The 234,013-nt window shown below is 45.8% G+C and overlaps 6 protein-coding genes and 1 pseudogene across 6 annotated transcripts; 6 read left to right on the plus strand and 1 right to left on the minus strand.

Annotated features, from left to right (window-relative positions):
• The first annotated feature begins 3,294 nt into the window (after positions 1–3,294).
• On the plus strand, positions 3,295–8,556 carry LOC121464795 (RIMS-binding protein 3-like). The gene has a single exon (XM_041677897.1). The coding sequence runs from the start codon at positions 3,318–3,320 to the stop codon at positions 8,157–8,159; it is 4,842 nt and encodes a 1,613-aa protein (XP_041533831.1). The 5' UTR covers positions 3,295–3,317; the 3' UTR covers positions 8,160–8,556.
• Positions 8,557–26,164: 17,608 nt separating this feature from the next.
• On the plus strand, positions 26,165–55,594 carry Hic2 (HIC ZBTB transcriptional repressor 2). Its single transcript, XM_041678327.1, has 3 exons — positions 26,165–26,296; positions 47,388–47,485; positions 49,559–55,594. Exons 2-3 carry the CDS (start codon positions 47,460–47,462, stop codon positions 51,393–51,395), a joined length of 1,863 nt encoding a protein of 620 aa, XP_041534261.1. The 5' UTR covers positions 26,165–26,296; positions 47,388–47,459; the 3' UTR covers positions 51,396–55,594.
• A 9,198-nt stretch (positions 55,595–64,792) lies between these two features.
• Tmem191c (transmembrane protein 191C) lies at positions 64,793–66,681 on the plus strand. The gene is made up of 10 exons (XM_041678194.1): positions 64,793–64,947; positions 65,108–65,231; positions 65,311–65,361; positions 65,438–65,515; positions 65,705–65,761; positions 65,845–65,904; positions 66,029–66,093; positions 66,173–66,245; positions 66,353–66,393; positions 66,474–66,681. Exons 1-10 carry the CDS (start codon positions 64,793–64,795, stop codon positions 66,679–66,681), a joined length of 912 nt encoding a protein of 303 aa, XP_041534128.1.
• A 2,360-nt stretch (positions 66,682–69,041) lies between these two features.
• On the minus strand, positions 69,042–195,907 carry Pi4ka (phosphatidylinositol 4-kinase alpha). The gene is made up of 55 exons (XM_041678192.1): positions 195,691–195,907; positions 179,503–179,619; positions 175,916–176,009; positions 170,162–170,250; positions 163,631–163,703; positions 162,544–162,803; positions 158,872–158,938; positions 157,079–157,227; positions 154,349–154,414; positions 152,030–152,126; positions 150,478–150,669; positions 149,756–149,856; positions 149,022–149,151; positions 146,984–147,116; positions 145,539–145,634; positions 144,828–145,011; positions 143,552–143,655; positions 139,889–140,057; positions 136,301–136,351; positions 115,200–115,308; positions 114,619–114,755; positions 114,353–114,486; positions 112,113–112,195; positions 107,632–107,702; positions 107,429–107,553; positions 105,776–105,857; positions 105,460–105,543; positions 104,245–104,334; positions 101,757–101,876; positions 100,239–100,331; positions 99,065–99,221; positions 98,683–98,810; positions 94,244–94,402; positions 93,854–94,005; positions 91,676–91,783; positions 89,049–89,176; positions 85,288–85,407; positions 84,975–85,054; positions 84,668–84,861; positions 83,144–83,234; positions 81,823–81,990; positions 81,075–81,128; positions 79,436–79,556; positions 75,962–76,091; positions 74,119–74,189; positions 73,059–73,131; positions 72,916–72,986; positions 71,990–72,099; positions 71,543–71,647; positions 71,338–71,463; positions 71,098–71,218; positions 70,733–70,892; positions 69,726–69,815; positions 69,422–69,505; positions 69,042–69,327 (listed from the first exon to the last, which is right to left on the minus strand). The coding sequence occupies exons 1-55, from the start codon at positions 195,832–195,834 to the stop codon at positions 69,276–69,278; spliced, it is 6,297 nt and encodes a 2,098-aa protein (XP_041534126.1). The 5' UTR covers positions 195,835–195,907; the 3' UTR covers positions 69,042–69,275.
• Positions 117,029–130,639, plus strand: Serpind1 (serpin family D member 1). Its single transcript, XM_041678193.1, has 5 exons — positions 117,029–117,075; positions 122,482–123,326; positions 126,855–127,128; positions 129,149–129,293; positions 129,862–130,639. The coding sequence occupies exons 1-5, from the start codon at positions 117,044–117,046 to the stop codon at positions 130,051–130,053; spliced, it is 1,488 nt and encodes a 495-aa protein (XP_041534127.1). The 5' UTR covers positions 117,029–117,043; the 3' UTR covers positions 130,054–130,639.
• Positions 166,526–166,626, plus strand: LOC121465204 (annotated as a pseudogene).
• An 87-nt stretch (positions 195,908–195,994) lies between the features above and the next one.
• On the plus strand, positions 195,995–219,001 carry Snap29 (synaptosome associated protein 29). The gene is made up of 5 exons (XM_041678195.1): positions 195,995–196,409; positions 208,795–208,991; positions 212,529–212,614; positions 216,036–216,134; positions 217,777–219,001. The coding sequence occupies exons 1-5, from the start codon at positions 196,173–196,175 to the stop codon at positions 217,932–217,934; spliced, it is 777 nt and encodes a 258-aa protein (XP_041534129.1). The 5' UTR covers positions 195,995–196,172; the 3' UTR covers positions 217,935–219,001.
• Positions 219,002–234,013: the final 15,012 nt, after the last annotated feature.

The raw sequence follows: 234,013 nt of genomic DNA on the forward strand, positions 1-234,013 counted from the left end.
TGCATGTATTCCTGCAGGCCAGAAGAGGGCACCAAATCTCATTATAGATGGTTGTGAGCCATCATGTGGTTGCTGGATATTGAACTCAGGATCTTTGGAAGAGTAGGCAGAGCTATTAACCACTGAACCATCTCTCCAGCCCTGGTCATAGGTCTTTATCCAAATTTTCATGGGAAAGGCATTCCATTTTTACAGCTTCTGAATCCACTCTGGGCAGAAACACAAAGGTATCTTAGATATATATCTATTCCTCAAAGGAGAAGCAGCAACAAGTAAAATGACCAGGGTCACCAAAGGAGCTGTAGTGTCTTAGGGATTCCAAGCTCAGCCTGGAGAATCCAAAAGGCTTCCTGGAGTAGGAAACCACCAAAGTAATACCAAAGGACAGAAAAAAGTGAGCAGAAGGTGAGAGGAAAAGAGCAGGGTTTGAGCCAGGTGTGAAGGCACACATCTTTAGTGTTAGCTACTTGGTAGGTAGGCTGAGGCAGGAAGGTAACAGGTGCAAGGCCAGTCTGGGCAATGTAACAAGATCCTGGCTCCAAGGAAGATTTTAAAGGGGGAAGACTGGAGAGATGGCTCAGCGGTAAAGAGCACGGACTGTTTTTCCAGAGGTCCTGAGTTCAATTCCCAACAACCACAGGGTGTTTCACAACCATCTGTAATGAGGTTTGGCACCCTCTTCTGGCTGGAAGGTAAACATGCAGACAGAACACTGTATTCATAATAAATAAATAAATCTTAAAATGTAGAAGTGGTGGGAGGTACACATCTTTAGTCCCAGCACTCAGGAGATAGAGGCAGGCAAATCTCTGTTAGTGGAGGCCAGTCTGGTCTACATAGTAAGTTCCAGGACAGCCAGGGCTATGTCGAGAGACTGTTTCAAAACCAACAGACCAATGAAAAACAAAATAATTGCATCGGAACAAATGAAGGTTCTCAGATATATGCCCAAGACAGGACACGGGCTAAAAAACAAGACTTAAGAAGGCCTTGCGCTGGGCTGGAGAGATGGCTCAGTGGTTAAGAGCACTGATTGTTCTTCCAAAGGTCCTGAGTTCAATTCCCAGCAACCACATGGTGGCTCACAACCATCTGTAATAAAATCTGGTGCCAACTTCTGGCCTGCAGGGATACATGCAGGCAGAACATTGTAAACATAATAAATAAATCTTTATAAAAAAAAAAAAAAGAAGGCCTTGCGCTTCCACCACTGCATTGGTTAATCTAAAAACTCAGTTCAGGGACTGCAGAGTTGGCTCAGTGGAAGAGACTGCTCTTCCAGGGGACTTGGGTTCAATTCTCAGCACCCATATGCCTGCCCACAACTATCTGGAACTCCAGTTCCAGGATTCAACACCCTCACAAGCATGTAGGCAAAACACCATTGCACATAAAATAAAATCCATTTAAAAAAATTTAGCCAGGCGGTGGCAGCACACGCCTTTAACCCCAGCTCTTGGGAGGCAGAGGCAGGCACAGATTGCTGTGAGTTCAAGGCCAGCCTGGTCTAGAAGAGTTAGTTCGAGGACAGGCTCCAAAGCCACAGACAAACCCAGTCTCGAAAAACCAAAAAAAAAAAAAAAAAAAAGCAAATAACATGTGAGGCTGAGACAAAATTGTAAATGTCCTGGCTAAAATACTGGGCAGAAAGTCCTCACAAGTGACCCTGAGATGGAGCAATTGGAGAGAGGATACTCATGACTTTAAGGTAGAATTTTGCAAATGTGAAACCCCACTTAGCTACTTCCAAGCTATGTGGCCATGAAAGTTCTTCATCTCTGAGCATCCTAAATGGATGAAGGTAAAGATGAATCAAGAAGCCAATTGTGCTGGGTGGTGGTGGCGCATGCCTTTAATCCCAGCACTTTGGAGGCAGAAGCAGGTGGATCTCTGTGAGTTCAAGACCAGCCTGGTCTATAAGAGCTAGTTCCCAGGACAGGCTCCAAAGCTACAGAGAAACCCGGTCTCAAAAAAAAAAAAAAAAAAGAAAAAAGAAAAAGAAAAGAAAGAAAAGAAAGAAAAAAAAGCCAATTGTACCAGGTGATGATGGCAAATGCCTTTAATTCCAACACTTGAGAGGCAGGCAGAACTCCGAGTTCGAGGCCAGCCTAGTCTACAAAGCTAGTTCTAGGACAGCCAGGACTACACACACACACACACACACACACACACACACACAGTCTCGGATCTCCTGAGTAAATTGGGAGCATGGGGACCTTAGGGGAGGATTGAAGAGGGGAGGGGAGCAGAGAGAAAAGTAGAGCTCAATAAGTATCAATAAAATAACATAAAAAGCCGGGCGGTGGTGGCGCACGCCTTTAATCCCAGCACTTGGGAGGCAGAGGCAGGCGGATCTCTGTGAGATCCAGACCAGCCTGGTCTACAGAACTAGTTCCAGGACAGGCTCCAAAGCCACAGAGAAACCCTGTCTCGAAAAACCGAAAAAAAAAAAACATAAAAATAAAGAACACTGTCCCAAAAAACCTCAAACAAGAAGCCAGCGGTGATAGTACGCACCTGTAATTCTGGCTCTTGGGCAGTGGAAGCAAGAGAATGAGAAGTTCCAAACCATCAAAGGACTGAGGCTGTTAACTCGGTAATGGAATACTTCACTGGTATACACAAAGCAGGTACAGATCCCCAGTAACTGGCTTTGAAAGATAGATGATACTAAGCCCAAGCACAGCGACTTCTCATTTGTAAAATGGCCTAAAAGTTTCAGTTGATGTAGGAAAACGCTTAGCAAGAAGGGGTTCTTGGAGGAGTAGGCACAGAGATGTTACAGCCACACTGGGTAACCTCACCCACTTAGGGGCTCAGGGCTCAACCACAAATTTAAGCAGATTCTGTAGTAACTTCTCAGTTACCTAATCCAAACATGCTACCAGAAACTCGAGTAGAGCCAGGTGAGGTCTGACCACAATCCAGTTTTACCCACGCCTCTGGCCACTTTCTCTAAGTCCAGGAGCAGCGACCATCCAGGGTCTCTACTGGGGATATAGGTCTGGAAGGGAATGCAGTGTCCAGGGGAGAGTGGAATGAATCACAAAAGCCATGGAGCAGATGAAGTGTGAGCTCAGAAATATGCCCAAGGTAAGTTCGGAGGAGAGTTTGAAAGAGATCTCAGGAGTCGCACCCTGCCTAGGGAGAGGTGGCAGGTTATAAGAGAGACCACCCCCAAGGCGGAAGGGGCTCGCGGAGAGCCCCTAGGGGCGCCGGAAGGGGCGCGCGGGGCGGTTGGCAGCGGCCGGGGCCGGCGGCCGTTGGCTAACTGGCCTACCAAGCTAGCTCTGGCTTCTTGCCGGGCTGCGGCCACAATGACAAAGGATTCACCCACCCCCTTGGGTGGTGGCCGCTCGTCGCCCAAGAAGCCAGGAAGCCCCGGCCCAGCGGCAGCAGTGCTGGAAGAGCAGAGGCGAGAGCTAGAGAAACTGCGGGCAGAGCTGGAGGCCGAGCGTGCGCGCGGCCGGGCGGAACGGCGGCGTTTCGCGACCCAGGCGCGCCAGCTGCGGGAGTCGGCCGAGCAGGAGCGGCAGCAGCTGGCTGACCATCTGCGCTCCAAGTGGGAGGCACAACGCCTCCGGGAGCTGCGGCAGCTGCAGGAGGAGGTGCAGCGCGAGCGTGAGGCTGAGATCCGGCAGCTGCTGCGCTGGAAGGAGGCAGAGCTTCGGCAGCTGCAGCAGCTGCTACACCAGGAGCGCGATGGTGTAGTGCGCCAGGCTCGGGAGCTACAGCGCCAGCTGGCCCAGGAGCTGGTGAACCGCGGTTACTGCGGCCGCTCGGGGGCGTCGGAAGCCTCCGCGGCTCAATGCCGCTGTCGCTTGCAGGAAGTGCTGGCGCTGCTGCGCTGGGAGACCGACGGCGAGCAAGCCGCGCGTATCCGCCACCTGCAGGCGGCGCTGGACTCGGAGCGCCAGCTCTTTCTTAAATACATCCTAGAGCACTTCCGCTGGCAGCCTGCTTTACCGGAACCCGCGGACCCCCAAGCCGCGCATTCCTTGGAAGAGCCACCCCTAAAAGCCCAGAGCAACACTTATGACATCCCAAAGCCTGCTCGTCGACTCGGATCCCTCGAAAGCCTGAGCACTGGCGTCCGGATTAGCTCTCCAAACGAACTGCTGCCCACACGCTCCAGCTCCCTCGAATCCTTGACAAGAGCACATTCCTGTTCACTGAGTTGTCCCCGGGCTTCCGAATCCGAGGTAGGGGGCTCTTCGATCAGCGCCCCCATCCCAGGCACCCCCAGTCCCCATCCGCCGCCTCAGCTACCATCAATACATAGAAAAACTAGTGAGCTGCAGGAAGAAAGCTCCGAGAACAAGCCCTGCTTAGCCCTGACCCCCTCGCCGCCGGGTCAGGACTACCACGAACTGGTGAGGCAGAACTCGGAGTTGGCCGAGGCATTGCAGGTACTTGTTCGCCGCTGCTGTGGCCTGCGCGAAGAGAATTTGCAGCTGCGGCGTTCGGGCTTCTCCGATGAGACCGATGAGAAAGTGAAGTGGCTGAAGGTGAAGCACGCAGAGCTGACCGGTCTTGCTCAGCGCCTTGAAGACAGGGTCCGCAAGCTGCTGGAGACCAACCTTCTCGCCGTGAGCGCTCCTGTGCCGGGTGAAAGCCTCGAGGGACTGAATCTGGGCCAAGTGTTTACCCGTCAGTGCACTCAGGACCTGTCAGAACAGGCTGGCGCGCTGCAAGCCAAGGACCTGCAGATCGAAGCACTTAGGCGGGAGTGCCACCTGCTGCAGGCGCACATCGCCACGGACTTCGACAGTTCCCGGCTTCCTGGAGAGGGCGCCACCTGCGCGCAATGGTGCAGCATCAATGACTTGGACCGGCTGCAGCGTGAGTCTCAGCGGGAAGTGTTGCGCCTGCAAAGACAGTTGACTCTACATCAGAGTAAAGCCGGAGCCCGGGCTGAAGCAGGCAGCCTCAGCTCACCCTCCGAGACAGCGCAACACCAAGTGCAGGCTCTGGAGAGGGAACTGGGTGCACAGCGGCGGGAATGCGAGGAGCTGAGCGCTCAGGCAGCCGCCGCAGAGCGGCGTTATGAGGAAGCAGAGGCACAACTGCAAGCTGCGCTGCATAAGGGCGCCAGGCTGTCAGAGGAGAACGCGCAGCTGCAGGCCCTGGCCAACTGGGTGAAGAAGATAGCAGATGAAAACAGCAATGTTCCCCAGCAGCAAAGCCACGCGAGGCAGAGGCAGGAACTCGAAGATACTGGCCTGCTGGCTGAGCAGCTGCTGCAACAAGCGGGATGTGTGCAAGACAGGTGGCAGCAGCTGCAGTACTACCAAAATAAAACCCTGAGTGACCTCCAGGCTTCCGGGAGAGAGATGCCGGACTTGCAGTGTCAGCCTGACCACCCCCTGGAGACATTGGAGACCACCCAAGCTTCAGAGTCCCAAGCCAGGGGTAGCAGGAAGCCCAAAATCAAGCCAAAGTCTGAAGAACATGCATTGCCACTGCCTACCAGGGACATACAACCTCCCGTTTGTCTCTCCCAGCAGAACTCAGTTACCCTTGAGGAGCCAGCTGGTATCCCCCAAGTATCAGACAAAAATCCTACCAGTCAACCACTGGACTCCAGGTCCCAAGCCAAGAAAACCAGTTCACACTCAAATTCCTCCTCTGAGGTGGAGTCCATGTGGGCTACAGTGCCATCCTGCCTTTCTCTGGACATGGACACAGCAAGTGAAGTAGATGATTTAGAACCAGACAGTCTGTCCAATCCCCTGGAAACAAGGAGCTCTGAGGCTCCCACCACTCCCAAGCTCAAGATCTTCTTGGCTAAATGTAGCTACAGTCCACTTGAAGGGTCTAACAAGCATCCTCAAGGCCAGCTCCCTCTCACAGCCGGGGATTATGTATATGTCTTTGGGGACATGGATGAGGATGGTTTCTATGAAGGGGAGCTTGTGAACGGGCAGCGAGGGCTAGTGTCCTCCAACTTAGTGGAGCAGATTTCAGGAAGCCCTACCCTGAACCACCTATTCCCCGAGTCCCCTGAAGTTGGTCCCACTGCACTCCCAGCTGAGCATAGCAAAGCCTTGAAGAAAGACAGCTTATTACTTGGGGAAGTTCAGGGAGCAGTGGAGAGAGGCCTATGCCAGGTGGTAAGGGCAGACTCTAAGACAGATAAGGCAGTAGAGGTTTTAGAAACCGAGACAGAAGCCTGCTGGCTGGGCATGAAACCAAGCATGGAGGAGCGGAGTTTCTCCAGACCCCTTCTGGAGGCTAAAGGAGTGTTCTGTCTGGCCCCCATGCAACTGCAGCTGCAGAATGTCACAGCTACCTCTGCCACGATTACGTGGGCCTCTGGCAGCAATAGATACCCCCATGTGGTATACCTGGAAGATGAAGAGCATACCCTAACTCCCTCGGGTGTGAGCTGCTACACTTTCCAAGGCCTACGTCCTGGCACACGGTACCGGGTGAGGGTGGGGGTGCAGCTCCCTAGGGACCTGCTGCAGGTGCTATGGGAAACAATGTCCTCCACTGTCACTTTTGATACACCTTTAGCGGGACCCCCTGACCCTCCTCTGGATGTGCTGGTGGAGCACCATGCCTCTCCAGGTTTCCTGGTGGTCAGTTGGCTCCCTGTGACCATTGACTCGGCGGGGTCCTCCAATGGAGTGCAGGTCACTGGCTATGCTGTGTATGTGGATGGGTTTAAGGTGATGGAAGTTGCTGATCCCACCGCTGGAAACACCCTGCTGGAATTTTCCCAGCTTCAGGTTCCCCTAGCATGCCAGAAGGTTTCAGTGAGAACCATGTCACTCTACGGTGAGTCCCTGGATTCCGTGCCAGCCCAGATTCCTGAGGACTGTTTCTCTTGTTCCCCATTCCTAGAGACTCCTCCCTTCAGCTACACAGATGGTGACCCTTCTGCCTGCAGAGTTGCTTTCTCTGTTTGTCATAAGAAGCTGGTACAAGCTTCTCCGAGTACCAAGCCCAGCTGCCATAGCCCCAGAAGCTGTGAGGAGCCTCAGGATGAATTTCTAGAAGCATTCTCTGAAGAACCTCCAAGGAAGCATTCACCAGTATCCAACTTGAGCTCAGAAGGGGCAGACAACCAAGTCCAGGGGCCCACAGAGGCCTGGAATGACTATGAAAAGGGCCTATCTTTTCAGGAGAATCCCAAGAACCACAAGCCACTTCTGCTCTTTGGCAAGTCTGGGCTGGAAGCTGGCCACTTCCCACACATGTGCATCAGTGGAAGTCCTGCTCCAGGATTCACCCATCTCTCCCCAGAGACTGGACCCAGAAAAGTACCGTGTCAGGAGAAGCCTGGCCTTGAGAAAGCCCTTCTTCAAAAGCAGCATGCCCAGATGCTCCCACCTCACCAGCAAGGCACCAGCCAATGCCTGGCAACTGACTTGCATCACATTTTGGAGGATACAGAGGCTGTGTGTTTGGATTCTGAGTGCACAGAGAAGCTAGGGCAAAGAAAGAACACTTTCCAAAGTGGACAAAGGCAGGAGACTCCAGGAGGCAAGAGAGAGTGCCAGTTTCATGAGCCTACCTCAGCGCTGTGCCCAATGCCAACCAACAAAGTCATTAAGATGGCAAGTGGTGGCCCTGAGACAGAAGCTAATGGTCCAGTCAGGGTCTTTGTGGCCCTCTTTGACCATAGCCCCTTGGTGATGTCTGTCAACTCCAAGGCTTCAGAGGAGGAACTGGTATTCCGGAAAGGGCAGTTGCTGAGAGTGTGGGGTTCACGGGATCCTCACGGCTTCTACCATGGAGAGTGCAATGGACAAGTGGGCAAAATCCCTGGACATCTGGTAGTTGAGGTAGAGGTGGGCACAAGGCAGACTAACGAGAGGTGGCTTTTGCCAGCCCAAGGGCATCTGCGTTCTGAGACTCAGCATGAAGACTTGGAGGGTCTAACCAACTCCCAGGGATCTTTCATGCCTCAAGGGACTCCCAGAATACCCACTCTGTGGACCCCAAAGACAATGGTTGCAGCTCTGGACTATAACCCCAGGGATGGGAGAGCAGGGGTCCGGGCAAAGGGTAAGCTGGTGCTGAGGGCTGGAGATGTGGTCACAGTTTATGGGCCTGTGGATGATAAGGGCTTCTACTATGGTGAGTATGGTGGACACAGGGGCCTGGTCCCAGCCCATCTGCTGGATGACTTACCTGTCTATGGAGAGTAAGGGGGACTCCTTTGTAGGGCGGTAGCCTCTGGCTGCCCACACCCCTTGGAAGGAGAAGCAAGCACGTGCACCTTCACACAACACCCCTCCTTGCCAGCCACCTTAAGCAACACTGGCTCCAGGCGACATCACCTGAAACTGAGGACAGTCCTCAGATAGCCTTCTAGTGTCCAACAGAGGCAGGACGTAAATCTGAATTCTTTCCTAAAGAAAACCCCTGAGAGTTTGTTATGAATAACCATGACAGGTATCAGAAATGCCTTTTTCTGTGATCAGTATGTTTTCTTTAACAGGTTAACGTTATCCATCCATTGCCTTGTATGAAAGTCTCAAGAAAAGTTGCATCTTAAAATGAAAAAGCAAACAGAATGCTATTTTTCTATTTTATGTTCAACCCTCATTAAAATGTTCATAGAAAAAGAGAATACTTCGGAAGTTAAAGAATGGCCAAGGGGAAAAGAGCATACACGTTTCCTCTCCGCTCCCTTTTTTGCCCAGTAGATGGTGGCAGAAGTATTTTCCTGAAAGAAAAGGTACATCCTTACCCTAGGGTGAGTCTTCCTCAGGGCAGACTGGTCCAGCTAAAGAGAACATGAAGAGGCATAGGTGAGAAGTCTCTGGGCTGGAGCTCTGTACTGTTAGGTGGGGTCAGTGTTCTTAGCTAGGAGCCCTACTCCAGTGCTGGTGCTCCCATGGTGTTTTGTAAGATTCCCTTGGGAAAGCATTTTATGCCAAACCTTACCGAAGGACCTACAGAGATTCAAAGGAGCCTAGCTCATGCCTGGAGTCACACAGCTCCTCCCATGGGCTTCCAGGCTTTCTAGGCAAGCAAACATGGAGGGCAGTCTTGATCCTTCTCCCTTCAGGTCCAACAGTGTTGACAGAGAAAACTCTGCCTTCCCTAGTGTAGCCAGAAATGACTGGAAGCCCCGAGGCAAAACTATTGAGCCATCTCTGTTCCACATGGAGGAGGCTAACGTGTATTTGAAGGCTGCTCTCTGAATGTGGGAAGAAGAAAGGGGCAGTCAGGAGACCCTCAAAGGATGTACAAACTCCACAGTGCGCAGCCACCTGCGTCCCCATAGACTAGGGCTGCTGTCCTTTCTCAGTCCCCATGACCCTGGAGGAATGGTCCGTCTCAGACCACTCGGCAGCTCAGCAGAGGAGGACTAAGAACTTCTTGCCTGCTGGGCTTAATCTCCTACTCTGGAGAGCAGGCAGGGCCTTTTCTCTTACTCCAGTGGTGAATGTGAGCAACGCCTCTCATAACTTGTTATTTATCAGTGTATTTGTGTTTGTGCGGTCTTGCAAACATACCATGCTGTATTACCATGGAGGTCTGTACCACGGGGTCAGAGGACAGCTTGTGGAAGTGAGTTCTCTCTTTCCACCATGTGGGTCCCAATGATCAAACTCAAGATTTTAGGCATGGTAGCAAGTGCCTTTACCTGCTGAGCCATCTTACAGGCCCTACAAATTTTTTTTTTTTAATTGTTAGGCTGGGTAGGGCTGATGGTTCAGTATGCAAAGACGCGTTTAGCCAACCTGAAGATTTGAATTCAGTCCCCCAAATCTACACTGTGGAGAGATTTCTTTCAAATTGTCCTTTGACCTCCATACACGTGCCATAGGATTCACAGGCCAACATACATACACACACAAAAGAAGTATAAAAAACCCCCACTGGGCATAATGGTCTATGCCTTTAATCCCAGCTCTCAGGTCTACTTCCAGAGTTACAGGACGGCCAGGACTGTAGAGAAAGACCCTGTGCCACTCCCTGATCCAAAACAAAACAAAACAAAAAAAACTGAAGGGGCTGGAGAGGTGGCTCAGCAACTAAGAGCATTGACTGCTCTTCCAGAGGACCAGGGTCCAATTCCACATGGGGGCTCACAGCTGCCTGGAACTCCAGGGCATCCAGTGCTTCCTTCGGGTCTCTGTGGCACCAGGCACATGGTACACATACATACACACAGGCAAAACATACAAATCCTTAAAAATAAAATTAAAATGTAAAAATCAACCAAAACTGTTAAACAGAGAAACCCTGCTGTGGGGCAGGGGAGCATTATTGTAGGAATTAGGGATATAACTTGGTAGGGGCCTAGAATGTGGAGAGACCTGTGTCCAACAACTAGCATGCTAAAAAAAGTACCTTAAGTTAATTTTTTTGGAGTTAGGGTTTCTCTGTGTAGCCCTGTCTTGGAACTTACTCTGTAGACCAGGCTGGCCAGAGATCACCCACAACTGCCTCCCTAATGCTTAAAGTCCTATGCCACCACAGCCCAGCTTAAAAAAAATTTTTTTTTAAGTTTTTTGTTTTTGTTTTCCTGAGACAGGGTTTCTCTGTGTAGCAGTCCTTGACAATCCTGGAACTCCCTTTGTAGACCAAGCTGCCCTCAAATTCACAGAGATCTGCCTGCCTCTGCATTCTGAGTGCTAGGATTAAAGGCGTGCGCCGCCACCACCCAGCCAGCCACCACCTTAACCACTTTTTTAACTGTATAGTCTCAACTAAAGTCCCTGGAACTTTTCATTTCACCCACTGAAACTACATCTACCAAACTATAGTGCCCATCCCCCACGACGCTTCTCCCAGCCACGGACTGCCTTTGAAATATTGCCTGGGGTGCTTTCAGTTAGAGCGGTGGAGAGGACCCTGCCCTGCAGTCTCCTGCAGCCCTCATTCTCACCTCCCACACTCCCTCCGTTTTCCTTGCCTGTTCCTCAACCTGCATCTGGGCAGACCTGTTTGGGGCTGCATTTGCCTCCTAAGACCTTGTGTCAGAGAAAACAGGATTTTTCTTTTTATAACCCTGCAGGCCTGGAATCCAGCTGGCTCCCTTCCCCACACGCGCGTTTATTTCTGGGGAAGGGCATGCATGCGAAGGTCAGAGAACAATCTGTGGATGATTGCTTTTTTCCTGCAGGTCCCAGAAATCTGGCGCAGGATATTACGCTTGGAAACACTTTTGCCCGCTGAGCCATATCCTTGGTTCCTGCCCCACACCCTCTTAGAGCACCCTAGAATGTACCCCACCAACCCACAGGAATCATTTCTCTAAGGGCAAGAAACAAGCGCCAGGCCTGCCCAGTCTAGCAATGAGTTACAATCTTCTCACAACCTCGCTCTCATAAATCTTAAATTTCAGAGGCCACAGGAAATTTTAGTAAATATTTTTTTTAAAGAGTGGAAAGAGCCGGACGGCGGTGGCACACACCTTTAATCCCAGCACTCGGGAGGTAGAGGCAGGCAGAACTCTGCCAGTGGAATTCGACGCCAGCCTGGACTACAGAGTGAGTTCCAGGGCAGGTTCCAAAGCTACACAGAGCAACTTGTCTCGAAAACCAAAAACCAAACCAAACCAAACAAAAGAGGGTGGAAGAGGCAGGCAATGGAAACTATAGAAAGCTGATGAAGGCGTAAGTAGGGAACTGGGGCAGGCAAACATTGTTTGGGTCCCAGCTTGGGTCTTTCTAGAACCCTGAGACTCTAGAAGAAAGGTTCTGCAGGTCTAGTGAGGTCCTGAAGGCTACAAGTGAAACAGGAAAGACCTGAATGTGTCTGTAGTGGCCTGCTCCCTGGCTGGCCACATGGTTAGAGACCCTAAGTTCCCACCTGTCAGGGAGGTAACTAAGGAAGACCTGAAGAGCCTATGCCAGAAGGACTTAAGTACAGGGGACCATTGAGCTGGTTTTGACACTGCTCACCTCTGCCAGAGAGAGCCTATTTGTCCCTTCCTACCTGTTCCTGATGCTCCCTGTCACTGTCTGCACGTGTGTAGTTTCAAAACTGAAGGTGAGCCGGGCGGTGGTGGCGCACGCCTTTAATCCCAGCACTCGGGAGGCAGAGACAGGTGGATCTTTGTGAGTTCGAGGCCAGCCTGGTCTACAAGAGCTAGTTCCAGGACAGGCTCCAAAGCTACAGAGAAACCCTGTCTCGAAAAACAAAACAAAACAAAAGAAAAGAAAAAAAAACTGAAGGTGAACTGATCTGTCTAGTTAGGTATTACGGTAGAGTAAGACGCTGTCTTAAAACCACACAGGGTTGGAGCCATAGCTCGGTTTGCAGGGTGCTTCCTTGATATGCAGGAAGCACTAGATTTGATCCCTAGCGCTGAATGGCATGGGGCATGGGGGCCATACCAGCAATCCCAGTACACAGAAGGGAAAGGCAGAAGACCATTCTCTTCTGTAGTATGTAGAGTGATGTTAACCTTGCCTATATGGATTCTATCTCATGGTGGCACTGTCCTTAATCTCAGTACTCAGGAGGCAGAGGCCAGCCTGGTCTACAAAGCAAGTTCCAAAAGAGCCAGGATTACAAAGGGAAACCTCTCAAAAACAAATCAAACTGGGCGGTGGTGATGCACACCTTAAATTCCAGCACTCGGGAGGGGAGGCGGAGGCAGGCGGATCTCTGCCAGTTCGAGGCCAGCCTGGTCTAGAAGAGCTAGTTCCACGACAGGTTCAAGCTACAGAGAAACCTTGTCTCGAAAAACCAAAAAAGAAAAAAAAAAAAAAAAGAAAAGAAAAGAAAATGGCCTTCTGGGCTAGGTGCTGGTGGCACATGCTTTTAATCTTTAATCCCAGCACTTGGGAGGCAGAGGTAGGCAGATCTTTGTGAGTTTGAGGTCAGCTTGGTCTACAAGAGCTAGTTCCAGGATAGCCAGGGCTGTTACAATAGAGAAATCCTGTCCGGGGGGGGGGGGGGGGACAAAAACAAAATGGCCTTCTGAAGGGGCCAATGAGATGGCTCAGCAGGTAAACCGATTGCTACCAAGCCTAATGAGTTAAATCTTCAGAACCCACATTTTGGAAAGAGATCACTAACAACAGCCCAGTTCCGCATGCATATTGGAGAGAGAGAAAGAACATAAACTTAATAATTTTTTTTCCTTTTTTTTTTTTTATTGAGAAAAGAAGAAAAAAAAACCATAGACAAAAAACAAGTTTCCACCTCCTCCCAGCCTCCCATTTCCCTCCCAAACTTGATAATTTTTAATGGTCGTCCATCTGCCCCGAGGTTTCAGCTAGACCTCTACAACTTCTCCAAGAGTTTCCTAATAACTTGGCAAGTGCAGGGAGGAGGATCAGGAGTTGAAGGGTAGCCTAAACTACAAAGCTAGTGGAGGTTAGCCTGGTCTATATAAGACCTTGTCTCAAAATAACTGTTCTTGGGCCTGGCATAACAGCACACACCTTCAATCCTAACACTCGGGAGGCAAGTAGTGAATTCAAGGCCAGCCTGGTCTATATAGTGAGACCCTGTCTCAAAAAAAAAAAAAAAAAGGCAGGAAAAAGAACCACAACATTGTTCTTTGCCACCTCTTTGGGAAACTGTCTTTACCTCAGGCCTCCCTGGTTAGCTGACCTTCCTATATGCTTGAACAGCCCCCAGATATAAAACCCAGTCTCTGGAGTTACTCATCTACCCCAGAACCTCCCCTAGCTAACAATGCCTTTACCATACTGTCAAGATTCATGGCTGATTGGTATAGAACAGGCCAGGACCTTAGGAAAGGATCAGCCTGTGACTGAGACCACCCTAAGAGAGCACTGGCATTGGTATAGAACAGGCCAGGACCTTAGGAAAGGATCAGCCTGTGACTGAGACCACCCTAAGAAAGCACTGACTTCCAGGTGCCCTGTGGGACTGCAGAGTTCTAATCTTGTGCCTTAGCTCACGTGTTTCTGCTCCAAGCAGCCTTATCCAGCATTCTGTTCAGCTCCCCCTTTCACGGAAACTCGGGTTCAGAGAACAGAGGTCATCTGCCAAGGTCGGTATGCAAGATGGTGGCAGGGCCTGGGTCTGAAGCCAGGTGTGTCCCTTTGCCCTCTCGTTCTTATCTGGAAGATTCCTTCCCCCACCCTGCAGAAGGAACAGGGTCTAGGGAGGAGGGGGGGGGTTAGGAATTCAAATTGGTAGGACTTGGGGGGGAGGGGATAGGGAGTGGCAGCAGCTAGGACTTGGGCAACAGGGTCCTGAGCCTAGCAACACTAGGAGGGGCCTGGAGCGCTTCCTGCCTGCTGAGTCAGAGTCACCTGAGGGATTCCAGGTGGAAACAGATTTTGGGAGAGATGTATCTGGATTGAGGCCCCCAAAAAGCACCCCAAGGTGGAGGGCCAAGAGGTAGAACTTGGTGTAGAGGGTCCCCCTCCCCAGGAGAAAGAGGCCTCAGAGAGGGCCACATTTTCCAGAAGCTGGGAGTGGTCAGCCTCCACAAGGTCAGGCCAGATAAGAGCTGCAATAAGGCCCAGCCTCCCTTGTGATTGTGACCAAAGGCCCTGGCCCTGGGGCTTCCTGGTGTCCTGGCCAAACAGGAGATAGCCCCTTCCCCCACTGCCACAAGAGCTCCGGCAGACCCTGGTGATGAGGAAGATGGAGATTTGGACATTTTGAGCCTTCTCCCAGGCATCTGGAGATTCTTGATGCCTCGGTACCCTCAACTCGTGTAGATTAAATCCGCTCTCACTATTTCTGTCCTCTCAGCTGCTGGGAAGGAGCCTCGGGTAGCGAATTGGCACATGGCCAGACCTTGTACCCCCTCTACCTTGGGACACCCTCTGTGCCCATCTCTCTACAAAGACATTCATGGAGGCTTTTGAGCTATGCCAGCCTGCCTGCCTGTCCAACTTCCTCACATTCGCCCTAGCCTAGGAAGTAAATGTGCCTATTTATCCGCATTTTACAGGTGGGAAAACCACAGCCCACAGAGGTCAGTTCTGGAGCAACAGGCTGGTCAACAACATAGCTAGGATTTGAAACCATGGGGTGCCCACAGCAACAGAAGCTTGTGTCCTCATCTTTGCTTCTGAGTGCACCGCCCTCACCATCAGTCACCCTTGCCGCTGCTCACAACACCCTACAGACACTCAGGAAGACCGTGATTGTGAAATCATGGATTCAGGAAACTTGGTCAGGGGAGAGAGAGGTGGACAAGAGAGTTTAAGACTGAGCAGGTGAAGCTCACTGACTTTTTGCCTTTTCTTTAAAGGAAGGAAAGGTTTATTTTAGCTTATAGTTTGAGGTTACAGTGAGCCACCGGGAAGTGCTGTTGGTAGGGTTGCCAGGCAGTCACAACCCTTGTGCACTTCTCCTTAGGAAGCAGAGAGAGAGAGAGAGAGAGAGAGAGGAGGGAGAGGGAAAGGAGGGAGAGGGAGAAACTCACTTTGTAGCTGAGGCTAACCTTAAACTCACGGAGATCTGCCTGCCTCTGCCTCACCCACCCCCAGTGCTGGGATTAAAGGTGTAGGCCACCACTGCCCAGCAAAGATACACATCTTATATTCATGAAACTGACATAATAAAAGATGTTTTATCACAGGCGGATCTCTGGGAGTTCGAGGCCAGCCTGGTCTACAAGAGCTAGTTCCGGGACAGGCACCAAAGCTACAGAGAAACCCTGTCTCGAAAAACAAAACAAAACAAAACAAAAAAAAAAAACAAAAAAAAAAAAACAAAAAGAAAAAAAAAAGAAAAGACAACTCATTTGAAAAAAAAAAACTCATTTATTTGTTCAATGAATTATCTTGTTTTCCAAAGTATGTTCTAGAAAACAACAAAAAACTGCAACTTTTTTGGCATCTGTGAACCAAAGAAATAAATTGGTGTATATATATAGCTTTTTTTTTTAAAATATATTTATTTATTTATTATATATACAGTGTTCTGTCTGTGTGTATGTCTGCAGGCCAGAAATGGGCACCAGACCTTATTACAGATGGTTGTGAGCCACCATGTGGTTGCCGGGAATTGAACTCAGGACCTTTGGAAGAGCAGGCAATGCTCTTAACCTCTGAGCCATCTCTCCAGCCCCTATATATATAGCTTTCTTTTCTCCTTTTCTTTCTTTCTTTCTTTTTTAGTTTCCTTCCTTCCTTCCTCATTCCTTCCTTCCTTCCTTCCTTTCTTTCTTTTCTTGGAAGGCCTTACCTGGTTTGGATATTAAGCGGATACTAGCTTCACAGAAGGAATTTGGCAGTGTTCTTTGATTTCTATTTTGTGGAATAAGTTTAGAAGAATCGATATGAGATCTTCCTTAGAAGTTAGATACAATTCAGGAGCAAATCCTCTGGTTCTAGGCCTTTTATTCAAGGCAAGACTTTAAAAAAGTTTTAGAGCCCAGTTCCAGGACAACCAGGACTATACAGAGAAACGCTGCCCCCAAAGGTAAATTTTAAAAAATTTTCAGATTTATTTTATGTGTATGGTTTGCTCAAATGTATGTCCGTGTATCACATGAGAAAAGGGAGTTGAGACTTGAGTTATGAACCACCGTTATGAGCAGCCATGTGCTTTTGACTGCTGAGCCATTTCAGTCCCAGAGGGAGGCTTTTAAGAACAGCTTTACTCTCATAACTTGTAATTGGTCTGTTTGCATTATTTGTACCTTCAGGGCTTAATTTTGGTAAATGTCTAGGAATTAGAAATTATCCCATTTCTTCTGGGTTACCCTGCTTTTCCAGTGTCAGTTTTCATAGTAGTAGCTCCCCATCGTGGTCTGAATTTTTGTTTGTTTGTTTGTTTTGTTTTTTGAGACAGGATTTCTCTGTGTAGCCCTGGCTGTCTGAGAACTCACTCTGTGGACCAGGCTGGCCTTGACCTCATAGAGATCTGCCTGCCTCTGCCTCCTGAGTGTTGGGATTAGAGGTGTGCACCACCACTGCCCAGCCAGAAGTGTCTTCCTTTATCACTTTCTATTTTATTTATTTTTTGAGGCAGGGTCTGTCTGTCACTGAAATTTTAGCTCATGGATTCAGCTAAAGTGGCTGACCAGTGTGCTCTAAGCGTATCCACCCATCTGCTCCCAAGTGTTCGGGCAACAGACTGTGCCCCGTGCCTACCTTTGCACTTTGGTTCTGGGGATTCAGACACAGGTCCTCAAGCTCACACTTCAGCCCCTTTACCAACTGAACCATCTTCTTGCACTTCACAGTTTTATTATCCATTAGCTGCTGATGGCCACTTAGCTTGATTATTGTAATTAGTGGCACATACACAAGCAGTAATTAAAAGTCTTCCAACCAAAGTGCTCAAGGCTAGAAGGATTCAATACAGAATTCTACCAGACCTTCGGAGATGAATAGATGTGAGTATTTCTTAATTTTGTAAAATATAAAACCAGAGGGAAATTTCCTATTTCTTTTTATAAAGATACTATTACTCTGATACCTAAATCCATACATTTTGATCAAGTTGGCTTTACCCCAGAGACACACACACACACACACATACACACACACGTACTCTGCCGTGTCATTTCATTTGTATTTTAATAAATAAAGCTTGCCTGAAGATCAGAGAGTAAAACAGCCCCATTGGTCAGCCTTACAGACCAGGCAGCAGTAACACACACCTTTAATCCCAGGAGCCACACTAGTTACCATAGAAACAGGGTGGTGCATGCCTTTAATCCCAGTGGTACACGTCTTTAATCCCAGCCCTGGAGAGGATTATAAAACGGGAGGAGACGGCTCTCAGTCTCATCCTGGAGTTAGGCTTGTCATTTTCGGGCTGAGTTAGAAGTAAGAACCAGTGGCTGGCTGCTTTGCTTTTCTGACCTTCAGGTTAAATCCTAGTTTCTCTGAGTTTTTAATCAATCGTGCTTCAGTACTAGAACACATAAACAGACTGAAGGACAAAAATCACATGATCAGGCTAGGCATTAATGGAGCACGTCTTTAATCCCAGCTCTCAGGAGGCTGAGGCAGGTGGATCTCTGTTAGTTTGAGGCCAGGCTGGTCAACAGAATGAGTTTCAGAACAGCAAGGGCTACACAGAGAAACCCTGTCTTGAGAATAAAACAAAACAAAAACCATATGATCTTCTCAGAAACAGAAAAGTCTAACACTCCTTCGTGATGAAAGTCATGGAGATAATATATGAATACAAGGGACATAAGGCAAAAAAAAAATAAAGTTTTTACCAAGTTCACAGCAAACATCAATATAAATGAAGAAAAATCCAAAGCATTTTCACTAAAATCTGAAACAAGACAAGACTACTCTCTGCAGGCCTATTCAATGTAAGTACTTGAAGTCTTGGCTAGGGCAGTAAGATCTGAGGGAGATAAGGGAATACAAATAGGAAGGGAAGAAATTAAAGTATCTTTATTTGTAGATGCTATGATTTTATGAACGAAAGACCCCCCAAACTCCATCTTAAAAACCTACAGCTGATAAACACTTTGAGCAAAGTGGCAGGATACAAAATTAACACACAAAAATAAGTAGCCTTGGGCTGGAGAGATGGCTCAGTGGTTAGTAGCCTTGACTGCTCTTCCAAAGGTCTTGAGTTCAATTCCCAGCAACCACATAGTGGCTCACAACCATCTGTAATGAGGTCTGGTGCACTCTTCTGACCTGCAGACATACACACAGACAGAATATTGTATGCATAATAAATAAATTAAAAAAAAAATAAGTAGCCTTAGCCGGGCTGTGGTGGCACATGCCTTTAATCCCAGTACTTGGGAGGCAGAGGCAGGCGGATCTCTGTGAGTCTGAGGCCAGCAACAGAAACCCTGTCTCGAAAAACCAAAAAAAAAAAAAAAAGTAGCCTTCTTATATAGAAATAACAGAGAAAGAAATCGGGGAAACAGCACCTTTCACAATAGCCTAAAAAAAAAAAATCTGAAGATAACTCTAACCAAGAAGATGGAAAAAATTGTATAATCAGGTTGGAGAGATGGCTTAGATGATTAAAAGCACTGACTACTCTTTCAGAGGTTCAATTCCCAGCACCCACATGGCAGCTCACAACTGTAGCTCCAGTTCCAGGAGATCTGACACCCTCACCCAGACATACATTCAGGAAAACAGAAATGCACATAAAATAAAAATAAATGATCAAAAGTTAAAAATTGCATAATAAAACCTTTGAGACATTGAATAAAGATATCACAGAACATACCAGAAGATGGAAGGATCTCAGTGTTCATGGATCCGTGGGATTAACATTGTGAAAACAGCCATCCTATGGGAAGCAATCTACAGGTTTAACTCAATTCCTATTGAAACTCTTTTTTATTTTATTTATTCTTGTTTTTGCAACAGGGTTTCTCTGTGTATCTTCGGCTATCTTGGAATTCACTCTGTAGACCAGGCTGGTGTCAAATTCACAGAGATCCACCTGCCTGTGCCCCCTGAGTGCTAGGATTAAAGGCGTGTGCCACCATGCCGGGGTCCCATCCAGATTCTTTCTTTCTTTCTTTCTTTCTTTCTTTCTTTCTTTCTTGTTAGTTTGTTTTGGTTTTTCGAGACAGGGTTTCTCTGTAGCTTCGGAACCTGTCCTGGAACTAGCTCTCGTAGACCAGGTTGACCTCGAGCTCACAGAGATCTGCCTGCCTCTGCCTTCTGAGTGCTGGGACTAAAGGTGTGCTCCGGCTGTCTACAGAATTATAGTAATAAAAATAGCGTGGTATTGGCATAAAAACAAACATATTGGTCGATAGAATTGAATTGAAGTCCTAGACAAAAGCCCACACATCTTTGGACACCTGATTTTGAACAAAGAAGCCAAGAATACTCAGTGGGGAAAAGATAGCATCATCAGCAAGACAAGTGGTACTGTTCAAACTGGATGGCTTCTTTTTTTTTTTTTTTTTTTTTTTTTGGTTTTTCGAGACAGGGTTTCTCTGTGGTTTTGGAGCCTGTCCTGGAACTAGCTCTTGTAGACCAGGCTGGTCTCGAACTCACAGAGATCCACCTGCCTCTGCCTCCCGAGTGCTGGGATTAAAGGCGTGCGCCACCACCACCCGGCTACTGGATGGCTTCTTGTAGACAAAGTAGATCTATATTTTACTTTTTTTTTTTTTTTTTTTTTTGGTTTTTCGAGACAGGGTTTCTCTGTGGCTTTGGAGCCTGTCCTGGAACTAGCTCTGTAGACCAGGCTGGTCTCGAACTCACAGAGATCCGCCTACCTCTGCCTCCCGAGTGCTGGGATTAAAGGCGTGCGCCACCATCGCCCGGCAGATCTATATTTTACATCCTGCATAAAACTCAGCTCTAAGTGAATCAAGGACTTAAAAAGAAGGCTGGATGCAGTTTTCTTTCTTCTTTTTTAAAAAAATATTTATTTATTATATATATAGTGTTCTGTCTACATGTATGCCTGCTGGTCAGGAGAGGGTACCAAATTTTATTACAGATGGTTTTGAGTGACCATGTGGTCACTGGGAACTGAGCTCAGGACCTCTAGAAGAGCAAGGAGTGCTCTTAACCACTGAGCCAACTCTCCAGCCCTGAGACAGGGTTTATCTGCGTAGCTTTGGAGCCTCTCCTGGAACTCATTCTGTATACCAGGCTGGCCTCGAACTCACAGAAATCCGACTGCTTCTGCCTCCCAAGTGCTGGGATTAAAGACATGCACCACCACTGCCCAGCAAAAGTGTTTCTGAACAGAACACCAACAACACAGGCCCTCAGATTGACAATTAAGAAACCAGACCTTGTGAAACTGAAAAGCTTCTGTATGGCACAGGACACCATAATTTGGTCAAAGCAACAGGCTACAGAATGAGAAAAGATTTTTACCAACTACAATTCTGATAGAAGCTGAGTATCTAAAATATATAAAGAACTAAATAACTGAACATCAAGAAAATAACGAAGCCTGGTATAGTGGCCCATGTCTTTAATCCTAGGACTCAGGAGGCAAAGACAGTCAGGTCTCTGTGACTTTGAGGTCTATATCGAGAGTTCTGGGAATGCCAGAGCTACATAGAGAAACCCTGTCTCAGAAAAAGAAAGAATAGGGTACAGAACTAAGCAGAGAGTTGTTGAAACACAAATCGCTGGGAAACACTTACAGAAATACTTGACATCCTTCTTCTTCGGGGAAAAGCAAGTTAAACTACTGTGAGATTTCATCTTATACCAGTCAGAATGGCCAAGATCAACAAAACAAATGACAGTTCACGTTAGCAAGGATGCTGGGAAAGGCTCATCTACTGTGGGTGGGAATGAAAACTTGTACAACCACTATTGAAATCAGCGTGGTGATTCCTCAGAAGTCTGTAAACTGATCTACCTCAAGATCTAGCTATACCACTTTCAGGCATACACCCAAAGGGCTTTTCATCTTACTAGAGACCTTTCTCATCCGCAGTTACTGCTGCTCCATTCATAATAGCCATAACTAGAAACAGCCTAGCTGTCTGTCAACTGGTAAATAGATAATTGAAATGTGGTACATTTACACAATGGAAAATTATTCAACTGTTAATTTTTTAAAAAAATTTACAAGCCACGCACACCCGTCGCTCCTCCCATCCCTCCCCCGGTCCCCCCCACCCCCACCTTGGCCTAATTAAAAAAAAAAGAAAAAAATTTACAAGCCAGCCGGGCGGTGGTGGCGTATGCCTTTAATCCCAGCACTAGGGAGGCAGAGGCAGGCGGATTTTGTGAGTTCGAGACCAGCCTGGTCTACAAGAGCTAGTTCCAGGACAGGCTTTAAATTACAAATTTGATATCCTTTTTCTTTTTTTTCTTTTTTTAATTTTTTTATGATTTATTTATCTTTATGTGCATTGGTGTGAAGGCGTCAGATCCCCTGGAACTGGATTTTCAGACAGTTGTGAGCTGCCATGTGGGTGCTGGGAATTGAACCCTGGCCCTCTGGAAGAGCAGTCAGTGCTCTTAACTGTTGAGCCATTTCTCCAGCCCCTTGATATCCTTTTTCTTAAATGTGTGTTAGCTTCTTTTGTTTTATTCTATTTTGTTTTATGAGATAGGATTTCTCTGTGTAACAGCCCTGACTGTCCTGGAACTCCAACTCACTAGTGTGGTGGGAGTTGGGCACCAACCACACCAGCCCTCAGGAGGCAGATTCAGGAAGATCCAAGTGAGTACCACACCAGCTTCGCCTACACGCCCGAGTTCCAGGACAGCCAAGGTTGCAGAGTGAGACCTTGCCTCAAAGAAAACAAACTAAGTCAGGTGGTGGTACTCGTCTTTAATCCCAGCCCTTAGGCAGAGGCAGGCAGATTTCAGTGAGTTCAAGGCCAGCCTAGAGCACAGAGTGAGTTCCTAGACGGCCAAAGCTGTTACACAGAGAAACCCTGTCTCAAGAAACAAAACAAAACAGCTGGGCAGTGGTGGTGCACACCTTTAATCCCAGCACTTGGGAGGCAGAGGCAGGCGGATCTCTGTGAGTTCGAGACCAGCCTGGTCTACAGAGCTCATTCCAGGACAGGCTCCAAAGCTGTGGAGAAACCCTGTCTCGAAAAACCAAAAAAAAAAAAAAAAAAAAAAAAAAAAAAAGAAAAGAAAAGAAAAAAAAGCAAACAAAACAACAAAACCCCAAACCAAACCACCAAACCAACAACAAAATGAAAACAACCAGCCCCATAAAAGAAATGAAGGAGGGTGGGTAGGAGCTGGGAGAAGCTGGGGAAGGGGAAAGGCATGAGCAGAATACATTGTATGTAAAAAGTTACAAAAGAGGCAAACCAATAGAAAGCATAAAAGGATGTGTTGAGCTGATTAGAAGCACCTAAGGAAGCCAGCTGACCTAGCTATCCCAGGAGTGAAACAGCTGGATCATACAGCAGTTCTAGTTTTCATTTTTTATTAAGGTTTTTATTAACATAAAATAAATGCATGTAATAATGGATCTCGTGGCATTGTCACACATTTATATAGTGTATTTCCATCACAATCACCCTATTACCCTCTGCTGTCTCCCTCCCATTTCCTCTGACCTATTCCTTTTACTAACCTGTCTTGGCTCTACTTTATTTTTTCTGGTTTGTAACTTAGTGATTTTTTTCTATTTTTTTTAGATTTATTTATTTTTATTATGTATACAAACTTCTGCCTCCATATATGCCTGTGTTCCAGAAGAGAGCGCCAGATCTCGTTACAGATGGTTGTGAGCCACCATGTGGTTGCTGGGAATTGAACTCAGGACCTCTGGAAGAGCAGCCTGTGCTCTTAACCACTGAGCCATCTCTCCAGCCCCCGTGATTTTTTTTTAAGATTTATTTATGGTGTATACAACATTCTGCCTCCATGTATGCCCACAAGCTAGAAGAGGGCGCCAGATCTCATTACAGATGGTTGTGAGCCCCCACGTGGTTGCTGGGAATTGAACTCATGACCTCTGGAAGAGCAGCTGGTGCTCTTAACCACTGAGCCATCTCTCCAGCCCGATTTTTTTTTTTTTTTGAGACAGGGTTTCTCTGTAGCTTTGGAGCCTGTCCAGCTCTTGTAGATCAGGGTGGCCTCAAACTCGCAGAGATCAGCCCATCTCTGCCTCCCGAATGCTGGGATTAAAGGTGTGCACCACCACTGTCTGGTGTGACTTAGTGAATTTAACTGGAGGGGCTTACAGGAGGATAAATGAATACTGATTTATGAGAGTCAGGACAACTTACCGCGACTAAAGCTCTGAAGAAAATGTTTTTTTCCTGCTATCACCATTAAGGAGTGGTAGGGTCTTGTGAGCCTTTCTCCCCTACTAGTGGGAAGAGTTTTAGTTTTGTTATTTTCAAAAAGTAGATTCTCTCTCTGTCTCTCTCTCTCTCTGTCTCTCTCTCTTCTATAGAGGGTCTTTCTGTGTAGCCCTGGTTGTACCGGAACTCTCTCTGCTGACCAGACTGACCTCCAACTCAGAAACTGCCTCTGCCACCCAGAGTGCTGGGATTAAAGGCGTGTGCCATCACTGCCCAGCATTCAATGTGGATATTTTTCGTTTTGTTTTGTTGTTTTTGAGACATCTCACTATTCTTGGGTTCAAAGTAGTTTGTTTGTTTGTTTGTTTCATGCATGTGAGTGTTTTGATGCATTTAAGTATGTGTTTCGTGCGGGGCTTGAAGAGGTTAGAGGTTAGAAAAAGGGACTGAAGAATCTCCTGGAACTGGCATTATGGATGATGTGTGGATATAGGGAACTGTCTTTGGGTTCTCTGCAAGTCTGCAAGAGGAGCAAGTGTTTTTTTTGTTTTTGTTTTTGATACAGGGTTTCTCTGTGTAGCTTTTTTGGAGCCAGTCCTGAAACTTGCTCTGTAGACCAGGCTGGCCTTGAAGTCACAGAGATCCACCTGTCTCTGCCTAGCACGTGCTGGAATTAAAGGTGAGTACCACCGCCATCCAGCAGAGCAAGAGTTCTTAACCCAAGGTACCTCTGGAGGCCTTGCCTCAGCATCTTGAATATTGAAGTTTTAGGAGTGAGCCACCTTACCTACTTGTGGTTTTGCCCTAGCAGCAAGGTATTTTTATTACTACTACGACTCTGTCTTATAACTTGAAGTATTTCTATATCTTCAGCATTAGTCTTTTTGCTTAAGATTGTTTTGGGTGATCTTATTCCCCCATAAATTCATTCATATTTGTGTTTATGTGTGCTTCTTTATAAATTTTAGGATTGTCTATATTTTGTTTTTGTTTTTCTAAACAAGGTTTCTGTGTAGACCAGAGTGGCCTCAAACTCGAGTTCTGCCTACCCCTGTCTTTGGATTGTTGGAAGCAAACCTGTGTGCCACCACCACCCGGCTTTAATGTGTATTTCTTTGGTTAGAAGAACATTTGACTTTTTTTTGGGGGGGGGGGGCGTTGAATGTTTTTCTTTTTCCTTGAGTTTTTTTGGTGTGGATTGTTGGGACAGGGTCTCACTATGTAACCTTGGGTGGCCTGAAGCTCCTGACAAATTTTTAATTTTATTTTTTCCAGACAGGGTTTTACTGTGTAGTCTGGCTGATTCCAAACTCATTATGTAGGCCGGATGGGTTTTGAATTCACAGAGATCTGCCTGTTGCAGCTTTTCAGAGTTCTGGGACTAAAGACAAGCACTTTCAACATTTCGTTTTAAATCTATTGTAGTCTTATCAGTTCTAGGCACTGTGTAGGCATGGTGTTCTACTTCTTCCCTGGTACAACTGACAGCAGTAGCTTTATAATTTGCTTTAATATGTGAGGACAAATGTATCTTTATTTCTGTTTTTTTGGTGTCTCAAAATGGGTAAGATAATAGTTGTTTTTAGCTATGTATTCTGGTAGACTAAGAATTTTGAGTCTATGGGCTTGAGAGATGGCTTCGCAGTTGAGAGCACTGATTGCTCTTCCAAAGGATCCTGGTTCAACTCCCAGCATCCACAAGCAGCTCACAGCTATCTGTAACTCCAGTTCCTGGGGACCTGACACCTAGCTTCGGAACCTGTCCTGGAACTAGCTCTTGTAGACCAGGCTGGCCTCGAACTCACAGAGATCTGCCTGCTTCTGCCTTCCGAGTGCTGGAATTAAAGGTGTGCTTGGTTCTTCCTGGCTGCCTTTTGACCCTTGGGACCTGCCGTGATCACCGGAAAACTTGGATTAGCATAGGGTGTATAGGGACCTCCTGGTCCTCTGAGTAATCGGGGTCGACCTTCCAGGGTGTGGTCACAAGGACCCCAGGAGGCATTAGGGTTAGAACTCCCGGGCTTCCCTTTAAAATCAGAACCACTCCAAGCCTTCGTACATCTCAGTACATCTCAGACCGTGGAGCCGGCAGTCTTCGGGGACTAAACGTTACAGACTGGGCTACTCCGCATAGTTGAAGAACCAAGGGACGCAAACGGATCTGAGAGGTGAGGCGCAGGCCACTTGACACGGGTAGGTGGTGATGGTGTTGGGGGGTCTGAAGGTCAGGCTCAAAAAGGAGCAGTCTTCCGTTTGGGGGCTAGGCTTAGACATGGGATAGAGAACAGGGTCACTGTTCCACAAGGGTTGCGGGTCAAGTATTTCGCAGTGAGGTTGCCGTCGTCCGGTTCTGGAGCCTGGGTCGGGATCCGGTCGATGTCCGGGTTAGAGCTCCCGGGGCCTCCCGTGCACCCCTCCCCCATTACGCTGTCCAGCGGCCACCCTGCCCTCCCGGGACTCAGCCCTCTCCGCGGCCCCGCCCAGTCTCAGGGGTCCGCCCCCACGAGGGTCCGCCCCTAGGTCCGCCCCGATGCTCGCCCATTCAGATGTGGGTCAGGGGTGAGCGGGTGGAGCTGACGTCACAAGCTTCCAAGATGGCGCGGAGCGGGCGGCTGTGAGCGGCGCTCTGGGCGCGCTGGGCGGGGAGCCGAGCCGGGCCGGCGGCGGGCGGACAGGTCGGGCGCGTGCGGCGCAGGCCGGGCGCCGACGAGTAGGGGCCGCTGGCAGGCACATGAGGTAAGCGGCGTCCTCGAGTGAGGGGGGCGCGTTCCGGGCGCGCTCCCGGAGAGGGGGGCGTGGGCGCGCGTGGGACGAAGCGCGCGCACGGCCCCTAGTCCCGAACCGAGGCGCACGCGGGACCCCGGACGGGCGGGGGCTTTGTGGCCCAGGTGCCCGGCGGCTTGCGGGCAGCATGGGACTCCGGGCACAAAGCCCCCGGGGCCGCGCCAGTCCTGGGGCGCGAGTCTGTGGTGCGGGGGTCGACGGGGTAGCGGGCGCCGGCTCTTTGTGCCTTTTCATTAGCAATCTAATCCGAACGGCGTCGGGCGAGCTGTGCTGCCTGACAGGCGGGCGGACTCCCATTATGCAAACGGCTGTGTGCCTGCGGCTGCCCCTCGCTGGGACGTTTTTCAGAACTGCGCTTGTGTACGGTCTGCTGTCCTTTACCTCTAGTCCCCTACCTGGCTGGGAGACTGGCCGTGGCAGGGCCAAGGACGGGCTTGGAGGGCCCGGCTCCGTGGCTGGGTGGGCTTTCTGCCCTGCCCCCAGACCTTTGCTGAAGGCAGCCGCCTGGCAGGAAGAGAGATGGGCTTGGGGGGAGGGGGGAGGGTGGCAGGAGGAAGGGACTGGCTGGCTCAGGGAGTGAGCTGAGGGGCCCTAGCTTGTCATTCTCTGTTTATCTTCCAAAATGGTTCATATGCACACGGGCCTGGGTGTGTGTGCTGGGGGAAATGCCTCTCCCAGGGGGGCACTGACTTAACGTTCTTGGAGAGATTGAGGCCAGATAATACTTGCAGCAGCCCCACCCAGAACAGTTTTGGACTGCCTCGAGAGTCCGGTGCTGATCTCGGCTGGCCGGAGAGATTTAGAAGTTATTTACTTACGTCTTCTGCCCCCTTCTTCACAGTGTCTTTTCTAGTTATAATTGTCAGGCGCATTTGGAAAGCGGTGTTCCAGGCCCCTCACTCCCAAACAGCAGGAGGGGTGTAACACGGAGAGGCCACCCCCACTGACATATGTGGTGGTGGGGGAGGGGCGGCTCCTTGCCTATAGGAATCCTGTGGCTGTGGATTGTTTCTGGGGTTTGTTAGCTGTGTCTTGCTCCTAGGGCAGGGAGATCGGGCACGTAGTGGAGGGGTTCACCATCTAGGCTGAACTTGGGACTTCCCGTCTGGGACACCGGATGGAGGAGGGATGGAACCAAATCCTAGAGGGATGCCAAATTCAATTATTGCTCTGATTCTCCCTGGCTTTGCCTCTCCCCTGTTCTTATCTGCCTGTATCTGGAATCTGTGGCTTTCAAACAGACATTTTTAGGATCGTAGGGTGGGTGACCACTCTAGCCCTGGCTCAAGGAGAAAAAGTATGCTGGGTGGAGCAGGGCTTCTGGAGTAGTCTGAATTAAAGCAGACGGGCCAGCCTGGCCTCTAGAGACAAACGTGTGACTAGCAGAGTCCTTCAGACTAGGATTTCTGCAAGAATTCATGTTGCCTGCAGGTGATCTTTCTGTCCTGTGCAGTTCAAGTTTTCATGAAAACCTACAAGGTTTTTCCAGAAAAGCTGGGAAGAGTCTTTGCCTCCCTGCTTGCAGTGAGTGGGGTCAGCTCTGTTTGCTCAGCTTTCTGTTTGGCCTCCTGGCTTTCTACAGGCTGGTGGTACGGTGTTGGAGAGTGCTTGTCGACCTGCTCCTCTGGCTGTTGGAGTGCTGCTGTGTGCCCAGAATTCCTTCCTGCAGTGTTTTCCTGCCAGTTGTTGGGACTTGTATATTAGTCACTGAGCTTTTATGAGCAGTTCCTGAAAAGAAAAATCTTCTGTTTGCTGGCTTCGCATAGAGGAAAAAGCAGCTTGAGGGAGCCCTGCGTTGAATTAAAGCCAAGCTAAAATGGTTTGCTGGAAGGCCAAGATGAGGTGCAGGCAGGCAGAGGTAATGTATCCCATGCTGCCTTGGAGTACCTGCTCTGAGGACAGACAGGTAGGCAGGATACCTTCCTCACTTCCTGGTCTTGGCCAACAGCCTAGCCTCTTCCACAGGCTGCAATCCTAGATTAATCCTCACATAGTGTTTTCTTTCCACAGATCAGATTTCTCATTTTGTTAATAAGCACAGCCTCTGATCCACTTGAAGTCAGCTGTTGTGGACCAAGAGCAACGGGGTCTTGCATTATTGAGCTGCAGGGAATGCTGTGGATCTCCTTGAGACTTTATTGCCTGTCAAGGTCAGGCTTGAAGGGGTGAGGTTAGGGGCATGAAGTACCTTTTCCCCTTTTAACTGGAGTTGAAGTTTGTTAAGAGCTGTGCTGACGGGGCTGGAGAGATGGCTCAGAGGGTAAGAGCATTGCCTGCTCTTCCAAAGGCCCTGAGTTCAATTCCCGGCAACCACATGGTGGCTCACAACCATCTGTAATGAGGTCTGGTGCCCTCTTCTGGCCTGCAGGCATACACACAGAAAGAATATTGTATACATAATAAATAAATTAAAAAAAAAAAAGAGAAAAAAAAAAGAGCTGTGCTGACACGCACCATTAATCCCAGCACTTGTGGAGGCAGAGGCAGGTGGATCTCTGAGTTCTAGGACCATCGAAGATACAGAGAAATCCTGTCTTGGAAAACCCCAAGAGAGAGGTTATTACTTTCATTTATTTTTATATGTATGCATGCTTGCATGCATGCATGTATGTATGTGGATTGCAGTCTGCTAAAGGTCGGAGGGACAACTCGCAGGCGTGGTGCTCTTCTTCCACCTGTGCAGTTCACTTTGCAGTCAACCTTGGACAGTGATGACCCTCTTCCCCACCTTACCACCCCACTTCTAAGACTAATGTAACCTGTGATTATAAGAGGATTGACACGGGCAGTGTGGGTGGCAGGCATAGTGGGAGGGGCCATTTGTAGGCTGGAGGAGGGCACTAGATGCCATGCTAGGTTTTTTTTTTTTTTTTTTTTTTAAATTTTGTTTTGTTTTTCATGACAGGGTTTTTCAGTGTAATTGCCTTGGCTATCTTGGAACTCACAGAGATCCACCTGTGTCTTTCCCCTGAGTGCTGGGATTAAAGGCATGGGCTAGTATCCATGCTAGGTTCTTGGTGCCAGAGCTGAGGGATTTTTCTTCTTTTTATTGCATTTATTTATTTGTTATATGTGTGTTTGCTGCCTGCGGGAGCTGTTGTTGCTCTCTTTCTTCCATGTGGGTCTCAGAGATTGAACTCAGATTGCAGACTTGGCAACAGGCAACTTTACCCTGTCTTGTCAGTCTTGTTTTTGTTGTTTTAGATAAGGTACCACTGTGTACCCAGATATGCCTCAGCCTTCCAGTCTTGGGTAGCTGAGATGAGGGTTTTTCTTTTAAAGGCTGTGGTACTGTGAAGGATGGGCTAGGCTAATAATGGTCAGGAGATCCTGGAAAACATCTTGCAGGTATTTGAGCCTTGGGTGTGCCACTGTCCGCCAGATGTGAGACTCTTACAAACTTTATATTTACTCAGCCACGTTTTCGAAACTTAGCCCCTATGGCATGTCTGAACTGTGCTGGCTTTTCTGCCCTCTGGTGCTCACAGACTTGTGTATCACTGCTCTGCTTTTCTTTTTTTTTTTTTTTTTTTTGGTTTTTCGAGATAGGGTTTCTCTGTAGCTTTGGTGCCTGTCCTGGAACTAGCTCTTGTAGACCAGGCTGGCCTCGAACTCACAGAGATCCGCCTGCCTCTGCCTCCCGAGTGCTGGGATTAAAGGCGTGCGCCACCACCGCCTGGCCACTGCTCTGCTTTTAAGGCCCAGTGATAGGTGTCATTCCAGTTCAGCGGGGTTCTCCTGAGACTGAGGCTAATAACTTGCTGGGGTTGGAGGGTAAATGCCTTTAGCTTGAGAGCCTTTGTTACGTGATGTCTGTAGATACTTGAACTCAGACCTGGGAGGGATGTTAGAGAACCTTTTCTCCCAGAAAGACTGGATTTCTATTAGAATCTTTTAAACAAGCCTTTTAGACAAGTTTGTCTGTATTAACTGGTGTGTGTGGGGTGGGAGGGAGAAGGAAGCTTGTCCCAAGGTTTAGGAAAGGTCCGTAAGGAGCAACTGTTTTCTTGAGCCTTCTGGGAGATGGGCATGGGGAAACCCCCTAGTAAGCTTGATTCCCTGAAGGCCAGACACTGCCACAGCCCAGAACCGTATGGAAAGGTACAGAAAGGTAGACCCTGGGAAGGGCATGACTAGAGTGAATGGGTGTGTGACCCCATGACCCTTCCTGGGACCTTCAGGAAGTCCACCATAACTGATGAAACTACTCTAGGAGGAGGAAGAAGCATGGTTTCAGGCTTGAAGAATGGGACTGGGGATCTTATAACCTTCAAGGTGAGAAAGGGTGAGTCAGCCCCTTACATCTAGGCCAGAAGTCCCTCCTGTTCTTTGTGAGCTGGAAATGGGTGTAGGTCCTTGTTTTCCTGATTGACAGTGAACTACCTTAGAAGAACTTTTTCTGTGGGGGAAAGAGGGAGGTGTGGGGATATGGAAAGGCAGGCTGTTCTTCAGGTTGCCATGTCTGTCCTGGGATTGCCAGAGTGACAAGGATGAAGGGTCCAGGTGAGAGCGAGCCTACTGTGTGGCTGGAAGGGCTGCTGGCTCAGTGAGTACAGCTGCAAGGGGAGTTGTTCTTTGTGGGTCTGGGGCCTCAGGCCTCCTTCCTAGCAGCACCAGTGGCCAGATGCTCTGGCTGGTGGGAGGGGCCGCTTCCACTTCCATATAGGGGTCTGAGCCCTGTTGGAATGTTCATCAACCCAGTTCTGGGCTCTTCAGGTGAAGGACCCCATAACTTGAACCCTGTTCATGGTCTTTGCAACTCCCTTATCCTGCCGCTTGGAAGCAGGTGGATTCCTGGTGAGTTTTCGTGCACAAAGTAAATGAAAAGGGAGGGTGGGACCTGAGACCTCAGGGACCTCTCCTTATGTGGACAGAGTGTCCATACTGTGTGGGATGGACTGCATGTAAGCCTGGCACTGTTGACTTCATCTTTGGGGAGCTCAGTTTATCCCTAAATGGGTCCTCTGTTTTCTGCAGTGAAACTGGTATGTGGTCAGTTTTGAGAACCACTGCCCCACCAAGTGGCATATCTTTGTTTATAACAGAACCAAGCAAAAGATTGAGCGTTAAGACTGAGTAGGCTATGCTGTTAATGATTTGGAAAGGCACAGTGGGGTTAGCAGTTACCCAGTGAATGAATGAATGGACATGGCAGATTCTTGGTCAGTAGAGCACTGAACAGAGGGTGAGTAGCAGGGCCTGAGCATACATACACTGAGGGGCTGCTCAGTGTTCTCTGTGGAGCCACCTCCTTCCCTGTGCCCCAAGATTCAGTCTCACCAACCCTGTAACCTGGGCTTCCATAGTTGTCTGACCTTGGCTTGGTTACATTCTTGGGTTCCCATTGTCCTCCTTTGTAACCTGGCTTTGTCTGACAAGCCCACCTTGACCCCAGCTGAGATGTGACTCTAGATAGACAGGCACTGCTGGGACCGCTGCCTCTGGTCTCTTTGCCCCCAATGTCCCTGGGGGAGACGTTGGTCCTGGAGGTAGTTTCTGGGCTGCCTTATATAGGCAAGGTAAGGTGCGTGAACTTCCACTAAGGACTGGAAGGAAGGGTGGGTGATGAGAAAGGATGTGAGCAGGGTTTCAGACTTTGCCTCTATAGGAACAGAGCAGTGGGATGCCCTGGTGTTTAGTTTATGTTTATTGAAGTTATGGCAATAATTGTGTGACAGGAGTGTTATGTCAAGACCCCTGGGTGTACTGTCATGGTGATATCCTGGGTAGGAAGTGTGATCCTTCAGAGGAGGCACAGAAGCTTAGGTAGAGGCAGTAAAGGAAGAGGGTAGTGACTGAAGAGGAAGATGGTAGTAGGGACCCAGGCAGAGCGACTTTTCCGCTGCGTGGATCTTGGTAGACTAGCTTGAACAAACTTTCGTGAGTAGAAGCTGCTTGCTTGGTGGTGGTGGTGGGGTTTACACCCAAGGTGCCCATAATATCCTTTGCGTGTATCGTGTGACACCATACCTACTTTTCTCTAGGCTAGAAATCAAACTTTGATGCTTGCTAGACAGACATTATTAACTGAGCTACAGCCCCAACCCCACCTTTTGCTTCTGCAGGAAGCTGGTGCAGGTGCTCTTGGAGCTTTCCAGAGAAGGGAGTGGTAGAAGAAGGGTGGCCCTTACCCTTCAGCCTTGTGGTGGGCATGTTAGGCCTGAGTTTTGTTTTGTTTTTTTTTTTTCCTGAGTTTAATCCTTAGAACATACCTGTGCAGCCCTAATCATTTGATTAGCCCCTGTTGTACAAATGATGGTACAGTTCTAGCAGTGAGTTGTGTGTGGGAGCTTTCACACAGTCTGAGGGCACCTTTTTCTGAGTGGTACTGGGCTGTAATGCTGCTTTTCTTTCTTGGGATAGGATCTCACTGTGTAGCTCTGGTTGTCCTGGAATCTCTTATGTAGACCAGGCTGGTTTCAAACTCACAAGAGGTTCATCTGCCTCTGCCTCCTGGGTGCTGACATAAAAGAAAGGCATGTGCCACCACCACCTAACTTCATTTTTTTTTTTTTCGAGACAGGGTTTCTCCTTAGCTTTTAGGTTCCTGTCCTGGAACTAGCTCTTGTAGACCAGGCTGGCCTCGAACTCACAGAGATCTGCCTGCCTCTGCCTCCGCCTCCCGAGTGTTGGGATTAAAGGCGTGCGCCACCACCGCCCGGCCTAACTTCATTTTTTTAATTAAAAGTTTTATTACAGTAGTTTTCGCTTCCCCTTCCACCCTCCAATACTTTCCATGTACACTACCCCCTTGTTCCCTCTTAAATTCATGGTCTTGTTTTCTTTGTTACTGTTGTATATGTGTATGTGTGTAAATATATAAATACTAAGTCTATTTAGTACTTTTACATATGTGATTTCAGTGCTCACCACTTGGAATTAGATAATCCATTGGGGGAGTGGTTTATCTCTAGGGACTAATTCTCTCACCAATCAGTACTGTAGTTGCCTGTAGTTCTTTGTCTACTGGTGGGTCCTTTTGTGATTTCTCCCTTCCACAATAGCATGCCTGTCTGTTTCTTAAGAGTTTTTGCATGGTGTTCCGGAGCCTTAGGTGCAGGAGCTGTTATAGATGTGTGTATCCTTGGGTCTGGATATCTCTGCCTTTTGGCCGGTTGGTTGAGACCTCCCTTTTTTTTGTGGGGGGACCGACACAAGTCTCACTATGTAGTCTTTGCTGACCTGGAACCCCTGCTTCTGCCTCCTGGACTGTGGGCTACCATACAAGGCCCCGAGAGTTTTTTGGGAGGTTTTTGTTTTTTTCAGATTTTCTTTTGTGCCTGGTGGTGGCGGCTCATGCCTTTAATGAGCCTGATCTGCAGATCTTTGGTGTCCCAGGACAGCCAAGGCTGCACAGAGGAACACTCACTGTCTTGAAAAACAAAACAAACAAAAATTTTTTTTGTGTGTTTGGATGGTGTGGCAACGGTATGTGGGTGTGTGCTGTAACATGCAGGTGAAGTCAGAAGGCAACTTACCGGAGTCAGGTCTCCCCAGGACTGGACTCAGGCTGTAAAGCTTATGAGTTCTGCCAGACCTTTTTTTTTTTGCTTTTTCCCAAGAAGGATTTCTCTGCGTAGCTTTGGAACCTTTCCTGGTACTCGCTTTGTAGCCCAGGTCACCCTCGAACTCACAGAGATCCACCTGTCTCTGCCTCCCAAGTGCTGGGATTAAAGGTGTGTGCCACCACCGCCTGCCTCCTTTTTTCCTTAAATTAGTTTATAGGACCCATGGGAGTTAGCTCTCTGTTTCTTCTTTGTGCATTCTGGGAATCAAACTTAGGTCTGGTACAAGCATGTACTTTTTTTTTTTTTTTTTGGTTTTTCGAGACAGGGTTTCTCTGTGGCTTTGGAGCCTGTCCTGGATCTAGCTCTCTAGACCAGGCTGGTCTCCTCGAACTCAGAGATCCGCCTTCCTCTGCCTCCCGAGTGCTGGGATTAAAGGTGTGCGCCACCATCGCCCGGCACAAGCATGTACCTTTATATGATCTTGCTGGCCTACAAATGAGGTTTTCTTTTTCCTTTAAAAATTACATCATCTTGGCCGGGCGGTGGTGGCGCACGCCTTTAATCCCAGCACTCGGGAGGCAGAGGCAGGCAGATCTCTGTGAGTTCGAGACCAGCCTGGTCTACAAGAGCTAGTTACAGGACAGGCTCCAAAACCACAGAGAAACCTTGTCTCGAAAAATCAAAAAAAAAAAAAATTACATCATCTTTTTTAGAGGGAACGGTGTTGCACATGTCTGGGTCAGGGAGCAACTTGAGAGAGTAGGGTCTCTCCACTATATGAGTTTCAGTATCTAATTCAGGTATCTAGATTGGCAGCAAGCACCTTTACTGGATGTACTGTCTTGCTGACCCTGGCTGAGGGTTTTTATTTTATTTTTATTTTTTTAAAGATTTATTTATTTATTATACATACAGTGTTCTGGCATGGAGGGCACCAGATCTCATTACAGATGGTTATGAGCCACCATGTGGTTGCTGGGAATTGAACTCAGGACCTCTGGAAGAAGCCTATGCTCTTAACCTCTGAGCCATCTCTCCACCTCCGTGGCTGAGGTTTTTAGTTCAAGTGTAATGGGTGATGGCTCTCACAGCTGAAGGGTTCCCCCACCTCAGGGGCTAGAAGGCAGAGAAGGCTTCCCTAGACCTTAAAGATTTAGCTTTAATAATAACAGCCCCTTCTGGGATTTCTGGTCTCTGGCACGGTACCTTTGCAGAGCAACTGCAAGAGAGGGCCTTGGTGAAAACCTGGGGACTGTACTTCAGACCTGACAGCCTTCTCTTCTCCTAGGATACCTGACAACCTTCCCTTCTAGGATTTTGTTTTTGTTTGTTTTTTGTTTTTTTGAGACAGGGCTTCTCTGTGCAGCTTTGACTGTCCTGGAACCCCTCCACAGACCAGGCTGGCCTTGAACTCAGAGATCCACCTGCCTCTGCCTCCCCAGTGCTGGGATTAAAAGGGTGCCACGCCAGCTCTCCTAGTATTTTTTTTTTTTTTTTTTTTTTTTGTTTGTTTTTTGAGACAGGGTTTCTCTGTGGTTTTGGAGCCTGTCCTGGAACTAGCTCTTGTAGACCAGGCTGGTCTCGAACTCACAGAGATCCGCCTGCCTCTGCCTCCCGAGTGCTGGGATTAAAGGCGTGTGCCACCACCGCCCGGCTCTCCTAGTATTTTTTTCAATGTGGACAAAAGAGGGGTGCTCAGTCACTGCCCCTGGTGGTATTGGGATTAGGGTGTCCTAAGTAGATGAGCCCAGGGGCTGGAGCCAGGATGGGAGAAACTGAGCCACAGCCTTCTGAAAGTGCCTCCAGGAGATCAGGCACTGGGCTTAGATTGCCCTTTGACTGTAATGAGTGAACCTAAACTCCAGAAGGCCAGGTGTGAGCCTGAGGCAGCCCCTGTACTGCTGAGGGGAGAGGATTGTTTCCAAAGTCCCACATTCCATGCATGTATGGATGCTGATAAGAGCTCACTGCTTGCTTAGCCTTCTTTGGGTAGAAGGGGACTTTGACTTCATGCCCCCAGCAGGCAGAATGCTCATCCACACATCCTGCTTCCTGGTAGCACCCTCCCCCACTGGTCTCTGTTGTACCCACAGCCCCAGAGCCTGAGATGCCGTTTCAAACAACCCTTTCGTTCATTTATTTAAAAATTGTTATTCTAGCTCAGGGGTTCTCAGCCTTCCTAATGCTGGACCCTTTAATATAATTCCTCATGCTGTGATCACAGCCATAAAATTATTTTGTTGCTACTTCACAATTGTTATTTTGCTATTTTTGTAATATTTTGCTATTAATTGTAATAAATATCTGATATGCAGGATATCTGATACTTGACCCCCAAATGGATTGAGAACCACTGCTCTACCTGGATGCATGCCTTGATCCTAGCTCTTGGAGACAGAGTCAGGTAGGGCTCTGAGTTCCAGGCTCTCCAAGGCTACACAGTGAAACCCTATCTCAGTTTAAAAAAAAAAGTTGTTATACTTTAAGTGTGCTAGAAAGCCAGTTTATCTAGGATTTTGACGTTTTCATGGAAAAAATATTGCAGTGTCAGCCAGGAGGTGGTGGCACATACCTTTAATATCAGAATTCTGAGGCAGAGGCAGGCAGACAGACCTCTGAGTTGGAGGCCAGCATTGTCTAGAGTGAGTTCCAGATAGCCAGGGCAATACAGAAACCAAACCCTGACTCGAAAAACTACTACCACCAACCAAAAAAGGCAAAAGCTGGGTACGGCACATTCCTGTAATCCCAATGCTCAGAAAGTGGAGGCAGGAGGAGTAGGAATTCATGGCTAGCCTGGGCTATATGAGACCATGTCTGAAAACCAGAAGAACATCCCGAAGAATATTGTGACAGGGTTTTTGGTTTTTCGAGACAGGGTTTCTCTGTGGTTTTGGAGCTTGTCCTGGAACTAGCTCTTCTAGACCAGGCTGGTCTCGAACTCACAGAGATCCGCCTGCCTCTGCCTCTGCCTCCCTAGTGCTGGGATTAAAGGCGTGTGCCACCACTGCCCACCTTGTGATAGGGTTTTTAACTTCGAGGGCTAACTAGGGTGGGCAGGAGGGGAGGTGTACAAACAAGTGCCTCAGCTGATGCTGGCATCAGGTGAGGAGCAGAAAGAAAGGAAGAGGAAGGGACTTAGGTGGAAAGGTCATCCATTGGAGGGCATGGTGTATAGGCTTCTCATGACATTTTGGAAGGATGAGGTGGTTTCAACACCTCAGGGAAGAGCTGAATCTAAGGCTGAGCTTGAACTTTAAGGAAAATGGTAGTGTGGAGTGACGATGTATATTTGAGAAGGATGACATGATGAACTCAATCAGAAGGGCAGAAACTCAATACTCTATGTGGGTTTTTTGGGAGGGGCCTCAGGAGAGGGTTTTTCTAGACATGGGTTAATTTTTTTTTTTTTGTTTTTTTTTTGTTTTTTTTTTTTTGGTTTTTCGAGACAGGGTTTCTCTGTGGCTTTGGAGGCTGTCCTGGAACTAGCTCTATAGACCAGGCTGGTCTCGAACTCACAGAGATCCGCCTGCCTCTGCCTCCCAAGTGCTGGGATTAAAGGCGTGCGCCACCATTGCTCTCTGGCATGGAAGTCAGAGGACAATTTGTGGGATTGGTTCTTTCCCACCATGTGCTTCCACGGAAGTCAGGAAGCTCCTTTAGCTGCTGAGGTAAAATTTTGCTGTCCATTTTGCTTGCTGTGCTAGGGATGAAATCTTGCATCTTGTACATGCTAGACAAGCTCTCAGACTGGCTCTGACTCTGCCTTTCCTCCCTATCTGGTCCTTAGGTAGAGATATCTGTAAAGTTAGGCATACTTGCTCTCCTTCACATATGACAGTCTGGCTTTACATTAGGACTGGATGATGCTTTATGTGTGGTCTCCTGTGGGTCCTGAATCTTGGAAAGACAGCCCCCCCCCCCCAACTCTGCTTTGTTAATAGAGTTGTGCAATGTTGGGAACCCTGTACTGGGTCTTTTGATCAGGTGACTCTTCAGGTGGGGCTGCTTTGGGATTTCCTCCCCCATCAGGGTTTCACTGTGTAGCCCTAGCTATCCTGGAACTTACTTTGTAGACCACAAAGATTTGCTTGCCTCTGCCTCCTGAGTGCTGGGATTAAAGGTTTGTGCCACCACCACCCAGCTTGCTTTGAGAGTTTTATACAGAGCAGTCTCAGTTTCCTTAGTAGTTTTAGAGATTAGCTCTAGGAAATTAGGGTATTATAACAAACATTGTGGCCAGATAATATGAGTTGTGTATTATAAGTATATATACTTTTTGTTTTGTTTTGTTTTTGTTTTTCGAGACAGGGTTTCACTGTAGTTTTTTTGGAACTAGCTCTTGTAGACCAGGCTGGCCTCGAACTCACAGAGATCCGCCTGCCTCGGCTCCCGAGTCCTGGGATTAAAGGTGTGTGCCATCACCGCCCAGCTATTTATTTTATTTTTAATGGGTGTTTTTCCTTCATGTACGTCTGCATACCAAGTTGTACCTGGTGCCTGCAGAGAAAGGGGGCATTGGATTGCCTGGAATTGGGAAGGTTGTGAGTCACCACATGGATTCTGAGTCTTTTAAGAACCAGTGCTCTTAACCCCTGCGCTATCTCTCCAGCCCCTAGATTTATTTATTTTTAGTTATGTTTGTGTATGTTCTTTTGAGTATGTGCGTATGAACACAGGTGCCTTGAGGGAACAGAGCTGTTGGGGCACCGTGGATTTGGAGTTACGGGCATTTGTGAGCTGCCTGAAATGGGGTCTTCTGGAAGAACAATAACTTTTAGCTGAGTGGGCAGTGATGGTGCACACCTTTAATCCCAGCACTTGGGAGGCAGAGTCAGGTGGATCTCTTGAGTTTGAGGCCAGCCTGGTCTACAGCGTGAGTTTTAGGACAGCCAGGGCTACACAGAGTCTCTACCCTCACTCAGAAAACCATAAGTAAATACACAAATAAATAGTTTATAATGAATAAACAAATATTTGTTATCTGTCTCTGCCATATCTATCTATCTGAAACAAGTACTGTTACTATCCTTGAGTGACAAAAGAACTCATTATTTTGACCAGACTGGACTAGAAATCAGAGAACCCCCCTCTGTTGGAATTAAAGGAGTGTGTTGCCACGGCCAGCTAAATTTACAAATCCATCAATACTTTCTGACATGAAACATTTTTTTTTTTTGCTGACTCTCATGAAGCATACTACCAACCTTTTTTTAATTAATTTATTTATTATATATACAATATTCTGTCTGTATGTCTGCAGGCCAGAAGAGGGCACCAGATATTACAGATGGTTGTGAGCCACCATGTGGTGCCGGGAATTGAACTCGGGACCTTTGAAAGAGCAGGCAATGCTCTTAACCACTGAGCCATCTCTCCAGCTCCCAACCTTTTTTTTTTTTTTTTTTTTTTTTTTTTTAGTTTTTTGAGACAGGGTTTCTCTGTAGCTTTGGAGCCTGTCCTCGAACTAGCTCTTGTAGACCAAGTAGGAGCATACTACCATCTTAAAGTTTGTCCTAGTTAGAGGTCATACTATCATGGGCATAGTGGGGTTTGGGGTGCCTGCTTTTGGTGTCTTTGAGACAGGCTCTTACTCCGTATTACAGGCTTCATGGTGATCTTTAGGCTCAGACACTCAGTGCTAGAGCTACAGGCATGTGTCACTGTGCCTGGTCTCACCCCAGCTTTTACCAGTGAGTGAAGAAGCTGTTTCTTGGGGAGATGACTATATAGAAAGATGTGTTTATAAAGTTTAAGAGACCTCATAGGTTTTCTGTTTTACTTCTGTAGAGTTCCTACTTGATTTAATACTTCTTTGGCTGCTAGGGTTGGTTTTAGGGAAGTTGGAGTCTTGTCTCCCACAGCCTTGGGCTAGGTGGCTGCCTAGTGACTCAGCTGTGACATACACCTCCCTCTGGGGTTCAGTTATCTCATTTGAAGGATGTCCCCAGGCAGAGGAGATGATTGTGATAGTCCTTCCAGCTGGGTGGCCCAGCTTCCTGGTGCCCTTTCAACTCCTTGCCTGTGGAATTTCTGCCTCCTTGCCTCTGCTGTCATTGTTTGTCCTTCCTTACACATTTACTTTAGCTTTTTTTTTTCTTTTTTCTTTTTTAGTGTTGGAGTTTGAACTCAACAGATTCTTTTATACTAGTGTGTCCTGTACCAGAGCCTTCTCTTTTTTAAAAAAAATATCTATTTATTGCTGGGTGATGGCGGCGCACACCTTTAATCCCAGCACTTGGAGGGCAGAGACAGGCGTATCTCCATGAGTTCGAGGCCAGCCTGATCTACAGAGCGATTTCCAGGACAGTCTGAACTGTTAGACAGAGAAACCCTGTCTTGGGGATGATGACAGTATCTAACCCTTGGTTGTAGTGACGTTAAAATTCCAGCACTTGGAAGCAGGAGGAAGGCTGAGGTCAACCTGTTTTCTGTAGTTCCTGGACAACCAGGGCTACGTGGTGGGACATAGTGTAGTGTATGGGTGGACATCATACTTTAGGAGAGCAGAACACAGCTTCTGTAGGAGTCATTCTACAGAGTAACTGCATGTCACTACCACTATGTGGGTCCCTGGTATTAAACTCAACTTCAGCTTGTTAAACTTGGTGGCAATGTGCTGAACCATCTCACCAGCCCAGAGCCTCTTCTCTTCCCACCACCCGTTCCTCCTCTCTTTTTCTCCCTCTGTCTCTCTTCTCTCGCTCTCTGAGACAGGGTTTCTCTGTGTAGCCCTGGCTGTCTTGGAACTCACTCTGTAGACTAGACTGGCCTCGAACTCAGATCTGTCTCTGCCTTTCAAGTATTGGGATTAAATGCTTGGGCCCCACTGCCTGGCCCATGCCTCTTCTCTAACCAGTGTATGTTACCCAGAAAGGCCCCATACCCTTCCTTAGTTACATTCACTGTTGAGGGTGCTTATGGTATCAATCCTGGGCCTCAACTATCTCTTTCTAGGTATACCATTTATAGTCACCAGCTGCTGGACTTGTTGGCTTAGAGAATGTGTCTTCCCTTGGGGACTTTGTCTACTTGATATCACTGTTGAGTGCTTGGTATAAATGCAGTTCCTTGGGCTTTTCTAGAAGTGGGAAGCTCATGCTCCTGACAGTGTATCTTATAACTAAATGTGTTACATCTCCAGGGGCTAAGATGCAGGCTCTTGGGTTGGTGAGGTGATTCACTGGTAAAGGTGCTTGTCAACAAGCCTAATGACTTGGGTTTGATCCCAGGGAACCATTTTTGAAAGAGAGAACCAACTTCTACAAGATGTCGTTTTACACCCATATATATGCTGTGGCCTGTTCATGTGCTCCTCCCTAATAATGAGCGAATGAATCTAAGGAAATGATCAGACTCTTCCTGGAGTTTATAGTAGGGCCTAAGCACCTACATTATAAGACTCACAGTGCTGCTACCGCTACTCCTTGAGCTAGGCTGGAGAGGCCTGTGGGGGGACCATTACTTTGTTCTGCCCTGTCTTTTGAATTCTTTTTTTTTAAAGATTTATTTATTATGTATACAACATTCTGCCTCCATGTATGCTGACACACCAGAAGAGGGTGCCAGATCTCATTACAGATGGTTGTGACCCACCATGTGGTTGCTGGGAATTGAACTCACGACCTGTGGAAGAACAACCAGTCCTCTCAACCACTGAGCCATCCCTCCAGCCCTGTCTTTTGAATTCTTACCCTACATTATATATCATAAAATATATAACACATAAGCCTGGTGGTGATGGCTCACACTTTTAATCCCAGCACCTGGAAGGTAGAGGGCAGATCTCTGAGTTTGAGGCCAACCTAATCTACAAGAACTAGTTCCAGGACAGTCAGGGCTGTTAAACAGAGAAACCCTGTCTCAAAAAACCAAGAAAAAATATGTACACACACACACATTTTTTTTTGAGACAGGGTTTCTCTGTTTAGCCCTGGCTGTCATAGAGTCTTTGTAGACCAGGCTGGCCTCAAACCCTCAAGCTCTACCTGCCTTTGCCTCCCACATGCTGGGATTAAAGGCGTGAGCCACCACCACCGCATGGTAGCCCTGATTGCCCAGCATACATGCTTGGGAACCACCCTGTGGTTGCTGGGAAATGAACTTAGGAGCTCTGGAAAAGCAGCCAGTGCTCCTTACTGCAAAGCCATCCCTCCAGCGCTCCCCTCCCTCCCTCCCTCCCTCCCTCCCTCCCTCCCTTTTGAGACAAGGATTCTTTTTTTTTTTTTTTTTTGGTTTTTCGAGACAGGGTTTCTTTGTAGTTTTTTTTTTTTTTGGTTTTGTTTTTTTTCGAGACAGGGTTTCTCTGTGGCTTTGGAGCCTGTCCTGGAACTAGCTCTTGTAGACCAGACTGGCCTCAAACTCACAGAAATCTGTCTGCCTCTTCCTCCCAAGTGCTGGGATTAAAGGTGTGTGCCACTACTGCCCAGTTGATCTTCTCTTTGAGACCAGACTGGTCTCGAACTCACTCAGATCCACCTGCCTCTGCTTCCTAAATGCTGGAATTAAAGGTGTGTGCCCCTATTGCTTGGTTCAGTCTGTTTGTCTTTAAGCTCCTGTTGTGTTGCAGGTGATCTGGTTTCTGTAATAATTCATCACAATCTCAAATTATTATTTGACTTTGTCAATGAAGATTCTCCTGCTGTCAGCTAGAGTGGCCTGGAGCTGACAGGGCAGATATGGCAAGGAATACTGACACTGAAGTTAAATGGACTGGGATGAGGCTGTGCCTTCAAGGGCGCAGGGCCTGGTGTTATTGGTGCTGCACGGTGCCTCTCATCCCTCTGGTCTTTCTTATAGTGAGGGTTACTTGCCTTGCTGTGGGAGCAGCATGCTTGGACAGGTGGTCTGTGTCTAGGCAGTCAGCTTCAAGTAGGCAGCAAGCAAGTCTCTAATAGGTCCCTGGAACATTTCAGGATAGATTTGAAAAAGGCCATAGGCTAGAGTGGTGTCTCTCTCCCCTTTGCAAGAGCTGCCCGTTGGATTGGAGGAGGAGGCCAGTCCTTGTGTCTGATACCATGGCACTTATGTTCTTCGTAGAACCTGAGCGTTGCATCTCATAGGAGCCGCGACAAGAGGAGGGCTGGGCTCTTGGCATTTGAAGTGCCTTTTGCTTTCCAGGAGGATGGCTTGGGAGAGAGCCAGGAGTGGCTGGCTAGTATCCAGATCTGGGCTGAATTATTTGGCTGGGCTTGCCCAGAGCAATGAGCCCCACCCACTACCAAGCCCAAAGCTAAAGGGCAGGAGGTCAGCACACCTGGCTAGGGGTATTGTTAGAGAGGCACCAAACCCCCTAACTCCTAGTTCATGCTGATTCGTGGCTTCACTTTGTGTCTTCTGATGGAGGAGCTAGACTTGTGCCCTCACAGTCAGTTCATGAGAAAAGGCAGGTGTGTGGGGAGGGTATTGTTAATTTTTTGTGACGCTGGATTTGAACCCTAGGCCTTAACATGAGTAAGGCTTCAAGGCCTCCAGGGCTGGGAGGGGAAGGAGCCTGAGTTCCTCCTAGCAGCTCTGTAGTTAGAGGCCCTTCCTGGGAGTGAGGAAAAAGCTCTGTAGTTAGAGGCCCTTCCTGGGAGTGAGGAAAATTGACCACAGCCCCCTTCTCAGTCAGTTCTCACTCTGCTACCTGTGTACTCTTTTCTGTGGGCAAGTTGCTTAACCCCCAAGAACCTTATCTGCAGCTGGAGGTAGAGATAATGGTCTTCAAGCCTGTGGGAGGCTTCACTAACACCAGACCTGCTCAGACCTGTTCAGTCACTGCACAGCCCCCCACCCCTAGAAAACCTATCTCACTTGGGCAGATGTAGAAGGCCAGGATGGATAGGGTTTCATGGAGGAGTCCAGGACAGGCACAGGGTTAAATGGAATCTCCAGTTTGTGGCTGTGCCAGTAGTTAGGTTCTGAACTAGGCTTTGGGAATCGCCTAGATTCTCAGTTGCTTAATCTCTTACAGGCAGTCCAGGCTTGAGGAGAGCCACATGTGGAATATGAGATTGCCATAATGGTGAGTGAAACCAACTTCTCTCACTGAGGTTACAGACAGTAGTAACAGTCTCTGGGGCCCTCTTTGACGCTAGTACTAGTTAGATGTGCTTAAATCTCTGGGGTATAGAAGCTGCCGAGTCGCCATGCTGTGTTCATCGGTGCTCCTGGGCTCATAGCTTATCCCTCTCCTGGTAGTGGCACTCAGGAATGTGGATGGTAGAAGAAACTCCTTGGGATGAGCCAGGCAGGAGCCTCCTCTTAGTCCCCCAGACCTTCTGCGGAAGCACACTTCTGGAAAAGTATGGCTGCCAGGATAAGGAAAAAAGACAGGATGAGAAGGTTCTCCAGAGTGTTGAGTGGGATGGCCCCCTTTCCTGGCCTTTCCCCTCTTCACCAGGCCTCCTGACTGGGTGTGAAGCAGAGGAATTCCAGTCCAGGTGCCCTAGGATGCCTCCAGCAGGGTTCATTCCTGCCTGAGGGAATCAGGCATTGAGTAGAAGGGTGAGGAGTATCATGTGGCTTGAAACCACACCCTGAGTCTGGGCCTGAAGTCCTCTTGTCCTAGAAGCTGAGCTACCAGCTTGATGTCCAGAGAGAGTTCCACGAGGCACAGCACGGCGCTGAGTGTGCAGCTTCTGGAGACCATGGCACTGGGCAAGGTGGGTGTCTAGGCTGATTTGGGGCAGCACTTTTTGGAAGGATAGAGTGGAGTCTTTCTTAATTTCTTCCTTAAACAAGAATCGCTTTCATCTTAAAATCTTTCTCAAGTCTTTATAAACGCTGGGCCATAGCAAGGCTCTCCTATCCCATTGTTGTGTATAGGGAAGAGGAAGCCTTCTCCTTCCCTAGTTCTTAAGGCTACATGGATGCTGTATCCTTTTCCTCAGCAGGGTCATGGCGGTCCTTCCCCCAGTCAAGTTTCATTCTGAGGGGCAGGAGGCAGTAGCTGATGGTGGGAAACTCAGGCTCTGCTGTCTGTCTATTTCATTGGCTATTTGAATGCTGCATTCGTTGGGCAAGTAGGGTGAATGAATGCTAGATTGTGCTGGACTGGGCTTTCATTGACTGGAGACACCAGTGGCGCTCCAGTTGGAGGAGTCAGGAGCTACGGTTTTGCCTTTTGTAGAGTTTGTAAATGGCATCTTCCGCTCAGCCAGTGACTGGAATTTATCTGCCTGTCCTTTCTTTGTACGGTGTGTGTGAAGTGGTGGTGGTCGGAGGACAACCAGTCAGTTCTCTGTCTCTCCTGGAGCTAAGTAGATTAGGCTGGCCTTGAACTGGGATTAAAGGAGTGTGCCTCCACATTAGGCTGGCCCTTGTTTTTGAGGCAGGTTTTAGTCTGATGTTCATAATGGTTTTGAACATGTAATCCTTGTGCCTCTGAGGCCTTCTAAGTATTGAGAATATAGCTCGGAGCCTTCACACCTGGTTTAAAATATGAAAGAATATGTAGTTCAGTCTTATTTTTTCCCAAAGTGGTGTAGCACAAAATCAGTTAGTTAGTAGAAATTGTTTAAGTGTCACATATTGAGGTGGTTATGTGTTGCTTGTAACCCCAGCTCTTGGAAGATAGAGGTGGGTGAAGTTCATCTTGCTGCAAGTTGGAAGTCAGCCTGAGATATATGCAACCTTGTCTGAAAGACTATTAGAATTTTATCCTATGGGTCAGTGATTATTTGATCATGAGACCAAAGGGTAAAATCACTAGTGTCCTGTAATGTAGAGTATTACGAGGCTGTGGTACCCTGAGTTAAATGCATCTCTAAAACCTCTTGGAGGGAGGGAGCTGTATGGTGTGTGCTGTGCTGTGTGGTGTATGTGTACTATGCTAGCCCATTTCTGTGTTCACAGACAACCCTCAGAGAGGGGCACGTGCCTCTAACTTTTCTGTGATGGGAAGTAGTGAAAAAGGAGGATAAATGGGTGCATACTATTCCATCAAGGCCATATACTGATATCTAATGTGGGAGCCGGGAAAGTAACCCAGACTTGTATTATTTCTTCTATTTGTGTTTACAGTAGAGCAAGTTGGACCTTGGCTGCAGAGGTCAGACTTACTGGGCCCACCCACAGGGGAAGCCTGTGTAACTGGAGGTTTCTAGACAAAAGGCAGTTTCTGTGCTGGCTTTCACCTTTTCCTTGGCTTCAGAAGGATTTGTTTTGGTCAGCCCTGAGATCCAAGGTCATCTGTCCCACTGACCCAGGTGGCTATAGGTGCCCATTTTGGGTTCGCAGTCCTGTCAGGCTTGTTATCCTTAGTTAATAGGCACTGCTACCTGTTAGGAGCTGCTGGAGCTGTTAGGAGCTGTTAGGAGCAACTTATCTAGCCACTTCTCAATCCTCAGTCCCCCAGACACTAGCTTCTCCAAGGGAAGTACTTAGGGTAGACACCAGGTCGCCATCATTCGGACTGGACCGGGAAGAAGAGAGCAGTGATTTGTAGGTGCAGGGCCTCCTGTGGAATGAGGACTCAAGCTCTCTGTAGGGCTGGCTTTATCTCCCCCTGGTGGAGGGCACTGTAAGGACCTTGACGAGCCATTCATACTAACCTGCTGCACAGCAGACACTCCTGCTGTCCCAGTCCCTCCGTAGTTTCTGGATTTGGGAAGGCAGAAGGCTGACAGGGCTGTTTTGGCTGCTTGGCAGGTGTCTGGCTGGCTAACGTGAGTTACCTGGTTCTATGGTTGTTACCCATCTCGCCAATTTTGTTGGCTTCTGTCCCTTGTCCTTTGGGTGACCAGCTAGCTTCAAACTCGAGCTAAAGAACTAGTTCTTTGTTCTGTGGCCTTTGGGATAATGGAGCTGCTCCCAGGGCAGGAGAGACAGCTAACCCCCTGAAGCCAAGGACAGAGACCTCAGCCTAAGGCCTGCACCCCAGGTCTGGTCACATTCCTGAGGGACCTGCCCTCAAGGAGTGGGGGAAGGGCTGACAAAGAAGGGTTCCTGGCTGCTGCAGGTTCTTTCCACTGGCTTCTAGGGGGAGACCAGGCTGTTGGATCTATAATCTCAAAGTTCCTCATCCTGTAGGACTCAGAGTGGAGCACCCCTCACCTGGGACTGCTGTTGGCTGTTTTGTAGGGTTGAACTGTGCTGTGTCTCCAAGAGAAGGGAAAGGTGGCAGATGACTGTTATAAACAGCCCTTCCACTAGTGGTTCCATTTTGAACTTTTGTTATGTAAATAAGGTCAACCTTGCTTTAGCCTCCCACGATGACTTCCAGGGATTTTTCTTTTCTTTTTCTTTTCTTTGTTTTCTTAAGACTGGGTCTTTCCATGGCCACCCCAAACCCTCTTATATAGAGCAGGCTGAATTTACTTGCAGACACCCCGCCTGCCTCTGAGAGTCCTAGGATTAAAGGTGTTGGATTAAAGGCGTGGGACATCTACGCTGTGTTTTAGGAGTTAGGCAGTGCCTCCCTGATATTAGATCCCGCATTTTTTTCTTTTGTCTCTTGTTTTGTTGGTGGACCTGTGTTTGGGAGTAAAATATGTGACCCTCCTTCACGCTCCTTTCTTCCCTCCTAACTGATGCCTGCCTTTTTCTTCCAGGTAACCAGGCTTTGATGCACCCTCAGGAAGTCTGCGTACTCAAGGAGGCCACCCCCGCCGGCTGCTGCTCACATGGTGTCTGGGCCCCTGGCACTCCGGTAGGCTGGGAGAAGGAAGAATCACCATGGTTTCCAGTTCTTGGGGTTTTCTGGGTCTTTTATACAGCTTTGCAGTGTAGACTCTGCCCTGACTTGAGTCCATTGTATGTGCACAGAGCAGGCAGGCAGCATGTGAAGAGTCTAGGACTTGTGGCCAAGGCCTGTGACACCAGGTATTATTGCTAGTAGAGTCGGCACTGCTGTTGCCCTGGCACTGATACTTAGGGCCATATCTTAGGCTCTTTGTTTCTGCCTAGCTGGTAGACAAGTTTGGTTTTCATTGCCTGGGCCACATAGTCATCTCTGACTTGCTTCAGTTGTGAGCAAGGAACAGGCTGAGCCCCCTGGTAAGTGCTTTCTGGAAGACTGTGTTAATTCGCGGTGTATTCTGGAACTTCGGGATAAATGGGATTTCCTTCTCTGAACAAGGGCAGGTGTTGGTTTGAAGACAACTTTTTGTCATTTGTGGGGAAATAGTAGGCCCACCCAGGTGGACAGGACTGTGGCGAGGAAAGGGCAGGACATCATAGGTGGTGGAGCGCTTCAGAGAAATTCAGCTCCTTACACAAATCGGACCCAGAAGCCACATATGGTAGTGTACAGTCCATTTAATGCGGGTACTCCAAGAGGAAAGGGAGGTCAAGTTTGTGAGTACAGGCCAGTCTGGTTTTCATATCGAGTTCCAGGTCAGGTGGGTCTACAGAGGGAGAGATTGCACCCTAAACGGGGAGATGCAGAGCTATTTGTAAGCTGTTGGAGCCCCAGACTCTTGCTATGCTGCCTTGCTGGCAGCAGTGTCTCCATGGCCTGTGGTTTCAGGAAGCTTTCGAGTGGGCTCAGGTAGCCACTTAGGCACTGGAATGTCCCCTTTTGGGTGGAGGAGTTGAGTGCAGCTGAGGTCTACTAGGAGTACTTCTGACCCCCTGGGGCACTGTCTGTGGTGTGTCCTGCTTGGCTGAGGTGCTTTTCCTAGGTGGACAGAAAGCCTGGACCCCACCTGCACACACTGCTGTTCCGCTGACAGGTTCCTTTGGAGACAGAGGCATTTGTGAGTGTGTTACTTAGTGACTACAAGGGAAGTTTATGCAGCCTGTCTGGAAGGGACAACTCACTGCCTTTCCCAGACCCCAGATGGCAAACTGTCTTTCCTAATAAGGATGCAGAGCCCATGAGGTTCATTAGGCTCAGATAGTGCTCAGTTAGTGTCTCCAGATAGTGGAGAGCTTGTAAGGATCCAGCAGTTAGGAACAGAGAGTACAGTATCACGGTCAGGACCAGGAGCTAGCAAACCGGGAACCCTTGTCTACCTGGAGGGGTGTTTGAGAGTATACCAGGGTAGAACAAAGGTGACAGGCCAGAGACTGCCAAAGGAACTGGGTTTGGTTTATAGGGTTTTTTGTTTGCTTGCTTTTTTTTTATCTTTTAAAATTTAACTTTTCAACATAAGGAAATTACCGCCCTGCCCCCCCGCCCCCCAAAAATCTGGAAATCTGGGAAGACCAGTCCTGTGGGTTTACATGCCTAGGCAGGACTGGCCAGTTTATTCTGTGGCCCCTAGTTTGTTAGAGGGACATTTGCTCTCCAACTTCCATTGCCACCTGCTGCCCATTTTTTATGTTCTCAGCCTGGGAGTGACTGACTCTTAGAATTGAAACCAGTAACAAAGTAAAATTCAAACCTCACTAAATTTTTTTTAGAATTGTTTCTGTTTATGTATCTAAGTGTTTTGCTTACGTGTATATATGTGCACCACTTGTGTGTCTGCTCCTGTGGAGGTCATAAGGGGTCAGATCCCCGGGAACTGGAATTACAGATGGCTATCAGGAGCACCAAGAAGCCATCTCCAGTCTGTAAGCCACTGTTTGCTCGGCATCTTTATTTATCATAACCTCTTTTTTTTTCATGTAAGTGAATGGCAGGGGATGGGCAGATACACTCCCCTTTCTCGTGAATGGAGACCTGTCCTGTTACACTGTGCCCCAGGAGGGTGGAATTGGGACGACTCAGTGCATACCCTGTGCCAGACCTTCATGCAGGCTGCAGGTTAACTATCCTGCCTGTTCTTGCCCACAGGTGGTGCCCGTGGGCAGGGCGCAGGGACATGGGGCCAGACATGGAGCTGCCCAGCCATTCAAAACAGCTCCTGCTGCAGCTGAACCAGCAGAGGACCAAGGGCTTCCTGTGTGATGTCATCATCATGGTGGAGAACTCTATCTTCCGGGCCCACAAGAATGTCCTGGCTGCTAGTAGCATCTACTTCAAGTCCCTGGTCCTGCATGATAACCTCATCAACCTAGATACAGATATGGTTAGTTCCACCGTGTTCCAGCAGATACTGGACTTCATCTACACGGGCAAGCTGCTGCCCAGTGACCAGCCATCTGAGCCCAACTTCAGCACTCTCCTCACTGCTGCCAGCTACCTCCAGCTGCCTGAGTTGGCAGCCCTCTGCCGCCGCAAACTGAAGCGAGCTGGCAAGCCCTTTGGCCCTGGCCGAGTGGGCGCTGCTGGTATGGGGCGACCAACCCGTAGTCAGCGGCTATCTACAGCCTCTGTCATCCAGGCTCGGTATCCAGGGCTTGTAGATGGGCGCAAAGGACACCCTGTTCCCCAAGAGGTCCCTCAGGCCAAAGGATCAGATGATGAGCTTTTTCTGGGCAGCTCTACCCAGGAGAGCACACATGGCCTGGGCCTGGGGGGCTGCCCAGCTGGTGGGGAGATGGGCCTGGGGGCTTGTAGCAACAGCACCAGTGGGAACAGTGGGGGCTGTGAGCAGGAACTGGGTCTGGATCTGTCTAAGAAGAGTCCTCCCTTACCTCCTACAACCCCGGGCCCCCACCTCACTCCCGAGGACCCTGCCCAGCTGAGTGACAGCCAGCATGACTCACCTGCACCCACTTCAGCCTCCACGCTGCCTGTTGGCAACAGTGCCTCATTTGTTGAGCTAGGGCCCCCTCCTGATGAGCCCATGGATCTGGAAGGGGCTGAAGAAAACCACACGAGTCTGCTGGAAGGACAGGGCGGGCAACCTCGCAAGAGCCTACGGCATTCAGCCCGCAAAAAAGATTGGAACAAAAAGGAGTCTGTGTCTGGGTCCCCATTTGACCGGAGAGAAACTGGGATTAAGGGTCCCAACCCAGGGGAAGAAGGTGAGGGGCTTGGGGACAGGGTTCCCAATGGCATTCTGGCCAGCAGTGTTGGTGGAAGTGGCCCCAGTGGGTCATATGGGGAGCCGCCATACCCCTGCAAGGAAGAAGAGGAGAATGGCAAAGATGGGAGCGAGGACAGTGGGCAGAGTGGGAGTGAGGGGGGCAGTGGCCACCCTGGCGCCCACTATGTGTACCGGCAGGAAGGCTATGAGACAGTGTCGTATGGAGACAACCTCTATGTGTGCATCCCTTGCGCCAAGGGCTTCCCCAGCTCTGAGCAGCTTAATGCTCATGTAGAGACACACACAGAGGAGGAGTTGTTCATCAAGGAAGAAGGAGCTTATGAGACCGGCAGTGGGGGTGCAGAGGAGGAGGCTGAGGACCTGTCAACACCTAGTGCAGCCTATGCAGCTGAGCCCCGTCCTTTCAAGTGCTCAGTCTGTGAGAAGACCTACAAGGACCCGGCCACACTGCGGCAACACGAGAAGACACACTGGTTGACGCGGCCCTTCCCCTGTAACATCTGTGGCAAGATGTTCACACAGCGAGGCACTATGACACGCCACATGCGGAGCCACTTGGGCCTGAAGCCCTTTGCCTGCGATGAGTGTGGCATGCGCTTTACCCGCCAGTACCGCCTCACAGAGCACATGCGTGTGCACTCAGGTGAGAAACCCTATGAGTGCCAGCTCTGTGGGGGCAAGTTCACCCAGCAGCGCAACCTCATCAGCCACCTGCGCATGCACACCTCCCCTTCCTAGAAGCCAAAGACCCGAGGGAGCCCTCTGCAGACTTGCCACTTGGGAACCCACGGAAGGAGGAGTAAGGAAGCATGGTGGGAGGGGTTGAACCCCAAAGTCTGGCACGAGGCTCCCGGCAGCTTCTCTGGCCCAGCTTCCCCACACCCAGAGCTTTAATCAACAGTGTACCAAGGGAAGCTGAGAGGAGAGAAGCTGCCCGGGCCAGCCCTGTGCGTGTGGTGCTGGTGACTATTCTACCTCCCCGCCCACTTGGCTCCCCAGCTCCCTGAAGGGGCTGCTGAAGAGCTGGTGGGAGCCCATCATGTGGTGTCAGTGGGACCTGGTCCCTTACCTGCGGTCTGGGCTGGGGGAGGCACAGGGCTTCCCATGGTCAAGTGGTGCCTGGAGCAGGCCCTCAGCTGGCAGGGACCTCAACTGTGTGTGTGCATGTGTGCTTGTATCTTTGCAGTGCAGTGTGACTCTGGTGTCGGGAAGCTGGTGTTGGGTGGCAGTTCCTTTCTCTTTGAACTGGGGTGGCAACTGCTAGCTGGCACTGGACAGTCAGGGTGACCCCACTGCCTACCTCTCTACAACTAAAGAGCCCTTTGGGCCTGTAATGCTGTTATTCCTACTGAGCTGTTCCTATTTCTTTTTTACAGTTTTTAAAAATTCTTTTTTAAAACCAAAATGAACAATATTTTCCTCCCGCCTCTTTGGGGATGAGCCTGGCTCTGCAGACTGAATGTAACTGGGGCAGCTGCCCCCGCCCTGTCATTTTCCCTCGTCCTGGTGCTGTGGACATGGTTGAACCTGTCTCTCCAAGGCCCCAGAAGCCATTCTTGTGCAAAGGCTTCCCCAGTCCTGAGCCCTGCTTGCCTGGGCTTCCTCAGGAGAATAGGCTTTTCCCATAATTTCCAAGGAATATCACTTGATAGAGGTACTTATTTTATTGAGAACCCCCCCCCCACACACACACTCTCATATGTTTTTTGAGGTGTTTGAACTGGAAGATCTGAAGTTTCAGAGGATGGAGGGGAGGCCAGACTTTGTGCCAGGGCCATCGGTACTCTTGTTGGTATGTGCGTGTGTGTGCATGGCTGTGTGTGTGTTGCTTATGCACAGACGTTTTGCTTCCTTGCTCACTAAACAAGGTGGAGAGCCTTGTGACCTTTTGCTACCTCTTGAATTCAATACCACAGTACTGTTGAGGCTGAGCCACTTGGTTTTGTTTTCCTACAGTAGAAGTAAACTGGGCTTGGGCTGGCCTGAGCCCCTTGTGGGCCTCAGTGTTCTCTGAAGGGATGATTGCTCTTCAGGGGATGCTGTGTGTGGGGCAGGTGCTGGGCACCTGAATAACAGAAGCCATGAGAAGGGGCAGCTCCCTGTGTGGGCCTGAGTGAGGTGGAAGTGAGCCGGCCCCATCCTGTCTTCTCCTGAGCTCTGTGTACCTAAGAAGCTACTGCAGAGTCAGGTGAGGGGCAGCCTCCACTTAGCAAGTACAGGGTCAAACTGTAAGTCAGCCAGCCTCGGGTGCTTGCATGGGGTCCAGCAAGGGGCAAGGCCAGACCAAGGCTGTCTGTGCTCTGCCACAGATGAGCCACAGATCTGGGCCGGTAGGCTTTATCATGTTGCTTGATAGATACAATGAAAATGGCTTTTCATTTTCCTTTCGATTTTTTTTTTTACTTCAGACCAAAAATTGCAGTCACATTTCCTGCTCCCACCCCTCCAGAGATCCTCCAGCGTGATTTCAGGGACCCAGTGAGTGGCAGTGTGAGAGTGAGGGCACCTCTACATGGTGCCCTTGCACTGACCCGGTTCTTCATCCTTCACACCTGTAATCTGTTCTCTGCTCTTGCAGAGACAGAGCAGCTGAGTGAAGAACTGAGCCCCATTCTACCCAGGGAAGAGGCAGGGCGTGCTGGCCTCTGCTCTCTACCTACCCACCCCACCTTACCCTACCCCACCAGCACTTACGCCACAGGACACAAAGTCTGTCAGGCTGTGGGAAGCCTCATCTGCTGTGCAGAAATTCAGGGACTGGGAGCAGAGCCCCTCAGCACGTCTGTGCAACAGAGTATTGTACCAAGCCTTGTCTGTATGTTACTGAGAAAGCAAAACACTAGTTTCCTATTTAAGATTTTAAGGGTTGTTGGGCTGGGCGGGATTGACACTTGGTTTGTTTTTCCTTTTCCTTTGTTTCTATTGGTGCATGCTTATGATTGTGTGTGTGTGTGTGTGTGTGTGTGTGTGTGTGTGTTAAAAGCCTCAAGGAAATCAGGCCATAGGAGGCCAAGGTGGCTTACAGTTCTCTTTTAGTCATTTGATTCCTGAATGTTTTGGAGAAACAGGAAACAGAAAATAGCAGACATCATGTAGGAAAAAAAGATTTAAAAGAAAAAAAATCAAAAGAAAAAAAGCTCATACCCAAATTCACAAAACCTATTTTTTAAACCAAAGCACATTTTGAATGAGTATGGAACCTCAGTGGGCTCAGAAAAAAAAAGATACTAATATATTTATCTCATTGTTTACATAAACTTTTACAGTTTCAGACCTCAGCAGCTATACGGCCAGTCCCAGGGACCTCTTCCCCTCCCTCCTGGGTCCCTCTGCGTTGACCCTTGAGCAGCTCAAGGGCAGAGGCAGCCCTGGGTGCTGGGTAAGGACTAGAAGACCCCTCCCCCCTAGCTTCACCTGAGCCCTAATCCCCATTTTGGGGGTCTCTTCAAGCTCAGCTGCCACCAAAGAGCGTGCACCAAGCTGACCAGCCCCCAGGCCGCCTGGCTGCATCTAAGGGGTGGATGTCAGCCCTGCCCGTGAGCCTTGTGTTGTTAGTTACTGTGAGAGTCAGTCAAGCCAAAAAGCAGGGAGCTTTAAGAAGCTCAGTGGACTCCATCATATGCAAACCCCACCTCGGGCAGCAGAAGGGTCTGACTTAAGTCTGGTCCTTACCTACAGATGGTGCGAACACTCTCAACAGTGTTGTTTTTTATCAATGTTTGTGCAGTAATGAATGTATTTATTTCTCAGACTTAGGGCTAGCTGGTGGAAGCAGGCCCAGCTCTGCCAGTGCCCACTCCCACTGGACCGAGCTACTGCAAGGGCTCTTCCAAGATTGCAAAAAAGGAAAAGATGAACTTTTGAACATGTAAGAATCTCAGACTTGCAGCATAGCCATACACCTCAGCCAGTGACTCCTGACCTCACATGGCCCAGGAACTGTGTTTCCGTCCATCAACACTGAGGGGAGCCAGGTCCCCACCTGCTGCCCACACTGTCAGTATTCACTGGACTTCAGGTCCTTGTGCAGGAGTGCGATCTGCTGAGCTTCAGCAGGCCGACTGCTTGCTGCCTTCCTGAGTAGGGGGAATCCTGGGCAGCCAGGAGGGCAGGGCTCAGGGAGCAAGTGCTCGGGACGGAGGCAGAAGCCAAGGGACAGGCCTGGAAAGAATAGACAGGCTCTCAAGCCTTGCTGTGCTCCACTAAAAGGACCAAGGTCTTCCTTTCCCCAGTCACTATGGGGCCAATGTTACTGAACCTATGAATTGGATGCCAGGAATGAGGGCTAGCGAGGGACCCGACCTCAGTCTGACATTCCAACCCGGGAAGGGTGGAAGCTGTGGAAATGAGCTGCCCAGGACCCCTTCCTAGGATGCCTACAGCTTCAGTCACCTTACTTTAACTTTCTACCAGGGACCCCTCCCCCTACCTCACCTTGCTATTTATTGCTGTAATTTATTGACCTCAAATGCTGCATAACAGACCTCACTTGGGTCAGGGAGTTCCCAGGGCCCCCCCCTCCATTTGGTGGGGCCCCATGGGGCCAGGTGCTTAAAGGAACCTCCCTGTACCTAACCCATGACTTGTTTCCTCCAGGGGCCCCAGGTTGGGCCCCATCCATCCCATGTGCAAATACCTCAGGAGGGATGGGGTATATCTTTTTATTCATTTAATTGGAACTGGAAGAGGGATCACATCCTCTGTGCCCTTCCCGGAGTAGGGGAGGGATGCAGGGATCGCACTCCTGTACTGGTCACCACTGTTGCCACTTACCACATTGAGTTTACATCCCTAAAGAGTCTGGATGGATGCATTCAGGTCAGAATGATTTATTCAGGACTGATCTCTCCATTCAAAAGCGTGCAGTCTTAATGTACAGTATTGAGAAACTGTTATTTTATGATCTTTTCATTAAAAGCTTGATTGAAAACTGGTGTCTGTCTTGTGGCTGTCCCCTCCAGCAGAGTGACAAGGTCTTAGGAGAGCAGGGTCTTGGGTGAGCGATGGAGGGTGATTGTCTTTAGATGTGAGCGTTGTCAGAACAATACTGACTCAAGTTAATAAAGGCTGTCCAGAAAGCGGATCTGGTGGAGTGGCTGGGAGGAGCACAGTTATAACTAAGAAAAGGCTGGGAAAGACGAGTCCTCGTGGGCCATCTCTAGAGCTAGTGCTGCTGCACTGAGTCTTGGTTAGCTGGAGACTTGATTCTCTTAAAGGGCTGGGTTTGTGGTAGAGTAGTTTCCCCAGGTTGTGCCAGGATGCTAGATTCAAACTCCCCTGTGTGCACTTGCAAGATGGGATGACTCAAAAGAGATTTGTGAACGTTAAATAGCCCGACTCTTCACCTGGGAGGCAGAGGCAGGTGAATCTCGAGTTTGAGGCCAGCCTGATCTACAGAGTGAATTCTAGGACAGGCTGCAAAGCTACACAGAGAAATTCTGCTTTGCAAAACAAAAGGGAAAAAAAGCAACACAACCTGACTCTTACTACTCCTGAAGGCTGAGATTAAAGACATGCCCCCACACCCAGCTAAGTTAATTTTTATGTGTATGTCTACTTAACGTGTATGTGGGTGTGCTGTGTGTGATGGGTGTCCTCAGATTGACACCTGCGCCCCTAAAGGAACTACTTAGTGGTGAGAAGACAGGCTAATTCCGTTTACAGTGTCAGTGCCCACAGGGTCTGCACCTAATCTGGAACTGGAGTTATAGGTAGTTGTGGGCTGCTATGTGGGTTCTAGGAACTAAATACTTGGTCCCCTGCAAAATAACAAGTGAGCCTTCTTTCTAGCCCATCTTCTTTCTGAAGATTTTAAAATACAGTGGTCCTGAGCATGGTTGAATCCAGTTAAGACAAGTTCTCTCACTGCGGTGTCCTTGGCTCATGCATCAAGTTCCCGCAGGTTGTGTGGTGCACACCTTTAATCCCAGCACTCAGCAGGCAGAGACAGGCGGGGATCTCTAAATTCAGGGACTGTCAGGCTACACAAACTATGGGGTTATAGAGATGACTGCAGTTAAGAGCACTGGCTTCCAAAAGCTTCCAAAAACCTAGGTTCAATTTCCAGCACCCACATGGCAGCTAAAAACTAATTCTGGGGGCTGCTCTTCCAAAGGTCCTGAGTTCAATTCCCAGCAACCACATGGTGGCTCACAGACATCTGTAATGAGATCTGGTGCCCTGTTCTGGTGTGCAGACATATATGCAGGCAGAACACTGTATCCATAATTAATAAATCTTTAAAAAAAACCCACTAATTCTTGTTCCAGGGGTCTAACACCTTCACACAGACACACATGCAGGCAAAGTGCTATTACACATAAAATAGTCATTAAAAAAATTTAAAAAAATGTCTTCATTTCTTCTGTGAGTGCCATGGTGTGTGTATGGAGTCTGTGGCTTTGTATGATAGTTAAGCCCTCTGCTGGATGAATTCTATCCTAATTCCTGATCCTTCACCTCCTAAGCGCTGGTGCCTAGACCTGGTTTATTTTAAATTCCCATGGAAGTATTCTCTCCCACTCTCCTCTCCTACCCCCCTCTATTTTTTTTTTAGATTTATTTATTAATTATACAACATTCTGCCTGCATGTATGCCTGCACGCCAGAAGAGGGCACCAAACCTCATTATAGATGGCTGTGAGCCACCATGTGGTTGCTGGGAATTGATCTCAGGACTTCAGGAGGAGCAGTCTGTGCTTGTAACCATCTCTCCGCCCCCCCCCCCCCATTCTTGAGGTACTGTCTCACTATGTATTCATCTTTACCCTGGAATTCAAGAGTTCCTTCTGCCTCTTGCTTCCCATTGTTGGGATTAGTGACCAGCCCCAATGTCTATTTCCTTAGGAAAAAAATTAAAGATTAATTTATATATTTTATGTGTGAGTGCTGTTACATACATAAACTCTGCCTTGCATACACTGCTGCATGCCAGGAGGGATCAAATCCCATTCCAGATGGTTGTGAGCCACTGTGTGGTTGCTGGAAATTGAATTCAGAGCCTCTTGAAGAACAGCCATTGCTCAAGCCCTGAAAATTAATTTTTTGTTTTGTTTTGTTTTTCGAGACAGGGTTTCTCTGTGGCTTTGGAGCCTGTCCTGGAACTAGCTCTATAGACCAGGCTGGTCTCGAACTCACAGAGATCCGCCTGCCTCTGCCTCCCGAGTGCTGGGATTAAAGGCGTGTGCCACCATCGCCCGGCTTGAAAATTGAATTTTGATGACCAACTCAATTATCTCTTGCAGGACTTGAAGGTATTTCTATCACCCTTAGCTGGTTTCCCCATAGGTTCCCTTCACAGTTTTCTTTTGCAGTGCTAGAGATGAATGTGCAGCATGGCATCGTGCATGCCTGTCGAACCCTGTACTGCTGAGTCATGCACAGTCCCCATGCCCTTGTGAGTTTAAAACATCTCTTTCCCAGAGCTGTTTGGAGAGGCATTTGACCGCTCTGGCTCCTGCACCTCTCAGGGACTGCTTAGTGGTGAGGCCTGGCGCAAGTCTTCAGGCTGATTTCCATTTACAATGCCATCTGGTATCAGGAGGTGCAAAACTGAAGGAAGCAGCAGTGCCTCCTGGGTAGGACTGTGCTTGTGACGAAGAATCCCTTTTTTTGTTGAGACTCACTGTAACCAGCCTGGTCTGGAAGACAGCTGTCTGCTCCTGCCTCCTGAGTGCTGGGATTAAAGGTTTGTGCCAGCATCCCTGACAAGAATTGCTCTTCATAGGTTTCCATGTCACCCAAGCTAGTCTCTTCCCCCATGTGTTGGGATTGTGTGAGTGTGTGCACACACTCTACACCAGCCTGGCCTCTAGGGATTCCTCCCAATTTTCCATAGGAGTCCTGGGACCTGAGACAAATGCTACAATGTCTGGCTTCCCTCCCTTTTTTAAGTTTTATTTTTGTTTTTTTTTTTTTTTTTTTTTTTTCGAGACAGGGTTTCTCTGTGGTTTTGGAGCCTGTCCTGGAACTAGCTCTGTAGACCAGGCTGGTCTCGAACTCACAGAGATCCGCCTGCCTCTGCCTCCCGAGTGCTGGGATTAAAGGCGTGCGCCACCACTGCCCGGCAGTTTTATTTATTTTTATGAATATTAGTGTTTTGCCTGCGTGTATGTCTGTGTGAGAGGGTTGGGTCCCTTGGAACTGGAATTACAGACAGTTGTAAACTGTCATGTGGGTGCTGGGAATTGAACCCAGGTCCTTTGGGAGAAGAGTTGGTGCACTTAACCTCAGAGCTAGCCCCCAATATGTGGGGCTTGAGTCCTCAACACTTTTCCACTTCCCATTTCCCTAACTCCAAAAGGGAACTTCTGATGCCTTGTTCTTAGTATCTGTTGTAATAAGAGTGGCAGGGCTGCTTCCTGCCATCCGGCTAGCTTTACCCGAAATAATTACACGCAAACTGTATTCTTTTGAACACTGCCTGGCCCATTAGTTCCAGCCTCTTATCGGCTAGATCTTACATATTGATCTAACCCATTTCTAATAATCTGTGTAGCACATGAGGTGGCTTACCAGGGAAGATCTTAACCTGCGGCTGTGTTGGGTGGGAGAATCATGGCGACTCCCTGACTCAGCTTTTTTCTCCCAGCATTCTGTCTGTTTACTCCGCCTACCTAAGGGTTGGCCTATCAAATGGGCCTAGGCAGTTTCTTTATTAATAAGAAATCACTCCCACATCAAGTATCTAGTGCAAGTGGTCTGTACCACCATTTACAGACTATTAACACTGACAGCAACGATCGCTACACAGGCTGTTAGGTCACGTGTGGTGGTCTATTCTAATGATTTTCCAGAATCTGAGTAGGAATGTATGGGCACATGTAAGACTTTAACTCATATGGCCTGGGCTACTGCTGGGCTTTGAGGCTCTTTCCAGCTTGGGGCCTGAGGGAGGCAGGAGCCACTGGAGGGAATGGAACTTGGGTGTGTGGTCAGGCTGAGTGAGGACAGATGCAGGCAAGGACAGCAGTCAGGCTCAGGGTACCTGATGCCTGCTGACCTATAGAAACCAGACAAGGCCAGTGGTGGTGGTGCTTGCTTTTAATCCCAGTGCTTGGGAGGCAGAGGCAGATGAATCTCTGAGTTCAAGACCAGCCTGGTCTCTAAAGTGAGCTTCAGGACAGCCAAGACTGTTACACAGGGAAACCCTGTCTAGATAAACAAAACAAAGAAAAAAAACCCCACAAAAACAGCAGACTCGTTGGGACGGGATGGGGAGGGGAGAGGTGGGACTGGTTCTTCTGAATAGGGTAGGAATCCAGAGAAGGCCCTGTTCTGTGTGCATGAGCCTGGCCTGGGGCTGTAGTCCCTGAAAATACAGAAAGGCTTGTGAGGAAGCCCTGAGTGTTGCTAAGAGTTCTATCCTGTCATGTCTCAGCTGCTGGCCAGCAAATTTAGAAAAATAGCCCCATATAATTTTGAGGTCAGTCTGTTAAGTTCAGTTCTGTTCTCTCTGACCACAGGTAGCAAAGCTCATCACCCCAAAGGGTGTCGCTGGATTAGCATTTAGGCAGCACCTATGAGCCATCATCGCTGACTTCCATGTCAGAAAGTAGTATATGCAAGCTAGCCTAGAGGAGTCCAGGACACTTGCTCCTTCTCTGCTTGGCCTTTGCTTCTAGACGGGCGGCCTGGCAGCTCTGGAATACACGAGCTGCCACCAACCTGTATGTCTGGTAACTTTGTAGTGCACCCCTACCTTAGCCAGTGCTGTCGAGTCAGCAAGTGTCTCAGTCAGGGTTCCGTTGCTGGGATGATACACCATGACTCTGCTGATTCTTACAAAGGAAAACATTTCACCGGGGCTGCCTTACAGTTCAGAGGTTTAATCCATCATCATCATGGCTGAAGCCAGGGAGGTGCAGGAGAGGTACCTGAGGGTTCTACATCTTGATCCGCAGGCAACAGAAAGTGAACTCTCCCTTAGTAGGCATAGCTTGAGCATAAGAGACCTCAAAACCGACCCCCACAGGGACACATTTCCTCCAACGAGGCCATATGTGCCTCAACAATGCCATGCCTCCAAACAGTGCCCCTCCCCATAGGCCAAAGATTCAAACACACGGGTCTGTGGGGGCCATACCTATTCAAACCAGCACAGCAAGCAGCCTGGGGCTCCATGTGGTTTGATCTGTTTGTACCTCTCTTATAATAATATATTTGGTAGCCTGGATGATTTACTTGCATGTAGAATGTACACATATCTCTGAATAATGCACCCTCCTCGATGGCTTTCTCCTCATATGATTACCCAACTTGGATTCTGTGCAGTCAGACTCAGGATGTTTTATGAGAGAGGCTGGCTTGGAATTGCCTATAGACCTGCCTGCCTGCAGGGATTAAAGGCACACCTGGCCCATACTCTAGTTATGTCCAGGCACAAGAGTAAGGAGGTCGGTTGGCTTGAGCTAGTTTTGAGTTCATGACAAATTCCATCCTTAAAGTGAACTTTTAGCTGGGTGGTGGTGGTGTACGCCTTTAATCCTAGTACTTGGGAGGCAGAGGCAGGTAGATCTCTGTGAGTTCCAGGCCAGCCTGATCTACAGAACTAGTTCCAGGACAGCTAAAGCTGTTACACAGAGAAACCCTGTCTCGAAAAACAAAATAACAAAAAGCAGACCTTGGGGAGTTGGGAGTGACCCAGCCTGAAGCTGTGGTGATGGAGGTGGTAAGTGGGTGACCTAAGGCAGCTAGCACTGTCCTCGAGACCATGGCCCTCAAGTTTGGGGGATAAGTCTGTAGTTTGTAATAGGAATTGGGGAAACCTAGTGTAAAGACTTCATAAGGCTGGAGGCATCAGAACAGGACCAGCAAAGGGAGGTCTGGGCCGTGCAGGCTCTGCAGAAACTGGCCCAGGGCATCCCAGTGCAGCTGAACAGTGGGATGGCCAGACCAAAATGTTTATCATAGTGGAGATATAATTTTGGACCTTGGGTGAGGGGTGGAGAAGGCATGAGAGAGCCCTGAGGAAATGCCCAGAGAGCAAACATGTGAGTGTCCCATTAGGAGGGTGAACATTAACCATTTCCCTAGCAACTACAGCCTCATACATAGTATGTATATCCACTGCGCACTGACCCACTGGCAGGAGATGGTCCCTAGGCAGCGGGAAGAAACCCTCAGACCAGGGCTGTCCTTCACTCCCCAAGTGAGGCTGGGTCCAGATCTGGCCAGCAAAGAGCAGCGTTTCACAGCCTGTCTGTGTGCTGAGTCTGTGGCCAGGAAAAGGCCAAAGTTTCCTAAGTTGTGGACAAAGGTCAGCCAGCCAAGTCCTTAGTTGCTGTCATTTTGTAAAGTTTCTGTCAAGAGAGGTGGGGACGAGGCACTGCCCTCTGTTGCTCAGAGCAGCCTGAGGAGCCGCCATTTAGCTTTTAGCGACCTCAGGCCATAGACTCCGGGCTTTGACACAGAAAAGTATTGAAGGGTTGGTCAGTATAAAGCGGACTCAAGGTTTTAGTAAACATACTGGGGACTGGGGAGATGGCTCCCCAGTTATGAGTCCTTTTCCAGAGGATTTGGTTGGATTCCCAGCACCCACCACGCAAAACAATCCGTAAGTCATTTTAGGAGATCTGATGCCCTCTTCTGGCCTCCACAGGCACTGCATGCACATGGTGCATAGGCATGTTGGTAAAACATCCATCCATAAACATAAAATGGAACTTAGTATTTTGTGTGTCTTTGATGTTGGGGGTGGCACACTTGTGCCATGGCCTCCATGTGTACAGGTTAGAGTGTTGTTATTTAAAACACCGTGAAGGGAAGTCACACCATACAACAGGACTCACATGGGATTATTGGAAGAGATGGGGCAGAGACCAGTCCCTGTGGACAAGAGGAACAGAAGAGAGAGTGCAAGGCCCACCTTTTAAAAGGGAGCGTAGGGGGCTGGAGAGATGGCTCAGAGGTTAAGAGCACTGACTGCTCTTCCAAAGGTCCTGAGTTCAATTCCCAGCAACCACATGGTGGCTCACAGCCATCTATAATGAAACCTGGTGCCCCCTTCTGGCATGCATGGAAGGAATGTTGTATACATAATAAATAAATAAATCTAAAAAAAAAAAAGGAAAAATAAAGAAAAAAAAATAAATAAATAAAAGGGAGCGTAGGCCGGGCGATGGTGGCGCACGCCTTTAATCCCAGTACTCGGGAGGCAGAGGCAGGCGGATCTCTGTGAGTTCGAGACCAGCCTGGTCTACAGAGCGAGTTCCAGGACAGGCTCCAAAGCCACAGAGAAACCCTGTCTCGAAAAACCAAAAAAAAAATAAAAAAATAAAAAAATAAAAGGGAGCGTAGTAGTGAATGTGCACAGGAGGTGCTCTTAGTGGCTGTAGTGGCTGTCAGGACCCCAATAACAGGCCAGTACAGATGCCCGAGTCCTAACACAGGAACTTTGGAGCTCTCTCCTTTCACGCTGTTTCTATAGATTGAACTGAGTTTACTGGGCTTGTCTGCTGAGCATGTCTTAGCCTAAGATAATACAGACTTTGAGTATGAGGGTTAAGAGACGGCGAGAAGCTCAGAAGAAACGGCTCATCCCAGAAACAAAGGTGTGGGCTCCTCAAAGAAGCAAGACACAGGCAAGTGTGGGTGTGTGTGGTGATAGTTTGTAATCTAACAAAGCTTGCCTGAAGATCAGAGTGCAGAGCTAAACCACTAGTTAGCCATAGAGACCAGGAAGTGGTGGCACACGCTTTAATCGGGAGTCAGAGGCAGAAGGATCTCCATTAGTTCAAGGCCACCCTGAGCTATATGAAATTGATCCAATCTAAAAGAGAAACAGGGCTCACACAAAGGTGATCCCAGCACTTGGGGTGTCGCGCCTTTAATCCCACTAGGGAGGTGGAGACAGGAGTGATGTGGCCGGGCAGAGAGAGGAGTATAAGGCCAGAGGAGACTGAAGCTCAACCCATTCAGTAGAGACAGGATCTTGCTCCCTTTGATCTGAGGATTTGGTAGAGGTAAAAGGTCTCTCTAGTGGCTGACTCCTTAACTTCTCTGATAATAAATCTTTCAGCATTTATTCCAATATCTGACTCAAGGTTCTTATTATTAAGACCAATTAGAGTTCACACTAGAGATTTGGGAGTCTCTTGTGGGGCTTGTCCCCTGTTATTCCTTTCGATGCTAACAGGTAGGTTTTGAGGCTGGCCAAGGTGCCTGAAATCCGAGATGACAGGGAGCTTTCAGAGGGTTCCTGATAGGATTACTGCCAGTAAGACAGGAATGGAAAGTTAGTAGCTGTGCTGTGTGTGTGCTGGCAGGCGGGTGTGTACGCATGTGTGCGTTTGTGGTGATGCTCTGTGCAAGGGCACACACATTCGATGTTAGCATCCAGTGTCTGCGAAGGAGCAGCTTATTATCTGTGTGTCCACAGCAAATGTAGACCCTGGTGAGGCTCCAGGATGGGGGTGCTGGCTCCTTTCATTTCCCGGGTCCTAATTTTGTTTCTCTATCTTGCCTCAACTGTCACCTTTTTAACATAGTACAGTGTTTTTCTTCTGCCAATTTTTAGCCAGGGATGGTGGCACAAACCTTTGGACACAGAAACAAGATGTAACCTGCGCTACAGATTAGCCAAATTAAAAGGAACTTAATTTTAAACGTTTTTTCAAAATCCTATTTCTTTGCTCTGAATCGAAGGTGAGGTACACCTGATTTACCCCATGATTAGTTACTGTGGTAGTTCAGTTTCTCTCATTGTTTTCCAGTCAGAGTCTTCTTGTTATATCGTTATGCTGAGCTTGAACTCAAGGTCATCGATTCTGTTGCTTCAGTCTCTGGATTTCTGGGATTACAGGCATGAACTGTCAAGTCCAGTCTTTACCTAGAATTTTGTAAACTTGTTATCAATCCGATATAGGTCCACATGTAGCCTTGGCTAGCCTCAAATTTGCTTACGCAGCAAAGGATGACCTTAAACTTCTGACCTTCGTGTCTCCCACACCCCAGGAGAGAGGAGTATTAATATGGGCCACCAAGTTCCGCTTTACTAAAAATTGTATACCGAATTGATCGGGCGTGGCCTTTCTTGGGTCGGGCTCTGGCGCCCCCTGCTGCCCATTATGACGCGGGCCACAGGGCCGCTCAGGCGGCGGAGGTCCGGGCGGAGGTCCGGACAGAGTGCTGGAGCTATGATTGAGCCGCTGGAGCAGTTGCTGCAGCTGCAGAAGGACAACCGTGACGGCCGCCTGCGGAAGCAGGAGCTGGAGGAGCTGGTGCGTGGGCTGGAAGCCGAGAGCGAGAGCCTCACCGGGCGTCTGGACGAGCTGCGCGAGCGCGAGCGCAGGTGCGAGGGCACCGAGGGCCCAGGGCAGGCTACAGGCAGCCTCGGCTCTGGGCAGTGGGCTCAGTCTGGAACTCTCAGGCTGGCGGTGGGCCTTCCCACAGGATCCTGCGCCTTAGTTTCATCCCTGACCATTTGCCCCCCACCCCCTCTCGCCGCGCAGCCTGCAGCGGAGACAAAGTCAAGCGTCGCGGGCGATTCGAGGGGAGGCGCGCGAGGCGGCACGGGAGCGCGCGGAGCAGGCTCGTGGGCTACTGGAGGCCGCGGAGCAGCACCGGCTGGACCTGGTAAGGGCAAGAACAAGAGGTGGAGCCCGGGGTGGCGAGGCTAGCGGAGGGGCCTAGACAGCCTGGACTCTGTCCGCAGGAGCAACAAAATCGGAAGCTGCAGGAAGAGTGGGAGGAGCTGTCCAGCCAGGTACGTACGGAATGTCCCAGGTCACGTCCTCGCCCCCAAGTCCCATAAACCAGGCGCTCACAAACTCTGTTCCCAGCTTTTCTACTATGGAGGAGAAGAGTTGAGTCAACAGCGAGCAGAGCAGCGACTGGGAACTCAACTTGCGGCACTGCAGGTACTTGGGCGGGGCCTGGGCGGGGCCATGGGCGGGGAATGGCTGTGGGCAGGGCCGTGCGCTTGCGTGGGTAGAGGGTCGGACCCGAAAGCCAGCAACCTAACACCCGGGGGCGGGGGAGACCAAGCCCCGGGACACAGCGGTGTGCGAGGCTTACAGGTTCTTGATATCACTTGGATTCTTTCGAAGAAACATCTGGAGCTGGCGGAGGCCAAATTCACCATGCAGGCAGAGGACCTGCGACAGGTGCGAACAGTGCTGGGCTCTGAGGGGAGGACGCGTGGAGAGGGCATGTCCTGGCGATGCTCACCCAGGCCCTTGGCTTCTAGGGCGCGCAGCGTACGGAAGAGGCCTGGGCCAGCTTCCAGGAGCAGAGCGCAGTCCTGCAGGTGCGGGTTCTCGGTTCTGAGAGCCGGTCACTTCTAACGCTCTGCGGCCTCAACCCTTTCTCCTCACCCCCTGACCCGCGGTGGACCGCATTCTCCGCCCTGAGTCCCTGTTGCCACTCTCCAGGAGCTGCAGGGGAAGGTGATGGAGGCAGCGGCTGCGCTGGAGGCTACGCGTGGTGGCGCGGAACCGTAAGGGTTGGGATTAGGGAGGACGGCAGGGCAGTGCTAAAGCCGGGCCAGGTGGCCCATCTCCGTGCCTATCCCGCAGGTGGAACTCGCAGCCTCGTCGGGTGCAGGACTGCGCGGGCTCACTCATGGAGGAGGTGGCTAGGGCTGACTGTGTGAGCGCGGGCCGGAGCGCGCGGGCGAAGCTGGGGCCCAGACCTGCTTTCTCGGGGAGACTTGGCTAGTTCCTGGCGCAGAGCTGAATGCGTCCCTTTCTCTGCAGGAAAATCGGCTGTTTGGCGGTGCGGGCGCGGGGAGCATCAGGTGAGTGGCTAGCGGTGGCCCGGTAGTCCGGGTTCGGGGTCTCGGAGCCACCACCCATGTGTTCGTTGGTGGTTTCCCAGGTTGTGGGCGCTCAGCGCACTGCAGACGCTGCTGCTGCTCCCACTGGGCTTCCTGGCGCTGCCGCTGCTCTACGTGGCGCTGGGGAAGCCCAACACCGTCGGCCAGGGGCTCCCGAGTAGTCTTGGCTCGGACACAGTCTTCCGTAGGCTGCGCTACACGTTGTCGCCTTTGCTTGAATTGCGCGCGCATGGACTGCTGCCTGCTTAGAGCGCATCATGCCGGCTTCTGCCACCTGCTGCATCTCTGTCTCCTTTGTGGTTTTTGGGGTGCCTACCTGTGTGAAAAGGGCGGGGTGGAGCTTGTGTGTTCCTATGGGCCCAGAGACCCCCTGTCACCTGGGCGCAGGGGTACTGTCCAACAGCTGGGCTGCTTGGGTGCCCGGACTGTCCTCCAGCCCGACCCCCTAGGGAGTCGTTTGCTACTGTGAGCCTGAGCTTTGGGCAGGATGAGTGCTGGCCTGTCAAGTTCCCTCCTTGGTGTGTGGATTATTTTCCCCGGAATTACTCCAATTTCCCTGCAACATTGGGGTTCCCCTGGGCAGGTTTGAGTTCGCCAAACCCAAACTTCCTCACAGCATCTGAGCACACCGATAGTGGGCTTCGTGAGAAACGTGCTAGTGTATACGAGGAATGTCTGCTCAGTGAAAATCAGTGTGGGTTGAACTTTGATCCAGCACATATAAGCTCTAGACTACTTATTTGGTGGGGCGGGGGTCTCATGCTGTTCCATGTAGCTGAGTGATCTTGAACTACTGATCATCTTACCTCTGGCTCCTGAGTGTTTGGATTGCAGACATGAGCCACCAGGTGTGGTTTATTCTGTTCTGGGGATCGAACTAAGCATTTGTGAATGCTGAACTATAACCACGCCATTTAAACAATTATAGCTTTTTATAGTTTCTTGGCAACATGCTTAATGGCCCAACAAAACGGTCAATGAAGATGAACTCGGAGAAAGCATCGGTTGTGGTTGAGGTTAATCACACCCAGCAGCCTATACGCTCTGTCCATTGGAGCCTTCAGCTCCTCGGCTGAGGTGATGGCTGTCTTGCAAGCACAAGGATGGAAGTTTGATCCCAAGAACCCATGTAAAAAAGCTGGATGTAGCCTGGCGGTGGTGGTGCATACCTTTAATCCCAGCACTTGGGAGGCAGAGGCAGGTGGATCTCCATGAGTTCCAGGCCAGCCTGGTCTACAGAGCGAGTTCCAGGACAGGCTTAAAAGCAACAAAGAAACCCTGTCCCAGCCCCCTGCCCTCCCCCCAAAAGCTGGATGTGGTGGTCGTGTCAGTGACCCCAGGGCTGGGGAGGTAGAGACAGGGGCATGCTAGGGAGCTCCAGCCAATGAGAAACTGTCTCAGGAAACTAAGTGGGGGCTAGAGAGATAGATGATGAATGGCATTTGCTAACCCTTTTTATTTTATGTGCACTGGTGTTGTGTTTGCATACATGTCTGTGTGAGGGTATCAGATCTTGGAGTTACAGTTGTCGGTTTTCACCTGCCACGTGGATGCTGGGAATTGAACTCAGGACCTCTGGAAGAACACTCAGTACTCTTAATCACTGAGTCATCTCTCCAGCCCCCATTTGCTGCTCTCTCTCTCTATATATGATAGGATTGTTCTATGTAGCCCTGGCTGTCCTGGAACTCAATTTGTAGACCAGGCTGGCCTCGAACTCAGAGATCCACCTGTCTCTGCCTCTAAATGCTGGGATTAAAGGCGTGTGCCACCACTACCTGGCTTCCATTTGCTGCTCTTAGAGAGGGTCTGGGCTCAGTTTAGAGTATTTACACCAGGTGTCTGACAACATCCTGTAATTCTTGTCCCAGGGGGTCTGATGCCCTCTTCTGGCCCCCTCCCCAAACACCAGGTATGGTCACAGTGTGCAAACTACACTCACAAATAATTTACAAAAAACCAAAACCAGTAGCGAGGTGGTGACGCAGGAGGCAGAGGAAGGTGGATCTCTGTTATTTAAGGCCAGCCTGGTCTACATAGTGAGTTCCAGGACAGCCAGGGCTGTTACATGGGGAGAAGCCTTGTCTTGAAAACAACAAAAATTAAAAAATAAATAAATAAAGTAAAAAAGAAAGAAATGAAAGAAAACCAAACCAAAACCAAACAAAAGCAAGGCTGGGAGTGGCCAGGATTACAGGTTTGGGCTGCTACTCTAAGGTTCACTTTTGTTTGCTTTCTCAGTTTCTTTCCCACCCAGACTCTGCTTTCATTCCCGCCTTCTGACTGTCGTTTGGGGGCTACTGGGCATGGGCCTTGTGCATGTCAGGCAAGGCAAGAACTTTCACCACTAAACTACAGAGATATGGAGACAAAGACCAGCCTAGGAAAGTCTCTCCTTGGAGAGAATGCCTGTTGGGATGAGTCACAGGCCGAGGCTACACACAGCTAGGGCTGAGGTGTTTGCCTAGTATGCATAGGCCCTGGGTTTGATTATCCTACCAAAACCAAAAGCAGACTCCTTGAGCTCGGCAGTGACTCGAAAGGACCAGAATCCAAGGGCAGCTTCAACTACAGGGAGGTAGGTTTGAGGCTAGCAAACAAAGCAAATGTAGCACATTTGGGGATTTTTATTTTTCCATGTTTACACAAGAAAATACTTCATGTACCCATGTAGTAAGACAGGTGAACAAGTGGGGAATGTGTCCAGTGCACAGAGACTCACACCTGTGCTCTCACACCTGTGCTCTCACACCTGTGCTCTCACACCTACGCACACAGCATAACTGCTGCTCAGTCTCCTGAACAAGGGTCTGTGAAGCTGTCAGCTCCACGCCCAGGCTGCCTCAGTAGGGGATGTCGTTCTGGTAGTACTGGATCATGTCATAGGTCCGGCTCCTGGAAGGCCAAGCAGGAGAGTGAGGAGCCTCATCTCTCAGAGCCCTTCCCACCTGCTCACCCTTGGCAAGGCTCAGGGACGTGGGCGACTTGCCTGTTGCTGAGGAAACAGCTCTGGATGACCTTCATGATAAAATTCGCTGCCTCTCGCTCTGTCATGTTAGGGCTGAACCTGTGTCTGGAGAGAGATGAAAGGCTGCATTTGTGGGAACCTGTTGGGGCCCCTTCCTGCTGTGACCTAGTGTGGCCCCTGACCCTTTCCAGCAACTAGTAGGCCACGTGGGGAGCTCAAGGCCATCTTGCTATCCAGGAAGCCTGACTGCTCTGGGGTTCCCAGGACACAAAAGGTTTCTAGGTAGAGCCCCAGCACAGTGAGAGCCCTTCCCCAAGGCACCTACTTCAAAAGCTTGATTGTCTGGCCTCGGAAACAGGGCAGGCCTGTGTCCAACATGAGTGTAACCAGGGAGACGACTGCATCCATGTAGGGCCTGTGGAGACAGCAAGGGGAGGAAACAAAGCCAGCCTGAGCAGGACCCAGCTACCAGTCCAGTGATCCACCTCTACTTTCCACCAGTTGGCTTGCTTCCCCCAGCCATGCTCAGGCAGCCGGTATGGCTGAGTGTCCTTCCCTATCCCCCACATGCCAGGCTTCCAGCTGTGGTTTCAAAGATGCTCTGTTGGACTTAACCACAGTAGCATGTGGGAAGTGGCAAGGTGATACTCCCATGTGCCATCGGGTTGATGTCAGTCTATCATGTAGCTTTGGAGGTGCGGGGGCTATGGGGAAAGGGTGGCCAGGAAGTCCCGAGGGGGAGCCCAAGGCTGGAGGTTGCTGGCAGATGAGGTCAGCTGTGGGAGACTGCAGGATGGGGCTGGTGGTTCAGAGCTGGAAGCTGCTCACAAAGGTAGACTAAGTGATTAGAAGGCAAGGCCCTTCACTTCTTAAAGATTTATGGCTGGGTGGTAGTGGCACACACCTTTAGTCCCAGCACTTGGGGGGCAGAGACAGGCAGATCTCTGTGAGTTCCAGGACAGCTAGAGCTACATAGTAAGACCTTGTCTCTCTCTCTCTCTTTTTTTTTTAATTTTTAGAGACAGGGTTTCTCCATAGTTTTTGGTTCTTGTCCTGGAACTAGCTCTTGTAGACCAGGCTGGCCTCAAACTCACAGAGATCTTCCTGCCTCTGCCTCCCGAGTGCTGGGATTAAAGGTGTGCGCCACCACCGCCCGGCAAGACCTTGTCTTGAAACAAAAAATTATGTGTGTGCCCACGTGTGTGTGGGCAGTGGATGGTGGAGCTGGAGTAACAGGCCTCTGACTGTAACCAGCCACCTGATGTCAGTGCTACTGAGCCTGACTTCCTCCTTCCCACCTTCACATCCCTTCCACGTGGCCCATGGGCTCACCGCACAGCCAGATAACCTCGGACACACATCTCCATGAACCACTTGAAGGGTGTGGCTTCCATCTTGCCCCCCATAATCATCACCATCTCATCTGTCAGCTTGATGTCTGGTTCCCAGCCAAGGTTGCCACCTGGTGAGCTTTCGAACATGAAGCCGAAGTCTGCAAAATCCCAAAAAGCTGCCTGTAACTGGGGCAGGAGCGAGGTCAGGGTGGTTTATTTCTAGCAGAGGGTCTTAGCTACAGGGGCCTGAGTGGGGGAGGAGGAGCTCGTGCCAGGCTAGAGCAAGAGACACTCCATCAGCTTCCCGTCTACCCAGAGTGTGGGCTGCCATTCTCGTTCCCAGCCCCCTAGGGCCTGGCTGACCGATGTGGATGATGTGGCCCTTCTTGTCCAGCATGATGTTGCCATTGTGCCTGTCCTTGATCTGCAGCAGGAACAGCAGGAGGCTGTAGGCGGCCATGCTTCGGATAAAGTTGTAGCGTGCCTATGTGGAGAGGGCTGTGGTCTCACCTGGCTCTGTGTAACTAAGGCAGAGCTCACAGCAGTGAGCGCAGCTGTGTGGAGTGCAGACAGGAGGTGAGCTGAGGCTGTGGGGCTGGCTACCTGCTGGAAGGCCAGCGTGGACTCATCCCCATACTGGCGTGTGAAGTAGTCATACATGCCGAAGTCAGTCTGGCGGCCCAGCTGGTCTCGGGAGGTGCAGTCCGGTATGCACTCAATCACCCCACACTAGGAGGGAGGGAGAAGGGACAGTCAGGTGGGAGCAGTGAAGTGCTGGCCCTTTGCCTACCACACCCCAGGAACTCACCCCAGGGGCAGTAGCCACCACCCGGTAGGGAAAAACAAAGAGGTCCAGGCCGACCAGCTGGAAGATGTTCTTGAAGAGGTCGATGATCTGCAGGGCTAACATGTCCTGGACCGGAGAAGGCACAGGATGCAGTCAGGGTCCTTTCTTCAGAACTGGGACCACTAGTGGCCCTCGAGGCTCACACAGTAGGGAAGGGGGCAGGCTGTGGCTAAATGAGAGCTTAGAGGTCTGGCCTCACTGCCCACCCAGGCTGGGCTGTCACAAGATTGCCCTGAGGATGTGGGAGTGAGGCCGTCCCTGATGGTGCAGGGTGGGGCTGGGAGCAGGGGTTTCTGGGTTTGTTCTGATGCCTCCAGAGCACCTGAATCATAAAGTGCAGGAAAGGGTCACGTGTCACTAGAAGATAGTGCCTTGCCCTGCCAGCCTAAATAAGGCCAGCTCTGTCACCTGTCGGCAGTCATCCCCCACTTTAAAGATGGCTGCTTGCCAGCAGATCTTCTTGCCATCAGCCTCCTGCCCGCGGCACTCATCCTCAGCATCTGAGCGGCACTGCAGACCTGGGGAGGGGAGGGGGACTCTCTCAGCCTGAGGGCACGAGGAGGCTGCCTAGGGTTGAGAAAGAACTGGGATCTTGAGAATCACTTTGACAGAGCACTAAGGGGTCCCAAGAAACACCATGAGTTATCATGTAGGGTCACAGGGCCGGGACTTTTCCTAAGAACAAGGAAGTGAAACAGAGCCCCTTGGGGTCCAAGCTGAGGACTCAGGGCCGAAACACAGCCAGACCACTGAAGACTGGTCTGTGTCCCCACAGAGTTCATACCCCAAACCACAACCGTGATCTTCTTTGGAATTAAGGTATTTGAAGATGCCGGTCATAGTAGATGCCAAGTGTCCTTTTGAGAGAGACTTGCCAGGTCACACAAGGCAGGCAGAGATGCAAGAATGCTAAGTAGCATCACCTGCATGGATTGCTACAACCACAGGAGGGCGAGCCGGAGAACACCCAGGCCAGAATTTAGATTCCTGCTTGCCCACAGCCTGACCCTTCCCTCACTGAGCATGCTGGCCTACGTCCTGATGTCAGCCTCCAGATATGTGAGGCTGCACACCTCTCCGGTGTCACTTAGACTATGCTCCTCTCTACAGAGCCTGAAGCAACCAGTGTGCCCACAAAGGCTCAGTAGCTGGGCTCCGAGGACGGGGGTGGGGGCAGATTCCAGGGTAAGCAAGCATTGCTGCAGAGCACCCTGCCATTTCCAGAGGAAGGGTGAGTCTGCAGGGAGATGCATGGCAGACATCTTTGATAGGATGTTGTAACACAGCAGCACGGGTGAGGAGAGGTACCTGGACGCGAGGGGTCCCTTACTGACCTTCTTTTTCAAGCTCGCTCACTCCACAGCGCTTCACCTTAAACTTGGCCAGATAGGGCGCCTTTGCAGCACTGAGAGAGGAAGGGAGCACATGAGTACAGTGGAGACCACTAGTGTGGGACACAGTGGGGACGGGCACTCACCTCTGCATTGGCGTTCCTGACATGTAGTCAATGTCTAGCACAATTGCTTCAGGGTTGCTGGGCAGGTAGCAGCCTGGGCAGGCACAGAAGGAGGTACAGGGAGCTATGTGTCACCACAGAGCCACAGCCAGTCCCCAGCCCAGGCTTCACATGCAGAGCAGCCGGATGAGGACACTGACTTGTTCTGTGCTCACTGTGGGTCTGCCCTTCCTGACTCAGACCCTTCCCCTTTGGGATCCATCCAGGCAAGCCTCCCAGGAGATGCTTCTTCAGAATGTTCTGGACTTTAGCTTTGTGGCAACTACCCTGCTGCTGTCTGGGAAAGTCTTGGGTTTGCTTCACTCAGTGGAGACTCCCACCCTAGCTGCACTGGCCTACCATGCTCTAACACACTCCTCCATCTCTGTGTTTCTCAGTGTGGTGGTTTGAATAGGTATGGCTCCCACAGACCCATGTGTTTGAATGCTTGGCCATAGGGAGTGTGTCACTGTGGGGTGGGCTTTGAGGTCTCAGAAGCTCAAGCCAGGCCTAATGGCTCACAGTTCTCTTCCTGTGGATCAAGATAGAGAATTTTCTGCTACCTGTCCAGCACATGTCTGCTTGTGTGCCGCCATGCTTCCCTCCGTAGGACAACGGACTATCTCCAAACTGTAAGCCAGCCCCAACCAAATGTCTTTTTTTTCTTTTTTTTTTTTTTTTGGTTTTTCGAGACAGGGTTTCTCTGTGGCTTTGGAGCCTGTCCTGGAACTCCCTTTGTAGACCAGGCTGGCCTCGAACTCACAGAGATCCGCCTGCCTCTGCCTCCAGTGCTGGGATTAAAGGCGTGCGCCACCACCGCCCGGCCAAATGTCTTTTTTTTGTACGAGTTGCTGTGTTTATGGTGTCCCTTCACAGCAACAGAAAACTAAGACACTCAGCAAATATGTCCACTAAGCAGAAAAAAGGAAGTTCATCCCTTGGGTGTCGGATGCTGGAGGCCCCAAGTATGTGATGCGGCTAGCCAAGCCCTGTTTCCACATCAGTCCCTTGTGCCTCACTGGCCCTGAGGTTGCTGGCTTACCAGGCTGCACCTTCACTTCAGACAGAGCTGACAGACAAGCCTTCTTTCTTTCTTCGCCTTTAGGGTAGGGCCTGAGAAACAAGACAGAGATGCTCTGGACATGGTGGCACATAGCTCAGATGTGAGGACCAGTGAACCAGGAGCTGGAAGGCATCCTCTGCTATCTAGTGAGTCTGAGGCCAGCTTGGGTTACACTGAACGGTCTGAACAAACAAGCTCTAGCCATAGACACTGGCCCCCAGGGACAGAGAGCTCACCTGACCCTACCAGGCTCAGGTTGTCAGGAAACCATCCATAGCAACTCCTGCCCTGCATTCCTCAGAGAAGCCAGATGGCCCCACAGGGTGGCAGGGGCCCAAGTGGAGCTGTTTTTGGCAGCTCTGCCCTCACATTCTATGGTATGTGTGCTGCTGTTAAGGTACTGAGAGAACAGGTGACTGCGGGGCCCCTCCCAGTTCGGGGCTGAAATGCCTTTGCTTTTTTCCTTTTTTTCTTTTTGGCCTTTCGAGACTGGATTTCTCTGTAGATTTAGAGCTTATTGTAGAACTCGCTTTGTAGACCAGGCTGGCCTCAAACTCACAGAGATCCACCCGTCTCTGCCTCCGGATTAGAGGCATGCGCCACCACCACCTGGCCCTGAAATGCCACTTCTGTAACTTACTGTGTGACTTTTGCTGGTGAGCCCTGTGACCTGGCTCAGCTAAGGTGAGGCTGAGGGTAACTGCAACTTTGTTGTGTCATGATGCCCTGGAAATGCACCTTCCTGCTGAGCTGAATCCAAAGGCTCCTGTGCTAAGGACAGGGGTTAACCTTTAACTCCCCAGTGAGGGCAGGCACGGCCACATGCACCTTTAGTTCCAGCACCCAGGAGGCAGAGGCAGGTGGATAACTGAATTTGAGGCCAGCCTGATCTACATGCTGAGTTCCAGAAGTCAGGACTATATAGAGAAACCCTGTCTCAACTCTTGCCCACCACAAAATTCTCCAATGAGGAGTTTTAGGTGTCTGGGGCTATAGCCTTGCAGGGGTTAAGGGACACCACTGTCTTTCTCTGCTACAGCTGTCACATGTGCTGAGCACACAGTCACTAAGAAGACGTCCATATTGTCCCCCATCTCCCCTTTCGTATGTGTTTTGTTTTTGAGAGGGTCTCTCTATATTGCTCTGGCTGTCTGGGAAATCACCTTGTAGGACAGGTTGGCCCCAAACTCACAGAGGTCAACCTGCCTCTGTCTCCCAGGTACTGGGATTAAAAGTGTGTGTTACCATGCCCGACTACACTGTTCTCTTTTTTTTTTTTTTAAAAATTTTTTTTTTAGTATTTATTTATTATTCATACAGTGTTCTGTCTGTGTGATGCCTGCAGGCTAGCAGAGGGCACCAGACCTCATTACAGATGGTTGTGAGCCACCATGTGGTTGCTGGGAATTGAACTCAGGACCTTTGGAAGAGAAGTCAGTGCTCTTAACCTCTGAGCCATCTCTCCAGCCCCCTACATTGTTCTCTTAAACTGATTGTCTCAGGTGTTGTAGTGACATACTTCCCTACCCTTTTGTGTGTGGTCAGGGCCCCTGGGAACACGGAGAGGACCCTCAGTGAACACAGCAGTAGCAGCCTGCACACACACCGAGGGCACATTAGCGAGTGGAAGAAGCCGGGAAGAGCTGCGCCCAACGCTCTTTTTCCCTTGGAGACCTTGGGCAAATGTCAAATGCAAACGCAGCTGATGCTCTGCCTTGCCCCATGCTAGGAGGCAACAACCCTGAAAGCTCAGAGAGGTGAGTAGGTGGGATGAAGACACGACAAGACATCGCAGAAAACTGTCTCTCAGTGAGCCACTTACTTGATGATGGCTGACACATTTGTGATCTTGTTAAAGAAATCAAATTCTCGTTGATAGAAATCTTTGGCTGGGCCTGATAGGGACCCTGTGATCTCTTCTACTAACTGCTCCAGAAGGTCACCAATGTCAGCTGAGGAGACAAAGATGGTGAGTTTTATGGCTGCCACAGAGACCCTGAAAAGAAAACCCTTAGCCAGATGGTGACACATGCCTTTAACCCAGCACTCAGGTGGGTCTCTGAATTGGAGGCCAGCTTGCTCTACAAAGTGAGTTCCAAGACAGAAAAACCAAACCAACCAACCAACCAACCAACCAACGGCCCTTAAATATTAAAGATGTTTGCTAGACAGTCAGCTGGAGCTCTCCCAGCACCCTGCCTGCATGTGCAATGGACTCTAGACCTGATAAAGGCCACACATGCCACCATTTCCCCCTCACTGTTGATACTGGTTCTGATGGTGGGTAAAATTGCTAGCCCCTAAACAAAGCTCAAGGCAGGGCCTAAGCCCCAGGTAAAGCCATACTAATTGTTTGTTTTGAAATAGGGTTGAAAGAGCCCAGGTTGGCCTTGAACTTGAGATCCCTGTGCCTCCACTTCTCGAGTGCTATGTTTACAGATGTGTGACTCTTCTACTTGGTGCAGGGGACTTAACTCTGGACTTTATGCATGCATAACATCTGGTTCCAGTTATTGGCTTTGTTATATTCTACTTTTTTTTTTTTTTCTGAGACAGGGTTTCTCTGTAGCTTTAGAGCCTGTCCTGGCAGTAGCTCTGTAGACCAGGCTGGCCTGCTTCTGCCTCCTGAGTGCTGGGATTAAAGGTGTGCGCCACCACTGCCTGGCTGAGATTTTTTTTAATTATTTATTATATGTGCAACATTCTGCTTCCATGTATGCCCACACACCAGAAGAGGGCACCAGGTCTCATTACAGATGGTTGTGAGCCACCATGTGGTTGCTGGAAATTGAACTCAGGATCTCTGGAAGAGCAGTCAGTGCTCTTAACCTCTGAGCCATCTCTCCAGCCCCTGAGATTTTTTTTTTCTTTTTTAAAGACGGGTTTGCTGCACAGTCCTGGCAGACTGGGAACTCTCTGGGGTCAGTCTGCCCCTGGCTTCTGAATGTTGGTCCCAAGGGCGTGCACCACCACACCCAGTTTGCTTTTTTTTTTTCTTTTTTCCCTGAGAGGAGCCTTTAAGGAAGGCCTCAGAGGGAGGCCCTGAGTTCAAGGCCACCCTGGTGAACAAAGCAAATTCTAAAACAGCCAGGGCTAGCTACTCAGAGAAACCTTGTTGAGGAGGGGCGATGTCATTCTCACGTAGTTAAGGCTCTCCTCAAACTTGCCTAGGTATTGGGATTAAAGGACTGTGCCATTTGGCCTGGCTAGAGTGATAGGAATTAAAATCAACAAAAACAACATATAGTCCTATACTGAACTTAAGTTGGAAAAGGCTAGTCCAGTCTCATGGGTGTAAAATGTTGTTGAGTCACCTCTAGCCTGGCTCTGGCCGCTAGGATGGAGGGAGGCAAGCCATGCTCCAAAGGAATCAGAGCAGTTGAGGAAGCTGTTACCGATGGCCTGTACTTTGAACCCACAGATGACAGCTTGAGACCGTTCTGAGAAATGAGGAACACTTACAGACTGTGTGGTAATGAGAGACCCCAACAGAACATCCAAGGCTTTGGTGCGGACTTGATGTGGCAATGTGTGCTCAGCCACAAGAGGTCGTTGGGTGTGTGGTGAAGCCAAGGACAGCTGTTTCTAGAGAGATTCTGGAAAGCCTGGCACCTACTCAGCAGTGAAGAGAGTGCTGGTTGGTGGCATTAAGGGAGACACAGAAGATTTTAATCTGAGAGGCTACTTTGACAAGTATGGCAAGATAGGCTGGACAGTGGTGACTCACGCCTTTAATGCCAGCATTCAAGCAGGCAGGCAGATCTCTGTGAGTTCAAGGCCAGCCTGGTCTACACAGTGAGTTCCAGGACAGCCAGGGCTACACAGAGAAACCCTGTCTTGAAAAACAAACAAAAGAAAAGTATGGCAAGACGAAAACCACAGAAGTTATGGAAGACAGGCAGAGAAAAAAAAAGAGGGTTTGGCTTTGTAACTTTTGATGGTCACAGTACAATTGATGAAATTGTTTGGAGTACTTTACTATTAATGAGCCTAATTCTGAGTAAAAAAAAGGCCCTTTTTAAAAAAGAGATGTCACCATGGGACCACAGAGCGGCTGCTGAGTAGATCTGGTCATTTTATGTGTCATGGAGGGACTTTGGTTGTGGTGGAAACTTTGGTGGAAGAGGAGGCTATGGTGGTGTCCTGGTTATGGTAGCAGAGGAGGTCATGGTGGTGGTGGACCAAGATATAGAAACCAAGGTGGTTGAGGAGGAGGAGATGATGGTTACTGTCAATAAAGGAGGACATTTTGAATTAAGTGGTGGTGGCACACGCCTTTAATCCCAGCACTAGGGAGGCAGAGGCAGGCGGATCTCTGTGAGTCTGAGGCCAACCTGGTCTACAGGAGCTAGTTCCAGGTCAGGCTCTAAAGTGACAGAGAGACCTACCTTGTCTTGAAAAAAACAAACAAACAAACAAACAAACAAACAAAAAGGAGGAAATTTTGGTGGAAGTAGCTATAGTGGTGATGATAACTATGCTGATGTTGGGCCAATGAAAGGGGCCAGAGCTGGCTGACGATGCTCAGGTCCCTATGGTGGTGCTAATGGGTCTGGTGCTGTGGGTGGTGGATACAGACACATATTGAAGGTTTTGTTTTCAGACAGGGTTTGTGTGTAGCCTTAGATGGCCTGGCCTGAACTTGTGCCTTAGACCAGGTTGGCCTCGAACTCACTGAGATTCACCTGCCTCTGCCTCCTGAGTGCCATGATTTAAGGCACGTGCCACCATGTCCAGCTCTTTACTTTTTATTTATTTGTTTTTGTGTGTGGAGATACACACTGTGGCACACATGTGGAGGTCAAAGGATAACTTGCAAGAGTCTGTTCTCTCCTCCCACCATGTGTGTTCCAGGAATTAAACTCAAACCAAGTGCCATTATCTGTTTAGCCAGGTATGGGCACAGAGACAGAAGAGTCAGAGTAAGTTCTGGGCTACACAACAAGCCCTGTCACAAACAAGCAGGAGAGCAAGCACACCAAGAGCAAAGTGTGAGGCTTTACAGGTTATTGTTTGAGAACTGTTGCTCCTGAATTGGCCACTCCTTATTCAGTCACGGGCTGTGCTAGGCACAGACTCTGACAGGACAGGTAGCTGGCCAGCAGGGAGTTCTCGTACACCCCAGGAGCTGCAAATGTCACCTTATACCAAAGGATCAATGAAGGAAGTCCAGATGCTCTGTGTGTTAAGGGGTGAGGACAGGACACGGGGTAGTCTCCAGGCTGGGGTAGCACACACACAGGGGACCTCTGAGAAAGCAACCTCTAAAGGAGATGATGACGGCCAAGGTACTCACGGTCTTTCTGGTGCCCTTCTTCATCGAGGTAGATGTTAGTTTTCATATTCCAGATGAACTGGTGGGCCAGAAGCTGGGATTTGGCTGCTGCCCAGAGAATGTACTCGCGCACATAGCCCATCTGTAGGAGGGAAGGTCACAATCAGCCTTTACTCCTGGAGGAAACTCTTCTTAACCTCGTGCAAGAGGGAACTCCCACCATGGCTGTGTGCTTCCCAGCTGTGTGGATGGACCCATTAGGATTAGCTGAGGGGCCAGGCCAGTAGCCAAAGGCTGGCCACTCATGGGCTAGGCTCAGGGCATGAAGTGTACAGTACAGGCCTGGGTCTCCTGTGTGGTCCCCCCTTGGTATTTAAGAACCATGACTCTCAATTTCAACAGCTGTCAAATACAAGAAACACGTAGGCTAGGTATCAGAAACTCATAAGGTTGTGCAGACCACCAATTCACAGTGGCGGGGTCCACAGAGCTCGGGTGTGCATAGAGCAGCATGCAGCCAACACGGACCCTCTCTTTCTCCATTGCATTGTTCCCTACCATTTTCTGGTAGCTCAGGGTGGAGATACCGCAGACCCGCTGAGGGAGAAGGCTGGGAAGAGACCTGCTGGCACCTCGATGCTGGAGCGCTAGCCTCCAGGTTTAGTTTAGTTTTTAGTTAAAACAATTATGTGTATGGGTGTTTTGTCTACACATATGTCTGTGCATCATGTGTGTGTCTGGTGTCCACGCAGGTCAGAAGAGGGAGTGGATGCCCTGGAGCTGGAGTTACATATGGATAGTTGCTAGCCATCATGTGGGTGCTGGAAACTGAATCTGGTTCTCTGCAAGGGCAACTTAACCACTAAGCCAGATCTTCAGTTCCAGGATTTATTTATTTATTTATCTATTTCTTTTCTTTTCTTTTTTTTTTTTTTTTGTATTACTGAGATACAACCTCTCTATGTAGTCCTAGTTCCTGGAACTTGCTCTGTAGACCAGGCTGGCCTCGAACTCAAACTCCACCTGCCTCTGCCTCCCAAGTGCAGAGGTGTTAAAGGTGTGTGCCACCACAGCTGGTAAAATGTACTTGTTTTTTTTTTTTCATTTCATTTCATTTATTGTTTTGTGTTTGTGTGAGTGCATGAATGCCACAGTATGCATCTGCATCTGACGGTCAGAGGACAGCTCTTCAGTTGGTCCCCTCTTCCTACCATGGGATCAGTGATTGGACTCCGTGGTCAGGTTCCTGTGACAAGCACTTTTATCCTGGGTGCTTGTAAATGTCTTGTTTAAGTCATCTGGTTGTTGCCACTTTCTGTGCAGTGTGATTAGAACATATCTTTTATCAGCTCACCTAAGCCTCACCACTTTCCTAGGACAACAGCCAGACTCAGGGAGGTCATGTGATTTGCTGAGCCCTGACCCAACAAAGGGGACCCTAGAACAGGTCGCTCACCCATAGGAAACAGTTAGACAAGGTACCAGAGCTCACCCTCTCCGCAGAGCATGAGTGGCCTCAGGATGGGGCAGTAAGAATAAGGGCTCTGTTGTAACTGCACAGTCCTGTTTCTGACGGAGCCCAGAGGGAGCCTGTGTGAGCTGGAGTAGCAATACAGATAGCTCTTGGGAGAAGTAGGAGCTGTGCTGTATAAGTACATACCTTGTCATATCTGAGGGCCTGCACAATCTGGGGGATGTAGAACAGAATGGCATCCTGTAGAAGGAAGAAGGACTGTGACCTCAGAGTTGTAACAATTCACAGTAATGAGCGCTGGACCTGCACATGGGATGCTGCCTCCTGCTGGAGAGCCGGGGAAGGTGTAGAGGATAACAAGAGAAGTACCCGAGGCTTTGTAACACACATTGGTGGAATAAGCACATACAATATAGTACCTCACCTGTAAGGAGAGGAGCCTGCCCCAGGTAAAGACTCGCTGGTGCTGTAGTAAGCAGAGCTCTAGAGCAGTTTACAGACCCTCCATCATGGCTACCACATAGAACCGCTAGGGTAAGAGGCATGGGTACACTACTCACTTCTTACAGCAGGGACCAAACTCAAGTACTTTCTTTTTAACCAAAAGATCCAATGAAAGCTTAAAAAAAAAAAAGCCTAAAACTAGAAAATACATATGAATTACAACTCTTTTTTTTTTTTTTTTTTTTTTTTTTAGAAAGGGTTTCACTGTGTTTTCTGGCTGGCCTAAGAACTCAGAGATGCCTCTGCTTCCCTGGTGTTGGCATTAAAGGCGTGTACCTCCAAAGTCAAAACTCAAACTCATCTTCTGCAACAAATATCATGTCAGTAATACATAGTCTAGCTGTGCCCACACAGTTGGGAGCATCTCATATCAACTTAACTACACTGGGACAGCTGCACCTAGGCTGGCTCAGCAGGGCTCTGGACTCACCGGAGGGAAGGACCGCAGGACTTTCACCCCATACTGTGCAGTGAGAGGGTGTGGTGGGTACATGCTGGAGAAGTAGGAGAGGCCTGTGGGTGGATCCGTGGGTGCCCAGCATAAAACATGGCTGAGCTCTGGAGCATCGGCATCAATGGTGTGCCAGGTGACCAGGAACTAGGGAGGAAGTTGGGAGACAGGGTTACAGTAGTCCTTTAGCTATGGCCTCTGCAAGAACGGCCACAGCCTGGGTGTGGTGGTGCACGTCTTTAATTCCAGCACCCGGGAGGCAGAGACAGGCAGATCTCTGTGAGTTTGAGGCCAGCCTGCTCTACATGGCAAGCTCTAGGCCAAAAAAGAAAAGAAAAAGAAAAAGTGACAGTAAAAAAAAAAAAAAAACACTTAGGAGAAAATGGAAAATATTTCTGACATTTATGCAAAGAAGCATAATTGTAATAAATCCAGGTTGAGGGGCTGGGAATGAGGCTCAGTGGGTAGTGTGTGTTCCAGGCTAGTATGCACTGCATAGAACCAGCTGCGATTGATTGTACACACCTGCAATCTTGGTACATGGCAAGTGGAAAATGGAGGATCAGAAATTCAAGGACAACTTCAACTATATAGTGAATTTGTGGTTATATGGAAACCTGTCAGAATTTAAGCAGACTAAATATCATAAACATAGTAATTATTACTAGAAGTAGAATATGCAAGGAGTTAAGAAACTTCTACCATTGAGGTTGCCCGGTAACTTTTTGTCTGGTGAGATAGATAGAATAATGATAATTTTGTTTTAGAGACAGGGTTTCACTTTGTGGTTCAGTCTGGCCTCAAGATCAGAGATCCTCACACCTCTGCCTCCCAAGTGCTGGGATTAAAGACATGTGCCACCACTATCTGGCCAAGATTTTATTTATTATGATTGTTTGCCTAAGAGTACATCTGTGTACTCTGTGTGCACTGCCTGCAGAGAATAGAACAGGGCTGGACCCCCTGGACCTGGAGGTCCAGTCATTATTTTGAGGTGGTGGAAAGTGTGTGGGGCCTAGTGGAGGAAATCAGCCATGGGAGCCATGCGTTTGGATGCTGCGCTTTGCCGGGATCCCTTCCTGTATTCTCTCGCTCTTCTGTCCATTTGCCAGGACGTGAATGGCCTCCTGCACATCGGCCTGCTGCTCAGCCAAAATAGGCTGAGCTCCCGGAGACTGAGTCAAAGTAACTTTTTTCTCCTGATTGTTCGGTGAGGTATTTGGTCATAGTAATGAGTAGCCAGGCTTCTCTGGAAGACATTCTAGATGTACTTTGAGCTGGTGTGTGTGGGCTGTCCTACCTTGATGGCTTCAGGGACATCACTAACAGCTCCTGGGTCCAACCGGACAAGACGGGTCACTTCATTTCCAATGGCTTCTGTATTCTTGAACCTACAATGTACAGAGGGTTTGGGTGTGGTAGCTGCACCAGCAGGTACATTCTTCACTGCCACAGAAGAGCCAGAGGGGAACACTCAGCTGGAGGGATTTAGATCAACACTATATTACAGATATCTAAATGTATTACTTGTAGGCAAGTAATACATTACAAAGTCTGAAAAGGACCCTTTGAAAAAAATCACATCATTACAGCATTCACAAGGAGGTGACAGGATGAATGCCATGATTCCAGGCAACCCTGGTTACAGAGACACCCTTTCTATGTACGATGTAACCCTTTCTATGTATGATGTAACTCTTTCTATGTACAATGGCTTAGTGAACAAAGGCTGATGTCAACCTTGATGACCTAAGTTCACTTCCTAGTTCCACATAATGAAAAGAGAACCAAGTCTGGCAAGTTAGCTTCTGAATTGGACACACATGCACACACACATATCATAATCAGACACACACAGACATACTCTCCCCCCCATTCCTCCAAAGCAAAAAACAAACATTTAACAAAACAAAAGTGAAGGAAAAAAGAAAAACAATAGCATTACTAGGTTGCTATGAGGAAATGGCAGAACCCTACCCTATCTTGCCATTTATCCTTCTGCATTTGCCTATCTCTGGCTCAGCATCTTAGCTCACAGTCTGAACCTGTAGAGCCCCTTACCTGGTGGTGAGAGGGCAGGCATGAGCCTGTAGATGTTCCTGACCCAGGCTAATGCAAGGGACAGTCTCCATGAACATTCTGTTTTGAAAGGCCTTAAGAGAACCAGTCTGCTGTCCTGGGCCTGAGGATCAGGTAGAGGACACAGAAAAGTGGCAGAGCTTTGCTCCCAGTCATACATACCTGTCCCTGCTTGTTGGGAAGCAGGCTGAGGGACCATGTAGCTCATCTTTCCTACTGCTGCAATCTAAAGGTTTTATTTCTGTCTGAGATTCTCACCTTGAGGAAGCTTATGGCACACTAGACAGACAGCTACAGCAAGACAGTCTGCTCTCAGTTCAAGCTTCAAGATGGCATTATTCAAACACACACAATCCAAACACTCCCAAGTTGTTTCTGTGGACTACCTCCCAGGAGGGAAGCCTTTATAAATTACACTGTGACTCTACCATTTTTTTTAAACAGTGCCAGGAATTGAACCAGGTTCTTGTGCATGCTAGTTAAGAGTTCTACACTGAGCTACATTCCCTGGTCATACATGGTGGTTCTGAATTCAGCTAGATATTACTTTCTTAGTTCTGTGTGCAATGGCACCTAGGTAGGAGCTGACACGTTCACAAGGGCCACTGTGTAACCTCTGCACAGACTAGGTGAGAATCCCGAGTGTCCCTGACAGGAGCCATGTCATATTTCATGGCACTCAGGATACAGCTGACAGGTTACAATACTGAACCTCTGATGAAGCTAGGGTGACTGGAAGGCCTACCTGGCTGGCAGCTGCACAGCGAGGTAGGGGGAGATGCTCCAGGCAAGGTTCACGTTGTCTTTCCACTGCTTCTCACTCAGGCTGATGTATTTGGACCTCCAGTTGGCCACGCTGTTCTCTCCTGCCTGGTCCAGCTCTAGTTCTGGGGCTGACAGCGGGTTGTACCAAGTGATGAGACGCTCAATTTCAGTGGCCTGGTGAGACCAAACAATATCCAGTGTATTCTCTGCAGGTGTCCACATGCTGCTACCACCCTAAGGTGCTACGCTGTTACACAGTGGGAAGTGCCTGTGGCCACAGGTCTCACCAACAGCGACAACAGCAGTGTCCTGCGCTTCATGTAGTACTTGTGCAGCTGGGAACCCCGGTTGGTTTTCTTAGACATGCCTGGGGAGCAAAGATGAAACATGTCATTGTCCTTTCAGCCAATCTTCTGCCCTGTCTTTTCCTTTGGTGATGTGCTGGTGACTGAACCGAAAACCTTGGTCCGGTTTTAGAATCTAGAAGAAGCTGCCTTTTCATGTTCTGTTCTGCCATCTAAGTGAGTGCCCATCATACCACCAAGATGGGAACTCAACAGAGGACAGAAGATGTAGGAGCCACCCCCTACCCTGACTAACCTGACTTTTTGGAGATGGTTGACATGCCACTGGAGAGGGGATAAGTGTTGATCCAGCCCTGTGTTGCCTGTTGTCGAGAGCCCACAGTTATATCCAAGTTGCTTCGCGTGTCCTGGTTATCTGTGGACAAATACATTGCAGAGTCTGGGATGAGGTGGCTCAAGACAAGTTCAAAGGAAGAGAGCTCAGCACGGCTTGCTTTGCAAACACAGGTACCAAGGCTGACTTCCCTGGAACCTACATTAAATAACTCGGGTGTGGTGGCGCATCTGAAGATGGATGCTAAAAAGAAATCCCACACTCCAGCATGCATCCTCCTAGTCCTGATGCTGGACAGATGAAGATGGAGCTGGTCCAGTCTATTTGGCAAGTTCCAGGCCAGTAAAAGACCTTATCCAGAAAAAAACAAAGACATCATAGAGCTGGGTGGCGCACGCCTTTAATCCCAACACTCGGGAGGCAGAGGCAGGAGGATCTATGTGAGTTTGAGGCCAGCCTGGTCTACAGAGCAAGTCCCAGGACAGTCAGGACTACACAGAAAACCTGTCTTGAAACACCAAAAAATAGGATAAAATAAATTCTATCAGTTATTAAAAAATATTTTGTGTGTTTTGCCTGTATGTATGTACACGTGCTTATGGAGGACAGAAAACAGTATTGCATCTCGCTACAGATGGTTGTGAGCCACCATATGGGTGCTAAGGATTGAACCCAGGTCCTCTAGAAGAACAGAGTGATCTAACCACTAAGTGGCCTCTCCGGCCCCTGCCATTTTTTTTTTTCATAAGCAAAGGCAGTTACTTGCTTACTGGTACTGCACTGTCTAACACAGCCACAGCAGAAACCTGAACATCCAGGGGACAAATTACACTATTTGTTGGCTCTGCTTCCCGTGGAAGCAGAAAGAAACCTAGCTTTAAGGCTTCTTTCTTTTTCCTGGGAGAGACTGTCTGCAGGTCTATCTACAGGAACAAACCCTCACCATCAGCAGCTCTATGCTCAGGAGTGGGAATCTCCTTCTGGTTTGCTGCTGCTGACATGTCAGGATTAACCTGGAATGTTCTTTTCTTTGCCCTGGAGAGCTATTTGTTTCAGTATAATTTGGCTTTATGTACATATATATGCATGTTATATATATGTATGTACACACCCATAGAAATACACACACACACACACACACACACACACACACACACACACATTCTGCTTCCTTTCAGACTCAGCTCAGGGGGTCACTGTTTCTAGAGAATTTTCTTCCTGTAGAGGTGCCCTTGAATCCCCTCTGTTGAAGTTACTTGACGGCCCCTTGTCAGATGACAATAGATTATGGGTAAATTCATGAATTCCCCCAGTCAGTAGGCATCTGGGACATGAGCTGGTCCAGGGAGAAGTCATAAGAAAGTGTCCTACAATTGCCATACGAACCAGCATGGGTTGGAGGAAAGGTAGCAGGCAGGCAAGTACTGGCTTTTCAACAATATAAGGCACAGCCAAGATCAGGGTTCACTTGGGCCCTAACTGTTCTTGTCTGGCCTTTCCAGAACCACTTACAGAGAACAAACCCCTCCCGTGTACTTCTGTCTGTCTGCACCCCACCCCCTCCCATGCACTCCTGACTGCACCCCACCCCTCCCGTGTACTCCTGTCTGCCTGTACCCCACCAACTCCCGTGTACTCCTGTTTGCCTGTACCCCACCAACTCCCGTTCATTGTCTTCCCATAACTATTTCATCAGTAGTAAAAGGCTCTATAATTTCTTTTTTAAAAAATATTTATTTATTTATTTTGTGTACAGCATTCCTTCCATGTGTGCCCACAAGCCAGAAGGGGGCACCAGGTCTCATTATAGATGGCTGTGAGCCACCATGTTGTTGCTGGGAATTGAACTCAAGACCTCTGGAAGAGCAGTCAGTGCTCTTAACCACTGAGCCATCTCTCCAGCCCAAGGCTCTATAATTTCTTCTGGGTCTATACCTGCTAGTTGACAATGTCTCAGTTTACCTTTTATAATTAATTCAGAGATATTTTCCACCTAAGTTTTTAATTTTTTACTTACTTTATGTGGTATAAATATCCATTCTAAAATAATATCTTCCCTCTGCATTAAGAGAGAGAGAAATTCTGGAAGGCAATATGACTAGGATACAACTAAGATTTGGGTCCACCCTATCCACATGTGCCTCCTGTAACTTTTCCTCAACCATTGTCAGTTCCTTTTCTGCTTGTTCAGTATATCCTTTATAGTATGATTTGATCTTTCTATATAGCTCAGTCGGTAGAGCATGAGACTCTTAATCTCAGGGTTGTGGGTTCGTGCCCCACATTGGGTGCCACTCTGTTGTAAGAGGAACGGGCTGCGTTCCTGGCCCCCCGTCTAGCTTAACCCCCAAAATAACCACACGGAAATTGTATTAATTAAATTGTTGCCTGGCCCATTATCTTTAGCCTCTTATTGGCTAACTCTCACATCTTAATTAACCCATTTCTATTAATGTGTATCGCCACTTGACTGTGGCTTACCGGCATGAGTCTAACCAGCGTCCATCTTGGAGAGGAGAGCCATGGCGTCTGCCACACTGCCTTCTTCCTCCCAGTATCCAGTCCTGTCTTCCCCGCCTATCTAAGTTCTACCCTATCAAAAGGCCAAGGCAGTTTCTTTATTTGACCAATGAAGCAACACATGGAAAGAAGACCCTCCTACACCATGCCTGCACCCCACCCCCTCTCATGTACTCCTGTCTGCACCCCACCCCCTCCCATGTACTCCTGTCTGCACCCCACCCCCTCCCATGTACTCCTGTCTGCACCCCACCCCCTCCCATGTACTCCTGTCTGCACCCCACCCCTTCCCATGTACTCCTGTCTGCACCCCACCCCTTCCCATGTACTCCTGTCTGTACTCTACCCCACCAACTCCCATGTACTCCTGTCTGCACCCCACCCCCCTCCCATGTACTCCTGTCTGCACCCCACCCCCTCCCATGTACTCCTGTCTGCACCCCACCCCTTCCCATGTACTCCTGTCTGCACCCCACCCCTTCCCATGTACTCCTGTCTGCACCCCACCCCCCTCCCGTGTACTCCTGTCTGTACTCCACCCCCCTCCCGTGTACTCCTGTCTGTACTCTACCCCACCCCCCTCCCATGTACTCCTGTCTGCACCCCACCCCCTCCCATGTACTCCTGTCTGCACCCCACCCCTTCCCATGTACTCCTGTCTGCACCCCACCCCCTCCCATGTACTCCTGTCTGCACCCCACCCCCTCCCATGTACTCCTGTCTGCACCCCACCCCCTCCCATGTACTCCTGTCTGCACCCCACCCCCTCCCATGTACTCCTGTCTGCACCCCACCCCCTCCCATGTACTCCTGTCTGCACCCCACCCCTTCCCATGTACTCCTGTCTGTACTCTACCCCACCAACTCCCATGTACTCCTGTCTGCACCCCACCCCCCTCCCGTGTACTCCTGTCTGTCTGCACCCCACCCCCTCCCATGTACTCCTGTCTGCACCCCACCCCCTCCCATGTACTCCTGTCTGTACTCTACCCCACCAACTCCCATGTACTCCTGTCTGCACCCCACCCCCCTCCCGTGTACTCCTGTCTGTCTGCACCCCACCCCCTCCCATGCACTCCTGTCTGTCTGCACCCCACCCCCTCCCATGCACTCCTGTCTGTCTGCACCCCACCCCTTCCCGTGTACTCCTGTCTGTCTGCACCCCACACCAGCAGCTGCTGTGCTGCTGGCACAATGCTTACCTGGAGGAACAAGCTGGCTGGCGGTCAGGTACTTCTTGTCTGAGAACATGGCAGTCCAAAATTTAATCATTATGCTTATGTCTTCACGAAGCTGCTTTTCTCCTTGAGTAGGGAACTTTGGTGGACAACTTCAAACAATCACAAGAGGAAAGGGCTGAGTGTCTGGAGTCAGAGACTAGAAAGTGTTCCCAAGGCAGTGAGAGCTGAGATAAAAGTTCACTTTCTTTGACCTCACTAACTCCTGTGGGAAGTGTGGTTGTCCTGGTAGCCCAGGCCTGTCTGTCCTATCACTACCCTATGCACTCTGTTCAGCTCAATCACCAAGGACTGGTGTTACATAGCTCAGATGCCTGTACCTCCATAAATACATAGAGATATCCTTTGTATTGCAAGGTAACCTTGATCATGAGGTCCTGCCTCACAGTCTCTAGATCAGACTGTAGGCATGTGCTACCAGACCTGGCTCATAAGAGTAGTATGTTGGGGGCTGGAGAGATGGCTCAGAGGTTAAGAACACCGACTGCTCTTCCAGAGGTCCTGAGTTCAATTCCCAGCAACCACATGGTGGCTCACAACCATCTGTAATGAGATCTGGTGCCCTCTTCTGGCATGCGGGCATACATGGAGGCCGAACACTGTGTACATAATAAATAAATAAATCTTTAAAAAAAGAAAAAAAAAAAAAGAAAAAAGAGTAGTATGTTGTGGCAGATGGTAATTTAGCTGTTTGCATACAACCATTCAGCCTACATTCACAAAGACTCAGGCAGCTGATATTTGCAGGACTTTGTGTAGTAATCATTTATATTACCAGGAGAAGTAAATATATGCAATTTAATCTCCCTCTCTTATTTTTTCTTGAGATAGGGTTTCTCTGGGTAGTCCTGGGTGTCCTAGAACTTGCCCTGTAGATCAGGCTGGTCTCAAACTTAAGAGAACTGCTTTCTTCTGCTTCTTGAATACTGGGATTAAAGGCATGTGCCACTAACACCTTGCTTAAGTACATTCTTGTAGATGTTTTATTCTTTGAAAACCTCAGACATATATGCAATGTGTCTTGATCACATCACCCCTTCCTCTCCAGCCCCCTTCCACCCTCCCCCCCGCTTTCACGCATCTCCTTCCTAGTGTCAGCTATTGCCCCTGTTCTTAGACACGGTCTCGTTATGTAGTCTTGGAACATGCTATGGAGGCCAGGCAGAGCTCAGAGATCGCCCGAGTGCTGGGAGTAAAGGTGTGTGCCATCACACCCACCTTTCCTTCTCTTTTTCTATTACCCACTGAACTCAATTAGTGCTGTCCATAACTGTATGGGTGAGTCATTCACAGCTTTGTCTTTGATATAGGAGTCTTAACATATCATTCTCAAATTTTTGTTCTCTTGCATCCAGTTTCACAACTATTTGGGCTGCAGATATATGTCACTGTGCCTCGATGTCTTAATTCAGACAAATAAAAATTAGACTAAAATCTAGAGTTAGAGATTGTTGTGTCACCTGAAATGGGTAGTGGGAACTGAACTTGGAACCTCTGGGAAAGCAGCAAGTGCTACTTAACCACTGAGCCATTTCTCCAGGCTTGCTCCCTGCTCCTGCTTTTCTACTTTTACATCTTTTGTTTGCACACATTGAGAAGCAGGGGAAAGAAATCAATACAGCAACATGGGCAATTATTTAGTTACAGAACCAACCACTGAAGAAAACATCTGAGTCGTCCAGCAACTATTAACTACCTGTATGTAATGGAGACTGCTCTTTTGTTCCCTGGTCACCCAGACCTGAATAGTCACACAAAAACTATATTAATTACAACATTGTTTGGCCAATGGCTTAGGGATATTTCTATCTAGCTCTTACATCTTAAATTAACCTAATTCTATTAATCTATGTATCACCATGAGGCTGTGGCCTACCAGTAAGGTTCCAGCGTCTTTCTCCTTTGGCAGCTATATGGCATCTCTCTGATTCTGCCTACTCTTTCTCTATATCTTTGTTCAGATTTCCCACCTGACTTTACTCTGCTAAGCCATTGGCCTAAAAAGCTTTATTCATTAACCAATAAAAGCATCACATATACAGAAGAACATCCTTCATCATCTCCCCTTTTCTGTCTAAATAAAAAGGAAGGTTTTAATTTTAACATCTGTAGAGCCTCAGGATCAGGGCTTCCTGAGCCCCTGTTCCCAATCTCTCTCTCTCTTTTAATAAAGATTTATTTATTTACTATGTATACCGTGGTCTGTCTGCATTTATACCTGCAGGCCAGAAGAGGGCACCAGATCTCATTACAGATGGTTGTGAGTCACCATACGGTTGCTGGGAATTGAATTCAGGACCTCTGAAGAACAGTCAGTGCTCTTAACCTCTGAGCCATCTCTGCAGCCCCCTGCCCCCAATCTCTTAAATTAATTGAACTTAAGGGAAAATCTGCATGTTTTCCCTTGGGCACTTGGGTACACATGGCTGAAGATATTGCAGTCTAGTCATCCAAGGATTAAAGAATGAGGATGGTAAGCATGAACCAGGCAGAGGATGTCCTTACATAAGTAACTTCCTAGAGGACAAGGGTGCTCTAAGTTGGACTGCAGCTACTTCTGGGCACATGCACAACACAGCTTGAGACGATACCTGAAATAGTCAAAGGCCGTTGAGTAGATCTTCTCTCGAAGCACGTTTCGAATGGTTGCATTAGGAACCACATCAGCATGTAGGAGGGACAGGCCCAGGGTCAGCAGTCTGGAAAAGAGCCACAGGGTTGAAGCCCTAGCCAAGGGCTGAGCCCCAAGCAAACCCCAGGACCCCTGCATATAGAGCCCAGAAACATTACAGCCAGGGTGTGGTCACTTAGTTGTGCTCTCTGTCTCCCTGAGACAAAGTCTCAGATGTTGCAAGCTGGCCTTCAATATCCTTTTGGAGTATGAAGATAAACCTGAATTTCTGATCCTCTTGCCTATGTCTTTTAGGTATCAAGATTACAGCACTTGGGAGACAGAGGCAGGCAGATCTCTGAGTTCGAAGCTAGTCTAGTCTACAGAGTGAGTTCCAGGATAGCCAGAGCTACAAAGAGAAACTTAGTCTTGAAAAACAGAAACAGAACAAAACAAAAAATTTTCTATGGATGGGCAAAGATATTGTGCAGTAAAGGCCTAAAGTAAAAATAATTAGTTAATTAAAATAAAAGTTCTACACTAAGATGTAGCTCATTAGCCTCACACTTGTGTGGCAGAGTAAGGCCCTGAACCACATAAAAACCTGCAGGTAAAAGAGCTCCGAGTGAGAGGGTTGTAGAGTGCATGCCTAGCATGTCCAGTGCCATGTTCCAGCCCTAGCATTGCATAAAGTGGATATGGAAAGACTTTTCCACCCTTCCTGAGACAAGGTTTCTCTATGTAGCCTTGGCTGTCTTGGAACTCCCTCTGTAGACCAGGCTGGCCTTGAACTCACAGAGATCCGCCTGCCTCTACCTCCTGAGTTCTGGGATTAAGGCGTGTACTACCAGTGTCCAGCCTCTATGATATTTTGACTGGACTAAAAGTTCCAGTCTCATAAGCAGTTTGCAGCTTAGTCCCCATTGGGACAGTGCTACAGCAGCAGAATGTTTAATTCCATCCAGAGGGGGAGGCTGATGTGAGGCGTAGGTGGGGGGCATTTCTGCTCCTGTCTGTGGAGAGCTTAGAACCCTTGGGTGGAGATCTTCAGGAGTCAAGTTTTTGGGTAAGACACAAGATCTCTGCACAGGGCTGGAGAGATGGCTCAGAAGTTAGGAGCACTGGCTATGCTTCCAGAGGTCCTGAGTTCAATTCCCAGCAACCACATGGTGGCTCACAGCTATTTGTAGTGAAATCTGATGCCCTTTTCTGGTATAAAGGCGTGCATGTAGATAGAACACTGGTATACATAAAATAAATAAATCTTTTTTTTCCCCCCAAGACAAGGGTTCTTTGTAGTTTTGGAGATCCTGTCCTGGAACTAGCTCTTGTAGACCAGGCTGGCCTTGAACTCACGGAGAGCCACCTACCTCTGCCTACCTAGTGCTCGGATTAAAGGCATGTGCCACCACCATCCCAGAATAAATAAAAAGATCTCTGCACAGTGAAATGCCACAAAAATCCCACGAACAGGTTCAGGTGGGTTCTTCTTGAGGGACAGACTGGCCCTTCTTTGTAGTTGGTTTGAGGAATGTGGTTCTAATGGGTGGTCAGGGGTGATGGGGTCACGGTCTGCAGTTCTAATGGGTGGTCAGTGGTCATGGGGTCACGGTCTGGAGTTCTAGCGGATGATCAGTGATCATGGGGTCAGTCTACAGTTCTAATGGGTGGCCAGTGATCATGGGGTCACGGTCTGCAGTTCTAATGGGTGGTCAGTGGCCATGGGGTCACAGGCTGGAGTTCTAATGGTGGTCAGTGATCATGGGGTCATGGTCTGGAGTTCTAATGGGTGGTCAGGGGTGATGGGGTCACGGTCTGAAGTTCAGGGAAGAGGCAGACAGAGAGCCTCTACCATGTCTGGGAAGATAAGCACACTGGTACTAGCCATGGGCCCCTCACAGATGATAGCAGAGTCCACGTTCTAGTGAGAAAGACTGGACTGGAGGAACAGGGGTTGAAGAGGCTTTTGGCCAGCCATAGGCTCATGGTCTCATGTCTTCTACGTGTTCCTCCTGACAACAGTGCCATAAGATTTACTCTACATTGCACAGAAGCATCACAGGACACTCCACCTACCCACATCATGATTCCTATGTTACACACATGCCCCACATGCCAGTAATAAGACACCCAGCCCCCAGAGAAAGAGAGTCCTCACTTGAAACGTGGTCCGATGGCTGCCACATGCCTGTTCATGCTCCCCTTCGCTCCACCAATATTCAGGGACATGGAGCGCTGCAGCAGGCTTGAGAAGATCTCCACCTGGTCAGAGCTACAGTACTTGGCAATCTCAAACCGTTGTACCAGGAACTAGATAAGAAGGGAAGCAAGTTGTATAAGTTGGTGTGGGCCAGTCTCAACCCAGTGCTAGTGAGAGCAGCTAGTAAGAGGGTTCTGGTGACAGGAAGGCAGGGAGAACCAGAGGAGGGGGTCTAAAGGGCACCCTTTCTCTCAGGTCAGGACCCCTAGGCTGGCTGCTATGTCAACCTACTGCAGGTGTCCCCGAGGCTGACCGTATAAAGCACAGCAGAGTTTGGTAGGCACGTACATCGATCCAGATGTAATGGGGTGTTACATCAGGGGGACACGGTCTAGGCTGACTTGCTTCTGATGCCGCCAGGGGGTCTGCTTCCTTTGTTTCAGCAGAAAAGAGGCCGGACTTCTGCTCCACTGTCATGTGCCAGGCTCCTGCCATCTCCCGCATAAACTGCAAGTGAGAAGGTAGTGTCAGCCCCTCTGGAAAACAGAATGGGCCACTTGCCTTTGATTTACTGCATAAAGCTCAATGTGGCAGCTCGTGCGTATGGTCCCATCACGCAAGACTCTGAGGCAGGAGGACGGTAATGAGTTCAGGTTTGGCCTGGGCACAGTGCGAGTTTCAGAACAACTACTGCTACAAAATGAGGTGCTTTCTTAAAAACAAACACAAGCCAGGTGGTGGTGGCGGCGCACGCCTTTTAACCCCAGCACTCAGGAGGCAGAGGCAGGAGGATCTCTATAAGTTTGAGGTCAGCCTGGTCTACAGAGCTCCAGGACAGCCACGGCTACACAAAGAAATCCTATCTCAAACAAACAAACAAAAAACCCCAGCACCTCACTTCTTTACTTCCTTTTCCTCCTGCTGCCCAAAGCATAGATGGCACTCGTGTTAAGGATAGCACTGTCATAGGTGGGAGCCCAAGGATGTCAAGGAACTACACCTGCCAGTGGCTTCTCTTGGACTCTGGACTCTCACTACTGTTAGTATAGGGAACCTAGGACTGATGGGGCCAACGAGCCAAGCAGAGGCCAGACTCTCACTCATCTGTCTAAATCCACTTCTGTGCCAGGGCCTCCCAGCCTCTGGGAACAAACAAAGGCACACAGTCCAAGAAGTAAGCAGGAGGCAGAGGATAATAAACCTGAGAAAGCAGCAGTGTGGAGCATGAGGGAGAATGTGCAGGCAGGGTAGCCAGGGAATACTGCTGGGATGGCAGGGAACACTGGACACAAGGCTTGGAGATGGCCAGCGGTGACATGTTCATCTAAGGAGAGGAGATGACATGCACTAGGTAGGAACCAGTCTGCAAGAGCAGGAGCAACAGGACCCAGCACAGCTACAGCAGAGCACGTGAGTAGACAGAAAGGGACAAAGGTAGGTGGCAAGTGGAATCTGAGGTCACAGGACAAGTTTGTCAGTCTAGATAAGGTTGGTGGGAGAGGATCGATGGGTCTAGGAACCAGAGAGATTCAATGCAGTCAGGTTTTTCTGGCATGTTCTTATTGCACACAGAGGGAAGTATGGAGGCAGGGAGATCACTGTGGTAGTTTGAAGATGTCCCCATGTGATTTAGGCATTTGAATGCTTGGCCCCAGTTAGTGGCTGTTTCAGAAGGTGCAGGAGGGCCGGGCAATGGTGGTGCACGCCTTTAATCCCAGCACTCGGGAGGCAGAGGCAGGTGGATCTCTGTGAGTTCGAGACCAGCCTGGTCTACAGAGCTAGTTCCAGGACAGGCTCCAAAGCCACAGAGAAACCCTGTCTCGAAAAACCAAAAAAAAAAAAAAAAAAAAAGGGGTGCAGGAGGAGGTGCATCCTTGCTAGAGGGCTTTGAGGTTTTAAGACTCTGCCTTTTAGGGCTAGCTCTCTATTTCCTGCTTGTGGTTTGAGATGTACGCATTCAGCTGCTCCTCAGCAATCTGCAGACTACTACTCCACTCTGCCATCATGAACTCTGACCCTATGGAACCACGAGTCCCAAATAAACTCCTCCTTTTATACGTTGCCTTGATAGTGTTTTATCACAGCAATAGAAAAGTAACTAATCACTCACGGGGTATGGCGGTTCAACGAGAATGCCCCCGTAGTCTCAGGTATTTGAGCACTTGGTCTCCAGTGGGTAGCACAGTTTAGGGGATGTTATGGAACCGTTAGGGGTGTGACTGGGTGGACTTTGAGAGTTTATAGCCTTCTCCACTTCTAGTTCACTCTCATTGCTTTGTGTTGGAGAAATCAGCCCTGAGCTCTCAGCTGCCTGCTCTGACGTCCTGCTGCCAAGACTCTGCCACTTATAGACTCACACTCTGGAACACAGCCAAAATAAACTCTTTCTTCCATAAGCTGCTTTTAGCCAAAAAAAAAAAAAAAAAAAAAAAAACCCAACAAACAAAAAAACCTAACACACTGGGGCGGGGCTGCTTTAAAGTCAGGGGAGAGACAAAGGAGGTCAGGGCCCCAGGGGTAGCTGAAATGCTGGGACGGGACTAAATTCTGGATCTACTTAAAGGTAAAAAGATAAAGCTAGTAGACTATTTGGTGGGCCATTTGTAGGAAGTGTGGAAAGGAGCTCTCAGGTGTCTGTGAGGCATCTGGTCCATGCATAGATAAGGTAGCTATGGTACTGACTATAATGAGGTGGTCAAAATGGGAAGCAACTGGGGCTCTCTAGTCCAGGCCTTTTTTTTTTTTTTTTTTGGTTTTTCGAGACAGGGTTTCTCTGTGGTTTTGGAGCCTGTCCTGGAACTAGCTCTTGTAGACCAGGCTGGTCTCGAACTCACAGAGATCCGCCTGCCTCTGCCTCCCGAGTGCTGGGATTAAAGGCGTGCGCCACCACCGCCCAGCTTAGTCCAGGCCTTTTGTGATACTGGAACTTGCAGGTAAGTGCTCTTCCACTGAGCTATATACCTAGAACTGGTTTTCCCCACTAACTAAATTAAAAAAAAAATAGGTGTATGAGTACTTTGCTTACATGTGTGGGCATCATGTGCACGTGGGTCCTGGAGACTGAACCCAGGTCCTCTGTGAGAACATCAGGTGCTCTGGACTGCTAAGCATCTCTCCAGCCCCTTTCCAAGTTTTGAGACAGGGTCTCAGGAAATCTGTCAGGTGGGGCTTGAATTTTGGATCTTCCTCGGTTTCTTGTACAGTTAGCTGAACTATGAACTTAGGCTACCAGGCCCAGCTGAAGCTGACCCTGACTGTCAGTTGGGGTGCTTATCAGCATACTTTGTGGCACTTGGTGTCAGGTGACTAGAATACCACTTAAGACCGGCAGTGCCAGGAATGGAGATTCTGGCAGTTCTGTAGGTGACGCTATCCTGGCAGGCAAAGGGACGTTAGGGTACAGATGCTGAACAGTCCTGCTGGGTCCATCTCCTCTTCCCTCCCCCCCCCCTTTTTTTGGTTTTTCGAGACAGGGTTTCTCTGTAGCCTTTGGAGCCTGTCCTGGAACTAGCTCTTGTAGACCAGGCTGGCCTTGAACTCACAGAGATCTGTCTATCTCTACTTCCTGCTGGGATTAAGGGTGTGCACCACCACCGCCCAGCTTTTACTGTGTAGCCCTGGCTGGCCTGCAACTTGTTATATAGACCAGGCTAATCTTGAACTCACAGAGATCCACCTGCCTCTACTTCCCAAGTGATGGGATCAATGGTGTGCACCACCACACCCAGTCATGAAGCGTCTCTTGGAAGGAGTCCCTGAGAAGAAGTCAGATCCCACCATAGGTGCTTTCAGGACCCAGAGCCTGAGACAGGTATTATGTGAGGTCTGTGTTCCACCTTGTTTGCCACTAAGGCTCCTTAGGTGCTCAAATAACCCACTCTAAATACAGACAGCAAGTTCAGACACTCAAGAGCACCTGGAATCCAAGATACAATGTGAGGGTTGACAATAGTGGTCACGAACACTGCTCTGTCCTATGACGCTGAATCAGTTCTGATTCTCTGCCTCTAGAGGGGTGTGGTGCTACAAACTGTGCAGGAGAAGCCTGACACAGTGGGGAAGTGAGACCTTGCCTCAAAACCAAGTGGGTGCATTAAAAATAATGCATGCAGGTGGGGCTGGGGAGATGTTGCTATTGGAGAGAACCTTGGTTCTGTTCCATGTACCCAGCCATTTCTAACTTCAGTCTGAGGAGATCTGATGCCTTCTTCTGACCTCCTCAGGTACTAGGCACACATGAGGTACACAGACATATGTGCAGACAAAATAACTATACATACAAAATAAAAAAATTACAAAAATATTGCAAAATGTTTTCTTCAGGTTACAAAATATACATGACATATACATGAACATGTATCTTGCATATGGGACTTGTGTTCCATAAAATATATTTTATTGTCTAATTGCAAATATTCAAATATTCTGAAATCTGAAGAAAAAAAAATCCAAAATCTGAAATAGCTTTGGTAGCAAGCATTTCAGAAAAGCTATACTCAACATGTATAATCTTGTCTCGAGGCTCCATGAAGTAGTAAATCTAGAGAAACAGACCCAGGGTAAGGTGGCTGATCCTGCAATTAGTTAAGAAAGCAACTGCTCCCAGTCAGCTGCGGCATCAATGGACATGTAACAGACAGCCTGCTGGTCTCACCACAAAGACTGCTTTCCATCCTGAGCCTTCCATAGTTAGGCTCTATAAATACCACTCCATCATCATACCTTTTATCACGATGCCACCTCTCGGCCCCCCCACCCACAGAACTAAGCTGGGCGCAGTCTCTTACAGGCACTTCCACTCCATTCTTGCCAGCCAGCAGCCACTCCCAGCAGGCCAGTGCGGTCTCCATGCCATGCTCATTGAACATCCGGAGGGGACCCCAACACAGGTGATGGAGCAGCTGCGGGTCACAATCTGGAACCAAACACAAGTTAGTCAAAGGCTCCTGATTCTGGCTGGGCCTGAACATGGCTTCCCAAGGCTGATGTGGGAGCCAGCACTAGCTGGGGCCAACAGGGCCTTTTATTTGCTGCTGGCTCACGAGAGATGCAAGCGTTTCCACTAGCAGTACTCGGCTCTTTCTCTGACAGGATTCCAGGTTATCAAGGACTCCTAAGCAAACATCCACTTAGAAATGAACCCAGCATCCTGCGGATTCTGTGTGTTACCTTTGCTGCTAATGAGCATTGCGGTCAGCTTGAACATGGCCTGTGTATAATGCTGAGGATTATTGTGGTCCAAAGCTGTAATCAGATCCTGGACCATCATTTTGTGCAAGTTAGATTTCAGGCCCGTGGCCCCTGAGAACCGAATCATTCCATGTACCTGTGGAGAAGTATATTATCAGCAGCTCTGCCAGAAAGCCAGTACCACGAGTGAGGCTACCAGCTGACTGAGCTCACTGTCCCAAATGAAGCTCAGTTCAATGATGCTGCTGTCATTAAGCATCTCTTCAAGATTTATGTTAGTGTTTTCACCAACTCTGTTCCTTGAAGGTGGAGACACATACTCATCATTGTACACAGTGCTAAGCCTAGACAGGGCATAGGAACATTAAGTTAGATAAATAAACTTACCTCAGATTCAATATGACTCAAACAACAAAGTCAGCTTCACTACTTTTCATACATAATTTTCCCACCAGAGGGTGTTACTTTATTATTCATATACTTGGCTATATAGAAGATAGGACTCTTCCCAAAAACTAAGCCTATTCACTAAAGGTCTGTGGCCTGCTGCCACAACAGCATTCTAAAGACATGGGCTAAGCTCTCTCGGGACTCTCTGTCAAAGCTCACTCAAGAAGAGCAGTCATTGGGTTAAGCAAAAAGCAGGGTATTCAGGGGAGGTGAGCCAACTCCCAGACACTACTGTGATAAACGCTGTCTCCACCTCCAGCGTCAGCCTGGAATAACTGGTGTGACTGGAAGCCCTCTGTGGAGTCAGCAGGTATGGTTCCTGAGCCTACTTTTGGCAAGTTATTTAGTCTCAGGAGCCTCTGTTTCTTTACCTGTAAGACTAGAATAATGGTATGTATATCTTCTCAGTATTCAGAGAATGCATGACACACAACCCATGCTTGCTACCACTAAACAGAATGTCTTGGCACGCCCGAGTGTGTCCACATAAAATCACTTTCTTGCATAGGTGCTAATTAACTGTCATAAGTGTACCAGAATATTCTGATTTTGCTTGTATCCAGGTTCCTCAAGTCACCTGAATGGGGAAATTCCCTATCATCCACATCCCTCACTCATGTTCCACTGTGAAAGAGCCAAGTGGCATCAAATCAAGATGCTCAGAACAGCCTCTGACACAAGGGCAAGAGAACAAGAGAAGTACCTCGCCCGCATAGCGGTTGCGCAAGTTCAAGGATGCCATGAAGTTGGAGTAATCTTTCTTCACACAGGCTGGCCGTTCAGTTAGCTGAGTTGCCTACAGACAAGTACAGAGAATTATTTTAGATGGCGAAATTTAGTCTTTTCCTCATGTTTAACTTGGTAAACCAGGTAGGAAGACTATTTTTGTCTTCAGCACCTGCAAGCTAATGTAACATTCGAGAGCACTAGCTAGAGACTATAAGCCTCAGGACAAAACTAAATAAAAAACTAAAATATTCTTTTTTATTTTTGTTTGTCGAGACAGGGTTTCTCTGTGTAGCCCTGGCTGTCCTGGAACTCACTCTGTAGACTATGGTGGCCTTAAACTCACAGAGATCCACCTGCCTCTGCCTTCAGAGTGCTGGGATTAAAGGCATGCGCCATCACCACCTTGAGGACCTTTCCTTTCTTGGGTGCCTCACCCCTGTTCCTCCACATAGCACATTCCACAGCCCATCCACAGCCCATCATTGAAGCCCATCTAGCAATATTCTGGGTTCAGACTGACTAAGTGTCAGGGGAGGAGGGCTAGAGTAAACACAGCCGCAATCTGCAAGGCCATCATCACCGAGGGTTACTGTCTGTCTGATCCTGATTTAAACTTTGGGCCTAATTTAACTCAAACTACTGCATTTGATTTTCTTTCTTTCTTTTTTTCTTTTTGGTTTTTCAAGACAAGATCTCTCCACAGCTCTGGAGCCTGTCCTGGAACCAGCCCTTGTAGACCAGGATGGCCTCGAACTCACAGAGATCCATCTGCCTCTGCCTCCCAGAGTGCTGGGATTAAAGGCGTGTGCCACCACCGCCCGGCTAAACTACTGCATCTGAATCTAAATGTATCTTAAACAAAGCAAGCTGAAGCTGGGGCACACGTGTGCATTTGAGCACATTCAGGAAACAGAATCATGAGAAGTCCAGCAAATGGTCCAGACATGTAGTTCTCAACCTCTGAGTTGTGACCTCTCTAGGGGCCACATATCAGACATCCCACATATCAGATATTTACATTACGATTCATAATAGTAGCAAAGCTACAGTTATGAAGGAACAATGAAGTAATTTTATGGCTGGGGTCACAACATGAGAAACCATTATTAAAGGGCTGTAGCACTAGGAAGGCTGAGAAACACTGCTCCAGACAAACGTGACTATAATATAATGCTATGTGTGTCTGAGGCCAGTTCCTTCTCTTTCTCTAGACTTAGAAAGTCAGATTTCATCGGTGTATCAAGTGTTATCTGTAAAATAGTATATATTTCAAAACTTAAGCACAATGGGTAAATATCTGTATGGATGGCTACCTCTTTTGGAACCTCGTCAAATTCCTATTCATCAACAGCTATCCCATGCACCCTACAAATGTGTGGGATATGGGTGTCGGGGGCCTTCATCAGAGTCTATATATGGGCTGAGTCCTTCACCCTATAATATTGCTCTCCAAGGTTAGGGGCTCACTGTTTCATAGGATATTCGCACATACTCCAAGAGTCGTGTTCTGCTTGTTGTAGCCGGCAAAGTGAAGGATGCTCTCAGTGGCCATGGCTAATCCTGTGTGCTGGGACAGTCCGGACACCCAGTTCTGATGCTTATTCAGATACTCCTGAAATGGAGAAAACAAGCTACTTCACTTAATGGAAAGGAAAACTCTAAAAGTATAAAGAAAGCAGCAGGTCTGAATCCAGGTTTCAGGGCTGATTCTGCCCTGCCCTGCAGCTGTGGGACCTGACACCAGTAAGTCGAGCCCCTTGCTGATTGAGGATGCCCCCTGATCTCTGAGTGGCAGGAATGTCAGGATCTACATGAAGACCATTGTTGACTGACAGTCTGCCATCTGCCAAGTGCTCTGTCAGCTGCTGGAGAAGAAGCTGCACAACCTGTCTGCTGTGAACAGGCAGGCTGTATGGCGGCCACACGGAGATCTCACTTCTGCTCCTGCAGTACTCTGCTCCTGAGCAATGTGTGTAACAGACACCGGTATCCCAGATCAAGTATGTGAGCACGTGTGTTGGTGAGCAGGAGGGCACTGGGGCAAAGGGATCCATGGCAGAGAAAGAGCAAAAGGGAAGAGTTTTTTTCACTCTTGGGAGAGCATGGCCTCATCACTCGAGGAGCGGGAAAAGAAGAATACATATTCACACAAAATACCAACATTCATGTTAGGGATTTCCGTAGCTGGGGAAGTCCACCTGGACTGGACACTATGGTGATGGGGACTGAGTAATGGTTAAGTAAAAGACAAACTCAGATTTGCACTGAGACTGGGCCACTGTGGTGAGCACTGAGGGAGACTTGAGATGGCCGAGGCTGGGGACAGGAGGGGCAGGCAGTGAGGCTGCCAATGAGCACTGCATGAAGTCAGGGCTCAGAAGGGATGGACTGCAGATGGGGAAAGCAGGAGAGACCACATTACAGTATGCCTGGTAGAAATATTATGACCCTCCAAGCCTTATTATAGTCTATTTTCTTCTAGGGCTAAGTTTGGTGGACACATTGCTAGGGCGGGAGGAAGCTTTACCTACTGAATCCTTTTTTGTTTCCTGAAGCCTTCAGGCACTAAAGGATTCCTGCTTTCCTTAGTAGCTATGGCTCTTTTCCTCTACATGATCTGAAGGAAACCAGATTTCTCAACTAATGCTTTGACGGAAAACCAGTCTCAAGAATCCAGGGGGCAGCTGGGTGGTGGTGGCTCACACCTTTAATCCCAGCACCCGGGAGGCAGAGGCAGGCGGATCTCTGGGAGTTCGAGGCCAGCCTGGTCTACAAGAGCTAGTTCCGGGACAGGCACCAAAGCTACAGAGAAACCCTGTCTCGAAAAACTTAAAAAAACAAACAAACAAACAAAAAAACCCCCCCAAAACAAAAAAACAACCCAAAAGAATCCAGGGGGCAAAATCTAAGATGACAGGGTGTGACAGGGTGTAAATGGTGGCCTTATATAACCAGGCCTGGATCTGTCATTTTCTGTGTGTAACTCTCCCCCACGTTAGGACCAGATGACCTCTCTTCCAGTATTACTTAATCCTTCCTGCTTAACAGCTCTGTGGAAGGAGGAACCTCACAGTGATCCTAGGCACAAACCATGCATTTCAAACTGCCTACAAGACTCTCAGAGCCAGCTGCTATACTCTTCCTGGGCTTCACTAAGAGGAATATTTTCTTAAATACTTTCCCCTTGAGCCAGGTATGGTGGTTCACACCTTTAATCCTAGCACTCGGGAGACATAAGCAGGCAGATCTCTGAGTTCGAGGCCAGCCTGGTCTACAAAACAAGTTCCAGGACAGTCAGGGTCACACAGAGAAAACTCGTCTCAAAACACAAACCAACCAACCAACAAACCCCCCCTCCTCCGCAAAACCAACCGAACAAATCCAGCTCTCCTTGAAAAGTCCTACAGAGGTCCATTCATAGGTTTCATTCAATGGCCCGCTCTCTGGTAGCTCAGATCCCTTCTAGTGGGATCTGTTTTTTTCCCTTAAATCTTTATTCCTTCTAAGACAATATTTTCCCTTCTAGAAACTGGCATTTTTGTTCTCTTTGCAAGCCAGCAGTTTAGTTTGAAGACATGCAGCCTAGACAGAGCTCCGCGGGCATTCCAGTCTTTGCTTCTGTCTGCTCACCAGAGCCCATCAAGGCTCCTCCCTCAGGTGCACATACCCCACCAAGCCTGGGTGGTACTGCTGCTGGCTTGTGGCACTGTCCATGCCCCCCACACCACCCAACCACCTTAGCACCTTACCTAGTGTAGTGGTCAGACCCAAGCCCACTAACTTGACAAGCATACTCACCCCACAAGCAAGGCACATCCAACAGAACGATCCCTGAGCACCAACTATTCTTGGGCTTCAGATCGACGTTCTTGGTCTCTGTTTATTCACACTAGTGTTGTTTATTTTATTTTTTTTTATTTTTTATTTTTTACTAGTGTTGTTTATACTTTGACTATTTTTTTGGTATTTGGAGAAAGTACCTGTAGGTGGGACTTAGTGACCGTGGGTGCCCACTTCATGGCTTCCTGCAGGATCATCCCACAGCGTGCAGCAAAGTCCTTCACAATGCTCTGGAAGTTGAACAACCTGAAGTCAGCCTATGTAGGTTGTTGTGACTGTCACAGGCTGAATTGAGTCCCTTCCAAAGTCTTACGTTGAAGCACTGATCCTCAGAAACTAAGAATGAGACTGCACTTGGAGACAGGCTTTGAAAGAGGTGATTACATTAAAAGGCCATTGGGGTGAGCCCTAACGCAGTGTATGGTATACTTATGCACATGAAATGTGGAAATATGAGGGACGCCACCATCAGAGGGAGGACTACATGGGAACACAGTGAGAAGGAGAGTGACCCCAGAACACTGTCCTGTCAATACTTTGTTCTTAGACTTTTTATCCTCATAACTGTGAGGAAATAAATCACTTTCTTTAAGCCACACAGTGTATGGCAACGGAAGCTCTATCAGTGCGCATGCACCAACACCAAAGCTCCAGGGCATAGTAATTCTGACTGGACTATGGTCTGTGGTTCTTGCGTAAGGCTGTGTGGCACAACCTACAACATAAACAGTGTACCTCAGGGCAAGTCAGGGACTGAAGGGAAAGACATGTTCTAGATGGTAAGAAAATCTCCACAGGTGCCACATCACTGTGTCTGGATTCTCACAAATGACAGCTTTTCCAACTAGGGAGACCCAAGTTAAGGCACAACCCGGCCCTAGGCGGAGGAATGCTGAGTCTGGCCCCGGTTCAGTCCTCTGCAGCAGGGGCTCAAAGTCAGACTCCATGGGGAGAGGAGCACCTTCCAGGACATCCTCCTCATCTGGGGCTATTTATTCTACCCACTTGCCAAGGGCAAGGCAAAGCTAGAGTCTGCCATTCTGTTCTCCAGTGAAAAGCTGGCATGCCTCAGAGGGCTGAGCTCTGAAAACTATGCTTGTTCAGTGCTTCTGAGGGGCTGTAGCTGACTAGCAGCTGGAAATGCCTTTGTGGCTGAAGCAGGAATGAATGCTGCAGAGACTGGACAGCGCAGTGAGAAGCACAGGCCTGGAACACAGATAGGCTTGGGAATTCAGGAGCTCCTCCTGCGGTGGGACAGTGCCAAAACCCATCATACTGCTAAATGCTGGGGGCTTGAGGACCTGTCTTGACATTCCCAGGGAACCCCTTATTCTAGAGGACTAGGCGGGACTTACCTCTCGGGCTTCATATGTGTCAGGAACCGTAATCCGATACGGGGCATCAGGAATGTCGTAGTAAGGTTGGTCCTTGTGAATATCCTGGAAACATACAGGCCCCTAAGTCACTGAGGCTGCCTCTGCCAAGCATGTGACTCAGGCAGCAATGTGTCTGCTACCCCTTCCCACCACATGCCCCACATGGACTCCAAACTTGCTGCAGCCTAGTGGGAGACATCAGGGAACAATGTGGGTAAGTGAGGCCAGGGTATCTGGAGGAGACATCGTACACAGAGTCATGTGTCAGGCAGATCCACACCACTGCGACACTCACAGCACTTAGTGACAGTGACAGGGTCTGCAGGATGTCCAACATGGTCTTCAGCACAGTCCCACTCCAGAGCAAGTGTGGAAACCTAGAGCAAGGAAAGGGGTCTCAGGACTGAGGAGATGAACTTTCTAGGAACTACATTGTCTGCCTCTATGCCTCCCCTGCACCAGCATGAGCCCATGGAGACATGGCACCTATCCACTTAGGCTCTCCATAGTGAGGTGTATGGTCAGAAACGTTCTCTGGCCAGCCCATCCTACTCCTGAGGCTGAATACAGGCTACACACATCCTTTCCAAAGCAACTCTAGTTTGTTTTGCTTTTAAAAATTTATTCATTTGGGCTTGAGAGATGGCTCAGCGGTTAAGAGCATTGCCTGCTCTTCCAAAGGTCCTAAGTTCAATTCCCAGCAACCACATGGTGGCTCACAACCATCTGTAATGAGGTCTGGTACCCTCTTCTGGCTGCAGGGATACACACAGAGAGAACATTGTATTTATTATGTATACACATAATAAATAAATAAGTCTAAAAAAAGATTTATTCATTTATTATGTATACAGTGTTGTGGTCTGCATGTATGTCTGGCCAGAAGAGGGCGCCAGACTTCACTATAGATGGTTGTGAGCCACCCTGTGATTGCTGGGAATTGAACTCAGAATCTATGGAAGAACACCCAGTGCTTTTAACTGCTGAGCCATCTTTCCAGCCCCAACAGTTCTAGTTTTTTTTTTTTGTTTGTTTGGTTTTTTTTTTTGGTTTTTCGAGACAGGGTTTCTCTGTGGTTTTGGAGCCTGTCCTGGAACTAGCTCTTGTAGACCAGGCTGGTCTCGAACTCACAGAGATCCTCCTGCCTCTGCCTCCTGAGTGCTGGGATTAAAGGCATGCGCCACCACCGCCAGGCTCTAGTTTTTGATGGTAGCTCCCCAGTACCTCTCATGTTATGGCATCAACAGAAAAGAACATTGGAATGAAGTAAAACAGTCATGGATGATGGCCCTAAGACTGGAAGGACACTACCTGTGTGCAGTGCTCATCTTATATGTGACCCACTGTTCAAGAGGCCTGACTTAGATGTGTACTATATGTGCAAGGCTTGGTCTCATAGTCTCTGGCTGGCTCTTGACCTATCCTCAGATTCTGCAACTGCTTGGACAAGGTTGCTTGCATGCAGCCTCTGTGAGAGTCTCTAGAACCCCTGGATGGTCTTGGGAAGCTGAAGACAAGGTGTGTGTGTGTGTGCTAATTGGGCATTTACACCTCAGAGGCTACCCCAGCTTCCCTTCTAAAGGTCTCAGTACACTGTCATGTTCTAAGACTGTGTTGTCTCTCAGTAAGAGAAGTGGGGAAATGCTTTTGTTCTCAGAAGCCCGTAAGATCCTTATTCTACCTGGGACTTCTAGCTAGATCCTGGATTAGGATATGCTAAACTTGGTCTTATCAAATTATTTTAGGTAATACCAATGGCCCAGAATGAGTATGTTTCTAGGCTAAAATGCAGGCTGTAACAAACCTGAGGACATTCTTGGGAAGGCTGCATCAGCCTTAAGGTTTCTTCTGACTCTGTTATTTTCTGGACTGATGATGTAACCATGCTTTTTCTCTGTTCCAAACTACTAACATTTACACACAAGCACTAGAGGGAAGCCAAACTCACTTATCCACCAGACCAGACAGGTACTTGTCAGCTACTCTCCTTATCCTCTTGTGGATGTGGTTGAAGTTCACCAGCAGAAACTGGGCGTGCCGCTCAAGCTCTTCTTCATTCTCCTTGGTCTTAGCCTAGAGTGAGAAGAGAGGTACCATAGGGCTTTCCGTGTGCCGCCAGCAGGCACACGCTGGCGCTCTGGTGATGCTTACTTTATCTGCCATCATGTTCAGGAAGGCATCGAACACTTTGTCAGCAACAGCGATGACACACTGCATCATCCCTGAAATGATACGGTGGTTCCCAGGATTAGGTACAGTCATAAAAATTACAAACAACCGCAAACTCATAGACTTGGAGAGTAGTACCAAGTTCTTTTGTACTTTCCTCGGCTTACTGGAAGAGTTACATCAGCTATAACCAGCCTGCATTTGTCAAAACTTAGAAACAGACACTGGTGCGACACCATCACCAGAACTTCAGCATTGACCTGGGTTTTTCTAATTCTCCCATTCACGTCCCTTTCTGTTCCTGGACACCATACAGACTTTGCTTACAACTCTTGGTCTCTTAGAATGTGTTGGTTCCTCAATCTATTCCTGGACTTCATGATCTTGGTATGTTAAGGACACGGGTAATTTAAAGATGGTCTCTCAGTTTAGCTATCTGATGCCTGCTCTTCAGGGTAAGATCTGAGAAACTTAGAGGGAATACCAGAGGTGATATGCCTTTCTTTTCTGGTTTCTTTTCATTTTTAAAAAATAATTTAGGGCTGGAGAGATGGCTCAGAGGTTAAGAGCACTGGCTGCTCTTCCAAAAGTCCTGAGTTCAATTCCCAGCAACCACATGGTGGCTCACAACCATCTGTACTGAGATTTGGCGCCCTCCTCTGGCGTGCGGGCATACATCGAGGCAGAATGTTGTATACATAATAAATAAAATCTTTAAAAAAAATAATTTATTTTCATTTTATGTGCATTGGTGTTTTGCCTGCATGTTTGTCAGATCTTGGAGTTACAGGCAGTTTTTAGCTGCCATGTGTGTGCTGGAATTGAACCTGGGTCCTCTGGAAGAATAGTCAGTGCTCTTAACTGCTGAGCCATCTCTCCAGTCCCTCTTCTGGGATTCCTGAGACATGGTTTGACAAACTTGCTACTCAATGTGTAGTCCAGGCTAGACTTGAACTCATGGCAATACTCTTCCCTCAGACTTCTAGGTGCTAGGTTACAGGTGTTTGGCATCATGCCTGGCTCTGTGCTTTTCTCCTCTCATCCCATCAGGGAACTATGATATCTATAGCTCTTATCATTTCTGATGTCAACTGTCATCACATGATCTCAGCAACTACATTCCCTTTTCATACTTATAAAACTAACACTCTGAGCCAAGGAACTTAGTGATACTCTGGAAGAGGAGTGGTGAGCGAGTTACAGCCACCACTGTCACCACCATAGATAATGTGTCTTTGGGGAGATATTTGCAATTATGTTGCTATCTAATTTCTCTTTGAAATTTTGCTAGTTTTGGCTGCTCATGAGGATTTTCTATTATCTCCATTTCTTCTACTTTGTTTAGTTTTTCTGAGACAGGGTTTCTCTGTGTAGTTTTGAAGCCTGTCCTGGAACTTGCTCTGTAGAGCAAGTTGGCCTAGAACTCCAGAGAAACACCTGTGCTCTGCCTCTTGAGTGCTGGGATTAAAGGTGTGCATCACCAACGCTCAGCTTCTACTTTTATTAACTGGAGTTCTTTAAGAAAGAGTTGCTTCTCTTTCCCTATTTTATATTTATTCATTAATTAATATGGACTCATGTCTTAAAAGTATATATATTCAAATGTATATTAAAAAATATGTGAAATGTGGGTGGTGGTGGCGCACGCCTTTAATCCCAGCATTCAGGAGGCAGAGACAGGTGGATCTTTGTGAGTTCGAGAACAGCCTGGCCTACAAAAGCTAATTCCAGGACAGGCTCCAAAGCTACAGAGAAACCCTGTCTTGAAAAAAAAAAAAAAAGAAAACCCATATATATGAAATGGAAGCTGAGGCTGTATCTCTGTGGTAGAGTATTTGCCCAGTATGTGTGAGGCTTTGGGTTTAATCTTCAGTACCATTAAGAAAAAAAAAAGTTAAAATCTGAAACGCTCCAAAATTGGAAATTTAATAAAATTGTTTTTGTAAAAGTGATTTATTTATGTGCATGTCTGTGTTTATTGCACATGTATGTACAGGTGCCCAGACACGCCAAAGTGACACTAGTCTCCTTGGAGGGTTGTTACAGGGATCTGAACTCCAGCCATTGACAGAGCAGTAGGTTCTCCTAACTGCTGAGCCATCTCTCTAGCCCCAAACTGACATGAGGTTCAAAGACTTTCAGGTATTAGAGCTGGTCATGGCAAACCCTCCTGTAATATTGGTACGCAAGTGGTCAAGGTAGGGTCACAAGTTGAAGCCCAACTTGAGCTATATGTTCAAAGAAAACAAAACCCACCGAGGCATGGTGGCACATGACTTTAATCTCAGCACTCAGGAGGCAGACACAGTTGGATACCTGAGTTCAAGGCCAGTATGGTTTATAGATTGCGTTCCAGGACAGCCAAGGCTACATAGAGAAACCCTGACTCAAAAAATAAAAACAAAAACCAACCAACCAACCAACAAAACAAAACAGAGAGAGAGAGAACAAACCAAATAAATGCACTTGGTGCACTTACATTCACACAGGGAGCACTCACAGCATAAAGCCATACTGAAAATGGTATGAGGATTTACACGGTATTCACATGCACTAGGTAATGTGAGTAATACAGACATGATTTAAAGCATGCCTGCAGATGTGTATAGCTTCTATGAAAATCCTATGCCATTTTATAAAAGGAACAACAGTACACATACCTCCGAATGTAGTCTCCCTATTTTTGTTTTACACTTTGTATTAAACTTTACTCTTTTTAGAACATCATTATGATGAATATCTTTTATAATGTAAACTCATTTCAATTAAGTAAAATTATAAAAACACTATATATATTTACATCTAAATTACGATATTTGATAAAATAATATATGACAACTTGTTCACTAAGAGTCCGTCTAGTTGGTTCCTTGGTCCTGTCGGCCTGCTATTGCTGTTTAGAAGCAGAACTGCCTCTGGCGACAGAAAGACGCTGCAGATCCATAAAGGACCATCGAGCAGCTCTAGCTCTTTTCAGCACTTTCGAACAGAGAGTGTACTCCTATTTTGGGTCCTTGCATCAGTGGCCCTCTACCACTGAGTTATATTCCCATACCCTCCCTTTGTGTATGTGTCATGTACACTTGTCTGTACCTGTGTGGGGCGTGCTTTGAGTGTGCACAGTTAGACACCAGAGGAGGACACTGCGTGTTTTCTTCTATCACTGTTTATCTAAGTTTTCTGACAGGTTCTCTCATTAAACTTGAAGCCTGTCATTTGGGTTAGGCTGGCCAGCCAGTGAGCTTCAGGAGCCCAGCTGTCTTGGCCCCACAACACTGAGGTCACGGGCGCACAGCCATTTCGCTTATACAAGAGTGCTGGGATCTGAGGTCAGACTCTAGCAAGCACTCTTACCTACTGAGACGTCTCCCAGCCCTCTTTCGGTTTGGGGGTTTCTAAGTAATTCAGGCTTGCCTTGAATTCACAATTTTCCTGCTTTGGCTTCCCAAGGAGCCTGGATACCTACCCCCACCTCCTTGACAGCTTTCCAAGTATCCTGCCTTGCCCCTGAACTCCTTATGTAGCGGAGGATGATCTTGAACTTCTGATCCTCCTGCCTCCACGACCAAGTGCTGAGATGGCAGTGTATACCAGGTATGTGGTTCTGGGAACTGAATACAGGGCTTTATGCCCACCAGGCAAGCACTTTATCAGCTAAACTACATCCCAGGCCACCCTGGAGTATTTTTTAAAAAAGTCTTTGGAGGCTGGAGAGATGGCTCGGTGGTTAAGAGCACTGGCTGCTCTTCCAGAGGGATTCAATTCCCAGCAATGACAAGGCAGCTCACCATGATTTGGCACCCTCACACAAACATACATGCAGGCAAAACATTAAATAAAAATAAATTTAAAAAAAGAAGGCCTGGTGATGATGGTGCACACTTTTAATTCCAGCCCTTGGGATGCAGAGGCAGGTGGATCTCTGTGAGTTCCAGGATAGTCAGGGCTACACAGAGAAACCCTGTCTTAAAAAACCAAAAATAAATAAAGTAAAAATAAAAAAGCAGAAGTCTTTCATATTTATTTTATGTGCATGTGCACTTGTGCGAATGGATTGTAAAGTCAGAAGACAATTTATGGAGTCTCCCAGCACTCAAGCTCACGCAGTAGGGTTTGGCAGCAAGTTCCTTTACCTGCTAAGCTATCCTTTTCTCCCCTACTTTTTTTTTTTTTTTAAATAGAGTTTCTCTGTGTGACCTGGAACTCGTTCTGTAGACCAGGCTGGCCTCAAACTCAGAGATCTGCCTGCCTCTACCTGAGGGCTGGAATTAAAAGTGTGTGCCACCACTACCTGCTGCTGGTCCTACCTTGCAGTATTTTTTAAGGTTATCTATTTTATGAAGATATTTCCAATAGAGAACGTAACTTCATAAAACTATTTTCTCTATGTGAATAGAAAATATGAAATATTCTTTCTTTTTCCTACTCAATTTATCATGAGAGTACCATAATAATAAGCTTACCAGATTTGTCCTTCTGAATAGCTTTATCCTCAAAGTAGCAGAACATTACCTGGAAGCGATCAGGATCTGTAGAACGCAGCACCCTGACAAGAGAAATAGCTTTGAGTATCGTTTGCACATCCTAACCCTCCCACCAGAGCCCTGGCACTGTTCTGGTTTGGCTTAAATGACAGCATCTCTGCTATGTACAGGCGCACAACTCCCCTGAACTTCCTACAGGTGGTTTACACCATCTAGCACCACATTCCTATCTTTCTCAATCCAGCAAGCACACCTTTAGTGACATGTCTTGAGGTCACATGAACCAAGACACCTTAATACATGCTGTCTGCACTACTCAGATAGATCTAGTGTGAGTTCCTCATTAACAGGAAGCATACCTATTTCATGATGACACATCATCACTGCCAGAAGGTGACCACACACACAGCATGGCAGAAACACAATGATACACTAGGGAAAGAGAATAACCTACAGTGGAACAGGTGCAGCACAACCACACCGACAGGTCGTGTAAAGGCCGTTTGTGCACATCTGTGTGTACGTGTGTGCCTGTACAAAGGATACTAAAGGGAGAAGTGAGCAAATTAACATCTGCCTTCTGAGTGCTAGGATTAAAGTCATGTGCCACCATGCTCAGCCTCAGACCTGCATTTTTTTGTTTCTTTGCCTTTGGCATATTCTGGTCATTCTTGGGGGTTGGCTTGTTTTCTTTTTTAAAAAAGTTTCATTTACATTTCTATGCATCTGTGTGTGTAGGTGCCTGCAAGGTGAGAAGATCACCTGAGGCTGGAGCTCCAGGAGATTGTAAGCTACTTTATGTAGGTGCTGGGAACCAAATTCAAGTCCTCTGAAGAGCAGCAAGTGCTCTGAACCACTGTGCCATCTCTCCAGCTCCTTTTTCATTTTTTTTGTGACAGGGTTTTGAGTAGCTCAGGCTGATCTCAAACTCATACCAATCCCTCTGCCTTGGCTCCACAATAACTGGGATTTTATTTTTACTTTTATGATAAAAAGAAACCTGTCTGGGTAAAGGTCCCTGCCTCCATGCCTCACAACTGAGTTTGGTCCCTGGGATCCAATGGTAGAAGGAAAGGACTGACGCCTGCAAAGGTTCTGACTTAGCTCAGAACCTCTGCTCCTTGCCTGGCACCCATGTGCCCAGAGTCATAGGCAAATATGAAATAAATAAAGTATAAGAAGACAAAAACAAAAAACCTATAACCTTTAGAGAAAAAGAAGAAAACAAATTTGCGTGCTTAAACGATAGCTCCACTGAAGAGCCATTCAGGGTCTAGGAGTTGAGGTAAGAAAGCAGGGTTTAACAGCATACATTAACCGGCCCCACACCAGCCTTCTAAGAGGCACCCAAATTTTGTAAAGCAAAGCCAGGGTCTTTAAGTGAAAGTAGTGATGCAGGCTGAGATGCTTTTAACTTCTTACACTGGGGTTTCCAAGTTTCCCTAATAACCAGAAGCTGAGAATTGAAGCTTCATTTTTGAATCAGTTTCAGGTTGTTCCTCCATGCTGGCATAGGGTGATGAAGGATCCTGGGGATACTCCCAAGCGCCACACTTGAGGGGTGGGAGACGGTTCTTCTAGTTATGCATTCAGGCATTAAATCCACACTTATATTTGGTTTTCCTTTTAGTTTCTTTTCTCTTTCTCCTTCCTTCCTTCCTTTTTTTAAATGCTCGGATGGAACTGTCACGTGTGAGACAAGAACTCTATACTACCAAGCTATATCCTTAGCTCTCTCCTTTGCTTTTCTGAGAAAAGAAGGGAGGAGCTACAACAACACACTATAGGAGATGGGAATGAGGAATGAGATGATCATTTTTATTACATTAACCATCCAATTTTGTCTTTTTAGATTCATCTCTGTGCTTGTCTGAGTGTGTGTGATGTGCTATGGTGTGTATGTGGAGGTAAGAGGATGATTTTTAGGAATTGGTTTTCTCTTCCTGCCTCGTGTGGTCCAAGGACTGAACTTGTAGTAGCAGGCTTCTTTTACCCCTGAGCCATCTAACTAGCCTTGTTGGTTTTTATTTTTATTTAGTATTTATTTATTTTTGAGACAGGGGCTCTCTATTATATAGCTCTAGCTGTCCTGGAACTCACTCTGTAGACCAGGCTGTCCTGGAACTCACAGAGATCCACCTGCCTCTGCCTCCCGAGTGCTGGGATTAAAGATGTGCGCCCCTTCCAGCAGATGTGTGGGAAGGTGAAGGCTCATGTACCTCATGTATTCCAGCCGATACACAGACAAGAGATAGGTAGACATGGCAAAGTCCAGCTTGTTGATGAGGGCAGAGACCTCGGGAGGAGGATCTAGCAAGTTGCTGATGGTGCTTCGGAGTTCACTCAGCTCAGCCTGGAGGGAGGAAACACTCAGGGGCTCATGAGGCCTCCCCAGAAGGAACCCAAGTGCTTAGTAAGGATGTGGAAGGGATCTGCTCTAATTCCTCTTTGGACAGTCTAAGGAGAGAGAGAAGAGAAGCCTTACAGGGGTGACCGTGTCATTTTTCATGGCCGAGTTGTACTGGAGGACGGATCGCAGCGGCTCTTTGCTGGGAAAGGTGAGCAGAGGTGACTTGGTAGCTATTTCACAGACTCCCTCATACCACTCTTCCGGCCAGAGTCCTGCAAGAGAGTGGGTGTGAGTAAGACAAGGGCTGGAACAGACCAGGAGGCCACCCGACTGACAGGCATGGGGCCGGTGGGGTGAGAAAGAGGAGAAAGGAAAGGAGAGGGAGAGGAGAGGAGGGGACAGAGGGAGAGAGAATGAGAATTTATAAGACTATCGAGCACCTAGTTAAAGAAGTCTTACATTGGTATTGACTCTGGCAATTTCTAGTCTTGGGACCCCTAAGACAACTGTCCATAATAGGACACAGAACAATTGTCTACCCAACTGTCTACAGTCATGTGGCACACACAGTGGGAAGTGTCTGTTTGTAAATACCCCTGGGAACAAGCGGCTACATGTGGGCTCAGATCAGATGTACTCAGGCTCTGGAGTGGATGGGTCTGACCTAGCTGTTTCCACTGCACACTCAGCTTTCTCTGGGAGACACCACTCCCTACCTGAGCCCTCTACAGCGAACCCCATCAGTACAGAGTACAGCCAGAAGTCCCGGAAAAGCTTCTGTAGCCTGGGTTTAGCTTCTTTGATGGGTGGCAGCCGTCGGGTGAGCTGATGTGAGAGGAAGGGAGAAAGGTTATTTGTTAGTAAAACTTCAAGTGTAAAATCAAGCACACATTCTCCAAGAGCCCCATCCCAGCCTTACAGCCAGAATGGGTGCAAACAGGTGCAATGAGCAGTGATCTTCTCAATCACTCTCCGATTCTAGGTTCATTCCCTCACTGGTTATATGGAATGCTTACTCTGAGCCAGGCACTGTGCATGGAGTTCACTCAAAGGGCATTCTATCTAACTGGGAGGGAAACAATTCCAGTTCCTGGAAGTGTCATTATGGGTCTTCACACAAAGCATGGCCAGGCAGAGAACAGAGAGGAAGCATCAGTTGCTAAAGAAGCCTCAGGCCCCAAGGCTGGGAGCTGGGACTGGGAGGGCCCTCAGAGAAGACATCACAATGGGAGCAGTAGACTTTCCAGCACATGACTCTTTCAAGCAGTAATCTTGGGCAGAATTTCCATTGGTAGTGAGAGCAGACTGGCTTGAGCGCAGGTGTGAGAAGTCAAATTCCCTGAGCTCTTGCTTGAGAAAGCAGCCTGCCTGCTCTGGAGGCCACAGTTGCGTGGGAGTTACAGAAAGTGGTTACTCTGAACAAACCACTCCATGGAGCACACGGATCCCATAGAGTGATGAGATCTAGTCCTCTACACTAGTAGGGTGGGGCTACAAGAGCTAGTTTCAAGACAGGAACCAAAAGCTACAGAGAAACCCTGTCTCGAAAAATCCAAAAAAAAAAAAAAAAAAAAAAAAAGCTAACATGAGCTACATAAGCTCTGTCTTGAAAACTAATTGTTTTCTATGATCACCTGTTTGTATAGGCAGAACTCAGTGTCAAGTAAAATATGCAAAATATACAATGCAGATTTCATATATATATATATATATTTGGGTTTTTTTGAGACAGGGTTTCTCTGTGTAGCCCCAGCTGTCCTGGAACTCATTATGTAGACCAGGCTAACCTCAAACTCAAAGAGATCCACTTGCCCCTACCTCCCAAGTGCTGGGATTAAGGGCATGTGCCACCATACCCGGCTCTCAATACATATATATACACACATACATATATAATGCATTATATATACATATTTCAAATACACTTTAATATAAATGTATGAGGACAGAACAAAGATGGGGAAAAAATCCTCAGGTTCCTGGAAGCAATTACTTCTGAGCAGGTGAGTAGTCAAGGATTTCTGTTCTTCTCTTTTGAGACTATTTCCTGGGATTCTGTCGGAAACATCTCTCTAAAGTACAGGGAGGGCACAGGTGCCGGTCTGGAGCTCAGCAGCCCATGTGGCAGAGGGTCTGGCCTCTCCCTTAGAACTACCAGGGTACTGTGGCCTGGGAAGAGTTGGTTTAGGGCAGACTTTGGAGGTGGTACGGAAATGGGGAATGCAACAGTAGATGGAGGAGTCACAGAGCAGGAAGCAGGCTGCAAACACTAGCCACCAAGGGCAATGACAAAGTGCTTCCAGCTTGACCAGTGGCCACGGGTGTAAGTGGCTGTGTGACTGACTGGTGAGAGGTGATAAGGTTCTGGGGGAGGAGGAAGCCCAAATGGGGATCCAGATAGCAGACTTCAAGGTGAATGCTGCTAAGAGTGCCTGGTAGTAGGTGAGTTTGAGGCCAGCTTGGTCTACACAGTGAGTTCCGGACAGGCAGGACATAGTAAGACCTTGTCTCAAAACTAACTAACTAACTAACTAACTAACTAACTAACTAACCAACCTTCATGTGGCAGAGAAGCCCGGCACAGTTTGACAGGTAAGAGAAAGCCATCAAACTTTCTGTGGTTTGGCCGGGCGGTGGTGGCGCATGCCTTTAATCCCAGCACTTGGGAAGCAAAGGCAGGCAGATCTCTGTGAGTTCGAGACTAGCCTGGTCTACAGAGCTAGTTCCAGAACAGGCTCCAAAACCACAGAGAAATCCTGTCTCGAAAAACCAAAAAAACAAAACAAAAAACCCCCCAACTTTCTGTGGTTTGGTCTCCTCCTCTTCCCTGACCTCCTTGGCCATGGGTGATCCCTATCCCTCATTTCTCCTGGTTCACTGGTTATTACTTCAGCTAAGACTGCTCTAGTGCCCAGGAAGGGAAGAGGGGTATCTTTGAGGGGAAGCAGTAGTTCTTTGCTATATCCTAAGATAAAGACAAAGCATCATGGCAGGTTAGGGGAAGGCAATACTCCATGCTTCAAGAAAGATAGGGAGGATCTGGGGCATCCTAGAAAAGGCCCCCTAACATAGGACAGGTAAGGGCTACTAAATAGAAGACCTGCTTATGCTTAAAAATAAATCAAATTCCTAGGATAAGTGGGAGAGAAATATCAAGAAATCCAGAGTCATGACAGACAAGTGCAAAAATCGTTGAACCACTTCTAGGTGTTTCTGCTATCCCTGTTTTCTATCTCCACAAGAGTGCTGGGGTTACAAACATGTGATCCAATTCCAGAGCCTGAATTGGACCCTCAGGCTTGAGAAGAGAGTGCTACTCACTGAGATATCCCCACATTCCACTCTCTAAACAACGGCTGTAGGGGCTGGAGAGCTAGCACTGCAGTTACGAGCACTTGCTGCTCTTCCAAGGGAGTGGATTTGATTTCCAGCACCCATATGGAAGCTAGCACAAGTCAGGAACTTCAGGTCCAGAGGAAATCTGATGCCCTCTTCTGGTCTCCATGGGCATTGCATGCTTGTGGTACACAGGCAAAATACCCCCACACACAAAAATTATTTTTTTAAAAATAAAGAAAAGCTTTAATGGTCATTTCAACAGATTTATTTATGCTTATGTGTGTGGCATTGCATTTATAGGCACCGTGTGCAAGCAGGTACCTTTGGGGGCCATAGAGTATTGGACCCCTGTAGCAATTCTGCTCCCAGAACACTGAACAAATATGCTTAGCTTCAGCAAGATATCCTGCAGACATGCTGAGAGTAACATCCAAAACCTCAGCGACAGAGGAACTGTAGTTTGGAAGCAGCTTGTCACCAGGCAGTGATCAAAGACATAGTTGAAAGGTTTTCTGCTGACAGAGCTAGTTGAGTAGTGTTTGAATTGGAGCATATTTGCTTTGGAAAATACACAACAGCCCAGCACCAAAGTTCACGCTGAACCCTGCTGGTGGCCCTTCCTGATTTCATCTCTGTAACGCCGCTGCTCAGAGGCACACAGGTAAGCTGGGTTTCTAACATTTTTTTCCAATTATATTTTTTTGTTTTTAATATTTCAAGGTAGGAAACTTATTCCTTTACTAGAAAAAAAAGAAAGCAGTCTTACTTTTAAAGTCCAGTATAAAATTCTATCAGCTGTACCAGTGGCACAACTGACCAAACTGGAACTGGAATTATAGAGACAAGAGAATTAGATCTTTGGTACTGTAAGCTGGAAGTTGGGCATGGTGGCATAAGGCTGAACTCCAGCACTTGAGGGGTCGAGGCCAGACGACGGGCTTGCAGCCCTGTATACCTATCACCGGAGGGCAAAAAAGAAAAAAATTTCTTTTCAAATTAGATAAGTGTCTAATGAGTAAGTATGAGAATAGCCTTGTTCTTAGGACGTTTTCCCAAGCATTATTAAAGGTTAGAGAAATGTTAAGAGATCTAACTTGAAAAGGCTCAGAAAATACTTGTAGATGCTGATACATACACACACCACATCTCACACATACATGTAAAATCCAGTGACAGTAAAGGGGCGCCAGCTGCTCTCCTACTCTGTCCTTAGTTCTTCTGTAAGTTTGAAGTTATTTTAACATAAAAAGGTTTCCCAGCACTTGGGAGGCAGAGGCAAGTAGAGCTCTATGAGTCTGAGGCCAGCCTGGTCTATAGAGCAAGTTCCAGGATAGCCAGGGCTACACAGAGAAACCCTATATCAAAAAAAACCTTTCCATATTACTGGCAACTACTTTTCTCCCTTCCTGTTTGTTCTGGTCTGGATCTGGAGACATCAAGGCTAGAGAGGCTGTTCTCTATGACACATGATCAAAAAGGCCAGGTCTACTCCATGTACCTCATAAAAATTGCTAAATGATGTTCCTATGAAAACAAAGTTTTGATGATTTATCTTAAAACTATAATACTTTAATTCAAAGATAGTAATTTGAATGTATATACAATTTAGAGGTGTTTTTAAATGCTTTAATGAAACTGACCAGAAAAAAATAGAAAGTTACCTGTTAGAGCTCTAATTTTTCAATGCATAAAAAATACCCTTACATTTTTCTTATTTTGCTAGTAAGAGAATAATGGAAATTATGGCTTACAGCTTTTGAACATACAATGCAGGAACAGGGTACATGATGCTTAACCCCCTACACCAAACCAAACAGTCTTCCAAGAGTACCCTGAGTACCAGGAGAGGATGAAGATCTTTACTGCATGGCTGGGACTAGGCTCCCAAGCCCACACTAATTCAAGTTGGCTTCTGCTTTGATCTTTAACATTTTTATTACTAATTACTCTTTTAGCTGAGGATACTTTGTTTTGTTTTTTGAGACAGGGTTTCTCCGTAGCTTTGGGGCCTGTCGTGGAACTAGCTCTTGTAGACCAGGCTGGCCTTTAACTCACAGAGATCCGCCTGCCTCTGCCTCCCGAGTGCTGGGATTAAAGGCGCGTGCCACCACTGCCTGGCCGAGCTCAGGATACTTTTAAGTATAATCATACAAAAGACTTCCATTAAGTTGCTTCTGTTTTTTTTTCTTTTTTTGTAAAGATTTATTTTTATTTGTGTTTATGCATTTGCCTGTTCAAGTGTGTACCAGTGTGTACAGATGGCCAGAAGGGTATCAGAATTCTATGGATCTGGAGTTAGAGATGGGTGTGAGCCACCCAACTTGAGGGCTGGGATCTGACTGAGTCTTTCATTCCTCTGAAGAGCAAGAAGCACACTGCTGAGCCACCTCTCTAGCCCTGCTCTTCTTTAACTATGAGCTTCCTGTTCATGCCTGATTCTATCTTGAAACTAGGTCCAGTTCTATTTGACTACATACATTAGACTCCATTTCTAGAAACTGTTCCACATGTGCGGACTATGTAGCCACCAATCTCAGCAAAACACTGAAGAGGATCAGAAAAGACCAGACATAGTCAAAGTCAGAAACCAGCCGGGTGGGAGTTCGAGACCAGCCTGGTCTATAAGAGCTGGTTCCAGGACAGGCTCCAAAACCACAGAGAAACCCTGTCTCGAAAAAACAAAAAAACAAAACAAAACAAATCAAAGTCAGAAACCATGTGACTCTCCAAAATAAGCAATCAGAAGTCTTCTGGTTGGATGTAGTTCAGTTGGTAGAGTGCCGGACTAGTGCTGACAAACCCTGTTTCATCCTCGGTACTGTATGGAACAGGTCTGGTCGCACAGACCTAGAACTAAGGAGGTGGAGGCAAAGGATCAGAAATGTAAGGTCACCCTCGGCTAAATGGGGTTTTCAACTAGCCTGAGATACATAATGCATTTTTAAAAAAAGTTCCTCAGTTATGACTAAAAATGCTGGAAATGCTAATTTTAACCATATTCTAGGGCATAGGCCCTAAGGACAAAGATGGCAACAGTTGCTCCCTAGAGTAGGTAGTTTTGAGTGTCCTGGCACTCTGAGCAAGCAAGGCAGAGCTTGACATCAGGGAGCTGGAGCTTTACCTGCTCAAGGCTAGTCATTCTCTAATCATCATTACCTACCATCCATCAGTTTTGGCACTAGGGATTGAGCCCTGGTCCATGCAGTGTGGGTGAGAGTAGTTAACATTTAGCTACATCCATAACTCAGACCACTGCCATCTCTTAGTAGTAGCAAAAGAAGGCTACATCTCATAACAGATTAAAATGGCAGGAGTATTTCAAGTTGGGCAACTGCACAGCTAGTCCTTAACTGTCTTCAGACCTAACAAGTTCAAATACTTAGGCGCCAGTAACTCTTATTTGATCTAGACTGGCAACAGATATTCTAAACAAGGAAATGGTCACAGACACCAAACAGATCTTTTTCCTAGGAAGATACACTTAGCTGGTGAGATAGGGGAGCAACAAAAGACAGGTCATGTACCTACTTAATAACTGAGATATGAAAAACCAAATCAAAGCCACTGGACAGAAAAATCGGATTTGACATGTCACAGCCTCCTTGGGGACAAGGCAAGGGCTGTGCAGACAAGGACAAGAAGAGGGTCTATACAAGAGATCTCGCTTGTCTACAGACCTTTAGGAAGGGTGAGCCTCTGATGTCACCCACCCCCACCCTGTCTGCACAGTGAGATGGGAAGCTGGAAGAAGAAAGATGTTTTTCTTCTGACAGCAAAGTTCTCCTACAGCCAGTCACATAAGCCGTTAGCCTCTCAGAGTGCCAGGAGACACGGGTCCCCAGCCACAATCCTTTAGTAGGTCCTAAGGGGGTCCTGCTAGGTTCCAGATCTCAAACAACTTAACTTAAAGAAGGGATCTCAGGTCGGGATTCTCAGCTCAGCAGGTAAAGGTGTTTGTTGGGCAAACATGGCTACCAGAGTTTGTTCTCCAGAACTCACATAAGGTGGAAGGAGAAAACAATCTCCACCCAAACATCTGACTGTAGCATGCATGTTTACATGTGTGTCTGTACACACACATAAAAATAATAATAAAAATTGGGTTGATAAGATGGTTCAGCAGGGAAAGGTGCCTGCTACTAAGGCTGATGACCTGAGTTCAATCCCTGGGACCCACAAGGTAGAAGGAGTGACTTCTAAAAGTTGTCATATGACCTCCACAAATGTAATATGGCAAACCTGCCCACCCACACAAATAAATAAACAAACAAATACAAAAAGTTCTAAAAAAATTTTCATCTAGGGCAGGAGTTCTCAACCCTGCATATCAGATATTCATAACTCACAGCAGAAGCACAATTACAGTTATGATGCACCGATGAAATCATTTCATGGTTGTGGTCACAGCCTGAGGAACTGTATTAAAGGGTCACAGTATTAGGAAGGTTGAGAACCACTGGTCTAGGGGCTCACAGATCCCAGGAGATGTATGAAACACACAAAACTTTAACACTAGTTGTATGTTTATTTCTTATCAGAGTCTCTTAAATTTTAGCATCCTAGGCTGGTGTAAGAACTGGTGCTGTGACAGGCCTCTTTCTGGATGCTCCAGCAGGATGGAGCTAGGCTGCTCTCACTGTTGTCTGTTTTCTATACCAGCTTTAGCTCTGCAAAGATGAAGCCTCCATTCTACCCTCTTCTTCTTTCCGCCATCATGACTGTGTGTGTTGGGAGCCAAGGCCTTTCTGAGCAGCTAGGTAAAGAAAACATGAGCATGTCCTTCCTGCCTGCTAACTTCCACAAAGAAAACACAGTCACCAATGACTGGATTCCAGAGGGGGAGGAGGAGGAGGACTACCTGGACCTGGAGAAGCTACTCAGTGAAGACGACGACTACATTTACATCATTGATGCAGTTTCCCCGACAGACGCAGAATCAAGTGATGGGAATATCCTGCAGCTTTTCCAAGGCAAGAGTCGGATCCAGCGTCTTAATATCCTCAATGCAAAGTTTGCCTTCAACCTTTACCGAGTCCTGAAGGACCAGGCTACCACTTCTGATAACATCTTCATTGCACCTGTTGGCATTTCTACTGCTATGGGGATGCTTTCCTTAGGCTTGAGGGGAGAGACCCATGAGGAAGTACACTCAGTTCTACACTTTAAAGACTTTGTCAATGCTAGCAGCAAGTATGAGATTGCTACCATTCACAATCTCTTTCGGAAGCTGACCCATCGCCTGTTCAGGAGGAACTTTGGGTACACGCTCCAGTCAGTTAATGACCTTTATATTCAGAAGCAGTTTCCCATCCAGGAGGACTTCAAAGCTGGTATGAGAGAGTTTTACTTTGCCGAGGCCCAGGTGGCTGACTTCTCAGATCCTGCCTTCATATCAAAGGCAAACAACCACATTTTGAAGCTCACCAAGGGCCTCATAAAAGAAGCTCTGGAGAATATAGATTCTGCTACTCAGATGATGATTCTGAACTGCATCTACTTCAAAGGTAAGAAGCAATTTTATGATTTCCAAAGGAAACCCACAACACAGCTGTCTGGTACACAAAAAGACCAAGAACTGTACGTTAGCTGTAATTTATGATGGAAAATAAGACACTTGGCCGACTCAAGGGCAGGGAAGAACACAATGAGTGGTAGCTATTATTAATATTAACAGCTTATCATTTTACACTCACTGGATTTCTATGTGGTAGGGATTGTGGTGTTAAGAGTTATCAGGATCCTTTTTTACAGACAAATCCAGCAAAGCATAGAGGTAAAATGCCCCAAGGCGGCGCAAGCCTTTAATCCCAGTACTTGGGAAGCAGAGGCAGTGAATCTCAGTGAGTTGGAGGTCAGCCTGGTCTACAAAGTGAGTTCCAGGACAGCCAGGGCTACACAGAGAAACTCTGTCTTGAAAAACCAAAAATCACCACCCCCCCCCCCCAAAAAAGATGCCCCAAGAGTACAGACTGTAGGGCAGTGTTCAGGATGGATCTCTGTGAGCTATCTCTGATGATTTATTTATTTTAATTAATTAATTAAAAACTGATGATTTATAAATTGGAAGAAATAATATAAGCCCCCCCCCCTCGTTTTTAAGTATTTGGTCAGTGTGGATTAAGATTTCTTCGTTTTCCTTCCCAATTATCAGTGAGTAGAAATACAGACAAAAAGCTAGAGAAATACGTCTGGAAACTGTTCAGCTACAATAATTCCTAGAAACACAACTTCTTCTCAGGGTACTTTTTGTTTTCTGAGACAGGGTCCCCCTAATATAGACTTGGCTAGTCTAGAACCTGCTGTGTAGACTAGGCTGGCCTGCTAGGATCAAGGGCATGTGCCACCACAACCAGCTCTCTCAGGGGACTTTTGCATTAACTTTGTTCCTCTTTTGTTTTTTTGCCCTTTGTGACAGTCAGTTCTCTCCCCTCTATACTGTAGTCTCTGTGATGGAAACCAATCGGCAGGACCGGCAGCAGACATCTTTGGCTGGGCCATCTTTCTGGTTCTAAATAATGGTTCTCCAGCAACTCTTAGCGGCCAGGCATGAAAGCACTTTTAAAGAGTGCACTATCTCCCACTCAACACAAATGTACATGTGCATGTGTGTATCTACACAATAAGACCCAACTCAAGCACATGTATGTGTCTACACAATAAGACCCAACTCAAGCACATCTGTGTGTATCTACACAATAAGACCCAACTCAAGCACATCTGTGTGTATCTACATAATAAGACCCAACTCAAAAAGTATTTTTTAAAAAAGGGTCTTGCTATGTAGACAGGATGACCTAGAATTCAAGACCCTCCTGCTTTAATTCCTACAATGCTGGGGCTACAGGCAAAATCCAAACCTCTTTTGGAATCTGATCAAAATAAACTTGTACCTACTTAAGCTGAAGGCAGTCACAGGGATGGCTTAGCACCACAGCTAACGGCAGTACTGTAGCCACATTTCTTTGTCATCACTGAGTTCAAGACACTGGTAAAGGCATAGGTGCTGGAAAGCCTACACTTCCTATTTGTTCACCCCAGTGGTTGTGCTGCTCGGGGATTTGGAGGACAGGAACTTTCCCAGTTCTGCAAAAATAGGAATCCTGCCAGGCTGGGCTGCTAAGCAGCACTACAGAGGCCAAGACTTCAGGGGGCTTGGGAGTGCTGAGATCTAACCCCCAGATTTCCTTCCAGAGCCAGGCACAGCATTCAAGTTTCAAGGAGGGTACTGCTAAAGGCTAAATCTCTAACAAGCCGTGACCACAGGCAGATATTCAAACATATAGTACATATTTATGATGAAAATGTTCTTTTCCATTATTGGTTCTAAGTACAAGTTTTGGAACTGAGCAAACAAGAGTCTAAATGGTAGTTTCACCCCTCCTCATTTGTGACCCCTGTCTTCATGGGAGGGTCAGCCCTACTCTGACAGGGCGCAGAGAATGGAAACAATGCAGCACTCAGTCCTGTAAACAGGAAGAGCACAATGAACTTGAAAGAGGGTATATATACAGCATAGTTCAATATGACGAGGCGTATGTATGATATTGCAGGTAATGTTTATTTTCACAAGTGATCAGGCTCTGCTTGGGAATGGCTTCAGAACAGGCTGGTGGGAATGCCCTCAGTGTTCATAGTCGGCTGGTTGCCCACAGCCTCGACACTAATCAGTCATACCTGAAATTCTGAACCAAGAGGCTGTGCTGTCTGCACTAGAACAGGCGGGAATACGGGACAGACTAGACATGATCATATCATCTCTTAAGTAACTAATCCACAGTACACTGAGGTGCCAAAGTGCTTTTCCCGGATGTGTTGGAACACTGACTGGACTCTGTTAGGGATCAGAGGGGGCATATTTTTGTTTATTTGTTTTGTTTTGTTTTGTTTTGCTGTTGGCTTTTTCCCAGTAGCTATGTCATGGAACTCTATAGACCAGGTTGGGCTTGAACTCAGAGGTCCTCCTGCCTCTGCCTCCCAGTGCTGGGATTAAAGGCGTGCGCCACCACTGCTCAGCTATTTGTTTTTTGAGACAGGGTTTCTCTGTGCAGCCCTAGCTGTCCTGGAACTCACTCTGTAGACCAGGCTGGCCTTGAACTCACTGACTGCCTTGGCCTGCCTCTGCCTTTGGAGTGCTAGCTGAGAAGGATGCACTTTAAAGGTTAGAAAATTTCATAAGTATAATTTTGTTTCTAATCCTCAAATCTCTTAACTTAACTCTGTGCTATAACTGCTTTGTTAGTGCTTCTTCTCATAGCGGCTGGCAGAGCAGTGATTTCCAATGGGTCTGGAGCGGTGTCTGCAGGCACTAGTGACTATCACAACTAAAGCTGGTATCGCACTGGGAGAGCCTAAGAATGCTGTTAAAGTCTCAGAGCACTGACAGTCCCCACACTATACAGAATGATTTGGTTTAGAAACCCTGGGTGTGGCTGACTTGGAGGTAGCAGCTGAGGGGCAACTATAAGCAGGCCAGAGCTGTCTGCTGTTTAAACTTCCTCCAGAGATCCCTGGTTTTCTCAATGCAGCTGCTCTATATACCAGAGGGAAACCTTGAACAAGTTACCTTACTTCATTGTGTCTCTGCTACCTTATCTAAAAGTATGTGTGGAAATTTAAACCATGTATTTCATATAGCTTCTAGGAGCTGGAAATGAGGTAATACAAGAAATGCGCTTATGCCTGGCATGTGGCCTGTTGGAACTAGTTACCAACATTAATGATGAGTATCTTGGAGCTAAGATTTATTTCTGAATAATAGCTCTATACCAAGCCGACATGGAAGACCCTGAGGACACCACTCTATCAGATTCGTGTCCTGCCAAATGCTAGAGAACCATAGTGTGAGGGCTCAAAGGGTTACTCGCCTTCCAAATAATTAGATTACAGGCCCAGGCGAACTAAGTATCTGTCAGGGACAAATAAGTAAATTTTTCTTGTTAAGACTCTGGGTGTTAGTTCTAGAGAGCCCTCCAAGGGCACATGTTCAAGAGCAAAGGCCACATTCTGAAGGGACATTCCTTTTGACTTCACAGGAACTTGGGTGAATAAATTCCCAGTGGAAATGACACACAACCACAACTTCCGGCTCAATGAGCGAGAGGTAGTTAAAGTCTCCATGATGCAGACTAAAGGGAACTTCCTTGCGGCAAATGACCAGGAGCTGGACTGTGACATTCTCCAGTTGGAGTATGTAGGGGATGTCAGCATGCTAATTGTTATCCCACGCAAGCTCTCAGGAATGAAGACTCTTGAAGCGCAGCTGACGCCCCAGGTAGTAGAGAGATGGCAAAAAAGCATGACAAACAGGTACTTCAGGTCATTTGTTCTTTTGCTTTCTCAGGCTGGGGTATCTAGGAGTACTGAAGCCATGGCTAATTTTTATCCCCTCCCTCCGTCCCTCCCTCCTTCTCTTCTGAGTCAGGGTTTCACTCTGTAGTGCAGATTGGCCTGGTACTCATTATGTAGTGCAGATGGGCCTAAAAGGGGCAGTGGCCCTCCTTCCTTATCACCTGACCAGCGTCAGGAATGTGACCTCCCTACTCAGTTTCTCCAGCGTCAGGAGTGTGACCTCCCTACTCAGTTTCTCCAGTTTTTGTTTGTTTGTTTTTAAAGGAAGTTCGCAAAAGAACCCAAAAATTGCCACACAGGCCTTGCTTATTTCAGCCTGAATTTCTTGTTCAGTGGGAACACTAATGAGAAAGCCACAAAACTGTCTCAGAAGGCAGGGACAGGTAGCTGCAGGTCATCTTAGGAACAGCCTCCATCTACTTACTATACCACACGTGTGGCTCTGAGCCCCAGTGCAGTCAACCCCAAGGTGCAACTAACCATATTACTTATCAGGACTCAAGGGGAGCAGTAAACACAGCAGTGGGTTGACTGCTCCCACCCCCAGCCCCTGCTCTCAGTGCCTAGAATGTAAGAGGCTCCCAGCACAGATATCACTCTCCTTTTCTGCCAGGAAATCGCAAGTTCTTTTTAACTCACTTAAGACTTGTCACTCATGATATTCTTTGATCTTTATTTATTATTTATAGTCGAAACTACTGATGTTAAACACTTGAAGTTATTGGATAATGGCAAAAAGAATCTAGAGAAATGGGATATATTTCTGTGTTACTAGATAATTAATTACTGGTTAGGCTCATAATAAGATGTGAAATCTGTTGGTCAAGAAATAAAAAAATACAGCAAAAGTGAAAATACTGCTGGGTATAGTAGTGCACCCCTGTAATCCAGCACTGAAAATATTGCTGGGTACAGTAGTACACCCCTGTAATCCAGCAATGGGGAAGCTGAGGCAGGAAATCATGAGTCAGGAAGGGTGAGACCCTGTTTCAAAACCACAAGCCAGCGAGATGGATCAGTAGGTAAAGGTGCTTACTGCCAAGCCTAACTACCTGAGTTCAATTCCTGGGACCCACATGGTGGAAGGAGAGAAGAGACACCTGAAAGCTGTCCTTTTCTGACCTCTATACACATAACACATACCCTGGGCAATATGCATGCATGCATAAAATATGTAAATAAGTATAATAAAAATTAAAGCAAAATAAAAACCCTAAAATAGAAAACCTTAGAAGCCGATTCTTGGAGGAAGGTAGATTTCTCAGGTATATGATGATAGTAAGCCCTGTGGATTTCCTTAAAAATGTCCCTTCTGTACTTAATTCCTGTACCATCCTTCTCTTTGGTGGCATCCTCTCTGAAGTCAGTGAGGCCAAGCCACCCTGAGTTCTGTCCCTCGTCCAGCACAGCATGTCCATCCCCTCACTCTCTCCCTCACTGTGGACTCCTAACACGAGGAGCCTGGCTAGATTCTAGCTGATCGCAGTTTGCCCTCCCTGGTTGGCTCTGTTTAGCATCTTTCCTTTTTCCCTCCCTTGGCCTGTCCCTTTATGCTTCAGTCAGATCCAAGGCCTTCATGTTTCTTACATATAAAACGGTCTAACACCTATCGATATCCTGTGCATCCTGCCCCCACAAAGTCACCTCTGCCTTCCTTGTTATACCTAAGACATTTCTACTATGCTGCTTACAGAACGATGAGAACAAAACTCTGGACATTGTACAGGTGCAGTGTTCCCTGGTACCGGAGTCTGTGTCTGTGACACTCATTGATAGAAGGGCTGTGACTGGACCTATGGTGGATGGCTTTTCCCAACCCTCGACTGACAGTACCAATATATACATTTTAAATGTCAAGAGATGCTATGTTAGTTCTGTGGTAAATATACTTCACTGCAGGCCAATTCAATTTAGCAGGGGAAATGTAATTATTTTGTCATTTGTATCCATAAAATTGGCGCCCTTCTTTTCCAACTAGAACTCGAGAGGTACTTCTGCCCAAGTTTAAGCTTGAGAAGAACTACAACCTGGTGGAGGTGCTTAAGTCCATGGGAATCACAAAGCTGTTTAGCAAGAATGGCAACATGTCAGGCATCTCAGACCAGAGGATCACCATTGATCTGGTAATGGCTCCCTCTTGTGTATTAGTTCCCAGATCCTGCCTGGCACTGTTGCTGCCTCTTTCTCCAACCTCCTGGTAGGCCTGTGACCCAAACTTTAAAGATACAGGGGGCTGGGTGGCTATTTTGGCTCCTAAGCCTCTCAGCCTCTGGACATGGCCAATACAATGTAGTTCCACTGTTTAAAGGTAAGTATATATGATGTGACAGAGACTCTTGCCACCATTACCATGTGCTCAAAAACCTTTTAAGGGTCATTTTGACTAGATGTGATTTGTGTCTTATGTAAGGTCTCTGGAACTTTTCTCTGATGATGAGTCTTTTTTTTTTTTCTCCCCACAAGACAGGGTTTCTCTGTGTAACAGCCTTAGCTGTCCTGAAACTAGCTCTTGTAAACCAGGCTGGCCTCAAACTGACTGAGGCCTGCCTCTGCCTCCCAAGTGCTGGGATTAAAGGTGTGCACCACTGCCCGGCCTGATGATGAGTCTTAATCAGGTGCTCCATCCCACCCCATCCCCACCTCTCATGACAACCTGCACCACTGATACCTTTCCTTTCTGCTTTTACACAGTTTAAGCACCAAAGTACCATCACGGTGAACGAAGAGGGCACGCAAGCTGCAGCTGTAACCACGGTGGGGTTCATGCCGCTGTCTACCCAAGTCCGGTTCACTGTTGACCGTCCTTTCCTGTTTTTAGTATATGAGCACCGAACCAGCTGCCTGCTCTTCATGGGGAGAGTGGCCAACCCCACCAGGTCTTAACGGTGGTGGTCTGGGCACCTGATGTAGTTTGGTCTAACAAAGAGGACAGAGATATTTTGATATGATAACTTATGTGGTTTATGATAATATCTGAACTTAAGGCCCACATAGGAGAAGAAAGTTACCAGGGACTAAGAAGCTGACACAGCAAACAACACTACAAGATCACAGAAATTAATGTGCTAACTCTAGGGCCAGCTGTTCCCCAGAGGTCTTAGCAACATATGTACTGCCTCAGCCCCCACTCCTGGCCCCTATGAGCAAACTGCCAGGGTGTATGTAATACTTTCTCTGCAGGTAGCTTCATCAATGTTATCATTCAAGGTTAAAAAGAGAAAACTCAACCAGCCCCCATCTAAATGCTATTCAGGAGGTTTCACCCCTTCCAGGGAGGATGCCCAAGCAGTACAACTCCTGCCCAGTGGAAAAATAACCTCAACACACCTGAGATGCTGAGACTTAATTCAAGGCCCAACCTCCTAAATTCATGTGACCATCTCCTCTCCCGCTGCCTCATGGTTACCTAGGTGTGTACACAAGGTTACAGATTCATTCTAGAGATAAATAAACAGCTATATTTACTGTGTATCTGTTACAATTATCTTTTAAAAAGGAGGGTGGTGGTGTTTCACTATGTAGCCTTGGCTGGACTGGAACTTGCTAGGTAGACCAAGCTGGTCTTGACTGCATAAAGATCTGCCTACTTCTGCCTTCTAGTGCTGGGATCCCTAACGCCATGTGCCATAACACCCAGTATAAGTCTATTATTTTGCACCTCAAATAACAAGGGGCAAGTTGGAAAACACCCTTAAGAAAGACAAAGGTGGACAGAAAGTTACTCAAGTGTTATGCAGTGACTAGTTTTGGATAAAGAGGTGTGTGGCTGAGTCCTTGGTACCAGTCTGATGGGAGACCTGAGACAAGATGCTCTAGTGTCTATACGAGGTGCATGCTTTAACTTTCATCTCTCAGATGTAGCCCTGCAGCAGGTCTGGTCTGATAAAGTTGGCAACATCCAAGGAATACGACTTGGTACCATTCACAGCGCTCCAAAGGCTGCTCAGAAAGCATGGGTCAAGATGTGCTTTCGGTGGGGAGACTGGAAGCTGTAACAGGAGCAGCAGCCACAAGCTTTGTGCTAACTAACTGTAAATCCCACACCTTAGAGGAAGAAGTTTTATTTCCCAACAATGCAAGAGTTGGAAGGGTTCTAAAACATGTACAAAATACAGCTACAAGGTGGGGCTGGGGTCCAAGGCTAGGCTTGCTGGACTTGAGGGTCTGGTTACAGAGTACTCTGACCACATGAAACAATAATAGCAATAGGAACAGCTGAGAGGATCATGCTACTTCTAGTGTAATGTATGAAATAGTGTGTAATGTACATACTATATGCTCGATGCTGCTGGTTTTGGAGGTCACATTATCACCACCTCCTCTTGACGGTTGAGGAAGCAATGGCAACTTACAGAAGAAGAGTAACTTGATGAGACCTAGATCCAACCCCAGGTAGGAAGGCTCCAGGGCCTGGACTCCTTGCTAACTATCTTACACCTGGACCAGCATTCTATTGAGAATAAGACAGGACAGGACTGAGGCAAAATCTCCCCACTGCATCTTTTCAGTTCTTGGTGAAGCCTGAATGATGATGGCCCATCACTTTTCCCCTCCAATTTGTTTTAACACTGTTCTTTTCTGGTGTTTGTTTTATATATTTTATCTTGCTGGTATTTTTTCTCAACTCCTTACATTTCTAATTGCAGTTATTTCAAAATTGTGCCCTAAAAAGATGGGTGGATATGTCCCTGTAATCCTAGTTATTTCAGAGGTTGAGGTTAAGAGGATTGGTTAAACCTACAAGTTAGAGCCAGGACGATAAGGTGAAATCCTGTCTCAAAACAAACACCACCCCCTACTTCATATCTTTAGCCTTTGTCATGTGTCATTTTCCCAGAAAACTCCACGGTCTCACTTCCCATCCCTACCTCAGTCATATGTGGCCTAGGTTGCTCCAGGCTCCTGCACAGGTGGGATCCTCTCATCTCCAGGGTCCCTAATTACTTCCATTTACTTAGAATCCCTACAGTCCCTCTTAAATACACTAGCCTGCCGTTTCTCAAAGCAGGAGAGGACTAACTATAGCACAGGCTCTGGGGCAAGCTTCCTGGACGCAAACCCTATGCCTAACAGCTATGAGATGTTGAGCAGGTTTTATACCTCACTATGCTTACTTGTAAAATGCAAATAAAAGCAGCAGTGGTCTCACAGGGTCGTTGTGAGGTGGTAATACCCGGACAAGGTCTAGACCAGGGATAAGCATTTCTTGTCTAGTCTAAGAACCTTACCAAGGGGCTCCGAACTTAGAGGCTCTGGACAGTCTTTTCATGAGACACACATGAACACAGATGTATTTCTGTAGAAAAGAAGTATAAAACTTACAAAAGTGCATATGACCTAGAAAAGGTATAACCTATCTAAGTCCACAAAAACTACCTGAGGTGCCGGGCGATGGTGGCGCACGCCTTTAATCCCAGCACTCGGGGGCAGAGGCAGGCAGATCTCTGGGAGTTCGAGACCAGCCTGGTCTATAGAGCTAGTTCCAGGATAGGCTCCAAAGCCACAGAGAAACCCTGTCTCGAAAAAACAAAAAACAAAAAACAAAAAAAAAAAAAAAAGAAAAAAAAAACTACCTGAGGTGAAGATGAACCCGCTCTCAGTGAGACACAGGAATATTTCCTGGGAAGATGGTACATCTTAATCAGCCACTATATTCTGAGTATATGAGGTGTCTAAGTGACAGAGAGTCTTCAAAATGCTTAAGTGTGGGATATATAGCAGCAAAAGCAATGAAAAAAATAAGTTTGCAAAGTTAGAAGATAAAGATCACCTAACTAAGCAGGAAGGGACCCCACAACCACATGACCCAGCTTCACAGCAACTGGAGCGCTCCAGTTTCAGGGGGTTCCTGGGTGCTGACAGATGTATTAAAGAGCAAGAGCCAAGCCTTTTGCTTCAAATTAACCAGCCCTTTTGAATCATTAAAAGTCTAAAACAGAGTATGTATTTCTCTTTGAAAAACAAGTAACAACAAAACAGTACAAAACATTAAATATTAAAGAAACACCTAAACAAAACAAAAAACCCCACACCACCTTTGGAAATCAATTTCTTTCAGAAGGTACAAGAGGTCAGTAAAAAGCAAATGTAAAAACTCATGATCCTTTGGCTCTCTGTTGAGCAAGAAGATCAAATATTTGTTTCCTCCCCCGTAATATAACCATTAACTTTTGTTAAAAATACAAGTCTCCAGGAAGCCCACACCCAGGTTTGGGCATGTTCTTTTGCCATTAAGTGTGTGCCTGGATGCCTGGCTATATTTCTGTGTCTCCTTTTTTAACACCATTCTGAAATCTACATTGAATCTCTGTCTTTTCTTTCTTTCTTTTTCTTTTTTTAAAGATTTATTTATTTATTTATTATGTATACAGTGTTCTGCCTGCGTGCCAGAAGAGGGCACCAGATCTCATTACAGATGGTTGTGGGTGCTGGGACTACAACTCAGGACCTCTGGAAGAGCAACCAGTGCTCTTAACCGCTGAGCCATCTCTCTAGCCCTGGAACCTTTTTCTTAACCCCAATTAGAAGTGATAATATTCAGCCAGGTGGTGGTAGCTCATGCCTTTACTCCCAGCACTTCTGTATACCTATGGGCTTTGCTGACTTCTTTTCAACAGGCTGAGAAAGTACCCACCGGGGCTTCATGCTCCTCACCTTTCTCTCTAGGCCAAACAGAAGGCGTACGTGTGAGAGCATGCATAGAGCCACAGCTTGACTTCTGCTGCAGGCAGTCTAACCCAGAGCCTTGCATGTACCAACTAAACCCTATTATTGAGTAAGCCTTCAGTCCACAAAGACACTTCAAAACATGATTGTATGTTGGATAACATTAATGACAAAGTGGGAGAATTTGTTTTAAAAAAATAGTCAGTAGGGGAAATACCATTATAGAACGGCTCTTGCAATCCTAAAAATCTGTTTTGTTTTTATTTTTGTTTAAAATGTGTATGGATGTTTTGCCTACATATATATCTTTGTACCATGTGTGTGCCTAGTACCATGGAGGTCAGGAGAGGGTCTCAGATACCCTAAAACTTAAGTTCAGATGGTTGTGAGCCACACCATGTGGGTTTTTTAAATTAAACCCAGCTCCTCTGGAAGAGTAACAAGTGCTCTTAACCACTGGGCATCTCTCCAGCCCCTGTGTAAATCTGTAAGAGCAGTGAGAACCAGTGATGGCAAGTCCCAAGGTGTTAAGGTGTTCAGGAGGAACATGCACCCTTAGGGTTCATTGCACTGCTTCCTTAAGCATCCTCATGGGATGAAATGTCCTAGTACAGACATAGTCTTCATTCACTATCAACATAAACTCACAGGAGGAACGGTCAGTAAACGAGTGTGTAGGTAAAAAGATGGCCTATGTATATGTGGGATACTACACAAAATGTATAAATTTTTACTATTTTTTTTAATATTTATTTATTTATTTGTTATGTATACAATATTCTGTCTGTGTGTATGTCTGCAGGCCAGAAGAGGGCACCAGACCTCATTACAGATGGTTGTGAGCCACCATGTGGTTGCCGGGAATTGAACTCAGGACCTTTGGAAGAGCAGGCAATGCTCTTAACCTCTGAGCCATCTCTCCAGCCCCCTGAATTTTTACTATTAAAGAACAATAATAATAACCTGCCTAGAAGTCCCAAGGTTTAAAGAACACCCAAGATAAGCACACGAACCACTTCACTACGATGAGGAGAGATAAATCTGATATGGTGTATGCCTGCAATCTTAGTACCTGAAAGGCCGAGGCAGACCTGCCAAGTTCAAGGCTAGCCTGGAGTACTCAGAGAGTTCTAGAGTACCCCAGGCTACATAGCAAGATCCCCACCCCCATCGTCCGGACACATACCCCTCCACTTGCCTGTCCAACTATCTTGTCCTTAGCACCCTCAGCGCTCACACTTTTAAGACCTGAACTATGGCACGACATGAGGCGAGAACAAGAGAGGGATAAAAATATGAGAACACAAGGCCCCAGGACTGCTCCGGGGAATGACTGACTAAGAGTGCGGAAAACCTTCACAGAGGTTATTTGCAGAAACTAAGTGTAGTGGCTTACACCTTTAATCCCAGCACCCAGGAGGCAGAGGAAGGCGGATCTCTGTGAGTTTGAAATCAGCCTGGTCTACAGAATAAGTTCCAGCCCAACCAAAGTTACACCATAACACCTTATCTTTATTATTTTTATATAAACTTTTTATTTTTTGCAGAGCAGTGGACACAGCATAAAACAGGACTGGATAACGATGGGCTCTCTAGCACAGCTGTATCTAATCAGGAAGCAGCCCCCTTCTCACAGGAGAAAGCCAAGGAAGGAGACAAAGCAGCAGTGAAGGACAGGGCATGATGCAGAATAAGCAGGGCCAGACCTCAGTGCCATGCAAAAGGAACTGGAGTGAGGAAGTCTGGGCACAGACAGAGTTATCCCTATAGGTTGTCACTCAAAGTTGTTGGTGACTGAGACAACCATCTATAGAGTTACTGGGATCCCATTATTTATTTATTTATTGTTGTTTGTTTGTTTTTTGAGACAGTGTCTCGGTATATAGCTCTGGCTGTCCTGGAACTCTGTAGACCACAGAGTTATCCCTATAGGTTGTCATTCAAAGTTGTTGGTGACTGAAACAACCATCTATCGAGTTACTGGCATTCCATTTATTTATTTATTTATTTACTTATTGTCATTGTTGTTTGTTTTTTAAGACAGGGTCTCGGTATATAGCTCTGGCTGTCCTAGAACTCACTCTGTAGACCAGGCTGGCCTTGAACTCACAGAGATCAACTTGTCTCTGTATCCCAAGTGCTAGGATTAGTGTGAGCCTTTCTGCTCAGCAGAATTTTTTTTTAATATTTATTTATTTATTATGTATACAATATTCTGTCTGTGTGTATGTCTGCAGGCCAGAAGAGGGCACCAGACCTCATTACAGATGGTTGTGAGCCACCATGTGGTTGCCGGGAATTGAACTCAGGACCTTTGGAAGAGCAGGCAATGCTCTTAACCACTGAGCCATCTCTCCAGCCCTCTGCTCAGCAGAATTACTGAGATTTTAGAAAGCATTTTTATAAGGAATTGACTCAAACATGAGTAGCTGGAACTTAAATCATCTGACAAGTGAATACTCACCACAGCAATTACAGGAATGAGCACCCCCAAATTCCCCGCACTGCTGGAAGCCTAGGAAAATAGCAAAAACATTTCTTTTACAAACAAAAAAAACCCAACAGTATTGTACAGACTAGGATTCCCTAACCTAAGAAAAACAACGAGGCATATTCATAGGTGTATAAAGACACCCATCTGTCACATTCTTTGGTTCTGGCGCCTTTCCCATGCTAAGCACTTAAACTATAAACTCTAGTCCCCACGCTGCATAATTCACGTTTGTGCACATGGTGCTGAGGACCAACCCTGGAGCCTTGCACACACTGCACAAGTACTCTGCCACTGGGCCACACCCTTAGCCCTAGAATAGCTGCAGTGAGAGGTGGACAGAGACAACTTAAATGTCAAATATAAACCATTAACTTATGGTTGAATAAATAGTGCAATTTACATTAGTGTGACATAGTCACTAAGAAAACAACTTTTTGAAAAAAAAATTACTCACCTTGGAAGAGTGCTGACAGAAATTTTAAATGAAAACAAATGAGGGTTTGAGGACCCTCTGATTCAATTATAGTTAGGTAATATACACAAGCAGAGAAAATGCCAAAGCACCTAAGTAGAGGGATTATGGCTTTTTGCTTACTAAGTTCTGTAACTTTTCTATAAGTTAGGAAATCCCAGAAGATTTAATAATTAAATGGTTAAGTTCTCTAATAGGCCCAAAAATCTGGCTAAACTGCAACAAACACTTGTGGGGAGCTAAGGAAGCCCTGAGCAAATGTGTATTGTTGACTCGGGCACAGCTGTCAAGGACCTAACGTCTCAGATCCCATGGGAGTGGCAAATCCTCTCGTCTCAGTGCAAATGAGGACACTGTGACAACTGACCTGCAGCAGCAGCCTCTTACTCCTGAGTGATTGAGATGGCCATCTATAAAGACCCTCCCCTGCCGGGCGGTGGTGGCACACGCCTTTAATCCCAGTACTCGGGAGGCAGAGGCAGGTGGATCTCTGTGAGTTCGAGACCAGCCTGGTCTACAAGAGCTAGTTCCAGGACAGGCTCCAAAGCTACAGAGGAACCCTGTCTTGAAAAACCAAAATAAATAAATAAAAATAAAGACCCTCCCCTGTGCTAGACACAATAAATACACAGAGGTTCTGGGGTGCTGAGTAGGAGTGCTCCATTAAAGCAAGCACAGCCTCCCTGACCTCAACTTCTATGCGTGTATGTGTCCCTTCTTTATTCCCTCACTGCTCCAGTCAGGTTTTTAGAACCAAGCCATGCTGGACTCGGCAGACAATGGTGCCAAACTTTAGAAGAATGAACTATGCACTGTATCTATAACAGTGATAGCAGATAGCACTGAGGACCCCACTGTGACCTGGAAGTGTTCCGAATGCCTTTCTTGCATTAACTTCTGGGGAGATTCACCAAGAATCAGAGCAAATCTTGGCAAAGTCATATGGTCACTTGAGAAGATGCAGACAGAATCCCAATCTGGTTTTCCTGGGCTGTAGCAGATAAGCACTGGTCCTCTTTGCTCTGAACTGGAAGACCCAAAGTCTCAGAGCTACACAATGGAGTAGAGCCCCCTCCATGGTCTTAGTTTAACTTTTTTTTTTTTAATTTTTGAATACAGGCTGGCCTAGAACTTGCTATGCAGACTAGGCTAGTGGCTGGTACTCTACCTCCCGAGGGCTGGGATTAAAGGCATGCACCATCACATCTGGCAGTTATAGGTAGTCACGAGCCAGTGTCTTCCTCTCACTTTTACAGGCTCTCCTTACCCAAGAAGGTTCTATTTCAATAAATACTTGGCAAACAGTAACTACTCTACAAAGAATAGGATTCCTACCTCTGTACTTAGGAGAAATAGAATTCTGGTGTTGCTCTTCTAGCCTGTGAATAAGCATTAAATCCCAGGAGTCTTGAGACTCCATAGGAAAGTGTGGCAAGAGGAAGCAAACAGGAGTGAACACAGATCGCAGTAGGTCAGTGGGCACTGGTCCATTTCTTGTAGGAAGGAAAGAAAACACACTTCCTCAAGTGTTTAGTACCTCCCTGCATCACCAGCCCTTCTCTCCCATCTACTGACATTTAAAGTCTCTCCTGAGAGCTTGGAAAGTCACCAGCCTGGGAATCTTGATAGACTGGTCAGAAGAACATGGCTGAATTATAGACAAGTTCTTTTATTTATTTATTTTTATTTGTTGTGCATTAGGTGTTTTACCTGCATGTATATCTGTATGAGGGCATTGGATCCCCTGGTACCAAAGTTACAGATACAGATGGTGTGAGCTGCCATGTGGGTGTTGGGAATTGAACCCGGGTACACTGGAAGAGCAGCCAATGTTCTTAACCACTGAGTCATGTCCAGCCTTGTCCAGTAACTATGGACAAGATCTTAAGCAGGTTCTTTTGTTTTGTTTTTGGTATCAGCTACTCGTTGACCAAGGCTTTCACAGGAAGGATTCCACAAAGATGTCAACTCAGATACCACCTCTGCGAAGCATTTCTGACCAGCCTAGTCTAAAGTGCTCCTTGCTGGACTGCTATGCTCTGTGCTCCCCAAAGCCTCTCAAGGAGAGGGTGCTATCTTATTTACTTGACCTCCTCACCTGGAACAACAGCCAGGACCCTGCAGTCCACGGGACTAATCCTAACCATTACCTGTCTCTTGCATAAGCCTACAGCTGCAACCAGGCCCTTGCAGCCCACGGGCCTAATCCTAACCGTTACCTGTCTCTTGCATAAGCCTACAGCTGCAACCAGGCCCTTGCAGCCCACGGGCCTAATCGTAATCATTAACTGTCTCTTGCACACGCCTACAGCTGCTGTCAGCTACCATAGCAGAGTGGAGCTGTTGCAACAGAAACTGTCTTGAGCCTGTAAAGCCTACACTATTGACAGCCTCGTTCTTTACAGTAAGTGGGCTGACCCTGACTGGTGACAATACCTGGCCCCCAGTGGTTGAATGTAGTAACATTGAAAGGGAGGGAATAGTATAAGAGCATGAAAATGGAAACATGGGAGGTTTGCTGTTAGTGGGGAGATGATGTGGTAAGAGAGACCCCCCCGTCTTAAATACCCCCAAATAATCAATTTGAACATTTAAAAGGTAGCCTTCTGTCTGTCCATGGGGACCTGCCTTTCTAGAACAGTCTTACAGCAGATAAAGGATGGTCCTTCGTATGTTTCAATGGCAGCATGTAAGGTTCCTCAGCATAGGCTCAGACCAGGACACTCTCACCTGCTTCCATATGGTGACACAGGGAGAAAGCTGCCGGGAAGAAGCCCATGCTGCTGCCGCTGCCCCTGGAGCTGATACAAGCCAGATGCAGTCTGGTGAGGAAGCCACACCCCTCCCTACCCCACCAGCACCCTGAGTGAGAAGCCACTCTCCTTCTTCTTGTTTTCTCCAGATGTTCTTAAACCACCTAACAGGTGGTAGGGTGTAACTCAGTGGTGGAGCACACACTTAGCATATGTGAAATCTTGGCTTTGAGCCACAGAATCAAAAATTTAAAAAGTAAATAATTTAACACAGAAAGCACCATATTTCAGCCAAGACAATGCCTCAAAACCCAGCAACCTCTTTCTTCCTACCTTCAGGGCGGGGCCCTTCTCACTCGCCCTCTCACTGGCTCTTTTCCCCTCCAGGCCCAGCTGTACAAACAGTTCCAGCAGGTTCATCAACAGCTCGTCCACAAGATGTTCTTCCTGAATGTTGGCTGCAATGTTGGCCAGGGCATTGATCACTGCTAGGGAACAGTGCCTAAAGAAAAGGAACAAAGGCAAACCCACTGCTGAGCCCTCTGGAGGGAGAAACACTGGCTCTAAGTTGGTCTGGCCTGCCTCACCATGCACAAGGAACTCCCAAAAGGTTATGAACATGCCATCGTCATGACAAACAGACCCTGAAAGTAAATGGCTGAATAAATTACTACGGACCTCTTGACCCAGAATCTGATTCAAGGAGCTAGATACCAGGGACCCTGATTTTCCTCTGACCATTAAAAGCCTACTGAATATCTGGATGCAGAATTACTCAGTTCTAGACTTTTCTGCTTGAGTTCTGTTATTCTCCTTCAAATCAAACCCAAACATCACTACTCCTGATGATTAGCTTCTCACCAGTGCTCCCCACAACTCTGGGACTGACATTACTAGCAGCAGGCAGTGAACACGAAGGAGTCCTGTAGTGATATTATGTTAGTAATCTAGCAAACAAAGCTTGCCTGAAGATCAGAGTGCAGAGTGCAGAGCTAAGCCACTAGTTAGCCACAGAGGTCAGGCAGTGGTGGCACACACCTTTCCCTGATAGATCTCTGTGAGTTCAAGGTCACCCTGATCTTCAGGCAAGCTTTGTTGAGGCGTCAGTATGAGTATGCAGTCTGAGGATCGCCCCTTTAGTCTGAAGATTTGGTAGAGGTAAAAGGCCTCTCTAGCGTTGACTACACTGCTTCTCTGATCTCTCAGTTTTCACCCCCTAATATCTGACTCTAGGGTTTTATTTATTAAAACCAACTAGAACTCATGATACAGAGTCCCAGGACCACCTGCCTCTGGATTATGGACATCCTACATAAACCCCAGGAGTGAAACTGATGTTGCCCCTTCAGCCAGGTGTCAGGGGCCAGGCCTCTGCAGCTTTGCAATCAGCAGCTCTGATATTGGCATGGTGTGTTACTAGTTGATGCACATAGGCCTTTGAGTCTTGGTTTCTTCCTGTGTGAAACAAGTATAATAATTCCCTCTTCATAAGCAGGAGGAGTTAAGCACTGAACAGGCTGGTCCCTAGCAAATGCTAGTCACGACAAAAGGCACTCCTTTCCCAGTTAGGTAAAGCCTGGCAGGTTAGGGGAACAAAAGCTATCAAATGTTCCTACTGGTGAGAAGACAAACTTGGGAGGTTTTGTGTGTGTGTGTGTGTGTGTGTGTGTGTGTGTGTGTGTGTGTAGGGGCTGGAACCCAGGACCCTGTGTATGCCAGGCAAGTGCTCTAACACTGAGCCACAGCCTCAGATTGACAAATCATTTTAATGGCAATAAGAGGCTTTATGGGGAAAAATGGCAATTTCGACCAGAAACTGAAGAAACTGTAGCATGAGATTAGCAGGAATTGCACAAAGTGAGGTCAGAGCTCAGCAAAATCAGAACAAGGGCCAGAAAGAGGCCAGCAGGGAGCCAGTCAAAGAGCAGGAGGTACCCAAGGACAAGGAGTCCCAGGTTAAGGGAACAACATGGGAAAAGAAGTGCAGACACCAGGATGGACAGAAGAAGGGAGGCAAGTTTGGATGGGACCCCAATCTAGTCCTCAGATTGTTTATAGTCTGGACACACAATGGTGGCAGTGAGAAAACACTGATACAACTGTTCCTCACTACCCATGGGAAACTGGCTGCAAAACTCCCTAGGATATAAAACATCCTTTCATTTAAAATGGTGTGGTAGCTGGGTGTAATAGCAAATAACATACACTTGTAATCTCAGCACTTAGATGGTGGAGGCAGGAGTATCATAAGTTCGAGGAAACTTGAGCTATCACAGCAAGACTAATAAACAAAAGGTAAATAAACTAGGATGGTATTTGCATATATTATGACTACATTTTTGCATACTTTAAATCATTTCATAATTACCCTAGTGCTTACTACAATGCAAATATCACAAAAAGTGTTTTTTTGTTGCTGTTGTTGTTAGTGTTGGGTTGTTCTTTTTTTAAAGATAGGATTTCACTATGTAGCAGAACTTGCTATGTGGCTCAGGCTGGCCTCTAACTCTCAGTCCTCTTGCCTCAACTTCCTAAGCGGCTGTGTTACAGTGTGTATCACCTCTCCCAGCGCTGGAGATATTTTATTATTTGGAGAATGCTGATGAGAAAATCTGAACATGGACAGGATAGATGCATGTCTTGGTTTTAACATTTCCTACCTGTCGGTGGAGACCAACTGTGTAACAATGCCAAGAGCTCACACTGGTCAAGAACTTGCACGTATATAATCTCCCACCAAAGTCCTAACAGACCCACGCCGCTTAGCTTCTGGGATCAGTTGAGATAGGTGCACTCAGGGTGGTCTGGCTCACAGACCCGCACATACATCTCTATTCACTGCTCACACAATGAGACGTACTCTTTGGCAGGTGAAGAAACCAGGCATGGACAAGCCGAGCATTTACTGAGGCAAGGCGGCTGCACTGCTGCCCACTAAACTGACGACTAGGAACAGTAATGCCAACACAGGGGTGCTCGGCTCTGCACCAGTCTCACGTCTTTGTCTGACTTTTCTTCCTGCCTTCTCTCTCTTCTGATCTGACAACCTCTTGTGAGATCCTTCAAACATGAAGAGACATGGCTCTTCCTCATGGCATTCTGGGTAAAGTCAAGAAGCATCTCTCAGTCTGCCAAGGAAAACTGGCCAGGCTTTGTACAAATACAGAGTGCGCAAAGATATAAACGTCTGTTCCCTGGGCCTCCAAATTCCAATTGCCTCAATAACCCTGCACATGGGTTTTTTTTTTTTTGAGGGGGGAATGCGAAGAAGCAAACCTAGGGCCTTATACTTGCTGGTGGCCAATTGTTTTGCATTAAATCTCCAGTCCTCAAATCCTACTTTAAAAAATCTAACCTAAGAAAAGCACACTCACAGGTTGGTGGTGGTGGCACACACCTTTAATCCTAGCACTCAGGAGGCAGAAATAGGTGGATCTTTGTGAGTTCGAGGCCAGCCTGGTCTACAGAGTGAGTTACAGGATGGCTAGGGCTCCATAGAGAAACCCTGCCTCAAAAACAAAAACAATACAAACAACAACAACAAAACAAACAAAAAAAGCATACTCACATAGCTTTTCCATAGCTATTACACTATTTATTCAATGTAGTACCTTCTGGTATGGAAACTAGAAAACTACCCAATACCCAAACTAAACTGGTTAGAATCTTGGCACAGTGTGGTACTATGCAGTTATTTAAAGCAAGACACAGGGCAACATTTCAGGTGTAGCTGGCATGTTGCTTATGTTTAAGAAGCAGGTCACCTAGATGTGCTTTATGGGCCTGTGTGGCAGAGAATGGAGCAGAGCAGAGGGCCATAGGTGTAGCTCAGAACAAACTGCTGCCACGTGTGGTTTTTATGTGCTGCCTTGCATGTACACTGATTTATAGCATATAGCTTCTGTAAGAAGGCTAACACCCACAGGCCAATCCTCAAACTTTCCTCAAACACAGTTAAATGTTGTCAAGCTCTAGAGCAAAGAGGTATAGAATTACCTGTAGCCATGGTCTTTGTAATCTTTGGTGGCCGAATAGACAACTGAACTGGCCTTCACACTGATTTGCTGAAAGAGATTCCAGACTTCCTGATAAATGTATTGCTGGAAGAGAGCAGGAGATACTGTCACCATCCATAATCCCTGAGGCCACTCCTAGACATGGGAAGACCCCTCCCGTCATCACCCAGGGAGGACCATGCAGGGCATACTTTTGTATGCATGTGTGTGTTTAAGTGCTAAGACATGTATATGGTGGTAAGAGGAAAACATTTTAATTTTCTCCTTCCATCACTCAGGTTCCAGAGATTGAACTCAAGTCCACAGGCTTGTCAGCAGTCTTTTTTACCCACCAAGTCATCTTTGCCAGCTATGTTTATTTTATTGATTGACTGGTTTATATACAGCGTTTTACTATGAAGCCCTGGCAGGCCTAGAACTCACTATATAGAGCAAGCTGGCTTTGAACTCACAGAAATCCTCCTGCTTCTGGTTCCCAAGTGCTGGGATTAAAGGTGTACATACCATGCCTGGACAATATTTTATTGCTTTAAGATTCTATTTTGAAATTATGTATATATGTGGGTGTCTGCACAGGAGTGTGTGCCTGGGATGCAGGTACCCTCCAAGGCCAGAAGAGAGCATCATACATACCTCCTAGAGCTGAGGTCTTGGGACTCTGTGCCACCTGACTGGGAGCTTAGGACTGAGCTCGGGTCTTCTAGAAGAATAGTATGCATTTCTGGCCTTTTTTTTGAGACAAGGGTTTGAATTCCGAATTCTTTTGTCTCTACTTCCTAAGTGCTGGGACTACAGGCATTTATCATGGTTCCTGTCTAAGATCTATTTCTAGAGCTCTAAGAAAATCCAAATCAAAAGGAAAGAAGTAGCTTTTATTTAGACCCAATTTTATGCTAGCTACGTTGATAAGAAATGAGTTTCCAGAGAGTGATACAACCACTGACTACAAATTCTCTCCAGCCGGGCGGTGGTGGCGCACGCCTTTAATCCCAGCACTCGGGAGGCAGAGGCAGGTGGATCTCTGTGAGTTCGAGACCAGCCTGGTCTACAAGAGCTAGTTCCAGGACAGGCTCCAAAACCACAGAGAAACCCTGTCTCGAAAAACCAAAAAAAAAGAAAAAAAAAAAATTCTCTCCCTACAGTGCTGAAACCACTGTGAGAATTTAGCTTAGTTTCAAGGTGCATTAACAGTGCAATTTTCTACTCCTTATAATCAAGGTTTCCAGCTCCAGCCTCACTGTAGGGCTTTTCCTTACATTTCCAGTGATAACCAGGCAGCCCAGCTGGTCGATGATGAGAACATCAAGCGGCGAGGGAGGCTGGCAGAATTTCTGCTGCAGGATCTGCAGAATTGGCTCCATGACCTTTGGGGTGTCTCTCAGAGCCACTGCAATGTGTCCCAAGGCACGGATGGTATGGTCAGGAATCAAGTGAGCATCCCTATGGGGGGAAGAAGAGAGGTGTTTCAAAAGCTCTGAGAGTTGGACGTGGTGGTGCACACCTTTAATCCCAGCACTCAGGAGGCAAAGGCAGGTGGATCTTTGGGTTTAAGGCCAGCCTGGTTTATGGAATGACAGCCGGGACAGTCAGGGGTCCACAGAAAAACCTTGTTTCGAAAAAACAAAAAACAAACAAACAAAAAAAAACGATCAAACAAAAAACCCTCCAAAAGTAAAGCAGCTCCGAGGCATGCAGTGGTGAAACAAAACAAGAGACCACAGCCTCAACCTTGTTCACCATGGCCTTGAAGAAGCAACTGAAGGAACTGCAGTGGTCTCTCACCGCATTCAGAGACAGAGACCCAGACTTTCACTCCAGCACAGGGTCCAGAATGTACATTTGAGGGTAAGATTGACCTTGACCCTTCAGCAGACCCAATGCGTGGCTACACTGTGAGCAGGGAAGAGGCACAACACAGTGACTGAGCCTGCAAAGCAGAGCCACGCTTCCAAATGATAGGCACATACTTGTCACTCTCCTGGGAGATGTACAGTCGGTTGGAGAGGCTAGCCAGGAAGGCCTCCACTATCACTGGGTCCACGGTCAGGCCAGCCTTCAGGCACCTGTGCAGCAAATAAGTCCAGGTGACATCAGGTGTTAAGAAAACGGAATGGTTTTGTTTTTCTGCTTGGTTTGTTCCTTGCCAAGATGTACAACATTTTACATAGCAGCTCTGAAGTTTCTACTCCAGAAACCTGAATGAAAAGCCATTCTATAGAATGAATTTAAGGAATTATAGCTAACTTCACCTACTTGGTAGTATCTCTTCTGGAAACAATAACTTAAATCACTTTGCCAGTTTTGAAGGAACAGCTTCCTTCAGAATAATGTAACCATGCTAATTCCAATTTCACACTTCCTTTACCATTCATAGCAACTGACTCCCAGACAGCTGAGGGAACATCATACCAAGCCCCTGACCCCTGCTGATTAACTCAGGGCCTTACAAAGGCAAAGCACATGTCCTGCCACTAAACTGCATCTCTGCTCCCTACCAGGGTGTTTTATTAAGGAGAGATGCTTATGTTATTCAGAAAATAGGAACCTTTAGAAGCCCCCAAGAACGTGAAGCCTTCTTTCTCAGGTGTATCCTGCTTGCCCCATCTGTTTGGCTCTTAAGGCATACTGAGAATGAGAAGCCAGAATTCAAAAGGAGGCACACATTCATGCACATTAGAGAGCAAGAGCATGCAGCAAGTCTCCACAGCAAAGAACAATTAATCTTACTGAAAATATCAGTAAAAGCTGTTGTGGGACATTTGATCACACTGTGTGAAGACATGTCTCTGCTGAGGCATGTTCTGATTGGTCTGATAAAGAGCTGACTTGCCAAAAGCTAGGCAGAAAAAGATAGGCAGGACTTCTGGGACGAGAGAAACTTGGAAGAATTGAAAGGCAGGGGATTCACCAGTCAGACAAAGGAAGTGGGAAGCATTGTACTGAGGAGTGGGAACAAGCCAAGAGACAGAATGTTGATTAATTTAAACAGGTTAATTTAAGTTTTAAGAGCTAGTTGGGAAAAAGCCTAGGCTAAGGCCAAGCTTTCTTTCATAATTAATAAGAAGTGTCATTATTGGGGAGCTGGTAGTCCAAAGAAAGACCTGTAAGTATAAAATCTCTGACTTATATCAAATATTATACAGAAAAAATATAATTACACGTTACTTTGGAAGATGAGCCAATGGGGAAATAAATCCTACATTTACTACAATTTTTCTCTAATAAGCAGCTTTTATTTTTCTGACCAAGAAAAGGCAGGCAGCTTTATTGAAAAAAAAAAAACTAAACAATTCTTTTTATAAATATACAATAAATAGAAACAAGCTTTAAATGAAAAGGATAACTTCACTCCTTTTGCATTGAGACTTTGCCTCCTTAGCTCCCCCTCCCCTTCCTTAGTTAAAGCTCCCACCTGCAGATGTTGTCAATGGCGATGTCCCGGAGCTGCTCATACATGGACGGCTGGTTCTTCTTACCCGGCAAGACATTTAGAGTTGACTCGGAATGCTCATTGGTGACACTGATTTTTATATCATTGCCAGCAACTAAAAGTAAAAACTCAAATTCAAACTTGTGTCTGATTTAGTTTTACTTTCATCCCTTTCTTTGTCTCAATCTAAGACCACAAGATAGTAGGCTTTATTTTTAGCTTGTGAAAACAAGCATGCAAACATCCAACCACATCTTACCCACTGGCTTGCTTCCTTTTTCTTTTTCTGAGACAGGATCTTACCATGCAGCCCTGGACTGCTTGGAGCTCACTATGTGGACCATGCTTGCCCCCTTAAAAGGCATGCACCACCATGCTTGGCTTACTAAACAGACCAAACATTCAAAGTCAAGAGTCTGAGACCAACAGAAAGGGTGAAGGAACATGTTTAAATCAAAAGGACAGATGGTTTATAAAGTGTTAAACTTGCTTACATAGATATAATCTACATGGGAAGTAGAAAGTAGAGAAAGACAAGATCTCCTGAGTAAATTGAGAGCATGGGGACCTTGGGGGAGGGTTGAAGAGGGGAGGGGAGAAGAGAGAACTGTAGAGCTCAATAAAAATCAATTTAAAAAATGGGAAAAAAGTGTTAAACTTGCTTATAAAGTAAGTTCAGCAATTTTTTAAGAACCATTTTTTAAAAATGACAAAGTCAGGCATGGTGGTGCACACCTTTAATCCCAGCATTCCAGAGAGAGGCAGGTGGATCTCTGTAAATTCAAGGCTCGCCTGATAGTGAGTTCCAGGACAGCCAGGGTTATGCAGAGAGACCTGTCCCAAACAACAACAACAACAACAACAACAACATAAATAACAAATATCCACATGAATGTAGCTTTGATGCTCAGTGAGGAAGTCCTGTCTCGTCCAAGCAGTGTGCACAAAGCAGGTAAGTGTGTGTTTGGCTGATGGTGCACGTGACAGAAGCCTGGGAGATCATAAGCACAAACTTAAACACTTACATCATTCCTTAACAAAGTTAAAATGACTAATTCAAAAGGTAGTTTGAAAACATTACAATTATGAATCAAGGATTTTTTTTCTTCTGTTTGTGTGTCTTTACTATAAGACTGAGGAAGTCTTCTGATGGCTAGGTTTGGGTTTCTTCATTAGTGCCTCACATCCATGGAAGCTGGACTAATTAATTAGTTAGTCAACTAATCAATCTGCACTAATTACTATTATATGAGAAGATCTGCTCTGAACCTGCATCCTCTATGGGGCAGCGTGGAACAAATGAGGCAGTGTACATGAGACTTCCAGCCCAGCTCTGAGCCCTTCAATAGGAGGCAAAGAAGGCCTGAGTCCTAGGGAATGGGGATCTGAACAGAGACAGAAGGAAAGATGTAGAGGAGAGGAAAGGCTCAAACAAGTATGGTCAGAACTCAAATAGTTACATGGCCCCTCTCACAAAGATCCAGAAGCTCTGAATGCTGAAGATGAGCTTGTTGTGGAATATGAGTTGGAAATGTGTACATTTGTTTAATGATGCAAAGATGTCCTGCATTCTTTTATACTGCATTTGTCTAACTCTATAGAGCTGTGTTACTTTGCCTGTTTAAAAGACTTGACAGGTCTAACAAAGATCTGAACAACCAATAGTAAGGTAGGAGAAAGGAAAGGTGGGTCTGGCGGCAGAGAGAATAAATAGGAGGAGAAACCTGAGGAGAGAAGATTGAGGAGTGAGAGAAAAGGAGGAAGACTCCAGGGGCCAGCCACCCAGCTAGACACAGAACAAGAAGGAAAGATATATAGAAATAGAAAAAGATAAAAGCCCAGAAGCAAAAGGTAGATGGGATAATTTAAGTTAAGAAAAGCTGGCAAGAAATAAGCTAAGGCCAGGCATTCATAATTAAGAATAAGGCTCCACTCCATGTGCTTTATTTGGGAGCTGGGTGGTAGGCCCTCAAAGAGCAAAGAGCAAAGCGTGAAAGCAAACAGCTACAAGAGCTATTACCTGTGTGGTACTGACTGTGGTACTTATAGAGTTTCACCAGCACTGGGGATGGAATCACCAGAAAGTCTCTCAAAGATGGTGTCACTGAGTGTACCACCACTGGGAACCTTTCACACAGGCGGCCCAAACCCTGCAACACAACATCAATCCATCATGCTGTCTGGAAAGAATCATCCACAAGGCCCTATGGACCCAAACTTCTGAAGTCAAAGCTCCCAGAGACTACCTGCTCATGGGTTAAGAGAAGGAAATGGTACTAATTCTTCAACAATCAAGACATATACATACATATATATATATATATATATATATATATATATATATATATATCTCTAAGACTGTTTGTGTCTAAGTAAATACATTAAGGTACAGAATAGGCTGTTAAGCAATGGAAGGTATGGAGTCAATAGGGTCTATATCAAGGAGAGTCTTAGCTAAGCAAAAGTGAGCATTATAACCAGGGCATCTCTCTGTGAGGCCCTGTGTCTATGACCTGCTCGCCTTGATTATATGCAAGGCAGTCTCACATCAAGGAGGAACACAGGTCCTCTTCAAGGCAAGCAGCTCTTGCAGAAATGCACGGCCCTATCCAGAAAAGCCTACCCTCAGTTCACAGCCGAATCTAATAGACATCTTAAAGGACAACTTTGTTGCCTTTTGTTTGATTCTGGAGAATCAGCTACAGCCTGAGCAATAGTAAGGGCACCTGTGAATGGGAATCTCTGGAGACTGACCTGTAGGCAGCAGATTAGCAAGGGCAAATGGGCAATGATGACCTTGCTGGATGTCTTGGACTGCAGCTTTTCAGACAGCTTGATGCAAAGGTTTTCTGCACCTTAATTTAAAATCAGAAGCAGATACAAATAATCACTACAGCCCAAGATTCAGAAAGTAAGTTCGTTCTTTCTTTCTTTCTTTCTTTCTTTCTTTCTTTCTTTTCCCTTTGGAGCTGAGGACTGAACCCAGGGCCTACTACTGAGCTAAATCTCCCAACCCCAGAAAATATGTTCTTACTGGTTAAGCACAGGACTTAGTAAAGCCCACACAAATACCTGTTACAGGTATTAACACTGAGAGATAACACTGGGAGTTTTGAAGCAGGCACCCACATGATGTGAATCTACGTTATCGTCTCTGTGTGTGGGACCCTTTTGTTTCACAGCATTCTACTAAGCAAAAATGTTTCCCAGACTCCCCCACCAGCCTCTTACCCTCCAGTTATGAACCTCCATCTCTCCAGAGCAAAGTCTAAAGATCCATCGAAAAACACCAGAGACAATGTACAGGCTTGGTGGCCTTGGGCTTCCCTTTCCTCCCAGGTCCACTGTCTTACATTGCAGGACAGGACAGCAAATGCCTGGGCCAAGCATTCTAGAAGTCACTTTGGGAAACACATAGGGGGATTCCTGAGTAGGTCTAGAGATCATAGGATGCAGAAAGGGAAGTTTGGGCTCACCCTGCTCATCCTTCACAGCCCACACCATGAGGTCCACGCAGGCAGCATTTGCTTGGCAGCGCAGTTTGAGGGGGCTCATCTCACTGTGGACCCTGTCTGCATCATGTAGAATCTTCTGGAGCTCCCCTTGGCTCATGTTGAACTGCTCCAACACAAAATCATGGATCTCTTTCACAAAGGAGGTGGGGAGATCTGTGGGAAAGAAAGTTTGGGGTGGGGGATAGTCACAGATGGGAAGAGCCACACCATAACATAAGTAGCAGGCGCCAACAGCTAAGGCTGTTCCCTCTCAACAAAAGCAAAGGTGATCTTGGAGGTGGTTACTGGGATTCTAAGAATGCCTGCAGGGTCAAGCATGAACAGGCTATGTCATAACTCCCCAAGAGCATATAGTTTGTTGGCCAGAGGAAAAGGGTGCTCCTGGAGTCAGACCAGGTGTTTGGTGGTGCTGAGGATCAAGCCAGGTGCTTACACTGTAGGCAAGTGCTCTACACTGAGCTATACTCTAAGCCCAGAGTACATCTTTTAAGCTGTCAAAAACTAAAACTCAAATATATGAAATACCTAAAAAGAGTGAGGTGGTAGTGGTGCGCACCTTTAATCTCAGCACTCGGGAGGCAGCGGGCAGCTCTTTATGAGTTTGAGGCCAGCCTGATCTACAAGACCTAGATTCAGGGCAGCTAGGGTTGTTGTACATAGAAACCCTGTCTCAAAATCCAAAAAATAAAGGAAAGAAAAGAAATACCTAAAAAGGGATATATCATCAATGGGATCATTCAGTTGAAAGATCAGTGATTTTCCTAATTCTCATCCTTGAGGCCTGAAAATTTCAGAACCACTGTGATAGGCAGAGGTCAGACCAGTAACAGACAGCTAAGGCAAAAGGACTCTAGGATGTCAGGCTGGGCTGGCCATCATTAATGAACTCCCCAGGGAACCCAAACCTTTGCTGCTATGGTCTCTATATGACTATTTCTCAGGGGCCCTCTTAATTAGATTAGGAATAGTTAAGTAAATTATAATGTATCTATATCTTAGAAATTTATGTAGTCACCAAAAAATATTTAAGAGGAACATTTAATGTTATGAAGAAACAGAATGGGAAAAACACATGAGAAACTGTGAGGAAACGTTAAACCTTTTATTTTCTAAAATGTCTAAATTTGATATGTAAAACTATATGCACAGGACAATGATACAGTGTATATAGAAAAACATATTAGGAAATAAACCAACTCTTCAGCCATCACTGGCAGTATTACCATCAGGGCCAGATTTTTAAAATTTTCTTATTTCCTCTAAAGTTCAGTCATGTGATCATGTTGCTCACATGTGATCTTTTATTTTTGGAGTTACGGGGATCTTGCTATATTGCCCTGACCGGTCTCAAATCCTTGGGCTCAGCTCATCCTTATGAGTAGCTAGGATTATACCCATAAGCCACATCTGTTTTCACACGTGATTTCTAAGTTGGCACAAACAGAAAGCAAGTAGCAGACTGTAAGAGTGGCCAGGGACCACCCCCTGTGCCCACATCCACCAACACCCTTACCTTTCATGTAGTACAGAGTATCTCGAAGCATCTTGAACATGGTCAGGTAGAGGGGATCACTGAAGCTTGTATAGTAGAGGTCAGCACTGGGATTGGTCTGCAGAGGAAACAGGCACTCAGCCACAGTGCAGAGACTCTCCGAACTGCTTTGGTCCTGCACACAGCCCAGCAAGCAACTACATTGTAAACTGAGCACCCACTTGCTGTAACTTGTAACAGACATTCAAATTTGCCTGTTCATCCTTCTCAGTAAAAGGCAAAAGTAAACAGGCGGTCCATGCCTGGCCCTGATGTTATAAAAACCGATAACAACAACAAAAACCACTACTAACATTTCACTGTCTTTGGTCTGGCATGGAAATGAAGGACATGAAAGACATGGAAGGGGAATCTAATATTAAATCTAATCATTTTGAAGGATGACACTATAGTTTGGGCACTCCGAGATTTAGCCTACATTTTACAATTAAAATTAATTTTAGGCCGGGCGGTGGTGGCCTTTAATCCCAGCACTCGGGAGGCAGAGGCAGGCGGATCTCTGTGAGTTTGAGACCAGTCTGGTCTACAAGAGCTAGTTCCAGGACAGGCTCCAAAACCACAGAGAAACCCTGTCTCAAAAAAAACAAAAAACAAAAAAAAACAAAACAAAAAAATTAATTTTAATTTTTTTTCCAAGACAGGGTTTCTGTGTAGTCCTGACTATTCTAGAACTTACTTCGTAGACCAGGCTGGCCTTGAACTCAGAGATCTGACTACCTTTGCCTGCCAAGTGCTGGGATTAAAGGTGTGAACCGCCACCACCTGGCTTGAATATTCTTTACCAATGTAATCTGAAATGTAGTGCTTGGAGAAAACAAAATAAACCCTTAAGACATGGCCTAGTGAGTTAAGATGTAGTCCTTAATGTCTGGGTACTACCAACTGAGAGGAGCTGGAGGCAGCATGGGGTGGGAGGGTGTGAGAGCCACCAAGCATTCAGGAGGGCACTGTTGGGAGCTGGTGACCAAGCACCATCAACAGTCTCTGCTTCATGACCACCCCTTACCAGTCCCTGTGACATTCTGCTGGGCACAGATGAAGAAATGAGATGGGCAGAGGGAAGAGCAGCTCAAAGTTCAGAGTTGAGATCAACTGAGGGTTTTCAATCACCCATGCCACATGTCCAAAGGACAACAACAGCACTCACTAGCCACATACCTCCACATTCCTCAAGTTCTCTAGGCCTAGAAGCTATAGTTTGCTATTGTTTTATGTCTAAGGTCAACATTTACAACTCTTTTTGGGGGATGCAGTTTGAAGTAGGGTCTCACTGTATAGCCCTGGCTCTCCTGGAACTCTGAAAGTAGAGCACATCGGCTGGGACTAATGGGTACACCACTCCTGGCCATTTAAAACTTTTCTTGTGTTTGTTAGCACAAAACTATTTCTTCAACAGGATATTTATTCTAAAGTCTAAAAGTATTAACAAACAAAGCTGCCCCAAATCACCCTAGTTCATTCATGGGGAAAAGGGTCCTAGAAATAAATAAATAAATAAAAAAAATAAACTTCAAAGGAAAAAGAAAGAAAAGACCACAAACTCAACCTACAGTGAGAGTGAGAGACAGGAGGATCTCTGTGAGTTCAAGGCCTGACTGCTCTATAAAGAGAGTTCCAGAACAGTCAGAGCTACAACAGTGAAACCCTGTCTTGAAAAACAAAAAACAAAACAAAAAAAAAACCCATATCCCCACTAAAAAAATAAATAAAAAGCGTGCAAGAGCTAAGACTCAGGTTGACAGGAAAGACCTGCAGCAAAGTACCAGACTGCAACTTGAAGTTATGACAGCGTGTCCCTTAGTCAGGACTAACCAAGAGCAAGCACACACACCACAAACACTAACATCAAAGTTTACTGATGCCAACTGCAGAGCAGATCTTGGCTCCAAATACATTTTTAAAAAGTCCTTCAGATACATACCATATACATGGCTGCCATGTCCCAGAAAGTACACCTTGCAGCTTTGAAAGCAACAAAGAAGCAAGGAAGATAAACTCCAGAAAGACCCAGGCTGACTGCAAGCTTCCTAAGTGTGTGACATGGTACATTAGTTAACCCTCATGAACCTCCCGACTGTGAAATGGAGACACTGAGCACCAGTCAGAGGCATGTGTGGTGATGGAATGAGAGGAGCTAGGGCAGGCAGGCGGGCGTGTGTGTGTGTGCTTGCTGGGACTAGGGTGGGAATAAGATGAGCACTTCAACAAGCAGTTCTGTTTTCTTTTTGCACATGCTTAAGTCAGGCTAATTTCATGGTGATGTCCTCAGAAGGTACTTACTTCCATCACGCTGGCTACAACTCCATCTAAGAATTTGAGAACAGGCTCCTCAACAATCTTCTTCACCTGTTAGAGAGACAAAAATCACATGATTACACAAGGAGACAGGGATGCTAGCTTCTCCTACCTCATAACAAATGCATTGCTAGACAAAACCCATAAGGCTGAGGTGAAGCTCAATGGTAAGGAACATGCTTAGCATGCCCAAGATGTTGGGTTCAATCTTCAAAATTCTTAAAAGAAAAAAGTCAGGGGCCAGAGAGATGATTAAGTGGTTAAGAGCATTTGTTGCTCTTACAGAAGTTCCAGGTTTGGTTCCCAGTACCACATGGGGGCTCACAACTGCCCATAACTCTAGTTTGAGGGGATCTGATGTCATCTTCTGACTTCCATGGCACCAAACATGCACACGATGCACATATATATATGTAGGCAAAACATTTACATGCATAAAATAAATAAATCTAAAAAAATTTTAAAAGAAAAATGAAAAGAACCCCATAAATTTGTAGTGATAAGTGTAATGGAAGTAGCTCAACAACTTATCAACTGAACAATGATCAAGCCATATGCAGAAAATGCCCTTACTATTCTAGCGTCACTTACTATTCTTAGTGTCACAAAAACTCCTTTGAGTAAATCAAATATAAAGGAGAAGCACTGTTTTTAGTGGAGACTGAGCCTGTCCCTACCCTAGGTCTGCACAGTCTTTTTTTTTTTTTAAGATTTATTTATTTATTATATATAGTGTACTACCTGCACTATGCCTGCAGGCCGGAAGAGGGCACCAGATCTCATTACAGATGATAGTGAGCAACCATGTGGTTGCTGGGAATTGAACTCAGGACCTCTGGAAGTGCAGTTAGTGTTCTTAACCTCTGAGCCATCTCTCCAGCTCTGGATCTACATATTCTTGACATACTCGACACCGGTCTCTTCTGAATGCAAATTTAGGACGCCTCTCGCATGTACTCAGGGTAAGGATTAAATGAAGAAGCCCTACAGAAGGCAGCAGCGTGAGTGAATGTGCTCAAAGCCAGAAGCAACTGTCATCCTGTTGCGTTCAGCTGTGCCCCCACACCCCGTAAAGGATCACCCCAGATAGGCTGGCTTATCGTTCATATCAACTCCCCGGAAGGCTTGAAGTAGGCACAGGATTCTCCAGAGTACTTGGCAATGCTGCACAGTGGCCTAGGAAGGGGCTAGAGCATGGAGAAGCTGGGAAAGACTGTGGGGGCAGGGAGTCCTCAATGGTATTGGGTAAGGCTTTCCAAGTGTGGTGAGTTGGGGGAGGAATGTCCACACCCCTGTAAGGATCCCCTAACCCCCTACCTAGGCTCCATAGGAGCACCCAATAAATTCATTGGTTCTCCAGAGTGAACTTTGGAAGAATTCTGCCTCAGTTTGTCCTTGGGATCGGGGGGGGGGGGAATTAACACTGCTTTCCTTCTCCCCTAGGACAGGAAGTTTACCCTCCTTCCCTCTGTAATCTGTCTCATTCTGTCTATTGTACCTGGGAATAATGGTATAGGATGAAGACCCGATGCCAAAAATCTGAAATTCCAAATGTTCCAAAATCCAAACTACTTTTACATCAATATGTTGTCCCAAGTGGAAAACTCCACACCTGACAAAATTATTCAAGCCACTGCATAAGCCAGGCACAGCAGGCAGGCCTGTGGTCCACTCGAAGGCCAAGATAGAAGGATCTCTTGAGCTCACAAGTTTGAGTCTAGCCTGAGCAACAGAGCAAAACTGTTTCAAATAAAAGAAAATAAGACTATAAAATAACTGTCTAGGGGCTGAGAGATGGCTCAGAGGTTAAGGGCACTCCCTGCTCTTCCAAAGGTCCTGAGTTCAATTCCCAGCAACCACATGGTGGCTCACAACCATCTGTAATGAGATCTGGTGCCCTCTTCTGGCCTGCAGGCATACACGCAGAAAGAATACTGTATACCTAATAAATAAATATAAAATAACTGTCTATATGTGTAAGGTGCATGGATATGAAGATTAAATGAGAGCAGGAGAGATGGCTCAGAGGTTAAGAGCACTGGTTATTCTTCTAGAGGTCTTGAGTTCAATTCCCAGAAATCACATAGTGGCTCACAACCATCTATAATGGGATCTGATACCCTCTTCTGGTAAGCAGATACAGCATTCATATACATAAATAAATCTAGTCAGGTGGTGGTGGCACACACCTTTAGTCTCCAGCACTCAGGAGGCCAAGGCAGGTGGATCTGTGAGTTTGAGGCCAACCTGGTCTACAGAGCGAGTTCTAGGACAGACTCCAAGCTACAGAGAAACCCTGTCTCAAAAAATCAAAATAAACAAAGAAACAAACAAATAAATTAAAAAACATTAGAGGCTTTTTCTGATGGGCCTGGTGGCACAAATCTGCAATCTTAGCTACCTGGGTGGCTGAAACAGGAGGAATAAAGTTCAAGGCCTCCCTGGGTAAAATGGCTAAGGCCCTGTTTCAAAGTTAAAAGTGTTTTTTGTTTTTAAGTCTAGGAATATAGCTCACTGATAGAGAGGCCCAAGATTCAACCAATATCATGTTAGCCCAGCACAGCGATGCATGCCATCCAAGTACTCGGGAGGTAGAAACAGGAGAACTGGAAGTTCAAGGCCAGCCAGAGCTTCATTGCGCTCAAAAGACAAACAGGACTGAGTCTTCCGCTGCCTGAATTTCCTGTGGTCTATTTACCCTCAGAGCTTGCTTACCAAGTTCAAGAGTTCCCGAAGCATTTCCAGTGGAATACTAAACTCCTTATAGGTGATGCCATTGAACAGGGGGGAGACAGAAAAGCTGGAGCTGATGGTGGAGAAGTAATACTCAGGCTCCAAGGCAGTCCCATCAGGCAGGCAAGAGGCTGTCAGGAGAAAACAGTAAAACAAAAAAGACATGACTGACCCAGATAATTCCCCATAACCAATACAGCTGTGCAGATTGTTTTTGTTGCTAATACAATTCTTTTTTGTTTTGTTTTGTTTTGTTTTTTCAAGACAGGGTTTCTTTGTGGTTTTGGAGCCTGTCCTGGAACTAGCTCTGTAGACCAGGCTGGTCTCGAACTCACAGAGATCCTCCTGCCTCTGCCTCCCGAGTGCTGGGATTAAAGGAGTGCATCACCACCGCCCGGCATACAATTCTTTTTTAATCTCAGGCTTCTCCGCACTCACAGCCATTCTCTTGCTTCAGTCCCCAAGTGTTGAGATTACAGGAATGTGTCACAGCTCTCCTGGTTTTTAAGGGAGGGAGGATTGACTCTGGCTCATATTTTGAGGGTACAATCCATTACAGCAATGAAAGCATGGCAGGGGAAGCTGTGGTGGCCTAAAGCTTGAGGCTGCTTGATCACATCTGGGTGAATTGGGATGCCAAGAGCTCTCCTTGTACTTCTAGAGATGTGTGTGTGTGTGTGTGTGTATGTGTATTTGTATGTGTGTGTCCCCGTCCGTGTCCCCATGTACGTGCACATGGGCACAGGAGCCCATGGAGGCCAGAAGAGAACATGTGCCCCTTAGAGCTGGAGTTTCCAGTGTTGTGAGTCACCCAGTGAAAATGATGGGAACTTAACTCAGGTCTCCCTCTGCTTTCTACCATTTCAGATCAGGATGTGAGCTTTTGGCTGCTACTATTCCAGAGTAACGCCTGCCTGCCTGTTGCCATCTTCCTGACACGACAGTCATGAGTTCACCCTCTAAAACTGTAAGCAAGCCCTCAATTAAATGCTTTCTTTTTTAAATTTTTTAAAGATTTATTTATTTATTATATATACAACATTCCTTCCATGTATGTTTACACGCCAGAAGAGGGCACCAGATCTCATTTAGATGGCTGTGAGCCACCATGTGGTTGCTGGGAATTGAACTCAGGACCTCTGGAAGAGCAGTCAGTGCTCTTAACCTCTGAGACACCTCTCCAGCCCTCTTCTTTAAATTTTTTAAGATTTGTTTTATGTGTATGGTTGCTTTGCAGACATGCACATATGTGCACCATATGTGTGTCCACTGGATCCACTGAAATTGGAATCACAAATGGCTGTGAACCACCATGCGGATACTGGGAAGTGAACTCAGATCCTCTGCAAGAACAGCAAGTGCTCTGACTACTGAGCCCCCTCTCCAGCCCCTAAATGCTTTCTTGTATAAGTTGCCTTGATCATGGCATCTCTTCAGTAATAGAACAGTGACATGACTTACTTTACACCTCTCTGAAAAATTCACATAAGAATAAATATGGAAACAAAAGCAAATAATGAACTAAACCTCTGAAACCATAAGAAAGCCCCAATTAAATGCTTTATTCTATAAGTTACCTTGGTCTCACAGCCAATAAACCAGTAACACACACACACACACACACACACACACACACACACACACGGTGGGGGCATTTTAAAATGAAAACAGAAATAAAGCTCACCACTCTAAATGCATGATGACAGAGTCCTCATTTTGCTGGGAACCTGTTATCTGACACTAGGTTAACATTTATGGTCCTACGAGAAACCTACCTTCAAAGTAGTGAAAGGCAGATCCTCCAGGAGAGCTGGGTGGGGGCATACCACGCTCCGGGCTAACCTGAAAGCCATAAGGTACAGATCAGAAAAGAACCCGAAAACCAGTCACTCATCGCAGACGCTCTCTGCCAACTGCTGTCCACACTTGAACTCCAGCGTCACAGCCTTACCTCCTTGCTGAAGTCTACTGCTGTCATAGCATTTTTTGCTGTATATTATAACACCGGTAACTATATATTTTATATTTGTTTACTATGTTGAATCTACCTCCCACCTTCTTTTGGGGACAAAGTCTTGCAATGGTCAGACTGGAGCTTGCTATGTAGACCAGGCTGACCTCTGCTTCCTGAGTGCTAGGACTAAAGGTGTGCACCCCACACCCACCTTGAGCTGAATATTCTTTAATGTTTTGTGTCCTCTTTTTCCCACAAGTCACACATTGATGCAAACATACATACATGCACACATCCATGCATGTAGGGTTTTGAGGAAAATGGTGTTTACAGAACTGCAGGGTCTTATATGTATGAGGCAATACCTCACTCCTCAGAATGATATACTATTTTCTTAAAAAATGAAATAGCATCTTGCTATGTAGCCCAATCTGCTTCAAACTCATGATTCTCTACTTGAGCTTGTTGAGTACCGGGCCTGCAGGTAAGTGCTACTAAGACCACTGCAATTATATACTTCCTTATTTTCAAAAGATAACACCTTTTGTTTGTTTGTTTTCGAGACAGGGTTTCTCTGTAGCTTTGGAGCCTGTCCTGGAGCTAGCTCTTGTAGACCAGGCTGGCTTCGAACTAAGAGATCCACCTGTCTCTGCCGAGTACTGGGATTAAAGGCGTGTGCCACCACCACCTGGCCAATGTTTTAAATTTTTATTCATTATTTCTATGTGTAGGTGAGTGTCCGTCTGAGTTTAGTTGCAACACACATGCAGAGGAGCTCTTGGAATCCAAAAGAAAAGGCCAGAATTACAGAAACTGGAAATTGGAGGGTTGTGAGCAGCCTGATGTAGGTACTAGAAGCTGAACCCAGGTCATATGCAAGAATAGTAAACACTGGCCGGGCGATGGTGGCGCACGCCTTTAATCCCAGCACTCGGGAGGCAGAGGCAGGTGGATCTCTGTGAGTTCGAGACCAGCCTGGTCTACAGAGCTAGGTCCAGGACAGGCTCCAAAGCCACAGAGAAACCCTGTCTCGAAAAACCAAAAAAAAAAAAAAAAAGAATAGTAAACACTGTTAACCTTTGAGCCCCAATTATATATTTTTTGCTGGTGTGTATGTGCATGTACGTGTATGTTTCATACAAGTGCACTTTTGTGTATGTGGAGGTTGGAGAACAACCCTGGGGCTATCTGCTGGAAAGACATCCATTTTCTTTGAGACAAGGTCTTTCATTGGCTTAAAGCTTACCAATTAAGCTAGATTGGCTAGCCAGCCAGCACAGGGATCTTCATGCTAGGCTCACAAGCATATACCGCAAACACTCAGCATTTTTCCTGAGTTGTAGGGAATAAACTCAGATCCAATGCTTGCAAAGCACACAATTTACAAACCAGCCATTGCCCCAGCTCTCAATTACATGCTGTTTTTAATTTCAATTTTAATTTTTATTACATTTTTTATTTCATTATTCCATAAGAGTATTTTGTCTGTATGTATGTCTGTCTGTGTTCCACATATGTGCCTGGTGTCCCCAGAGGCAAGAAAAGAAACTAGAGTTAAAGATGGATGTGCACGGGGCTGGAGAGATGGCTCAGCGGTTAAGAGCATTGCCTGCTCTTCCAAAGGTCCTGAGTTCAATTCCCAGCAACCACATGGTGGCTCACAACCATCTGTAATGAGGTCTGGTGCCCTCTTCTGGCCTTCAGGCATACGCACAGAAAGAATATAATAATTAAATAAATATTTTAAAAAAAAGATGGATGTGCACTACAATGTGGGTGCTGGGAGCCCTTCAATTACATACTTCTTACAGGCACCAACTATCTCAGAATAAAGTCTGAGAAGGGTGATGTAGTTTATTTGGCAAATGACTGGCCTACCACATAGGAAGCCCTCGGTTTGATTCTCTGGTGGCTATTCTTGGTTGTCAACTTAACTACATCTGGAATCAACTACAACCCAAGAGGTTGGGTACATTCATAAGGAATTTGTTTTGTTTTGTTTTTGAGACAGAGTTTCTCTGTGTAGCCTTGGCTGTCCTAGAACTTTAAAGATCAGGTTGGCCTTGAACTCAGAGATCCACCTGCCTCTGCCTCCTGAGTGCTGGGATTAAAGGTATATACTACCATACCCGTTGGGATTTTTCTTTCTTAATTAAACCATTTGAAATGGGAAGACTCACTTTTAATACAGATCTTTTGAGGTGGGAAGATTCACCTTTAATCTGGGCCATACTTTCTGGTGGCAGTCTATATGAGGACATGGTAGAAGGAAGCTTGCTCTCTTTGCCTGCCTGGTCTCACTCTTGCTAACAAGGCTATTCCTTCACTGGCATTACAGCCTACTTCTTTAGGGTTCTGGTGTATAACTGAAGACCAGCTGAGACATCCAGACTCAAAGACTGAAAAACTACTTGATTTTTGGACCTTCTATTGGTAAATAGTCACTAGTTGGACCACAGCCTGTAAGCTATTCTAATAAATATGAACATAGATTCATTCTATCAGTTCTGTTCCTTTAAAGAACCCTAACACAAATCCCTAGTACTACATATGGCGGCAATATGTAATCCTAGCACGAGGGTGATAGAAACAAGATGATCAAGTTCATTGTCATTTTCAGCTCCAGAACAACTTTGAGGCCAGCTTGGGCTAAATGTCTCAAAAATAAAACAAACCAAAACAAACAAAATCCCACCAGAAACAGAGTTTGGCAACAAAGCATTTCACAACTATGAAATCACTGACAAACATAAAAAGAAGGCTGGCACAGCAGCACTCTCCTTTATTATCAGCACTTAGAAGGCATAGTCAGAAAGGTAAGTTTGAGGCCAGCATGTATGTAGTAAGATCCTCTTAAAAAACAATGTGTCTTGCATGTGTAAAACCCTAGGAATTGATCTCTGGTACAACGATAAGTATGTAATTTTAAAAAGCTAGGTGTGCTGGTGCATCCTTGGAATCCTAGCACTGAGGAGGCTGAGGCAGGAGGATCAGTGGAAGTTTGAGGTCATTCTAGTCTGTAGGGTAAGTCCCTAAACAAATCTTAAAAAGGGGGCAGGGCAATGGTGGCACACTCCTTTAATCCCAGCACTTGGGAGGCAGAGGCAGAGGGATTCAGTGAATTCAAGGCCAGCCTGGTCTACAGAGTAAGTTCTGGGACAGGCTCCAAAACTACACAAAAAAATCTGGTCTCAAAAAAACTAAACAAAACAAACAAAAAAGGGATTAGTCTTAAGCAAGCTTGGTGGCTCACATCTGTAATCCTAGTACTCAAGAGGTTGAGGAGGGAGGGCTATGAGTTCTCAGCCATTTGGGTCACAAAGTGAGTTCTAGGAAGATCCTGTCTTGAACACAGAAAAAAGGGGAAAATCTTTTTTTTTTTTAAATAACAAGAGAACTCTAATAAGAACCTCAAATTACACACAAGTGTTTCTTTGCATGAACATTTACCAAAGCTCTTGCCCCTGAGCACTCCCCTGGCACCCAGCCGCACCTGAGAAATGCTGGACACACTGCTGGTCTTCCTCTTCAGTGTGCCCTCCTGACACACAGTTAGCAGATTGCTGGGTAGGATGGAGCGGAAGTCATTAAAGGAACGCCTTCGGACACCTTCTAGCTCCTCTGGGATTCTCAGGGAATGAGGAGGGACTTTGGGAAAGAGCTTTGAGAGGAGAGATTCTTCTGAGTTGCTGTACCGTCCAAATGATCTGGAGATTCCTATCAGGCATGGGATTGCATACTTGCAAAGGTATTCTAGAAGATCAAGTGAGAGTTATAACACAAGAGTTACTTATGACAGCCACACTGCAAAAATTTGTACCACTAGCTGACATTTTACAAACTATTCCTGACAACTGTGAAGGCTGAGAACAAGCCATAGTTCCAGGATTAACCCAAGGGTTAACTGACGACATTTGCAGTCTGTCATGACCAGGAATGTCAGATTGTATCTCTATCACATTTGCTTTCCTTGGGAGGTCTTGATCTATCTATGGCACATCCCAAATCAGTAATATAGTTGGGTCATGCTTATGTATGTGACCACTCCAGATTACAATGGTTGCCCTGTTTACACTCTGGGAAAAGTGACCTATAGAAGTCAACTACCCCCATATTATATCGGGCAAAATGAAGACTCAGAAGGGTAAAGTTACTTGTCAAGGATACTTGGCATTTGTATACAGAACTATGCTCGTAACCCCACGTGGCCTCTCAGCATACCAGCACACAAGTGTAACCTAATGGAAAAGTTTCTATTCATCAGGTGTATACAAAGAATAAACCAACAAAACAAAGAAACAGAAAACAAATAAGGGAAGGGAAAGGAGAAGGCAGTGAAATGACTCAGTGGGTAGCAGTCCTACCCTTGCAATCCAATGAACTGAGTTTCACTCCTGGATCCCATGGTAGAGGAGAGAACCAACTCCCAAAAGTTAGTTTTCCTTTGACCACACATATGCATACCTTTGAGCTTGAGTACACACACACACACACACACACACACACAATACGCAGATTCAAATAATAAATAAAATTAAAAAAATTGAAAATAAAGTAGTCTAGAGGATTTCTAATCATACCTTTTTCTTGAATTTCCAAGGTCTGGCACATTCCCAAAAGGACATGCATAACCTGCAAGAGTGCCTCTAAAATCTGTAACAGTCAAGGGCACAAAACAAACCCGTTAACAAAACTAGTATTACAAAATTCAGTCAAAATTTGAAGGTGCTTTAGACATTATCTTGACCAGCCCTATCCATTTCCCCACAATAGCTGTGCCAGGGGCTAGCTGCTAACCTCACGGACAAGCTTCTTCTAAGCCTGGACCAGTAGTGTCTTCCTAGGTCTTGTACCCACTGCTCTGGGCCATTTTCCTTCGCTTTCTCTAAAAAGGTCTTCAAAACATCTTTTCCTAGTTAAAAGGGCTTAGTTCTTTTCAGTTTCACTCTGCATGATCATAATTCTTCATGACTCTGTCATCTGCTTACCACTGTACAACAGCTCACTTCTCTACATTTCCCATGAAGTGTGGGACTCAGAACACACACATGAATACTCACCCAGACAAATCCACATTTGTGGGAGTCTAGACTTCTTTGTGGGAGCCACTAGCTTTTAGTTTTTTTGTTTTTTGATTTTGTTTTGTTTTGTTTTTTGTGAACACTTCACATTGTTGGCTACATAAAACATTTAAATAATCGTCTTCACACATGTTGGCCTTTACTTTTCTTTCTACATGTTGTTCTTAAGCTATGAAACTTATGCAGCTGGTATTTTTAACTTTTTTTTTTTATTTAACTTTATTTTATGTGCATTGGTGTAAGGGTGTCAGATCACTGGAACTGGATTTTCAGACAGTTGTGAACTGCCATGTGGGTGCTGGGAATTGAACTCAGGTCCTTGGGAAGAGTAGTCAGTGCTCTTAACCGCTGAGCCATCTCTCCAGCCCTCCCTATTTTTAACTTTTTGTTTGTAGCTCACTAGACTGGGATGCAAAGCCACACTACTAAAAGCAAGAAACAGATGTGACAAGATTTGTTCATAAGTAGTCAATATTCTTATATCGTCCTAATATTAATAATACTACTGAAATAGTGGGGTAAGAAACAGCTCAGCTATTAAGAGCATTTTCTGATCTTGCAGAGGAGTTCACTTTGGCTCCCGGCACCCACGTGGCAGTTCACAACTGTATGTAACCCTAGTTCTGGGGGATCCAAGCTCCTCTTCTGGCCTCCAGTGGTACCAGGCAGGGGTGTGTGATGTACATACAGAGATCCAGGTAAAATGCTCATACACATAAAATAGAAGAAAATGAATCCAGTGGGCATGAGAATCGTTTCTGTTTTATACACTTTATAGACATAGCCTGACACAGTTTGATTCATTTGTTTTATGCACTTTATACTCACAGCCTAGCATAGTTTTATTCAATGTTTTAAATGAGTCTGCACTGAATGCAGTGAGACACAGAATTTTCTACTGGTGGAGTGATATTAGTGATCAAAATTTCAGATTTTGGATTCTTTGTTTTGTTTTTTATTTTATTTGTTTGTTTTGAGACATGGTTTCTCTGTGTAGCCCTGGCTGTCTTGGAACTTGATCTGTAGACCAGACTGGCCTCCAACTCAGAGATCTGCTTGCCTCTGCCTCCCAAGTGCTGGGATTAAAAGCGTGCACCACCTGGCTTCAGATTTTGGATTCTTTACTAGTGACATTCAATCTGTACTTTTTTCCAATTTCATCAATTTCACTGTTGGCCACATTATTTTGGCAAACTTTATTAATAGATAAAGCCTTATTGTTTAACACCTTTAATCCCAGCATCCAGGAAGCAGAGGCTAGCAGTTATCTGTGAATTCAAGGCCAGTCCACAGTCTATACAGTGAGTTCCAGACCAGTCAGAGCACCCAGAGAGACTCTGCTTAAAAAAAAAAAAAAAATCAAAACAACAACAACAAAACCCAACCAACCAACCAGCCAAAAAACAAACGAACAAACAAACAAACAAAAAACCAGCACTGTGATGCTGTTCTTGATTGTCACTAAAATCCAATTGAATGGATACACCTGTGAGGGAATATTCACAATGAGCTCATTAGAAATAGGAAGATCCACATTTGTTCTGGGACACGCCTTCTACTGGCAGCCTATATAAGCACATGAAAGCAGGAAGCTCTTGTTTGCCTGCTTGCCCTCGCTCACTCTCTGGCAAGTCTATCCTTCATGGCATCATAGCCTGCTTCTTTGGGATTCTTGGACCTTCTGTTGGTGACAGCCACTGTTGGACTAGCTGGACCACAGCCTGTAAGTCACTCTAATAATCTCATACATACATACATACACACACACACATACACACGCATAAAGCTGTTCATTTTATCACCTCTCTTCTTTAGAGACTCCTAACTAATACAGACTTTGGTACCAAAAGTGGTTCTAGGACAACAGAAGTATAGGGTGGATTTTTTAAGTATCTGGAATAGGCTTTCCTATTTGCTGACACTTACAGTTACTGAAGTCTTTCCTAGAAGCTTGGAGTATTGAAAGTCATCATGTGAAGAATATTACAAACTGAAGGAGACAAATTCATCTGATTATCCGGATTCACCAACTGTGAGAGGCAATGAACTTGGTGACTCTGTATATAAAACTTTTTTTTAAAATATGTATGTATGTATGTATGTATGTATTTATTTATTTATTTATTATGTATACAATGTTCTGTCTGTGTGTGTTTGCAGACCAGAAGAGGGCAGCAGACCTCATTACAGATGGTTGTGAGCCACCATGTGGTTGCCGGGAATTGAACTCAGGACCTTTGGAAGAGCAGGCAATGCTCTTAACCACTGAGCCATCTCCCCAGCCCCCTGTATATAAAACTTATGACAATTTGTGGGAAAGTAAGGAAAATGATGACACCAATGGTTGCTACCATCTCTGCATAAATTGGCAAAGGGAAAGAATGAGCTTCATGCTTGCTTTAGCAGCACACATACTAAAACTAGAACAATACAGAGGATTAGAATGGCTCCTATGCAAGGACGACACACAAATTTGTGAAGCATTCCATATTTAAAAAAAAAAAAAAAGAATGGGCTTTGAGGTAAAAATGAACCAGTTTCCAGCACTCCGAACCGTGAAGGGCAACAATGAACTAGTGATGAACTGACCAGCTCCAGGCGCACGTAAATAGTCTAAAGGTTTCGAAGTGAGCCCTAGAGGAGAATCTTCTCCAGCAGCCACAGAGCTCAAGTTGCTCTGTGGAAAATCAAAGTGAAGCCCTCATTATAAGGTTGGCATAATTACAGCTAAGTTAAAGTACCAGCCTCAGAGGTGCTGGCAGTTAATTGGTAGAGGATGGAGATGTGTGGGAAGACCCTATTGAAGCTGAGAATTTGAACCCTCAGATTCTCAAGGGTTTATCTCACCTGAGGAAGCAGCCTCCTCACCCTCAGCAGATGTACTCCCAACCCCACCCCTGAAATACTACCTTTTCCACCTTTGACTAAGGAAATTAATCCTTCACTGTCTGCTAAACCAGCAGTGACTTTCTCTGAAGGAAATACCAGTAAAGACAATACTGATGTCCCTCAGAGCCCAGCTCTAGGCCTATGACCAGACTTAGGGGAGATAAAGAGAAACGGAGAAGTGTGGTGTACTGCTACTACTACAGAGCTTAATAAGCTTGCTAATTCATGCAAGCAGAAGTCTGGGGAATGTCAGGTCTCAGGTAGTCCACCAGCCAGTCCAAATATCCTGAAATGAGCATAAATTGGACTGTAGGAGGATTTCTGGAGGTTAGATAAAAGCTAGCATTTCTCAAGAACTTGTGAAATTGGTTTCCATATGTCAAAAGGAGTCATTTCCTTTACCTCTGGCAGAAGGACATAAGGCTACCTTTGGTGCCTATCAGCATATCAAAGTTCATGCTGGCCTCCAGGTTCCCTCAGTATCACAAGTACCTATTATACATTTCAAAGTCCATGCAAGCATCCTTCTCACCTCCTCTTCTACTGGAAATTCCCGATTCCCGACAGCTCAAGGGCTTCTCTCCACACAGCTACTGATCTTTCTTATAATCCTGCTATTGTCATTATGCTTTCTTCATTCTCTATTCCCTGTTACTTTCCATCCTCTCAGGAAGTCCTGGGTGAACATACCTACTCTCTCTCTTATTTTCTAACTCTCCTTTACTATGCTCTATTCCCTGTCTTTCCCCTTCTCTAATAGGGAATATGTGTGGGAATGGATCACAACGGTGGGGGATAATTGTGGAAGGAACATAAAACTGGATCAGGTTGAGTTTATTTATATGGATCCCCTGAGTGGAGAGTCTAGGTTTAATATGGAAGGAATGCTAAAAAAGGAATCAAAAGTTTGTTTGAATGGTTACTGGAAACATTTGTCAAAAGAGAGCCTACTGAAAAGGAGTTGGAGATGTTAAGGCTCAGGGAAATTGCAATCCTAAAGTGGGTACACTGTGTAAAACCTAATCCTCCACACTGGGAAGGCACAGAAGACACACATTTCACTGAGCCTTATAAGTCTTTAAGACACAAACTGTGAGAGGGCCACTGAATCAGTAAAGGCAGGATGATCACAGCTATTACAGTGGGCATGTAATGAGTTCTACTGCTGTGAAGACACACCATGGCCACAGCAACTCTTGTGAGAAAAGCATTTAATTGGGCTGGTTTGCAGTTTCAGAGGCTCAGTCCATTATCGTCAAGGCAGGCAGCAGGCATGACATATGGTGCTGGAGAAGTAGCTAACAGCTCTTCATCCATAAGCAAAGAGAGGGACTGGGCCTGGCATGGGCTTTTGAAACCTGAAAGTTTGCTCCCAGTGACGTACTTCTTCCAACAAAGCCATTTCCTAACCCTTCTTAAATAGTGCCATTCTCTGATGACTAAGAATTCAAATATATGAGCCTACAGGGACCATTCTTACTCAAATCACCATCGGGACCATAGACAAAGCAATGTTTATATGGCCTGACTTGTAATGGTCAGCAGAGGTAAAGTGGATTTTATGGTGGCATGACTCCTATGGACCTTTGGTACTGGTTAATCAATCAGGGTATTTATAGGAAGAAATACATAAGAAATCTGCTGCATTTTTATTTGATCTATATAAGCAGAAAAATTCTCAAACTCACAATATTGCTCTCTGTCCCCCAAGTTCTGAGATTACAAGTTTTTTAAAAAAAAGCTTCTGGTTTCTAGGTTTTAAAAACTGATTTTCTGAATAATAAGTCTGATTAAGAACAAGGTTGAGCTTGGCAGTGGTGGTGCATGTCTTTAATCCCAGCACCAAGGAGGCAGAGGTGAAGCCAGCCTAGTCTACAGAGTGAATTCCAAGACAGCCTGGGCTACACAGAGAAACCATGTCTCAAAAAAAAAAAAAAAAAAACAAAACAAACAAAAAAACACAGAATGGATTGGCTCCTGAGGAGCCACACTGGAGGTTAACCTCAGACCTATACATGCACACATATGGTAAAGGAAGGAAATATTATATATGTTGGCAACTGAAACCAGAAAAGTCTCAAAGGCGAAGCGTTCAAATACAAAAAACTTTTCTTCTCTGAGGGCTGGAAAGATAGCTCAGTGGTGAGGTGATTGCACTTGATTATGAAGACTGGAGATCGAATTCCCAGAAACCCATCTAAATGCCTAGTGGGTACAGCTGCCCATCTGTAATTCCAGCCTTGGAAGGTAACAACAAGGGACTGAATCCCCCAGAACAAGATGCTAGCAAGACTAACTATACTGGTGAGCTCTAAATTTGACTGAGAGAATGAATAAGATGGAAGAGCAGTTCACAGCATGCCTTTAATCCTAGCACTCGGGAGGCAAAGGCAGGCGAATCTCTGAGTTTGAGGCCAGGATGGTCTGCAGAGCGAGTTCCAGGACAGCCAAGGCTACACAGAGAAACCCTGCCTCAAAAAAACATAATCAACAAATAAAAAAAAACAGGGGAGGGGAGCAATGGAGGATGATTTTCAACAGCAGCCTCAGGCCTCCACGTGCAAGATGCACACAGGAGCCTGTGCATGCACGTCCATCACACCACACATACATACAAACAAAAAAGGAAAAAGTATCTTCTACGAGCAACTTCAATCAAGAACCTCGAGGGGGAAGTGAGCCACCTCTGCCCTCCTTTTTCTGCCCACCTCACACATGGTATACTGAATGAGACCAGACTCATGAGATCCTGAAAGATGCCCAGAATATCACAGTTGAAAAGAACTGCTATTACAGCATCAAATAAAGGGGCTGGGGAGATGGTAGAGTGGGCAAAGGTGCATACTATAAAAGCAATAAGATAGGAGTTGAAATTTCCAGGACCCATATAAAAAAAGCTAGGAATACTGTGCAGACAGACAGATAAGGGATTTTATACACAAGAGTGAAGAGCTCAAGAGTAAACCACCCAATATCCTCCTCTGGCCTACGTATGTACACATATGTAACAAGACATATACATACACACACAAACAGTACCAAATAATACAAACACAACCCAATCATGCTTCACACCCCTTTCCATCATTCTGGGGTTCTTTTTTGACTAGCATCCAGGCACCACAGTCATCAGATGCTTACCTCATCCCTCAGGGAGGGGTCCCTGTAAGCCACATCGGACAGCAAAGTGACCAGGCAGAAGCTGAAGCTCTCTGCAACTGGGAGGTGACCTGGAAGACAGGAGGTTCGAATGAAATAAAGCACCAGACACAGCTGGCTCAGCATGCCCCTTTTCTCACCCAGCCTGCCAAAGGACCGGCTTAAATGAGGAAAGAAAGCAGATGTGGCAGCTCAAGCATGTAATTCCAACACTTAGGCAGTAGACAGGAAAATCAGAAGTTCAAAGTTATTCTCACCACACAGAGAATTTGAGGCCTGGCTAAGATATATGAGATCCCACCTCAAAAAACAAAACAAAAACAAAAACAAATAAAAAAAACATATAACAACAACAAAAGAGCTCAAAGAAGACAAGGGTTTGGTTTGCTGGGCTTCTGTTCTATCTGTTTATCATAGACTTTTGTAGTAATTTTTAGTTGTTTTTAATTATACTGTGTGTGTGTGTGTGTGACACATGTATGTAGAGGTCAGAGAAAGGACAACTTGTAAGATCAGTTTTTTCCTTCCATCATGTGAGTCCCAGGGACTGAACTTCTGGTAACCAAATATGAACTTGAACCCTTGTTTTGTGTTGTGTGTGAGGAGGCACAGCTGCAGCATTCTTGTGGATATTAGAAGGTAGTCTCAGGTGTGGGTGGACCCTTACCTTTCATTTTGTTCACGTTCCTTTTTGTTAGTGTTGTACTGTATATTTCCACTGAGCTTGCATTCAAGCTTCCATGGGACTCCCCTGTCTCCAGTTCCTGCCTTGCTGGAGTGCTGAGATAGATCTCTCGGACCTGACTGACCAAAATCCAGCTTTTACATTGATGCTACGATCTGAACTCAGGACATTAGGCTTGTGTGCCCACCTCCCTGGCCCAACCTTGAACTTATGATCTTCCTGCCTCTATCTCCTAAATATTGGGATTACAAATTTGGTAATAGGATTATTGGTAATGGATTATTAGTTCCATGCCGCGTTCATGTGGTGCTGGAAATGAAACTCAGGGCCTCAAGCATGTTGTAGACAAGCATTCTAACAAGTGAGTTATATCTCCAACCCAAGAGATAATCTAAAGAGAGTAATGATACATGAGCATTAGCCATCAAGTACATATTAATATCACTCTAACAGAATGAAACAGTCACAGGCATACGTGCATACTGGGCTGGAGATTGCGCCAAGAGTTTCAGAGCTGGGAGCTGCTCTTCTGATTATACCCTAGGCCATGCCCATAAACCTTTAAGTCCTTCTCAAATTAAGCCCAACAGTAGGGAAATTCTGCAAAGTAATAATGGCTGGAAAGAGCACCCCACCTAAAACAAAAGCTACAAGTATGCAGCCTTTCTGTTGAGTGTACATTCAAATGTAAGAACTATGGCCATTGTTCCAATCATGTGCTATCATGAACCATGTAATCAATCTTAATACTGAATCAAAGACATAAGAGTACCCACTCTTTCTAAGCCAGGCGGTGATGGCGCACACCTTTAATCCCAGTTTGGGAGGCAGAAGCAGGTGGATCTCTGGGTTAGAAGTCAGCCTGGTCTACAAGATCGAGTTTTAGGACAGCCAAAGCTACACAGAGAAACCCTGTCTTGAAGAAAAAAAAAAAGCCAAAACCACCCAACCAAACAGATACCCACTTGATGTGGGATTCCCCTCTGTATGCTGTGAATATGTTTTATTGCCATTGATTAATAAAGAAGCTACTTTCAGCCAATGGCTTAACATAGTAAAGCCATGCAGAAAATCTAAACAGAGATGAAGAGAGAGAGAAAGAGAGAGAGAGAGAGAGAGAGAGAGAGAGAGAGAGAGAGCAGAGTCAAAGAGATGCCATGTAGCTGTTGAAAGAGACAAATACCTGGAAACCTTACCAGTAAACCACAAGCCTTGTGATAAAATACAAAATAATAGAAATGGGTTAATTCAAGATGCAAGAGTTAGAGCCGGGTGGTGGTGGCGCATGCATGCCTTTAATTCCAGAACTCGGGAGGCAGAGGCAGGAGGATCTCTGTGAGTTCAAGACCAGCCTGGTCTACAAGAGCTAGTTCTAGGACAGGCTCCAAAGCTACAGAGAAACCCTGTCTCAAAAAACCAAAAAAAAGTTCCAGGACAGGCTCCAAAACCACAGACAAACCCTGTCTCGAAAAACCAAAAAAAAAAAAAAAAAAGTTAATAAGAAGCCTGAGCTAATAGGTCCAGCACTGTTGTAATTAATATAATTTCTGTGTGACTATTTTGGGTCTGAGTGGACAGGAATGAACGAGTGACCTCCACCTATACCCACTTTTTGTGGATATTCTCAGTACACAGCAGAAAAGTATTGGATTTCTATTAGGATTTTTAAATGATACCTAGGTAGCTCTGAAACATATGTGTGCATAAAAATCACTTTGGGGTTTTTCATAATTTAGATTGCCCACTTTGGGAACTACTACTCTAGATTTTTTTTTAAATATTTATTTATTTATTATGTATTACAGTATTCTGTTTTGCGTGTATGTCTGCAGGCCAGAAGAAGGCACCAGACCTCATTACAGATGGTTGTGAGCCACCATGTGGTTGCTGGGAATTGAACTCAGGACCTTTGGAAAAGCAGGCAATGCTCTTAACCGCTGAGCCATCTCTCCAGCCCCCCACTACTCTAGATTTTAGCAGCATGAATTATACTGCTTTTCAAAAAAGAAGGGGAGCAGCTTGGGACATGGGTTAGAAAGTATTGTGCCAAGCATGAGGACCTAAATTTGATCTCTAGCAACTACATGAAAAGCCAGGCATGCCAGCACACACTTGCAATCCCAGTGCCAGCTAGGCAGAGACAAGAAATGGAAGGATCCCTGAGACTTGCAAGCCAGCCAACCTAGTCTACTGTTGAGTTCCAGGAGGCCCTAGGTTTAGTCTCCAACACAATATAATTGCAGGTACATGCCTGAAATCCCTGCACTAGAGGTAGAGGTGGGAAGATCAGAAGTTCAAGGACAACCTCATGTACCCATTGAGTGTGAGGCCAGACTGGGTTATATAAGACCTTATCCCAAGAGGATAGGGAAATGATTAAGACAAGTACTGCTCTAGCAGGGGATTTAAAGTAGATTCCCAGACCCATAGGGCAGCTCACAGCCATCTGTAACTTCAGTCCAAGGAGATCTGATGCCCTCTTCTGGCCTCTTTGGGCACCAGACACACATGTGATATAGACATAAATGCAGACGAAACATTCATAAACTTAAAACAAATAAATTGTTAATTAAAAATGTTTTTAAAAACACCTTCTCAGCCGGGAGGTGGTGGCGCATGCCTTTAATCCCAGCACTCGGGAGGCAGAGGCAGGCGGATCTCTGTGAGTTCGACACCAGCCTGGTCTACAAGAGCTAGTTCCAGGACAGGCTCCAAAACCACAGAGAAACCCTGTCTCGAAAAAACCAAAAACAAACAAACAAACAAAAAAACCAACAACAACAACAAAAAAAAACAAAAAACACCTTCTCAAGTGGATCTCTGTAAATTATGGGACAGCCTTGTCTATATAGTGAGTTTCGTGCCAGCCAGAGCTACACAGAGAAACCTGTCTCAAAGAAAAAAAGAAAAAAGAAAAGAAGTAAAAAGAAAAAAATTGCCTGAAAAAAGAAACAAAAAAGGGTCAAATTACTTAAAATGTGAAAAAAAATATTGGGGGGGTATGGCTGGAGAGGTGGTTTTCAGGTTAAGAGCAAATACTACTTTTGCAGGAGAACTCAATTTGGTTTCCAGCATGCATGTCAGATGGTTTATAACTCCAGCTCCAGTAGAACCTGACATTTTTGGACTCTATGAGCACTTTGCTTATGTGCATGAGAGGACATGGATACACACACCCCACCCCCACATACACACCCCCCCTCACATAAACATTACACACATATGCCCACACCCACAAACTCACCCCTGACCTCCACACACCCTACACACATACCCCAGTGTCTCATACACATCCTCACACACACTCGGTGGAGAACATATTTAGCAAGCATGAAGCTCTGGGTTCAGTCCCCAGATCACACATAAATTCTATAAATTTATATATTTTAACAGTATTTCAAACAAGTCAAAACTTTCACTCTAACATGAATCTGTGTATAGAAAAGTGATCTTTGTTTAAAATTTTTATTTATTATCCCAGATTTATGTATATAGCTGTCTGTGCACATTAGTGCAGTTTCCCTAGGACTTCAGGGGGTGGAGTAGGAAGAGGAAAAGAAGAGGAGGGGGAAGGAGGAGATGATGATGATGATGCTTGTTAGGTCTCAAAGAAACGGGCTAGAGAGATGAGTGCATCCTGCTTTTGTAGAGGACCCAAAAGTTTGTTCACTGACCAAGTTCATAACAGCTCTAGGAGATCTGACACTCTCTTGTGGACTCTGAGCACTGCACTTACATGTACATACCTACATACACACACATAATCCATATTTTATATATATATGTATATATATATTTAAAGAAATGAACACCAATAGCTTATGTTATTAGGTAACAGTTGTAGATACAGACTTGTATTAATTACAGTCCTTTGAATTGTGGAAACATCCATAACTTGAAGAGTCAGTTTTAGGCATGGTGGGTAACTAAAAAGGCTAAAAATACATAGATCAAGAGGTGTACAGGCACAATCAGGATGTTTTTGACAACAGCAAATTGTCTTTAGCTGAGTGAGCCCTTAACAAGTTAGGACAGCCTCACCTACTGAGAAAAAAACAGTGTCTTCGTTACAGACAACAACCCCCATGATACAAAAAAGGTTTTATAGGAAGTACTACAGAGCTAGATTCCAAAGAAACTTCAGTTTTATGGATCAGGAATGCTAAAACATTGAAGGTATTCCAAGTTGGTTTGGGAGCCTCAGGGTATGAGTACACACAGATATCTGTGTTGTAGCTAACACAGACTTGGTACATAGTGAATCTATAACCTTCCACAAAGAAGAAAGGAAGGAAGGTAAAGGAGGGCAGCGGAGAAAATGTGGGGCAAAGGCTGTGAAGTTCCATTTGACACTCTCTAACCCCCAAATTCCAAAATACCAGTTAAAAAGAAATGCATATGAATTCACTCCATTTCTCTCTCTCTCACTCCCCCCTTGATTTTTTTTTTTTTTTTTGAGACAGAGTTTTTCCTCTGTAGTCTTGGCTGCCCTAGAATTAGCTCTGTAGACCAGGCTGCCCTTGATCTCAGAGATTTGTCTGCCTCCACCTCTACTGGGAACAGTTGTACACCACCATGCCCAGCAAGTTTTAAAGTAAGAGTTTAACTTAAACTTAACAGCACCAGAACCAATAAAACTACTTCTAGTGAACAATTATGGTTGTGTCCCCCAATGTCCATTTCACCCTTTGGAACAGCAGAACCACAATGTGGAGAACCGATTTTTCTCTAGGAGTGAATCTATTAACTCAAAGGCAAAATAGTTGGTTTGGGGAAGGACAATGGACAGCAGATGACCCAACTGTAGCCAAGGACATACAAAAACGAACATTTCTGAAAGTCTCAAAAGAACTTGCTCATTCCTAGAAGAGTACATTGGAAAGATGCAGGCTGAGCATCCTTCCCCTTCACCAATGGATTCTGGATAGCAGTGAGTTAGGTCAGCCATATCACTCCAGGCAGTTAAGTTGTCCCACTTCTGGTGGGACCAGCCAGAAGCTGCCTAATTTCCATATTTTTTCTTTGCATTTAGAATGAACATACAAAATTACCTCTGCCTTTCCGAGCTGTGCTTTCTTCTACCCAATACACTTTTGGAAGACCTCTGAGAAGTCGGAGAAGATAAGGAACAACACAGTCTTTGTGCTAAAAACAAACAACAGAAACTGTATTTAGTGAGTGACTAGTAGGCTTCTTCACATAGAGTAAGCTATCCAAATATAAGAATCCCAGATCCATTATAACGTAAACAGAAGATCACATGGCATCACCCTTCCCATTTCTATACATCACAGTTTAGAAGATGTCACAAGTCTGTCCACAGAAGCTCAAGAATGCCCTACGGTGTGTAATGTGCAGCCTAGTGAACTCTGAGGGACAGGCCTTAGAAGAGCCTCTCCAGAAGGTATGCACAAGCAAGTACTCAAGTCTGCCTTCAATGGCAGGTACAGATCACCCAAAGTCACCCATGGATCCTAAAATGAGATTCTTGGGATCAAAGTGACACTCACAGCCTGAGTTTCTGGGCTTGATACTTTTCTTATTCCTCATCCTCTTCCCTCTACATTTGTTAAATTCTGTATTTTAAGTTGCCTTTTAGTTCTGGGAAGCTGACCACCAGACCTCATTGGGTAATGGTAGCCCAGTGAAGGAAATTTCTTCTTCCCCTCCCCTCCTCTTCTCTTCTCTTTTCTGGATAGCCTGGAATACTGTGAAACCAGGCTGGGCTTGAACTAAGAGAGAGAGATTCGCTTGCCTCTGCCTCTGCCTCCCAAGTACTGGGATTACAGATGTGAACCAGCACCCAAGTGTGGTCCCCAGCTTTCAAACATCTCCATTTGATGCCCAATGAAATAGAAACAGTGATTATTCAAAGCTTGGTCTAAATGCATATTTATAAGCAAAAAGGAAAAAAAATCTGTAAATGATAAAAGGCAGTGGCTAGAACATGTATCTGGGATCATAAGCAGAAGGACTGCATTGCACTGCCCTCTGAAGAGGTGCCTAGGCTCATCCCTACATTATGTGGGGGCTTTATAGTACATAGAATACATAGAATAAACCACCTCCACTACTCTGGACACAACTGTTTCAATGATCGCTCAAGAGAGACATAAATGCATCCTGGACAAAGCCAAGCAATATAAACAGGAAGTGAGCCAAGATAAAGACACAGATCCTTGCCTTCTTGGGGTCTAATAAACATGCTGAGTTCCACCTGTGTCCAAGAGTCCGTAGGTGGAATTGGTAGTACAGCTAAGTTGTCATGTGCTGTCTGACCCTGGTCAACCCTTATGTCGAACCCAACTGCATAAAAAGTAGTTTGTACTTATTTCTTCCTTTCCATTTTAGAAAAGTCAGGTGTGTGTTTGGGACTTACGTGAATCTATCAAGCAACGCATATATCAAAGAAATATATATTTGAATAGCAGTAGTTTAGAAATTCTTTTCTGCCCTTTATTACTCATTTTACATTTAATACAAGTTGGCAAATAGAAAACTAGAATGGCCGAGGGTGCAGATGAATGTACAATGCTTGCCTAGCACGTGCAAGGCCCAGAGTTCAGGGACAAATGCTGTGAGGAAAGTCACATACTCAGTGAAAACTGTGGCTCTGCTTTCACCTCAGGATCACTGGTGGCATTGGTCCAAGAGAGTGGAGGGAGCAGAGGTGAGGAATGGGGTTAGGACAGCTGCGGGTGTGACAGAGACAACTCTCTGGGAATCTGACTTCAGTGAATCATCTCAACTTTATTCCAGAGTATAAGGAATATATGGGACTGGGGAGCCTAGGGACAAACCCTAATTTGCATTAAGCAGCATGGCTTTGTAAGTAGCAGTAAGGACCTATAGCAGAGCACCTAGCACAAGTCTTCTAGCAGGGATCTGTGCCCAGGGTCAAGTTAAAGGTGAACCAGGCTTCTGACTTAGAGACAGACAAGGTCTGTCTTCCAGGCCCAGGGACATTCTCTAGATATGGGCAGGTAGAAGCAGGAAGTTTTGCTGGGGAGAGAGGGAGTTTTCCGTGTTGCCGAACTTTTGGGAAAGTTGCCAGGCTGTGATAGACCGCAACCTAGACCAGTCAGCAAGGCCTTTCAATAAAAAAATACAAAAGGGTACATGAGCATGCCTGAAATCCCAGCAGTGGAGAAACAGTGGCAGGAGGATTTTACCATGTTCAAGGATAGCCTGGTCTACATAGCTAGTTCTAGGCATGTCTTTACTAACAAATAAAGCCAGGGATATACAGGAAGACTGTTCCATAAAACAAAATATATAAAAAATAATGTGTATAATTTCTAGGATGTACAGACTAAAGGTTTTAGATGAATATTCAAATATATAACATTATTTTCCTAGCAGAACAATTAAACTTAGAATTCAAAAATAGTACCTAGAAATGATAAACACCATAAATTTAGAATTGATATCTAGTGATCAAATATTTGCTTTGAAGCTGGGTGGTGGCGGCACACACCTTTAATCCCAGCATTCGGGCAGATCTCTGTAAGTTCGAGGCCAGCCTGGTCTATAAGAGCTAGTTCCAGGACAGGCACCAAAGCTACAGAAAAACATTGTCTCAAAAAAAAAAAAAAAAAAAAGAATTTCTTCAATTAGCATTGGCAATTATTTAACAAAGTGAAAAACAGTATACAATTTTCCACTGTAGCAAGAAGACTGGGTTTAGTCCCTATCAAAATACTATTAGTATGATTTCAAATTTTATTTCTATTTAGTTTTGATAAAGATTGTCTTATATGACTGATGAATTGTATGACTGATGAGCATTTTACCTGCTACTAAAAAGCCAGCCTACTTTGTAAAATATGCAATTATATCTCAAAAGAATTTTATCTTAGCTATGTTATGATTTTAGCCAACCACCATGGCTGGCACTTCTGGGTTCCAGAGCCATGCATGTACGGACAAGCCATCAGGCAAAAATACCTAGGGGTCCCTTAAAAGACTCTGAGTGACGCACGTGCAGCATGGTTGCATCACCTACGTATGACGCAGCTATGTAAGCCCTTGCATCGCTATGTCATCTGTATATGACGTAGCTACATCATCCCCCTGTGTGCATGCGCTAGGCAGCCTTTAAAAGCTGGACACTCCATCTTCAGCACTCTCTCTCTCTGCACACCGATTCCCCAGGCCTGTACACGTCTCCTCTAATAAACTCCTAAGCAGGTTTGTTACGTGTTTCGTGCTTCCTTTTCACTCGCGCCAGGTAATTTCAAGCTACAGTCCCAAATTTTGAAAAAAATTAAAAGCCTTGATTATTTTACAACACATTTTTAAATAATCAGTAGGTTGGCTGAGCATGGTAACACACACCTTTAAATCTCAGTACTTGAGAGGCAGAGGCAGGCAGATCTCTATGAGTTTGAGGAGTCTGGGCTACACAGCTAATCCCAGTACCACCAGGCTACGTAGAGAGATCCTGCCTCAAAGTAAAAAAAATAAACACAATTCACTACGTTTCCTAGTTGCTCCATGCCACTATCCCATTTACCTTGTCTCACTCTGCCCTCATTGCTTTGATTACGTTGGAAGCATACTCTTCGTACTATAGAACTAGACAAATAAACACAATACAAAACAAATTCAAGAAATTATGAACTTAATAAAGACTCACCTGAAGATCAGATTCAATGAGAAAAACACCCAATGCAATCACTGCATCTCGCCGTCTTTCATCCAGTAGGAAGATTCCATGGAAGTCTACTGGGCACATGCAAAGCAGCTTTTGGACCTAGATTTAAAAATAAGATTTGAAAACAAAACACAAGGGACTGAAGGGATGGCTCAACAGTTAAGACTACATATTGCTCTTTTAAAGGACCTGAGTTTGCCTGTAACTGACAACAGGGGAATCCAAGTCCTTTGGCTTTTGCAGGCACCTGCACATATCTATACACATACATACAGAAACTTAAAAATAATAATAAAAATAAGTCTTAACAAAACAAAACACAGGGTGTGAGAAATAGCTCAACAGTAAAGAGCACTTATTGCTCTGGATTAGGTTTCTCAGCACCGACATGATGGCTCAGAACTATATGTAGTTCCAGTTCCGGTGATCTAATGCCTAGGGTTCTGCATGCACATCCATGTGTACACACAAACACACACACACACACACACACACACACACACACACACACACACTTAACAAACAAGCAAATATACAGCCTCCAAAAATAGAGGCCACTTTTGGAAAAAACCCATCTTGCAGAAATCCATGTACCCAGTACCCATTGTTTTTACTTCACTTAAAAGGCCATACTGGTATGTATCTAATAGAGAGTTAGTATCTAAAATATACAAAGAACTAAAAAAAAAATTAAGCATCATGAAAATAAATTACTCAATTGAAGGCAATGAATTAAAGAGTTCTCAAAAGAAAAAATACAAATGTCTGATAAATATTTTTTAAATGTTCAACTTTTTTTCCCTTTTCTTTTTGATTTGGAGACAGGGTTTCTCTGTGTATCTCTAGCTGTCCTGGAACTCATTCTATAAACCATACTGGCCTTGAACTTAGAGATCCACTTGCCTCGGCCTTCTGAGCACTGGGATTAAAGGCACGTGCCACCTCTGCCTGGCTTAATGTCCAACACCTTTACCTACCAAGAAAGTGGAACTATTTTTAGATTTCATCTTACTCTAGTCAGAATAACTAATATCAAAACAAACAAAAACAGCAGTTGGGCAGTGGTGGTGCACACCTTTAATCCCAGCACTTAGGAGGCAGAGTTAGGCAGATCTCTGTGAGTTCAAGGCTAGCCTGGTCTACAAGAGCTAGTTCCAAGACAGACTTCAAAGCTACAAAGAAACCTGTATCAAAAAACCAAAAGAAAAAAAAAAGAAAAAGAAAAAGCAGCAAGTGACAATAAACACTGGGATGGGTGTGGGAAATGAGGCTGTTCCTTGCTACTGGTAGAAGCAGACTGGTGCACACCTATGCTGCTTGGTGTTCACAACTCAACAAAACCAGAATTATCTGAGGGGGGGGACTTCATCCATGAAAATGTCTCTATCAGAATGACTTGTAGGTAAGTCTGAGGGTAATCCTTGATTGTTGATTGATGTGGGAGGGCGCCAGGGCAAGTGGTCCTGGGGAGGCAGAGGCAGGAGGGTTTCTGAGTTCAAGGGCAGCCTGGGCCACAGATTGAGTTCCAGAGCAGCCAGGGCTACAGACAGAAACGTTGTCTCAAAAAACAAACAAACAAAGAATGGTAGGTGAATATAAACCTAAGAGTCAGTCAGTAAGCAGCATCATTCCATGGTTCCTGCGTTTGCCCTGAATGTAATGGTCTGCTCTGTCCCTTTAAGAAAGAAGCTATGCCCACTCCCTCCCTGCTTCCGCTTCCACCAAGTCAAGCTGATCTTCTGCTTCCAGTCTGAGTCCTTCCCTTTTCCAGTCTCTCTCTCAGAAAAGTAGCTGCTGCTGTGGCTCCTCTCCTCCCCCACACTGTTTCTCTCTATCTCTCTCTCTGCTCTTCTCCCCTTTCCTCTCCATAACCCACTAAATAAATACCCAACCTCACTCTGCATGGCGTGCCTATCCATCTGTCTCTCACCTGCTGTGTGGCTCCCTGCCTGGGACCAGCTACCTTCAGAGACCTGTGACACGTGGTCTCACGGTGTGCCCATCTGTCTATCTCTCCTTGTGGGCCTGGTTGCCCCATTGAAGTCTCTCACCCACTGCGTGGCTTCCTGCCTGAGACCCAGCTGCCTTTGTGGCCTACTGTGGTCCCGGCTCGAGGACCGGCAGCATGGCCTGCTGCCCACTGCCACCACTTGGACCTGCAGCATTTTGCCACTGTGTCCCTCGGGGAAACTGCAGCATTTAATTTAAACCATTACACTGGCTTCCCTCAATGTTGGACTGAGACACAGAAGTGTAAGCCAAATAAACCTTTTCCTTTCATAAGCTGCTTTTGGCCACAGTTCATCAGAAACAGAAAGCAAAATAATATAGCCACTGTGGTAATCAGTGTGGAGGTTCTTCAAAAAGCCAGAAAATAGGTCTATCCTAAGATCTAGAATACTATATCCTACTACAGAGGTTCTGTATTCATAATAGCCAGGAAAATTAAAACAGCCTGGATGTTATTCAGCTGTTAAAAAAAGGAAATTATGAAACTTGCAATAAATGTATGGAGTTGGAAATAATCATTTTGTAGTCACCCAAGTGAGGAAGACAAATGTGTCATGTTCTCCTAACGTTCATGCTATCTATCCTTTGAATCTTAACACATATTAAATTGGAATACCCACACTAAATCAGGAAACTAGTAAGGGTCACCAGGGTAGGCTTTCAAGGAACTGGCACATAGCTAAGTATATTTTTCAACTAAAATCAGACAAGCTTCTTTTTGCAGTAGTGATAAACAGAGAGACCTACAACTGGTCACAGAACAGAGAATAAGAGACAGCAGAGTGCCCCTCTCCCTGGGTTCGGGATCCGAAAAGGGGTATTTTTTTCACAACAACCACATGTTCCATCTGCCTGAGTGCTGACCTCTAAACCATTACAGTTACTCTATAACAGGAGAACAATGCCTCTCCCAGACACCAAAAACTATCAAATAAAAAGCTCAGAGCCAGGTGGGTGGTGGTGCTGCATGCCTTCAATCCCAGCACTTGGGAGGCAGAGATAGGTGGATCTCTGTGAGTCTGAGGCCAGCCTGATCTACAGGGCGAGTTTCAGGACAGGTTCCAAAGCTACAGAAAAATCTGTTTCGGAAAAAAAAAAAGTTCAGGGCTAGGAATGGGCTCCCTCCTTTGGAGTTGTTGATCTTTAGGGTTCCACAGACCTCCCTCAAAATTACAGGCTACTGCCATTTTTCTGGGTTATCCTCCAGAACTTGATGTTAAGACCCTACTGCTGAAGACACATACATGAGTCATAGAACGTGGAAAAATCCAGCTGGCAGTGCTAAACAGAAAGGCAATAAGTTAAAAAAAAAAAAAAAGGCTTGTGGCAACTCAGGTACCGGCAATATGGACTGTGAACAGGACTGCAGGATTGAGCTGACCTAGATACTTCAGGGCTATCTTAACTTTAAAATGGAAGTCAAAAAATATATTTGTCAAATGGAAATCGAAAATGCTTTGGAGAGCTGGGTGGTGGTGGCACATGCCATTAACCTCAGCACTCAGGAGGTAGAGGCAGGCAGATCTCTGTGAGTTTGAGGGCAGCCTGGTCTACATAGAGAGCACCAGGACAGCCAGGGCTACACAGAGAAACCCTGTTCTGAAAAAAAAATTTTTTTAAGTGCTTTGAAGAAGAGGTTTTGCTTTTGTTTCCACAGGAAACAAGAGGCTGTGGATTCCTTCAGGAATAATATGGATCAGGTTTGATCAAGGGAAACCTCCTGAAAACATGACAGGTGATATCTATCTGATGGTCTTTCCAGGACTTGGTCATTATCTCAATTTTGTCTCTGGGACCCTAAAGATGCCTTTGCCTACAGACCACAGGAAGCAGTCTGAAGATCCAATGCCCTCATTCCCAAGAGATGGTGTGGGTGATCTTTGGTTATTTGGTGGGTCATGGATGTTTGTTATAATTTAGGGGAATATAAAAGTCAGCTCCCAAATAATGACACAAAAACTTCTTAATTATGAAAGCTTGGCCTATAGTTTAGGTTTGTCCCTAAATAGCTCTTATAATGTAAATTAACTCATATTTTTTATTAATGTATGCTCTACCATGTGACTTTTACCTCTTTCTCATTCTGTGTGTTTGACTTGTTCTATGTCTCCAACATCTCTTGTGTGCCAAGATTTATCTCCTACTTCCTCTCTCTTCCAGGAAGTCCCACCTACACCTTCTGCCTAGCTATTGGCAACTCAGCTTTTTACTTAAAACATCACAGCAATATATCTTCACACAGTGTACAAATGTCCCACAACAATAATTTGTGACCATTAAGAAATGACACTGAGGGCTGGAGAGATGGCTCAGAGGTTAAGAGCACTAGCTGCTCTTCCAGAGGTCCTGAGTTCAATTCCCAGCAACCACATGGTGGCTCACAACCATTTGTAATGAGATCTGGCACTGTATCCTGGAAAGTGTATAATAAATAAATAAATATTTTTTTTTTTAAAAAAGAAATGGCACTGAAAGCCGGACCTACAATTTTAAAATGTAAAAGGAAGACATCAAAAAGAATAAGTAACTCAGAGACCTGTAAAAATGACTCAGTCATTTTGGTAAGGAAGGAGTAGTAACAACCTTCCGAAAAATGTCTGCATCCCTGGTAAGCCTGGGAGCACTCACCTTGTCTGGCACAAGAGAAGCTGTAGACTCCATCTGGATTACTGTAACCCAATGGTGATCACAAAGGGCCTGAGAAGCAGGATGCAGAGTGACAATCTATGTGAAAACTTGCTCACTACTGCTGCAGATGAAGGGACCAAGGAATGATGGCCACTGCCAGAAGCTATCAAGGCCTGGGAATGGTTTCTTCCTGACAGTTAGAAAAGTATGCAACTTTGTTGTCTCCAGTGAGACTTGTGTTGGGTTTCTAATCTACAAAACTGTAAGACAATCTATGTATTGTTCCAAATCATTAGGATTATGGTAAATTGTTAGAGCAATAGAACAAATGAAATTGGTTGTAAAGTATGGAACAAAAACTCAGTCTACACTGCTTGTTCCTTTGTTTCCTGGGAGTTACCCCTCATCTGGAAACCGATACTCAGAATGGGACCTGATCTTTAGAAAAAATAGAGAAAGCTAAGAAAACAAAAAACACTATATAAAATTTCAGTAAATGGAATCTAGATAATACGACAAGGAAGTGACATGAAACATGACATGTGGCTCATGCCTGCCATCCCCACTCAAGAGGCCAAGAAGGACTGCTAAAAGTTCAAGGTAAACTTGGGCTCTGAGACCTTAAGGATTCAAAACTGGGCTCCTCATACTAATAACAACACATGCTTCTCCCACTGAATGGACTCCCCAGCTTTTTTTTTTTTTTTTTGGTTTGGTTTTTCCTGACAGGGATTCTCTGTGTAGCTATCCTAGAACTTGCTCTGTAGACCACGCTGGCCTGGAACTCAGAAAGATCCTCTTGCCTCTGTCTCCCAAGTGCTGGGATTAAAGGCATGCATCACCAATGCTCAGCTCCTTTTTTTCTCTTTAAAAACATAAAACACGCCGGGCGGTGGTGGCGCACGCCTTTAATCCCAGCACTTGGGAGGCAGAGGCAGGCGGATCTCTGTGAGTTCGAGACCAGCCTGGTCTACAAGAGCTAGTTCCAGGACAGGCTCCAAAACCACAGAGAAACCCTGTCTCGAAAAAAACCAAAAAAAAAAAAAAAAACCAAAAAAAAAAAACATAAAACACTAGGGCTGTTGAGATGGCTCAGTAGTTAAGAGCACCAACTGTTCTTCCAGAGGACGTGGGTTCAATTCCCAGTATCCACATGGCAACTGTCTGTAACTCCAGTGTCAGGGGACCTGAGACCCTCACATAGGCAAACATGCAGGCAAAACACTCATAAAATAAAAAAAAAAGTACAAACAAAACAAAAACATACATTCCCTCCATCCTACCTTCCCCAGTATCTTCCCTTTATTTATTAGTCTTTGGTTTTACTAGTGTCACAAGGTTTAATTATGGCTGCCTGTATGATCCTGACTTTGAAACTAACCATCAGAGCCTTGTGATGTATACAACTACATACTATGCTTCACCTTTCCCCAGAATCTGCTGGTTGCCATTACACCCGCAGTATCTACTACAGAGTCTCCTCCCACTCCTTAACTGACTTCTGTGGACCCAGGGCCAGTATACAGAGCTGCTGTGAGTTTGTGGTTACCATAACTCTGTATACCCTGGGGCGGGAGGGGGGTCTAACAGGATGGCTGCTCAGCTGAACTGACAGAGAATCAAACTACCTCCTAAATATTTGTTTATTCCCACAGACAATGATACACTCAGCCATAAACAAAGAAACCTTCTTTTTCTTCAGTAAATGCAAAGACCCATGCCTGCACAAGATGCTGAGAAAAAAGGGCGCTGAGCGCTAGCCAATAAGACATTTACACTATCCACTTAAGTTTCAGGGAACACTGCAGAAGAAGGGGTGGAAAAAAACGTAAGATCAGAGGATGGGGAGAAGGCTAAATTTTTGTTTTTTAACGTGGTAGGAGATCCCATTATCTCAGCTCCAATAACAAACACAGTAGAGTCATAATACCACAGTACCACGTGAGACAAGAGACATGGGCATGTAAAGCCTGCTTTCACAGTTAACACAACGGGGGAGGGGAGGTGCTCGAGTGAGCACACACTATTTTTCTATAATGCTTGTGTATGTGCCGATTTTGTATGTGTAGGTATGGCGGTCAGGGGATGACCTCAGTTGTCAGTTCTTGCCTTGCACCTATTTATTTATTTGTTTGTTTATTTTTGAGGTGGGATCTCTTATTGTTTGCTGCTGCATATGCTGCCTTGGCTGATGCTGCCCTGGCTGCCCATCAGCTTCTGGAGATTCTCTTGTTTCTGCCTCCCATCTCACTGCAGGAGTGCCAGGATTACAGATGCATGCTACCAGACCCTGTTTACAAGGGGACTGAGATTTGAACTCAGGTGTTGTCTCTCTCACTCGTTCTCTCTCTCTCTCTCTCTCTCTCTCTCTCTCTCTCACACACACACACACACACACACACACACACACACACACACATTAAGCATGCATTTTACCCACTAATCCATCTCCTGAGTCCACTACTTCCTTTATGTGGGTTCCAGGGATAAAACTCAGGTCATCAGGCAACAAGGGACTTTACTTGCTGAGATTATTTCTTGACCTCTATTTAAATGTTTGAAATAAAAATGATGGCATTATTATTAAAATTATTAAAAGCAAAAGCAAGCACGCTATAGGTTATATACGTGTATGAAAATGTCAAAGAACAATTTTAATTAATTTTTTAAAAAGTAGTGGCACACACCCATAATTTCAACTCTTAGGATTCTGAGTTCAAGGTCAGCCTGGGCTATCTAATGAGAACCTGTTGGGAAAAAAAAAACAACAACAAAGAAGGGAGAGAGTCTCAATGCAATCCAGGCACACATCTATAATCCCAGCACTAGGGAGGCTGAGGCAAGAGGAGAGAAACTTAGCTAGCCTCTGCTACATACCAAGAACATGTCTCAAAAATAAACAGGTTGGAGAGATGGTTCAATGGTTAATAGCATTTGTTGCTCTTGTAGAGGACCCAGGTTCAGTACCCAGCACCTACAGCTATCTATAACTCCACACATAGTACACATATATACACACAGGCAAAACACGCTCACACATAAATAATAAATAAATAAATCTTTAAGTAAAAGAAAAAGAAATGGCCAACTATGGTGGCAAATCCCAGAACTTTAGGATGCAGAGAGCGGTGGCTGAGAGTTTGAGGTCAGTTTGGTCTACATAAGTGAGACCCTTAAAAAAAGACGGTGGGCTAGAGAGTTGGTTTAACAGTTAAGAACACATACTGCTCTTCCAGAAGACCTACTTTTGATCCCCAGCACACATATCGGGTGGCTCGCAACAGCTTGTAACTCCAGATCCAGGGGAGCCAATACCCCTGAAGGCATCTTTAGACTGCACTCACAAGCACATCCAGATGCCCGCTCCATGCACAAAACCAGAAGTAAATATGCACTGTAGCAATGTGTTGACCTGCTCATCTCCAGAAACACCAAAGCAAGGAGAAAGCAAGCATCCCTCAGTCGTAAGCCAGGCATGGAGGGAAAACAGCAGATGAGAATCAACCCTACACGTTGTGGCAGGCTATGTAGGTCAGAAAGCTACTAGAGTAGCACTGTCAAAGCTGGCAAACTTAAATGTACAGCTTTTGTTACTTGAAACCTCTGAGAGAGTCCTTCCAGAAGTACAAATTCTCTGGGAACTAAAAGCTAAGCTTAAAGAATCATTGGTATGAATTTAATTGTTAAACTTTTCTTTTTCTTTTTTAAAAATAGGGTCTCTCTATGTCAGTGGTTCTCAATCTGTAGATCATGACCCCTTTGGGGAAGGGTCTGAAAGACCCATTCACAGGGGTCACTTATGGCCATCAAAAAACACAGATATTTACATTACGATTCATAACAGTAGCAAAATTACAGCTATGAAATAGTAACAAAAATAATTTTATGGTTGGGGTCAACACAACATGAGGAACAGTATTAAAGGGTTGCAGCATTAGGAAGATTGAAAATCATAGCTCTGTGTAGTCCTAGCTATCCTAGAACTCACTGTGTAGACTAGGCTGGCCTTGAACCCAGAGATCTGCCTACTGGGATTAAAGGCATGCACCACCACACTTGGCTAACCCTTTTGTTGTTGGTGTCGTTCTTGTTATTTTCAATTGTCTTTCTCAGGTGTACTTAGAATGCTAGCTAACATTTTCTAAGTGACTCAAATCATCATGACAGACAAATGTAACTGTGACATGATACACACATGGAAGTAAATTTCATTAAAAATGTTCTTTTGTGGCTGGTGAGATGGTTCAATGGGTTAACAGCATGTGCTGCCATGTGTGGCCGTCTGCAGTCCTCAGGACACACATGGCAGAAGGAAAGAACTGCCTCTAGAAGGTTGTCCTTTGGCTTCTACATATATGTGATGAAAACACACACATCCATGTGCAAATATACACATGACATATAAATAAACATAGTAAAAGTTTTAATATTCTGTTTTTATAATAATATTTTTATTGATATTTATTAAGCTCTACATTTTTCGCTGCTCCCCTCCCTGTCTCTTCCCTCCCCCCAAGTTTTAATATTCTTATGGTCATCTATAGGTAGACGTATTTCTTAACAATTAACATGCTTTTTCTACATTTCACACAGGCAGCATTATATGTGCTCTAACATAGTTAATTAGTCAAAAGCTAGAGACCATAATTTAAGTGCCTCTCCCCCTGTGCTGGCTGGTCTTATGTCGACTTGACACAAGCTAGAATCATCTGACAGGAGAGAGCCTCAATTAAAAAGATGACTCCGTAAGACCCAGCTGTAGGGTATTTTCTTAATTAGTTATGGAGGAATGAGGGCCCAGCCCATGGTAGGTGGTGGTGTCCCTGAGCTGGTGGTTCTGGCTTCTATAAGAAAGCAGGCTGAGCAAGCCAGTAAGCAGCATCCTCCATGGCCTCCGCATCAGCTCCTGTCTCCAGGCTCCGGCTTGAATTCCTGTCCTGACCAGGAATGTAGAAGTGTAAGACAAATAAAATAAACCCTTTCCTCCCCACACACGTCTCCATTTCTGCTGCCTAGGAAAGTACTACAAGAACCTCAGGATTGTTCTTTTCATTTTTACTTGTGACCTTGAGCTCCCTTAAAAAAAAATTTCAGTGGAGAATCACAGTTGGTAATGTACTGCGAGTTCTTGAAGCTACACAAGGTATAGTCTGATCAGCAGCCCTGTTCGAAGGTGGTTTGAAGACTTCATTGCTGTAGTTTGGATTAACTCCCCTCCCGCCTACCCCTATCCCAAACTGCATTTATAATTTTGTGACTGAGGATCATTTGTTTGTTAATGTACTGTGCCTTTAACTTTAGACAACTTTTTATTTTGATGTCCTGTTGGCTCAGTAATGCTCAAGATCCCAATTGTTTTTGACAAAATAAATTTACTGAACTTGGGCAAAAAAAACAAAAAAAACAAAAAACAAAAAAAACCCCCTCAGGATTTATTTTACCCATAGAAGTGCTAAGGACATCTTTTCAACTGCTTTAAAGTGGGTAAATGAAGCCAGCAGGTGAGTATGCTTGAACTAAATATCATGGGGTCCCTATCCGAACACAATCTCAAGACCTTGGATGAGGGGCCAGGCATGGCAACAGATGACTGTAATTGCATCACTCGGGAAACAGAACTGGAGGACTGCTCTAACAAGGCCAGTCTAGTCTACATAGCAAGTTTCATGCCTGCCGGGATTGTATAGTGAGAAAAACAAAACCACACACACACACACACACACACACACGAGCAAAGCGAAATGATCCAAGATGATTAGAGGAATTCACAATAAATGTGTAATCATTATCCAGCTACAGAAGCCTACTTCACGAAGTTGTCTCAGGGGACCTCAAAGTGCCCACACATATACTGTTGTACTCATGGCTAAATTTTATTATACAGGAAAACTGGAAGCAAGGAGAAAAGACACGGGTCTTATGCATAGACTTCCTTATATTTCTCCTTTCTGTGAGGTTAAACACATTTGTTCCTTGCTACTACAGAAAAAAACAAAACTCAGTACCTGGTACACCCAGAAACTACTATAATTAGCTTAAGTTCAGTCGAAAAAAAAGAGCCAGGCTCATCTCATTAACCAATATATGCAGAGAATGGCAAGTGTAGATGCTGTGCCCAGTACTGTAATTAATGTATACCACCTAGTGCCTCCTTTAAGTTACTTCATGGCATCTATCCCAAGACTCAGAATTGTGTGGAATACTATTATTCTAGCTAGATAGCTTGATAAAGACCAAGTCTTCAATGTACAGCTCAGTACATTGCAAAATATGATTGATACTGTCTTCCCAGATGTTCCTAGACCACCACTGGGTGCTCCAAGGACAAGCTTCCTCACGGGTTCCAGGGATCATACCAACAAAGTGTCTTACTAACACATCAACACAGACAATGGGTCTGCATCCTATAGCTGCTGCTGTGGACACTACTTTGCTGTCTACACCATTCAGGAATCTGCAACCCTTAGCAACATCCCTCTTCCCCTCCCCTCTCTCACAGCTCCGAAAAGAAAGGTATCTCTGGTAGTCAGCAAGTCTAGAACACCCCAACACAGATGAGGCAGAAGAAAATGACCAAAAAAAAAAAAAAAAAAAAAAGCTTTAGGAATGCTTGAGGCCCTAAAGAGGAAATGAAAAATTCCCTCAAAGAAGTGGAGGAAAAGAAAAAAAAATGAGAAGAAATAAAAAAAAATCTCTTAAAGAAAACCAAGAAAAAGCAATCAAACAGGAGAACGAAATGATTCAAGACTTGAAAACCGAAATAGAGACAATAAAGAAAACAGAAACTGAGGGAGTTCTGGAAATGAAAAATATGAGTAAATGATCAGGAACTACAAATGCAGGCATAAACATCAGAATACAAGAGCTGGAAGAATTTCAGACAACGAAGATACAATAAAGGAAACAGATTCATCTGTCAAAGAAAATGTTAAATCTAACAAATGCTTAACACAAAATATCCAGGAAATATGGGACATAATGAAAAGACCAAACCTAAGAATAATAGAGAGAGAAGAAGAAGAAATCCAGCTCAAAGGCACAGAAAATATATTCAACAAAATTACAAAAGAAAACTTCCCCAACCTAAAGAAGGATATGCCTATGAAGGTACACGAAGCTTACAGAACACCAAACAGACTATACCAAGAAAAAAGTCCTGTCGTCACATAATAATCAAAACACTGAACATACAGAATAAAGAAAGAATATTACGAGCTACAAAGAAAAAAGGCCAAGTACCATATAAAGGTAGACCTATTAGAATTATACCTACTTCTCAATGGAAACAACGAAAGCCAGAGGTCCTAGTCAAAAGTTATGCAGTCACTAAGAGACCATGGATGCAAACACAGACTACTATATACCCAGTAAAACTTTCAATTACTAGAGATGGAGAAAATAGGATATTCCATGACAGAACCAGATTTAAATAATACTTAGCACAAATCCAGCCCTACATACAGAAAGTAGTAGAAGGAAACCTCCAACCCAAGGAAGTCAGCTACACCCACAAAAACACAGACAATAGGTGATCTCACAGCAGCAAACACCAAAGAAGGGAAAAATACACACAATAACATCACCAACAACAAAAACTAAAACGACAGGAACTAGCAATCACTGGTCACTAATATCTGTTAATATAATGGACTCAACTCACCCATAAAAACACACAGGCTGAGCCAGGCGATGGTGGCTCATGCCTTTAATCCCAGCACTCGGGAGGCAGAGGCAGGTGGATCTCTGTGAGTTCGAGACCAGCTTGGTCTACAGAGCTAGTTCCAGGACAGGCTCCAAAGCCACAAAGAAACCCTGTCTCAAAAAAACAAAACAAAACAAAACAAAACAAAAAAAAAACACACAGGCTGTTGGGTGGTGGTGGCACACACCTTTAATTCCAGCACTCAGGAGGCAGAAGCAGGCTCATCTTGTGAGTTCAAAGCCAGCCTGGTCTACAAGAGCTAGTTCCAGGACAGGCTCCAAAGCTACAGAGAAACCCGGTCTCGAACCCCCTCCCCCAAGAGAAGACATAGGCTAACAGATTGGATATAAAAACAGAATCCATCCTTCTGCTGCATACAAGAAACACACCTCAACCTCAAAGACAAACATCACCTCAGAGTAAAGGGTTGGGAAAAAATTTTTCCAATCAAATGCACCTAAGGAACAAGCTGGGGTAGCTATCCTAATATCTAACAAAATAGACGTCAAACTAAGATCAATAAAAAGAGACAAAGAAGGACATTTCATATCCATCACAGGAACAATCCATGAAGTGGAAATATCAATACTGAATGTCTATGATCCAATACAAGGGCACCCTCATATGTAAAAGGGGCACTACTAAAGCACACATTGAGCCCCACACACTAATAGTGGGAGACTTCAACACCCCACTCTCACCACTGGACAGGTCTGCCAGAGAAACTTAACAGAGAAATAAGAGAATTAACAGATGTTATGACTCAAATGAACTTAACAGACATCTATAGAACATTCCATCCAAACATAAAGAGCATACCTTCTTTTCAGCACCTCATGGAACCTTCTTAAAAACTGACCACATACTCGGTAACAAAAATCTTATAATGTTTCCATGTTGGTATCTGGCCTCACCAAAAAAGCAGAAGCAAGTGTTGAATGAACTATTATTTCCTCTTATTTAAGTCATCCACCCTACTCTTGCTGCTAAAAGCTAATGAGAAGATCAGTAAATCTGAGCTCTTTCAGTCTTGAGTCTACAGTCTGTCTGCTCTCAGGCTGATGAAGCAGTGGTTGTACTGCAAGCCCACAGAGCTACAGAGGCTGCCCAGGAGACATCAACAGCACCACTGTTTATGGTAACAGGTGTTCCAGCTGTTTAAAATTGATAAGAGTTCGAGACCAGCCTGGTCTACAAGAGCTAGTTCCAGGACAGGCTCCAAAACCACAGAGAAACCCTGTCTCGAAAAACCAAAAAAAAAAAAAAAAATTGATAAGAAACCAGGAAAAGACACTTGGGCTTCACTCAAGCTGGAGAGATGACTCAGTGGTTAGAGCACTGGCTGCTCTTCCAGAGGACCCAGGTTCAAATTCCAGCACCCACGTGGCAGCTCAGAACCATCTGTAACTGCATTTCCAGGGAAACTGAAGGCCTTTTCTGGGCCCCACAGGCACCAGGCATGAGTGTGGTACACAGACATACATGCAGGGAAAATAGCCACACTTACATCAACTTTTTTATAAAATTAAAAAATATATACCCAGACACAGAAAAATTTAAATGCTATGAAAAAAAAAACACTCAAAAATGTAAAATAGGAGGAAACGTTGAGCCTTTTATGCCCAGGAAACACCAGTTTTACAAAACAATCTGAGTACTAGCTTATTTGATTTAAAACAAACCAAACCAAAACCAGACCAAAACAACAATAAAACCAGGAAAATTTAAAAGCAAATTAATGTTTATTAACTTTGAGTAAAATAATTTGCATGAAGCACAAAAAATTAAAACATTGTTTTTAATTTTGTGTTTGAAGTAAACTGATAACTTATCAAGAAATTATAATTTGGGTTATAAAACTCTTGCTTTAAAAAAACTGGGAGGTTTTTTTGGTTGGTTTTTTTGAGACAGGGTTTCTTGTGTAGCCCTGGTTGTCCTGGAACTCACTATGTAGAGCAGGCTGGCCTCCAACTCAGAGATCTGCTTGCCTCTGCCTCGTGAGTGCTAAGATTAAAGGTGTGCGCCACCATTAATTTTACAATAAGTGTGTGTGTGTGTAACTACAACTTGTGGGAGTTGGTTCTCTCTTTCCACTATGTGGGTCCCAAGAATCAGACTCAGGTTGTAGGGCTTGGTAGCTGTATTAATAGGATTCTGTAGGACAGAATTAATAGGATGAACCTATATAAAATGAATCTATGTTAAAGGGCATTTATTTAAGTGGCTTTTGTGCCGTGGTCCAACTAATCCAACAATGGTTGTCTCCTGACAGAAAAGCCAAGTTTCTGGTGGTCGTTTAGACTGTGAGGCTGGATGTCTCAGGTGGGCTTCAGTCTAAGTAGGTTTTATACCATTGAATTAATGTCTTGGCTGCAGGGTAGATCTTACCAGCAAAAGAAAGGGCAAACAAGCTAAAAGCAAAGTGTTCTTTTACGTGGGCTGTCACCAGGTTTGGCTTAGATTTAGGTGTGTCATCCCACTTCAAACGATCCAATCTCTAGATTTCTGATCCCCTGAAGCCGGAGTTAGAAGCAGTTGTAAGCTGACAGACTTGGGTAACGAGAACCCAACTCTTGTCCTCCAAAACAGCAGCAGCCACTCGGCCATCTCTCAGGACACTGGGCTGTTCTGAGCAGCATGGACCGCAGGTGCATGCTAGTGTTCAGTTTATACTCTCTCTTTAGCCAGAAGCCTGGCTGGCATTAGATCCTCCAGAACCTGTTCGCCTTGCTGGTGATAGAATCAAGCTTGAGAACATACAAGGTCAAAGACCAGCTCACTCTGCCATTCAGCTTCTCCCATCAGCAGGCGGCTGTGGAAGTCACCCTGCTCTTATCCCTAACAGGAAATGTTCTCTTTCCATCACTTCAGAAAGTTCGGTGCTAACCTACTATGCTGAGTCTCTTCACACGTTCCTGGGAGAAAAGAAGCTGGTTTTTTATCGTGAATCTACTCAGTGCCTAGCCCTGAACAAAACACTTCATATGTGAACTTATTAAATCTTCGTTCGTTTTGGATAAGCAAATAGGCTGTGAGCACCGAAGGTTTTTTTTCTCCAGCTTACACACAGTAACTGTAAATGAGGAAACTCAGGTCTGACTAAAATCTGTCTTCTTCCGAAGACAGCATCCTTTGATGTTTGTTCTAACAGAAGCTGGTTGGCATCCTTAATCCTGGGGTTATATCTTTCACCTCCCATCCCAGCTCCAAACACATCTTTTATCTTCCAAGATAAGGGTTGGTTTGTCTTCCGACACGTCTTTCTCTTTTGAAACAATCCTGAACTTAGTTCTCTGCCCACTAACAATAGTTCACTACCCATTCATGCCACCGCACCTTCTCGAAACACGCCGCCTTTGATGCGGTCTGACGCTACCATCTCTTAAGTACGCAGTCGATTTGCAGATCAGAAAGCACTTTCAGACACGCTGCTCTATCTGTCCTCCTCCACAAGCCAATGAGGAGGGCATTTTGCAAGGGGGAGGGGAGGATCATCCCATTTCACGCGAAAGACACCTCTCCAAGGTCACGGAATGAAAAGTGGGAAATTCAGGACCAAAGGCCCAGATTGGACCCTTGGTCCTTGGCTCATCCCGCCACGCCTCACAGGTACTCACGGTCCAGTCACCGCCTCCGCGGCAGCGTTGTCAGCGCTGCAGTCCGCCCGCCCACAGCTCACCACCCTCCCACCGGTACCAGAGCTCACTCCGTCCTGTCGACCCCTCTCCCCGAGACCTCCCCGCCTCGCTGCCACCTCTACTAAGGAGCCCCCTCTGGTCACAAGTGGCCTTCTCAGATCACCACCTCCTCCTGTCAGTCCGCTGGGTTACCTTCTCCAAGGATGCAGGTCTCTGCACAGCCAGGGAACGGGCCAGCGAAAGCACTGTGTTGAAATAAAAGCCTCGGGAGGTGCTGGAGCCAGAGCTGGACCCCGAGCCGCCTCCGCCGCCTCCCTGGGCCCCAGCAGCCGCCATCACAGCGCGCGCCCCGGCGCGGGCGGTTAGGTTCGCAACTCTGGGCCTGTGGCCACCGGGCCTCACAGCGCAGGCGCAGAGGCACGCCGGCTTCCCGGCCACGTGACCGCTGTGTCGCCCGCGCTGGGTGGCGCCAGGCGTGAGGCGGCCCCGGCGCTCAAGACCTGGTCCCTTCGGCCGCTCGGTGCGGTGGTTGGCTCCGGAGGCGGGGCTGCCGGCCAGTCCTGGCGGAAGTGGCGCGCGCGGCTGCCACAGAGAGTCCGCCTGCCGGCGCTGGGCTGTCGACCTCACGCCCGGTCGTCTCTCCTGCTTCCTAGGTCCAGGCCGTCGCGGACACCATGTCCGGCTACCCCAAAAGCTATAATCCTTTCGACGACGACGTGGAAGATGAGGACACCCGGCCGTCGCCGTGGAAGGACGCCCGCGACCCGCCCGACGGGCCCGATGCGCCCATGGACCGTCAGCAGTACCTGCGACAGGAGGTGCTGCGCAGGGCCGAGGCTACGGCCGCCAGCACCAGCAGGTCCTTGTCCCTCATGTATGAATCGGAGAAGGTCGGAGTCGCCTCTTCCGAGGTGAGCCTGGGACAGAACTGAGCTGAACTGGCCAGTCCCTTGCATTATAAAACGCGATAAGGGAATGTTTTGTTGACAATCTTTTGGGATTTTTTTAAGAGGGTGTTTACCTCGGGCAGCTCCCTTACCTATTATTCTGCTTGGTTGATTCCACCTCCCTCCCCCTCTCCTGTCCACCTGTCTAGTTAAAAGGTAAACTCCAAATTATGTTCTGCCTGAGGGTCAGAACTGAGAGTAAAAATGCCAACGTGCAGACCTGTATTAGGGAAATAGTGTCTGTTTTGTTTGTGTACAACTTCTTGGGCAGAAGCCTTAGACTGTAGCTCTCTAGTGACCCAGTTAAGATGTGGACTGTGTGTGCCCCAGGTGCTAGGTGATGCCTGAAGCGCTAGAGCAAAGGAAGCCTTGCGTTCTTCTCACATCCTTGACCACTTTTCACCTCACTCATGGGAATATTTAAGTCCCTTTTGCCAGGACTCCTGCTCAGGAAAGCAGATCTTGAATTGTGTCTAGACCCTTACCTTTATAGATAATGTATTGATATGACAGTCTGTTGTTCCAGTCAGCTCTTCCCATCCATTTAGAAAATTTCAGAAATTAGGAATTTTGCCTTGTCTTTCCTTATGTGTCTGTGTGTATGAACATGTGTGTGGGTGTCTCCTGAAGCCAGAAGAGGGCACCTGGAGATTCCTTGGAGTTTGGAGTTACAGTTGTGAGCTGCCAAATATGGGTGCTGGGAACTGAGCTGGTCCTCCAAAATCTAGTACACTTTTGGAGGGAAGGGGAGTTTTGCTTTGGTGAATAGTCTGTCTATGAAGCCCCAGGCTAGCCTGGAACACAGAATCCTCTGGGGTTACAGGCATGCACTGTTGTGGAATAAGGATTATTTTAAGATACCAGGTTGTCTCCTAAGTCTGCTAATAGAACAGTTGTTTGGGCAGAAAAAAATAAGAAATTACTGATATATCAGCTAAGAATAAACTTAAGTATTTTGCAGTTTTGAAAGGTAATAGTTGAAACCAAGAATTGTCTTCCTTCTCCCTGGCCACAGGGACTTGGGCAGATCTGAGGTGTCTTGATTACTTTCACTTACAGTCCTCTCTGTCATTGCATTGCTGCTGCTTTACCTTCTCCTACCTGTCCCTGTTGTGGTATCCCTGGTTGCCAATGTATCATCTGCCTCTAGGAAGATGATATGTGCGTATGGTTCTTACATCTGTGTACCGAATGCTTAATGTTCCAGTCCAGATCAGCTGGGTGCCTCGGTGAACAAGTCACTTTGTTTTGAGGTTAGGTCTGACCTTGAACTCAAGAACCTCCTGTCTCAGCCTCCAGAGTGCTGAGATCATAGACTTGCGCCAGATGCCAGATGCCCACAGTGAACACATAGATCCTCTGGAAGAGCAGGACACACCGTGACCTGCTGAGCCATCTCCAGCACCAAAAGAGAACCTTTCTCAATAGTGTTCAATAGTGTGCATCATTCTGTCATCCTGGCTATCCTGGAACCTGTGTAGAATGACTCAGTCAGAGATGTATCTGACTGTTCCTGGGGGCGCTGAGGTTCAAGGTGTGCCAGCACACCTAGCATTTTTATTCTTTTTAACTTAAAAGTGAGATATTCTTTACATATTGCCCTGTATATTATTTAGTAGTACTGAAGGCTATTTCATAGTTAAATACAATGAGGATTTGGAGGGGGGGAGGCAGGCTAATGACCATATTGTATTCTACTAAATAGATGCCTTTTGTATACAACCATTCTCCTAATAGAGAACAGTATAGTACCTGCTTCCTACATGGACATCGTGTTTGTATACCTTTCACTACCTTGGCCAAAGTCATTCACCCTCCCAGGACACTCTGCCTCTCCTGTCGCAGTATGGCATACTACAATGATCTTTTTTCGGAGCCTGGTGTTTCAGTTCAGCAGAGCTCCGCAACAAACCTACTGTTGAAATGGGGGCTGTGTCGACCCCGGTGGGCGAGGGCAGTTGACACATGATGTGCTCAGCCACCTTGGTTAGCACATGTTCCTCAGGAGCCCAATCATTGAAAATCTTTCCAGTCCTTGTCACTGAAGCCACACTGGGCATTCGACTCAGAGAGGTGGGAGAGACAGACAGACAGCATCCCTCTTTTTTTTTTTTTTTTTTTGGTTTTTCGAGACAGGGTTTCTCCGTAGTTTTTGGTTCCTGTCCTGGAATTAGCTCTTGTAGACCAAGCTGGTCTCAAACTCAGAGATCCGCCTGCCTCTGCCTCCCGAGTGCTGGGATTAAAGGCATGCGCCACCACTGCCCGGCGACAGCATCCCTGTTAAGCTGGAGCAGTAGCAAGAAAAAAATCTTGAGATTTTCCCCAGTTAGGGTCAATCCATTACCAAAGGTGTACTCTTGTTTTCTAGAAAACTAGTGGGGAGCAGTCATTCCCAGTGAGGGCGTCCCGGCTCCTCCAGAGTCTTTCATGGGCATGCTGATGAAGCCTGTTTCTCAGCAAAGACTGGTAAGGACAGAAAGACAGCTGCTAGATCAATTCCTCTCCAGTCCTCAGGGATTTTTTTTTTAATGTACCCTAATAACCAATATGTGTTTCTGAATCTACTCCATGCCGAGGAAATCTCCAGCACATACAGAACCCAGCAAGTTCCATGTTTGCTCAGCCATACCCACTAGAACCTGTTAGTGTGGGTGTTTATTACCTTGGGAGATGAGAGAAATAATGAAGAAAGTTTCTTTCTTATTTTCCTTTCTGAAATAGAGTTTTATATTGCCCAGGCTAGCCTCAAACTTGCCGATCCTCTTGAGTTCACTTCCAGAGTGCTGGGAGTGCATGCCTGTGCCATCGCACCCAGTTTTTCCCCAGTCTCGGGGGATAAATTCCAGGTTTCTGGATTCACTGCCTTGACCCCAGATTGACAGTCATATACTTATCAGTTAATAGCTAAGTTTAATTTCAAACTCATTATCAGGCCCACCTGATAATGCTTTAAATGTAGATTGTGGCATGAACAAGTTGTTACTGCTGCCCTTGGGAGGCCTCAACATCATTTGCTATGTGTTTCCTACTGGGTTTTGATGGGTCCCACCCACACCCTTCTGTGCTCACCACACAGTTCCACTTCCCCTCAGTTACTCCAGCTGCCTAGACTAGTGGCCCTCTTCAACTCAGCATTTACCCCACCCCACCCTTGAGACTCTCTGATACACTCCTTAAACCAGGCCAGGAATCTTTACTGGGGTTTGGTTCACTGTGATAAAGAAACAACCATGTTGTAATGACCTTTGTATTGTTTTTCCCATGAAACAGCTCAGTGAAGCAAGGATGTGCCTGCTCCTCAGTTCTCAGCACCACAGGGTGGCTAGAGAGTTGGGCTGAACTTGCCCTTACCCTGCGTGGGTTATGTGAGCCTTCAGGGTGGAGTTCGGATTGTTAAGTCCCCACCTGATCAGTAGCACTGGAAGCACCCTTGGCAGACATGAGTTGTCATGAGAAAGTCCCCCAGACTGTTCCATGCTCAGCCAGCAAAAGCCTCTGATCCCCTGAGCCCTCACAGTACCCTGGAACATAGCCCGAGTGTGTCTCACATCAGGCTGTCTATGCTCTAGCACGGGCTTTCTCTCCCTGACCTCTGCTTCTTCTTGCTCTCAGGAGTCACTCACAGAAAAGAGGAAAGGAGGAACCTTGTCTGTACTTTCTTGGCATTGCAAGAATATCCCCTCTTTTTTTTCCCTGTTTGAGTTTAGAAAACTCTTGAGGCTTAAAGAAGTTGGGGGATCAACTGTAATCATCTCATAGTCACATGGAAAGCATTTCCTTGTCCTTTGTTTTTAGACAGGGTCTCATGGAGCTCGACTGGCCTCCCCCTCTATGGTCCTGAGGATGGCTCTGGACTCCTGATTCTCTGCTGTCTCTTCCCAAGAGCTAGGATTACAGGCATGTCCCACCAGCCCAGTTTACAGAGTGCTGGGGATTGAGATCCTAACATCCTGTGTGCTGGGCAAGCACCCTTACCTGCTGAGCCACATTCCTTGTCCAGGAGTCAGGAGTTCCCCCACACACACTCCCCCAGCCACCCTGGGCCAGTACTGGCCTCATTCTCACAGAGGCAGATGGAAAAGTCAGCACAGTTCACTTCTGAGCTATGGGAGCACACCTCCAAATCCACAGCATTCGAGGTCTATCTTCAGCATGGCTGGAGTATAGTCTTAGCCAGCCCATCCTCACAGGAAATGCTGAGGAAGTACTACCAGCCCCCGCCCCCACCTCATGCCCCGCCACACCCCTTCCTCCCTAGTTGGTCCTAGGTCAGAGCGCATTAGATCCAGTCATTTCTTATTCCTTTTAGTGAGGAGTCTGACCAAAGAAACTCTTTGCTTTGCTGGTTTCATGCTCTCCAGTGAACAACAGGTTCTGGTACATAGACACTTCCAGAAATAACCCTCTCTCCTCTGGCCTTCTGCCTCTCAGAGGAAAAGCCATCTTTACTTAATTCTCTATGTTCTCATTGTAATGCCTATGTCAGGTGTCTGCTTTCCTCTGCAGCTGAGAAGCTGTGTCGCTTGTGAAATGAGATCTCCCTGAAGTCCTGGGAAAAGTTGTCAGGCTCTTTTGCTTCCCCCGAAGCTTTCTTAGTGGAAAAGAGAAGTAGCTTTGAGAAAATCCTGTCATGATAGGAAGAACTGACTGCTAGAATCCCCAAAGGCCTCTGGCCTACCAGAGCTTCGCCCATTTCAGCCCTCAGTGTCAACTGTTGTCCTGTCCAGTCATCCAGAACTGGCTGTAGCTCAGGGTTGAGCACTGTATGTTACAGTCATCCAGAATTGTGGCTGAAGTTCAGGGTTGAGCACTGTATGTTACAGTCATCCAGAACTGGCTGTAGCTCAGGGTTGAGCACTGTATGTTACAGTCATCCAGAATTGTGGCTGAAGTTCAGGGTTGAGCACTGTATGTTACAGTCATCCAGAGCTGTGGCTGTAGCTCGGGGTTGAGCACTGTATGTTACAGTCATCCAGAATTGTGGCTGTAGCTCGGGGTTGAGCACTGTATGTTACAGTCATCCAGAACTGTGGCTGTAGCTCAGGGTTGAGCACTGTATGTATGTTACAGCCATCCAGAACTGTGGCTGTAGCTCAGGATTGAGCACTGTATGTATGTTACAGTCATCCAGAATTGTGGCTGTAGCTCAGGATTGAGCACTGTATGTACGTTACAGTCATCCAGAACTGTGGCTGTAGCTCAGGGTTGAGCACTGTATGTATGTTACAGTCATCCAGAACTGTGACTGTAGCTCGGGGTTGAGCACTGTATGTTACAGTCATCCAGAATTGTGGCTGTAGCTCGGGGTTGAGCACTGTATGTTACAGTCATCCAGAACTGTGGCTGTAGCTCAGGGTTGAGCACTGTATGTATGTTACAGCCATCCAGAACTGTGGCTGTAGCTCAGGATTGAGCACTGTATGTATGTTACAGTCATCCAGAATTGTGGCTGTAGCTCAGGATTGAGCACTGTATGTACGTTACAGTCATCCAGAACTGTGGCTGTAGCTCAGGGTTGAGCACTGTATGTATGTTACAGTCATCCAGAACTGTGACTGTAGCTCGGGGTTGAGCACTGTATGTTACAGTCATCCAGAATTGTGGCTGTAGCTCGGGGTTGAGCACTGTATGTTACAGTCATCCAGAACTGTGGCTGTAGCTCAGGGTTGAGCACTGTATGTAAGGCACTGAGTTTGACCTGCAGTATGCAAAATAGTACTAATAATAAAGAAAGAAGAGAAGAGGAGGAAGGAAGGTAGAAAAAATATACATGGGTGCAACAGAAATCATGTAGCCCTGGTGTTCCACAACAGTCTGTGAGGATGATAAGCTTGGAGACTCTGAAGATAAGTTATCGGGTCCTTTTTGTCTCTGAAAACTAGCTCTTGCAAGTTTGTTTGACACAGTGCAAAAATATTTTTCTTTTCACTTAAAAATTCCTAAGCTGTCCAGCAGTGGTGGCGCATGCCTTTAATTCCAGCACTTGGGAAGCAGAGACAGGCGGATCTCTGTGAGTTCGAGGCTACACTAGTCTACAGGTTGAGCTCCAAGATAGGTTCCAAAGCTACACAGAGAAACCCTGTCTTGAAAAACCAAAAAAGGAAGAAAGGGAGGGAGGGAGGGAGGGAGGGAGGGAGGGAGGGAGGGAAAACAACAACAAAAATTCCTAGGCTGGGAACGGTGGTACGGGCCTTTAGTGTCAGCAGAGGCAGGTGGGTCTCTGTGAGTTCAGAACCAGGCTAAATAGTGAGTTCAAGGCCAGGAACTCTCCTTAGTCCCTCTCCTGTCCAACTTCCTCGTGAGTTCCAGGACTACATATTGAGATCTTGTCTCAAAAAATAAAAATGCCTAGTGGTGGAGATACAGCTTAACAGAAAACAGAGTTTAAAGAAAAATTCAAAAGCAAAGGGGTCCTGTGCCTCACTCTTTGGGGTCAGAGCATGGCCTCACACTCTTAGGTAGTTGGCTAACTCAAAGAGGTATACCTAATGAGCAAAGTACAACTCTTGAGAACTGGCCACAACACAAAGTGCTGACTGGGATTGAACTTAAATTTTTACCAGGTGGTTTCTTTACAGTGTTTCACGTGTCGTTTTGCCTTATTTAGCCCTTTGATAGAAAAGGCAGTACAGTTTGTTTACATGTCTCGGTCTCTAAACCAGTGGCTTTCAGCCTTTCTAATGCTGTGGCCCTTTAATGCAGTTCCTCGTGCTGTGGTGACCACAACCATAAGATTATTTTCATTGCCACTTCATAACTGTAATTTTGTAATGTTATGAATTATAATGTAAATATCTGTATAGTGGGTCTTTATATGGATGGCTCTCTAATAATGAGATAGAGACTTTTATTCATTATGAAAGTTTAGCTTTAGCTTAGGCTTGTTCCCAACTAGCTCTTAAAACTTAGATCAACCGTTTATATTAATCTATCTATGTTCTGCCTTGTGGCTCTCCTTAGTACCTCTCCTGAGTATCGTATGTCCAACTTCCTCCATACGTAGCTAGTGAATCTTCTGCCTCAGATTCTTTTCCAGAGTTCCAATCTCTGCCTGGAAGTCCCGCCTATCCTCTTCTGCCTAACTATTATTTATTTAATAAAGAGTCTCTTCAGCTCTTTATTAAATAAACCAATCAGAAGGTACCTTGGGCAGGTTAAACAGAGACACATCTTCACACATTATCCCAACATCCCCCCTGATTCCAAAAAAGGCTGTTTCTCTAACACCAATAAACCACACAGTAAGAGCAATTATCAGGTAAGAATTAGATTCACTCTGTCCAGTCCATTGTCTTTGGCAACTTTAGAGAAAGTACTCTATTCTCTAATCCTGTCTTGGTGAGTCCAGACTTTTTTTTTTTTAATATTTATTTACTATGTATGCAGTATTCTGTCTGCTTGTACGCCTGCAGGCCAGAAGAGGGCACCAGACCTCATTACAGATGGTTGTGAGCTACCATGTGGTTGCTGGGAATTGAACTCAGGACCTTTGGAAGAGCAGGCAATGCTCTTAACCACTGAGCCATCTCTCCAGCCTGAGTCCAGACTTTTATACCTAAGTCACTTTCTACCATAACTTATATTACCAACCTAGAAATATCTTTTTCGACCTTAAAACATTTTCTTAGATAAACAACTTAAACGTTTATGTCTCTCAATTTTTATAAACTTTACATCCTTTTGTGAGTTTCTTTTCTGGATTTGGTAACAAGGAAAACTGTAAAACTTTAACTATTTAGTCTTCAATCACGTCAGAGACCTGAGAAGGATAAATATCATTTGAGTAAACAAGAAGTGTAGAGCAAGCAACTTTCAAAACTATAGAAATGACAGAGACTGCTGACTGCCTGGACAGTCATCCAAGGTTTCTTTGACAATGTTGGGCACCCATCTTCAGCCAACAGGCCTAAAACATCTGACACTTTTCTGTAAAGCAGGAATTTTGAAGGACTGTCCAACTTTGTCTTGGCAAAGTTCAGTTGACTTCCTTTGTGTTCTAGTTGTCCAGTTTGTAAATTCTGTCAGTAGTTAAGGCAAGGGCATTTTTTTTTTGGCCCCATGGCTAACTTTGCCACATGTGAAGTAAGTAAGCTCCATGTGGAGGTTCTTTGACACCTGTCGTCTTCTTTGAAGTAGATTGATACTGCCTAGAGCAGATGTGTCTCACTTTCATGAAAAATCTTATGTTATTAAAATATCCTAAATGTCATATTCTGTAGATCTCTGAAGTGTTTGAAGACCACATATCTATCTAAAATATATCTCTGTTTAACCTTGAAAACATACCTAACTTGACTACAAGTTTGATTGTTAGAGTAACTACTAACCTCCATTTCTTAATTATCCTAAACATTTTTTTTCCAGGGGACCTGACACCTTCGCACCAATGCACATAAAATAAAGTTAAATAGAAAATTAAAAAAAAAAACAACAAAGTACTGTTGGATTTTTCTACAACTTCCTGTCTTGTAGGATTGTGTGGTATACCTGTAATATGCTTTATGTTGTAATATTGCAAGAAAAAAACTGTTTCATTTTACTAGAGCCATCTACTGGAACATTGTCAGTCTTAATTTGTACAGGCTTCACATAATAGCCATAATTTCTAATAAATGTATAATTACAGAATCAGCCTTTTCAAAACCCAAAGCTGTTGCACATTAAAATCCTGACTATGTGTCTATGGTATGGTACACATACTTTAATTTTCCAAAATCTGCAAAATAAAATATCCACTTGCCAAATTTCATTTCTTTGGGTAACTTCCTACAATTAAGGGAGTGTAGTTATACAAAGAAAAAGTAGAACATTTCCTTATAATTTGCTAGGCTTGTTGCCAAGTGTCAGAAAAATCTTTCTTTGAACCTTTCCTGTTAACATGGTGTTTCTTATGAAAGTCTGAGGCTTCTAGCACATTTCCTATTAATAGCTGATTAATTTCATCATGACCTTGTGCTACAGGGCCTGGTAGACCTATATATGATCTGAAAGTGTTATTTACAAGGGATGATTTCTATTTCTGATGACCTGTTGTAGTTGAATAAGATAGCGAAGTTAATTCTGAATCATCTGGAATAAATTCAGTGGTTTCAATATGCAAAACAACTCTTTCTGCATATAGAGCATCAGTCTAATAATACCATGAAAATAACATATAATTCTGTTTTTTTAACTGAAGCGTATGGTCTTTGAGGCACTTTACTTACTTTTCCCGACTTATCACCTGCCTTTCCTGATTGATTTGCATCAGTTTAGAATGTAGGAGCTCCATAAATTGGTGTCACTTTAAGTATATGAGGGAGAATCTAATTAGTTCTTTTTATAAACTGATCTCTTTGGGATATATGTTGTTAATCAGTTCTAAAATATTACTGCAAGCTTTTTGCCAGTGTTAATTTTCTACCCATAATGAGGAAATTTCAGCATTAATAAAGTAGCCCAATTTCTGCTGGATCTATTCAGGCTAATTGATGAAGTCTCATTTTTTCCTTTCAGAATCAATTCAGAAACCCTTTCTACATAAGTATTTAATTTTTTGTTCTGTTTGTATGCAAAAAATATCCATTCTAAGATATTATTTTTCTCTCTTAATAAGAATTCCTGTGGAAGAATAAGTAGACAGCAAAATAACTAAAATAGAATCGAGTTTTGAATCCAAACGATCCACAAGTGCATCCTTTAATTTCTTTTCTACTGGATCTCTTAGCCTCAGATGATAATTTTCTTGGACTATTTAAGTTCAAATCACCTTGTAAAGTTTAAAATAAATTGGTTAGCTCTTGAGTAGTCAATCCAATTGTGGGTCTTAGCCAATTATTATCTACCAGCAATTTTTGGAAATCATTTAAAAGTTCATAATTTAGCCGGGCGGTGGTGGCGCACGCCTTTAATCCCAGCACTTGGGAGGCAGAGGCAGGCGGATCTCTGTGAGTTCGAGACCAGCCTGGTCTACAAGAGCTAGTTCCAGGACAGGCTCCAAAACCACAGAGAAACCCTGTCTCGAAAAACCAAAAAAAAAAAAAAAAAAAAAAAAAAAAAAAAAAAAGTTCATAATTTATTTCCTCTGATTTGTACTTTCTGTGGTCTGATTTTCTGTAAACCTATTTTATATTCTAGATAATTAATAGATTCTCCTCTTTGTATTTTTTCAAGAGTAATTTGTAATTCCTAACAAAACAAAATTCTCTCTCTCTCTTTTTTTTTTTTTTTTATTTTCGAGATAGGGTTTCTCTGTACTTTTTGGTGGTGCCTGTCCTGGAACTAGCTCTTGTAGACCAGGTTGGCCTCTATCTCACAGAGATGCCTGCCTCTGCCTCCCTGGTACTGAGATTAAAGGTGTGCGCCACCACCGCCCAGCTCTGCTTCCCATGTAGATTAGATCCATGTATGTCTCTTTTAGGGTCCTCATTATTGTCTAGGGTCTCTGGGATTGTGAATTGTAGGCTAGTTTTCTTTGCTTTATGTCTAAAAGCCACTTATGAGTGAGTACATATGATATTTGTCTCTCTGGGTCTGGATTACCTGTCTCAATATGATGTTTTCTAGATCCATTCATTTGCTGGCAAACTTCAAGATGTCATTGTTTTTTCTACTGTGTAGTACTCCATTGTGTAAATGTACCACATTTTCCTTATCCATTCTTCAGTCGAGGGGCATTGGGGTTGTTTTCAGGTTCTGGCTATGACAAACAATGCTGCTATGAACATAGTTGAACACATGTCCTTGTGGCACAATTGAGCATCCTTTGGATATATACCCAAAAGTGGTATTACTGGGTCTTGAGGAAGGTTGTTTCTTAATTTTCTGAGAAATTGCCACATTGATATCCAAAGGGGCTGTACCAGCTTACATTCCCATCAGCAATGCAGAAGTGTTCCCTTTTCCCCACAACCTCTGCAGCATAAGTTGTCATCAGTGTTTTTGATCTTGGCCATTCTTACAGTCTTAAGAAGGAATCTTAGAGTTGTTTTGATTTGCATTTCTCTGATGGGTAAGGATGTTGAACATTTCCTTAAGTGTCTTTCAGCCATTTTAGATTCCTCTGTTGAGATTTCTCTGTTTAGATCTGTACTCCATTTTTTTTTTTTGGATTATGTGATCTTTTGGTGTCCAATTTCTTGAGTTCTTTGTATATTTTGGAGATCAGACCTCTGTCTGATGTGGGGTTAGTGAAGATCTTTTCCCATTCTGTAGGCTGTCTTTTTGTCTTGTTGACCGTGTCCTTTGCTTTACAGAAGCTTTTCCGTTCCAGGAGGTCCCATTTATTAATTGTTTCTCTCAGTGTCTGTGCTGCTGAGGTTATATATAGGAAGTGGTTCCTTGTGCCAATGCGTTCAAGTGTATTTCCCACTTTCTCTTCTATAAGGTTCAGTGTGGCTGGCTTTATGTTGAGGTCTTTGATCCATTTGGACTTGAGTTTTGTGCATGGTGATAGATATGGGTCTATTTTCATTCTTCTACATGTTGATATCCAGTTATGCCAGCACCACTTGTTAAATATGCTTTCTTTTTTCCATTTGATATTTTTTGCTTCTTTATCAAAGATCAGGTGTTTGAAGATGTATGGATTTATATCTGTGTCTTCGATTCAGTTCCGTTGGTCCTCCTGTCTGTTCTTATGCCAATACCAGGCTGTTCTCAGTACTGTAGCTCTGTAGTAGAGTTTGAAGTCAGGGATTGTGATGCCTCCAGAAGTTCTTTAATTGCACAGGATTGTTTTGGCTATCCTGGGTTTTTTAATTTTCCAAATTAAGTTGAGTACTGTCCTTTTGAGGTCTTTGAAGAATTTTGCTGGGATTTTGATGGGCATTGCGTTGAATAAGTAAAAAATTTTAAACTTCTTTTTAAACAAGGCCTCTCTATGTGGCCTTGACTGGGCTAGAAGTCTGAGGGTGGGGGATGTTACTTTGTTTGCTAATACCTTAGAAAAGAATGGAGGCCACAGCAGCCCTGTAAGAAACCAGACAGAGCATGGGCCTGCCTAGAAGTCACACAAGCGCATCTGTCTCTTTCTCCCAAGTTCCCAAGTTCTGGCATTAAAAGTGTAGGCTACTGTTCTGGCTACACTGTTTTTTAGACTGGGTCTCACCTAGCCCAAGCTTGCCTCAAAGTCACTCTATAGCCAAATATAACATTAAATTAATCCTCCAGCCTCCACCTCCCAACTTGTGGGATTATAGGTGTGTGTGTCCGTGCCAGGTTGATACTAAGGATCCAACCAGGATTTTGTGCATACCAGATAAGCGCTCTACCGGCTGAGCTACATTCATTCCTAGCCCCAAACTTTAATATACCGTGATTTTGGAAGTAGGGGGAATGGCGTGATGCTACTGCCTCTTGCCTTCTGCAGGAGCTGGTCCGGCAGCGAGGAGTCCTAGAACACACCGAGAAGATGGTAGACAAGATGGATCAGGATCTGAAGACAAGCCAGAAACATATCAACAGCATTAAGAGTGTGTTTGGAGGATTTATCAACTACTTCAAATCCAAACCAGTAGAGACTCCACCTGAACAGAATGGCAGCATTGCACCTCAGCCCAGCAACAAGTGAGTGTGTAGCATCTGCAGTCTGAACATGTAAACAGTAGAAACAGGTTCTGTGGAAGAAGCCACGGCAGGCATCCTGGAACTCTGTAGTCACCTGTGAGAAGGGACTTACCTCGGACATGCTCAAAGAGAAGCTACTCCACTTACCCCCAACTGTGTTCATCTGATTGATGAAATCCTACTCCAGTCATTGTGACTCCAGTCTTAGAAAGTTTAATCAATACAAATGTGACTCATTTACAGAATGTTTTCTTACCAAGTTCATCCCAAAAGGCGGACATAGTGGGGCCTGTGTGTAATCTTGTTGTAGGGACTGAGGCAGGAAGATAGCAAGTTCAAAGCAACCGTAGGCAATTTAGCAAAACCTCGTTTTAGAAAAATACTAATAAGCCAGATGTGGGGCTGGAGAGATGGCTCAGAGGTTAAGAGCACTACCTGCTCTTCCAAAGGTCCTGAGTTCAATTCCCAGCAACCACATGGTGGCTCACAGCCATCTGTAATGAGATCTGGTGCCCTCTTCTGGTCTGCAGGCATTCATGCAGACAGAATGCTGAGAATACTGTACACATAATAAATAAATCTTTTTTAAAAAATGCCAGATGTGATGGTGCATACTTGTAATCAAAGCAACTCAGGAAGCTAAGGCAAGAAGGCCTAGATTTTAACACCAGCTATGAGACAGGTCCTTAAATAAATGCTAATGAGGTGGGCTCAGCAGGTAAAGGCCCTTGCCGCCAAGCCTGATGACTCGTGTTCAGTCCCTGGGATCTACATGGTGGAGAGAGAGAACAAACTTCAACAGCTTTTCCTCTGATCTCTACACTTATATATACACAAAAAATAAATAAATGTAGTTCAGTATACCATATATACGTACAACATATACATGTATGGGCTAGGGATGTGGTATATTGGTAGAAGACTTGCATAGCATGTGTGAAGTCCTAGATTCCCTACCACCACCACCACCACAGAAAAAGGATCATAGATATGAGTAATGTAAAAAAAAATCTTCTTATCCGTCTTCTCTGTATCTAATCTATCTATTAATTTCTACTTTAAAATTATAGATTGTTTACCTCAAATTTTTTGGGAGGAAATATAGTGAAGTCATCCTTAAGGACTTGACAGGCTTTGGCACTGCCTGTTCAGAAATAAAAGGCAGGACTTGAGAGATGGCTCAGCAGTGGAGCACTGTGCTTTCACAGAGGACCTGGGTTCAATTGCCATCACCCATGTGGTGGCTCTCAGCCATCCATAAAACAGTCCCAGGGAATTCGATGTCCTCTTTTGACCTCAGAGCACAAACATGGTGTCCAGACGTGCTTGCAGGCAAACACTCATGTATATAAAATCATCTTTAAAAATAAAAGACAAAAGAATTGGGTATTTGTTAAAAACTGATGGCCACTATTCATGCTTCAGGTCATTTTTGTTCTTTGTTGTTTTGTTTTAAAGTGTTTTTGTTTCGGTTTGGTTTGGTTTTAGTTTTGTGCGTGTTGTGGAGAGGGGAATCAGCCATGTGCAGAACACTTGTAGGAATTTATTCTCTTCTTCCTCCATGTGGGTCCTAAAGATTAAACTCATGTTGTTTCATTTAGTGACAAACCTTTACCTGCTGAGCCTTCTCTCACAAGCCTTTGTTTTGTCTTATTTTTTGAGAAATAAGTAACAGGTAACCAAGGCTGCTCTTGAAATCACCATTTAACTGAACATGACCTTGGATTTCCTGATCCTCCTGCTGTCATCTCCCAAATTCTGGGAGGATAGTCTTGCACCTCCACACACAGTTTGAAATACTGTTTTACTAGTAAAGTCTGGATATATAAGGATTGGGGATGTAGCTCCATTAGCAGAGTACTTGCCTAGCATTTGGAAGCCCTGCTAAATCTCCACTTCCAAAGGGCTTCAGAGACAGGCAGTGGGATACCCTATAGTGGGCATTGTTTTCTCACTCCACATGGTCTTCAGCCAGTCTCTGAGCACTTGCAGTTCTCTGACTGGTGGCCGCTTAGTCAGAAGCTTTTGCAATACTGGTGATGCTGGGACATTTGCAGCAAGTGCTTTTGCCAGGTGGCTCTTACCCATGATTGTTTTGAGCTAGTAACTCTCCCCAGAGCTGTACTTCTTCACAGCAGACTTCCTGAGCAGCTTCAGATAATTTGGAAAGCCAGCTCTAGACCTTTGGCAAACTTCTGCCCCTTCTTTTCCAAAGCTGTTCTCACTGTTGGGGTCACTTAGCTCTTGTGGTAGAAGAAGATGCACCACCTGAGGAAGAGTCCCCCATGCCACAGTGATGGTATTGGTCCAGCTCGCTCACTCGCCCCCCTCGCTCTCTCTCTCTCTCTCTCTCTCTCTGCCACTACCTCCCGCAATTTCTTTTGAGGGCTGGGTGAGTTAGAGTCTCATATAGCCCTAGTTGGCCTTAAACTGATAATTTAGCCAAGGCCAGCTTTGAATTCTTTGCCCTTCTACCTCCATCTCTAAGTGCCAAGAATACAAGGATGTGCCACCACTACAAGAAGGAATTACAGATGTCTGTGAGCCACCATGTGGGTGCTGGGAACCGAACTCAGGTCCTCTGCAAGAGAAACAAGTGCAGGCTGGAGAGATGGCTCAGCAGTTAAAAGCACTGACTGGTCTTCCAGAGGACCCAGGTTCAATTTCCAGCATCCACATGGCAGCTTGCAGCTGTCTATAACTACAGTTCCAGGGGCCCTGACACACTAATGCACATATGATAAAAATTTTTAAAAAGACCCTATTTTGTGTATGGATTTTTAATTAAATTTTTTGTTTTGTTTGTTTTGAATTTGTGCCTGTGTGTGTGTCTTGTGTGTGGATACCCACAGAGGTCAGAATAGTGTTAGATCCCATGGAGCTGAAGTTACAGATGGTCGTAAGCTTCCCAATGTGTGTGCTTAGATCTGAACTTGACATCCTCTGGACGAGAAGCAAGTGCTTTTAACTGCTGAGCCATCTCTCTAGCCCTGCCACTCTGGGTTTGTTTATTGTTTTTGTTTTTTGAAGACTTAAATTTCTAAGTTGATTTACCTGTCATTCAGGTCATATTTAAAAGCCATTCTTTGCTTAGGTTAAAAGTGAGTGATAGATTTTTATGTTATTATCATAATAAAAGAAATGTGGGGCCAGGTGAGGTGTAATCTCAGAACTTGGAAGGTGGAGGCAGAAAGATCAGGAGGTTAAGGTGATCTTCAACAGCTACATGTTGAGGTTGAGGCTAGCCTAGACTACACTAAAAAGAGGAAAATAGATCATAGGTCATAATTTGCTGATCCTTCATCAAAGGCACCCACTTGGTCTGTTAATGGACTTTTCATCCACCTGACCCAGGACTTCCTGTCCTGAATAAGGTCTTCCTCAGCCCACTCTGTGGCTCCAGAATGGATAGCAAAGGGAAGCCTTGGATATGTGACACAAAGGTGTGGTGGAAAAGATGGGCGACCCTGCTGTGCACACTCGCACAGAGGTAACATTGTCATGTGTTTTCCTTTCATGTTTTCTTTTCATCTGAAGATTGAAAGAAGCCATAAATACAAGTAGAGAGCAAGAAAGCAAGTACCAAGCCAGCCACCCAAACCTCAGAAGACTGCAAGGTGAAGGTGAGTGAGCACGTGTGTGAGAACTCGGGTGGGTCTCTGTTGGCCCTGGACTCCAGTGTGGGGACAGCTGCCTCCACAGCACCACATGCTGGGTGATGACATCAGGGACACAAGGTGTTCTGCGGATCCAGAGGTATGTGTTATGGTGGGGTTCCCTCCCTTCCTCGCACCCCCATGGAGTTTGGTTAAGGAAGTGGGAACCTGTATCCCACTAGACACGAACCATCTACTGGTGTAGCTCTGAGAAATTCTAGTAGTAAAAAGCCAATTGTAAAGCTAGTTATTACATAACACACCTATAATCTCAGCCCTTGGGAGGTAAAGGTGGGCCAATCAGGATTTGAGTCTAGCCTCAGTTACATGTTGAACTTGAGGCTAGCCTGGGATATATGAAACTCTGCCTCAACAAACAAAACAAGAAGAACCCCCCCCCCAAAAAAAACACCTTATTTGTAGGAACAATCCTTATTGTAAATAAAATGGTCCTTAGAGGTGTTTTCCTCCACCCAGGATTCATGAGTATGTTAAGAGCGAAAGAATATGGTTTTGTATGTAACTAGAGTGGCTAATCAGATGGCCTCTTAAAATAAGAGAATTTATTCTGGGGTGTCATGTTGGGTCCATTTTCAGCATGTGGGTCTTTCACAGTTGGAAAATAAGCCTGGTATAGTGGCTTATGCTTGTAGTCCCAGCACTCAGGAAGTGAAGGAAGGGATATTGTGAGTTTGAGTTTGGGGTCATTCTAGATTATATAGCCAGACTCTCAGAAAACCAAAAACAACAAATGATGATGCCAGGTGCTTTAGTCAGAGTTCTCTAGAGGAACAAGACCAGAGGGATGAGAGTACTTGTGTGCACGTGTGTCAGAATTTAATGAATCACTTCAACATAGTAACAACAGCAGAATCACACCTGAGAGCTGAGACACTCAGTCCTTGAAGCTGACACCTTCAGCAGTGGGAGGAGTCCCACCACAGACATCTCTTACTGGGAGTGGCCCACCAGTGCTTACTCCGTCAGTAATCCCAATCTAGTGACCGAAGCCTGGAAGAGTCCTGCAGAACCTCTGGTCCCACATCTAAAACAAAAGCTTGGAAAAACTGGGTCTACTCTCAGGGAGGGTTCAATAGCCCAGCAACAGAGCAGATCAACTTTATCTGGGCTCCTAGCGGGTACCCCCAGAGTCTGCCCACGTCAGTCAAGGTGGTCAGAACAGGTCTTCAGGTGAGGCTCCCTACGCAGGTGATTCTAATTTGTGGCAAGATGACATTAAAACCAGCCAACTAACCAACCAGGTATATTAGTAGACGTGAGAGATGGAGGCCTGAGGATCAGGTGCTCAAGGCTGTCTTTGATTACCTAGAAAGTTCAAGGCCAGCTTGAGATACAGGAGACCATCTCAGACAAGACAAGGCTAAAAATAAAATTTAAAAATAAGGAGAGGGACTAGAGAGATGGCTCATTGGAAAAGAGAGCTTGCTGTGAAAGCCAGAGGACCAGGGTTCAAATCACCAGCCCTCATTTAAATGCCACTCTGTTTGTATCTGTAATCCCAGCATTACAGGGCAGAGACAGGTGGATCCTAGCGGCTGGCTAGCTTGTCTAGCCAAGATGATGAGCTTCAGGCTTTATGAGAGACTCTGGCTTAGAAACAAAAGCAGATGTTGTAGTGAACGTTTCTGTTGCTGTGATGGAACACCAAGACGAGGAAGGCAACTTAGAAAGAGAGCTTTTGGTTGGGCTTATGATTCTAGAGGTTAGAGTTCATAATGGCAGCAGGAGCAGTTGAGAGCCCACATTTTGAACACAAACAGAAAGCAGAGAGCACTGGGGATGGTAGGAAGCTTTTGAAGCCTCACAACCCGCCCTACTTAGCACACCTCCTCCAAAAGGCCACACCTACTAATCCTCCTCAAACAGGTCCATCAAGTAGAAACCAAGTATTCAAACATGAACCTATGGAGGCCATTTTCATTCAAACCACTACCGTGGAGAACAGGAGAGGAGACTGTTCTCTGGCTTCCACAGGACTCTGCATGGGCACTTGCACACATAAGTGTGCATATATACCACACATGCAAAAATAAAAATAAAGGAGAGAAGCTGCTTTTGGCCAATGGCTTAAGGGGAAATAGCCAGGCCAAAAGCAGCTTCTTTATTCATTAACCAATAAAAGCAACACATATATAGAAAGATTTCCCACACCAGGCTTCCTCTATGAAGGTATCTCTTTCCTTGCTCTCCCTCTCTGTGGTTTTTGGTTTTTTTGAGACAGGGGTTCTCTGTAGCCCTGGCTGCCATGCAACTTACTGTGTAGATCTGGCTGATTTAGAGATCTGCCTGCCTCTGCCTCCCAAGAGCTGGGATTAAAGATGTGTACCACCATGGCCCAGCTAGTTGGATTTTTTTAAAGCATATTCATTTTTGCTCACCTGCTCGGAGGCAGGCAATAAATAAATAGTCAATCTTAAGCTTAATTTTGTAACCTAACTCCATTTCCTTTTGTCTCTTTGAGATCATCTTACTATAGAGCTCTGGCTGGCTTTGAATTCATGATTTTGCTGCCTCAGCCTCCCAAATGTTGGAGTTTCGGCTGCAAACCACCACTCCAAGTAACAGTTTGATCTTTGCTTTGTTTCGTGTCTTGTATGGTTTGATGGTTTTACTGTGTTTCTTTTGAGACTGAGTCTCATTTAGTCCAGTCTGGCCTCTAATTCATTAATATTCTGACCATCTTGCTCCATGTGCTAGATTACAGGCATGCACAAATAGTTTAACAACTTTTGATTTTAAACCATCTGTGCCAGCTCTGCCAGATGTAGTAGCATGCACCTGTAGTCCCGGCTATTACAGAAATAGCTTGAGCACAAGAGTTTCAGGTCAGCTTGTGCAACATAGTGAGGCCCTGTCTCAAAAGCACACATAACTAAGCTCACATACAAGCTCACAAAATTAAGAGGTAGACGGGTTCATGGAATACCTCTGCTGTAGAGTGCTTGCCTAGCATGCACAGGGCCCTGGTTCCAATCCTCAGCTTAAAGAAACAAAACAATCTGTGTCCCAGAGCTTGCCTGTGAGCTTGTAGCTCTGCATTGACAGTTCCCTGTTGTATTGTTACATACATGCGTTTTTCCATATCTCACCTGGTGACTTGTAAGTTGAGAGTCATCAATCTGCTAATGTTGGGGGACAGGCTGGAGCGCAGACTTGACTTCTCCAGCCTGTAACCCTGTCCCATTCCCCCTCCTGTCTCTCTGCATGGCCTCAAAGCCAGCCACCTCCTTCCTCCCACCCTTTTCATTCTTTCCTGGTATGAGTGATCCCTGGGGACAGATTCCTAGGACTTCGGAAAAGAATGGGCCAATTTCACAGAAGAGCAACCTTCAGTGAACTCTCCCTCTGGTGTTTCTTTCTGGACTAGACCCCATCTCCAAAGAGCCCGCTTCTGCTGTGACTACTGATGTTTACCCAAAGAACTCGAGCCTTCGTGCCTATCACCAGAAGATCGACAGCAACCTAGGTAAGTCTGGGAACTACACAGCCTCCAGACAGCTTATGCTGGGCACAGCCTGGGCACCCAGCCACATCCTTGCTTCCTCCCCATGTCACAGCCCACACAGTGTCCATCTTACTGCCCCACTCTCTCGGGAACCTGTCCACTTCTCTCCATTTCCTGCTGTCTGTCAACCAAGTCATCCTCACCACTTAGTTGACTCCTGACCAGACCCAGGCATCTCTGGGGCTTATATCCTGTATCTAGGATAAAGCCGCATGGCTTACGTGGGTGCAAAGCATCTGAACTCAGATCTTTTTTTTTTTCTTTAAATATTTATTTATTATGTATACAATATTCTGTCCGTGTGTATGCCTGCAGGCCAGAAGAGGGCACCAGATCTCATTACAGATGGTTGTGAGCCACCATGTGGTTGCCGGGAATTGAACTCAGGACCTTTGGAAGAGCAGGCAATGCTCTTAACCACTGAGCCATCTCTCCAGCCCCCCTGAACTCAGATCTTCATGCTTGTTCAGCAAGTGCTCACACCAGAGGCATGTCCCACAACCTACCAGGCTGTTTTAGCTCAGCCTTTTTTTTCCTGTCCTTACTGTCCTCAAACTCAAGAAGCTTCATGAGACCTGGGTGAATACCCATTAAACTTTTACTTTCCAGGAAACATAAGGTCACAAACCCCTGTAATCCCAGCAATTGTGGCTACAATAGGATTGCAAATCCTGGGCCAGCCTGGAAAATGAGTGAGATCCTGTCTCGAAATGAAAAATATAAGGAAACTGAGGGTGTGACTCAGTATCAGAATGCTTCCCAGCACATGCAAGGCCCTAGGTTTTCTTCTCCAGCACTATGGAGGAAGATGCTGTTTTGTAGTAATAAGGGCGGCGGGGCTGCGTCCCCAGCACCCCAGCCGCCCGCACGGCTAGCTTATGCCCCGAAATAACAACACACAAACTATTCATTTAAACACTGCTTGGCCCATTCTCTTCTAGGCTAATTCTCACATATTAATTTAGCCCATTTCTAATCATCTGTGTGTAGCACCCCAAGGTGCGCTTACAGGAGAGATTCTAGCCTATGTCCATCCTGGGTCGGAGCTTCATCCCGGGAGCAGGGCATGGCGTCTCTCTCAGGCGTCTGCTCCCGAGAGGAGAGCTGTCGAGACTGAGCTCACTTCCTCTTCCTCCCAGCGTTCTGTTCTGTTTACTCCTTCCACCTATCCTCTAACCAATAAAATGGGCCAAGGCAGTTCCTTTATTAGCCAATGACCTTCCTCCATCAGCTGTTTGTGGTAGTGGCCCTATGATCTTTTCAGGCAGCAGAAGCAGGGAGGTCACTGTGACTTCAAGGCCAGTTTGGATTGATAGTGAGTTTCAGACCACCCAGAGCTGTCTATCAAGACTATGCTAAAACACACACATATAAACAACATACTAACTGTGGTTGTCTGGGGAGAGGAGAGAGGTAGTGGCTTCTACTTAGGTTAACCACATAGTACTCTGTAGTAAGAATATTTCTCTTCATGTCTGTGTTTTGAGACATTTGCTACAAGCTGTGATAGTCTCTTAGACAGGACTCTGGAGTCCAGATGAGCATCCAGAGGGGCAGGAAGCACCTGGAGATACTGTGACTGCCTGTCACTTCCTTTTCACAGATGAGCTGTCCATGGGACTGGGCCGACTCAAGAACATAGCCTTAGGAATGCAGACGGAAATTGAGGAGCAGGACGACATTCTTGACCGGCTTACAACCAAAGTGGACAAGTTAGATATCAATATAAAAAGCACAGAAAAAAAAGTTCGGCAACTCTAAAGAAACTGAAAAAGGAATTCTACTCAGTTGTGATGAAAAGATTCAAAAGCCTCTTTTAAACTCCTAAGGAATGTTGTTGATTACATGGTATGTAATTTAACATGTGTGTTCAAATGTGGGTCTTAAGAAATTTTAGTTTCCATGGAAAAATATGTGTGTTCCACATTTTGGTAAGATCAACACCTCTGAAGTTCTGTGAGCTGTCTGCTGAGTTGTAGTATTAACACGGCAGACTAATTGTGAACTTGAGCCTTGGACTGCTGTGCTAGGAGGGGAAGAAACCTGCATTTCTCCTTTCATGAGTATTTGCACAGATGTGGGTAGAATGTCAGCCTCAGAATGGCTGCCTTCTGTTTACTCATTTGCTGTGTTTCTCACTCCAAGGCCTTAATGTGAATTCAGATGTGAAGGAACCCTTGGGCTTGTGGCAGGAGGAAGGGTCCTTCCACACCTCTACATGTCAGTCATTGTGGACATGCCTGCACACACACTGAGCACACTGTAGCTCTCTCTCCCTGAAAACGACCCATGTTAGATCCAGAAATGGCCTCTGTTCTTGTCCTGTATTTCAGTAGAAGGATTCAGACAGAACGGCTGGACTTGACACCTGCAAGTGTAGATACTGGATAAGCCCTTCTTCCCCACCTACTTTCCATCTCCACGACTCAAGGCCATCCAGGTAGTTGATGGGGAAGGAACCCAGGTGGAGTTGGTGGGCCTGAGTATCACACAAACAAAAACCTTTCCACTGAGCCCTCTGCCTATGGGAATAATACCAAGGCAGTGTTTATGTGGTGCCTGACGTCTCCTTATCCACCTGGGACCTCCACCCAGTCTCTGTGTTTCTACAAAGTACCCACCTAGTTTGAGGGCTTAGACCCACAAATGATACTAACCTTCTGTAAGACGACTTGACCAAGAAAAAGCCCGGGTACAATTTTAGCAGCTAGGCATGTTGATTCCCTTCATCTTTCAAATGAAAATATTTAGAAGCATTAATTAAAATTGATTTCTAGAACAATTTTTCCTTGTTTTGGTACTTCCAATAAAATCACTGAAGTCATAGAGTACTTGACTATCTTAAAATCAAATTCACATATTTTGAAGATGGTAAATGGGTCTTTTTTTAATAGTAAGGTAAAAAACTAAAATGCCAGTACCTTTTTGCCTTAAAAGATGGCTTGTGTACCATGTTGGGACCCTTCCTTTAACATCTGGAGTCTACAGTATCATAAGCAAAGCAAACATCCGGGCTGTGGGGGTGGCCCAGTGGTTAAGTACTTGCTCTCCTCTCTCAGGGCCCTGGATTGATCTCTACCACTGGGTCGAGAAACTGAAAATGGCAACAACATGATTACTGATCATGTAGCGACTTGTACACACTCCTGTCACAAAATACCCAACCTTTCTGACAATACGGAGTCAGAGAGACACCATGTAGCTGCCAGAGACAGACGCTGGAACATTACCGAGTAAGCCGCAGCCTCGTGGCAATACACAGATTAATGGAGATGGCTTAATTTAAGATATGAGGTAGCCAGAAATATGCTAAAGTCATTGGCCAAGCAGTGTTTTAAGTAATATAGTTTCTGTGTGATTATTTCGGGTCTGAACTGCTGGGCGGCTGGGAAACAAACAAACGGCCTCTTGCCACAGACAAAAAGGAGTGCCAATGTCCATCTGTCTCTAGATCTGAAGATATGATTGTGGTGGACCTTTGTGAGCTCAAGGCCAGCCAGGACTATATACCAAGACCCTGTCTCAAGCAATATAAAGAGACCAATTCATATATATATTTCTACTTGTGATTGTTTTCAGCTTTTCTGTTTTTGTTTTTTATTTTTCTAAGACAGGGTTTCTCTGTAGTTTTTGGACTCTGTCCTGGAACTCATTCTTGTAGACCAGGCTGGCCTTGAACTCACAGAGATCTGCCTGCATCTGCCTTCCATGTGCTGGGATGGGATTAAAGGCTGTGACACCACCGCCTGGCTGTTTTCAGTTTTTCTATAAAACCTTCCATGTGTCATAACTATCGCTTTTTATCCGCATCAGCCATAGCCTTGTGGAGTTAATCACCTGAGAGCACCTTCCCTTAGCAGCCGAGTGTCCATAGTTAGTGGACTTGAGGCAAAGGAGCATTTGATGCTCCTTCCTTCGTTTTGTTAAATTAATGATTTCAATCTGTCTCCTTTCCCAATCTTTTTAACTCCATGAGTGTGAAACCTGTCTTCCTTCTAATGTTTAGCATCTAAACCACTAGAGGGCCTCGAGCATTTTGTTCTGTTCTTCAGACTCATGCTGTGGTCTGCTGAAATTGTCCCTTGGCCAGCTGGAGACTGCTGGTACCATTAAAGGACCTAAGGAAGGTCCAGAGTCCTTATCACATGATAATTGTGACCAGATCTGCTGGCTGACAGGTGGAATCACAGCACTTAGGAGGCAGGAGGGTTGCCGTGAGTTTGAGGTTCAGGATGAGATCTTTTCTCAACAGAATTCATGGCTGTGGTGGGGAGAGGAAGGACTCGTCCGTGCACGCTGGCCTAGGAAGTTAGTGGCAGTGGAGTGAAATGGGCTTCCAATGTCACAGAGCAGGCCAGTGAACATATCCTTGACATGTGAGGTCTGCAAGACAGACTGACACAAACTGTCTTCAGAAAGGTGACGTTTGTAACTTTAGGTCAGCTATATGCTAAGCGTGCTACTAAAATAAGTGCATTCTCCTTCCTTCTATCACGTACTGACCTGGAACCTAGACACACTAGAGTGACCTCATGAATTGTTTCTCCTCATTCTGTAGGAGAGGCCCGAAGTTCATTCATGTAATAACTAAAAAAAGATAGTGATGCGTTTTCTCTTTCTCCTTATAAATGAATGTGTGATTTTAAGTGTATAATGTATCATTTAGTAAACATTTTCTAATTTGCCTGAATAAGCCTTTTTCTTCAGGTGTATGTGAGTGTGTGTGTGTGTGTGTGTGTGTGAGAGAGAGAGAGAGAGAGAGAGAGAGAGAGAGAGAGAGAGGTGTCAGGTGACCCTCAGGTGGTGTTATTTAAGCGCTGTCCCATCTTGTCTCTCACTGGCCTGAAATTCAACAGCAAACAAAAACAAAAAGCCACCTTTTTCTTTTTCCTTGTGCTGGGATTTCAAGCACATGCCACCATAGTCAGCTTTCTTGTAATGGTCCATGAGATTCAGGGATGAGATAGTTTGGGTCACCAGGCTTGCTTTGCAAAGACTTTACCAAAAGAGCTATCCATCTCCCAACCCTGTGTACAAGGTTTTGGTTTGGTTTTTGTTTGTTTGGGGGGTTTTGTTTTTATTTTTTTAGATAAGGTTTCTCTATGTAGCTCTGGCTGTCCTGGAACTAACTATGTAGACCAGGCTGGCCTCGAACTCACAGAGATCCACCTGCCTCTGCTTCTTGAGTGCTGGGATTAAAGGTGTACACCACCATGCCCAGGTGTACGGAATATTTTCTTAAGGTTTTAGTTTTTGTTGTTTGTTTGGAGGGGGGGATGTCTGAGTCTGTGTGTGAGAGAGAGAGAGAGAGAGAGAGAGAGAGAGAGAGAGAGAGATGAGTCAGAAGACAACTAAGGATTTTGTTCTCTCCTTTCATCATGCGTTCCAGGGATCAGACTTTTAGGCAAAAACTTTACATCGTGGGCCATTTTGCTGGCCATTCCGTAGGGGTTTAAAGTCTACTAATGTTGTAAGGCATTGTTAACTCCAGCGAATGAATTATGTGCAAAGTGGTAAACTACCAGGGAGCATGATAGCACATTCCTGTAATGCCAACATGTGAGGTGAGTGGAGGCAGGAAGATGAGGATTCAAGATCCCTCTCAGCTACCAGCAAGTTCGAGGCCAAACAGAGCTCCATGAGATCAAGTCTCAGAAAAAGGAAGAGAGCAGTGGAGCCACCACTGAAGGTTCTCATTGGGCAGGAACTGAGCAGTGTCTTTGTTCATCAGATCAGCTGTCCTCCCTTCAGCTTAGGAAATGAGCATCTTCCCTGAACAAGAAGTTGATTTTCAATCAGAACCTACGTCCTGTGTATTAGTGTCAAGTCATGGGTGCAGGGAACCCTCCGTAAATTTTAGTGTTTGGTCCTTGAGGAAGCCTCAGAGTTGAAGAGAGCGAAGTGGTAAGCCATGTATTTAGCACATAGAATACCGTGGGTTCGGTTCCCAGCATCACTACAATCAAACAGATAAAAGTGAGCCAGAAGCCTAAGGTCATCAGGAGCTTCTCCAGCCTGTTAGTTATCTCACCCCCTCTGCATTAAGACCAAAACCCAGAAAGCAGTTGATTTTGGGGGCTGGAGAGATGATGCAGTCATTAAGAGAATGGCTGCTCTTTCAGGGACTCAGGTTCAACTCCCAGCACCATGTGATAGTTTACAATCATCCATGATTCCAGTTTGAGGATCCAACACTCTCTTCTGGCCTCCACAGGCACCAGACAGACATTTCGTACGCAGACATACATCCAGGCAAAACATACACATAAAATCCTTTTTTAAAAAAACCTGAATTTGTACCCAGGCATGGTGGTGCACACCTTTAGTCCCAGCACTCAGGAGGCAGGAGGGTGTCTGTGAGTTTGAGGCCAGCCTGGTCTACAAAGTGAGTTCCAGGACAGCCAGGACTACACAGAGAAGCCCTGTCTGAAAAACGAAACAAAACAAAAAACCCTAAATGTAGCATGAATTCTAATTGGTATTATAATAGTAAAACCTTGAGTCAGCTATTGGGTAAATGCTGAAGATCAGAGAAGCAGAGCAGCCAGCCACAGGAGAATTCTTACCTCTACCAATGCTCAGACCAAAGGCCCAATCCTGTCCTCAGACTGCATCTCCAGACTGCATCTGAGCTCTTGGCTCCTCCTGCCTTATATTCTTCTTTCTGCCCAGCCGCATCCCTTCCTGTCTCCACCTCCCTAGTGCTGGGATTAAAGGCGTGGTGTAAACTACCACTGCTTGGCTGCTAGTGGTTTAGCTCTGCACTCTAACCTTCAGGCAAGCTTTAGCTGTTAAAGTACAAACAAAATATCACTACGCCTGAATTTGGTTTTTTTACCCCAGGCTGTCTGTCTCAGTAAATGCTGCCACCTCACCAGCTCAAGGTGAAGTTTCTAGAGTTACCAGTTACTAAACACTGCAGACAAGGTGATTTATAGAGCTCATGGTTCTGGGGTGGGGGAAGGGGGGGTCTAAATTTGAAGGGGTCACACCATCATGGCCTTTAAAAAAGAAAAAAACTGGTGCTGGAGAAATGGCTCAGAGGTTAAGAGTACTGGCTACTCTTCCAGAGGTCCTGAGTTCAAATCTCAGCAACCACATGGTGGCTCACTACAGATCTGGCTAGCATGCATGCCAGCAAAGCACTATATACATAGTAAATAAATAAATAAGTCCTTTAAAAAAAACTGTGTGTGTGCGTGTGTGTGTGTGTGTGTGTGTGTGTGTGTGTGTTCTTGTGCCCAGCACACGTGGAGGGATGGAGGGGTAACAACTTTCAGGAGTTGGTTCTCTCCTTCAGGTGGGGTCCCAGAGATCAAACTCAGGTGGTCAGGCTTGGAGGCAGGTGCCTTTACCCACTGAGCCTTCTGACTTTGAGACAGCAAACTCCATTAAATGACAGAGGATTGTATTTGAAGCCCATAGGCCAAATATCTCCATGGCACAGTGCCACTCTAATAGTAGGACAAAAACAGCCCCCCAAAATACACAAACGAGAGTCCCTGTGCTCCAGTCGTATTACAGCTCTGCAGCCCCCAAAATACACAAATGAGAGTCCCTGTGCTCCAGTCATGTTACAGCTCTGCAGCCCCCAAATACACAAATGAGAGTTCCTGTGCTCCAGTCATGTTACAGCTCTGCAGCCCCCCAAAATACACAAATTGATGGAGGAAGGTCATTGGCTAATAAAGAAACTGCCTTGGCCCATTTTATAGGTTAGAACATAGGTGGGTGGAGTAAACAGAACAGAATGCTGGGAGGAAGAGGAAATGAGCTCAGACTCGATACCTCTCCTCTCTGGGGCAGACGCGATGAAGCTCCAACCCATGATGGACGTAGGCTAGAATCTTCCAGGTAAGCGCACCTCGGTGCTACACACATTAATAGAAATGGGCCAGGCAGTTTCTTTATTAACCAATAACCCTCCTCCATCACACAAATGAAAGTCCCTGTGTTCCAGTCGTGTTACAGCTCTGCAGCCCCCAAAAATACACAAATGAGAGTTCCTGTGTTCCAGTCGTGTTGCAGCTTAGCAGCCCCCCAAAAATACACAAATGAGAGCACCTGTGTTCCAGTCGTGTTGCAGCTCTGAGGGGACGGTTTCCTCAATGCAAGTGTTACAGCTCTGAAGGGAAGGTATCCTGGCAGTTGGAAGCCAAGGAATACCACAAAGTCACTCCACACAGCAATCCTCACACAAGATGTTGGGAGGGGAAATCCAGGAGAGTGGCTGCCTCTGTGTGAAGCAGCAGAGAAGGGAGCAGAAGATAGGGTTTGTATAGGGTTTCTTGTGGGTCAGAGGTTTCCAGGGTAGAGATTTCCATGATGGGGATTTGTAGATTTTCAGGTTCTGAGCCTAGACTTTTTATTCTGTATGGCAGAGCCTGGCCGCCTGAGTCTGAAGGGATGGGGTCTGGCCACTTGTATGCCTCCAGGGGCTTACACCAACCAAACATTTATGAACATGAACACCTGAACTTTATGTCATAAACTTTTGTTTGTTTTCTGCCCATTTAAAAGTATCAAAATCTTAGTGAGGCAGTGGTGACTTATACCTTTAATCCCAGCACTCAGGAGGTAGAGGCAGGCATATCTCTATGAGTTCAAGATCAGCCTGGTATACAGAGCAAGTTCCAGGACAGCCAGGACTACACAGAGGGGGAAAAAAAGTATCAAAATCTTTCATTTCATGGGAAGTAGAAAACAATGACATGTCTATCTAGCTGGTGGGTCATAGTTTGTTGCCCCCTATTTAGACTTGAGATAGGCTTGTGGGAGGGGGAAAGAAGGCCACTATGGTCTGCAGGTGGGTCCCATTTGGGGCTCCCAGATTCTTAAAGAAATTGTAGCCTGCCAAGGAAAAGGATGGGACAGGCCTCACTTCCATTGTTATGCCTCCATCTTCAAGTGGCCCTTGGTCTAGGACTTACATATGGACCCAAAACACCTATAGGATAGGCAAGGATATCGTGTATGTTAGTTGAATAGCTCTCCGTCTCCTGGAGCCACACTGCTTTCATTGGGCCAGTATGGGCCATATGAGACTCTCTGAAACAAAACAGGCTACAAGTGATGTTCTGAGGACTTGCAACACTAACCTTCGATGACAATGGGTATCAATGGAATCTAAGTAAGCAAATGATACCATCAGATTTAGGTTTTGAAGTGACCATAAAGACAAATAATAATATTCATAAGAACAGATAAAAAGTGAGTTCAAGGCCAGCCTGATCTATATAATGAATTCCAGAACAACAAGAGCTACATTGTGAAGAGTCAGAGGCTAAAGAGCAGCTTTTAGAAATGGTCCAGGTGAGAACTGAAAAGGAACTGTTTGCTATTAAAGGAGTCATCTAAGCTGAGCTCGGTGGTGCACCCCAGCACTGGGGAGGCAGAAGCAAGTGAATCTCTGAATTCAGGGCCAGCCTGATCTATAGAGTGAGCTTCAGGACAGCCAGGATTACACAGAGAAACCCTGTCTCAAAAATATCCCTTAATGTAAATGTACTCAACTCACCTATAAAAAGGCACAGGCTAACAGATTTGATACAAAAACAGAATCCATCCTTCTTCTGCATACAAGAAACACATCTCAGCCTTAAAGACAGAGTAAACCCTTACGTCTCAGAGTAAAGGGTTGGAAAATATATATACCAATCAAATGGACCTAAGAAACAAGTGGGTATAGCTATCCTAATATCTAACAAAATAAACATCAAGCTAAAATCAATCAAAAGAGACAAAGAAGGTCATTTCATATTAGTCACAGGGAAAATCCATCAAGAGGAAATCTGAATACTGAACATATGCCCAAAATACAAGGGCACCCTCATATGTAAAAGAAACACTTCTAAAACTTAAATCATACATTAAACCCCACACACTAATAGTGGGAGACTTCAACACTCCCCTCTCACCACTGGACAGGTCAACCAGACAAAAAAAGAACAGAGAAATAAGAGAACTAACATGTTGTGACTCAAATGGACTTAACAGACATCTGTAGAATATTCCATCCAAACAGAAAAGAATATACCTTCTTCTCAGCACCTCATGGAACCTTCTCAAAAATTGACCACATACTTGGTAACAAAACAAACCTCACCAAATACAAAAAAAGTTGGAATAACCCATGTACCTTATCAGATCACCATGGTTTAAAACTAGAAGTCAACAGCAATACTAATTCCAGAAAAGCCACAAACACATGGAAATTAAACAATGCTCACCTGAATCATCAATGGGTCAAACTCCAAAGCCAGCTCTTATTTTTAAGTAAAGATGTATACATGTCCAAATAATCAAATTTTACCATGTAGATAATACAGTGTCATAAGGCAGATTTCTCTTTGCTTGTTGATTCTTTCTGGATAGCTATCTTTTCATCTTTAGGCATATAGATGTCCAAGGTCTTGCCACTCTTTGAAGATGAATATTTTCCTGCAAAGGCAAGAACAGAACTCTACCCCAAGCCTTATGAGGTTTTCTTACCACCTGTATGGTTGTCACCTCTGGAGATAAGCCATCATTTCTCTTTCTTAAGAGGTTTATCTTTTTCAAACTGAATCTTTATCAATTTTGATGGTATCCATAGCTTTTCCTCTCCTGTGAAAACAAGAGTGAAACACCTTCCCCAATGTAGCACATCTCCTGGTTTCCATTCTGAGGTCAGCACACCCTTGAAATATACTGGTTGATTCAATTCAGAAGTTTTTTTCCATTATCCAATGCCTCTCTGCTGCTGCTGTTTCTTTCTCATTAGCATTAAGAAAATTCAAGGTTAATAAAGCATTATGCAATCTATTTCTGGGTATATTTTCCATTTCTTTCTGTTTGTTTAGCATATCCGTTATAGTTTGGTTTGATCTTTCTATAACTGCCTGACCTGTAGGAGTATTTGGTATACTTTTAATATGCTTTATATTATAATAAGCAAAAAACTGTTTCATTTTCTTAGACACATATGCTGGACCATTGCCTGTCTTTATTTGTGCAGGTATACCCATGGTGGCCATAAATTCTAATAAGTGCATGATTACTGAATCAACCTTTTCTGAGCTCAAGGCAGTTCCCCATTGAAAACCTGAATAAGTATCAATGGTGTGATGTACTTATTTTAATTTTCCAAATTCTGTAAAGTGGAACACATTCATCTGCCATTATTTTCCCAAAAAATTAGCACAAGCTCTTTGCAAGGGTTCATTGTTTTTTTTCAGAATTTTTTAAATTTCATCAGCAGGGACTGGAGATATGGCTCAGTGGTTAAGAGCATTGCCTGCTCTTCCAGAGGTCCTGAGTTCAATTCCCAGCAACCACATGATGGCTCACAACCATCTGTACTGAGATCTGATGCAGGCATACATAGAGGCAGAATGTCATGTATACATAGCAAATAAATAAACTTATTAAAAAAAATTTCATCAGCAGTAAAAGGAACTATAATCACTGCTGGGTCTATACCTGCTAGTTGACGAAGACTCAATTTTCATTTTACAATTAATTCAGAGACTTTTTCCACATAAGTTTTAAAATATTTTACTTGGTTTATGTGGTAAAAAGGTCCTTTTAAGATAATATCTTCTCTCTGCATTAAAATTCCTGTAGGGGAAATTATGGAAGGCAATATGACTAGAATACAATTAAGATTTGGATACACTCTATCTACATGTGCTTCCTGTAATTTCTCTTCAATGACCATCAATCCTTTTTCCACTTCAGCTGTTAATTCTCTGGGACTAGTTAAGTCTTTGTTACCATCTAAGGTTATGTTTAAATGAACTATTAGGTCAGGTGGTATCCCAACAGCCAGCCGTACGTAGACTAGAAATATATCCTAAGAATCTTTGAAAGTCGTTAAGAGTTCGCAATCAGTCTCTCCTAATTTGTGCCTTTTTGTATTCTAATTTTCTGTAAACCTATTTTGTAACCTAGGTAATTGACAGAATCTCCTCTTTGTATTTTTTCAGGAGCAATTTGTAATCCCCATTTAGGCAAAACTTTTTTACTTCTTCAAACATTCTAAAGTATCTGTGTTTGAGTCAGATAACAGAATGTCATCCATGTAATGGTAAACTATAGACTTAGGAAATTGCTTGCATATTATTTCCAATGGCTGATTTACAAAGTATTGGCACAAGATGGGGCTATTGAGCATTCCCTGTGGGAGTATGGTCCATTGGTATCTCCTAGTAGGCTGAGCATTATTATAAGTAGGCACTGTGGAAGCAAATTTTTCTTCATCTTTTTCTTGTAAAGGTATAGTGAAGAAGCAATCCTTTAAATCAATGACTATAAGAGGTCATTCTTTTGGTAATAGAGAAGGCAGAGGAATTCCAGACTGTAGAGAGCCCATAGGTTGGATAACCTTGTTGACAGCTCTTAGATCTGTCACCATTTTCCATTTCCCAGATTTCTTTCTTTTTTTTTAAAGAGACCATTGTGCCTCTTTTTTTTATTTAAGATTTTATTTATTTAATTTGTTTATAGTGTTTACAGTGCATGTATGCCTGCAGGCCAGAAGAGGGCACCAGATCTCATTACAGATGGTTGTGAGCCACCATGTGGTTGCTGGGAATTGAACTCAGGACTTTTGGAAGAACAATCAGTGCTCTTAACCTCTGAGCCATCTCTCCAGCCCCCCAGATTTCTTTTTAATAACAAACACAGGAGAATTCCAAGGGCTGGTTGATTCTTCAATATGGTGAGCATCTAATTGCTTCTGTACCAGCTGTTCTAAAGCCTGCAGTTTGTCTTCCATTAAAGACCATTGTTTAACCCATATGGGTTTCTCAGTTAACCATTTTAAAGGCAAGGCTGTTAGTACCTCTGAAGGTGTGCTAGTTGTTTTGTGTTCTTGTACAGCCTGAATGGCTGGTGACCCTTTTAAATAATATTTCATAATATCCTTCCCAGAAACATGAGTTTTAGGGACTGCAGGACTACTAACCTGGTGTATTACATTGCTGCAATAGGTCACAGACCCATAAATTTACTGCAATATTAGCTACATATGGCCTCAGTCTTCCTTTCTGTCCTTCTAGCCCTATGCATTCAACCCATCTCATGCTTTGTTTTACTTGAGATAGTGTTCCAATAACTAGGAATTGAATATCTGCCTCTTGAGGAGGTCAATCTGGATGCCAAGATTCTAGAGTAATGATAGTCACATCCACACCTGTGTCTAGTAGTCCCTCAATCATAATGTCATTTATATGCACTCTTAGCTTTGGTCTTTGATCATTTATAAAAGTCTGTCAAAATATACATTTCCTATTTCCTACTAAAGTTTTTGACTCATCCTCTAGGTCTATTCTATCATCCGGTTTTTTACAGTAGGCACTGGATTGTTTAATTTTCCTGGTGAGATATGTTCTCCACATGACTGTGAATGACTGGGCTTTGTTTGACATTGGGGCCTGTGAGAGGCCCCCCATGGTGTTTCCCAACGGTATCAGGTTGTCTTGTCTGTCTCTTCTATATACATCAGTCCAATGTCATTCTTTGCCAAACCTGCTACATATACCAGAAGCTGAGTCCTCCTATTCTTGCCATTCCCAGAGGAGACATTATTCCTAGGAATTCCTTGTCTACAATCCCTTCTTACATGTCCTATTCTTCCACAATTAAAACATTTGGCATTTTGGTGTCTCCTCATCATACCATTGGAAATCACTTCTCCTACCCAAGCTTCAGTACTATAGTCAAATGTCTCAACATTCCGTGTATGCAAGATCCATTCGTCTATGGGTGCTGATCTGACCTTTGAAGGCTCAAGGATCTTCTCACATTCTAAGTTGGAATTTTCAAAAGCCAAAGATTCGATTATACACGTCTAGCTTCAGGGTCTATCACTCCTAATTGTACAGCCTTAGTTAATCTTTGTAAGAAGTCAGTAAAGGATTCTCTCTGGCTCTGTTTAACCCTAATATATGATTCAGCCCTCTTTCATGATTCTTGAATCCTGTCCCAATCATTTAAAGCTGCTGTGTTACGTAGGGACAAGGTGCATTCATCATAGCTAGCCTGTTCCTGAGGATCAGAGTAAGGATCCTTGCCAAGAATTTGATCTTGGGAAGTCTCCAATCCTTTTGCTTTCCCCTGTTGCTCTAAAATTTTTGCCCCTTCTCTCCAATAACACTTCCAAAGAAGCTGAGGTCCATTTGGAACTGCTGAGATTAATTGAGGCCAATAGTATGGAGTAGCCTTAGTGCTTGAAGCCCATGTTTTCATCATTTCCCTGACAAATGGTGAATGTAGCCCATAAGAAACTATTGCTTGCTTTTATTTCTTTTAGATTGCTCATACATATTGGTTCCCATGCATATTTTTGACTACCTTAGGTACTTTGTACCAGATGGTCTTTCTGAGGAAATTACCAGATATGCAGTTGAAACTCTGTGTCAGTCATCCAGGTGTCTGGCACATACTCATGAGGCTAAATCCTGTCCTTGTACCTTCTGTCCCTGCTCATCAATTTCAATAAATTCCTCAGTCTTTTCAAATCTTTTTACCACTGCATTTTTAAAAGTCTGAGTCTCCTGTTCAGTGTTCTGTTCTAATGTCCTCACTGAGGATTTCAACTTGTTCAGTAAAGATAATGTCTCATCCTTGGACATACCATAACTTTTCAACAGATTCTGATCGATTGAACAGCACAAATTCTTTCAGATAATTTTGTCAAATTGATGTTATCCCTCTCCGTAGTATTGAACCATTTTTTAAACGAGATAATATTGAAAACAAAGCTAATTTCTAGAATCAAATAAAGGGAAGGAAAATAGTGTAAGTCTTGCACAATACCTTCCATAATATAAGCAAAATGATTATTGAACTCCTGGATGTTAGCAGTCATTTTTTGTAGTTTTTCAGATCTTCCTGCCATAAGGCAATTATAATGAATTGGAGTAGATATAATAATGGTTATCGGCCAGTAGGTGTCACAGTTGCATCCACGTGGCCGAGTGAAGCTAGCAACGGTGCACAGCACATGCTACTTACTTAGGTACTGAAAATATGCTTTGCTTAACAAATTAAGAACAGTTATTAAGGCAATCAAATGATCCTGAGAGTTGGGGTCCAGGATAAAGAGAAAACCCAAAGTTTTCCAGCAGTGTGAGTTGCAGACTATGTGTACCACTGGGATCGCAGGCAGCAGTGTGTGGGCTGACATGTGGGTCATGAGCCTGGGAGAGCTGAGCAGCAGCCTGGCTAAAGCCTCAAGCTAGAGAGTCAGTGCCCAATGTACCACACAGCTGGCAGACCAATCCCAAAAAGTGTGGACTTGTCTCCACATTCGGGTTCCAGATGATGGCGGAAGATATAAAATAATCCTACACTAGTTCAGAATTACGTATGATAAAGGGTTATTTATTTAGATCACTGTCCTAGATTACAGTTCTTTACACGAAAGGCCAGGAACAGAGTCTGGCAGTTGGAAGCGAGAGCTAGAAGTAAGAGAGCAAGCACAGGCTTTACAGCTGCATTTATAGTATAAGAGACCACACCCAAGTAGGCTGGAATCTTAAAGGCTATTGGGTGAAGGAGCAGAAGGAGCTCCCACAACATTTAGTAATGGAAATCATAAAGTATGTGTAGATGGACCAAACCACAGTGTAAAGGCTGCAGGGTGAACACTCTGATATGCAATACTAACACATAATGCCATATTTTCTTTAAAGTAGCTAAGCACAGCCTCTGCTTGCTCACTTCCCCAGCACTGTAGTGTGTGGGTTTTTTTTTAATGTTTCATGACACCCACTTTAATTTTTACATGTCATCCTGTAAATAATCCTGCTTTCCTACCCAGAATTTTGTGTGTGTTTGTGAATAATACATGTCCTCCAATTTTTAAAAAATAGCTAAACACAAAAGAAAGTCTCAAACATGGCTTGCCACTAACACACATAAATATTATGTGGAAAGGTATAGCTTTATTTTCCTAATACCATTATTGACATTTTGAAGAGTTATCTTATTGCTTTAGATATGTACCTGTGGTGAGAGGGTTTGTGCACATGAGTGCAGGTGCCTGCAAAGACTAAGAGTGTCAGGTTCTCCTGGGAGCTAGAGTTACAGGTGGTTGTAAGCTGCCTAACAAGTGCTGGGAACTGAACTTAGGTCTTCTGCAATAGCTGTACCCACGCTTAACCACTGACCCATCTCTCCCTTGTTGTGGAATATTTAACTATGTAAAGATTGTTACAGTTGTTTATGCTGTAGAATATTACTTTAACTGTGTAAGGGTGTCTTACATTTGTTTCTACTGCCTTTGTTTTTTAAATTAAATTTTTTCATTTATTTTACATATAAACCACCATTTCCCCTCCCTCCTCTCCTCCCATTCCCTCCCCCCCACCCCTGTTTACCCCCTACCCCATCCATTCCTCCTCTGTCTCCACTCAGAAAGGGGCAGGCCTCCCATGGGCGTAAACAAAACATGGAATATCAAGTTGAGACAGGACCAAGCTCCTCCCACTCCATCAAGGCTGGGCAAGGTTCCCAAAAGCCTCTGCTACCTTTTTTTAAAACTTTTTTAAAAAAAATTTATTATGGATACAATATTTTGTCTGTGTGTATGTCTGCAGGCCAGAAGAGGGCACCAAACCTCATTACAGATGGTTATGAGCCACCATGTGGTTGCTGGGAATTGAACTCAGGACCTTTGGAAGAGCAGGCAATGCTCTTAACCTCTGAGCCATTTCTCCAGCCCTCTGCTGCCTTTTTTTTAATGATGTAAAGATGTGCTATATTTGTTTATGCTGCATGTATTTAATTATGTAAAGATGTGTTGCTGTTTTACCTTGCCTGCCTAAGGTACCTGAATTGTCTAGTAAAAAGCTAAATGGCCAATAGCTAGACAAAAGAGGGATAGGCAGGGCTCTTGGGTGGAGAGAATAAATAGGAGAAGGAATCTAAAGAAGAGACAGAAGAAGAAAGAAGGGAATGAGGGAGAAAGAGAGGGACACGCCTGGGGCCATAAACTAGAGCTACCAACCAGCCACACACGGGAAGCAGTGAAAATAAGATATGCAGAACAGAAGAAAGGTAAAAAGCCTGAGGCAAAGCATAGATGATGAGAAACAGGTTAAGTTTTAAGAGCTAGCAAAAAGATGAGCCTAAGTTAAGGCCTAGCATTCATAACTAATAATATTTCTTCGTGCTATGATTTGAAAAACTGGTGGCAGTCTAATAGAAAAAAAAACTTGTACACCCCTTCCCCGTTGACTTTTCTAGAATGAGCATTTTTGTTTGTTTGTTGCTTTTTTTGATTTTTTTGTTTCTAAAGACAGAGTTTCTCTGTGTAACCCTGGCTGTCCTGGAAATCACTCTGTAGACCAGGCTTGCCTAGAACTCAGAAATCCACCTGCCTCTGCCTCCTGAGTGTTGGGATCAAAGACATACACCACCACCACCTAGCTTGAGTAAGCATTTTTTTTTAAACCTAATTTAATAAACATGCTAATTTTGGGGTGGGAAAGAAAGAATAATGTTAACAATAGGATTCTTGATCACCTGCTTGGCAGCACATTGGCAAGGGCCCACAAAATAACTGCAGTTCAAGACCAGGCCTGACCCTGCCAGTTAGCTAAGGCAGGAAGAACAGTGAGAGGGTGAACTCTAACCCGAGGGCCTAGACAAAGTGTCCTCATCCACAGCCTTTGGACAGAGGGCTGGGTGCCAGAAATGGAACTCATATCAGAGGCCTTGAATGCAAAACTGACTCATCATTGATTCCTACTCAAGTTGAACCCCGGAGGCCATATAAAAGTCAGAGGCAAGAACTGGCCTTACACAGCAGATGCCTGATCTCCACAGTGTGTCATGGCACATGTCTTCTCTAC

This window comes from Microtus oregoni, unplaced genomic scaffold (assembly GCF_018167655.1).
Source record: "Microtus oregoni isolate MIOR12 unplaced genomic scaffold, Mior012 000029F_ref0000214, whole genome shotgun sequence".
NCBI classification, from domain to species: domain Eukaryota; kingdom Metazoa; phylum Chordata; class Mammalia; order Rodentia; family Cricetidae; genus Microtus; species Microtus oregoni.

Bases quoted from the DNA above. Each gene is read 5' to 3' on its own strand.
- Tmem191c (XM_041678194.1), top strand. From the start codon at position 64,793: ATGATTGAGCCGCTGGAGCAGTTGCTGCAGCTGCAGAAGGACAACCGT. The intron at 64,948-65,107 runs GTGCGAGGGCAC...CTCGCCGCGCAG, and splicing joins CTGCGCGAGCGCGAGCGCAG to CCTGCAGCGGAGACAAAGTC. The intron at 65,362-65,437 runs GTACGTACGGAA...CTCTGTTCCCAG, and splicing joins GGGAGGAGCTGTCCAGCCAG to CTTTTCTACTATGGAGGAGA.
- LOC121464795 (XM_041677897.1), top strand. From the start codon at position 3,318: ATGACAAAGGATTCACCCACCCCCTTGGGTGGTGGCCGCTCGTCGCCC.
- Hic2 (XM_041678327.1), top strand. From the start codon at position 47,460: ATGGTGTCTGGGCCCCTGGCACTCCG. The intron at 47,486-49,558 runs GTAGGCTGGGAG...TCTTGCCCACAG, and splicing joins TCTGGGCCCCTGGCACTCCG to GTGGTGCCCGTGGGCAGGGC.
- Snap29 (XM_041678195.1), top strand. From the start codon at position 196,173: ATGTCCGGCTACCCCAAAAGCTATAATCCTTTCGACGACGACGTGGAA. The intron at 212,615-216,035 runs GTGAGTGAGCAC...TTTCTGGACTAG, and splicing joins CAGAAGACTGCAAGGTGAAG to ACCCCATCTCCAAAGAGCCC. The intron at 216,135-217,776 runs GTAAGTCTGGGA...TCCTTTTCACAG, and splicing joins GAAGATCGACAGCAACCTAG to ATGAGCTGTCCATGGGACTG.
- Pi4ka (XM_041678192.1), bottom strand. From the start codon at position 195,834: ATGGCGGCTGCTGGGGCCCAGGGAGGCGGCGGAGGCGGCTCGGGGTCC. The intron at 149,152-149,755 runs GTCAGTCTCCAG...GTTGTGTTGCAG, and splicing joins TGCTAATCTGCTGCCTACAG to GGTTTGGGCCGCCTGTGTGA. The intron at 94,403-98,682 runs GTAAGAGACTGC...TCTCACTTGCAG, and splicing joins AGAATGGAGTGGAAGTGCCT to TTTATGCGGGAGATGGCAGG.
- Serpind1 (XM_041678193.1), top strand. From the start codon at position 117,044: ATGTGGCAGAGAAGCCCGGCACAGTTTGACAG. The intron at 117,076-122,481 runs GTAAGAGAAAGC...TTTCTATACCAG, and splicing joins AGCCCGGCACAGTTTGACAG to CTTTAGCTCTGCAAAGATGA. The intron at 129,294-129,861 runs GTAATGGCTCCC...GCTTTTACACAG, and splicing joins AGAGGATCACCATTGATCTG to TTTAAGCACCAAAGTACCAT.